This window comes from Sceloporus occidentalis, unplaced genomic scaffold (genome assembly GCF_023333645.1).
Source record: "Sceloporus occidentalis isolate IW3139 unplaced genomic scaffold, rSceOcc1.0.p SCAF_6, whole genome shotgun sequence".
In the NCBI taxonomy this organism is placed as follows: domain Eukaryota; kingdom Metazoa; phylum Chordata; class Lepidosauria; order Squamata; family Phrynosomatidae; genus Sceloporus; species Sceloporus occidentalis.
In genome coordinates, this window is record NW_028316986.1 from 40,859,944 (window position 1) to 41,092,500 (window position 232,557).

The window sequence follows — 232,557 nt, forward strand, 5'->3', positions numbered from 1 at the left end:
GCACCCTTCCCAGAAGCCAGTTGAACATTAATGTTAAACTGAGGCTGTCATATTAGACATCTTATGAGAATATGACTCACTAGAAGAAACAATAATGCTTGATCAAGTAGAAGGCAGTAGGAAAAAAGGAAGACCAAATTTCAGATGGATAGATTCAATCAAGGAAGCCACAGCCTTGACCATGCAAAACCTCAGCAGGGCTGTTGATAACAAGGCGACTTGGAGGTCACTCATTCACAGGATCACCATTAGCTGAAATCAACCTGACAGCAGTTGACAACAACAAAAAACATAGCTATTAAAAATAACAATGAAAATGACACAATAAAATGACTTTGTATAGGAATGGATCTATGTTTAGGCATTTGCCCTGGCACACTGTTTGGGTGTGGGTGTGAGGAACAAACCTTTGAACATGCCCTGCCTAATATTCTTACAATACCTGAGAGCATCCTCTTCAGGCAGTATGTGGTATGCTCACATCAAGAGATACAGACAAAAGTTGTTAGTGGATGCTCCAGTTCATCTTATAAATAACCAAAGGCCAAATCTAGAGATCTTTTATGTAAAGATATTAGTGGATGGATGGGGACTGGTTAAATATCTAGGACTTCCTGTCACTCCTCTCCATGTCTCACACTTATACTTTCAAGCTGTTCAATTTCTTATGTGTATCTCTTCTAAAAACCTGTTTCTTCTTTCCACATCTTACCATGGCTAACTACCCTCCTGACCCCTGCTCCCTGATGCAGCACTTTGGCTTCAAAAAGGCTCCTTGGGGTGCTACTTTGGTAAGTGGACATGACAACCTTTAGCTCTTTCCTCCTCAGCTGTGTGTGACTCCCAATGGCCCCACACATGACAATTATAAAGAGAAGCATGAGGGCAGTGGGACCAAGGCAGGCCAGCCATGAGCTAGATGTGGCCCACTGGGCAAAGATTCTTCATTTCCTATTAAGTTATATAAATATCCAAACATTCCCTAATATATTTACCCACCCAGATATGCAGCATGAGTGGATGTGATTTGCAATAGCATTCACAGCACTGGAGTAGCTAGTGTGAAAGACACACACACCCAGCCATGAGGAAAGGCATAGGGATGGAGGAGCTTACTAAAAAAAAACACCACCACATTCCCCCCTCACCCTGCATTTCAGATAGACATAAAAAGCCAAAGGATGAGTTCTTCCAGATCAAACAAGACCAGAATCCCCCTTTCATCTCTTGTGTATTCCTAAACACCTCCTTCCTGCCGTCCATTCCTGAAGACCCTAGATCTTATCTAGATGTTGTAAAGTCCATGAAGCATCATCAATCACAATCAATCCCTCTCATCTCTCAAATATCAAAACAAGCTCTACATTTGGGAAATCTTTCCAGGTTTTGTTGTAGGGTAATCAAACTTTTGGTTTCCCATGGACCTCTCATGGCTTAAGGGTATAAATATCACCTCAAAAACTAAATCGTTTTGTGGCAAACGCTTCCCCCCTCCCATGCATGCACAGTGACTGTTGTCCTCAGGCATCAGTTTCCATATGTTTCCCTGAAATCTGCACTCCCAAGCTTTGAGGCTTGAGTCTTCATACTTCCCAGCTTTCCATTGACCTTTGTCTTCAAGACTGGTAGCTATTGCCTCATCCAACCCTACCCTCAACTATCCCCTTTCAGTTTTCTGTGTTTGGTTAAGCTATATATGCTGTATGAATGTATGTTACCATTGTGTGTGTGCTACTTTCTATTTTCCTTAATGAATGAACATACAGTTCTCCATGCTTGGAGTCTCCATAGAGAGTACTGGTATAGTTGGTGGTTTGTTCCTGCATATGCTACCCCCCTCACATAGTCAAGTTGAATATTTCCCAAACTAATTAATACAGATTGCAACTGTTAGTGGAGGCTCTACAACTCCCATACAAATAGTGTAACAGAAAAAAAAATCCAGAATGGTGCCATGCTGGGCAGCACTTTGCCTTCCAGCCTGGGCAACTGGCAGACGTATCTGGAATAAGTCTTGCTGTTGTGCTGCAGCTACCAATGCTGCTAACTAGGGTGATGGAACAGTCCCTGGGGATGATGGTGAGGAGTCACAGGGACCTGGTCCTTGGCCAGAATGGAATCTCCCATCCAATGCCACAGTTTGCTGCATTGTGCCAAGTGTGCCCCAGGATTCCACAGGCCCTTGGTGGCACAAAGATAAGGAAGTTCAAGTTAGAGTTTAGGAGATTCTGCTCCTTTCTGGCCAGTTACAAGTAGCAGTTTATTTGTATCCTGTTTTTTACATTTAAGTATCTAACACATTTCAATATATTGTTTTATGATTTGTTTATTCAAGATTGCCACCTGCACTATCTCTGCATTAAGGGCAAGGAAAGCAACGGTAACATACAACACATAATATTTCAAGCAACAAAGATAACTTAGAGCACCTTGCTATTCCCTCTGGCATCTAATATCTTAGGCCACATGTGCCCCTGGAGTTGAAAAGAGTATTGAAAATAATATGTAGTAATTAGCACTATAAATAACTAGTACTATAAATAATTAGTACTATGCAATGTTATGACCTTCTCTCCCTTGGGCTTCAAGGCAATCCGTTCATAGCACAAGTGTGGATTTACAATGAATATGCCACTTTCCTAAACTGCTGGAAGGACAGGCTTCTTGTGCCTCTTGCCTTCGTCAGCTGCACTGGAAACCCAAAGATGGCTCACTGAATTAGTGATTATCAAAACCAGAGTCCTGAAACTGAGCTTTAGAAAGGGGAGGGAGATGGAGGGAGGGATGATTGGGCAGTTCTCCTCTTGCTTGGATCACCGATGAACCCAGATCTCCTGTGAATTGCCTCAAGACAGGCAGGGAGCGTTCCTTCAGAGTAGCTTTTCCCAATGAAGTGCTTTCCAGATCATTCCAACTATAACTTCCATCAGCCCTAAAACAATATGAGCAATGGTCAGGAAACGTGAGAGTTATAGTATAAAACATTTGGAGGGTATTGGGTTGGGTAAAGCTGAAATGGGGCAATAATTTATAAAACGAACTGTACAGCACTTTATTACACAAGTCTAAAAAGTGGAATTTTAACAGGATGAAATCATCTTGGGCTGGTACTTATCACACAATGCCATGTCCACCCTATTGCTTCGTTGAATTCCATTTGTTACTGTAGCACACCTTTTCATTGATGGGCAAAAGCCGTCAATAGGCTCTCAATCTCACTGCTATTCCATTACTGCTTTTGTATAATAGGTCCCTTCCACTGCAGTTCTGCTTCTCAGGCGATCAGATCGTGTGAGTGGGCATGAGTCTGCTCCTCTCCTCCTCTCCCTTATAGCGACTGTGACTGCCAAGCACTTCCCGAAGCCAGTTGTTGCATGAATGGGCACACAGCATCTGGTTTAAGGAATTGGTTGGTGGACAGGATCGCTTGTGCAGGATTGCTGTGTGAACGTGCACACAGTTGCCCCACACTTCAGAAGGAGGAGCAATTGTGGCTACCAAACGCCTCCTGAAGCCGGCTGCTGTGTGCATATTCACACAGTATCCAGCCTTTGAGGCAGTTGGCAGCCATGATCATTTGTCCCCATCCTTCATTCCAGAATGCAGTATTTGGCAGTACTGAAAAAAGATCATTTGGACATGGATCACCAAAACACTTATCAAGTGTGATAAAAAAGGATGCCAAACTGGTATGGTTCCATTCTTTAACTAGTGCAATTGTAGTAGGACAGCAGGATTGTGTAATAAAGTCCCAATAAACTGACAAGACATAATTCTTTCTTGACAGTTTTACAGAAAAGACAATAAAAAGAAAAGGGGGTAGGGCTGATGGCTGATGACAAGGGAATGTAAAGTCACCAAGCACTCCACTGCATCAAATAAAAAGTAACATGTTCTATTAAGAACCTATACCAGTGATGGCGAAACTTTTAGAGAGCAAGTGCCCAAACTTGAAGGTGTTCCCGCAGTGGGAGTCACCTGGTGCTGGGGGTGGGACTTCTGCCTTCTGGGGGCAGGACTTTTCAGGGAAGGACTTCCCCAGAGACAGTTGAAGGCCCAAGAAGGCAGGGGAGAAGAGGAGGAACAGGCACATGAGAAATTTCAGGGCAACTCTACATTCTCAAGAATGAACAAGGGAGCTGATGGAGAAGAGTGGCATAGAAGCAACCCCTGTGAATTCATAGTCTATTGATACATACATAGGATCAAATTGGACATCAATCAGAAGATAGTGGATTATGCAGAAGAGCACGTTTAGTAGAGCACACACCTAGGGATGGATGATTCAGTCTATTTTTTTTTCTTTGTGAGTAATAAATAATAAATAAAATATAATTTTTTTATTTCTATCCCGCTTTTTGCCAGGCAATCAAAGCGGCGTACAACAGGTTAAAATACATCCATATATACACAATACCCCCCTTAAAACAAGATTAAACAATGTAAGATTAAAAACTACACATTAAAACCGACTAAGCTACTGTATGTATCCATTAAAAATCCATCTTGCTCTCACGAACTATTTTTATTTTTAAAAACAAAAACTGACATGAAAATTTGCATTTAAATGTGTAGTTTTTCAAAATGATACACTTCAAGGTACAAAATAATGTGCCTTAAAACTGTGCACTTCAAGCATGACCGCTGGCTTCCTTGCTGCTGGCGATGGGTGCTGTAATCCAATGTATCTGTTTCAAAGAGGCTGACCTAAGTCACATGACTATTCTTTCACCTCAAATTATTTTGGTTATGGTGCCAGCTCTCCAGCACAGAGAATGTAAAGATGAAAATGTATTAGAGGCAACCATCATAGATTACAGCCTCACTGGAGGAATCACTTATCTGTGGGGTCATTTTGTACCATAGTGTAATTTTAAAGGCTCTCATACATTCTTTCTGCTAGGACTGGCATTCCATTAGTGAGTGAACTGTGTAGAAAAGGTAGTCCTACCCATATGGCAATGAGCCTTTCAGTGTTTCACCTACATCACTGGATACACCTATAATTTGATGGTACCAGTTATAGTCTGCATTGCCAGGATAAAGACAGCCAGTTTTATCAATAATGTTTTTATAAATTTGCTAAGATTATTGCTGAAATTGCTGACTTGAATCCAAAGGGAATTTTTTTGTTCCCTTCAGCATAATTGTCTTCAGACTTAATAAGTGTAAACTGCTGTGGAACCACATCCCCGCAAGCAATCCTACAAATGTATTCTAGAAGGTGCAGGGAGACTGGGCTCTGGGCCAGTAATTAACAAATAGGCCAATCCCATGAATTATTGATAACGGGTAACTAAATTGCTGCATTAACAATATAGACTGCCAGAACCTCTCACAGACTGCTTAGAGAAAGAGAGAGAGGGAGATATATATATATTTTGCTACTCCCCCCCCCCCCCCAATTCCTAGAAATCTTATGATGACAGTAAGACCACCCTACCATGGGGTTTTCTTGGCAAGACTTGTTCGGTGTAGGGGTTGCCTTTGCCTTTCTCTGACACTGAGAGTGGGACTTGCACAAGGTCATGCAGTGGGTTTTCATGGCTAAGCGAGGATTCAAACCCTGATTGCCTGAGTTGTAGTCCAATGCTCAAGCCACTATGTTCAACTGATGATGTTTGCTTTTATACCACCTTGAGTCCTGGACTTAGGGTTGCCATAACCCGGCGGCCCCCGTGCCATTCACGGTTTCGGGGGGCCCCTCCCGGTCCCGGTCCGGTTTGGGCCCCCATCCGTGCCTTGTTCCCGATTCGGGGGCCCGCTCCGGCCATTGCCGCTGCCGCTAATGCGGCTGCTGAGGCGCCAACCCACCTCCTCCTCCGGCTCCGCCTTCCTCCTCCTCCTCAGCGGGCCGGCGGCAGAAGCGCCGCCGCCACCGCGCCCCCACTGGGAGGGCTTGAGCGCCTTGGCGCGTGCCGCCCAGGCCTCAGCAGGGGCCAGTGGCAGCGTGCGCACCTGCCCATTCCCTCCGCACGCGCCTGCCCGCCCCACTTTCCTCCGCACGCGCGCGCGCGCCTGCCCACCCCACTTCCCTCCGCGTGCACGCGCGCGCGCCTGCCCCGCTTCCAGGAGGAGGAGGGGGAGAGGAGGAGGAGGAGGAGGAGGAAGGAGCCGGAGGAAGGGTGCCTGAAGGCCAGGACACAATTGGGCCAGAGGAGGAGGAGGAAAGCTGAGTCAGTGGCCATTAGGTCTGCCTTGGTATTTTGGTTTTTTTAAATAATTTTTAAAAATATAAAATACTTTTTATTTAATTTTTTTAATTTTTATTATTGCTTTTTATTTTTTATTTTATTAATTTTATTATTGCTTGTTTTTGTTTCATTATATTAATTTTATTATTGCTTGTTTTTGTTTTATTTTATTAATTTTTATTATTGCTTGTTTTTGTTTTATTTTATTAATTTTTATTATTGCTTGTTTTTTATTTTATTACATTAATTTATATTATCAAATATATAACCCCTGCCTTGTTTTTTATTTATTTTTTCATTATTTTTTATTATTAAATATATGCAAGTGCATTTTTTGTGTATTTATGGTGCTTTGAATGCTAACAAATGCCTTTCCTGGACAATTATAGTGGTGGTGATGATGATGATGATGATGATGATGATGATGGTGGTGATATTGATATCAACAAGCCTCTGAGGCACGGCCAATGTAACTTGCTGTGATTTTTACAAACTCATGCGCAGTGAAGAAAAACCACAGTCCCTTGCCCAAGTACACACTTCTGAGAAGTACAGTTGAACCTGAGGGCAAGTCCATTTCTGCCATCTGTCTAGGAATAATGCCAAAATGTCCTCCATTTTGATCATGCCTAAAAACATGCATTTATATTAACATTTTAAAAAAAAAACTCAATTTTTTGTGCGTCCTCCATTTTTAGAAAAATGTGTCCTACATTTGAAAATGTTGCCCTACATTTGTCCTACATTTGTCCCGGTTTGGAGGTCCTCACTTATGGCAACCCTACCTGGACTGGCAATTACAAAATCAATAAAGTCAAGTGTGACTCCTGTAGCGAAGTAATGAGCAGCCTATATTGTAGTCTAGGCCATAGATTTCTACAGACAGATAAAGATGAATGATCTAACACAGCTGAATCACATTTCATTATCAGTTTTGCCACAAAAACAAAACCTCACATTATACAAATGAAACAGTGATCCAATGCAATTGCAAATGTTCATGCTCCATTAACAACTGTTAAAAGATTGGGTGTTGGTGTCTGGCTTGCAACCTTCTTCCCTCTCTTTGTCCAGCTCAGAGCCTGGAAAGATTACCTTTTGGGACTACACCTCCAAGAATCCCCAGAATATGCCAGGAGTTGTAGTCTTATCTGACCCAAATCTTCATGCATGTGTTATATATGGCAACTAACTCCATATATCTGGGGGGAAATACCAAGTGATACACAGAATACCTTCCAACTTCTCTTTGAACTATAGATAATGCTTCCAACATTAAGGATCTCTATGTTTCCCCCACTCATCAAATCTCTAGAATATTTGCAAGAGGAAAAGGGTGATATCCACAAGTACTAGCTACCTACTTTATCAATGTAATCCAAGAGGTCCATGACACCATTTGGTCAACTTGCAGGTCTTATCAGGAGGATTTTTTCCCCATGAAAGCATTAAGAAAGATCTGAAGGTTTTGGAAGTGAAGACAAAGAACAGAGGACTGCTTTTGGATACAGAATATAAATTTGGACATACTTCTAACTACTCTCCCCCTCCCCATGATACAGCTACCTCGCCTGGTGTTGAGCTTGGCAATCTTCAACAGTCAAAGTGCCATACAACATTGCTTGAAAATTCTTTTCATGAGAGCACAATGTAACACACACACAGCTCTAAGTACGATTGTAAGTCTTCCTGTAATGCAATATTAAAAGCAGCACTGAATAAATACACAATGACAAAGGGAATATTACTTACTTACTGCTCAGTTTATTAAACTGACCTGAATAGTTTGCTTTTGATGCAAATTTGCAGAAGGTTCAAATTTGAATGCAGAACAGAGCAAGAGCACCATCAGCTTTTCTCCCAGTGGAACGACAAGAAATGAGTGTGAGTGTAAGAAGTACAACTACTTCCTTTTTGTTTGCTCAACTGCATCTGCCATTGCTTAAGCAACAGCAGAACAAGCCACATCTGTCATGTTTGCTGATCACAGAAAAATTATGAACCAGGGTTTCGTAAGTATGAAAGGGACACAAGTTCCATGCTACACACAAACATGTGTAATAATAATTATGGACTAAGAAAACATCAGGAAATTGCATTTTTAAGAGAGGAACTGCGGATATGTATGCTACACCCAATCTTATCAGCAACTTTTCTGCTCAGAATTATTCTCTGTGCTGGTGTTTTCCTCCACAGCATGAGAAAGTCACCTTTTTTGGGACCACAAATCCCAGATTCTCCAAATACTAGCCATACTGTTTGGGTAATTCTGTAAGTTATACTACAAAGAAGCTCTGCTCTCCATCTTTCAACTCCAAATTTGGGGATTACAGATGAATATTACTAGTTTAAATATGCACTGAGAATGTTGTGGAAGAAAAACCAGTGGAAGGGGAATGTACTGAGCAATGAAAAAGCAAATGAAAAAAGGATTAAGCTCCCCACTTGCTTCCCTTATGCTTCCTGCTACCATTTCTACTACTCAAAATTATAACCTCCCAGTCTTATTACATACATATACAATAGCCATGCTGAATGATGGATCCGCAGCCAGCATCCATATCAGCTGCATATTGAACTGGTAGCACTGAAGAAAGTCTATCACGTCTACTTTCTATCATTCTCTCTTTTGTAAGAAAATTCTCAACTGTGGCAGACACAGTCTTGAAAACTCTGACCAAATAAATAAATAAATCACTAATTGTTCTGCCTTTGGAATGTGTTGGAGAATTTCCAGGTTTTCTTTAAAAACTGGTTCAGCTAAAGTAAAGAATTGCGACATAGGTCTGCTTAGTTATTTCCAGAGCTTGGGTCATTCACTGAAGCTGAATTCACGACAGACAGAATAAAGTGTTTCTTCACACAATGCTTAGTGGAACTATGGAATTCACCTCCACAAGATACAGTGAATTAGGGGATATTTTAGATAATTTTGTGGATGTTAGGGCCATGGTAGTTGTAGTTAAATTTATCTGGAGGGTACCAGATTGGGAAAGGCATTAAATCTTTGTTTTAGTATAGGGTTGCCATAAGTGAGGACCTCCAAACCGGGACAAATGTAGGACAAATGCAGGACAACATTTTCAAATGTAGGACACATTTTTTAAAAAATGGAGGACACGCAAAAAAATTGAGGCTTTTTTAGAAATGTTAATATAAATGCATGTTTCTTAGGCATGATCAAAATGGAGGACGTTTTGACATTATTCGTAGACAGATCACAGAAATGTACTTCCCTTTCTGGCCACCCCCCTCTCCCCATTCCAAACAGCACATTTGAGCATTGAACATGGCTTTATTTTAACATTGCCTCTTGCATATTTCAGAGGCTTATTCCACAACCAAACCCTTTGGTCAAGGGACTTTGGTTTTTCTTCATTTTGACTTGTTTTGTCTGTATTCCTCCCCACTAAATAAAGGAGACATGAAATGGAGTTAATGGGTACAAGTTGTTAAACAAAAAAGTCTTGTGAGACTCTGTAGGCAAGAGGTGCACCATGTTAAGAACTGCATTAAGCACACTTAGGCTGCTGCCACACTGCTTTCACTCTCATCACTCCATCCTATGGAATCCTGGGATTTGTAGTTTGTTGTGGTGCCAAGGCTGGGCTTTGAAATCTCAGGCATAAGAGAGGCAAAAGGCTTGGGCTGCATCTACACTGGAGAAATAATCTGGTTTGAGACCACTTTAACTGTCTTGCCTGAATGCTATGGAATTCTGGGAATGGTGGTTTGTTCCAGCACCACAGCAGAATGGCAGAATGGAAAGCTCTCTGACCAAGGTGACCAATGCCCTCACCCCAAAATGTAGGGCACCCAAGCAAAAAAAAAATGTAGGACATGGCCAAAAATAAAAGATAAAAACACCCATGTACTTATAAATCCATGCTTCTTAGCCATGATCCAAATGGAGGACCTTTTGAAATTTGACAGAAGAGGACATGTCCTGGAAAAGGAGGAGGATGCCTGGTCACCTTGTCTCTGGTCCAAAACACACTGCAGAAATAAAACAATGCTGGACTGAAATGCTCAGAGTTCCTCACCAAAGCTGCATCCACACTGAGGAAATAATCCAGTTTGAGAGTGACTTAACTGTCCTGGGTTAGTGCTGGGGAATGCTGGGAATTGTAGTACATTGTGGCCCCAGAGCTATCTCTGACAGGGAGTCCCATAACCCTCCAAACGTAGTTGAACTGCAGTGCCCAGAATTCCTCCCCAGGTGCATCCACACTGAGGAAATGGTCCAGTTTGAGACTGCTCAGTGCTGGGCAATCCTGGGAATTGTAGTCTATTGTGGCCTCAGAGCCATCACTGACAGAGAAGTCTCAATGTCTCCCAAACACTAGCATTCCCAGGATTCCCTAGCACTGAGTTAAAGCAGTCTCAAAGTGGGTTATTATTCCTGCAGTGTGTGCAAGAGATATAAAAGCTAGGGACTGGATTCATTTGGAGGATCTCTGTGTCCAAAACACACTGCTTGGACTGCCAGGACTCAGTGCTATGGAATCCTGGGAATTGTAGTTTATTGTGGCACCAGAGCTCTCTGACAGAGAAGGCCAAATGCCTCACAGACCCCAGAATTCCAGAGCATTGAGCTTTGGCAGTTAAAGGGGTCTCAATGTGCAGAGGGTGGGGGGGGGGGGAGAGAGAAAAGCCAGGGAGTGTGAATGGGTTCTGAGAGGAGGAGGAGGAGGAGGAGGAGGGAGGGAGCCAAGGGAAGTGGCCAGGACCACCAGAGGAGCCCCTGCTTTTCCTCATCATCGCAGCCTTCTCACTGCTGGCAAGAGGCTCTGCCCCCAGCCAGGCAACGCCTCCATTCAGTCTCCTTTTGTCAAAAGAGCTCTGGTGCCACAAGAAACTACAATTCCCAGAATCCCATAGCACTGAGCCATGGATGTTTAAGGGGGGGGTCAAACTATTTCTGCAGCCTTTGCTACCCCAAAGCCTTCTATTATTTACCAGCAACTTGCAAGGCAAAATCTCTTCCTTCCAAGCCATTGAAAACCAACTCAAGGGGAGGGCTGATTGCTTCTTTCCCATTGGTCAGCTTTGGGAGAAATTTGCATATTACAAGGAAAGGTGTTTAGGGCCTCAAAAACGACCCTGTGATAAAGAATTACAACAATACTGAGTGCTATACATTTAAAAGATGAGGAGGCATTTAGACTCCCAGGGAAACAGGAACGATTGATGGCCTTTTTTTCTTTGCTCACTGTAACCTGAAAGTAATGCCTCTTGCAGGGTATATATACCAAGTGGGCTGGCAATAGCTCTGAGTGGCAGATGTCTTTAAGACCTGCTCTCTAGGCTAAGCCAGGCAGGGAGGCGGGGAAGGTGGCACACAGCCATGGGGAGGGCTGGAGCTGCCTCCAGGGCCTTGCTGGGGGGGGAGGTCCTGGGGGAGGGGCCAAACTGGGGTGGGACCATGTGGCCCCACCCCAAACCGGGAAAGTCCCGCCCCCAGGCGGGATATGGCAAGCCTATTTTAGTACTGTAACTGCATTTCTATATTCCTCCCTCATTATCTTTGCTTTTGGTTTTCTCACACCCGCCCAACCACCATCAGTCCCTTATTTATGAAATTTCTAACTGAAAACTTGCAAGGGCAAAAGAGAGAGAAATAAACATGTCCGAAAATAATTTGACTTATTTATTACTCGTTTTTACATGTCAGAAAAGAATTCTGTTTATTTATTATCACTCCATTTTGTCATTACAAAACCCTTTGTGGTAGGTAAGTTTCAGTGAAAGTGTCTGTTGTCTAGTTAGAAACACAGTGAAGAATGGATCTGAATCTGGGTTTCCTTGCTTTAAATCCAACTATCAGTTCACTCAGGCATCCTGGTTTACCATGTAAAGTACTATACTTCTTAACGACGATATATAAATATATGCATATCCAATATAGTTAGTGTAAAACCACAGCTTATCATTTGAGTGAATATATTCAGGCCTCACTATATATGCATTAGCTAATGGCTTATTACATGCACATACAAAGGATATACAAGAAAAATGTACATAATTTAGACACAATTTTATTTTGGATACTGGTGGCCTACTGAAAGTTTCCTTCAGGCTTTCTAAATACAAACGATCAGCACCAAAGATCCTAACTGAACTCTTAATTAGGCTAAAATTCAAAACATTGTTTTTAATTTCTTGTTAATTACACAATTTTATGTACCAATATGCACTGTAACATCTATTTCACTATATATTTGTGTATTATTGTCTTCAATTTTTATTATTAAGACTTCACCATGTTTTAATAATAAAAATTGTTGTTGTTATGTGTCATAAGATTTTTTTTACCAACTTTATTGTTGTTAACTGCCCTCAAATTGCCCCAACCAATAGCAACCCAACCCAATAGCAAGACTCCCTATCCTCCATTGCTTTACTCAGTTCCTGTAATTTCTTACCTGTGACCTCCTTGTTTGAGTCTATCCATCTGGCGTGTGGTCCAATTAATCATGCCTTCTCATGATGTGACCAAAGCCTCAATTTGGTAATCTTGGCTTCCAGGGATATTTCTGGCTTTATCTGCTCATTTGTTTGTCCTTTTTTCTGTCCACAATATCCTCAATCTTCTCAGCATCACATCTGAAATGTGTTGGTTGTCTCCTTATTTGTCTTCCTCACTCTCCAGCTCTATGTACACATGGTAATGGGTAATACAACGCCTTGTACAATTCTAACTTTAGTGTTCAGTTGTGTATCTCTTTATGATGTTCTCTAGTTCTTTCATACCTGCCCTTCCAGTCTTCTTCTGATTTCCTGACTGCAGGCTCCATTCTGATCAATGTTTGATCCAAGGTAGGGGAACTTGTTAATTATATCAGTTTTCTCTATGGTGGGTTACACACCACCATTAAAGTACGCGTGGAGCGTGTACTAGGGTTAGGGAGGTGCGGTGCTTCCACACCTCCCTAACCCTAATACATGCTTCGCGCGTAAAAAATGACGGCGGCCGTTCCAGACGGCCGCCGCCATGAGGACATCATGGCCGCGCCACCTCTATGCGTCCTCGCTCCACGCCAGGGTGCCTAGTGCGCCCTTAGCGCGGACCAGGAAGGAGCTCCATTTTGGAGCTCCTTCCTGGTTTGCGGCGCCGCTTTGCGTCACTGGGCGCAGCCTTCAGACGGCTGCGCCCAGCGAAGCAAGGGAGAAAGGGGCCAAGCGGCCCCTTTCTCCTCCTCCCCGCCGCCACGGGGTGTCCTTGGGGCTTGAAGCCCCAAGGACACCCCTTTTCAGGCTGCGGGAAAGCGGCGTTTTGCCCCTTCCCCGCAGCCTGAAAAGCGGCGGATTGGGGCCTCAGCGGCTGCCGTTCTGGCGACTGAGGCCCCAATACACTGGGGAAAGGGGCGGGTACAGGCCGCCCCAAATGGGCAGTCTGTAACCCGCCATTGTCTAGTTTGAATTTATGTCGTTCTTCTGTGGTCATTATTTTTGTTTTCTTTATATTCAGCTTTAAGCCTGCCTAATAAAAATGAATTTTAAGAATGGAAAAAAAAAGACCCCAAAACTGATCTTGTAGGAAAATCTAACCAATATATGAAATATCACCTTGATGTGACACTTAAAATATGTATATTTTTGCAGGGTTTAAAGAGGCAATGGATTCTTCTTGTTCTTATTCTGACTTGATAAGCCAATCTGAACATTTCCCCTTTATATATATTGTGACTTTGAATAATACTAGGAAATTGACACAAGAATGTTGCTTGGAGCACTCAAAAGAAACACATTGCAGCCTTCCTTTATCAGCTGCAAGAATATCAGCTATTAAAACTACAAAGTTTTGAATTTCCATTTATGTGAATAGCTTAATAGCTTAAGTACTCTAAAGGTACCAGGTCTGATCTTGGAACCTAAGCAGGTTTGGCTGGTTAGTACTTGGAAGGGAAACAGTCAATGAATAATAAAAACTATAGGCTATATTTCAGGGGAAGCAACTGGCAAAATCACCTCTATGTATTCTTTGCCTAAGGAACCCCTATTAAATTCATGGGTGGCTTGAAGGCAAACACCCACAGATGACAGGTGACCTAAAGGCACATAAACACACAGATATATTGCTTAATTTGAAAACAGATCAAAAGGGATCAAAGTTATATTTAATACTTTAGTGAAATGCTAGGTATCAGGCAACCATCTAGATATTGCTGGACTGAAACTCCAATCATCCCCTAACCAGCTTAGCTAATGGTGAGGGATGTTATGACTTGTAGACTAAGCATCTTTGAAAATATGCATATTGTTAAATTTTGTTTTAAAGGAGGCAGAAATTAATAACTACTATGTGCTTCCAAAGGCTACCCTAAAGCTAAGATCTGAAGGGGAAAAAAACCTAAGGAAATGCAAGATTGGGTGATTACTGCTATCAGAAGCTTGTGGAATTAATTTATTTCAGAATTGTCTATGGAGGAACACAACTGTCTAGACCACAGATTTTATATCCAACACAATAAAGGTATTCATAATTTGGGCAACAGTTTTCAATTCCACAAACAGCTGAATAACATCTTCTGTAAGGTCCAAAAAGATAAACAGGGAGTAACATTTGGTTGCTGGGCAATGTTTTAGCTTAATACATTATCCTCTTCAGTCAGTAAACTAGGAACACAGAACATTCAGGAGTCAGGACTGCTTTTTCAGCAGCCAATTCCCTGTTTAATTAGTCCAGTATAGGCTTCCCTACTTTGCTTAAAGCAACACTGTTTGATGTATTTGCTGGTATTTATTTATTTAAAGAATATATGTAAAGAATTTATTTAGAGAATATACAAAGGGATATTGCAGCACCTTTTAGACTAACTGTGCAAAAGAGGAAGTGAATCTGAGGAAGTAGACTGAGTCTGCAAAAGCTCATGCAATAAGTCTGAAAAGTGCCTCAAGTTCTTTTTGCTTACTGATATTCCAGACTAACACAGTTATGTATGTGAATTCTACCCCCTTTAGAATATAGTTAACCTAATTGAGAGAAATGGATTTGAATCAAACATTTAAGATTTAATTAAAAGCTAGAAACACATGAACAGAGTAGAAATCGTGTAAGACTATATAAACGTATGTTATAATTAGATTACACATATAGATGATATGGAACCATATGTCTATTCTAATAGGATTGAGTAAAGATCAGCTGAGGCCCTTTAACTGAAACGGAATTTTATAAAAATATATAAGTTAGTAAAAGAAAGAGTTTTTAAATAAGCTTTTTATAACACTATTATTTATTAAATATTAAATGTATTGTTTTATAAGAATAAATAATAATAATAATGATAATAAATAAGATACACTTATAAAATATGCTGGACTTAGTTATTTTAAATAGTATTTTTGTCTCTGTTAAGATTATCAAAATGGCTAAGTGTTCTGTTTAAAAAATAAATAAATAAGACTGCACCTGGAAGTCAAGGACAACTTTGCAAAGGAGGCAAAGCAGTTTTTGGAGCCAACTGATAGGAGAGCTCCATCCTCATTATATGTCAAGAACACTATTTTTTGGGTTGGGTTACTAAAAGTCAAGAGATATCCCCTTTTGGGCATGCGTAATGGGGGTGATGAATATTAGAACACACCTATGAATCTATAATGGCTAATTTAAATGGTCATGAGACATATGATGAGATATGTTATGGGTGGAGTTTTTACATACTTAAAAAGGTGGTCTTAAAATTGATCACATGTCTAGATCTGGGCAATAAAAAAATGAGATAGAAATATTGTAACAGAAAATGTGTTATAAATACTGTGTGAAACCTCAGATGGTGTGCCTCTTGCCTGAGACACCCCTTCTTGCATGATTGTAATGAATAAATTGGAAATTGCTGCTTCACTTGTTTTGTCCTGATTAATTTGATTTGGTACTTTGGTACTTAGAAGAAATCTGTATCTCACACTAATCCAGTTGGAGGGCATGCACATATGGAAGCAGGCTTCAGTGTTTGCATTCTGGATGAGTTTTGTCTCCTGATCCTGCTGCCAGGGTTGCAAATACATAGCTGCATTTGGCCACAGTATTTTTTGCAGATGAAGCTGAAACAGTATGCTTTGGATAGGGTTAAGCATAAACATCCGTCTCAGTGCCAACCTCCCCCAAACTGATGCCTTCCAGATATTCTGATCTATAACCCCTATTTGGTATTGTGTGCCATCAAGTAGTTTCTGACTTATGGTGACCCCAATGGAGTTTTCTTGGCAAGATTTGTTCAGAAGAGGTTTGTCATTGCCTTCCTGTGAGGCTGAGAGTGCATGCCATGTCCAAGGTCACCCAGTGGGTTTCATGGTTGAGTGGGAAATCAATCCCTGGTCTCCAGAGTCATACTCCGGGCAACACTCAAACCACTACACCATGGGTCAGACAGAGAGGCATAGAGATACATAGCTAGCTTAATCTGTATCCATGGTTGGCCCTAACATCCATGAATTTATCTAAAATACCCTTTAAATCACTGTATCTTGTGGTGGTGAATTCCATAGTTCCACTAAGCATTGTTTCAAGAAGTACTTCATTCAGTGGATGACCTCAGATTTCTCTCAAGATGCTTACGAACAGCCACAGCTTTCTTGATTAGGTGATAAAGGTCTTCTGGAAGATCAGGGGCAAGACCCTTGGATCAATTTCCCCCCACACCATGTATAATTTTAAGGATAGACAAACAGGGCTTTCATTCAATGGTCTGTATTTTAACTCCTGTTGCTCTACACTTTTGAGCTAGTGCTAGTAACTCAGTTCCTCTGTATAACATGAGGAAATGAATATTCATCCCTTCTTGTATTAAGGGATATCAGAAGAATAGCCTAAAAAATGTCAACTGGGGTGTCAAAACATACACTATAGACACACTGTAATGTTCCCTTCCAATCTATTCCTGTAGCAAGCTGCATAAACAGAAAAGATGTGCAGAACATTGAGTACTCAGGAAAGAGACTAGAGGCAAAAGACACACCCCCAAGTGTCTATGTGAATCATCTCTCACTTCAATGTCAAAAGGAAAGAAGAAAGATCCAGCAACTCTGATAATCAGGTCAATGGAAGTTCTCTGTTTACTGTGATCAGATCACAAACAGTTATTTTTCCTTCTACAGAGCAGCAAGCAAACGCTAAGATCCTTCCCCCACATGGGAACTTTCCTGTCCTGCACATTGCAGTATAGATTTGTTTTAAATGTTTGGCCAAAGCAGGATGATTATAATAAAGGAGACAAACAATTACAGTGATAAAAATGACAAGACTATGAAACCATTCATCTTAAAGTAAACATCAGAAGCCAATCATCTGAAACAGAATAAATTAAACAGGATGAAATGATAACTTCAGCAAACATGAAATCATGATTGCAGGGCTCTCCCAATAATTATTTTCCAGATATCCTATGCAACCTCTTAAAGGACAAACTCTTCCATTGTGTCTCTCCTTCAAGTCTCCCTCTCTTTTAAAATCTAGCTTCAGTGCCTGTGATCTGCAGCAGAACACTAGCATTAGACATGGCACAGGGAAACTCCCTTCTCTAATAGTTTTTGTGAGTTTTTCGGGCTATGTGGCCATGTTCTAGAAGAGTTTCTTCCTGACGTTTTGCCAGCATCGGTGGCTGGCATCTTCAGAGAATGCTTGCCTAGAAAGGAGTTGGGTATAAATATACTGTGTGACCTGGGAAGGCAGGAGTGATTTGCATGTGTATTGTTCTATTGCTAATGGCAGGCTTCAGGGTAGGAGGCACAGGGAAACTATCTTCTCTAATATTTTTCTCTTTGAGAAATTCCCCTAATGCTTTTCCATGAGGGAAAAGATACATATGCTTATGTATCTTTTATGTATGTTTGTTTTTCCCATGGGAAATTGGGCAGTTTGGAATGGTGTTAACCATTTTTAGTGGGAAGGAAATCATTTAGATAGATTTAACAAGAAACATAAGAAAGAATACTCCACACAATTCAGCACAGTCACCCCTTGGAACTCACGGGGGATCCGTTCCGGACACGCACACACATGAGTTCCAAAATTTGTGCATATTCAAGCCCTATAGATGTACTCCCCATTTGGGTTAATGGTGGTTGCCCCCTGTGGATTTTCAAGTACACGGGTTTCAAGTCTGCGGACTTGAAAGGCCAACTGTACTTGATGTACTACAGCCAACAAGCCAGAATAATAAGTATATACAGTTAATGCTCCATATCCATGGATTCTGTACCCACAGATTCAACCATCCACAGCTTGAAAATATTTTCCCCAAAGAGAATTCCAAAAAGCGAACCTTGATCTTGCCATTTTCTATAAGAGGCACCATTTTAATATGGCACTGTATATAATGAGACTTGAGCATCCACAGTTTTTGGTATCCATGGGGGGGCAGAGGGTCCTCGAACCAAGCTCCAGTGGATACCAAGAGCCCACTGTATGGAGGCATACCTCAATTCAAAAAGTGTCTGGCAAAGAAACTTCTTTTTACAAAGTCTTTTTATGCCCATCCTGCCCACCTTTCCCTCCTTGTCATCTGGAGGTATTTTTTTAAAAAAAGAAGCACGGCAACTCCCAGCTGTTTACATGGCTGCAGTACTCCCTACCTTACTACACTGTCACTCTTACTCAGCAGCCCCCCGTTGCTGCTTCGATGTGGGCTACTGGCCACATGAGTGCAGCTAGGTGCCCTGTTTCCATATCAGATGTGGTAAAACTCTGCAGCAAACCAGGGGTCTAATTCCTCTGGGCCATTACAGTGCACCCTCACCTTACGCAGGGAACCATTCTGGACCCCCTTTGCATAAGGCAAATCCCATGTGTGATCAAGCCCCATCCCTGAAGCACGCACCCCATTCACCATATTAGGGCTCACTGTCACATGACCTCACATCCACATATGATAAGCCCGCAAAAGGTGCTGACACACTGTATTTTGGTTTTTGCGTTCAGCAACAAACTTGTCGTTGCACTTTCTTCCTTGACTATTCCATTTTTGTTGTTGTGAATTGTCCTCGAGTTGATCTTGACCCATGGCGACCATGTGAATGAGACATCTCCAAGACTCCCTGTCCTCCACTGCTCTGCTTAGTTCCTGCAAACTCATACTAGTGACCTCCCTAATAGAGTCCATCCATCTAGCATGTAGCCTTCCTCTCTTTCTGCTCCCCTCCACCTTTCCTGGCATTATTGTTTTTTTCCAGTGAGTCATGCCTTCTCATAATGTGTTTGAAGTATGACAGCCTCAGTTTTGTCATCTTAGCTTCCATGGAGATTTCTATCTTGATCTGCTCTAGGATCCATTTGTTTGAGTCTAATTACAGTCATCCTCATGAGGGTTAGGAGTGGAGGACCCTCATGAGTGTGAAAAAATTATGAATAACTTAGCTCCACCCAGACATGACGGTACAGAGTCCTCTCCCAGCAAGAGCACTACTCTCTTTGCAACCTTGCAACATCTTGCCTGCATTTCCAAACCCTTCCATTTTAAATCTGATTAGGAAAGAGAACAACTAGCAATAGCAAGTACATTTCTATACCGCTTATCAGTGCACTTAAGCACTCCCTAAGCGGTTTACAATGTGTAAGCCAATTGCCTCCAACAAGCTGGGTACTCATTTTAGCAACCTCGGAAGGATGCAAGCTTGAGTCAAGCTTGAGCCCTGGGCTGGTATTGAATTCGCAACCTTGCAGTTTGTGAGTGAGTGGCTGCAGTACAGGCATTTAACCACTGAGCCACCAGGCCTCCTTAAAGATCCATCTTCTCTCCTGCATCCCCACTCCCCACTCCACCCAGCCAAAAAAAGCAACATTTTACTTCCCTTACTTTGCCAGAGTTTGAATCCCCCTCCTTTCAAAATCTTTCAGATGCTAGCAGCCTGGTTGGCATAACAGATCCCCCTCCTCTCCCCCCTCCAGCCAGAAAAAAGCAACACTTTACCTTCCTTACTTTGCCAGAGTTTGCATTCCCATCGATTCCAAACACCCTTCCCTCTTTACTTTGCTAGACTTTGCCACAAAGCAGGTGAAGGTGGATCCTTCCTGATGATAGGTGCTGAGATCAGATTGAAAGTGAAAGAACTTTGGAAACGTGAGGGATGCCAAGTCTGGCAAAATGGGGAAGGGAGGGTGTTGCTTTTGCCTGGCTGGGAGAGAGAGGAAGGAGGAAGAAGAGGGTGGGGGAAGAGAGAAGGTGGACATTTCCTAATGAGATTGAAAGTGGAAAGGTTTCTGGCTGGGTGGAGGGGGAAGGGAGGGAGGGAGGGAGGAGGGGGATCTTTTATGCCTTTACTCTGTTCTCATCCTTCTCGATTTGTCTGCAGCCTTCGATACTGTTGATCACTGTCTCCTAACTGACATACTCTCTGACTTTGGGTTCTCAGACTCTGTTCTCGACTGGTTTAGATCTTACTTGTCTGGCCGATCTTTTGCAGTAGTTGCAGGGGGTCAGACTTCTTCTCCTGTTCCCTTATCTGTTGGAGTTCCCCAGGGCTCTGTTCTGGGTCCCCTTCTGTTTTCTCTCTACACCAGGGGTAGGCAACCCTTTTGAGCCGGGGGCCGGGTAGCCGTCCCTCAGACAACTGGGGGGCTGAAGCCAAAAAATAAATAATTAAATAATTTTTTAAAAAATTAAATAAATAAATAAACCGGGACAAATGTAGGACAAAATTTTCAAATGGAGGGCACTTTTTAAATAAAAAATGGAGGACACATGAAAAAATTTGCTGATTTTTAAAAAAATGTTAAGATAAATGCATGTTTCTGAGGCTTCTATAGACAATCGCCCCCCAAAGGCCCCGGCGGCAATCGGCGGCAGGACCGGGCTGGGGCCGGTCCCAAGGCCTCGCCGGGCCGCATCCGGCCCGCGGGCCGCAGGTTGCCTACCCCTGCTCTACACACTGTCCTTAGGAAAACTCATCAGCTCTTTTGGTTTTTCCTACCATCTGTATGCTGATGACACCCAGCTGTATCTTTCTGCCCCTGACCTTTCTCCAAGGCTTGAACAGCAAGTCTCGTCTTGCCTTACAGCTGTCTCGCAGTGGATGCGCCATCGGCGTTTGAAGCTCAACATGTCCAAGACGGAGCTTCTTGTCTTTCCTCCTAAGCCCACCTTTCAACACTCCTTTTCTGTCTCTGTGGACAACATTTCTATTCAACCAGTCCAACAAGCCCACAGTCTTGGTTTTATCTTTGACTCTTCTCTGTCGTGTATCCCTCAGATCCAGACCACAGCCAAGGCTTGTAGATTCTTTTTGTACAATATTGCCAAAATCCGACCATATCTCTCTGCCTCTACTGCCAAGATCCTGGTCCATGCTCTAGTGGTCTCACGACTTGATTACTGTAACGTCCTCCTGGCTGGACTTCCTCTTTCTCACCTCCGTCCTTTAATCTCTGTCCAGCATTCAGCTGCACGCATTATCACTTCCACCCACCGCTCTGACCACATCTCTCCTGTGTTGGCATCCCTTCACTGGCTCCCTCTCCCTTTCCGCATTCAGTATAAGCTCCTGCCGTCGACATTCAAAGCCCTCCATGGACTGGCCCCTCCTTACTTATCAGACCTTCTTTCTCCTCACCTTCCCACTCGGGCCCTCCGTTCTGGTAGTCAAGGGTTCCTGTCTCAGCCCAGGATTTCCTCTGCCCCATCCCGGATTCGCCCCTTTTCACTTGCTGCCCCTCACTCCTGGAACCTTCTTCCCCCACAAGCAAGAGTCATCACTTCTTTAACTAGCTTCAAAACGGAGTTGAAAACCATCCTGTTCAGAGAAGCCTTCCCAGGCATTGCATAATTGTCGCTTACTATCTGATGTTCTTTTGTTGCCTGTTTATCGAACCATTTCCTGTATTGCTATGTATTGTATATGTATTATCCTACTTGAGAGTATGTATTTTCCCTGGATGAAGATTAACCTTCCATTTTGAAGCCAAGCCCTCCCTCCAGTCCATCTGCCTTGGTCCAGGCCTCGGAGGTAGAGAGGAACTGCTGGACCTCTTACCCTTTCCCGCCACCACTCCCTTCTCCTTCTGTGTCATGTCTTTTTAGATTTAAGCCCGAGGGCAGGGAACTGTCTAACTAAACAGATTGCATGTACAGCGCTGTGTAAATTTACAGCACTTCATAAATAAAGGTTAATAATAATAATAATAATAATAATAATAATAATAATAATAATAATAGCAATCAGACTGCTAGTATAGGAAAGGTTTGGAAAGGAGGGGAATGCAAACCTTGGCAAAGTAAGGGAGGTAAAGTGTTGTTTGTTTGTTTTTGGCTGAGAGGGATGGTGAGCAGGATGGGGTGAAGAGCTTGATCTTGATAAGCAGCAGCTACCAAGTTGCAAATAGTCAAAACTGCAAATATGAAAGCCACGAATGCCATGTACTAGGGCTGCGGGGCATGCGGTTGCTCCGCCCCCACGCAACCTTAGTATGTGGCCAGGTTGGCACAAAGCGCTGGTCTGGACCGCTCCTATATATGCATTCACATTTTATTATATTTATATACTTAATTATTCCAGAGGTATTGTGGCATTACCTTGCCCCCTAGCAGATGCAGCTACCTGCAGGTTCAGGATACTGGGTGTCATTATACCTCATGGGGCAAATTTTGATTTTAGGCTGCTACCTGGGTCTTTAAGCACATTCAGTTTTCAGTGTCAAAAGTGCACAAGGTACTGATGCTGTACCACTTGCTATCAGTTCTGCAGTGCCAATTTTAAAGCTATAGTAACTCTACAAAGCAAATGTATGCAAATTTCTAGCCTTCCGTTCCATACACATCTATGTTAGCTGTCTACAAAGATCAGTGACTTGAAAAAAGGAAAAGAAATGTCAAGGAATCAAACTTACTTTATGTTTATGAAAGTTTTCTGCTTATAAATGATCACCAAACTGGGGTATATGAATGAGAATGCAGCACATTCATGTATACATACAAGGACAGAATCTTGTATGAGAATTTCAGAATTTCAGTAGAACCAAAAAGTTCTACTCAGGGGGGTTATAAGTCTATGACTGACAGACTTTATGTCCTGTTTGATATATATTTTCCTGCATAAGATACATACATAAGTTGGTACTGAGCCATCCACAGTAATACCTGTGCTGAGTCATGTCTCTGGCATGAAACCTGGCATAGAAAAGCTATTCTTTCTAGAAACCTTGCTGAGAAATGATTTACAGAAACCAGGGAAGTCTGCTGGGGCAAAGCTAAATGAGCTTACCATATCTGAAACAATGCTGAGAAAATCACATAAACAAAATAATTATTCAGTCTAATTAAAGCCAATTAATTGGGAAGGGGCATTTGAGTCAATAAATTAAATCAATTCAAAAGGGAAAAAGGTACATCCGTTCAATAAAACAGAATAAGAGACATCCATGAGGGCAACGATTACTGAACCATGAATTGGGATGCCAGTGGGAATGGTTAAAGGAACAGAGCTAACTTCTGAGTACGACCAACATGTGGTTTCCACATAAAGGCAGAATTTTATTACCAAATTCCCATAAATGTTATTTATAAATTATAACATTACAGAGTTAGCTGCTGCTATCATGTATAAAGTGGTACAAAGTGGCTGGATATTGCAAAATTCTTAAATATGTATATATATAACTGTGGCAAACTGCAATCTAGGGCAGAGATTTAAATTGTTACAACTATTTACTTTTGTAGTACTGTTGCAAAGTATGATAGTGGTAATGGGGAGTTTGGTAGTACTCCAACTTCTCCACATGACTCCTCAATACTATAGGATAGGGATGGGCAAAGTGCAGTCCAAAGGATCACAGGTGGCCCTCGGGACTCCAATTGGCAGCCCCTGAAGCCCATCTGGACTCTAAGGTTGTGAGACAATTTTTGGTCAAAAATGGGCCAAAACCACTGAAAAATGCAGTGCTTTTTAAGCTCTCAACTTCCCAAGCCCTGCATGCACCGCACCACATACTCTCTACCCAACTGCCCAAAAATCAACTGAAAGTGGAAAGGGCACAGAAGAAAAACATACCCCCCACATCCTGAGTCGCCCACTCCAGATCTAGGGGTTGGTTTCCAAAAGACATGTCATGATTTAAACTCCTGAGAACCAATCCCAAACCTTGCTCCCCATACCATCTGCAGACTAATGATGAAAAAGTAAGTGTGTGTGTGTGTGTATTAAGAGTCACTTTCTTTGATTAATTTTCTCTATTCCCATCTCAGAACTAAGTCATTTAACACTCCGATATATTTCTTTTCTTTAAAAAAGAACCTATATGTGCTCAGAAACACTTTTGTAGATGTAACAATTTCATATGTTTCATCTGCAACAGAGCTCAGTCTCTCTTTCCCCAGTGATTAGGGAAGGGAAACTTGAATAGCTATGCATTTGTATGACTTCAGAAATGCCAAATTTAGTTGCTCAGCAGTGGGTCTTACAATAGGAAGAGGAGTTTGAGTTTATCTTAAACTGGGATTGCATTTTCTGAGAGATGATTACCTCAAACCAAAGGGAGAGTTACCCAAACTGGCATCTCTTGACTTGTTTTACATTATCAGTGCCTATTCCCAGCTCTGTAGTGACTAGAGAAAAATAAAGCAGCCTGGGAGTTGTGCCCCACATAAAGCTTTGAGGTTTCAACTGGGTGCCAAGAGCCCCATCCTTCCAGTTAAATAATGAAGAGCTTGCTTCACTGACAAAAGGAAACCCTCCAACAGCAAGGAAAGTCTTCACCCGCACTGCAGAAATAATCCAGTTTGATACCACTTTAGCTAAGTGCTATAGAATCTTGGGAATGGTAATTTTGTGAGGCATTTAGCCTTCTCTGTCAGAGAGCTCTGGTGCCAAAACAAACTACAGCTCTCAGCATTTCACAGCATTGAGCCAAGGCACTTAAAGTGGTGTCAAACAGGATTATTTCTGCAGTGCAGATGCAGCCGAAGTCCCTCCGTACCCTGAGCGCTCCACATGCAATGGTTTCCCCTTCCTACTAGATTACCACACTACACTCTTATAGTGCTGCTATTCCACTTTAACTACTCTGGGTGCCTCCTATTGCATTCTGGGATTTGTTGTTTAAGGATGAGCATTTAGAATTCTCAGCCAGAGAGCCCTTGGTCCTCACTGAACTACAAACCTCAGAATGCAACAGGAGGCAGCCAGAGCAGTAATAGTGGAATAGCAGTACTACAAGAATGCAGTGCAGTAATGTGGAAAGATTGTTGCAGTAGTAACTAGACTCTTAACTGCTCTGGCTGCCTCCTGTTGCATTCTAAAGTTTGTAGTTCAGTGAGGTCTAAGAGCTCTCTGGATGAATATTCTAAATGCCCCTTCCTAAACTACAAATCCCAGAATCCAACAGGAGACAGCCAGAGCAGTTAAAGTTAAATAGTAATGCTTTAAGAGTGTAGTGTGATAATGGACTAGTAGTGGGCTTTCTCCATAGGCTTGGGTGACCTTTCTGGGCTTCCCCTCACCACAGGCCTCCCCAGAAGCCCAAACTGCACAAAAGGAAAGCCTTCTGAGCAGTGACATCACTAAGGCTGGTGTCACTCAGTGTGGCAACTCATGGTGTCACCCCCCATTGACCTCCTCCCATTTCATACCTTAGCAATGCTTTTTTGCACTGATGTTACTTGTAAATCGTAATTCCCACATACCACTGAATGTATCGTTAATAGTTGTGACATAAACAATTCGCAAAATTAAAATTACACCTTCAAATTACAGTATCATATGCACAATCTAAATGTACAGGTATTCACATATACACAGTGAAAATTTGGTTAAAATGTAATGTTTTTAAAGAAAAATTAAAAAAATTAGTTTCATTTAAAAAAATTCAATTTTCAAATTTTGACATTTGAATTTTAAAAAATTCTGGGGCCTCTCCTTTATCCTCCCACTGAGTTTCACTCCACTCCCGCCATCTCTTAAAGCATTTTAAAGGGAAGCAGATGAAGGCCACAGGCTGTTTCTGCCAAGAGGTAGATGTCTGAGGAACAGTGGTGTCACCCCCACCCCCTTTTAGGATATCACCTGGTGCTGTCCGCACCTGTCAAGTATCGCATTTGTGTGATGCTGTCCTGCCAGAAATTTGGTTAAAATTACAGTTGAGATTGGAGTTAGAGTTAGGATTTATAGTTTATATGTAGATAGACCTGTATAAACCTTGAGTTGGTTCTTTAAGGGTTAAGGCATTCTAATTGTGTTGAAAAGGCTGTGAAATATAACTTTGGCCCAGTACAGACGGACTACTCCATGGCACCTGTTTTTCCCCCTTGTTGGTGCCGCAGCAACGGCACTGTGCGGCACCTACATGCTGCCAAAAAGAAGCTGCTCTAAATGGAAGTGACATCTGGATGCTGCGTGGCGGCGACGTCATCATGGTGGCCACCGTGTGGACGGAGTCCGTAAGGACTAGGTTCCGGAACGTCCAGTTAGTGCGCACTTCAAAAGCCTAGACTCGGCACAGACACGCCGCTCCCTGCCCATCTGTACTGGGCCTTTGATTAAAAAAATTAGCTTACTTGCTAATTAGCTTACTTGCTGTTCACCGCTATGATCTTTGGAATAGCGATATATAAATAAAAAACAACAACAAAAAAAGCCTTACCAGCTAGGCTTGGACTGTATGGGATGTTCCTACTCTGCAGCCAGTGGCTTATATAAGGGGAGAGGTCGGAGTAAGCTCCATGGCTTAAAACAATAATATATAAATACACATACCTGTTTGGACAAGAGTGTTCATTATTGATAATATGTTTATGGTTATAATGCAGTAACTAATGCTGCAATATTGTAAGTGTAATTTAAACTGTGCTATGATCCCGCCTCAATCCATTGGGAGAGGCGGGAAGATAGAAATAAAAATTATTATTATTATTATTATTATTATTATGTTACTAAGATTGATTGGTGTTTTTTTTTTTATATGGTTCGTATGTTTAGATAATGATAAATGACTAGCTCACAGTCATATAACAGTTTCAAGCATGTCATGTTTGTTGGTGGTGGAAGGCTGCATATTCACACGGATCTTCCATGTGCCGGACTCTGGGACTGTTAAGCATTACATCATCAAGATGGTCAATAGTCCTGTTTCAGTATTTGAGGGAGTGTCACACTGAGGAGGGAGCAAGCTTGTTTTTGGCTGTTCTGGAGACTAGAACTCAGAACAATGGATGCAAGCTACAGGAAAAGAGATTCCACCTTAACATTAGGAAGAACTGCCTGACAGCAAGAGCTGTTTGACAGTGGAACACACTCCCTCAGAAAGAAATGGAGTCTTCTTTGGAAGTCTTTAAACAGAGGCTGGATGGCCTTCTGTCAGGGGTGTTTTGATTGTGAGTTCCTGCAAGGCATAATGGGGTTGGACTGGATGGCCTTGCTGTTTCTTCCAACTCTATGATTCTATGATTCTATGAAAGCATGGGAAGCTTGAGGCTAAAGGGACCAATTATAGAATACCACAAACTCAAGGGGAGGGATTTTACTATTTACTATAAAAGCCTGCATGCACTATGGCTTTAGATCTGACAAAAAAGTCACAGACCTGTCTATTTTGGTTTCTTTCTTCTTTAATAAAAGCTGTTTTTAGACTGGAGTCTAGAATCTGTTTTTTGGAGTCTGGAAGAGGACCAGGAGACAAGCTGTACCTGAGAGCACCCCCCAAGTGACGCCTTGACTGCCTCTGAGGCGAAAGAGAACGAGAGAGAACGAAAGAGAGAGAGAAACAGAGACTCACTGGGACCAATTCGGAGGCAGGAGTTAATTCCTCAGGAAACTACAGCAGTCAGCAGCTTGGCAAGCATTGTGGCTGAATGAAAAACACAAACACGCACACAAAAATACCTCAAACCTACCCCAATCTCCGGCTCTGTTAGATTGCACAAGGAAGGTTAAAATGGTACCTGCGGGGGTGGGTTGTAAACTGAACCCAACGAGGTTTCCAAGTCAAATAAACCCAGGTTCCTGTGTGAGGCAAGCAAGAAAAATGAGGAAAAGGCTTTCTCTGTCTTGCCAGAAGTGGCCTTACTAATGCTCTTTCTTTCTTTCTTTCTTTCTTTCTTTCTTTCTTTCTTTCTCCCTCTCTTTTCTTTCATTTATAAGTTGCCCTTCTCCGCCCAAGGCGGCTCACAGATAAAAATTTAAAATCTCAATAAAATTCAAAACAATTAAAACATCTATACCCAGTGTAAAATCATATAAAATATATAAAAGTTTAATTTAAAAAAAAAAACTAAAAAAATTTAAAAAATTGAGGATAATTGAGTAATATTACAAAGAGGAGATAAAAAAATTAAAGGAGGAAGAAATGTCAGATTCAAAAATAACAGTGAGACAGGAAAAGGGATTTACAGAAAAGAAAAGTAAGAAAATGTTGTCTAGATTGTTGCCTGGTATATTTTAAAGTAAGAATGAAATCTTGTGAATGGTTTGTGGCTGGAGGGTCCCTGGTTCTTCCCAGGATAAGTCCTCTTAGATTGTTACATCGTCTGAAAATCTTCACCCCAATCGTATGAGTCTCCCAGGAAAATGCCTTTTTAATCCCCCTAATTTTCCACATGTGATAATCTCCTTATGTACATGTCAATACATTTGTTCTGTGCCTATGATGATTATATACACATATATGTATGATTATATAGATTTATAATCCAGCATGATGATATACACTTATAATTCAGCATGGTTATATGGCCATCTTTATTTGTCAGAGCTAGTTTCTCCTTACCTCCCCATTCACACCCTCAGATCTGGGAATCAAGGATTGCTGTCCCAGACAAAGATTTTCACTTCTCTCACTTAGATCCATCCCTTTTCACTTCTTGACCCCCACTCAGAATCTCCTTCCCACATGAGCACAGTTCATCACCTCTTTAACCAGCTTTAAAGCTGAGTTGAAGACAATTTTGTTTAGGGAAGCGTTCCCAGACATTACATGATGGTCATCCTATGCTTATTTTAGTTTGTTTGTTACATTTTATTGCTTTGAATTTTAATATGTATTAATATGTATTAACTTCTGTTGTTTTACCTAGATTATATGCCACTGGCAGGTTTATTTTATTTTATTCATTTTTAATTGATTGTATGTACAGCACTGTGTAAATTTACAGTGCTTTATGAATAAAGCTTAACAGCAACAACAACCACTAATAGTTGTTTGTGGGTTTTTGGGGCTATGTGGCCATGTTCTAGCAGAGTTTCTTCCTGACGTTTCGCCAGCATCTGTGGCTGGCAACTTTGCTGTTTTTTTCTTGACATCCCAAACCTGCTGCTTGAGACATCTGCTTTGCTTTGCTTAACAGTAGGTTTGTCCCTGCTTTGGAATAAGGGGACATCATATACAGTCAGCCCTCTGTATCCACGGATTCTTTATCCATGGATTCAAGCATCCATGGCTTGAAAATATTCAAAAAATATATTTATGCCAAAAATCAAACCATGATTTTGCCATTTTATATAAGAGACACGATTTTACTATTCATTGTGTTTAATGAGGCTTGAGCATCCACAGATTTTGTTATCCCCAGAATACAGAAAACGATCTGTTTTCTAATTGTATCCCAGTCTGTGACTTCTTTTCCAGCCTTACCACCTGACTAACGGTCTTCTGCTCCAAACAACCCTGCCTCTTTGTCTTGTTTATTTCCTATACATGAAACTACTCCTTTCCCGCCTCCAAAAAAAAAAAAAAAAAAATCCCCAACACTTTTCTAGTTTCCTTCACATTTATCATATCCGTTGATTCTTATAACCAGCCATAATCAAAACCTGGTTAACTACCTGCATAAAGGGGCTCTATGGAAAGTGGCTCACCAACCCTCAACATGCTGATGTGTGTGTTGTGTATGGCCTTTGATCAATGCATGATCGCAAGGAAACCTACATCTATGCACATATATGGACCAGAACCTCATTTGATCAGGTGTGGCATCCTATGGAAGATGTCCTGTGTGCACATACAGACATATATTCATGAGGCCTCTTCAGATTGACACTACTTTGCACTGAATGGGTTTGTATATATCACCACTATCTGTGGAACAGAATTAACTGGGCATTGTTTGGGGAACCCCCTTATGTATTTGGTGGGGTTCAATTTTTCAAATGTGTGTAATAGCATTTACAACATTCCTCCTCTTCCCTGTCTTTCTCCATTGTGTACTTTAGACTGAATCTCCTGGGGACCAAAGACCTATAATACTGAATGGTGTGCAGTTCTGGGGGTGACATTTACATTGAAGATGTTGTTGTTGTTGTTAATTGCTATCAGCATCATTATTGTAACATTTGTTTAACAACTTTCAATACATTACATTTTTTAAAAATCCCAGCTTTATATCCCATCCAGATTTAACTCAATAGGTGTTCCTGTTTCCCTCTTGCAGTTAAAATGGTTATGGGTGTGCTGTCAAAGTTACAACATGGAAGATTGTTACCATGGAGGCAATGCTCTGAATGGATTCAACTACTGTACCAGTCATAAAGGCAAGAGCCCTATTCAGGTGTTCGTCTGGTCACATGTAGTGCTACAACCAGGGACAGGGACAGAAGAACTCATCAGCCCCAACCACAACTGTCACTAAGCACTTGGAAATAAGTTAAACATTCATAACATGGGTGCCAAGGTATGAAAGGGGCTCTGTAACTACATCCATATAAACACAGTTCTAGAGGTCTTGTGATTGCTATAAAAGCTAAGATCAAGATGAGGATAAAGGCTCTTGCCCTATACAAGAAACTCAGCAAGGATCATAAAGGTTTATAGTTTTTGGTGGGTTTTTTGGGCTATGTGGCCATGTTCTAGAAGATTTTCTTCCTGACGTTCCGCCAGCATCTGTGGCTGGCATCATAGCCCGAAAAATCCACAAAAACTATGGATGCCGGCCATGAAAGCCTTAGACTTCACATCATAAAGGTTTGTTCCAGTGCTGGAGGAAATAGTGTACAACCACTCATGTGCAGACATCATAATGTCTTATTACCACCACAACCATGAGAATTTGGGTAATATTGCTATAATGATCACCTTTAAATTACCCATAAATTGTGTTTGTTGTGCCTTTGATGTTGTGCAAAAAGGGATTCACGCTTAACACCCATAGACATAAGGTGCATATGTTTGCTATGTAAGATAGTGGCTAGGTATCGCCTTGAGACTTTATATTGGGAGAAAGGTGGGATATAAAAAAATAAAAACAACAACAACAACAATTGGTAGCACTATCAAAAGCAGTGACATTTATATCAAGCATATTTATCAGAATGAATGATCCTATTACCCCCTCCAAAATTTAAGCACAAATGTGGAAAACGGAACAACCTAAAGCTTATTAAGAGTATTCCAAAACAGTAGACAGGCTTCTAAGGTGAAGCCTTAAAGAATTTATTATAACAGCATGGAATGAGATTACAGAGCTTATATCCCTTGGGCTATTGTAAAACTCTCTGAGAATGACTGTGGGTGCCGGAGTTTAGTCAGCATGCAAATCATCAGTCTTGCTATATGCTGATTGTGAGGGATGTTCCTGGGACTTACATTTCTTATAACCAAATTTCTAGCCATTAACTACATGTCCCTATACAGGGCTGGATTATCAGTGGTTGAATTGGAACAATTCCTGCAGGCTCTTCACTGACATGTTCTGACGGTAAAATGTATAATTTGCTTTCCATTTCTTCTTGCCCACTCCCTTCCTCATCGCCCAGTGTTTCAATTACCAGGAAAAAGTTGTGTAAAAGTGCATAGGATCAGGTTATTAGTATCTCTGTCAAACGTTCACACAAGAAGATTTCTGTACTGTTACCTATTGCTCTTTGTTATTGTTGTTGTTAGCTGCCTTTGAGTTGACTGTGATTGATGGTGACCCTGTGAATGAGACATCTCCAAGCTCCCCTATCCTCTACCTCTCTGCTCAGGTTCTGTAGGGTCAGACCTGTGGCCTCCTGATTGAGCCTATCCATCTGGCATATAGCCTTCCTTCCTTTCTACTGCTCTCTACTTTCCCCAGCATCATTGTCTTTTCTAATGTCTTTTCCCATGATGTAGCTGAAGTACAACAGCCTCAATTTAGTCATCTTGGCTTCCAGGGAGAGTTCAGGCTTGATTTGTTCTAGGACCCATTTGTTTGTCTTTTTGGCTGTCTGTGTTATCCTCAGCACTTTTCTCCAGCACCAAATCTCAAATTAATTGATTTTCTTCCTATCTACTTTCTTCACTGTCCAGTTCTCACCTTTATACATGGTGATGGGGAATGCAATGGCATGGATGATTCTTGTTTAGCTGTACAGTATATCTCTACACTTTAGGTTTTTGTCTAGTTCTTTCATAGCTGCAGTCTCAATTCTGATCAATGTTTGATCCAAGGTATCGGAAATCACTTTAATATTTATTCATGCATTTATGTAGTTACTATGCCATTGCATGTGGAATAGCTTATGCATGTCATGTGCACAAAAAAGGCCCTATTTTGGGAATTCCTCCAGGCCCTAACCACCTTAATCTGCCTTTGCCCTCATGACAGGTGGGTAGCCTTGGAACTCTGTTGAATAAGTAGCTAACTCTTAGAAAATAATAAGAAATAGAATCAGAAGTACCTGCTTAAAGCATCCAGGCACATTTAAACTGAGAGTTATGTTCTGCATATTTTGTTGTTGTTAAAGTTTAAGCAGATGGGGTGGAAGAGTAAGTGGGAAATGAATCAGATCTAGTGTACTGAGAGAGGAGGAATTTAACCCTTTTATTCATGCAGTTTTTCACATTCCATAAAGCTGCTTTTCTTCATATAAGCAGGAATCCTACATGTATTTCTTAAGATATTCCTAGATTGCTTTTCATATGAAAAATCCCTAAGCAGTTTAAAATATTACAATTTAAACCCACAAAATTGAGTTATAACACAGCACTAGAAAAGCAATAAAACATTTCATTAAAATCACTGGAAGAATGCTAACCTGGAAGAGAGTGGAAACACACAGACACACACAGACACACACACACACACACACAATGTGACCCTATACCCACTCTCTTCCAGGTTAGCATTCTCTGAAGATGCCAGCCACAGATGCTGGCAAAACGTCAGGAATAAACTCTTATAGAACATGGCCACATAGCCCGAAAAACCCACAAAAAACTATGGATGCTGGTCATGAAAGCCTTCAACTTCACAAGGTTAATGATTAGGGGGAAAATCTAGGGGCAAATAAACGGATGGTGATGGAAACCCTCTATATTGAAAGTTTGCCCAGTTTTGTAGGATGGGAACCACAATGGAGAGAGTTTTCCTGCACATGATGAATAAATGAATATCACTAGGTTGTAATTTCACAGATATGCAGAAAGACAGACAGATTACCAGGGTCTGTACAACAGAAGGATAGGCAATGTATTTGAACTACATTGGTTTTCAAACAGTGGAGCAAGCAGCCTCCCCAGGCAGTCAAAGACAGTACTAGTGGCTGGACATGAAGATTGCAATGTTGGAGAAAGAGCAGGTGCGGGGGGGGGGGCATACCCTACTTTTGGATGCAGACCTTTATGGGTGCCCTACCATACTCATGCTTGATGGCAGTCTTGCATGGATTAATACTTTATTACTGTTTGGAGATGTATGTCATTTGGGCTTTTTATGGAGATGTATTTTATATGGTATTTTACTACCACAAACAAATCATGCTGGATAATACTCTAATTCTAGTAATAGAAGGGAGATATTTTAAAATTCCTATCCACTGAAGGTGTGTGCGTGCACACACACACTTCAATTTTCTTGCTATTATTCACAATTATATAAGTACAAAAATATCCATCTTCTTTTTCCCCATTAACTAAAGACATTTTAGACTTCACTCATAATGAAGGTGATCCAACTTCTTGAGCAACTGCCAGTCTTGCTACATTGCTCCAGTTGTTCTTTAAGCAAGAAAGTACAGTATTTCCTCATATTTAGCATGAAATATTTGCAACTTGACTTTATCATCCTTCCCTTGGGGCAACTAACCTTTCATTACATACTGCATTTCCCTCCTACTTCACGCCTTGGGCTGTAAGGCTGGTCACCATTAAGCTGTTTAAATTCAATTGAAGCTAATGAACCACTTGAATTCAGTGACATGGTTACAACCCCAAGTCAAAATGCTTAGGAAATAGAAGGATAAGCACACCTTTATACCTGTCCTGAGGCCATACTGAAAATTACATAAATTCCCAGACCAGAAATTCTCCAGCACAAAAAAAATAATGTTGCCATATTCATATGCTCCTAGTAAATGTAAAGCAGAAAGCTGCAATTGTGTGTTATATCCGAAAGCTCTATGGAGCCCTCCTTGGATTTTTTTTAAAAAGATATGTTGTGACCATTTTGTGTAATTGTAATAATGTGTTCATACATTATTTCATGGCTGTGAAGCAAGCTACATCCAGCTAACAAGGGGTTAATTACCACTTAGGATGAGAGAAGGTTACATAAGGCTGGTGTCCTTGTTGTTAACTGCTATCACTTCTTTAACCAATTTTAAGGTGGAACCTAATATGTTTTTGTGAAGGGAAACGTTCCACCTCACAACTTGATTGAATGATTATTATTATGTATCTGTGCTTGTTGTATTTTAAGTTATGTTTTAATGTTACTATTTTGTTTTCTTAGATTGTATGCCTTAGGCAAGTTTTTGATTTTTGTTTTAATATTTGTATACTCACTATGTACAGTGCTATTCAATTTTACAGTGCTTTATAAATAAAGATAATAATAATAATAATAATAATAATAATAATAATAATAATAGTTATCCAGTCAACCCTGACTCATAACGACCCTGTGGATGAGACATCTCCAAGCCCCTCAATCCTCCCCTGCTCTGCTTAGGTCCTGCAGATTCATTCCATGACCTCCCTCATTGAATCTAGCCATCTGACATGTGGTCTTCCTTTTTTTCTTCTACTTGCTATCTTTCTTAGTGTTATTGTCTTTTCTAGTGATCTGAACCTTCTTGTGATGTGGCCACAGTATGAAAAGTAGCCTCAACCTGATCATCTTGGCTTCTAAGGAGATTTCAGGCTTGATCTGTTCCAAGACCCATTTGTTTGTCTTTTTGGTTATCCACAGTATCCTAAACACTCTTCTCCAGCACTACATCTCAAATGAATTGATTTTCTTCTTATCCACTTTCTTCACTATCCAGCTCTTCCCTCCGCGTGCGCGCACCTGCCTTGCTTCCCTCCGCACCCGCGCGCCTGCCCTGCTTCCCTCCGCGCGCGCGCGCCAACCATCATAAGGAGGAGGGGGGGAGGAGGAGGAGGAGGAAGGAGCCGGAGGAAGGGTGCCTGAAGACCAGGGCAGAATTGGGCCGGAGGAGGAGGAGGAGGAAAGCTGAGTCAGTGGCCATTAGGTCTGCCTTGGTATTTTGGGGTTTTTTAAATATATTTAAAAATATAAAATACTTATTTTTTTATTTTTTTTATTTTTATTATTGCTTTTTATTTTTTATTTTATTAATTTTTATTATTGCTTGTTTTATTTTATTTTATTAATTTTTATTATTGCTTGTTTTTATTTTATTTTATTAATTTTTATTATTGCTTGTTTTCATTTCATTTTATTAATTTTTATTATTGCTTGTTTTTATTTTATTTTATTAATTTTTATTATTGCTTGTTTTTATTTTATTTTATTAATTTTTATTGCTCTACTCAGAATGCTGCCTTCTTAACTGAGGCTATCCATCTAGTATGCAGTCTTCCTCCCTTTCTGCTTCCCTCCACCTTTCCTACCATTATTGTCTTTTCTGGTGAGTCATGTCTTCTCATGATGTGGCTGAATTATGACAGCCTCAGTTTAGATATCTTGGCTTTTAGTGTTCAGTTTTATATCTTTGCACTTGGGATCCTGTCTAGTTTTTCCATACTGCCCTTTCCATTCTTAGTCTTCTTCTGATTTTCTCACTATAACCACCATTCTGATAAATTATTGATCCAAGGCATGAAAAATCTTTAACTATTTCAATTTCTTTACCTATTTCAATTTCAATTTCTCCAATTTCTCCAATTTCTAATGTCTGAATACATTTGCTAGTTCTAGCTACAGCAGACCTATTGGCTTAGTTACTGAATGGTGCATCACACCCTGTTGATTTAGTGGTTCCACTCTAATTGGGATGGCTAATTTAATTTAGGCCTGACAAGTTTATTACAGTATGCAGGTTTGTGGATTTTAATTTATCTTTATCAGACGGACTGATAATCATCTTAGGGATCCAGATGTCATCTTAAAGATCCAGGGAGTGTATAGGGGCTGGGGGGGGGGGGGGTGTAGGATCAGAACTAAATCTTGGGTTTAGTTATTTCCACAACATTTTACAAAATGTTTTCTATCCTCTGATTAGAATTGTTGTGATAAAAATACACCTGGCAGATTATTTCTATGTATGCTAGCTGATGTCCACCATTCTGTCACTTTGCAAAGAACAAAACATATATAAAGTAACAAAGAAGACTGCAAATCTCTAGCAGTTCACATGCAAAGCATGAAGGCCAATATATTCATCATGCATCCTGCAATGATAGGAATGTGTGTATATGCCTTCAAGTCGCCTGTTGACTTATAGTGAACCCATGCATTTCATGGGGTTTTCTTTGGTGAGGAATACACAGAGGTGGTTTTGCCAGTTCCTTCCTCTGAAATATAGCCCACAGTAGCTGGTATTCATTGGTGGTCTTCCATCCAAGTAGTACCAAAGGGTGACCCTGCTTAGCTTCCAAAATCAGAAAGGAACTGGGGTCTTTAGGGTCTGTAATCATAGATATACAGACTTTTTTTTACAAAACAATATTAAAAATATAGGAACATAAATGTGGTGTAAATGAACCACTGTATTACCCTGAACACAGCAATGTCATCTGATTTCAGTTTAAGCTGTTAAGTAGTGTTGGACCCAGTAGTGTTCCCCTTCTTTTTTATTCTTTGTCAAATTTTTATCTTTTATCAAAACTATTAATTTATCTAATTCTATATTATATCATATCACTTGAATAACTAATCTTCAATTGTTGGCATTTCTCCTCTCTTCCAATTCCTAGCATATATAAGCCTGGTTGCAGTAATCATAGATAACAAAATTCTCTAATATTTCTTTTTGATGTTTTCATCTAATATATGTCACATATTCAATAAGTACACCTCAGGTATCATTGAGAAATTAACACCCAAAATCTTGATTATCTCTAAGTGGATTTTAACCAATAAGATCTTTGCTTTAGGACCAAAGCGTGCACATGTGAAAAAATGTCCCAGATTTTTCTTTGCACTTCCAACATTTTCCCACCCGTTATATATTTTTTCTTGTCTTAAACATTTTGTCTATCTTCTCGGGTGTCAGATGCCATTTAAAAGACATTTTGTAATCATTTTCTTTTAACTCATAGCAAGGTTTAAATTTAAGATTCTTTTTCCACAATTTCCCCCTGTGTTCTAAATTTATTTAATTTTAATTGTTGAGGTTCTCCCTGCTATTAATAATGTTAGATTGGTCCACTTTTGAAGATCATTTTTTATTTTGTTCAAGGTATTCTTATAATTATTGTTGAATAGCTCCTAATTCGTTTTTAGTATTCTAACACCTAAGTATTTTGCTTTTTTGGGGGCCTTAAATCCTGTTTTACATAATTCTTCCAATTTTGTTCTTTGTTAAAATCACTGTTTTGTCTTTATTCACTTTGAATCCAGCCCATTCACCAAATTCGGTCAAAATTTCCATTAGCCTGTTAGTACTTCTTGAGGAATCTTCTAGAAAGATGACCAAGTCACCAGCAAATGCCTTCAACTTGTAGTTATAACCTTTAATATTTATGCCTTGTATTACTGTATCACTAGAAAAAAATGAAATCTTGTTCAGCTGCACATCCTTCTCCATCCTCTACACAGGATCAGGAAGTTAGTTTGAAGCTGTTTTGGTAAACTGATCACATTTACCCTGGAACTTCACTTATCACCACCATTCTTTATCTCACCACCAGCTTTGTGCTTGATGTTACATAGAAAGAATCCTACCAGAAAAGCTAAAGTGAGGCAGTAGGAACTTAGAGCCCGAACAGATGGGCTGGAAAAGCCAGCTTCTGCGGGACTTGGGAGCAGGATGATTAAATGATGCAGGTTCCCAAGACTGCAGAAGACATGCTAAAGCTGTGCCTGGACCACGGAAACCCAGCCCAAAAAGGAGTGCACCCTCAGGACCACAGCATGTGGTCGCCAGAGCCCCGTGGCATCATGCTGGTCTGTTTCCTTAGAACCTGGAGATTTGAGGTGTGGGGTGGTCTGCTATTCCCAACATGGCCAGTGCGAACTTAAAAGTTCTATGATTTATAGTCCCCAAAAGTAAGTTTTCTGTTCTCTGAAGCTGTAGTCCATTCTACAATATATTCCTTCACCCTGATCAGTTCCCTGAAAAGTGAGACATCCCAAAGCAGTGTGAATTTTAAATTTTGATTCCGTTTAGAGGGGAAAAATCACTTAAAACCTATGGATATACATCTGCCCCTCCTAACGCACAGATCTGGGAGGGGTGGGCCCCCATTGTTTCACGGAGGGGTGACCTCCATTGTTTCCAGTGGGGTGGGCCCCCACGGGCATGTGTTCTGTTCAAGCCTATGGGGCTTGGCTATGCATGAGCCTCAGTTTTTGCAAGGGGGTCCGGAACGGATTCCTCTGTGAAAACGGAGGGCCAACTGTATAACATATTTTTATTTATTTAAAAATATGCTAATAGGACACAGATCAAGGCAAAACCTTGTTATCTGCTGGGGTTTGTTTCCAGGATCCCCCGTGAATAACAAAATTCGTGGATGCTCGAGTCCCATTAAATACAATGGCAGAGCAAAATGGTGTCACTTATATAAAATGGAAAATCAAGGTTTGCTATCAGGAATTCATACCTTTAAAAAATATATTCAAGCCGTGGATGCTTGAATCCGTGGATAAAAAATCCATGTATAAGGAGAGCTGACTGTAAGCATAACTTATCTGCAAGCAGCATGTCCACAGTCTTGCATCAGATGCCCAGGAGGCAGCCCAATATGTTATGTTCATGTATCTGACTTTCAGTATAATCTCCCTTTGTGTGTGTGTGTATCAAATAAATTCCATCATTTTTGTTTGCTCTCTCTCAATCTCTCTCTCTTACACACACATACACACTAACACATGCATGCAAACATATGCATGCACATGCACACTGCTTCTATTAGTTCCTCCTCACTAGCTGACTGATTTCATATTTTTATACTAAATGCTAGAAAGCAGGGTTTGGAAGTAATGATATACAGTCATCCCTTCATTTTCATGGGGGATCTGTTCTGGACCCCCCTGAGAAAATGGAAGTTCACAGATATTCAAGCCCCATTGGTTTGAATGGCTGCATGCTCCTGCATGCCATAGGTATGCACACCATTTTAACCTTCCCTGCTTGCCGGTCCAACAAGGACCAAGACTGCAGACTTGAAGTCAGTGAAAATGGAGGGACAACTGTATATCTTTCCACACATACAGTGCACAAAAAATTATACCAAATTACTCTTGGGAATAACTGAGCAACTTTATCATACATACATGCAGTAGTTGGAGAGTGCAAAGCATATATTCATGTCATTTCTTGTTTATTGGTTCTAAACACACCCCTCTTTCTGCATCAATTATTCTGAGTTTGATCATCTTCCATTTTGTAGTCTGCAGTTCTTTTTCTTTCTTTGAAGTTTGAAAAACATGTTACAGATCCTCTCACCTTGAGATGCACGAAACCTTTGGCATTTGCAAATAAATCAACGTCATATCCTTTGTCAAAGAAGAGGCGAAACAGATGGCCCTTTTGTGCTGGCTTGAGAGTGCCCTCAAGCCGGTGTCACGCCACCTGCCCAACCACATGGCAGACAGCTTTGTGGCACTCTGGTGGTGCAGTGGAAAAGCCAGCTTTTTATTCACTCAAAAGCAGTGGCATTTTGCTGCCTTTTTTTGGGCCGGCAAAAAGCCCGATCAGGGCCGCAGCATGCAGTTGCCATGGCCCTGATCTGCCTTTCTCAGGGGTGGCTTGAAGCCACGCCTTCAGGGCTGTCTGTTTCGGCAAGACTGCTATATTTCTATAATTGGATTTAAGCCAAAGTTTTTACTCACATTAGTTCTTGTATGTTATAGCAACAAAAAGCTGGGATATGCAAAGCTAAGGCAGATTCATTTATCAATACTTTGCACAATGCTTTCAACATGGGGATGATTTACAGAAGCATCCTTGTAACCAAGAAATTTCATATGGGGAAACAGCCTAGAGAGATAAGCAAAGCCAAATGATTCTCACTGAGTTGCTGACAAAAGAATTGCTCCTGGCATTTGCCATGCAGTTATTCTGCACCAGCTGGAAACAAGTGCTTCAAATCAAACTACAGTTATCATTAATACATTCCTAGCTGCTTTCCATTAAATCCAAATCATGAAGTGCAGGGGATAGTTGCACAAGAAAAGCTAATCACATTAGCCGATTTAGACTGCAGAAAATATAACACCAGGCATTTGTCTTACCATGTTCCATCAATCTACATTTCTCTCTTCTGGGTCAGGAGCATCTCAAAGTAATACTGGCTAAGCTCCAAGGAACTGCATTTTCAAATAATTTAGATATCTCCCTTATAGCCTTTTGTGCAAGTGTTGCAACCCCTGAAAGACAGCATGTTCATGTGAACACCAGACACAAGAGCATCTCAAAGAACCTGCTTCTTAGATACCCCTGGTTGTCAGACAGATGATTACATGGTTATCAAAAATGTAATTGGCCTAGTAAAATGCAAGCCATCAAACCATGACAGGTAAAAGAAAATAAGTGGAATGATTCTAAAGAAACTACAGATCTTTTTCTCTGTGTATAAATGAGTGAAAGAAAGAACACACATGTGCAATATAGATGGCACAGAACATTGTAAAATGAATCTCTACAAGTTTGTGATGCCTTAGCTTATGGAAATGGGCAGACATATTTTTCCATGTTAGTAGACAACATGTTAATGCAAGTGAACAAAATAGAGATTTATATGAACAGCTTACAAGTAATTGTACCAAGTAGTCAAATAATCATTTTCACACTACTGGAAGGTAAGTAGTCCTCCTCTGTGACAAATCAGTATGCTTGCTTTTCAAACGCCATGAAGTAGAACAAGCTGAAGGATACCTTTTGTCTATGTTTTCCAGTGGAAGTGTCAGAGCAGCACTTCCATGTATTAAACATATTTTTTTGGTCTGTGCACAGAAAAATACGGGTTAACTATATGTGAGAGGGACAGGCTACTTTTCCAGTGCTTCTTTTACAGCCAGACAGCATGCTTCTGTCCAGCATTTCAGTGTATGAAGAAGGTCATAATCGAGGTTAGAAAATTAACTATAATCCAATATATTTGTTAAAGAACCCAGTACAGTAATGAGTTCAGAAATAGTCAGTTGCTTTTAAAATAAAATGAACAAAGCATTAGCTTACTAAACTCAAGTTGCTTTGAGCCCTATTTTGGCAAGAAAGGCATCTCACAAATCATGTAAACAAACAAACCAGGATCCAAGGAATAACTCAATGAAGAAGACATCTGCATTTTCCTTGTATGGCTTTAGGCCAGTCTTGATTCTTCATTATCCACATAAAAACAATGATTATTTTTATACACCAAGGCATTTATTTTCAGTACTGAGCAGCTCCCAGATGTGGAAATTTAAATTGAACAGTCAATAGCTTGGGGAAACTTCAACCTGTATCCTCCAGTCCTTCAAGCAATTGCTTGAAGATTGGCTAAGCCTGATATGAAATTTAGAATATAATAACATGGCATATCTAGGCATGCTTTTGTTCAGAGAGAATTCTGAGAAGGAGTAGGGGAGGTCACATATTTGGCCTCTCAACCTCTCCAATGTGAACTGGGACCAATCTGTGATCTATTAAAATGATCAAGACTTGGAAAAGAGTTGTGACATAGCCAGTTTGTGGATGGCTCCAAAATATTTATGGTGCTCAGAATCCAAGTAGATTGCAAAGGGGAGCAGAGGAAGAAGGCAAATTCTGAGCTGAATATATTGAATATCAAATGGCCTGTATTCCAGTATCTTTATATATGTTTATGATGCAGCCTCATTTGGAACATTATATACTAGTGAAGAAAAAGGCAGCTAGGCTTGTCAAGGGATTACTGCATTTTCTTTGTCAGAAAAGCTAAAGCATTTGGGATCCCCTAGTTTATAAAGAAGGAAAAAAGATGCCTGAGGGAGAAATAACAGTGTTTTTATCGTTATATATGTGTGAAGAAAGTAGACAAAATGTTATCTTCCATTTTCCCCTGCCAAATTTTAATCAAATTGATAAATGTTCAAACTATAGTTTGTCTCTGCAGGAAAACAATACTTTAAAAAAACCAACACAACAACAACCCTGGACAATCTTCAAATTGCAACAGCAATCTTCATCTTTTTTGGGAGACAGGGACAACTCCAGAAGGCAATTTACATTCCTCAGTCACAAGAAACGAATGGTCCGCCCTCGAAGGCTGATGGAGCCCATTGGATTCCAGACAGCCTTAGAGGGTTTAATGGTTGGGAATGCCGGTGATCCGGTCGATGCTCTGGTCAATACCTGGAACACCGATCTTACCAGGGCTATCGACATGATCGCTCCCAAGCGCCCTTGCCATCCCGCCCCAAATCGGAGGCCCTGGTTCACACCAGAGCTGAGGAAGATGAAGCGGTTTGGACGACGGCTAGAGCGCAGGTGGCGGAAGACTCGACTCTTATCCGACAGAACTCGCCATAGGAACTTCCTTTGTTCCTATCGGGAGGCAATACGTGCAGCGAAGAGAGCCTTCTCCTCTGCACGTATTGCGTCTGCAGAGTCCCGTCCAGCAGAGCTGTTTAAGGTGGTGAGGGAAATGACGCAGGTGACCCCTGCGCCAAATCCCTTACTTAACCCGACGACGGCCTGCTGTGACGCGTTTAACAACTTCTTTGCAGACAAAATCTCTCAGATAAGAGCCGACTTAGATGCCACCATTGAAACAGAGTCGACAGGCGAGGCGTCCAGTGACTCCGCCGATGTAGTCATACTGGATCAGCTCCAATCTGTGAGTACTGATGACGTGGACAAGCTGCTTGGTAAGGTGAGGAAGACAACTTGCCCTCTTGACCCTTGCCCATCATGGCTGGCCGTCCAGGGGGGGGATGCATTGATGAGATTCCTCACGGATATCATCGGTGCATCCTTCAGGGAAGGACATGTTCCATCTTGTTTAAAGGAAGCGGCGGTTAGGCCGCTCCTGAAAAAACCTTCCCTGGACCCCCTGGATATGAGGAATTATAGGCCGGTGTCATTGCTGCCATTTTTGAGCAAGGTGATTGAGAGGGCGGTTGCCCTTCAGCTCCAAGCTGTCTTGGATGAAGCCGATTATCTAGACCCATTTCAAACTGGCTTTAGGACAGGCTTTGGGGTTGAGACTGCCATGGTTGCCTTGACCGACGATCTGCGTCTGAGCATTGACAGGGGGAGTGTGACCCTGTTGGTGCTCTTAGACCTCTCAGCGGCTTTTGATACTATAGATCACGGCATCCTCTTGGACCGCCTGAAGGGGTTAGGTATTGGGGGCACTGCTTTGCAGTGGTTCCGGTCCTTCCTCTCGGGCAGGTCTCAGAGGGTGCTACTCGGGGACTGTAGCTCCAGTAAGAGGTACCTCACTTGTGGGGTTCCTCAGGGGGCTATTTTGTCCCCGATGTTATTTAACATCTATATGAAGCCGCTGGGTGAGATAATACGGAGTTATGGTGCTGGGTGTTATCAGTACGCTGATGACACCCAAATCTATTTCTCCGTATCTCGTTCGTCGGCCTCGAATTCCGATGGCATCTCTTCTCTCAATGAATGTCTTCAGGCGGTAATGGGCTGGATGAGGAAAAACAGATTGAAACTGAATCCAGACAAGACGGAGGTGCTCATGGTAGCGGCCCCGAAACCAAGAATTGGGTTGCAACCTCCAGTCCTGGATGGGGTCACACTCTCCTCCAGCGACTGTGTTCGCAGTCTGGGGGTGCTCCTTGACTCGTCGCTCCTGATGACAAATCAGGTAAATGCGACGGTCAGGAGTGCCTGTTATCAGCTTCGGCTGATACGCCAGCTGCGCCCTTTTCTGGAAGTAAGGGATCTCGAGACGATTGTGCACGCACTGGTAACCTCACGCCTTGACTTCTGTAATGCACTCTACCCCTGTGCTTGACTCGGAAATTACAGCTGGTTCAAAACATGGCAGCCAGGCTTGTGTCAGGTACATCTAGGAGGGACCACATTACTCCGGTTTTGAGGTCCCTCCACTGGCTGCCTATCAGCTTCCAGGCCCAGTACAAGGTGTTGGTTATCACCTTTAAAGCCCTAAATGGCTTGGGTCCAAACTATCTTAGAGACCGCCTCCTCCCGTACAATCCTCCCCGCGCTCTCCGGTCCTATGGGAGGAACTTACTGCAGCCTCTAAAATCTAGGCTTGCGGCAACCTCCCAGAGGGCGTTCTCTGCTGTCGCCCCCAAACTCTGGAACGACCTGTCGGATGAGATCCGTCAGATAACATCATTAGACAGCTTTAAAAAAGCGGTCAAGACGGATCTCTTCCGGCAGGCCTTTCCAGATTAACCATCCCGGCCCAGGTTCCCTGATTCCCTCATTCCTCCCGTGGCCCCATCTTAGTGATGGTTGAGGATCAACAGAGGGATATCAGGGTTTTTAGTTTTAATTGCTGTTTTTATCCTTGATATTGTATTTTTAATATGTTATACTATTTAATACTGTCTTAAGGGGGGGAGGGATAAAGTGTTTTTAATTGTGATATTTTATATTTTACTGTTGTTAACCGCCCGGATTGGTTTGCCAGAGGGCGGTATACAAATAAATATTATTATTATTATTATTATTATTATTATTGAAAAAATATCCCCTTTCTCCCAGACACTCCCAGAGAAAAAGACAGTTGTTAATCTGTCAAGCATGACACTCACTGTGTTGGGAAAAAGTTTTAAATAAGGATTTAGCTTTTGTTCTTACACCTAGCCAAGATCCCATTCATGAGATAGGATTTATTTCAGTTTTTCAGGAACATGAAATTACACCAGACCTACAGGACATCTTATTTGTGGCCACTGTGTCTATCGCAGGTATACCTCCAAAGTGACTAAATTTACACACCATAAGCACAGACAGAGGCATGATTTGGTCCACTTTACTACTTGCAACAGCAGATGTCCAAGCGGGATTTAGATATCATATTGGCTAACGGAGTACATCAAAGAATTTCAGAAGATAATCACCCTGTGCTTTATAGAATACAGCAAAGTGTCTGTGTAGTTCAAGAAAAACTAAGAATCACTAAAAGAAATGGGAGCGCCACAAGATTTGATTTTTCTGAGGCATAACCTATACTCTGGATAAAAGCCTGCTGTCAAGACAAAAATATGGAGAAACGGAATGGTTTTCAATTGACAAGAGAATTAGATACAGCATTGTTTCATCACTCTAGCTCTTCAATTTATTCTCAAAACAAGTCATACAGATAATAGGATGAGACCTGAAGGACACTGGAACTGTGAATTTAGGGAAGAAGCAGCAGTAATTTAAGATATGCATATGACAATGTATTACTAGCAGAAAAGGCAAAGACTTCGTATAACTATTCATGAAGGTTAAAGAAGAAAGTGCAAAAGCTGAATATTAAGAAAACAATGACTTCAGATGATTTATGTAACTTCAAAGTGGGTAACATAGACACTGGAATAGTTATAGAGTCACTATACTTTCACTCAGTTATTAGCCAAAATGGAGACTGCAGTTAAGAGAAACCAAAAGACTTAAGGCCAGCTAATAAAGATAAGATCCTCAAGTGTAACAATATATCATTAAATACTAATGTCAGAACTATCTATGTCATGCTATTTCTGATTTCTATGTATGGTTATAAAAGCTGGAAAGTGGGGGTGGGGGGGGGAATGTTGACAGGAAGAGAATTAACTCATTTGCAACATGCTGCTTAAAGCATTCTGGAGATACTATGGACTGCCAAAAAGACAGATAAATGAGTAAGAGCAAATCAAGTCTGAACTCTCATTAGAATCCAAAGCAATTATATTAAGATTATCTTACTTTGGACATAACACCAGGCTCACTGGAAAAGATGATAATCCACAGTAAAGTGGAAAGCAGTAAGAAAAGCGAAAAACACATTACGAATGGATTAATTCAGTCAAAGAAACCACAACCCTGACTTTGCAAGATAAGTGTTTTAGGGATGCTGATGATGAGGGCTCCTGGAGGTCTCTCATTCATATCATTGCTGTAATTTGAAGCCAACTTTATGACACATAACAACAAAGGATGGCATAAAAGCCAAGTATTATGCCCCGACACATCTGTGAACCAGGAATATTTGTGTTTGTGATGCATGTATAATGACTTTAAGTATCTTCATTGGTATTGATTTCTTGGCAATCCATCCTTACCAATATTCATTAGGGAAGGCAGGAAGGAAGATTAATGCTCACTATGTCCCCTTTAAAATCATGCAATGCAAACTCCCAGTTGCTAGAGCAAGGTAACAGGTTTAGTATCTAAATGAAATCAATCTGGCATTAGTTCAGATATTTTTAAAATAAAATATGCTAGTTTCAAAAGTGTATTTAAAAGATTACCTAAACATATTTTGTGTTTTGATGGCAGAAAAATACCTCTCCGTGAGATATATCATATCCTCAGACTTTGTTCCCTTAATAATCCCCCACAAACAGGTTAGTTTACATTTTTTTAAAGGTCAGTTGTTTTAGCAGAAGTGGCACAACTTGACTGTTGCAATGCAATACCTGATGATCCAGTAGCCATGAAATGAACTGACAGGACATGTTCAAAAGGACAACATGTGTGGCTCATGAAAATAAGACATATACCTATACAGGCTTGAGATCTTGTGATTGTTCGGTTGGTTGGTTTTTAATAATAATAATAATAATAATAATAATAATAATAATAATAATTTGGGAATGAAGAAAAGATTGTTTAGTCATTTAGGTTTAGTTCAACTTTCTACAAATTGTGGCCAACAATAGGTACCTGCTAAAACTTTTATGACATTTTTCCTAAAATAATTTAGGTTAGACTTCCATACAAACTTAGTAGGAGCCAGTCCCATTACACGCATTTACAAACTGGAAAAGTTGCTTTTTGGACTACAGTTCTCAGAATCCTCCAGCTGGCATAGACTGTCCAGTGGGATTTTCTTCTGGGTAAACATACATAGGACTGGACAGATTCGAATGGAAAAAATAACTTTCATGGTTGTGAAGATACTGAGCAACGTATCATACCGGCAAAGAGAATTCAGAATAATCACAGTGTACAAAACCATGCCTCAACAAATTCAGGGCCAAACAACAGTATTTTTTTGTAAAATGAGGCACTATGTGCACTATGCAAATAAAATAACTATATTTTCATGAAATTAGTTCCCTTACAATTGCAGGGAGAGGGTTAGTGTTGAATTTTCCCAGGGAGAAAGTAGGGACAGAAATAACATGAGCCCATGGAATAGGAAGATAAAAGGATGATCCATTTTGCAGCCTGTCCATCTGAAAGAAATCCTGGACAGCTTTTTCTCCAATATTCCTCTGAACCAATACACATAAAGTCAGAACCTAGTCTAAGCTCTGTAACCATTTAGGTGCATGAAAGCAAAATGCTGACAGAAAGGCATGTTGCTACTGCTCAAGCTATCTATGGCCCCATACTGACAGGCCAAAATAAAGCTGCCTTGGGTTACTTTGGAGGTATGCTTTTTAAATGATGCATGCATCCTAAGAGCCCAGAAGCCGCACCAAAGCCACACTCTAGTCCTTAGGACTGGAACATGGCTTTGGCATGGCTTCCGGACTCTTAGGATGCATGCATCATTTAAACAGCATACCTCCAAAGTGACCCGAAGCAGCTTTATTTTGGCCTGTCTGTATGGGCCCTATATTACTCAGTGTCTGGCTATCAAGGAGCTGCTCCTTAAATGACCCAAATGTTATTGCACTGAAAATATTTTTCCAGGGCTTTTAGAAGTGCTTGTTATTTGCATTACATGTTTGCATTATTCTGAGCCATGACATTTAAGAAGGCACAGTTGTTTCCCTATTAACCTGTGCAACCCTTGAGTCCCACCCACCTATTGTAGGTTTAATCATATCATTGTACCATTATGCTCTTCAGAATATTATCAGTGTCTATGTGGTTGTTTATATATGGAAAGCTTAGACTGAGAATGCTGATTTTAAAGACCTTTTTGCAACAGAGCTCTATGGAAGAATCATTGTTACTAAGGTAGCAAAGACATCCTTTATATTTTTTTAAAAAATCAGATTTTACACTGGCTAAGAATCTATTTGCATTTTCTCTAAAATTACTTATTTCAGCAGTACAGTAGTAAAGAGCTTGTTACTGAATGCAGTTTCCATCAGCTAAAGCTGCTGACTCAAGCAATGGTGAAGGTTAATGAGAATTGGTTATGAGAAAACCTGGTGTTATGAAGGCCACCATTTGAACCAGAGAGAAGCCACTGTTTTTCTGCCTAACCTACCTAGCATGGTGATTTGTGAATCTGATCACCATTGTAGAAGCAAAATACAAAGGTGAAATATGTTTTTCTAAGCATATTGCAGATATAACTATTGTACAAAATGCAAAATACAGTTTCCTAAATCAATCAGGATTTGTATGATCATGAGAAGTCCCTCCAGAAATTACATATACTTTGTAAACTAAAGTATTAGGAATAACAAAAACAAGTCAGATGATTAGGAAGCATTCAGTAAGAAGTGGTCTTGTTTATCAACTGTAACTTAAATGTCAAACCTGTCCCCTTTCTTACTTAGGGTCAAGTATGCAGGCATCAGTGAAATGAAAACAAATGATTATTTAATGACACAGTGCTGGTCTGTGGCCTGGAAGCATACATATACCTTACCATTTATAGCAGTTTTGGAACTTCTAACTGGAAACAGTATACGATGAAAATAGCAAATGAAAAGAGAATACTGGATATAAATTAGCCAGTCATGAAGCAGAAGTCATTAAGCCAAAATAGAAAATTACAAAACAAGAACCAAGTAAAAACAAGTCATTTTGAACCCTTACCTTACATTTCAGATTGTTGTTGTTACCTTATGTTTCAGATTGTTGCTGTTATCAGAAGATAACACCAGTTAGTAATGAAGATATTGGCCAGAACATTCTATAACGTTTAATTTGATTTTCCCTGAGATTCCTAAAAACTCGACAGCTTCTGATTTTTCCTTAATTTAGAATACACATTCTTAAACAGGACTCCATCTTATTTAGACTTTATGATCACTTTTTGGCTTTCCTCTTCAGCACTCTTGAAGATAACCACTATGCCCGTCTTTAAAACTGTTTTAGTATGGAACCAAGAACCTATGAGAATTTCCTTTAAGTTATGCAGGAAATGAGCAACATGTCAAGAAGGAATGTTCCTCCTTAAATAACACCAATGGGAGTTTTCTAAATATGTCAAATACCAGCTGGGATAGAAGGGGAAATGAATTCTCATCAAGATCAAGGTACCTAAAATGAGAATTATTTCTCTCCCCCAAAGTTCCAGTGATGGCTGGGTGGACAGTACCAGATATTTAAAATTGACAAAAAGAAACATACAGTGCTCATTTATGGATTTAATGTCACAATACAATGAGAATATGGAAATCTTCCTTATAGAGAGTCAGAGTGAAGTACTTCTATCCATCCTTTCATACAGCCATAATACTACTGATTGCTTCTTCAGTACTGTTATAACTTTGCCCTAAGTAACATATGAGGAATAATTTAAGCTCTCAAAGTATATATAAAAATAACAGTAGCATTGTTGTTAACTGCTATCCAGTTGACTTTGATTTATGGCAACCCTATGAATGAGAGACCTCCAAGTCCTCCTGTCATCAACAGCCCCATTCAGGTCTTGCAAACTGTAGCTTCATTGACTGAGTCTTTCCATCTGTCTGCAATACAGTCTTCCTCTTCTCCTACAGTTTTCCACCTTGTCTAGCATTATTGTTTGTTTGTTTTGTGAGTCATATCTTCCCACGATATGTGCAAAGGACAGCAGTCTCAGTTTAGTCATCTTAGCTTCCAGGCAAAGCTCAGGCCTGATTTGCTCTAGGAGTCGTTTATTTTTCCTTCTGGCACCCCAGAGTATCTGCAGAACTCCCCTTCAGCTCAACACCTCAAATGAGTTGATTCTCTTCCTATCAGACTTCGTTGCTGTCAGCTTTTACAGCCATACACAGAAATTAGAAATACAATGACATGGACAATTCTGATTTTGGTATCTTGTCTAGTTCCTTCATAGCTGCTCTTCCGAGTCTTAGGGGCTATACAGATGGCAGAAAGGGGTGGCAAGACACCACCCCTATCTGCCCTGGATCGTTGCCACAGCAACCGGACGTCATGGCAACGATCTGCTTGAAAAAGGAGTCATAAAACACGGCTCCTTTCCCTGCCACTACAAAGGTGCCATAAGCGCCCTGGTGTGGTGCTATGACATCCCTCGTGCACCATGCTGTTTGGATGTGGCATATGAGACACGTTATTATGGTGCACCCCATGTAAACAGCAGCGCATGGCACACGGTGGGGCTTGGGAGCATGCAAATGCTCAGCCCTACCAAGCCCTCATTTTGGCTCCAGGCCGGCGCAAAGTGCTGGTCTGTACTGGGCCATAGTCTTCTGATTTCTTGACTGCAGTATTCATTTGGGTTTATGACTGAGCCAAGGTATGGAAACTCTGGAGTCATTGCCTGCTTTAAAGTTATCTAAATCATTTGTGGTCATAATTGTTTTTTCTTAATGTTCAGCTGTAAAACTGCCTTTGTATATTCTTCCTTGACTTTCTTCAGTAATCATTCCAAGTCTTTGCTATTTTCTGCTAGTAGTTTGGTGTCATCTGAGTTATTTTATCTTGCTAACGTTCCTTCTTCATATTTTTACACCTCCTTCTGCAGAGTGTAATCCAGATTTGCGTGTGCTATGTTAAGCATACAAGTTAAACAAATAGGGTGATAAAATGCAGCCTTACCTAACCCCCTCTGCAATGGGAAGGCATTTTACTTCATCATATACTGTCCTAACAGTGGTCTCTTGTCCTGAATACAGGTTACGCATTGGGATAATGAGATGTTGTGGTACACCCATTTCTTTAAGAACGAGCTATAGTTTTACACGATTTACACAAACAAAGGCTTTGATAATTTTCTTCTGAAATTCCTTGGTATGCTCCTTTATCCAATATGTTTGTAATAAGATCCTTCATGCCTCTTCCTCTTCTGAATCCAACTTGGACATGTGGTACTTCTTGCTCAATATATAGTAAAAATTCCTCACTATAGAATTTTGATCATCACTGTGCTTACATGGGAAATTAATGTAATGATTCTGTGATTACTGCAATTTTTGGTGTCCTCCCTTTTTGGGCATTGGAATGTATACTGTGTGTTTCCAATCTGCAGGCCACTGTTTAGTTCTCCCTAATGATTGATTTGGAGTTCTTTTTTAGTTTTAGTCTAATTTTTGATATTGTTCTGTGCCATTATCTCTTCCTCATCTTGTTTTTACAGAGACAATGGAGCTTCTTCATCTTGTAATAGAATCATAGAGTTGGAAGAGACCTCAAGGCCCATCAAGTCCAACCTCCTGCCATGCAGAACTACACAATCAAAGACACCCAACAAATGGCCATCCAGCCTCTGTTTAAAGACCCCCCCCAAATGAGACTCCACCACTGTCTAAGGGTTCCACTGTCAAACAGCTCTTACTGTCAGGAAGTTCCACTCTTTTCCTGTAGTTTGCATCCATTGTTCCAGATCCTGTACTCTGGAGCAGCAGAAAACAAGCTTGCTCCATCCTCAACGTGACATCTCTTCAAATATTTAAACAGGGCTATCATATCACCTGTTAAGCTTCTCTTCTCCAGGTTAAATATACCCAGCTCCCTAAGTTGCTCCTCATAGGGCATAGTTTCTAGACCTTTCACCATTTTGTTTTGCCCTCCTCTGGACAAGCTCCATTTTGCTACATCAGTTTTGAACTGTGGTGCCCAGAATTGGACATAATATTCCAGATGAAGCCTGACCAAAGCAAAATAGTAATACTATTACTTCCCTTGATCTAGATACAATACTTCTATTGATGCAGCCTATAATTGCATTGGCTTTTTAGCTGCTGCATCACACTGTTCACTCATATTGACTCATGTTCAACTTGAGGTCTACTAGAACCTTTTCACATTTTGCTTCCAAGTTTTCCAGTTATGTAGTTTATCTGATTCCAATATTGGCCTTCATGTGATGGCCATGTATATAGTCACCTCTATAGTTGCCTGAAGAATGAAGAATGTGACTAGATTAGTATGAGCTATGGCAGAATTTAGAGATGTTATGCGGAATGTCTGCCATTGGCTCAAATATCAGATTTAGAATAAATTGCATGAAGATGGTGAGAATGGAATAGAGTTTCAGTGAGTAGCTGCTTCCACAGTTGTCAGCCACATCTGCTTCTACAGTATTGCAACCATAAGAGGATGAAGCAAATCAGTTCATTGACTCTTCACTGCAGTTTTCTGTTCCAGTTTTCCAACAGACAGGCATAATTCTGCTGTTCTTAAATACAAGTGAATATGCTGAGTCTTCACTTGATAATTTGAATTTTGTTTTTTAAAAAATAATCTCTTTGGATTTTTATTAAAAATGTTTTGTATTTCTATATACCTTTGAGTTCATCCAAGCAACCTGCACCTCCTTTCTCTGCGCTCAATTGGCTTCAGACCACAATGGCACTTGTCCATCTTGGGAATCATTAAAAGATAATATAATCTTAACAATTATTGGATTGTGACCCAGGTGTTTTTTTTGTTGTTGTTGTTGTTTTTTACATCTTGAAGAGTTTCGTAAGATAATCAAGTCAAATGCAATGCAGCTGTTATAATGCTTACTTCTGTTTTATCTTAAGCATTCTGTACTATCTTAACATGACAACATTCTTTAGATCATGACTTAATTTCTTTTTCTTTCTTTCTTTTTGTTATTGTTACCCAGAAGAGCAATTGTTTTTTGGTTGCTGGTGTTCTACTTGTCACATCCAGCTCTTTCAATGACACTATCATTAGCTAAAGTTTCCTTCCACAAGCTTAGTAAACACAGACTATTAAGGAATGACCCTCTCTCAGTTTAATTTCAACACTGTTTATTCTGCCCCCCCCCCCCAAAATAAATTAGGATTCTTTTGCAAATTGTGGGCAATCATAAATATGAAGCAGCTTTGATAAAGCAAAATTTACATAATATGACATGTTTCATTAGGCATTTTTGTACCTGTACCACAAATCACTCTCTCTGGTGTTTCTAAAGAGTTGTTAAAACTTCCTGCGATGCAGATACAATCGTCACTATCCATGAATTTACTGTTCTTTTTCAGTGACTAGTCTCATCAAATCCTCAGGATTCATTTTGTAAAGCTGCTTTTGAATAGCTGATGCTCTCAACCTCCAAAGTTGATTAAGATATGCATACAGAATCTGGTGACATCATAATGTGAAAGATATATAAAAACAGAAAATACCCTCCCCCATCTTTAGTCATTTTTTATATAGAGATTTATATAGATATATAGGTATGTATGTATACATATGTGCATGATATTTTCCCCAAACCTCCACAAAAGTATGAGCAAGATTTGTGTAGATTAAGGGTCTTCATCCATCAATGGAATTTCTAGAAAATAAAAGAAAGAGTTAATTGGGTTTTAATTGTGAATTCTCTCATGGGAGGACCTGCAATTTTATTGAGCTACAATAAGCCACCAATAAGGTCACTGTTGCTAAGTAGTTAAGGCAGTCAGCTATGCATGGATTCAGATTATGTTTTTCTAATGTCACTGCACTTGTGCAATCACAGAGTTGGGTGTTTCATACAAATCAGCACAACTGTCTATGGAGTGAAGCACTACTACTACCCTGTTTTCAAGACAAGAATTCAATGAAGACTGAAAGTATGTCTACTCAACTAACGAGTGTAAAGTCTGGCATACATTCAGGACTAATATCAGTCCATCTGAATTAGTAAGTTGTGTGAAGAAGCTCAGTATGTAACATGTTAAGAGGCTACCAATCCTTCAACTAGCCAGAATCTTAAAGCTTACTGAAATCATTTTGTAGTAGAGCCTATCAAATGTTGGATTAAAACTATGATCTTGTGTCTTTTCCTTTGCTTTCACAGCAGAAGACATTCCTAGAATAAAAGGAGTTAGAATGAACAACTGTGCTAATCTATTCTCATTCATAATGGACAGCTTACACTAGGTGGCTATTGTTCATTTATTATATAGTACACCCTGAATGATCATAACACAAAGCAATAGTAAGCACATTCTAAAACCACTGAAATGTGTAGGCTGATACTGGGAAATCAATACTGCAACAAGATGATTAGATTTTTTTTCTGATGTGATAATGGAATACTAGGTAGGTATACTGAATCTTATTGTGATTCACTGTGCATATTTTACGATTTTTGATAAGATGAAGAAATGGCCTTGTAAAGTGATCCCCATTCTTCAAGTCCATACTGTAACCCAAATTCTCCACATGTTGTGGGTTTTTAATATAATGGAATGTTAACAGCATCATTTTTCTCTGAGATAGGATGTGGTCTCATTTGATAAATCAGTTACCTGTTGTAACTAACAAAATGAGTCAAATAGACTTCCAACAAGTGTTCAGTAGTTTGTAGTGGATAAAATGTTAACATTGTTTTATTAGCTTAGTTGATGGCACATAATGCTGGTGGTGAGTCTTCAGGTATGTTTTACTCAAAGGAGAAAGGTTTGTCTTGCCTTTTGTGGTTACACTTGTTGTTTTGCTGCAATTTGTACTTCAAGAGGCAGAAATTTATTATTACTAAACACTCATTTTGGATTAGAAACACAGAGAGTGAGGAAATCAGTTGATATCCAATGAGTCTGTTAACACTGTGTAGTCAGAAAACACTAACCCTAGCCTTCTCCTGCCATTAATTCTTTTAAAAGACAAACCCTTGGTAGAATATGATGCAAGACAGTGGTAATTTAACTTTGGGTTGTAGAGAATTAATGTGTATTCTTTTAAATAAATCACAAACAAAACAAACACAGAACAGAAAGAACGACCAAATCCAAATTGTTTCTCACAAGCACAATCATATGGCTTCTTCATACAGAAGAAAAATAACCCAACATTAAAGTAAGCCCACATAATGTTCAAAAATCAAAATTACCATCTGCAATGTCAATGCTTGGGCTGGTAGATGCTACTTCCCCAGTGGTGCTGTTAATAGCATCAGTCCTCTCTGAGACAGGATATGCTCCCATCTGACACACTGAAGATGTGTATAAACTTTGAAGAAGTTCAGAAGATCCTGAAATGCTGTCACAGGTATCAAACTCTGCTGGCAACCTGTCCAAATCATCTGGCCCAGGATATGCTGGAGGGTTTTGATCATCAGCCTGCAAAATATACCCCTGGCCTGCAGGGGACATACATCCTGGTGCTAAGGCATTCAAGCCACTGCTCACAGCTTCATCGTAGGAAGGAAGCATGACAGGAACACCATCCACCACCACAAAGTCAGGTCCACTGCTGCAGTTCTCCTGAGCACCTCTATATTGGGAAAAGAGAGTGAGAGAGAGTATGCCTTTGAGGACAGTTAAGTACCATCTTTTAGTAATAGATAGGTTTCACAGTCTACAATGTTTTTAATCATCTGAAATGGAACTAGTGCATCATTAATTATTACTTCAAATATACTCAGATATCTGTTCTGGCTGATAGTCATGTGCAATTTGTCACAAGCAGGTAAATAAGTCTAGCAAATCAAAGAACAGTTGAGGGAAGGAAAACAAGCAGCTGGGAGGCACAGATAAGAAATTCTCTGCATTCTCACACTGCACTGTAAACATCAGGCTTTATTAAGATTCCAGAAATCACAGGCATATAAGCGAGGATAGGAAATCCTATGAAGGAACAGTGAAGGCATGTCAAATTATTTTAATTATATACTGGATCTCTATTGCCCCTTATCACCAGCTGACTAAGCACTAGAGCACTATAAAGCTTGTAGCTGCCTCTCATTTGGAACAAGAAGAGTGACAGTGTATCATCATCTCACTTCATAATAAATTCTATCCTAGAGTGGTTCATGATTTTTTAAACATCCAAATAAAATGCAATAAAACAACAAATGTCATGGAAACAAAGTACTTAACACACCATACAATCATGGTTTATTGTCAAGTTATATTTGACAATGCTCAGGTCATAATTAAAATGCCAGGCGGAATAGATTTTTCCTGATTCCTTATAGATAAGAGAATAGGTATGTATTTGGAAGGAGTGGTGTACTTAGGGCACCCCATCTGAAAAGAACCCACACACCATCCCCTCTTGCTCTATCTCAGATGGTAATGGTAACCCAGAGCTATGCTTCATGAGAAGATCTTAACATCTGGATAGGCTGATCTGAGAAAAGGTATTGTTAAAGCACCTGGGTTCTATGCTACTAAAAGGGCCAAACTAAGAAAATGCATGGAAATGAAAAGTTAAGACAAACACCTTCACTTCCAAAACATGTAGATAATAAATATTTTGTGCAATTTCTGATGGACAAATTAACACTAGATATGATGTCTCCAAGCACTTAAGTTCTCCCTGATACTTCTGTAAACTCACAGTGCTATTCCACCAGAAGTGCCATTAGTGAGATATGCTCAACAAACTACTGTCTCGTTATATTCAAGTTATATTCGACACTATCTGTAATACTAGATCAACCCATTTTCAAACTCCCAGCCACAGCATCAACTGCTGCATTTAAACGATGTTTACAAATCCTAATGCAGAACTAACCTTGGAAGAAAGCGTGGTTTAAATTTGGTCTGGAACATTCTGGCTAAAATGACTAACAGAAGCACCAGAAGAACACTTGTAGCAGTGAATGCCACAATCTTCCACGTTGTCAGGAGAGTTTCTTGTGTATTTGGCCAGGTTTGTTCTGTGACACAAAAGGCAACAAAAAACAGCCACATCAGATAATAATAGTTCAATCATTTTTTTTATTAGAGGTCAAAAGGATCACAGCCCAATGACACTTATTTCTTTACATTTTTATATTTATAATATTTAAAAAAATATATTTGCACACTAAGGCTATACAGGTATACCTCACTTAACAAAATAAATGAGTTCCTTGACATTTCTTCATTATCAGAGACGTTGGTACCAGATGCAGAAATAATATGGAAAGAATAGGGATAGGTACCTTTGCCATAAAAAAAGACAAGAATTAAAACACTTTTTATTTGAAAGTGGACAGGTGAAATATATGTGCACAGGTGAAATTAAATAACCAGGGCAGGTAAGCCTTGCGTAAGTAAACAAAAACTTTTTGAACCTTCTAGGGGCCACTTGAAATTTTCTTCCTAAATTCATCAAGGGATGGTATTTTCTTTTACCAGACTCCACTTTTCTAACAGTTTTCATTTTGGTGGTCAAACTTATACAACTATACTTGTGTGTGTGTGTGCGTGCATGTGTGGGAGTAGATAGTAAAGTAGGCTAGACTGCTTTCCTGCCTTCTCTCTAATTTGGTATTTATGTATGCTCTGGAGGTGGCTGCTGTTAACCTTACCTATTGTAGGTAGCCACACACATCTGCAATCAGGCTGGTTAAAGCAGAATCCCATTCTGCTACAGCTCAAGCTTTATTGCTTTGATTACTGCAGACCAGTTGCTGCAACTTGGCACTGAAAGTCTATGTTCTTCCAGCCCTCTTTCACCATCCTCTTAATGTCAATCCTGCTTTTAAAAAATCTCCAGCTAAACAGAGAAAAAAAAAGGAAACAGCTGTGTCTGGTCAGCGTAAAAAGACTTTGTAAAAAAGAGTTTGTCAGAGGCTTTGTTACTTGAGGTATGCCTGTATATCAAAACAGTCACACTTCAAGGTAAAATAAATATTACAATAAAGTATGCATTATCACGGGCAGTTTCAGCATAAAAAACACCCTCTTTGTCCTTATTTAGTGAAAGTTTACCGTCTAATATTATTAGAGTCACAAGTTTTTGTTGTTTACCTGTTTTGATACAGTATACTTGATATGATGGAAACCATTCTCCATACTGGCAAGTGATATATTTGTAATCATTGGTGAGAGTGTAGCCAGGATCACAATAGAATTCAACCACAGTTCCATGGTTGTAATGTTCACAAGGCCGCGGATGGCAAATGTAATCTCCATGAGTCACCGTAGGAGGTAGTGGACAAACTTTGACAAACATACAAAAAAAAAAAAAAAAAAAAGGGGGAGGGAGGGGGACAGATTAATTACAATAATACATGGTATCAGTAGATGTAAATTGAATATTACATGGTATGTAGCTTTATGTTATGCATTCAGAACACAAGAACATATTTATGTACATCCCTATATTTATGCCACTAGAACAACCAACAGACAGGCTCCTTGCAACAGCAATGATAATTTTCATTCCAAAGCACGGTAACGACATGGTTCCTTTCCCATACTAATTTAGGTATGTTGGGGATGAGTCCTGGGACTTCTGCATGCAAAACATGAGCGCTAACCATTATGTAATTTTCCATCCCACACAAAAGGTAATATTGACAAGCATATGTTCCCCTATGCATCCTGGGATTTTACCTGACCTTTTTGTTAAATTTGGCCCTGGAAATAACAACAAAACAGGAGTTTATCCTCACAAACAACCTCACTGTGAGATAGAACAGACTAAGCAATGTGACTGGCTGAAAGCCACACACTTGCTTCATGGATGAAAGGGGATTTGAACTTGATCCAAGAAAGGCAAAAATATCACTATTTATTTAAATGTTTTAGGAGACTAAAGTAAATTAAAACATCTACCATCTCAAGGCAAACTAATTAAATAAAAAACCTTCTATATTCATTTCTCTCATTTTTTATTTTGATGGATGAACTTGAAAAAATATGTATTTATTATTCAAAAGTCAGGTGCCCAAATGCACTGGAGATACAAAAAACAAAAACAAACAAACAAACAACAAACAACAACAAAAAACAACAACACAAAAACCTGGGTTACTTAAAAAAGCTCTGGTTCTTTTTCTTTCCAAGAAAAGAGCAATCTGTCCACTGCTCCCCTCTACAGGCTATCGTGTTTATTTCATGCCTTTATTATGCAGTAAAAACCTACTGCATAGATATAAATAATGCACACACCAATTCACAACAGTAGATTTTCCACAGAAATCACGATTCAGTAACTTCTTCCCATGCATCTACTTGCATGAATAATGTATTTCAAAAGTAATTCCACTCCTACCCACCCCCTCCCCTGCAAAAGAGCACAACAAGACATTAAATGAACCTTCAAGAGAGGCTGATTGTAATGTGCAACATTGTCTATTCTGCATGCCCTAGAGACATGGCTTTGTTTGCATTTTCACTATGAGAGGTTTTATAAATTATAATAGCTTGAAACTAGAGCACGTAATTCACAAAGAAAGCAATATTCAACTTCTTTTCCAAGCTGGACTCAACCCAAGGGAATGGCAGATGATTTATTAGGAAGTCAGCAAAAGATCTGAACTGTTTTCCATGTTGGTCTTAAAACAACTCCTTTGAACAGGAAGGAATCAGGGGAAGGAAATTGCCAACATGCACCAAAGAACAGGTTGCTTACCTGTAACTGCAGTTCTTTAAGAGGGCAGTCTGTGCCCTCACAAAAATGGGTCTCAAACCTGTGCAGATCCATCCACAGAATGTTCCAGAGCTGAGGAGCTCTGGCTGGTTATCCCATTCCTTTTGGTGCCAACATAAATAGGGCCAAGAGCTACTCCCCCCATTTTCCTTTTGTCTGTCATACGATTCCCTTCTGGATCTTTAGTGCTGAGTAGCTTTTCTTCTTTTATTTTTCCATTATTCTTGATACTTATCCCTCTTTTCTGATTGTGTGTGCATGTGTGTACATATACATACATAACCCCCCTCTTCTCTCCCCCCCCCCCCCCCCATTTACCTCTGATATTTGCCAATGATTAGGAATCTTTCTATGGCCTTCAAGGCCCTATTTAAAAGCTGCATTTTGTGGGTGTGGGGTTTTCTTCATACAGATGACCTTGTGGAGTGCTTGTTCTGTCTTGAAGAGGGTTACTATGACAATCCTTGTCCAATTTGTTGAGGCTTTAGTAGCAAAGTCCTCAAAAATTACACAGACTCTGGACATGTTTGTGGGAACCATCTCTCAAAGCCACTGAAGCAGCTGTGAAAACCCATCCGCTTCCAGCTTTCACCTCCATTTGCAAGCAGCTGTCACTGGCATTGGTTGTTCAGGGCCCAACTACATCTTCAGTTACTATGGCCTCTTCTTCTATTTACTCTTCCTTTAGTTGCTCAAGATGGCCCTGAGCTACTCATCTCTGGAACGTTCCAAGGGTGGATCTGTGCAGGCACGAGACCCATTTGTGTGAGGCACAAAGACTATAAAGAAGTATGACTCAGTGAGCAAACTTCAGACAAGAATAATATTTGCTGATTAAAGGACATTTTATTACCTACTGTCACTAGCCATTTCTTTGCTTTTCTGTCTAAACATCTTTGGAACAGTGTTCATTCTAGGGCCCTGGCACAGATAATAGGCTGTCAGAGATATGATTATGCATAACACTGATCCAACAGTAAGCAAGATGACAAGATTTTCCACCAGACAGATTAACTGCTTTCAGAAGCAAAATGCCAAACCTATAGTAATTCCACTTGTTGTCTATCCTGACATTTCAGAAATAATATTAGGGATGAAAAACAATAATGTAAAGGGAAGATGAAGAATGCTTAATGGGCTTCCAAAAAATGAAATACTTCAGTATACGAAACAGAGCCAGAGTTGGTAGGATGCAAGAAAAGGGAATACTTCCTTTAAGAAAGATAGAATTAAATATTCTCCATCCGTTGTAAATTAGCTTGGTATTTAAAGTCCTGAATTCAAAGGTTAATCCTGATTAGAGTGGGCCATTGAATGAACAGAATCTTGGTTAAGTCAACACTTCTGTAAGTACCTTTGATTCAATGGGCAGTGGTGTCACTAAGGCAGTGCAGGGTGTGTGGACCACACTGGGTGAAACCATCAGAGGGTTTGTCTACTTCCTCAGATGCACAGGAAGGACAAGAACAACCAGGAAGTAGATCAAGACTACAAAAGCTCATGGTACAACTTCTCTGCACAGTTAGTTTCAAAGGTGTTACAAGGTCCCTTTGCATATTGATATTCCACATTAACACAGCTATTATGTATCTGAATTCTACCATCAGAGTAGGTTTCTTAGTGCCAGACACTTTCCGGAATCTCAGCCATGACTTTGACAGGCAGACTTTGCCTCAGGTAGGCTGGGAGGAACAATGACCTTCTTCATCCACCCACCACCACGCTATAGATCTGCCCCCTCTCTTCTCTAACTTTCCAATATTTTCTCATGCACATGCTACATCCACACACCCACAGTTAAGGATGTAATAAAAAGGACTAGGAGGGCAGTGATCAGGATGGGATGACATGGTGGTTGTTCTTGTGATCCAGATGGGGGGAGAGCACTTGCTTGCATGTACACACACATGAAACAGCTGGTTGTAGTGGGAGGGGCGAGTTTTACTTGGATTCCTCAATCAAAGCTGACTGCTACTAATTCAGATTACTTCAGAAACTCAAAGGTTACAGCAACCTCTGACTGGATGACGTGGGAAGGCCATAAGGAACAGATGCAGGAAATGACTGGAAGTACAGGGATTTGATGCTATTGCTGGAGGAGCTAATCCAAATGCTGGAGGTTTGGCCTCCCTGTTATCTTAAAGCAAACACTTTGGCTTGGGTTGGGTCAGAATTTTGCTGAGCAGCCTAAGGAAGATGATTAGGGAAAGGGTTGGCTGTCTGGTAAATTGGTAATGAAATTAACAATTTCCTTCCATTCCTGTTCTGTGTTTCTGACTGTTTAGCATCCACAGGCAGTTAATGTCTAACCCCTTTGGCCAATCAATTATCCCTTGCTATATTTTATTCTTTTCATAAATTAAAAAAGGATAATTTCTTGCATAAGAAAAACACTATGATATTCAACAGGTTGCTACAAGTTGATAAGCAACTTGGAAGCACATAAATACCAAAGCTTCCAGTATCTAAAATGCCGTTCCTGTGGATAAGATAATGTAAAAGTGTAATTTGAATGTTATTAGTTATTTTAGGTAAAGGTAAAGGTATTCCCGTTTGACAAGGTTGTCAAGTTGTGTCCAACCATAGGGGGCGGTGCTCATCTCCGTTACTAAGCTGAAGAGCCAGCGTTGTCAGAGCATGGAACACTATTTACCCTCCCACTGGAGTGGTATCTATTTATCTACTTGCATTTGCATGCTTTCAAACTGCTAGTTTGGCAGAAGGTGAGACATGTGATGGGAACTCACTCCATCATGCAACACCTGAGCCTTGAACTGCCAACCTGCCAGTCTTGCAATCAACTGAGTCAGCATCTTAACCACTTGAGCCATTGTATCCCACTAGTTCTTTTACTATTTTTAATGTTATTTTACTAACATTTTCATAACATAACATGATATGGAAGGAAGTCCATGGGCTTCCGGATCAGACGAGTCAATGGCGGGATACATACCGCCATTTAGTACATATAGGATACGTACTAGGGTTAGGAAGGGGCGGTGCTTCCGCACCCCCCTAACCCTAGTACGTATTCAATACGTACAAGATGGCGGCGCCCCTTCTACATGGGCGCCGCCATCTTGACGTATCGGACACTGAGCGTCCGTACGCGTCGCGGGCGTTGTGACGTAGCGAGTGCGCCCCTGGCGCCTCGCTACGTCGCAAACGCGACTCAAGAAGAAGCTCCATTTTGGAGCTTCTTTTTCAGTCTGCATGGGAGCCACGCCGTGTGGAGGCTCCGGCTCCCCCGCAGACTAACCGGCGGCGGCGGCAGACCGCCGCAAAGCGGCAGTTTGTATCCCGCCAATGTGAGTTTAGTAACAATTCTGATAGCTTTGTGACTGGTTTTATTTTACTTTTTTGCCCATGAAACATTAAAAATAGACATATTATCCCATGGCCAAAGATTTTCAGATTTACAAGGATTTACAGATTATGCACAACCTGTCTGTGTCGTGTCAAGTAATGACAGATGACACAACACAATGAGACATGCCTTAAAGCACAAACATAAATAACAGGCATATGGAAGAAGAATGTCAACCATAACAGAAATAGCAACAAACCCCCCAAACCTATTAATACAGATATCTCCATGGCAAAGCTATATGAAATTCATCTAGGCTATAACATACTCTTCAAGAATTATGGTTGCCCAAGACTTGCATGGTTATTTATATTACACATTGTTTGATTGTAGGCCCCCATCATCGATATATGGACACAGCATTGTGAACTAAGCTAAAGAGCATATAGTCAGGAACAGGTGGGAATAATACCTGTGTTAGTAACATTATGTCTGCATTGCATGGCTGGGCCAGAGGAGAATGTGTTGGGGCCCTGATGCCGATGATTTTGCAACAAGCACAATGGGTGAGGCCTCCTGGTGTGATCATAATTCAGTTAGGTAAAAACAACCTCAGGCAAAGAAAAAGATTGGTGCTTGTGGAGAAAGCAAAGGCTAACCTTAACCTTGTGCCCAGCACAAAAATTACATTCTCCTGTTTCTTTGAATGCCATGACTGGTGTGGAACTGAGAACCTCAAGAAGTTGGACACTGTAAAACAGAAAGTTAACAAGGCAAAGTGACTTTGTTGTTTTGTTTGGTGGACAGTAGATACCACTGTGATATTTCCTTTCACCTCGCTAATTTATATAGGCTAGAATAGATAGCATGTGTCAGACTAGGGGTAAGTACTTGGCTGGTATGATATATATTATGAACTGTGGTTGAAGTTGCAGCTGCAGTAGGTTGGACAGGAGGTAGCAGGCCCACCTCTCATAATAGTATGGTGATTAGATCTAGTTGGCATGGTGCCTGAATCCAGTTCAAGGGGAGATGGGGCAGATGCACCCTGTCATACATGGCTGTGGGAACCTTGGGGGTAACGGCATGGTGGCTTCTGCCAGTGTGGCATCCCATGCCTTCCCCCTCAGATATCCTCCACAGAGTGGGCTGAGTGTGTAGCAGGAGGGTCAACTGTTGCCTAGATTCAGACCTGTGCTTGGGCCAAGCCTCTTCAGCTGTGAACAATAAAGTTGTATGGTCAGCCCTCTGTATTGGCAGGGGTCCAGTTCTAGACCTCTCTGCAGATACCCCCAAAACATGGGACCTCAAGTCCCATTAGTATCAATGGGTTGGACTGGATTGCCCTTGCAGTCTCTTCCAATGATGCTGACATGTGTTTGGCTGTGTCAACACAGCTGCAAGCAAATAACACCATTGATTATAATGGGGCGAGGCTATCTGTGGATGCTCCAATCCATGGATGGCTAGCCCGCTGATATGGAGGGCTGAATGTAGCTTTTTTTTCCTTTTATTCCAACAGATTTTTGTTAGGGTGATTATTTGGCACTGTGAGACCCCTCTCACCACTAATCCTGAAAATATAACCTTATGTAAAAGAAACTAAATCTCTTTATTAAAATAACTTTTTCACTATTGATGCTCTTTTCCTCCATTAACTCCTTATATTGGCAACAGATGGGAGAATAATGGTGCAAGTTTAAAAATAAACACATGTTATTCTTGATTCAAATTGTGCTTCATTCTTATTGTAGTTATACTCCTGAGAATAAGGGCTTTTCCTTCATGCCTGGCATGGCTAAGTAATGAATTTTATGCAAATTCAGACAAAGGCAGCCTCCATTTTCTTTGGAATTTGCATGCAACAAGAGAACACATTGTTATTTACGCTCACAAATTAAGATATTGATTTTAATTGATACCCTTCAGGTTCATCCAGGCCTTCTCAAAAGAAATCAAAATGTCAGTGGCTACTTTATAACCAAACCTTTTTAAATCAAGCAGCTGTTGGGCATCATATTTACACTTCTCAATATGCCAGACATCCATAAAATAAAATATAGAATCACTATTTATCAAAACCAGTAGAATAAAATGATTCCTGTTTACAGTGGTGTCCCTAATGTTGGTGTCACCTGGTACAGGTGCTTGGAAGGGGACTGCAGGGTTGTGGTGGTGCAGCCTACCCTGCCCCCCTCCATCCTGTTGCCTTGCTCACCGACCCCCCCCCTCCCTTTTCAGCTGGCCACACGGCCGACCACCACCCACTGATTTGCACACTCAGGGTTGCTGGGGACCAGGTAGGCAGCCCAGCAAGTGAGGCAGCAGGAGGGGTTGGAAGGGGTGTGCATCGCCCCTTCTTCTCCTGTGTCTTGGCTATCTCGCCCAAATGAGCCACAGCACCAGAAAAAACAGGAGGGACAGAATGATGGCCCAACCAGGGGTCAACTCTCCTCTAAGGTGTCACCTGGTCTGCTCTACACTCCTTGCTCCCCCTTAGTAACATCATTGGCTGTTTAATTCAACATTAGCATTATGAAGGACCTTTTGCAAAGTATTAACTGAAAGTAGGAATAATAATAATAATAATAATAATAATAATAATAATAATAATTTATATTTTCCGACTCTCCCAGGTGGATTGAGGCGGGATTCCAATCTAAACAATACATACAAACACACCAATAAAATACAATAACAGCACAGGAAGAACTGGGTAGGTAATCCTGCCATTCTCAAACTGGGGGGCTGGAAATGGGATCAATGAAATATCAAGGTGGTTTGCAAAAGAGAATACAGTTTGCTAGTCTGCTCTCTGCTATGTTTCAGCACAGTTCTGCAGATGCCTAAGGGTAGGGCTGCCATAATTGTCCACTTTTACCAGGGACAAAATGTAGGACAAATTCAAGACCAAACTGTAGGGCAACTGCAGGACAAAACTCAGCTCAAAATGTAGGACATTTAAGGTCCACCATTTTTCTTCAATGTCCTACATTTTGGGCTGAGTTTTGTCCTGCAGTTGTCCTACAGTTTGGTCTTGAATTTGTTCCACATTTTGTCCCTGGTAAAAGTGGACAATTATGGCAACCCTACCTAAGGGTCATTTCAGAGGTATAGCTCAGCAGAAGTTAGCTGATGCAAGAAGCCAAGACAGATCAAACTCCTCCTCAAACTGCAGTTTGAGGCGGGATACAGACGGGCAGGGGAAGATGTCTTGGAGGTGTATTCTGCTGAATACGGAGCCTCCAGACCGCCCGCCCTGGGGGCGTGGCTCAGGAGATGGGGCTTCCACATGGGGGGCAGTGAAGACGCCTCACCTGGGGCCGTTTCTGACCCGCAGTTTCCAAACCGCCACCTCGGAGGACGCTGCAAAGAGAGAGGCAGCTTCCTCACGGGCGGCCAAAAACGGGGCTTTTTTTTTCTTTTGCCGGCTGGCGGATGCGCAGCTGCGGCAGAAAGCCTATGGGCACATTTAAAGTGCCCAAGCCCCTTTAAAACTTTTTCCCCCGCTCTGCCCAAGAACAATGGTGGTCTCCTGCCAGCTGGTGATCAGCTGGTGTTGGCATCCATGTCCACTTGCACTTTGCCAGTGTCACCAGCATCATGGATGCCTCCTCTCCTTTGGTGCCCGCGCTCCTGCTGAATCTGCAATGCACAGCCACAGCTGTCGCTGCTGCCACCGCTGTCCCCCTGCCATCCCCCATCACCTCCCTTGTACATATGTAAATATTTACAGTTTTAGCGGTTTTTATTGTTAGGTGAAAATGGCACAGCAATGTGTGTAGGGGTTCACTTTAAAGTCCAAACTTTCCAAGCAGTGCATGCGTACATGTTGCTCTAGGGTTAGGGTTAGGGTTACGAGTGTTAAAATGCGCTGCAGCTGTGCTGCAGCTTCCACACCTGCATGGCAGCTGACGCTGCAATTAAAGCCTGACTGCAAACTCCGCATGTTCCAGGACCCCGACTCATTATGCGATGCAGCAGACACGGAGCTTTTAAATGGGCAACTTAAATTAGCAGCGTAGCAATTCTGATGTACCGGTGCAGCAGCTTACAGACGGAGCTGCGCAGCTGCTCATCAAACGGAAAAGAAGCGGAGAAAAGCAGCACCTTTTTAATGCCGCTTCTTCCCGCTTGGGGCGTGTGGGGGGCGTGTTCATGGCGGCATTCAGGTAAGGCCCGTCTGAAGGCTCTACCTTCATGACGTCATGAATACACCCCTTTTTGCCCGTCTGTATCCCGCCAGAGTGACTGATGATCAAACTAGATAATCTGTTGATTTGCTGGTGATGAATGACTTCTATCAGGTGCAAAATTCTGAACAGTCTGCATGGCCTGCTGGGATGGGGAGTAGGGGGTCATATTTACTTACTCCCTACTCCAATTGTTGGTTTGCCAAACATCCTGATCCGATCTGGGTATTGCTTTTGTGGCATTACCCCCTGTGGCTGTGATTGAAAGGATCCCACTCCTCCTTTATGGGTGCCTTCCTTTTAATGATAGAGTCATCCCACAACGGTGGGATGGCCATCTGTCAGGAGTACTTTGATTGTGTATGCTCCTGCAGACAGGGGGTTAGACTTGATGGCAGTTGGGTCTCTTCCAACTTTATTACTCTAATATTATAGTACACAGGGAACTTAGTCTCTCCTGTCTCAGAGGCGGTAGCAGACACGTTCTCTTCTCCTGACATGCCTGGAGTGTCATTGAGTGAGCTCATTTTCTTCATTCTAGTCTAGCTACTGGTCTAGCCCCATGGGAGAGTAAAAGATAAAGGATAGAAAGGAGCAGTTAGATTTTGTTTTGTTTTATTTATTTATTGTAAAGGTGTAAGAAGGAAAGATTATGATACAAGTGAAGTCGAGGAAAAATCCAGGAGTCATGCCAGCCACAGATGCTGGCGAAACGTCAGAAAGAAACTCTGCTAGAACATGGCCACATAGCCCAAAAAGCCGACAAAAAACTATGGATGCCGGCCATGAAAGCCTTCGACTTTACATTTTCAAAAACTGCTCTCCGATTACTGATAGGAGTTAGTTACAGGGAAAATACAACTTCCAAGTTGCAACTCATTAACAGACTACTGGTACGTTTCTGGGCACAATTCAAAGGGCAGGTTATGACCCTTAAAGTGCTAAACAGCTTGGAAAGAGCATCTCCTCCTATAAGCCAGTCTGACTTTTAAGATATTCAAGGAAAGTCTTTGTGTCCCTCCTGCCACCATCATGTGCTTTGGGTGAAGATGAGGGAAATGGCCTTTTTGATGCTGCTCCCAAGTTGTGACATTTTCTCTGATAGGAGGCTCGATTGACCCCTTATTTGTTTGTTCTCTAGGAGGAAAACCCTTTCTATTTAGGTGGGTCTTTGGTTCTTTATTTATTGTGGCAAAATGATCTTTTTAAAGATATGTGTTATGCTTTTAACTTTTTATTTATGTTTTAATGAGAGTTACATTGTTGTTATTTAGTGTTTTTAATATAACTGTTTATTTAATGGGTACATAGACAGATCTTGTAGCACCTTTGAGACTAACCGAAAGAAAGAAATTGGCAGCATGAGCTGTTGTAGACTTCAGTCTACTTTCTCAGATGCAGTTGGTGCAGTGGAAGCCAGGTACAGACATGTAATGTTTATTTAATGCTGTTTAAACATTTATATTAAATAGATATCAGCTGCACTTCTTCTAATTTGATGTGAACCACCTTGGGGTCCAAAGTGGGAAAAAGGCAATTCTCTATATAAATTTTAAAAGATGCCTTTCTGTTCCAATATCCAACTGAAGGAGGTGAATGCTAAAGGTATAACCTACATCTACCCAAAATGGCCAGCTCCAAATTGAGTTCAGGTTTGGTTTGCAATTTCCTTACTTTTCTTTTCATTGCATTTAGTTGTATGGCGCGTTTACCAGAATTAGCATCATTCTGCAATATTAATTAAACAGAAAGGGTATAATAATTGAAAATACACTAGCAGAAGACTGTATCAGCAAAAATGCTGCTCTATTAATTTTTCAAAAGATGAGAACTTTTGAATAAATACTGTCATGATGCACATACAAAACCTTGTAGTAATAAGGATCTGCATGCACAATTCTTTCTTAAAAGTGCCCCTTGGAAAAATGATTTGCTGTAACTATCACAGATTAGAAAAGGAAGAGGAAAGTCAGAATAAGTTGTCTCTCTACACATAATGAAGTGTCCAGAACTTGGAACAAACTAGTTTTAAAAATTTATTAGCAATTGCTTCATGTTTTGGAATAACTAAGAGGTGAGTAATTGTAGAGGGTCTGAGAGGCATCTTTGTCTCACCAGCCACTTCTATACTGTAACTTACTTCAACAGTGTAAATATTTTAGTTGCCTTTAAATACTTATTAAAGAGTTATGTAGATTTGTTGGCTGACTATTCAGGTATGTTTTGTACAACAGACGAGTGGCTTGTAGCATACTTTTAAAAGTACTTAAAGATGGCTATTTTAATTACTGTACTTTTGAACAATGAAAGAACAACGGCTAACTTTTAAAACTGTATCTACAATTACTATTTAAGACTGCTGCCACACTGCAGAAATACAACAGTTAGACACCACTTTAACTTCTATGGCCCAATGCTATGGAATTCTGGGATTTGTAATTTGGTGGGGCACCAGAGCACTCTGACAGGGAAGGCTACCTCACAAAACTATAAATCCCAAGATTCCATAGCACTGAGTCATGGCAGTTAATGTGGTATTGTTGTGGATGATAGGCTTTAAAGGGTCTGACAGAATAGAGTAAGGCAGAGGACCCAGATTTCATTGAGAATTCAGATTTATTCAAAGCTAGCTGTCCCCAGTGGAATTCCCATTCCAACAGAACTGAGGCCTCGAGCCAAAGAAAATGGTTACCTTTATAGGAAAACAGACAAAGAAAACTCATCCTCATCATCTCATTGGGCATTTCACACTCCAAACATATAAATTTCCAGCAATCATAGCCCAGATATATGAATACATTTAAATATACTTTAAAATACATTTGGCTACACCCCATTGTCCCTTATCAGCTATGTTGGCACTCAGAGGCCCTTCTGCCTGTGAAATTGCATTCTCTATCAGTCTTTTACTAAGGCTCTTTGTTCCCTTTAGACACCTGGATGAACGCTTCTCCTTGAACATCTCTACGTCTGCCCCCCCTTCTGCATTCCACTCTCCCAGAAGCCTCTATTCTAAACTGCGTGTACTTTGGTTCACTCTCATCTTTTATTCCCGCTAGATATACATATTGACTCTTGCATATTACCAAATATTGATATTTGGGTTTGTCCACCTCATTATCAGACTACTTTATTTCTGCAGTATGGACACACCCTGAGCTTTGTAACTGTAATGCCAATTTAGTGCTTCAAAAAGGTAATTTAAATAACTTTGTCAAGCTCTGGAAATGCCTCTTTCTAGAATGTACTGCTTGCATGAAGCAAAACTGTTTTGTATGAAGCAAAAATGCCAGTTCAGCAATGACTCTCTGATATGACTAGGGTTGCCATAAGTCAGGAGCTCCAAACCGGGACAAATGTAGGACAAATGTAGGACAAGATTTACAAATGTAGGGCACATTTTTTTAATGGAGGACACACCAAAAAATAATGATTTTTTAAAAAATGTTAATATAAATGCATGTTTCTTAGACATGGGCAAAATGAAGGACACTTTGTTATTTAATAACAAAAATAAAATAAAATAAAATAACTAAGGCTGGGCTGAATATATTTAAAAATAAAATAAAATAAAATAAAATACCAAGGCTGGCTTGTATATATTTAAAAATAAAATAAAAAAACTTCCCCTCCTCCTGGCCCAGAGGCCTATCCTCCTCCTTTGCCTCCTCTTACTCCTTTGCCACCACCGCCTCCTCCTCCTTTGCCTCCTCTTCCTCCTCCTTTGCCTCCTCCTCCTCCTCCTCCTTTGCCTCCGCCTCCTCCTCCAAGGCTCCTGACACTGGCCAATGGCAGACTGGGGCTGGAAACTAGGCCAGCCCCTGCTTGTCTGCCATTGGCCAGAAGGCTTAGGAGGCAAGCGCTGCCCCTTAAGCCCCGCGCGCGAGCACGCAAAAAGGGCGAGCGCGCGCTGCTGCCGGCTGTGGCCCAGGCAAGTGCCACGGGCTGCGCAGCAGCTGCGCTGGGGGGGAGGTGGAGGATGAGCGGTGGAGGCAGAGGGCGGCGCGGCGTGGCCGAGGAGGAGGAGGAGGAGGAGGAGGAGGGTGGCTGGCCGTGGTAATGGCCACATGAGCGTGCCCGGCCCAGAGGCTGGGCCCGGGACAAAGGCCTCAATTGGGGGGAACCGGGCCGGGGCGGGCAGGGCCCCCCCAAAAGCGGGTTTGTCCCGGGGGCCGCTGGGATATGGCATCCCTAGATATGACAGAAATACGGTGACTTGGCAGCTGCAGTTTATATCTCAATTAACTGAGAATGCCAGTCTGGTCATAAATCATCTGCTCCTTCTGGGCCATATATCACATCTCATGTGCCTTTGCATTTTGCTTGTCTGTCCCCATGAAGGGCTTTAAACTTCTATCTATAATTCATAATATTTAATATGTTTTATTTTATATTTTGTTTTCACAGTTTACATTATAAACTGTTGGGAGCAGTTTTAGTTGTAGTGTAACTGCAAATAAATGAAGAAATAAAACAATTCAAAATTCAATAGAAATTGACTAGAGGTTCTCAACCATTGCCATAGGGAGACAAATACTGTTTGATACTTCCCAAACATAACCAAGAGCAGGTCTGAATCTGAACGTCCCAAATTCCTGATAAAGCATTATTGAAACAGAGACAGACAATGAACTAGAGTATGCATGTGGACTGGAACATGCTGATGACAGCATTAATTAAATCACATTAGATGCAGAGAGAGAAAGAGAAAGAAAGAGAGTGAAAGAGAGAGAGAGAGAAGGTCTAGTGTGATTTGTAATTCTGCAGTGGAAATATTGACCTAAATTCAGTTGCCAACTAGAGTAGACTCACGGAATCTATTGCTGAACAGTAAGTTAATGCTGATATGAATCCCAGTGATTTAAAAGAGTTACTCTTTGCACTCAGATTTATGCCTATGTTACTACTTCTAGTGCTATCCTATTTTATTCCCAAAGCATTGATGCAGCTGGTGGGTGTGGAACAGGACAATGAAACACAGTATCTTCTTCCATCAGGATAAGCAGCATGGATGAAAATAAAAATCTTACTAAATATATTGTTGATCAAAAGTATAAGATTTCTCCCTCTGAACTGCTACTATTGCTTAAATCCAGACTACAACAAGGCACATAAAATTAGAACATTGATATGTATTGTATCCATCATGAAACAAACGATGTGCAGACAAAATCACAGCTTCCCTCTTGAAAGATGCTATCAGGGGTAATTGAAAAGGACTGAGCCACACTTGTAAACACCTTGAAGAGAAGAAATATGTTCCCACGTTTTCTCTTTATCTTCTGCCCCACAGACAGTTAAAACAACATATATATATATTCAGATCTTGTGCCCAATTTTAAAATGTATTGTACTGTCAGCATCCTAAGAGCTGTTCAAAGTGGACAATCCAAAGCTATTGTACTTCACAGGTTTATTTGAACATCCCTACTGAAGATTCTTGAAAGCTGAAAAATCTTACTTGGACCAGTAAAATAACTTTTCATATTCATGTGAGTATATTCATGTGTCTCTCTGTGTGTGAGAGAGCCCTTTTGATTTAAAAGGGTTTGGGGGTTGGGGGGGGAGGAAAAGGGCAGGGAAAACTGGTAAGCTTTTAAAGGAAAGAAAATGTGAGGAGAAGCAAGCTGTACATTTTAAAGTAAAAAAATGAAATATATGGTAGGGGAGACAGACTGCTAATAAACATTTTTCAGCATAAGACTCAAATATTCAGGATCAGAAATTTCAACACAAAAGGCTTAAATGTGTGTCAAAAATAGTTGGTCCTTTGTGTTGTTGTTTATGTGTTTAAAGAGCAAGTCATCATGCTGTGTACTAACCCACTTCTGAAAGCAAGATGTCCAAAAACAACTCATGGTATCAGGGTGTCTAAAATTGCTATTCAGTAGAGTCTTGAGTGTGCCTAGAGGAGTTAATGGGTTGGCATCCAGTGTCTCCCATTATCAATAGCATTCTCTTCGTCTATATCCTCTACCAAAGCTATAATTCTTGATGGTATTATAAATTCCTCCCAGGGCCATATTTTCTTTCCTTTAAAAGCTTACCCTTAGCAAGCAGCCATATGAGATAGTCCTTTAGACTGCTTTCCTTTGTCTGGATTGACATGGTATTTATATCATCACTTCTATCTATTTATCTGATTATCTGAATCAAGAGACAGCATTCATTGCATCTCATCCAACCTAAAAATTAAAAGCATTTATGAGCTGCTCAGCCTTGGGTTTTGTAGCCTGCCATGTGGTTGTCATGAGCTGGAAGCAGCAAATATATACCTAAGTAACTATGGCCTTTTCCAGACGGGCCCTTTGCGGCACGTCCACGACATGCTAGTGTTGCCTCGGGGCGGCACATGCACACGCCCTGCAACCCTAGCACGTCATGCATGCGCTGCAGTTGCGCAGCACCATACATATGGCGTGTGTAACTGTTACGTCGCAGCTGCGCAGCTTCCATATGGAGCTGCGCAGCTGCGACGTTACAGCGCCGTCTTTGGGGCTTTGCGGCGCCTCAAGAAGGAGCCGCTTTTTGAGCTCCTTCTTTGCAGTGATGCTGCACCACGCAATTTGTATGCTGCAGCGCAGCTGTGCAGCAAAGAGAGGCGCTGAGGAGGTGCCTATTCTGGGCTGTCTGTAACCCGCCTATATGAGGTCACCTGTTCTATCTTATTTTGTTCTATGTGTCAATTGTGCTTCTTAGTTCTACCTGTGAAAACTACAACTTTAGTCTTTTCATAATTGATTGACAAATTGTTGACTGAACAATATACATCCAAATTAGCCAGCAGTCTTCTAAATCCAATTTGAGTACAAGAGAAGAGTACCATGTCATCTATATATAGAAAGAGAATGACTTTCCTCTCATAAATTGTTGGAAAGAATTTGTTGCTTATATGCTTTTAAACAACATCATTAATTAAAAAAAAATGTTAAAGAGGAAGGGTGCCAAAACACAACCATGTTTTAATAATAATAATAGGATTTATTTCTATGCCTCCCAATCACTGGGAATCCAGGCGGCTTACAACAGATGGGATAATAGACAGTTCCCTGCCCTCAGGCTTACAATCTAAAAGACATGACACAAAAGGAGAAGGGAATGGGGAGGGGGGGATCAGGTCCAGCATTCTTCTCTCCCTCTGAGGCCTGGACCAAGGTAGATGGACCGGAGGGAGGGCTCTTCTTCTTCAATCCTATTCCTGTAAGGGATCCCAGTAAGAACAATCTCATGTTCTGGGAGGTATCAGAATAAAGTGATCTGACAAGAAACAAGAGGTGATTGTCAATGTTGGTATTAGATAGCTTGCCCAGGAAAGGTCTTTATAAATTATATACATTAAATTAAATATAAATTAATAAATTATAAAGGTCCTTCTTGGGCATCAGTTCACTCCACGAATCTGAAGGAGTAGACCAAGTCTACGAAATCTTATGTTACAATTTCTTTCACGTGGTTAGTCTCAAAGGGGCTACAAGATCCCTTTGCATATTGAGTAACACAGTATCTTTCACATTTATCCATGGCTGTTTATTCTGAAAAAAGAAGGAAAGAAAGAAAAGTACAGGAAACAAATAAAAATGGTACTTTTAATACACAGAATAAGCACATGCTTCTTAGCCAGATTCTTTTGTATATATATCTGAGAATGCATTTGGGCTCTGTGTTGGTCAGTTTCATGCTTATGTCATAGTACAATAAGACTGTGGTCAAACCAGTCTTTGACACACTGCCTAAATGCTTTCTCCCTTTAAGATACAGCTTTATGAGATTCAAAACACCCAGTTAATTCCAATTACTTTAGATAAGCATTGCAAAATGCTCCTGTTCAGTATTCCAGCCACACCTACTCCACTTGGATCAGACTGCATGCTACAATAAACACTTATCATATATATATATATATATATATATATATATATATATATATATTCCCTTTTACTTGATTTGGACCTGAGCACACGGTTGAGAAGATTTATACATAGAACTTTGCCATCAGCATTTTCTCTAAAAATTCATCCTCTGGAGCTAAAATCAAGGGGAAAAAATTGCCACCAACTCAGGTTTTGACACCCCCCCTCTTTTATTTTAATCCTCTGTGTATCACCCCAGTTTTCAAACTGCCTCTATCCATGATGAGACCAAACTATATTAAGTAGAGACATGCTTAATATTGTGTGTAGTTTGATCATATTATATTCTCCCCACAACCCTCAGCATTTTGTGGCCTATAAGCAAACGTCATTGCGATGTTTTTGAAGACAGCTGGATTGCCCTTTTCATTCTCCTAAATGTGATTTCTGCTTCAGCAAATTTTTGGGTACCATCATGTTTCTCACCAGTTTCATTTTATATAGCCCACCATACCTCAGCACTGTCACTATACATAATATTAATTTACCTTGGAGTAAATAGTATGGTACTCAATGCAGACCTTGCTTCATCTATCATATCTGAAAAACAGATTTTCTTCTTGAGAGAAACACCCATGAAATAATAGATTAACTTTATTCTTCATTCTGATTCACCAAGCATTGTGAGCCAAAAGCATCCTCCCTCTGCAATACAAAGGAAGCAGATGGCAATGGAGAAAGCAATTCAAGCTCCAAAGATACTGGTTTGCAGTGGTCTGAATATTTTCATTTTATCCATGCAAGAAACACACAAACCCTTGCTCCTTAAAATAACATTGCGTGCCTTTTCCTTTTTCAAGACTTATCACTCTTTCAAAAGTGGTTAGAGATTTGGAATTAGAAAAGTATTACATTTTTCTGAAACCCAGATGAGCCACTGTATTACAATACACTGAAAAAATGCTGCTCAGATATTCTTGGATATATAGAATACTTCTCAATACAAATTCTGCCTAATCTATCACACTGGACAAAGGAATCTTGCCTTTGTGAATAAAGCATTCATCAGACAATAACCACTTCTGTTCTCCAGTTTTAGTTTGCCAAATTCATGGTACTAATTTATTTCATTTTCCAAAAAAAACCCCAAACCTGTTTAAGGACTCTGCATACTCGGTGGGCAAGGAATGCTGACTGGTAGTTCAGCAGGGGTGGAAAAACAGGGAAGGCAATGGGGAAGGGAATTGTGCATCCTTGAAAAGAGTGTGCCAGGCTGCTATCTTAAACAGAATTGCACCATAGTGGAATGTTTTGTTACAGATCCCATTTATAGTTGCTTAACTCAATGGGCTTGTCTACATGACTTAAACAATTAAGTATTTTCCATGAATACAGATAAACATGTAGTGTAGCCTGCACAGCAATTTCCCACTTTTTGTTTAGGAGAGCACTGACGCTACAACACATAAGTTTTTAAAAGACCAGAAAATTAGACCTTATTTAAGAAAATACACAAAGCATGAATCACACCATGCTTAAACAATGTGCTTTAGAATGAAACCCAGTGGAATATTTTACAATAGGGAAATACAAGAAAAAATAGTACAACCCTGTTTTGATCCCTACATGGCCAAGAAAGGCAGGGCCTCTGCCTACTTTGAGATCCTTCCAAACCAACTGAACTACAGCAGAGACAATATCTAAACAAAATGTAGCCCTGCGACTCCAACACCATCACTTTTTTCTCCTTCCTGCATGACTTTTTAAACTTATTCTTGATGAAGAACCCAGTGGAGATTTGAAAGCTTGCAATATATGCTTTGTGCATTTTGGTTGACCAATAAAGATTTCACTCTTTTGTGGATTTTGTTTTATTTTGCTGGGTGCTGATATATTCCAATTTGCATCAAAATACACACTTTTCACACTGCCAAACTATAGCAGTTTGGTAACACTTGAACTGCCATGGCCCCCTTGTATGGAATGTTGGGATTTGTCATTTAATAATAATAATAATAATAATAATATGTTTTATTTATAGACCGCTATTCCGCGATGATCATAGCGGTGTACAGTAAAATCGTAAAAAATACAAAATACAGTTAAAGGAGGGAGAAGTCTCATCCTTCAGGCAGTCCAAGATGTTGCTGGTCTGCCTGATGGCTCCCTCTGAGGCCGAGATGACAGTTGAGGAGGGAGGGGCCTCTTCCTTCAGGCAGTCCAAGATGTTGCTGGGTCTGCCTGATGGCTCCCTCTGAGGCCGAGATGACAGTTGAGGAGGGAGGGGCCTCTTCCTTCAGGCAGTCCAAGATGTTGCTGGGTCTGCCTGATGGCTCCCTCTGAGGCCGAGATGACAGTTGAGGAGGGAGGGGCCTCTTCCTTCAGGCAGTCCAAGATGTTGCTGGGTCTGCCTGATGGCTCCCTCTGAGGCCGAGATGACAGTTGAGGAGGGAGGGGCCTCTTCCTTCAGGCAGTCCAAGATGTTGCTGGGTCTGCCTGATGGCTCCCTCTGAGGCCGAGATGACAGTTGAGGAGGGAGGGGCCTCTTCCTTCAGGCAGTCCAAGATGTTGCTGGGTCTGCCTGATGGCTCCCTCTGAGGCCGAGATGACAGTTGAAGAGGGAGGGGCCTCTTCCTTCAGGCAGTCCAAGATGTTGCTGGGTCTGCCTGATGGCTCCCTCTGAGGCCGAGATGACAGTTGAGGAGGGAGGGGCCTCTTCCTTCAGGCAGTCCAAGATGTTGCTGGGTCTGCCTGATGGCTCCCTCTGAGGCCGAGATGACAGTTGAGGAGGGAGGGGCCTCTTCCTTCAGGCAGTCCAAGATGTTGCTGGGTCTGCCTGATGGCTCCCTCTGAGGCCGAGATGACAGTTGAGGAGGGAGGGGCCTCTTCCTTCAGGCAGTCCAAGATGTTGCTGGGTCTGCCTGATGGCTCCCTCTGAGGCCGAGATGACAGTTGAGGAGGGAGGGGCCTCTTCCTTCAGGCAGTCCAAGATGTTGCTGGGTCTGCCTGATGGCTCCCTCTGAGGCCGAGATGACAGTTGAGGAGGGAGGGGCCTCTTCCTTCAGGCAGTCCAAGATGTTGCTGGGTCTGCCTGATGGCTCCCTCTGAGGCCGAGATGACAGTTGAGGAGGGAGGGGCCTCTTCCTTCAGGCAGTCCAAGATGTTGCTGGGTCTGCCTGATGGCTCCCTCTGAGGCCGAGATGACAGTTGAGGAGGGAGGGGCCTCTTCCTTCAGGCAGTCCCTGATGTTGCTGGGTCTGCCTGATGGCTCCCTCTGAGGCCGAGATGACAGTTGAGGAGGGAGGGGCCTCTTCCTTCAGGCAGTCCCAGATGTTGCTGGGTCTGCCTGATGGCTCCCTCTGAGGCCGAGATGACAGTTGAGGAGGGAGGGGCCTCTTCCTTCAGGCAGTCCCAGATGTTGCTGGGTCTGCCTGATGGCTCCCTCTGAGGCCGAGATGACAGTTGAGGAGGGAGGGGCCTCTTCCTTCAGGCAGTCCCAGATGTTGCTGGGTCTGCCTGATGGCTCCCTCTGAGGCCGAGATGACAGTTGAGGAGGGAGGGGCCTCTTCCTTCAGGCAGTCCCAGATGTTGCTGGGTCTGCCTGATGGCTCCCTCTGAGGCCGAGATGACAGTTGAGGAGGGAGGGGCCTCTTCCTTCAGGCAGTCCAAGATGTTGCTGGGTCTGCCTGATGGCTCCCTCTGAGGCCGAGATGACAGTTGAGGAGGGAGGGGCCTCTTCCTTCAGGCAGTCCAAGATGTTGCTGGGTCTGCCTGATGGCTCCCTCTGAGGCCGAGATGACAGTTGAGGAGGGAGGGGCCTCTTCCTTCAGGCAGTCCCCGATGTTGCTGGGTCTGCCTGATGGCTCCCTCTGAGGCCGAGATGACAGTTGAGGAGGGAGGGGCCTCTTCCTTCAGGCAGTCCCCGATGTTGCTGGGTCTGCCTGATGGCTCCCTCTGAGGCCGAGATGACAGTTGAGGAGGGAGGGGCCTCTTCCTTCAGGCAGTCCCCGATGTTGCTGGGTCTGCCTGATGGCTCCCTCTGAGGCCGAGATGACAGTTGAGGAGGGAGGGGCCTCTTCCTTCAGGCAGTCCCCGATGTTGCTGGGTCTGCCTGATGGCTCCCTCTGAGGCCGAGATGACAGTTGAGGAGGGAGGGGCCTCTTCCTTCAGGCAGTCCAAGATGTTGCTGGGTCTGCCTGATGGCTCCCTCTGAGGCCGAGATGACAGTTGAGGAGGGAGGGGCCTCTTCCTTCAGGCAGTCCAAGATGTTGCTGGGTCTGCCTGATGGCTCCCTCTGAGGCCGAGATGACAGTTGAGGAGGGAGGGGCCTCTTCCTTCAGGCAGTCCAAGATGTTGCTGGGTCTGCCTGATGGCTCCCTCTGAGGCCGAGATGACAGTTGAGGAGGGAGGGGCCTCTTCCTTCAGGCAGTCCAAGATGTTGCTGGGTCTGCCTGATGGCTCCCTCTGAGGCCGAGATGACAGTTGAGGAGGGAGGGGCCTCTTCCTTCAGGCAGTCCCCGATGTTGCTGGGTCTGCCTGATGGCTCCCTCTGAGGCCGAGATGACAGTTGAGGAGGGAGGGGCCTCTTCCTTCAGGCAGTCCCCGATGTTGCTGGGTCTGCCTGATGGCTCCCTCTGAGGCCGAGATGACAGTTGAGGAGGGAGGGGCCTCTTCCTTCAGGCAGTCCCCGATGTTGCTGGGTCTGCCTGATGGCTCCCTCTGAGGCCGAGATGACAGTTGAGGAGGGAGGGGCCTCTTCCTTCAGGCAGTCCCCGATGTTGCTGGGTCTGCCTGATGGCTCCCTCTGAGGCCGAGATGACAGTTGAGGAGGGAGGGGCCTCTTCCTTCAGGCAGTCCCCGATGTTGCTGGGTCTGCCTGATGGCTCCCTCTGAGGCCGAGATGACAGTTGAAGGGGGAGGGGCCTCTTCCTTCAGGCAGTCCCCGATGTTGCTGGGTCTGCCTGATGGCTCCCTCTGAGGCCGAGATGACAGTTGAAGGGGGAGGGGCCTCTTCCTTCAGGCAGTCCCCGATGTTGCTGGGTCTGCCTGATGGCTCCCTCTGAGGCCGAGATGACAGTTGAGGAGGGAGGGGCCTCTTCCTTCAGGCAGTCCCCGATGTTGCTGGGTCTGCCTGATGGCTCCCTCTGAGGCCGAGATGACAGTTGAGGAGGGAGGGGCCTCTTCCTTCAGGCAGTCCCCGATGTTGCTGGGTCTGCCTGATGGCTCCCTCTGAGGCCGAGATGACAGTTGAGGAGGGAGGGGCCTCTTCCTTCAGGCAGTCCCCGATGTTGCTGGGTCTGCCTGATGGCTCCCTCTGAGGCCGAGATGACAGTTGAGGAGGGAGGGGCCTCTTCCTTCAGGCAGTCCCCGATGTTGCTGGGTCTGCCTGATGGCTCCCTCTGAGGCCGAGATGACAGTTGAGGAGGGAGGGGCCTCTTCCTTCAGGCAGTCCCCGATGTTGCTGGGTCTGCCTGATGGCTCCCTCTGAGGCCGAGATGACAGTTGAGGAGGGAGGGGCCTCTTCCTTCAGGCAGTCCCCGATGTTGCTGGGTCTGCCTGATGGCTCCCTCTGAGGCCGAGATGACAGTTGAGGAGGGAGGGGCCTCTTCCTTCAGGCAGTCCCAGATGTTGCTGGGTCTGCCTGATGGCTCCCTCTGAGGCCGAGATGACAGTTGAAGAGGGAGGGGCCTCTTCCTTCAGGCAGTCCAAGATGTTGCTGGGTCTGCCTGATGGCTCCCTCTGAGGCCGAGATGACAGTTGAAGAGGGAGGGGCCTCTTCCTTCAGGCAGTCCCCGATGTTGCTGGGTCTGCCTGATGGCTCCCTCTGAGGCCGAGATGACAGTTGAGGGGGGAGGGGCCTCTTCCTTCAGGCAGTCCCCGATGTTGCTGGGTCTGCCTGATGGCTCCCTCTGAGGCCGAGATGACAGTTGAGGGGGGAGGGGCCTCTTCCTTCAGGCAGTCCCCGATGTTGCTGGGTCTGCCTGATGGCTCCCTCTGAGGCCGAGATGACAGTTGAAGAGGGAGGGGCCTCTTCCTTCAGGCAGTCCCCGATGTTGCTGGGTCTGCCTGATGGCTCCCTCTGAGGCCGAGATGACAGTTGAAGAGGGAGGGGCCTCTTCCTTCAGGCAGTCCCCGATGTTGCTGGGTCTGCCTGATGGCTCCCTCTGAGGCCGAGATGACAGTTGAGGAGGGAGGGGCCTCTTCCTTCAGGCAGTCCCCGATGTTGCTGGGTCTGCCTGATGGCTCCCTCTGAGGCCGAGATGACAGTTGAGGAGGGAGGGGCCTCTTCCTTCAGGCAGTCCCCGATGTTGCTGGGTCTGCCTGATGGCTCCCTCTGAGGCCGAGATGACAGTTGAGGAGGGAGGGGCCTCTTCCTTCAGGCAGTCCCCGATGTTGCTGGGTCTGCCTGATGGCTCCCTCTGAGGCCGAGATGACAGTTGAGGAGGGAGGGGCCTCTTCCTTCAGGCAGTCCCCGATGTTGCTGGGTCTGCCTGATGGCTCCCTCTGAGGCCGAGATGACAGTTGAGGAGGGAGGGGCCTCTTCCTTCAGGCAGTCCCCGATGTTGCTGGGTCTGCCTGATGGCTCCCTCTGAGGCCGAGATGACAGTTGAGGAGGGAGGGGCCTCTTCCTTCAGGCAGTCCCCGATGTTGCTGGGTCTGCCTGATGGCTCCCTCTGAGGCCGAGATGACAGTTGAGGAGGGAGGGGCCTCTTCCTTCAGGCAGTCCCCGATGTTGCTGGGTCTGCCTGATGGCTCCCTCTGAGGCCGAGATGACAGTTGAGGAGGGAGGGGCCTCTTCCTTCAGGCAGTCCCCGATGTTGCTGGGTCTGCCTGATGGCTCCCTCTGAGGCCGAGATGACAGTTGAGGAGGGAGGGGGCCTCTTCCTTCAGGCAGTCCCCGATGTTGCTGGGTCTGCCTGATGGCTCCCTCTGAGGCCGAGATGACAGTTGAGGAGGGAGGGGCCTCTTCCTTCAGGCAGTCCCCGATGTTGCTGGGTCTGCCTGATGGCTCCCTCTGAGGCCGAGATGACAGTTGAGGAGGGAGGGGCCTCTTCCTTCAGGCAGTCCCCGATGTTGCTGGGTCTGCCTGATGGCTCCCTCTGAGGCCGAGATGACAGTTGAGGAGGGAGGGGCCTCTTCCTTCAGGCAGTCCCCGATGTTGCTGGGTCTGCCTGATGGCTCCCTCTGAGGCCGAGATGACAGTTGAGGAGGGAGGGGCCTCTTCCTTCAGGCAGTCCCCGATGTTGCTGGGTCTGCCTGATGGCTCCCTCTGAGGCCGAGATGACAGTTGAGGAGGGAGGGGCCTCTTCCTTCAGGCAGTCCCCGATGTTGCTGGGTCTGCCTGATGGCTCCCTCTGAGGCCGAGATGACAGTTGAGGAGGGAGGGGCCTCTTCCTTCAGGCAGTCCAAGATGTTGCTGGGTCTGCCTGATGGCTCCCTCTGAGGCCGAGATGACAGTTGAGGAGGGAGGGGCCTCTTCCTTCAGGCAGTCCAAGATGTTGCTGGGTCTGCCTGATGGCTCCCTCTGAGGCCGAGATGACAGTTGAGGAGGGAGGGGCCTCTTCCTTCAGGCAGTCCAAGATGTTGCTGGGTCTGCCTGATGGCTCCCTCTGAGGCCGAGATGACAGTTGAGGAGGGAGGGGCCTCTTCCTTCAGGCAGTCCAAGATGTTGCTGGTCTGCCTGATCTCTAAATGAGATATTTAGAATTGCCTAGTCTATTCCATTCAATTACACCACTGTAATGGTGAGAAATTCCTCATAAAACTGGAAATCCCACGATTCAACAGAGCCATGGCAGTTCAAGGGATATCATGCTGCTATAATTCTAGAGTGTGAAAACACCATCTTTCCATTTCATATGAAGGCATGCCAGGACAAAATAAAACAATCCTCTTTGTGCAACTAATGCTTGGATTGACAGAAAAGTGAAACCATTCTTCAGTCATTTCCTAGAAAAACAGATGTATTAATAGATGCAACAAGTGCTACATTTCCCACCTGGTTCTCTACCCAAAGCCAAGATCTTTCAGATTTTTGGAAAGTACTTTTTGTTAGTCTGCAACAAACACAAGATTCAAATAATTTACATCATTTGTCCCTTGCCCAACATTTCAAAAAATTAGATCCATACTACAAAACATGTTTCTTTATGTCTGTAAAACTGAGGGCACTTCAGATAGTTCAAGAAACAGTCTATGTAAACTAAAGATATAAGGGGGGTGGGCCAGGAAGGAAAGGGAAAACAAATATCTTAAGAACACAAATAGATTTTTTCTACTTAACAGAATACTTGTTGGTTTAAATCTGATAGCTGGTTCCAAGTAAAGCAGACCTATTAAATCAATTGCTGAATGGTAAATTAAACACTTCTGTGAATCCCACAAGTCTTCTCTAAATGGGATTAGCAACTGGATTTAGTCCACAGTCTCTTAGGACCGAAACAGATGGGCCAAAAGCACCTCCTTCAGGCCAATCTGGGGGTGCGGCGTTCAGATGATGCACACCCCCGGACTGGGCTGAAGCTGTGCTGTAGCCACCAAAGGCAGCTGAAACCTCAAAATGAGTGTGAAAAAGGGCTCCTTGCTGGTGGTCCATTGACAACTGTGGCGGTAGCCAGGCTCAGGACCATGGCATCTGGTCACCGCGGTCGCACGCCGCTCAGAGTGCACTTGTAGTTGGAACAGCCTCTGGCCACTTCAAGCTGTCCATTAGCTTGAGACCCTCGACACATTTACTCAAACATCCTGAGTCACTAAAGTTCAATTCCACAAATACAAAAATGTTTTAGATTTTATGAAAGTTGATGTATTAACTGTGATGTGTCTGTATGAACCTACTGAAGTCTGTTTAGTGCTAGTTTAACCTGCAAAACTGCAGTAAATATGGAAGAATTTTCCAAGACCTGACTTATTAAACCATAAAACAGCTTATAATAATAGTACTGAGATTTCTGTATGGTGTGGTATGGAAGGAGGTCAATGGGAGTAGTGTCACACACACCATGAGTTACTGCACTGGGTGACACCTAGGACCTTATCGCACAGGGGCTCCAGGCACAGGACGAGAACGGAATGAAAGGGGCCAGGAACAAGTGGGGAATGAGTGGGGGATGCATCTTACTGCACACAGAAGCCCCTCACTCGTTCCGTTCCCTTCCATTCCCAATCCGTCCCAGAGGATGCGATTTTTGAGAACTGTTCAGAACAGTTCTCAAAAATCGCCTCCTCTGGGACGGATTGGGAATGGAAGGGAAGGGAACGGAATGAGTGAGGGACTTCTATGTGCAGTAAAATGCATCCCCCACTCGTTCCGTTCCCTTCCCAGCCCCTTTTGGACTGTTCTCGTCCTGTGCCTAGAGCCTGTACAGTAAGGTCCTTTGTGACATTACTGGTTTCATGCAGTGTAGTTTGTTGTTTCATCCAAATCAACAAACTACTGTTAAAACTAATAATAGTTCATTTAAAACTGAACATCTACAAACTAAGGTTTATGATGCTGTCTTTATTAAACAAGCCATACTTAGTATAAACCATAGTTCCTGGGCTAGATGAAACAATAAACAGGGATCAACTAAAAGCTAAATTATTTTTTGGGCACAAAAGAGGAAGGATCAAGAGGGCAGGTTTACAAACTCAGAATAAGCCTTTGTGAAGGTCGGCAATTTGGACTGATGTCAAAGGGAACTATAGAAATACACTAAGAGTAATTGTTTCAGTAGTTAATCGTCTATTATCTGGTAATACTGGAGGCATCATGTCCCTCAGCACAATCTAGTGTGAACCAAGAGTACTAGAGAACTGCTCGCTGTAGACATATGGCTGGCCACTATGAGAACAGAACATTTATGTAAGTATGTATATATTTTAATATTTATATTTCACCCTTTATCCAAAGATCTCAGGATGGCTTACAACACAATCAAAACAATAAATAATGATAAACATTTCTAAAGATTAAAATAGATATTAAATAGTTTCTCTGTTTAAAAAAAGACAATTTAAAACTGATTAAAACAATATTGAATAATATTGTCATAAAACATATGCACCCTGAACAAAATCAGCTTGGCCCAAAGGCTTTAATTAATCTGAATTTGTAACAGCATTAAAGAGTAGTCTCTTCTGGCAGTCTTATCCAGATAAATACTCTAATGAATGAATGAATGATTGTCAAATTGTGTATTTTAAATGATGAATCCTAAAATGTGGATTGTTTTAATATATATGTGTCTTATTTGGTCTTTGATGTGTGTTTTTAATTGATGTTGTATATTTGTTAATCTGTGGATGTTCCTCGCCTTGATTAACAGGGAGAGGAAGGTTAAGAAATTATTATTATTATTATTACTATCACTATTTAATAAAAAGCCAGGTTTTAACTTAACACTGAAATGATTCCAGTGTTGGTGTCAATCACGTCTCCAGAGGGAGGGAATTCCACAAATGCCATCGCAGAAAAGGCCCTCTCCCATGACCTCTCACAATGTATTTTCCCTACTGATGGGAAATGAAGGAGGGTCTCTCCAATACATCTCAACTCACAGGCAGGCATATATATATAGAGAGAGAGGTGCTCCCCAAAGCATCGAAGTCCCACGCCATTAAGGACTTTTAATGTTATTGCCAGAACCTTGAATTCAAAATGGAAATGTTGGAATTGATGAGGTTTTGGTCTGAACTAGTTCAGCTCCTTGTGTGGCAATTGAGCTTGACCTAATAACAGCAAGATATAAGCACTTGCCATGACCTTCTCTGTGAGTAAAAGAATTAAGTATAAACACGAGGACAAAGGAACATAAGAACAGTTTGTTTAAACCACTTACTTTTGACTTCTGCTTCCTTAATTCAACAGAGCTTGGAAAAGTATTTTTCTGGATTACAAATCCCAGGTTCACACATCATCATGGTTGCCGACCGCTTCCCCCTCCCCTGGAAGTATTTTCATTTGTAACCAAAAAAAAGTATATTTTCCAAGATCTGGGTTTAACTGTTGAAACTATGCAAGCCAATTTACAGAAAAGTTGTAAAAAGGAACTTGTGGGAAAGCCTTATTAGACCCAAGGAACTAAGGAATGCTATGCTAACAGAAGCTCAGAAATTATTTGGACACCATTTAGAATGACCTATAATGGCATGATATCACCTTAAAATGTTATATGAGTAGTGTTTGAAATAAATGTGATCAATAACATAGCTTTTGAGACATACTTTCATAGCCCAGGACCTAGTTCTTCAGATGCATTTTGAAGATCTCTGCTGGCAGGGCAGATCTGCTATCTGATCCTTTTCCTGGGTGATCTCCAAGATCAGCCAGTAGAAGAGGGTTATGATGGCAGAAGGTAGTTCAGCAGACACTACCAGTTTCTACCTATTTACGGTAACTCTCTACACACAGAGGTTTGTTTTTTTAAAGAAACTGGGGCGGGATACAGACGGGCAAAAAGGGGTGTATTCATGACGTCATGAAGGTAGAGCCTTCAGACGGCCCTTACCTGAATGCCGTCATGAACGCGCCGCCCGCACGCCCCAAGCAGGAAGAAGCGGCATTAAAAAGGTGCCGCTTTTTCCGCTTCTTTTTGATATGCGGCGTACGTGCGCATCTCCGTCTGTAAGCTGCTGCACCGGTACGCCAGAATTGCCACGCCGCAAATATAAGTTGCCCGTTTAAAAGCTCCGTGTCAGCTGCGTCGCATAATGGGTCGGGGTCCGGGACATGCGTGGTTTGCAGTCAGGCTTTAATTGCAGCGTCCGCTGCCATGCAGCTGTGGAAGCTGCGGCACAGCTGCGGCGCATTTTAAGTCTCGTAACCCTAACCCTAGAGCTCCATGTGCGCATGCGTTGCTGGAATCGCGGGAAGTTGTAAGTTTCGCCGGCGGATGTTTTGGTTGTAGAAAGTGATAAGGGAAAGTTTGGAATTTAAAGTGACCCCCTACACACATTCCTGCGCCATTTTCACCTGGGAACGGGCACAGTTCTGCTGTTCCTGGCACAGCTGTGCGGCGGCTCCCCTTTGCCACCAGGCAGGATGGCTCAGCCATCCACCAGCACCCCGAAAAAAGGCAGGGGGACGTCTTGGTCTCATGCGGAGACGGCTGACCTTATAGCTATATGGTCACAGCCAAACATTCTGCAAAAATTGGAGCAGTCCTACCTGAATGCTGACACATATCGAGAAGTGGAAGAAGCCATGAGAGCCAAGGGCCACAACAGAACTTTGGAGGAGTGTCGCCGAAAATGCAAGTCGCTAAAATCTCAATACAAACAATACAGAGATGCCCAGGCCAGAGGTACTAAGAAGGGCACCCCCCTGCCCTTTTACAAGGAGCTGCATGCTTTCATTAAAAGTGATGGAAGCATCAGACCCAACAGACTAGCCACCAGTGGGGAGCGTGTGAGGGTCCCGGCGGGCCAGCCAGCCAGAGCGGAGCCTGTGGTGGTGGAGGAGGAGGAGGAGGAGGAGACCCCGGACCTTGAATGTGCCCAAGACATTTTGATGCCCCCTCAGGGTAAGATGCGCCAGGGCCCCTGGGGGGAAGGGAGGGGGAAATGGGAGAAGGGGAAGATGTGGCCCCGGGGTGGGCACAGGGCAGAGATGACCCTTGTCCCTTGTCATACAGATGAGGAGCAGGAGGAGGAGGAACACCCCGACTTGGGCGATTCCTCCAGCAGCCAGAGACCTCTGGACCTCCGTGCCCTGCTCAGACAAATGTCTGCTGGGGCTGGGAGCTCCAGAAGGAGAGCACCATCTCGTGCTGGATCCTCTTCCACGACCAGCAGCTACCGTGACCGCTCACCTGTCTCCCGGGCCAGTGCACCTGCCAGCGATGGCAATGAGGCCGAAGAGAATATGCAAGGTAAACCCTATATTTATGTTTATTACTGCATGGCTCAACTGCGCAATTGTGGCATGTTTCTTTCACTGCTTACTGTGCTGGAATGTTTGCAAGGTTGCTGTGCAAGTAGGATTGTGAGTGTCCCTGGCATGGTCATGTGCTGCATGTGTCCCACATTCCTAAGGCACCCCTCCCTTGCATGTAAATCTCTCCTTTCCCCAAGCCCTTAGTTTGAAGCTCTACCCTTTGCCACAGCTTCGAGTGAGAGTTCCTGCATGGCAGAATGGGGTTGGACTAGATGGCCCTCAGGGTCTCTGCTAACTGTAGGCTTCTATGACTCTCTGCTTGTATGCCCAATAGTAGGAGGACGAACTGAAGCAGAAGAAGAAGAAGGAGAACCACCTCCAGCTAATCGCATAGCTGCCATGTCAGCAGAGGAGCGACTTGCGACCAAGAAGAAAAGGGTGCGTCCGTCAGCAGCTACTAGAACTGTGGCAGCTGTGGATCAGCTCAAGGCTTGCTCAGAAGAGCATATGACAGCACTGATGCAGCAGGGGCAGCGAGCCTTTGAGGACAGGGAGAGGGGCAGACAGTCCCGCAGGGAGCTCATGGAAAGGGCACTGGGATTTCAAGAGACGGCACTAGGATTTCAAGAGAGGACACTGGGAGTTCAAGAGAGGAACCTAGAAGTTCAAGTGAGGGCACTGGGATTTCAAGAGAGGAACCTAGAAGTTCAAGTGAGGGCAGTGGAAGTTCAAGAGAGGGCCGTTCAGAACCAGGAGAGATCAATAGACAGGTCAGACCAGGAGCAGAGGCGACTCAACACCACCTTGGAAGCGCAGACTGTTCTGATGGGGCAAATGCTGGAGATCATGAGGGGAGGGCAGGGTAGCCCGAGACGCAGAAGGGTACGTAGGGAGCAGGGTGGAAGAGGCAGGGCTGTCCCCAGGGTCGTGGAGGAAGTGGTTGAGCAGCAGGAGCCCCCAGCAAGAGGTGGAAGAGCCAGGGCTGTCCCCAGGGTCGTGGAGGAAGGGGTAGGGCAGCCCTGTGGTCTGGGATTCTGGGAGATGAAGTCCAAACGCCTGGAAGGACAGAGTTTGGACATTGCTACCTCCCAGCACTCCTGCCTAGCTTTAGAGTGCACAGTTGCGCCTAAGCTGTCACATTCACACTCACAGCCACACTGCTGCAGTTGCGCATAATGAACCACACAATTTTTTTAAAAAAATAAACTTTTTTATTAATAACAACAATAAAAAAATTTGACTATATACAATATTTACAAAGGGAAGGGGGAGGGGGAGGGTGAAGGGTGGTGGTGAAGGAGGGATGGCAGAGGGGGCAGGGGAGGGAAGCTGCTTCAGGGAGGGGGAGGCGGCGGTGAGGCGGGAAGCCGGCGGAGGATCTCTTGGAGTGTCTGCTCCATGGAGGACACTCTCTCCGCCAGCTTCTCCACCTTCTCCTCCAGGGCAGCGAACCTCCTCTCCGTCCGGTTCTCTGTGGGGGGAAAAGAAAGAGGATGGTTAGGATCAGCCTGTGGAGCCCATCACCCACTCCCACAGGCAGGGTTTTGGGTACCCCCACTCCCTTCCCTGGGTTCACCTCCACACTTACCTTGCTGCCGGGCTTGGAGCAGGCGATCCATGGCCCTGGCATCCAGGGCCAAGTCCTCTGTCTGGCCAGGCAGGCGGCGGCTCGGGCCAGGCTCCTCGGCGGTGGCAACAGCAGCAAGGACTTCAAGCCCTGCAAAAGAGGAAGAAAAGGCCCAAGTTACCATGCTGGCATGGCAGAGCAAGGCACAAGTGTCGTGGGGGCTGCAGTCAGGCAACCCCCACCCCTCACCCTGGGGACCTACCTGCCGCCAGAGGAGCCTGCTCTGGCTGCGGAGGGGCCACAGCAGCTGGTTCTGGCTGTGGCCCACCCTCGGGGACATCCTCGTCCCCCGAGGATGGTGGAGAGGGCGACCTGGCACAGTGCCCTCCCTCCCTCCGCCTCCGCCTCGGCCGCACGCCTGCAGACGGGAAGAGGAGGGATGGCATTGGCACCATGCAGGAAGGAGAGGAGGGCAAGGGAAGGGTCAAGGAGGGGAGGACAGGGCATGGCAAGAGCTCTGGCTTACCTGGAGGACGGCGATCTTCCGGTCTGGGCCTATCTCCCCTGACCCACAGGTCCTTCAGCCGCGAGAATAATGGTGGCCGCTTGTCAACCGGGGGCTCCTCTCCGAAATCTTCAAGGGTTTCAAAGAACGCTGCCTTGAGAGTTTTAAACTTAACTCTACATTGGTGCAGCGTTCTTTGAAACCCTTGGTTTCGGAGGGCACGAGATGACTCGAGAAAATGCCCCCAGTTGGGCTTGTTGGTGCTGGCCATCACCCTTCTCGCAGCTGCCTGTGGCATCAGGGAGTCCAGGAGGATCCCGACCTCCTCATCGGTCCAGTAGGCGATTCGGACTGGGACCCTCCTGCGTGGCGCTGCCATGTTGATCGCCGTCCTGGGGTCTTGCACAGTTGCGCACAGGTATATATGGGCACCTGCGGCTCAGGGCTGTTAGGCCAAGGTGGTCCTGGGCCAATGATAGCTTTCAGAGGAGCAGTTTGAATCTTTCCCCCAATAGATGCCCTCTGGGTGCCCTATTGATACATTCAAATGGGCCATTAGGAAAGCTTGAATTTGAGGGGGAATGATACATTGTCAAAGGGGCAATTGGCAGTTGGAGCTGATGTATCTTTTTAACCCAGGAAAACAGGCGCCAGGAGACCTTTTGTGTGTGTGTGTGTTTGTGTGTGTCCCCCTCAGGCACGTGGCAAAACATGCCCACAGCACAGATCAGGAATGATAGGCAGACTCAAACTGTGGATAATGGGATACATTTATTCATGTGCTTATGCTATTACAGAACAATGCACTCTGACATCACAGATGATGGCACAGGAGCCATCCTTCAGATTCTCCTTGTCAGAAAAAAATCTGCCAGGGCATTCCTCACAGTCTCCCCTGCTTTCTTCTTCTCTTTCTCTTGAGCCTCTGTGATTGGTGCCAGGGTGGGCAGCACAAAACGACACCTATATCGCATGCCCTCATCCAGGACCCTGCCCTTGGTCTCACAGATGTTGTGCAGAATGACACATGATGCCAGGATGGGCACCACGTTCTCCTCTGCCACCAGGAGTGGGGCAGTGAGACAGCGCCATCTCGCCTTCAATCTGCCAAACGATCTCTCCACGGCCCCCCTCACACGATTCAACTTCTTGTTGAAGAGCTTCTGTTTGGGAGTGTGGGGAACCTTGAAGGGTGTCATGAGCCACTTCCGAATGGGGTAGGCACAGTCAGCCAGTATCAGGGGCCCAATCTGCTGGCCTCTGATGTTGATGCTGGGGTTCCCTTGCACATAGATGCCAGCCTCCATGGCCTCGTAGATGAGAGAATTCCGTGCCACCCTGGCATTGTGCGCTGACCCATGCCATCCGAGCTCCACGTCCACAAATCTTCCTGTGTGGTCACATGTCCCTTGCAGGAGCCCTTTCTGTTGACATAGGCATTCCTCAGCCCCAAGGGTGGTATGATCAGGCAGTGGCACCCATCCATGAGGCCAACCACTTGTGGGAAGCCGCGCCAACCAAAGGCATCCATAATCTGTGGGGGAAAGGAAGGGAGAGAAACAGAGGAATTGAGATGACAACTCTTTTACACGTGCGCAACTGCACCACAGCAAGAACAGCAAATGTACAGTGAGGGGGTGACACTTGACAAAGAATATCACAGAGCTGCCAAAGATGAAAGGAAAGGTGGTGTGGCTGTCCCTACCTCACGTGCATTCCCCAGGTACATGGTCCTTGACAGCAGCAGCTTCTCCATGGCCAGGGCAAACTCCACCACGATCTCCCCCACGGTGGCAACGCCAGTCTCAAACAGCGCCCCCGTCACAATGTAGCTGGATTTGTGTGCTAGTGAAAAGACACCAATGGCCACTCTCTTCTCCACCGGGATGGCTTTCCTCATCACTGTGTCTGACTTCTCCAGTTCTGGGCGCAGGATGCCCACTAGTCTGTGGAAGAGGGCACGGGGCATTCAGAAGAAGTGCCTCCATTGCTCGTCAGACCATATGGTTGAGACAAAGTTGTCCCACAAGTCTTGCGATGCAGGGACCTTCCAGCATCAGTGGAGGTGTGCCACTCTGGCCAGGGCCATGGCACCGCCAACAGTAGCCTGATGAAGCGCTATGGCAGCCACTGCCGTTCGCTGTTCTGTGTCATCATCATTATCATCACTGCTGCTGTCATCCAAGTCTACAGCTGTTATGGTGGTGGACCTCCATTGCAGCGGCAATGGAGGCGGAGGGGGCGGAGGGGGCAGAGGAGGCGGAGAAGACGGCGGTGGCACCGTCGACAGCTGTGGCTGTGGATTGCAGCTTCAGGAAGACCACAGGGAACAAAGGAGAGGAGGCATCCATGATGCCAGTGGTGGCACTCGCAATGCGCAAGCAGGCAAGGATGCCAACATCAGCTGATCACCAGCTGGCAGGAGGCCACCTTTGTTCTTGGGCAGGGCGGGGAAAAAAGTTTAAAGGGGCCTGGGCGCTTTAAATGTGCACATGCGCATGCCGCAGCCGGCAAAAGGGAAATTGCCGGCTGGTGCTAGACTGCCGCAGCTGCGCACTTCTCATGCGGCAAAAGAAAAAAAAAGCCGCGGTTTGGGCCGCCCGTGCGGAAGCTGCCTCTTTCTTTGCGGCGTCCTCCGAGGCGGTGGTATAGAAGCTACGGGTCTGAAACGGACCCAGGTGAGGCATCTTCACTGCCCCCCGTGTGGAAGCCCCAACACCTGAGCCACGCCCCCGGGGCGGGCGGTCTGGAGGCTCCGTATTCAGCAGAATACACCTCCAAGACGTCTTCTCCTGCCCGTCTGTATCCCGCCTGGGATTGCACTTTAATAGGGGATTAGGAATAGGAAAAAGATGAGCTGGATGAACTGTCCCTGTTTTGATTAAATTACTTTTATTCCATGACACAGCCCATATTTGGCAAGGCTGAATGTAGACTTAAGTTCTTAGGCTAATGTTTTGAACTCACTGCAGATGAAGCTGTCTAGTGTTGGCTTAACGGGTTCTCTCAGCCATTTAGGTGAAGTAGGATTGTGCTCAAAGTTGTTTAAGCTAGGACACAAATTCTTAATAAACACACCAACAGATACTGGCAAACAGGAATCAAATTCCCCCAAATGATGGAAATTATAGTATGACAGAACATAGATGGGTGCTGCAGCTGTTGTTGTAAATACATCTAGCACTTACACTCTGGACGGTTTACACCTATGTGTCCTGGAATTAATGGTGGTAAGGGCAAGGTTGGTACCATTTTTTCCTTTTCATACCATCTGCCTGAGCAAAATTTGCATGAGCATTTTCACACATTTCCCTGGCTATTTTCACATATTAGAGAAGTAAGCACTGCTTCATTCTAGGGAACTGGGAATTGATTGCCAATGTTGCTTTTGGCAGGAGGACCATGGGTAGGGGTGTAGCTGGAGGAAGAAGAAAACCAAGCCTTGCCTATTGGGGTCAAGATGAAAGTCCAGCAGCAACTACAGCAGAGCCACCCAAATGTGAAGGCCATGAGGAGAGCACTTAGGAAATGTTCATGAAGGAGCAGATGTTGACTGTGGAGAAATGCTACACTAAAGCAAAATCTATGAGATACTGCTCCTAACAAATGTAATGTTCCTGAAATTATGGGGATTGTGGGTGTGTTGTTTTTGCTGGTGCTGTTTTTACGTGCCTTCAAATCAACTCTGTTTTATGCTGACCCTCAGAAGAAGTTGGTCATTATCTTCTCCTGAAACTGAGAGAATCTGACTTGCCCAAGGTCACCCAGAGGGTTTCCATGACCAAGCACAGATTCAAACCCTGGCTCCCCATAGTCTTAATCCATACCTCAAACCAGTATGCTGGACTATGGGCTTGTCTTGGCAAGTTTATTCAGAAAGGGTTTGCCATTGCCATCCTCTGAGGATGAGACAGTATGACTTGCCCAAGGGTTTACATGGCTGAGTTAAGGTTCAAACCATGGTCTCCAGAGTTACAGTCCAACTCTCAAACCACTACACACTGGGTCTATATGGCATGCATATACAAATGTATATGCGCATATACACATTTATTTTCTGTACACATGCAAACCACTAACCACTGGCTCTATATGGCATGCATATGCACATATACACATTTACTTTCTGTACATATGCAAACCACTACACACTGGCTCTATGTGGCTTGCATATAGACATGTATATATGCATATACACATTAACTTTCTGTACACATGCAGAAAAAATTGAATCAAATCTGCCACAGAATATAATTTTCGTTTCTGGTACTAATATGGAATCATAGAATCATAGAGTTGGAAGAGACCACAAGGGCCATCCAATCTAACCCCCTGCCGTGCAGGAAATCACAATCAAAGCATCCCCGACAGATGGCCATCCAGCCTCTGTTTGAAGACTTCTAAGGAAGGAGACTCCACTACACTACGAGGGAGTTTGTTCCACTGTCAAACAGCCCTCACTGTCAGGAAGTTCCTCCTAATGTTGAGGTGGAATCTCTTTTCCTGGAACTTGCATCCATTGTTCCGTGTTCTACTCTCTGGAGCAGCAGAAAACAAGCTTGTTCCCTCCTCAACATGACATCCCTTCAAATATTTATATAGGGCTATTATATCACCTCTTAATCTTCTCTTCTCCAGGCTAAACATACCCAGCTCCCTAAGTCGTTCCTCATAGGGCATGGTTTCCAGACCTTTCACCATTTTAGTCGCCCTCCTTTGGACACACTCCAGTTTCTCAATGTCCTTTTTTAATTGTGGTGCCCAGAACTGGACACAGTATTCCAGGTGGGGCCTGACCAAAGCAGAATAGAGTGGCACTATTACTTCCCTTGATCTAGACACTATACTTCTATTGAAGCAGCCTAAAATCGCATTGGCCTTGTTAGCTGCCGTATCGCACTGTTGACTCATATTCAACTTATGGTCTACTTGGACTCCAAGATCTCTTTCACACGTAGTTTCATTCAGCCAGGTGTCCCCCATCCTATATCTATGCATTTCATTTTTTCACCCTAAGTGCAGTACCTTACATTTCTCCGTGTTGAACTTCATTTTGTTAGCTTTGGCCCAGTTTTCTAATCTGTTCAGGTCATTTTGAATCTTGATCCTGTCCTCTGGGGTATTAGCTACTCCTCCTAATTTGGTGACATCTGCAAATCTGATAAGTATGCCCCCAATTTTGTCCTCCAAGTCATTAATAAAGATGTTGAATAGCACTGGGCCCAGGACAGACCCCTGTGTGGGACCCCACTGGTCACTTCTCTCCAGGATGAAAAAGAGCCATTGTTGAGCACCCTTTGGGTTTGGCCGGTCAACCAATTACAAATCCATGTAACAGTTACTTTGTCAAGCCCACATTTTACAAGCTTGTTTGCAAGAATATCATGGGGAACTTTGTCAAAGGCCTTACTGAAATCAAGATATACTATATCCACAGCATTCCCTTCATCTACCAAGCTGGTAATTTTATCAAAGAAAGAGATAAGGTTTTTCTGGCATGACTTCTTTCTCTGAAATCCATGTTGACTTTTTGTGATTGTGGAATTGCTTTGTAAAAGTTTGTGTGTCTGAGAGGAGTGAAAAGGGTTCAAAAGTAACCTCTGACAATCATAGCACTAGCTCTAGTTAGGCTGGGCCTGGATATGTAACAGTAATACAGCTCTCTCCTACAAGAAAGGGGAGTATGCAAATCCTTTTAGAAATACACTGTCACATATATGTAAAATTCAATATTATAACGCAAACCTCAGGGAGAAACTAGATCTCCCCCTCCCTCGCCCTGCCCATCCCTTTGGTACAATTTGAAAAGTCTAAGAAGAAGGGGGAAACTCAACAAATTGGGGAGGATGGTACAGCACAAAAAAGCAGCTTGGAGATTTTGTTAAGTAGAAATTGTACTCAAGGGTTTCTGCAGGAAACACAGGTGATAAAAGCTATAAAATGGTGAATTAGTTTGACAAATCTTTTATTTAGCTGGAACAAAGCACATTAGAAAGGGACATATATGACTAGTCTTTTTTCCCCTTTTTTATTTTATAGTATTGCAGTGTTTGCACCAGTTCACGAATGACAAAGATTTCAGCAACAAGAAAAAGACAAATCACACAATAACCACAAATTGCTTCTGAGATGTGTAATTGTATGTAATTTTGTAACCTCTGACTCTAATTATATAAGCCCAGCTCCCCATTCACAAACAACATGAAACATTTATTTAATACAGAAAGCTTATTTCATTCACACACACCCTCAAATTTATGATGGTACAGTTCAAAACGTGTCCGTTATTTTGGCAGCCACAAGCTTACCAAGCTGCCATGTTGAAGGGGGAAAAACACACTCAATCATCTTCAGTTGTTTTTATATGCACTCAGAGATGACAGTCTTCAGAAATTGCTAATATAATTTTTTTATGCAGCTGAAGATGATAATCCAGTATTATTTTGTTATTTACATTTATTGTCAGAACATGTAAATTTCTCTCTCTTCTCTGACAGTAGAAAAGAATCACAAGCCCTACTAAAATCAGGATAAACAACACTGTTATATAGTATGTTGAGACCTACTTTTGGCAGATAAATTAGGTTTCAAATTCTCTACCCAGCTCTAATGCCGTTGACTCTATATGTACAATATTTTGCATTCATTTGAAATGCTGAGTGTTTGCATGTGTCAACATATCAAGGCATGGGTGGAAAAAATACCCACATAGTTGACCAGAGCATGCTGGAAAAGAAAGTAACTGAGAAGATCAGCTGTACCCATTTTCCTGTCTTTCAGCAAGGCCAAATACACCTAAATCATTGTTGACAGATATCTAATTATCTAGTTTTAGAACCCCCAATATGGTGAATCTGCATGCTCAAGTTAAAATCTGTTCTACTGCCAAATCATCATTCTTTATAGAGAGTTTTTCCTGGTTATTAAATCTAAACGGATCCATCTTTCAGTTTAACTCAGTTGCCTTCTTTCCTGCAAAAACTGCAGGGGACAAATCCTCCTCCTCCTTATGCACTTAAGAGCAAAATAAGTCATTTCAAGAGCTACCAAACAAAGAGATAGAATACAGGTCATATCCAATGTAACAATAGCACAACAGGTACGCATTACAGCTGGTGTTCTGCTAGTGGTTGTGTGTTCTGCTCACAGTTGAACAAGCACTAATGAACAATTAGCACACCTAACATAAGCTATACCTAGCATAGTGAAGTGTTAATGAGATGTGAAGTTACTTCTGCAACTACATGTCCATGCAGAATCCCAGTACTGGATTTGACACTCATGCAGGATGAAAATAGGATTTCTACAAGTGGTAGAAAGTTGGAGCTAATAAAATGGTGTTATTGATTTCAACTTTAAATGGACATGATTTCTAAATTTAGGTGATCAGAAAACCCACTGCTCTCGTTTTATGCTCAGTTCACCCTTCTTCCAACATTCCCTGTTGTTGTTTTTTTCTTGTGAGGAAAGGAAAAGGGGTTTAACAATTAAATTGGTAATCCCAACTACAGTAGTCGCAATGAATCAAATGCTGAATAAAAAGTCAAAATGTTTATGAATCACATTGATTAAATATACCTAGATTAGTCAGGTCTAGCTATTGGATTCAAGCCATTGTTTTATTTTTAAGAGCTCGCCTTTAAAAAGCATACCTGTGGGGTTATCACCAACTGTACAGATATTCTGCCACCCAGTATGTCAAAAACACAGTCTACCCACTTTAATAATGTAAGAAGTGATGCATTACAACTAGAAACAAGGAAAAATTCCAGAAGATAAGGATCAATGTTAGACAACTGAAGGGCAAAATTCCAAAGGGGAAGAAACACTCTCAAGATATATTGTCAAAAATATTACTGTAGGATGATCTGCAAGATACCAGTACCTCAAATTATTCTCAGCAGTCTCTTATGTCAAATAGCAGAACTTAGTAGTCCTCATGGTCTCTGTTTCTGTATGTTCCTGGACTTAGGAATCCAGGTTCACCACACATGAATGATGAAAAATGCCTATTCCTCGCTTCTTCAGCCTACTAATAATCCCTCAATTTATTCCTCCACTCCTCTCTCTATGTTTTGTCTATGACAACAAAAGCAGTCCCAACAAATGGCCGTCCAAGCTCCAGTGGCTTCCAAAAGTCTCTAATGAAGGAGAGTCCACTACTTTTTCAGACAGTCTATTCTTCCATCAAACAGGACCTCCCATCTTTTGCACTTCTGTCCTAGTCATGTTCTAGTCTCTGCTGCTTTAAACAACAATTCCCCTCCATGTTGTTTGATGCTTATAAAGCAGAAGTAGCCCGTCCTGCACGTTACATTCCTGTTTTCCAAGACTTCCCTCTCCCTAATCCACTTCCAGACAGATGGTAGTGATCCCAATTGCTTCACTGTCTCTTTTGGACTTTCAGCTGCTACAATGCAAAACGCTATGGAATTCAAGGCCATACAATTCAAACCTATGTAAGTGAATAATATTCCTTCATCTTCACACAAAGGTGAACTTTATGGGGAGCTTCAATGGAACAATTCTTTTCAGGTTATTGGTTGCTCTGAATGCTGTCACTAATAGACATGCCTACAGAAAAGGTATCCAAGCAAATCAATAGGTTCAACTGTAATAATCTGCCAGGGTCAGATACAATTTACTCAAGTGTTCTAAGAGAATTCAGAGCCCTCAAATTACAGTGTGATTGATGGTGATTGATGGTTTATCCCTAAAATTACCTTCTATGCTAGAGGTTTAGGGAGCAGATGATGTATTCATTTATATGCCACATTTCTCCCAGAATGGGATCCAAAGCAGCTTCCAAATGGAATCACTTAAAAACCTGAACACCAAAATTTTAAAAATAATTTAAAATCCCCAGATTAAAAATATAAAATCATTTAAAAGCCATATAAAAGTTTTTAAAAATAAATAAAACACACATCCAAATGAGAACCTCATCTGCTTACCTATTAAAAGCCTGATTAAACAAAAATGTATTTGCCTGCTGGCGAAAGAAAAGCAGGAAGGAAGGAGGCCAGGCTAGCCTCTCACAAAAGTGAATTCCAGAGGCTGGGAACAACCACTGAGAAGACTCTCTCATGTGATCTTACCAAGTGAGTTTGTGAAGGTGGCAAGACAAGAGAACACCTTCCCCTGTAGAGCTTAGGAGCCTTGCAAGTTCATATATGCTCTTTCACATGGTCTGGATCTAAGCCATCTAGGGCTTTATAGGTCATGACCAGCACAATGAATTGTGCACAGAAACCAGTTAAGCTGTTGTAAAAGGGAGTTATATGCTTCCTATATCTGGCCTGAGTCAGAACTCTAGCCACACCAATTTGGACCTACTGAAGTTCCTGAACATTTTTTGAAAGTAGAGTATCTTACAGGAGATAAATGGGATATAATCAAGACATGGGTTAGCATAGCCAGATGTGATGTGTCAAGGAACGGGCGCAACTCGTGCACCAGTTTTAGCTGTGGAAATGCATTCCTTGCCACTGCCAAAACCTAGGAATCCAAGCTCAGAATTGAGTCCAGGTGAACTTCCAAGCTGTAAGCCTGAGATTTCAGGGGAACTGTAACCCAATCCAGCACAGGCAGAGTCCCTGTTCCCTGATCTGCCTTTCAACTGACCAGGACCAACTCTGTCTTGTCTGGATTAAGGTTCAGTTCATTTGCCCTCATGCAGTCCATTACTGACAACAGACAGTAAGAAGACAGCTTTTTTGGAATCAGATGGGAAAGAGAGTTAGAGTTGGTAACACCACACACCCAAACTCTGGATGACCTTTCCCAGTGGTTTCGTATAGCATTGGGGGGGGGGGGGGGGAACTTGCCATATGTGCTGGGAAACCTGGAAAATCCCCAATTGGAGGGCATATTTGAAGCAGCAAATCCTGGATTCCTGCTTTGTTCCAGGTTGCATTTTGTCAAAAACCTCAGTCTTCATTGAAACTCCCCTCCCATCTTATTCTCTTCAGAAAGCAACACAATGAAAAGAAAGAAAGGTGATGATAGCCCTATTAATAGCAGGAAAGGAAAAGGCAGCCAGGGAGGGTGTGAGGACAGCCTCCAGCAGTCCTAGCTTTAAATCTTGGATAGGGAGGGAGGTTGAGGGTGTCTTTCATCTTCTTTCCTCCTCTCCTGCTGGACTCTCTTTCTGTCTCAGAGAGGGTGGTGGTGTTCACACTATGTTACAAACTGGTTTGTAAACTGGTTTAAAAGAAGATCATTCACACTTGCACTGGTTGTTCCCAACCTAAATTCCGGACGGGGGGCAGCACAAATCCCTCTTAACTTGTCTTTCAGCCCACCTTTTCAAAAGAACCAGTCTTTTTTTTACTAGCTGCCAATGGGAACTTGCTACTGATTCAATTCGGAGCCTAGGAAGGAAGGTGTAAATGTGCAAAGGGCAGATCATGCCCATTCCTTTGCTCTCTCTCCGACAGCCAAAGCCAAAGGTAGGTAGGGGGTTCTCCTGGGAAGATCCCATTAGATGGTGTCCTTTAAAATATTGACAGCTTATGCACATATTTGCTGTTGCATGGCCGCAGTAGACAGCACCTTTCAATACTCATGTCATCAGTATGACAAAGGTGTGCATGATTAGATCAGTGGGGATGGGGTTAGGGGTTGCTTTTTCCTCTTTCCTCAGAAATAAAACCATAACAGACTCTGCTCCCAAGTTGGTGCAAACAATGCTTTCACACACATTTAATTTATACTCCGCATTTAAACCCATAGGTGTTCCTTGGCTGAGAGAGTGTGACTTCCCTCAAAATTAACAAACTCAAACTGAATTCAGGTAAGACAGAGGTACTCATAATAGGGACCCCTAATCCAGGAATGGAATTATGCCAGCCACTTCTGGAGGGGGTCACACTTCCCCTGAAGGACTCTGTCTGCAGCTTGGGGGTGCTCCTGGACCCGTTGCTCCAACTGACAACTCAGGTGGATGCGATGGTCAGGGGCACTTGTTATCAGCTTCGGCTGATATGCCAGCTGTACCCCTTCCAGGAGCCAGGAGACCTTGAAATAGTAGTACATGCACTGGTAACCTCTCGGCTCGACTTCTACAACACGCTCTATATGGGGCTACCCTCGTGCCAAGTTCGGAAACTTCAATTGGTACAAAATATGGCAGTCAGTTTGGTCATGGGCATACCTAGAACTGCCCACATCACACTAGTTTTAAAATCCCGCCACTGGATGCCTATTAGTTTCTGGGCAAGATACAAGGTGTTGGTTTTAACCTTTAAAGTCCTACATGACTTGGGTCCAGAATACTTGTGGGAGCACCTTCTTCCACATAAGCCATCCTACACACTTCGGTCCTCTGGGAAGAACCTGCTACAACCTAAGAAGATCAGACTGTAGGCGGTGACCCAGAGGACCTTTTCTTCTGTTGCTCCCAGGCTCTGGAACGACCTGCCGGACGTTCCGCCACATTACCACCTTGGAAGCCTTTAAAAAGGCTCTTAAGACGGATCTCTTCCGACAGGCCTTTCCAGACTAGGTTAGATCTGTTAGACTTGCCTCCCCCTACTGACATTGGAATACCACCATCCCCGTCTCCCTTCCCTCCCCCAGAGAAAGACTCATTTTTGTGCTAATCTGCCTGTAATTTCATTTTATTCACATTGGAATGTTTTAAATTCTCCTATTGTTTAATCTCATTTTATGGGTTGATCATTGTTTTTATGATTGAGTGGAGGGTTGGGGTTTGGGGTTGTTTTAATTGTAATTTTTAACTGTAGGATATTTTATTCTTAAACTATTGTAATCTGCTTTGATTCCTCTGTGAAAAAACAGAATATAAATAATAATAATAATAATTATTATTATTATTATTATTATTATTATCCTATCCCCAGGGTTTATTTGGCAAGGCTTCTTAGAGCGGCTTGCTATTGCCATCTTCCAAGGCTGAGGGAATATGACTCCCCCCAAAGCTAACCTATCTCAGGGTTTCCTGGCAAGGTTTCTTCAAAGGGGCTTGCTATTTCCATCCTCTGAGGCCCACAGGGGAGGGGGGATTCCTATCATCATATGCAGATGTGAGAACTGGACAATGAAGAAAGTTGACAGAAAGAAAATCAACTTATTTGAAATATGTAGCGGGAGAAGAATGCTGAGGATACTGTGGATGGCCAAAAATACAAACAAATGGAAGCCAAGATGATGAAATTGAGGCTGCTGTACTTTTGCCACATCATGAGAAGACATAGGTCACTGGAAAATACAATAATACTAGGAAAGATAGAGGGCAGTAGAAAGAGAGAGAGACCACATGTCAGATGGTTGGACTCAATCAAAGAGGTCATGGGTCTGAGCCTGCAGGACCTGAGCAGAGCACTCGAGGACAAATGAGAGTACAGTTGAACTGAGAAAATGTGCAGATGATATAGATGCATCCAAGAAAGCTGAGGCTGATTTTAACATTTATATGAATCACATGCTGAGCTAGACCACTGGGATATTTTTCAATAGACATTGGAGGGGACCCAGACAGGAGGAAGAGCAGGAGGCTTTTAACAGCTCCAGCCCCCTCCTCCTTCCCAGGACCAGCAGTGAGGCTGCAGCTAGCTTGGCGTGGGCAGAGGTGGGAGAGCTGCTGGGCGTCGCACTTGGCCCAGTCCTCTCTCCTACACTCCAGCGGCTCCTTTGGCGTGGGCAAAAGTCCTATAAAAGTCTGACTCCTCCACTCCTGCCGCTGTTTCAACAGGAGGGATAAAGAGAAAGGGTAGGAGGCCTTCTAACATCTCTTGGAGCACCTGCACCTTTTGCCTCTCTCCCCTCCCTTTTTGTCCGATCCTGTCCCGGCCAGGAATATTAGATTTAGTTAATAGTGTATGCTTGCTTATTTTAACTTTTTAACTCTTACCTGCATCTTTTTGTCCATGGGGGCATAAATAGATTTATTTTAGTCTGTATATGTTGCATCTTAGGATATTGTCTATTGGTTGATTTGTTGCTGCAATTCTCTTGATATCTAACTTATAGTAGGTACTCCTTTGTCATAGAATGGATATGGCTAGTAGAAATTGTAAACTTCTGGAAGCTTTCCCTTTTTTGGCCCAATCTCCCAAAGAAAAAATTGTGCAAACAAAGATTACCAAATTCTATACCAAGAGTAGACAAGAATCTGCTGACAGATAGACATTGGAGCAAATATAAATTTTATGCTATATTGTTGCTCTGCTTACACTTTTTTAAATAAATGCCACTGTATCACACTTTTGGATTGTGTATATATTTATTTTACAATTTTATATTATTTGTCTATTATACTGTTCTATATTATCTGTTATTGTTTCTATTGTTGATATTTTCCACCTTGAGCATCTTCAGACAGAAAGGTTTAATAATAAAAAAAACTTAACAAGGAATAAAGTGTTTGGCCAGTTCTAACACATCTTCAGACAAAGTAAAATTGTAAGTTGTACTGAATTCAATGACATTTACTTCTGAGTAGTCAAGAACAAGTTCAGTGTAAAACAACAAAAACTGCTTACATTATTTGAGATGTTTAACTATTAATTCAACTAAAATTATATTCAGTATAAACTGGCAAGTTTTCCTTTTTTATTTTAAATGCTTTACCCTTCTACATCGAGGCACCTAGGTCAGTTATATGACTAATGGAATTTAAATTTTATTTCCTGGAGTTTGAGAATCTCCCAGTATCTACATGACCAGAAGGAGGAGTGGCCTGCCTGCATGACTACCCCTCCGTACCACTGAACTGAACTGAGCAATAGCTTGACAAAATGCAGACCTATGACTAACATCATCATTTCCCCACCTCCTGTATGATTTTTAACAGCTTTGCCTGATGAGGAAGCCAGTGGAGCTTCAAAACCTTGCAACATGTATATTGTGCATTTTGGTTGGCCCAATAAAGATATCACTGTTTTGTGGATTTTGGATCTTATTGTACTTTGCTATACAGTCAATATGGCTACCCCTGGATATGACCAGATGAGCTTATGTATGCACTGAAGGAACTCTATCTTTCTATCTTATATTCAGGAAAGCACTGAAAATATATAATTGATCCTACTGAGGAGGAGGACATGAATGCAGATACATTAATGACACTATGAGGAAGAATCACTGGCCTCGGGCAACCTGCAAATGAAAAAGAAGGTGGTATTTTATATTATGAGATTCTCATTTTGAAAACATTCTAATTACAGCTATCAAGCTAAAATATGTATTCCCTTCTTTCCTCACAGCAAATGCCACCCCTCCTCAATAGACTCACTCAGATTCACCTGCCTGATCACAACTCCCAGTAGCTCAGCATACAATTGTGGCACAACCAACCAGAATTTAAAAAATTGTGGCAGCATGTAAAAAAAACATCTAGTTTATTAATTGAATATAGGATTATTTTAAAACCACAGTGTTTTCTTCTCTATACTCCTTTCCCTCTCCCCTTTAATTTATCTTTTCACATAGAATCCTTTGCTACTAGATAAGAGACTGAGAGCCCATACAGGTGAGAAAAAGGTCTCATGAAATTCCCAGGTTTTGTTCCTCTTTAAACTGATTTTATTTTGGAAACTGTCATGACATTTTCTTCATCCCAAAGTATTTCATGGCATGATCAAGGACATTTCACTCCTACTTCCCATGTCAATTTAAATTAACCCAGTATTTTCCAAGATGAGATGTATCTCTATTTGGCTGTCTGTTTGTATTATCACAGAACTAGCTAAGATGGCTCTCTGCCAGTAAACACAGCCATTGTTTCCAGGACACAAATTCAACAGAGATCATGCAAGGGAAAGAGAAATGTTTGCACCAAAACAAAATGATCCTAATGTTTAAATAAGGACTTTACCACACTGACTACAGTTCCTGAATAATAATAAAGAAGCCTCAATAGAAGGGAAAACCAATTTCTGAAATGGTTTTTTGTGAGTTTTTCGGGCTATGTGGCCATGTTCTAGAAAATTTTCTTCCTGACGTTTCGCCAGCATCTGTGGCTGGCATCTTCAGAGAATGCTTTGCCTGGAAAAAGTTGGGTGTATATATACTGTGTGAGGCTGGGAATGCAAGAGTGATTTGCAAGTGTATTGTTCTGTGCTGGTGGCCGGCCTCAGGCTGGGAGGCTAAGGCAAAAGAGGATTAATGTCTGCTAATGTCTGCTAAATACTGTTTGAAAACAATGAAATTCTGGACCATGCCAACCACTACCTTGTCAGGATGCACAGGGAAGCCATTGAAATCCACAAACATCTGGATAATTTCAACCAGAAAGAAGAAACCCTTAAAGTGAACAAAATTTGGCTACCAGTCCTGAGGAATAGCAAAATAAGGACTCAGCAAATGCAAATGGGAAACCATTCAGAGTCAGGGACTTTCCCAGCAGATAATTGATCACCAATTAGCAGACATTAATCCTCGTTTGCATTAACCTCCCAGGCTGAGGCCAGCCATCAACACAGAACAAGACACATGCAAATCACTCCTGCATTCCCAGGCTCACACAGTATATATACACCCAATTTTTCCAGGCAAAGCATTCTCTGAAGATGCCAGCCACAGATGCTGGCGAAACGTCAGGAAGAAAATTTTCTAGAACATGGCCACCTATCCCGAAAAACCCACAAGAAACCATGGATGCTGGCCATGAAAGCCTTTGACTTCACAATTTCTGAAATATTGCATGAAGTCTAGATGTGACCTGGGATTAGTGGAAGGGGGAGAAGAAAAAAATACAAGGGGAGGGAAGTGAGCGAATCCTAAGATATTTCAAGGACGAGTTTTGATACAGATTTAGGAATATGCAGGTACAGTAGAGTCTCGATGATCCGTCCTTCCAGATTATCTGACGTCATGGCTGCTTGGGGACATGGCTGTAGGCATTCCGCACCCCAGACATGCCCCCAGACACGCCTCCAAACAAAAAATGTTGTTACTGTAATGTTCCTGCAACATTACTTTTACTGTTACTGCAATAAAACTTCAATATGTTTGCAATTCATAGTGATTTCAAGGCTTTTCTCAGACCCTCCGGATTATCCAACATTTGGGGCCATCCAACTATCAGCCCCCCTCCCCTCCCCCCGTTTATGTCAGATAATCGAGACTCTACTGTAAAATCAAAACAAAAAGAACTAAAAACTCTTAGTACCTCCAGAGATCTCCCCCCCCCCCCCCTTTTCTGGATGAGCCCTAACTCTTATTTACATTATAGTAGTTGTCATTCATTCACTGTATATCCTGTGATTTCCCCAATACAGGGATTTATGGTGGCTTACAAAAATTAGAACAGATATAGTTAAAGGTACTTATAAAGGGAGAAGAAAAATATATAAAATTACTATTAAAATGCAATTAGATTATCCATATAATTAAAACAATTCAAATAAATCAAAATAAAGACTAAAGTATTTGTTTTCTTCTTCAAACGAATGAGACATCCTTCCTTGGATATTGTAAGCAATTATATATATATATATATATATATATATATATATATGGTATATTATATTGCAATACTTCTCAATTCCACATCAAGAAAGTTTCCAATTTATTATTAAATGTAGCAAGCAATGTTCTTGGGCACAATTCCCAGTGAGGCAGTTCTCCTACATGTGAATGTCTCTTGAACAAGAGAATTTCTGGCAAGAATTTTTTTTTTAATTCCACCCATAGAGCACTTAATGATTATTAGGCATCAGCACTCTAGGCAGCTTCTGGGCCGAGGGGCATTGTAACTATTAGGTTTTGTCCACATATTTTAATTTTTAAAAATGTTTTAAAACAAAGCCATGAACCTTCCAACACAACAGTGATAAATTTTGTTTAGCTGACATTGTCAGTTTCTTTTTAAAAGGAATACTCAACAAAGCAGATTTCAACCAGGAGACTGTGGGAAAGTTTGGGATCTGTTCTGAACCCCTTGTTATTATTGCTTTGCCTTCAAATAGACTCTGATTTATGATTTATGGTGGTATTATCATAGGGTTTTCTTGGAAAGATTTATTCAGAGAAAGTGTGCCATGGCCTTCCTCCAAAGCATAAAGTGTACAACTTGTGAAAGTCACTACATGGCTTTCCTTGGATGAGCAGGTATTCAGCATTTTCCACTTCAAGACAATGAACTGGAATAAACACTGGAAAGCTGCATGCTATGTATTTCTTTTACTAGATATTTCACAAGAAATGCAGGTCAGTAGAAGTCATATATCTTCTACTTATATGGAATTCAAAGACATAGCTGTGTTAGTTTGTAGAATCAGTACGCAGAGAGATCTTGTAGCACCTTTGAGACTAATAGAAAGAAAGAAATTAGCAGCATGGCCTTTCCTAGACTTCAGTCTGCCTCAGATGCACCTAAGGAAGTAGACTGAAGTCTATGATAGCTCATGGTGCCAGTTTCTTTCCTTCTATTTATATAGTTAGGGTCATAGATAGGGAAAAAATTCTTAGTCTCCTGGGGGAAAAATATTTCATTTTGATAAATTTTCCAACTGACCTAGAACAAAAGCAAAAGAGGAGGAATCAGATCTTCCCTCTGTAGAGATCTGAGCATCTGTCATGAATGCAATGAATTCTGAATTTATTAAGGAATTATTATTTTGACTGAGGAAAAAATAGAATAACTCTGACCACTTATTGTCCTGTAAAGCTGGGGGAAAACCCAATGGAAATATAATTTCAGCACTGAACTTAAAAAAAAAAAAAAAAAAAAACAGTATGAAGACTGAATGGGGCTGTGATCTAATCATAGCTGAAGACATACATTTTCCCTGAACCATTCATTGAAAAAGGTCTACAAAGGTAACAGTGTGCTAGGAACTAAATGTAACCAACCATTATCTCTTTCATCTGAAAATCCAATAATAAGCATGCTACACTAATACAAGGTGTAAATGCTATAAAAAAGGGTGTTCTAGTGTACTAAACCTTTGCAAATGGGCAGATTATCCCACGTTTCATCATCTTGACATACTGTAACCCTGTTGTCTAAATCCGGGTAAGAGATTTGGAATCCTTCATGACAGCTGATTATTAACAACTGGAGCAAGGCAATCTGTAGCTTCATAAAGAAAATATATACAGTGCACCCTTTGTTTATGCGGGAGATCCGTTCTGGATTCCACCATATAAAACAAAACAAAAACCACCTATGCTCGAGCCCCATTTAAATAAATGGGGACTGTGCATACGGCAGTGCGGCGTCCCCATGGGATGCGCCACCTCTTTCTCCCCACACGGCCGCGTATAATGCGGGGACACTGTATTATAGGCATATGTTTCAAACATGGCCAACTAAGTGAAATATTTTATACAGTGGGCCCTTGATATCTGCTGGTGTTTGGTTCTAGGACTCCATGGATACCAAAATCTGTGGATGCTCAAATGCCATGAAATACAATGGCACAATAAAATGGTGTCCCTTATATAAAATGGCAAAATCAAGGTTTGTGTATTGGAATTTATATTTGTAAAAGTATTTGCGAGTTGTGGATGACTGAATGTGTGGATAAGGAATCAATACCAGCCAGGGGCTCAGGGGTCGACTCAGCCTGGCATCCTTCTAAGGTTGCTAAAATGAGTACCCAGATTGTTGGGGGCAATTAGCTTATACATTGTAAACTGCTTTGGGAGTGCTTAAGTGCAATGATAAGCAGTATAGAAATGTACAGTGGGCCCTCTCCTTACGTGGGGGATCTGTTCTGGATCCCCCTGCATAAGGGGAAATCTGCGTATGCTCACACCCCATTGGAAACAATGGGGCACGTGATCGCAGCTCGGGGCAGCATGGGTACGTATACCATTGCTTTTATTATCATGCAGGTTTCCACATAAGCTGCAAGCCACATAAAGTGCACCCGTGTATGGTGCAGGTGCACTGTACTTGCTACTTGCCTCAGAAGCCCTGTGGCAAGTTCATCTTAGAGTTGCCATGTCAAAAACAACTTGAAGCACACAATAACAATAACACATATTTCAAATACAAAAACATCAATATTCCAAACTAATAATCAATAAAATGAAGCAATACATGAATCAAACACTTGTTTAAATAAGAGAAGTGCCTTCATTGCCAGCAGAACATGGATGAAGAGGAAAGACTGCTCAGAATACTGAAGCTACAATAAAGAAAACAGTTTATGTTATTTTAATATTACTTATTCAATGGCGTCTTAATAGAAAAAGCAACTCTCTAGGTTGAAAATTTCAGCATGACTGATTTATAAATCACTGCAGAGGACATAGTTTTACAGAAGATTTCAAGGCTAAGAAGATATATTGATCAGTCAAACATAGGATGTGCATAGATTGCTTAATCAGCATTCTCAAAGTAAATATGATGCCTTATATAAAATATCTGGTTTTTAGATAAATATGTATATAATACAGTAATTTGTGGAAGACAACACTGGTTTCTATGTATAATAATATGAATTCTTAATTCCATTCTGGTTCTTTTTTTCTCTTTTTTTTTGAACAAGTCTTTTTTTATTTAATATTGAAATAATAATTACATATTACAAGTACATATATAATACATGACATAAAATATCTCCTGTTTCAGATAGTCTTGTACCACAATATTTATACAGAGAGCTTATTTTCCCATAATTTTGCAACCTCTTTCCATTTGGCTTTATAATCCTGAACCGTTCTATCATTTTTGGACATTGAGATCATGTCCAAGATTGCTAAATTGTTCAATTTCAAAATCCATTCTTCTAGTGTTGGAATAGAGTTGACTTTCCAATATTTAGCGAATAGAATTCGAGCAGCAGTTACTGAATATAATAAAACACTCAATTCATCCTGAACTAGATTGTCCCAGATCCCATCAGTAATATTTAATTCCATTCTGGTTCTGATGAAAATTATATAGGTAATTTTGCATATACTTCATTCATGCTATCAGATAAGTGAAACATTTTTGCTTCTTCCACATATGACAATGCAAAACATTTGAGAGAAAATAAATGTATATTTTAATATAAATATAGAATCTATACAATTGATAATACTTCTGGGTAACATGGGTAACATGAGTACATGTGAAAGGGATCTACGAGTGCTAGTAGATCACAAGTTGAACATGAATCAACAGTGTGATGCAGTAGTTGAAATGATCAAAGCAATTTTAAGCTGAATCAATAGAAGTATAGGTCTAGATCAAGGGTCGTGATAGCACCACTATTCTGCTTTGGTCAGCCCCGTCCTGGATTTCTCCAAAAAATCAGAGGCAGGTAATATGTTGTTCATGAAAGATTTGCAACAGGGAGTAAGGACTTTACTGTCAGGTAGTTGGGAGAGAAAATGAGAGTATAGTGAACATCTTGGCACCCTTTTGGTGAAGGTGAGAGTTCTGGAACTTCCTGTTTAGGTCCTGAGATCCAGGAATGGCCTGGGGGCTTTGCTCTCACTTTATGTCATGTGACTTGGGCATTTCACAGTCTACCTTCCAATAGGAGGCTAGACTGGGGGGGGGGGGGGGACTGTCAGGATATAGCAGAGCAAACTGACAATTCCTGAAAGCGTGTTCTCAGTCCTCAGCAGCAAAGATAACAGCGGATGGGTGTCTTCCAGAATGATGGATTAGACAGGTCACCGGGAGCTGTCCAGCTCTCACCAGGAGCTTCTGATGATTTACGACAGACAAGCAGAGCTCCCGAAAGTGCTTATCTTTATTTACAAGTGCAAACCAATTATCCAACGCAACTTTTACTCTCCAATACAAAACTAACTTCCAACTCCAACTCACAAACCTAACAACAATTCCCGGAAGCCTCTGAGTTTACATAACATGTGAACCGCTTTGATCTGGAGGAAGGCAGTATACAAATAAAAGTTTTATTATTTATTATTATTATATAGACCAAAAGCCATGCAGTCCTAAAACCCAGCCTCTTCCGTTCATGGCTGTTAACTGTTTCCTGTGCTACCCAGAAAACTGTCTCCTTGTCTAAGCAGACACATGTTTATCTTACAGGCTTCCTGCACTCTGGCAATAGAATGACCTTGTACACTCTGTGTTGCTATGCCACACAGCTGCAACTGATGCTGGCTGCTAGTTGCTCATGGCCACCACACATCTAAACATTTTTGTCAGCTTTTAACCCTTGACAGGGACCCAGCTATTGGGTTGCATTTGGGGCTCATGCTTATTTCCAGGCTTCATCTATTTTGTAGAATGACTATAAAACCTTTCTGTATTTGAAAGGGGCACATTTTTCATGTCTCAGAAGTCCCCAAAGAATCAGATATTCATTTGAATAGACATTTTAGTCAGTTGGGACAGACATTTGAAATAAGACAATGCTGACAAGAGAAGACAGATTTGTTTACTTGCCTTCAGCATCTATGAATCACTTTCTAAAAAATGGTACAAAAGGAGAAGAGTGTCATTTTGACTTTCCTTTTCAAGTACAAAACATGTCTATATCTGCAATCTTAGCTACACTTACTTGAGAGTAATTTCAGCTCAGCAGGACTAGTGTCAGTGTATTGGGCTGCAAAGAATGGCAACGACCAGTAGCATCCTGCTTGTTATGACAAGGATTTACAGACATAAACACAGAGATTTGTATTTTATATAATGATAAGGAAATAGAGCATGTGTTCTACTTGTACTAGATTTTTTCGTTTAAAACAAACACCTTTAAAAATACACACCATTTAAACACACACACACACACACACACACACACACAATCGTGTTGTTGTTTTTTTAAAAAAGAGGCATCACACTCTGTAGTCAAAAGGCCAGCATATGACCTCAAATAATTCAAAAAAGTTATTAAATCAATGGTATCAAGTTGCTCAAAGCTACCAGATGCTCATCTAAATTAAGACTGGCAATTATGGAGTTCATTGTCCCATCTACTGTACTGTCCTGAACAAGCAGGACACAAGATTTCTCTCCCTCACCCCCCCAGCTCTTTCTCTCTTTCACACACACACACACACACACTTACATGCACCATACAAAGCCCAGGGGGGTAAGGAAATTAAAAAACAAACAAACCAGACACGCACACAGAAGAACTTCAGATGTGCAACAATAGATTTCCTTATTTCTTAACTGATGTATATAAACTGACAAAAGCAAAAACACCAATGAATAGATCATTGACTTGAGGCTTGCTGTTGCCTTGGAGTCTTGCTGTTCCACAAATAGATCTACAGAATCTAAACAGAGGTGAAATATGAGGTTTTCATTTTCAAAGCAGGAAACATTGATCTTGTTACAGTGATTTCATTCTCATTTATCTCAGACAATGGCTGTAGACTGATCTATTTTAATTGCACAAAGGCTAGCCAGAAACACAGTTGTTCACTAAGCTATTAGCTCTCTGCACTGCTGAGTTTGGCTTATATTATAAAACCAATTTCCAAGCTCTGGTCAGTTTAAAATATTTCATAGAAGAAGTTTGCTGAAAGCTTATATACATGTTGGGTTAATCTTTATTTTTCAACTTTTACATATGATTCTGCAATTCTCTTGGAAGTATATTATTATATAAACTTGTGTATAAGACGAGAAATTTAGGTCAAAAAATTGACTCACAAAAAACCTGGTTCAACTTATGCACTGGTCCAGGGGTCGGCAACCTACGGCCTGCGGGCCACATGCGGCCCACCAAGCCATTGGGACTGGCCCCAGCTCGGTCCTGCCATCGATTGCCACTGCCTTGCCCATCGCCAAAGGCCCCACGGGGCCTTTGGCCTGTTGCACAAGCTCGCGGGGCCTTTGGCGGCGGGCAAGTGGGGTCAAAGGCCCCGCGTGCTTGCGCGACAGGCCAATGGCCTCTTGCGGAAGCGCGCGGGGAGGAGGAGGAGAAGGAAGAAGAAGAAGAACAGGAGGAGGAGGAGGATTTCCATTCCATTTTTACAGGTCTGCTCTGTTTTAACAATGGTGATGGTGATGGTGATATGAGCCAGCTTCAGAGGCACGGCCAATGTAAGTTGCTGTGATTTTTACAAGCTCATGCGCAGTGAAGAAAAACCACAGTCCCTTGACCAAGTACACACTTCTGAGAAGTACAGTTGAAACCGAGGGCAAATCATTTATGAGACCACTTTGACATGTTCAATATGCATAGCCATGTGAACCCATGTTCAGTGTGAAACCCAAAGAGTTTGGTTATGCAATAAGCCTCTGAAATATGCAAGAGGCTATCTTAAGTAAAGCCATGTTCAATGCCCAAATGTGCTGTTTGGAATGGGGGGAGGGGGGGTTGGCCAGAAAGGGAAGTACATTTCTACCATCTGTCTAGGAATAATGCCCAAATGTCCTCCATTTTGATCATGCCTAAGAAACATGCATTTATATTAACATTTTTTAAAAATCATCAAAAAAATTTCGCATATCCTCCATTATTAAAAAATGTGTCCTACATTTGAAAATGTTGTCCTATATTATTTAATTATTTATTTTTTGGGCTCCCCCCGTTGTCTGGGGGACACCAACCCGGCCCCCGGCTCAAAAAGGTTGCCTACCCCTGCACTGGTCAATATGATACTTGACCTGAGCCTCTCCCCACCTGGGCTGAGGAACAACCCAGCTGGGCAGATTTATAAATCAGCTGGGCAACCCTGCAACCTCTCCTCAGCTGAGCTCCCTCCCCAGAAGAAAGTCCAGCTGGGATGGGTGACTGATTGCCTGACAGCCTGTCCCCAGCTGGGCTGCCTCCTGAAATCTGACCCTCGACATATCCACGGGTAATACAAATACCCATAATTTTTGCCCCAAAAGTTGACCTCGACTTATACATGAAGTCAACTTATAGTTGAGTGTACATGGTAATATATACTCAACTATATTTCCTGCAGAAACTGAATTAGCAGAAATACATTCCATGCCAAACAGTTCCAGGTTAAAACTCCAGAGTATTAAGAGATGCTTTAAGCTGTGGATTCCTGCACTGTGGCAAGATTGGATTTATGATAACCCCAAGGCACACCTATTTCCTGCACAGGAGGAAGAGAGAGAAAAACATGAGGCTGAGATAGGGTTGCCATAATTGTCCACTTTTACCAGGGACAAAATGTGGAACAAATTCAAGACCAAACTGTAGGACAACTGCAGGACAAAACTCAGCCCAAAATGTAGGACATTGAAGAAAAATGGTGGACCTTAAATGTCCTACATTTTGAGCTGAGTTTTGTCCTGCAGTTGCCCTACAGTTTGGTCTTGAATTTGTCCTACATTTTGTCCCTGGTAAAAGTGGACAATTATGGCAGCCCTAGGCTGAGAAGCCCTTTTCATTAGGTGAGTTCTTTTCAAACTTGGAGTGTTTTTGCTCTCTTTTAATTGATTTCAGAAGCTTTAGACCCCATTTCCTGCACAGGAAAAGGAGGCGAGAAGCCATTTTCATTGACACTGTGACAGAGAAGCCATTTTCATTGTAGATAACTTCACCTGCACCAAGCGCAAGTTGGTAGCCCTGTTGGAAGAGAAGGTCCAGCAGCTGGAGGCCCGTGTAAAGACACAGACAGCTAGGAGGGAGGACACATGGTCTTAAATGTCTCTACACTTATATACCTGATGGGATATAGATGAGTCTCATGATTGGAACATAGTAATAGAGGGGTATAGCCTTTTTAAGAGAAATAGGCCAAACAGGAAAGGAGGAGGAGTAGCTGGAGTTGATGGGCATTGCAATTCAAACCTTATACAGCGCGCCCGCGTATGACGCGGGCGTGCTTTACGCAGCTTGAGCATACGCGCTCAAGCCGCGGGCCGCGCGCAGGGCGCAAGGGGCAGCGCATTCCATTCAATTGAATGGGCGTGTGTGCCCATTGCGCCCCGCGCGCTGCCGCACCGCTGCACCGTCGTGCACGAGCCCCATTGTTTCCAATGGGGCTTGAGCATATGCGGAAATCGCCTTACGCGGAGGAATCCGGAACGGATCCCCGCGTAAGGCGAGGACCCACTGTATAAGGAAAAAAGCTAAGGAATACTGACTCCCCCCCAAAATAAATCTTCCTAACCTACCAGCTACATTATTATTATTATTATTATTATTATTATTATTATTATTATTATTATCATGCTTTATTTATATAATGCTGTAGATTTACACAGCACTGTACATACAAATAATATAATAGATAAAGTAAACCTGCCCATGGCATACAATCTAAGAAATAATAGCTTAATACATATACATAATACATAACAATACAGGAAAGGGTACAATAAAGTAAAGCAGGCAACAAATTAAAAATGTCAAATAACAAATGTTATGGTCTTTGATTTGTATTGGATGAAAAACATAAAAAGCAGACCCTAGAAAAAGCAATTTTGTCATTGCGCAGGCAGTGGGATCCCAGGTTGAGGGATTCTAGGAGTTGTGATCCAAACAGGTAACTTTTCCAAGCTCTAATAAGACCCATGCTGGATTACTGCAAAAACTTATCTCTTTCCACAGGAACCACCAAGCTATCTAGGCACTTTCCTAAAATTGCAGAACCAAACACAACTAAACCCAAAACACTGGAGACCTCTGACTAAACAGTATCTAACCACAAATACAAATATATCATTTGAATTCAACTGTGTATCGCTAATAATAATAATAATAATAATAATAATAATTTATTTATATTTCCCACCTTTCCCACAGTTCAATATGTATGAACTAAGTATAAACTATGTATGAACAATATGAATTTTTGTATGAATGAAGTTTAACCCTTTAAGACCTGTCTCTAACCCCCACTCACTCCTTCTCCTCGCTATTCCCAAGCTGGCTGTTTTTCTCCCCCACCCCCAAATTTGTTATTTTCTTTTCTCTCTCAAAGTGATGTTTTTCCCCCTGTCAACTAATAGATTCATACCATCTTCTAAAAGGCTGTGTGTTGACAGGGGTACAGACATGTTAAAAGCAGGACAATTGTTTTCATTTTTAGTCTCCTACTTAGTGATGTTGCCTAACTTTGTAGCATGTTTGGAACATATACTTCTCCAGCTTGCAATGTTCTACTGCATTGCCATTTGGATGCCTTTTCTGTTATTATTGTTGTTGTGTGCCTCCAAGTCATTTCCAACTTATGGTGTCACAGAGTTTTCTTGGCAAGATTCTTCAGAGGAGGCTTGCCATTGCCATCCTCTAAGGCTGAGAGACTGTGACTTGCCCAAAGTTACCCAGTGGGTTTACATAGGTGAGTGGGGATTCAAACCCTGGTCTCCAGAGGCATAATCTAATGCTGAAACCACTACACCATGCTGGATCTTGTGGCACCTTTGAGACTAACTGTCTCATGCATTTATGCAGTTAGTCTCAAATGTGCTACAAGATCTCTTTTCATACTAATATTCCAGAGTAACACAGATATATCTTTGTTTTCCGGAATACATTTTCTAGCTCAAAATATAGCCATGGACACATGCAGGCCAGCAAATGCCCACAGATTTGATGCACAGTAAATACTGTAAAAGCACTCTAGCAAAAATTAATTCCGTCCCACCACCCATCCTGATATATGAAGTGTTAGGTTTATTAAGACTGAAACCAAGCCCAATAAGACTTGTGGAAAGAACAAGAACTTACTAATATAAAAACATGCTAAATACGAAAAATATATACTCTTGCCACCCCCTCACCACCCATCATTCAAAGTGAAATTCAACAGTTAGGCAGCTGGTATAATTCATTTGTTTTGAAGTGTTGGCACAATAGAACTTGCACCCATTAACCCCATTACCATGACTGAGAGTTACAGGCATAACACACCGTAGTTCAGAGTCTTAAATTGATAGATTTTTGACAAGTGCATGCATCATGCTTATAGATCTGGTATGCTACACAGTTCTGTCCTTGTGTTGACACTGAAAATTCTCACCTTCTTAAAAGGAAATTAGAAGCACAATATGATAAATCAATTGACTAATGAGTTGCTATTACCTTTATTCATTTTTAAATGGATATATATCGGGGGCAATTATATTCCTTATATCGTTGTACTGTCTGTGAGCAAGATAATGTTTTAGATGTATGGCAGAACTGAGCTGTAAGCAGCAACTCCCAAGTGAGAGCTAGAAACTAGAAGCTAGATATCTTGACAGGATATCCAGATGCAATAAATTATGCTTTTTTGTCCAGGTAAAGTCCTAGCCTAAACAAGAAACCTTCTTAGTCAGAGAAAGCCAATGATCGTTTGGGTGGGTGGAACCACTCCAGAGCTCAGGAAACCTTTACTGCTCACAAAATAGTTGAAATTGCTGTCCTAGTAGATTATCACTTAGAATCATAATGCACAGATCTAGGAAAACCTGTTTCTACTCCTGACAAGTGAAAAAAGAAGGAAAAGGTTCAAGACATTTTTAACTTAGACTTTCCTCTTACTTCCTCCTTTGTTAGTTAGTACAATAAAATATTCTAGCCAGACAACCTGTAGATATCCATGGGTTTGGTTTCATCACTGGATCTTGCCCTTAATGGAAACAATTCATTCCTTGTATAGATTGAACAATATTGGTGTCTATGGTGGCACTGTGTTAAATGCCTGTACTACAGCCATTTACTCACAAACCACAAAGTTGTGAGTTCAATACCAGCCAGGAGCTCAGGGTTGACTCAACCTGAGATCCTTCCAAGGTCACTAAAATAAATGCTTAGCTTGTTGTGGCAATTAGCTTACACATTGTAAACTGCTTAGGAAGTGCTTAGGTGCACTAATAAGTGGTATAGAAATGTACTTGCTATTGCTATACACTGCAGATAAAACTGATATAGTCTGTGTTGGAAAGATACAGAATGATTATAGGGTTGCTAGGTCAGCAGCACCACACTCCCTTGTATTTTAATGTTAAAATCCAAGATGAATGGGTGGTATCCTTGTGATATTATGGGGCGGGTCTTCATTTTGTCACAAAGATGAGAGGCAAGGTTTGGAAGACAGGGTGAAACCATTTCTGGTTCAGTTGATTATGAAAATGACATTATGACAATATGTCCTGAATTGTGATAAAACCTAGCTAACTAGGGAGATTATCACACATCTATTTTCGCCCAAAATGGGCATGGGCTGGGTATGGGCTTGAACGGGTGAAAACGGATCTTATTGCACACTTTTTTGTCCAAGTCAGCCACATATCGTATCCGATCTGGACTCCTGGCGTACTTTTTGAACCTATGATACTTTCCCATCCTTCGAAGAGTATGCCAGGAGTCTAGATCGGGTACATGATGCAGCTGAGCTGGGCAAAAAGGCAAGCAATGAGATCCGTTTTCACCTGTTCAAGCCCATGCCCAGATCAGGTGAAAATAGACGATAATCTCTTAAGTAATATGATATCCCAAAAAAGACAGGAAAAAAGGCATTTTTCGAAGGCCAGATAGGTGGTCAAATGTGCCCAGCAGATATAGCAGTTGTTACCATTCTTGCTAGGATGCACATCCTGTGTGGCCTTCCTTGTTGTAAACATTACACTTTGTTTTCCTAGGCCCTATGCTGTTTCTGGGACCTATGGGAAACTTGCCATAAGCCCCTGGAGATATTTTCTTCCCTGCAACAATGCTTCCTGGGCTTGTACAACAAGAAGGTGTATGCATGGCAGTGCTGGTACTTTGCTCCCTGCCTTGATATACAGTACATTCACTGTCTTTCCCCATTCCCCTCTTCTGACCCCTGGCTTTTTGGTGTAAGAGAACAACACACACGTACCACTTTTGTGATAAGCTAGCTGCAAATGAGTAGAGATAGGTACCTAGTCTTTAAGTCCACCTCACATACAAAAACATTTTTTCTTCTCCAAAATCTCTTGCTCTGCATTTTGCCTTTGTGCTTTAAAGAGTCAGAGAAACAGCAATTCCTTGAGACTTTAGCCAGTGCCTTGAAAGCTGGCAAATCTAAGTATGGAAATAAATACAAATGAATATGCTTATTGACTGTGGCAGACATTTTAGTAATACTCTCATACAGTGTTTTTGTGTAATTTCTTCCCTTGCCTATTCTAAGAAATACAGATATATATGTCTAAAATATAAAGAATGCTTATTCCTGAAAGAATGGTCAAGTTGGAAAATGATATGACATCTACTCATTGGGAAGAACTTACTTCAATTACAGAAGACTAGACTAGCAACAACTTCTCAGAGGACTTTTATTTCCATCACCCCAAAATTGTGGAATGACCTGCCAGAGGTCTTATTACTACCTTAGATGCTTTCAAGAAAGCAGTTAAGACAGATCTCTTCTGGCGAGCCTTCCCATCTGACTCTGTATAAAATAGCCCCATCCACTTCAATACTCCAGTTTACTGATTATGATTAGATGAAAATTTTAACTGTTAATTTTATTATTGTATTATGGGAGGGTTATGGTCTTTGCTAAAAAATATTGTGGGTGACTGTAACTGCATTGCTTTTCTATTGCATTTTATCTGGTTGTAATCCCGCCTCAATCCGCAGGGAGAGTCGGGAAGTATAAATAAATTATTGTTGTTGTTGTTGTAATGCTTTTGTCTACCAGTTGCTAACTGGTGAGGCCCAAATGCAAACACAAGTGAGATATGTTTTATGAACTGATTAAAGACTTACATCACAAATTAATGTCAGTATCACAAATATACCACAAGTAAATTAAATACATTTTCTGATTGTTCCATAATGATGTTTTGGGTTTGGTACCAAGTAGAGATATGAAGTTGGATTATTTAGGCTGGGCAAGGAAATTTCTGCCAACATAGAATTGAAAATAGCCAAACATATAAGCTTCATCAGTGACTATGTCCAGGATGGGAAATACAACCTGATGCAGAGCCCCTTGATTGTGACTTATCTACTTTCTACTGGAAGGCCAGAAGAGGGTAGCACATACTCACACAGAGAGATACCAGGGGCCACATGGAAACAATTTTTATTTGCTATAAACAAGAAAAGTAGGTCATTATCACAAGGCTATAATATACAGGCTATCAGATATTTATGTGCCTATTGTCTTTCTCACAAAACTTTATATTTTTCTTTCATTTGCGTTTTATTTAAGAGCATTTGTATTTCTCTTCCTTTTTATTTATTTGATATTATCTGTCATTTATTGCCAATCAGGTAAAAATATGAGTGTTCTGTGAAACTCTAATCAAATCACAAGGGAAATGGTGAAACAGTATAATGAAACTGTAAATGGTCAAAAATAATGTCCACTAATGATTACAGTTATGTTATCCACTACAAGATATTTAAAATAACCATGTAACACATAATTAACTGGTTTCTACATGCATTTATATATAGAAAAAGTACTGCAATAATATCCATTGACAAGACTTATGGCAAAGTTCATATACTGAAATTCTTGGTTAATACAACTATTTTCCTGGATACAAAACTGTGAGAGAATTTCATCCACAGCTGTATCCAATCTTTTTGCAGCACAAACTATTGAGCCAATAAGGAGACATACTGCACTTCTTAGCCTAACTGCATTCCTTGAAACTGTAACTGTATGCAGAAAACTGGTTAATTGTTTGTTATCCACTTGTTTTAAATAGTAGATAACAGTATGCAAAGGGATCTTGTAGCACCTTTTAGACTAACTGTATGAAAGAACTTGTAGTATAAGCTTTTGTAGACTAGATCTACTGGCTCAGATGCCTGTATCTGTGGAAGTAGAACAAGGCTACACCTGCACTGCACTGCAGAAAAAATGTCCCTTGCAGTCTCTTCCAGCTCTATGATTCTAAATCCAGAATTTCATAGAAAGAAGCCATGGTAGTTAAAATGGTGTCAAAACAACATTATTTCTACAGATGCAGCCCCAGTCTACAAAAGCTTGGACTACAGTTTCTGTTGCGTTGTTACTCTCAAAAGTGCTAAAAAAAATCCCTTTGCATACTTACACTCCTTACTAAATAGCCCTGTTTCTGAATTCTACCACCCTGTAGTAGAAAACACGACTGTATAAACCTTAGGAGACATTAATTCTGATAATTTACAGTTTCTTTGTACTGTTTCACCATCTCTTGTGTGGTTAGGTTGAGTTCCCTCCCCCCCCCTTTTTTTTTTTTTTTTTTTTTTTTTTTTCTATGAAACTGCCAGTTTCATTCATTGGTTTGTCTCAGTTTCCAGGACTCTGTGTGTATTTTTTAAAGGTATGCAATTTTGTACTTTTTACATTCAGTGAAACATGTCTGTGTATATCTTTCACATTTTTGAAATGTGACTATGGCCTGAGACAGACGGGCCGAAAGGGGCACGGCAGCGGCGATACTATGGTTCCGGATTGCGCAGCAACCGCACGGCCCAGAACCCTAGTATGTAATGGTGGCAGCCTGATGGCGGCGGCCCATCCACACTGGCGCCACCATCTTGATATAAGGGACACGCAGCATCTGCACATCTCGGTGCATCCATTATGTCATGAGTGCGCCATTGGCACACTCATGACTGCCTGGTGACCAAAAAAGAACCCATTTTTTCTGGGTTCTTTTTACTCCGGAGGGACATTGTGCGGTTTGGTGGCTGCAACATCCCTCCGGAGGGAAACAGGCCGCTTCCAGTCCACCCATTTGGGGAGGTCTGTCCTGGGCCTATGACTGTATTCCCACACTGCAAACATCACTTTAACTGCCATGGTTCAGTGCTATGGAATTATGGGAATTGTAGTTTGTGGTGGCAAACTACAAACTACTGTTCCCAGAATTCCATAGCATTTCACCATGACAGTTAAAGTGGTGTCAAATCAGATTATTTCTGCAATGTGGATGCAGCTTGTGATTCTGTGTACATTTTCCCCTCTAAAATACATCGCCGACCCAGCAAATGTATGTATTTCCAACTCAAGAGATATTCTCTTGGCAATTTATTGAGGTACATAATGAGTATTTCCATACAGAAATTACATATACAGAATTCAGGAAGGCCTAAAATGGGTAGTTCAATTATTTTAATTATAAATAAAACTAACTTACTTCCCATCCTTTGTTTGGGGTGCACACGTCCAAATAAATGCAAAGCAAAAGGAAACACAAATATTTTTCATAACATTTTTGCCAATATAAAAATGTGCAACCATCATACCATTACAAAATATCTATATTGAATATAAGAAATGCACACTTAGTTGTTGTAGACATTTCAAGTTAATTCTTTTTTGTTTTGCCAGAAGGATTAAGTAACTTGAAAAATAAATTTAGTATGCACACAGAACTTGCTGCCTATAGCAATAAAAAAGACTGCAAACTAAAAGAAATACAGTGTCACTACCAGGCAGCTAGTAACAATGGGCCAAAGAAAGTACAACCATTTGAAATAGAGCCAAAATTACTCGGTTCTGCACATGATTCTACTAGTTGAAACAGCTACCTGTGATTCACAACAGTCTTGTATGCAATTTGTACATTACTGTTCAGACATTCATTATTGATAATGTGTCATCCACTTCTTTGGACATCACAAACATTGTAAATATTTGGGCAAATACATTTTACTGACCTATTAATTGAAGACAATTTGGGAAATGAATGCACCATTTCCCTATTTAAGCCAAGAAGACTTTGTCTGGCAGCTGCAACACGAGGAAGATTTAACCATAAAACATGGTAAGTATCCTAACTGGGAGGAAAACAGGTTTCTTTTCTATCCAACCCATCTCTTCCAGACATGTTGCCACAAATTCACTCATGGTTCATGAGAAGGACCTGTCGAACACTATCAAAACAGTCAGAAAGACTACTGATTCAGCAGAATGGCATGTGGATATTTTTTATGGAGCATTTTTGCTTGTCCAAATGTGTGTGCATGCAGACGCGCACACAAACACACACACTAAACATAGCCTGACTTTTTTCTGCTTCTTGATCTACAACATCACTGAACCATCACCCAGCAAATCAATAAAGAACTGATGCTTTAGCGCACTGTGTTTAATAAATAATGAACAATTTGCTTAGATGTAAATTTATCCAAAACCGATGCAGATAATCTGCTTGGCTAACCCTGCTTATCAAATGTACCTGAATCAAAACACTCACATAATAAAACTGAAAAAATTACATACAATACTGAGTTGTTTTACATCAATAGATGCGTCCCTGCTACAGAAACAGAACTGCTCTATTACTGCATTTTATAATCTGCTTTCCATTCCTTTTCATCCTCAAATGAATAATGTACAACACCCAGCCATGCATAACTGATTTAATTCTCTGTTAAACATATACTCTTATTATCATTATGAATTAGTCATGCTGCCCAGTAAAACAGAACATTAAAGTTATACCAAGAACATTCAGTTGCCAGAACAGTAATAGAATATAACCAACATTGCACTTTTATCTGTTCATTGGCAAGCACTGCTATCCTTTGAAAGTGCCGTAACATACACTAACATAGGCATAAAAATGTTTGCCATAACACATTGTTCTTTAAATATATATATATATATATATATATTTAAAGGCCTCTTCAGGAGGCTGGATAATTCTGCCTGGGTGACCAGGTATAACTCTGAAAATTATTGGTCAGAAAAAGCAAAAGCTTGTATGTGTTGCTTTGATTCAGCCACATCTCCAGTCTCTACTCATAAATATGCATTTGTTTTTAAATCCTGTTCAAAATAAGAACATAGTTGAACATGTTCCCATGAACTGGAAGCATAGGCATGGTACAAATATAGCTTTTTTACAAGTAAAGACTGTTAATAATAAACCAAACTCACCTTCTTGTAGGCACACAGGTTTATCACTTGGCTTCCAGCTTAGGGAGCCGTTAAAATGTCTTTCACAAAGCTTTTTGAAGGGACCTTTAAGCCTGTATCCTTCTTGGCAATGAAACCGGACTACAGAGCTTTCAAAGAAAACACCTGCGCTGGGCATCTTATATCCATATTCAGGGAATCCAGGATCTGCACAAGCATGGAGTTCATCAAAACCTATATCAACAAAGAGGTGAAATATTTAAATTAGGTCAAAGAGCTCGACAGCCTTCTTCCCATCTCAAACTTTTGAAAAACTTTCTATTACAAACTTCTAAAACATTGGGATAGGCTACAGATTTTAAGGCAATGTTACTGACAAGGGGTGATGGAATAAAATGTTGCTAGGGAATACAATCACTTTCTATTCTCACCTTCTATTCTATCCAAATACAATCTCATCACCCTGCCAGAAGGCTAACAATTATTTATTCTTGTGTGTTAGCTAATTAAGCATGTATCTCCCATCAAATAGTGCTCAAGGTGGCTAACAGCAGTAAAATACAAAGTAACAATCAAAAACAAAACAAAAAAAACAAGGCAGATAAAATAGATTCATAAATTCAATTAAAACAACAAGCTATCTACATCGGCCATAATAAATAAATCCATTAGGACACAGGTCTTCTTGAAAAAGGGGAGCAGCCATGAGGAAGGTTTTTCTCTATCAAGCTGCCCATCAAAAGTGCTTCAAATGTTGGCAGGACAGAAAGAAAGACTTCTCCCAAAGATCTTAAAACATAGGCAGTCTTGTATTCTTGTTTGCCTTATAGATAGGTTTGAACAGGGCCACTAACTTTGCTATTCAAGGAAATAAAACAGAGCAGACATATGTTTTGGGACACTTTCTGCTAGACTAATTTCTGCTAACATGAAAGTTCACTTGTCATCTTGCATGGGACATGTTTTAGACTGAGTATAGGAAATATGGGACAGCTGTACATAATTTGGCAACCCTGATGTCATTTTAACAGGAATCTGCACATGTCACATTCAAGTTATGCTATCTTTTAACAGCAGTAATAATGGTGCCTCCAAGATTAAGAACCTCCCAAAAGGGGGGTGCTAATAATCAGATATTCCTCATAGTCAGTGGAAGGAAAGAGAAAATAGAGAGAGGATGACAGAATTGGGAGCATACTTATCAAATTTGCAGATGACACCAAATTAGGAGTAGCTAACACACCAGAGGACAGGATTAAAATTCAAAATGACCTGAATAGACGAGAAAGCTGGGCCACACAAAATGAACTTCAACAGGCAGAAATGTAAGGTACTGCACTTAGGTGGAAAAATGAAAAGCACAGATATAGGATGGGGGACACCTGGCTGAATGAGACTACATGTGAAAGGGATCTAGGAGTCCAAGTAGACCACAAGTTGAACATGAGTCCACAATGTGATGCGGCAGCTAAAAAGGCCAATGCAATTTTAGGCTACATCGATAAAAGTATAGTGTCTAGATCAAGGGAAGTAATAATGCCACTCTATTCTACTTTGGTCAGGCCCCACCTGGAAAATTGTGTCCAGTTCTGGGCACCACAATTCAAAAAGGACATTGAGAAACTGGAGCGTGTCCAAAGGAGGGCGAATAAAATGGTGAAGGGTCTGGAAACCATGCCCTAAGAGGAAAGACTTAGGGAGCTGGGGATGTTTAGTCTGGAGAAAAGGTTAAGAGGTGATATGATAACCCCGTTTAAATATTTGAAGGGATGTCATATTGAGGAGGGAGCAAGCTTGTTTTTTGCTGCTCCAGAGACTAGGACCCGGAACAATGGATGCAAGCTACAGGAAAAGAGATTCCACCTCAACATTAGGAGGAACTTCCTGACAGTAAAGGCTGTTTGACAGTGGAACACACTCCCTCGGGGTGTAGTGGAGTCTCCCTCCTTGGAGGTCTTTTAACAGAGGCTGGATGGCCATCTGTCAGGGATGCTTTGATTGAGATTTCCTGCATGGCAGGGGGTTGAACTGGATGGCCCTTGCGGTCTCTTCCAACTCTATGATTCTATGATTCTACTGGAGACAGCTTATCAACTTCATTGCATATGGATACTCTACTTCACTCTAAGCTTTGCAAGAAAGCACACTTTGACATGGGGCACAGAGACCCATGGAAAGAGAAAGTATTTAAGGTACCAAAATAATAAGCCATTTAGAATTTAAAAGTAAGAACCAGGACTAAGCCTAGGGGGAAAAACAGGTATTCATCAAGAATCACAAAAATATTAGAGCAACTGCTTTGTCCAGCAATTCACAGACATCCATGCATGCCAGAGCAGTAGCCCTAAGACATTCAAAAGAAACATAACATGTACAAGTAGTACCACCTTTCATGCAACAATTAATGGAGAATGGCTAAACACCCTAAAGGCACCAGATCCTGTCTGATCTTGAAAGATAAGCAGGGTCAGCCCTGGTCAGCCTTGGATGGGAGACCACCAGCAAATATCAGTTGCTGTTAGCTATATTTCAGTGGAAGAAAATTTAAAAAAAAATGGGGGGGGGGAATCTGCCTGAAGTCCTGATTAACAGCAAAAGCATTTGAGCTTATCACTTGGCTTTTAAATTTGGCTTATCTCTGTCTGACATAAAGCGTAATTCGGGTGGAATTCTGATGTTATCAGGAGGTTTTTGCTGCCAAATCTGCTGCCTGAATACATTCTGGGTGCATCCCTGCTTCCAGGAGCGCTCCAATAACAATCCTCTTAAACTGGAAAAACTCCCGGATCTGAAAAGAGCTGCAAGGTGCACTCCTGGAAGCGGAGATGGACCCAGCCTGTATTTGGGCAGCAAATTCAATGGCAAAAACATCTGATAACATCAGCATGCCACCCGAATTAAGCAATAAGCTGGATAGAATTAAGCCAAATTTAAAACCCAAGCAATAACATCAAAGTAAAACAAAACAGAACAAGAGAGTAAAAGGGCTTTATATTGAAATTCCATTCTAAAGACAGGATTCCCTAGCTGCATACTAGGGAAGTGGCATATTAGAGAAGAAATCAATGACAGGAAGAGTAGAGTCTGCACAAGAGAGGGGTCAGATAAGCAAGAAAGAATGATACTGCATGTAATGTTATTTGCCCTCTATGGGCTTTTCCTCTTGATCCTTCTACAGTTACTGTCACTACAGACTCTTCCAGTTCTGTCACTATTATCTCGCTCTGATAAATTTGTGATAGATTTTGAGGTTTAGATACTCTATCACTACAGTAGCAAGGCATTTGTGCATTTCATGTATGACCTAGCCAAAAACAGAAAGTTTGTATGTGACATATTTGAGCATCATGACCTACATATCACGGCACTCCAATATAAGCTAATGGTACTTCCACTAATAGTATTTCAACTATAATTGCACTACTCATTCATGGCAGTTCATAGACAGTCCCAATTTTTTTGTTTTCTGCTTCTGGGCATCCTATGTTTTCTGTTGTTTCTTCCAACTTTTCTATTACAAATGAAAATTCAGTAAGAAAAAAGATAGAATAGGTGCAAAATGTCTTCCAGTTGTAAGCAGAAAGCTCTCTGCCCCCAGATATATTGCTGTATAAGACACATTTTACTTCCTGATTACAGTGTAATTCTGCATGAATTTTATAAACCTCTAAGGAAACAAGATGCTTCAGTCTCCTAATGTATTTTATTATTTATTTTATTTTATTTTATTTTATTTTATTTTTATCCTGTCTTTCTCCCAAGTGGGACCCAAGGCGGCTAACATACATAAAACACAACAGTTAAAATTGTACAATTAAAATCATAAAAATATAAAAATTACAAATATAAAATTTAAAACATATAAAGTTAAAATTAACAATCCACGACCATCCCTCTCATCCCCCAATAAAACCAAGCCTGCCAGATCTCAAAAGGCCTGTTTAAACAAAAATGTCTTTGCCTGCCTGCAAAAGGCTAACAGTGAGAGGGCCAGCCTAGTCTCCCATGGAAGGGAGTTCCACAGGGTGGGAGCAGCCACTGAGAAGGCTCTCTCTTGTGACTTCATCAGGCAAACATGGGATGGTGGTGGGACCGAGAGAAAGCCTTCTCATGAGGATCTTAGGGCTCTAGATGGTTCATATGGGGAAATACGGTCTCTTAAAATAGTCTGGATCTAAGCAGTGTAGAGCTTTATAAGTCATGACCAGCACTTTGAATGGTGCTCGGAAATGAACCAGTAGCCAGTGAAGCTGTTTCAATACAGGAGTTACTGGTATATGCCCTCTGTAACTGGCTCCGGTCACCATTCTAGCCACAGGATTCTAATGTAGTCCAGAAAACCCTCCAATCTTAGAGTTTCCATCCTTAGGAACATAATATTCAAGCAATGCATAAAGCGTTCTGGCAGACTGAGTATTTCAATTAACCCCAGGCGAAAGAAAAAGAGTAAACAACTTAGAAGAGCATTTACTTGGGAGGTGATAGCAGAAAGTCAAGAATATGCAGAAAGCCCAAAATAAAAACAGCATATGAGCTTAACCTCTAGAGACCAAAATTGTTATGTTAGGGTAAGATAGCAAGATTTACAACAATTCCTTAGAAAAATAATACTCTATTGCAGGGGGGCAATTATGAGAAGCTAGGTAGCCCCATTAGCCCCATAGGTAACCTTGTCAGGGGCACACCCTCCAACACACACACACACCCCGGGGGAAAAAAAACCAATTTCTTTTCCCCCAAATTCTCTCTAGGGTGTGTTGGTGCGTGTTTGTCATGTTTTTGGCCCAGGAGAAGCATTAAAAAAAAAAAGCAGGCAGTGATCAGAACTCAATTCTGATTTATTTCCATTTTTTAAAAAAGCCCTGTCCCCTTAAAGCAAATGATCTTATGTCCCCTTAAGACAAAAACAATTTTTTGAAAATTTCGGAATTTTTTGTTGATCCTGAGGCAGCTGCATGTGCCCCACAGGCTGCATTTTGCTCTACTCTATTGTTTTGATACCTCCAAGAGATATTTTCTTAGTGCTTACTAGAACAGTGCAAAGGGTTGGTGGGAAACTCCTTCTTGTCAGCATCAGCACAGTGTTTTCCAAACTTTGGCCCTCCAAATGTTTTGGACTTCAGCTCCCAGAATTCCTGACTGCTAGTCAAGCTGGCTAAGACATCTGGTAGCTGAAGTCCAAAACACCTGGAGGACCAAAGTTTGGGGATCGCTGAGTGCTGTAATGGGCTGGATGAAAGCCAATAAACTGAAACTGAATTCTGGTATAACAAAAGCTCTGTGGACTGGTGGTTCTGAGGTCTGGGTAAATTAACTGTCCTGGTTGGGGTTGCATTCCTCAGGAAGACGGTGCATAGTTTGTGATCTCCTGGATCCATTTCTGTCACTGAAGGCACAGGTCAGCTTTGACCAGTTCTGCTGCTACAGCCTCTTCTGGACAGGGATAACTTGACTATAGTCAACTTGCCAGTTGTGTGCACTGGCAACAGATTAGATCACTGTAATGCACTCTGTATGGGGCTGCCCTGGAAGATGACTTGAAAGGTTCAGCTAGTGCAAAATGCAGCAACTAGTGTGCTAACTGGCATACCATACGGAAACCATATAACCATGGCTTTAAAGGAATTGCACTGGCTGCCTATTTGCTTTCGGTATGAATTGAAGGTGTATTTAACACCTAAACAGCTCGGCACCTTGATATTTGAATGAACACCTCTCTCTCTGTATTCTTGCCTGAAAAATGATGTCTGTTGGAGGGCTCTGCTCTGTGTCCCACCAGTGGAGGCAATCCACTGGGGATGACATGTAATGGGAAAGTGCCTTCTTTGCTGTGGCACTCGTTAGAGTAACACTTGTTTATTCTAGCACCCAGTCAAATCATGGTATGTTTTTTTTTATTAAAGATTTTGGGCCCCAATTTGCCCACATGTTATGATTTACATTGTTTTAAATTGTTTTTAACTGGTTTTAAATTGGCTTAAATGTTAAATGGTTTTATATGCTTTTAGTCTTTTGAAATTATCCTTATTGTTTTAAACTGTTTTAAACTGTTTTTACCATATGCCGCCCTGAGATCTTCAGATATAGCTTCGGATATTCTAATAAATTCTAATATTCTAATAAATAGGTTAAAAAAATTAAGTAGTAGGAAAATCAATTTCAGATATATAAATGATAAGATTGTACAACAATTGGAAAATCTAAAGAAGTGAAAAGATGGCAGTAGCAGTAAACGTATCTGTGGCCCTCTACTGCATACATCAAAGGCTATACACATTTATGACTAACCCTTGGAATCACTACTAGCTCAAAACATAGACTTTAGACTTAATAACATGCAGTTACCAGTATACTGTGTCTATTGTATAATTTGCCCTCAAGGTAAGGCAAAAAGCCTGATCCAACAACTATTCCAACTACATTTCTCTTCATTAGCCTCTGTGATAATAGCAAGACATTTGTAACTAAGTGTAGGAAGAATTTTTCCATAAAATACAACTCTAGGTATTTGTAAGATCATAACACAGAGTCATGTTCTTCAAGCATAGACATGTGGGAGGGCATGCCTGTATACACTCTTCTAACACTGCACCCAAGCATTGTCTGTATTAGTTGGACAGGAATAAAAGGCAAAATCTTTTTGCTCTATTTTGTGTAGGAGAAAAATTTAGAGATCATCATCCAGATGTAAAAAGAATGGTAAGCTCAGTACTAGAACTCACTGTCAGGCTTTCATTTGTATGTATAAAATGAATTTTCCAGATATTGTCTTTAGACAGTATAAAATGACAGGGGGTTTTAAAATTAAAATTCATTTCAGTGGACAAATGTAGTTCATAGAAAAAGAAAGCTTTGTAGTGAGCAAAAGCTATATAAAAAACGAACCACAAAATGAGGCTGTCAAACTAAACACTGGCTGAATGTTTAGAGCAAAATAGCTTCACAACTGACACAACAGGAGGGCAATTAATACCAGTGGATGAGAGGCCTGGAAAATTTGAAAACTATCAAATTCTGGCTTCAATGTTTTGATTTTTGAATGTATTGTTTTAGATGCTCACTGTTTTCTAAGTACTATTTTTCTACTGCACAATCATTCTATTTGAATACAAGCCTTTAATATGTCTTTAAACTATATTGTAATCATTTTAGAGAGCCAGCATGGTGTAGTGGTTTAAGCATTGGACTATGACTCTGGGCGTCAGAGTTCACTTCCTTACTTGGCCATGGAAACTGGTGGCCATGATAGGGTTGCCTTAGGGTTGCCATAAGTCAGAAATTCCTTGAAGGCACACAAGAAAAACAGTCATTTTAATTTGTAAAATATCTTGAGTCCCACTTTCTGAGAAAAGGCAGGATACAAGTAAAGTTATTAATATTAGAATCACACATTGCTGTTGTTTTTAAATTGAGAACATGTTAGAGGGTCCTTCAGTTCTCAAATATCATCAAGTACAACAGATGTGGGGCCATTTAATTCTAGCAACAAAATAATTTTTTCCAGTTATGATTCCTAGTCATCGAGATATGTTCCAATATATTTGTAGATGGCAGAAAATATCAGAAAGGTGAAAGTAGTGCAAAGAATCTGCTTGTAGCACAGATGTAACTCAGATTAGATATTAACCAAGAGTTATCTTAAGAAGGTATCTTTGGAAACTGGCAACAAGTGATAGACACGTGAGGTTCCACAAAACTGTTTGTGTGTCACCCTTCACACTTGAACATTATACTGTAGTTACCTCCTCCTTCTGTGGTCTGTTGTTGGACTCCCTACCTTCAGTCATCTGGAATAATCTGCTCTTCTGGCTTTGTTTGCAATACTCTTGAATAAAAGTGGCTAGGATTTTGCAGTCACTTGAAACAGTATATTGACCGATACAACCAGCTTCTTCCTTTCAGGATCATGATTCTAAGTGGCAAACTGATCTGTGTGATTTGGCTCTCTGTTTATTCCTTTCGGGGGGAAAACACTTAAGAGCATTGGTCCCCAACCTTTGGTCCTCCAGATGTTTTGAATTTCAGCTTCCATAATTCCTAACCATTGGCCAAGATGTTGGGGCTTCTAAGATGTGAAGTCAGAAACAAAGGAGGATCAACGTCTGGGAACCACTGCTTTAGAGCAAAATTAAAAATAAACTGAGCATATATTTCTGTGATATTCTCATGGTCACTGTACTGTATGTCTTCATCAAACAGTACAGTATAATCAGTTACAGCTAATATTCTTGATGACCAGCTACTTTCTCTCTGGTTTAGTAGTTTGGTATTAGAATATTGCCTCAAGATATATCAGTGGAATTAGGATTCCATAAGTATCTGTGGAAAATGGTGAATTCTCAAGCACTCTCTTAGACATATAAAAATGCAATACCTTACTATATGGGCTTGTTTGGAAAATTCAGCTGCCAGAGGGAAGAAACAACATGCTTCCTCTCCTCTCCACCATAAAGGCAATCTGATCTAGTTTGATTCTTATTCTAACAATGGTGGTAGCACAACATCTACTTGAAGGTAGCATGGTAACTTAGAAGACAAATGGTCTACTTGCTCTGACTTCTAACCCTTTAATACTACCCTGGCACCTAATGCCTAAGATGACTGCTTCACTCTACTTTAAAGAAGGGCAAACTCTCTTATATATACACTCAAGCAATTTCTCTCCATTCTGAACTACTCCAGACATTGATAACATAGACACTTGGCAATTTCCTGATGAAAGTTGGTCTTTGAAGTGTTAACCATCAGATAAGAATGGTTTGACAAGCTTCCCCATGACATTCTTGTAAACAAGCTTATAAAAAGTGGGATAGACAAGGCAACTGTTACATGGACTTGTAATTGGTTGATTGACCAAATGCAAAGGGTGCTCAACAATGGCTCCTTTTCATCCTGGAGAGAAGTGACCAGTGGGGTCCCACAGGGCTCTGTCCTGGGCCCAGTGCTATTCAAAATCTTTATCAATGACTTGGATGACAGAATTGGGAGCATTCTTATCAAATTTGCAGATGACACCAAATTAGGAGGAGTAACTAATACTCCAGAGGACAGGATCAACATTCAAGATGACCTGAATAAACTAGAAAGTTGGGCCACAGCTAACAAAATGAACTTCAACAGGGAGAAATGCAAGGTACTGCACATAGGGTGTAAAAATAAAATGGGAGACACATGGCTGAACGAGACTATGTGTGACAGGGATCTGGGAGTCCAAGTAGACCACAAGCTGAACATGAGTGAACAGTGGGATGCGGCAGCTAAAAAGGCCAATGCGATTTTAGGCTGCATCAGTAAAAGTATCATATCTAGATCAAGGGAAGTAATAGTGCCACTCTATTCTGCTTTGGTCAGGCCCCACCTGGAATACTGTGTCCAGTTCTGGGCGCCACAATTCAAAAAGGATGTTGAAAAACTGGAACGTGTCCAAAGGAGGGCAAGTAAAATGGTGAAAGGTCTAGAAACCATGTCCTATGAAGAACGGCTTAAGGAGCTGGGGATGTTTAGCCTGGAGAAGAGAAGGTTAAGAGGTGATATGATAGCCCTGTTTAAATACTTGAAGGGATGCCATACGGAGGAGGGAGCTGACTTGTTTTCACTTGCTCCAGAGACTAGGACCCGGAACAATGGATGCAAGCTACAAGAAAAGAGATTCCACCTCAACATTAGGAAGAACTTCCTGACAGTAAGGGCTGTCCGACAGTGGAACACACTCCCTTGGAGTGTAGTGGAATCTCCTGCCTTGGAGGCCTTTAAACAGTGGCTAGATGGCCATCTGTCGGGGATGGTTTGATTTGGATTTCCTTCATGGCAGGGGGTTGGACTAGATGGCCCTTGCGGTCTCTTCCAATTCTATGATTCTATGATTCTAAGAATGCAAGAACAAAAGAAAAAAACATGTTGGGCCAGACCAAAGGCTCATCTAGTCAAGAATTCTATTCCACAGTGGCCAGTCTGATGTCTATGGCAAACCCAACCCCATACCAAGAGCTTATTTAAGAAACATAATCCAAGATCAACATTTAGTAGTACCTGACTTATCACATTTATATAAAACCAATCTTAAAAATATATGTCTAACAAATATTTAGCAGCATATGTATATATTGTGTTGGTATTCAATCTGTCTTCCCACACTATATGAAAAACTAAATATGACAACTTTGAATTTCACATTGTGAATGAAGGCGATAATAATTGCAGAAAATATTACCTCTTATAAAGCATCCTGGCAAAGTGATTTAACCTCCTACTTCTCAGAGACCTGATCATGTCAAAGAAAAGGCTTTGTGAGGCCAATCATGTTATTACCCAGAAGACTAAAATGCCTGGAGCAATCATGAATCAGACATTTTAAAAGGAAAGGAGAATAGAGGTTTCTTATACTTCCTGACCTGGAAGCATGCATCCAATTCTTGCTCTCTTTTTCCATTCATAAGCCTGCCTATTTAAAACATGTTAGGTAATTCGACATAAGATATAAAACAAAAACAATTATTTTAAACAGAGCCAATTTCAAAATTATTGTGTAAATATGAATGGAAATACTTAAAATCTGTAAAAACTGTGTATTAAAGGAATGTCCTCTACACAATACCAGCTACACCTTACCTATCTTTGTTCAATTAAGAAACACTGCATTTATTTCAGAACTATTTAACCTTCAACATAATTATCATAGTCTTTTTTTTTAACATTGCTTACAATTCAAATTCCTCTCCTTACTACACACATAAACCATGTGTATAGAAACACCAGCCAATTTAAGTTAACACTCCATTCACCTGATGTCGTAATAAATTTGTTAGCCTTTTAAGGTGCTACAAAACTGTTGGGCTGTTTTTGTTTTTTGCACCAACACACTAATATAATTAACACTCTGCAAAATATTTATCAATTAATTTAAAAGAACATATCCAAAAATGTGTGTATTGCTTTAACGTAACATCCATCAGTCCATGGTAATGAAAGTCAGATCTCGCTAAAAGGATGGAAGAACATCTGTCAACAATACAGCAGCCAAACTTTGGGTGCCTGGGTTTATCTTCCTCCTGAAAGTGTCACCCTAGGTAAACAAATGCACTGAGCCAACACACCACCCAGACCTCTACACATTTTTGAGAAGTACAGTAATCAAAGAGTGGCTATATTAGTGATTAGGAAAAGAATACTAATTTTGCATTTCAGGTGACATAGAATATGCCTTTAATTGTACATTGAAATTATATCTTATACACTCGTCCCTCCACATTTGTGGTTTTGACTTTTGCTAATTTGATTATTCATGGAGTTTATTAATATGTTTTCTCTAGGAATATCTATGGTCAACTTTAACTAAAAGTTGCACTGAGGGACCTAGAGTTTCCTAGAAAGAACACTCCACTAGGCATTTGTAGCTCCTCCAATGCAATTCTATGGTCAATGTCTAGCAGACCATAGAATTGCACTGGAGGACCTAGAGATTCCTAGAGAAGTGTTCTCTCAGGTAAAAACATAGTGTTTTTGTTATTTGCATCTTCCAGTCAAGGAGGTCCTGTACCCCTAACCCTAGCAAATGTGGACAAGTATATACAAAAAAATATATAATGAAAATCTCAGATGCAACAGAGATTAATTTAAGAAATTAAGGGTTCAATTACACTGTAGAAATAATGCAATTTGACACCACTTTAAGTGCTGCATCACTTTGTTTAGGAAGCAAACATGTTTCAATATCAAAGCCAAGCCTGTTAGTGTCTAGCTTTAAATCTGCAGAATAACAGAAATATGTCCTTGTCTAACCAATTAAAAAAGGTATTTATTGACCTGTAGTTCAGTAGGAGCAAATGGACATTTCATTGAGAGAAGGCAGCAGAGTTCGCCTGCAGGAACCTCTATCTATCTGAAGGATGGGGAGAGATAATGCTAAATATTCCAACACATACTACTTGCAATATTTATGTGGTACAACTACATTTCAGTATGATAAAGGAATGATTGTTAAATATCTCTGAGCAATAATAGTAACTTACTAACCACGCAGCTGGAAGAGGTCACAAAGGCTATCCAGTCCAAACCCCTGCCATGCTGAAACACAGTCAAAGCACTCCTGGCAGATGGCTATCCAACCTCTGCTTAAAAACCTCCAAGGGGACTCCACCACTATCTGAGGCAGCATATCCCGTTGTCAAATGGCTTTTACCATTAGGAGGTTGTTCCTAATGTTGAGGTGGAATCTCTTTTCCTGTAGCTTGCATCCATTGTTCCAGGTCCTGTTCTCTGGAGCAGCAGAAAACAAGTTTATTCCATCCTCAATGACATCCCTTCAAATATTTGAACATGGCTATCATGTCACCTCTTAATCTTTTCCTCTATAAAGTCTTCTATTTAATAGTATATTTTACATGCATTTCCCATCTCAACTAAGCTTCACTCTATCAAATCATAAGAGAAACTGTATTTTCAGTGATCAATATATATCGTGTTATGACATTCTGTGGTTTTCTCCAACTCTTTGACTGTTGCACATTGGCAAATTCAAAAGTGTGAAAGCTCAAGCAGTAATTTCACATTAAAAAAATATTAATGTAACCCCAATATTATTATAAACGCCTTGACATCTTTTGTTCTGGTCACTTCATAACTTTATTAAGCAAGCCAAAAGTATGTACAGAGAAAGGCAAGAAATAATTCTCTGAAAAGAACCATGAAAATCCTGCAAGCATGAAAACCTATTGAGCCAGTTTCAGATGAAAAGCCTGACCTTGCAGGGAAGATATATACAACAAGAACTGCTTTAGAAACCCTTCCCCCTCTGCCATTAAACTGCCAGCAAATAATACAAATTATTTTTTCGGTTTTCTGGAATCTTTCTAGATGCTATATCGAGCGTTTTTGAGCTACTAGCAGAATTAATTAATTAATTTTTATGCTGCCTTTCTCCCAGAAAGGGACCCAAGGCCCTGGACAGACGGGCCCTTTGTGGCATCATGGCGACGTGCTAGGGTTGCCTCAGGGCGGCACGTGCACACGCCCCGCAACCCTAGCACGTGATGAGGACATCGCAGCTGCACAGCACCATCTACATGGCATGCACAGCTATGATGTCACAGCAGTGCAGTGTCCAAACAGCGTTGCACAGCTGTGATACCATTGCACTGTCTCTGGTGGTTTGCAGTGGCACAACTGCACCGCAAAAAGGAGCCACTTCCAGGCGTTCCTTTTTTGCTGCGCAGCAGCGTCATGCAATTTGATTGCTGCAGTGCTGCTGCGGAGCATACAGAGGCGCCTCTCCAGCACCTCTTTTTGGCACCCTGTACCGTGCCCAAGGTGGCTCAAAAAAACCTTTAGGGTAAGAATTTTAAAAAATGATAAAATCATCCAATATAAACAGTATAAAATTAATATAAAAACATACAAAAAGTTAAAACATAACCAAAACACCCCACATATAAAACCACCCTGTCATGATTATTATGTTAAAGAGCCTGCCTAAAAAAACATTTTTGCTTGCCAACAAAAGGTAAGCAGGAAGAGGATCATTATAGCCTCCTGCAGAAGTGAGTTCCAGAGGTTGGGAGCAGCCACCAAGAAGGCTCTCTCCTGTGTCCTCACCACAGCAAACCTGTCATGGTGGTGGGACTGAGAAGTAGCCTTCCCCTGAAGATCTTAGGACTCTAGCAGGTTTGTATGGGGAGATGTAGTCTCTCAAATAGTCTGGACCTAAGCCATGTAGGGCTTTATAGATCATGACCACTACTTTGAATTGTGCCCGGAAACGGGCTCGTAGCCAATGAAGCTGTTTCAACAAGGGAGTTACCTGCCCACTATAACTGGCCCTGGTCAGCATTTTAGCTGTGGTGTTTTGACTTCACTGAAGTTTCAAAACAGTTTCCAAAGGCAGCCCCACATAGGGTGTGTTACAGTAGTACAAATGAGATGTAATCAAGGCATGTGTCACTGTAGCCAGATTTCACATCTCAAGACATGAGCGCAGTTGGCGCACAAGTTTTAGCTGTGGAAATGCACTCCTGAACACTGTTGAGACCAGGACATCCAGGATCAGAGTTGAATCTAGGAGCACACCCAAGCTGTGAGCCTGAGATTTCAGTGGGAGTGTAACCCCATCCAGCACAGGCAAAATCCCTATTCCCTGATCTGACTTATGACTGACCGGGAGCATCTGTGACTTTTCTGGATGAACAAAGCCCCCCAATATCCATAGTAAAAACCCTTACAATGAAGTTCATCACACAAAAAAAGATTTTTTAAAAAATAAAAATGGCTATGACAGTTATGTAAAGTAAATGAAAATGAACCTGCATTTATATATTTGGAATTTATCACACTGCCGTTTTTTCTCCTTCCCTCCGAATCTAAGCACCCGAGCTCTCCCTGCAACCAAAGTTGACTAAACTGAGGTTGTCATATTTTGGCCATATTGTAAGAACAAAGGGTTCACTAGAAAAGACTACTTGGCAAAGTGGAGGACATTGGAAAAGAGAACAGATGGATGAACTCAGTCACCTCCATACCTAGGCCAGAGGCATCCCACACCTGATCATGGCATCCCATATCTGGACTTGTCCTGTACTTTGCAAAGAATGGGAAAATCCTGTTCTTTCAAAAAGTGTGGAAGAAGTCTGGATCAGGTACAGGATGCCATGATCGGGTACGGGATGCCTCAAGCCTGGACAGAGACGCGTGCGATAAAATCCGTGGTTAAACATTTTAATCCAGTGCCTAGATCAGAAGACTAGAAAAGGGCAGTGTGATAAACTCCAAAGGTATAAATCCTAACCACTCAAACTCTTAAACCCCACTCACACACTAAACCTGACAGACTACCCTCTTTGTTCCTCCTAACTGTCTAACCTCAGCCTTCACATTGGCTCAGACGTTCCACCAATCACCACTCACTCCCAACATTCTATTCTCTCACCCCTTCCCAAGAAATCCTTATTTTTTACCTCTTATTAAATACATTTTTTCTTGCACAGTCCATAACATCACAGCTGTCTCATACCAGAAATGGGGAATATGCCACCTCCAAATGTTGCTAGACCTCAGTTCCCATCAGCCCTGGCCAATAGAAAGGGATGAGGGGAGTTGTAGTCCCACGATATCTAGATGTTTATAGGTTCCCCTTCCCTGACTTATACTATTGGTTCATCTAGCTCAGCTACTGGTCTATACCAAACAGGAATATTTCCTAGGTACACTTAAGACATAGAGGTTAAAGATAGGGGGCTGGAATTTTGGTGGGATACAGACCGCCGCTTTGCGGCGGTCTCCCGCCGGCGCCATTTGCTCCGCGAGGGAGCCGCAGCAGCCAAACCGCGCGGCTCCCGCGCGGAGCAAAAAAGAAGCTCCATTTCGGAGCTTCTTCTTGCGGCGCCTTTATGATGTCGCAAGGCGCCTGGCGCGGACTCGCGACGTCATAGGCGCCGTGACACGTCTGGACGCTATGCGTCCAGTACGTAAAGATGGCAGCGCCCATGTGGAAGGGGCGCCGCCATCTTGTACGTATTGTATACGTACTAGGGTTAGGGGGGTGCGGAAGCACCGCCCCTTCCTAACCCTAGTACGTATACAATACGTACTATATGGCGGTATGTATCCCGCCTCTGTTAGTTACCTCCAGTTTCAGTATATCCAGTGAATCAACTGTTTAATGGTAAGTCCTATATAGGTTAAATCCCACTGACTCAGTAGGTTGACTCTCATTGAGAATAATATAGGATTGCAGGTGGGATCTGTTACATGCAAAGCATAGGGTCTACCATACACAGACACACACACACACACACCCTTGGAACTTTGGTCTGACACAGCAGGATTATTGTTTTTCATGCTCTTTCTGTCCAAAGGAAGCTAATGGTTTACTTGGACCTCTTGCTGCCCAGGGACATGAAGAATCCTCAGGACAACTTTCTTGCATAAAATTTATTTAATAAAATAAATAAAATATAAAAGCTCTGTCTACCACAACAAATAAATAATAGACCTTTCTAAATAGAAAGCACTTTGTATGCCAGTGGAAAGACAGCAGGGGGAAGGATAATCAAACCTCATATGGAAAAGAGTTGCACAACTTTGAAGCTACCACTAAGAATGCTCTCCACATGTTCTCACCTGTGATGGTGGCAGGGCCTAGAAAAAGCCTTCCCACCAAGATCTTAAAATGTGGGCAGGTTCATATGGGGATATACAGTCTTTCAGCCAGTCCGGACCAAACCCATGTAGGGCTTTAAAGGTCGTAACCAGCACTTTAAATTATGCGCAGAAATGGACCATTAGCATGTGGAGCTGTTTCATCAAGGGAGTTCTATGCTCCCATAACCAGCCACAGTCAGCAACCTGGCCACAGAATATTGGAACTGCTGTAGATTCCAAATAGTTTCCAAAGGAAGATCCACATAGACTACATTACAGTAATCCAAACAGGATGTAACTGAGTCATATGTCAATGTAGCCAGATCTAACATCTCAAGAAATGGGCAAAAGCACTCCTGGCCATTTCCAAACCTGGGCATCCCAGCTCAAATTTGCATCTAGGAGTATGGCCAAGCTGTGAAATTGCCTGCACATATGTAAATCTGTCAGTAATTTCTAATACAGATCCCAATAATGGACTACATTTTACTGACCAACAATACTGGGGCAAACATACAGCAGTGACTAATGCGAGGCAAAGCAAAGAGGACAAGCCCTTCTTGCTAGCTGGCAGAGGATGAAAGTTCAAAGCTCCTTTAACCAGTTACCAATGGCCCTGTCTGCACAGGCTAGAATACGCTGGGTTGCCCAGAGTATACTAGCCCCCAAATTACCCCAGTGTCCCCCAGTAACTGGGCACTCCCTGTTGTGATGCTAGGTGGCTCTTCACACAAGTGTCCCACTAAGCTTCCTGGTGCAATGATGGTGAGTTTCTCATTCTGAGGTTTGAATGAGGTGCCCAGAGTCAATCACATCTGGGCATTTCATTCGGACCTCAGAGCAAGCAACTCACCATGCTGGTGGTTGCGCCAAGCAGCACACAAACACATTGTAAACAGCTCCCTAGCATCATAATGGAGAGATCCTGATCTGCCAGAAAAATCTGGAGCAAAAGATTACTTGTGTTACTTGTATCCTGGTGCTGAACAGGCTGGACATTGTCTAGAGTACTCACACCAGAACTAGGGGATGGGCCATGTGTGTCTGGGGGTGGACATTTTATTTGGACTGTGCCTACATACTCTTGCTTGCTCCCGCTGGCAATGTTGCTGCACTGAATACCCACATGAAAGCGAGACATTTGCAGCATGAACAGTGAAATCAATCCATGCAAATCAACCCTGCAAAGTATCTGTCTGTTGTCACCAGAACACTATTCTTTTTTTTTTTCTTTTTTTTTGAGGAAAAATCAACCGGCTGCAGCCTCTCTTAACTTGTTAATTCTTCCTTTTTTAAAAAATGTTTTATTAATGACTTAACATACAAAATGAACAATGACAAACAATGACAAAAGAAGAGTCATACATACAAAACAAATAAACATGCAAAAACATATTTATAATGTTTCTCTAACCTATTAACACAGTTATACTGATAAAATGAAAAGACGGCATTATCTCTTTGTCGTCTTTTGTTATTTTTATATTACTTTACAGCATATCCATTTTACCTTTAGGACTGGTATTGTTTTATTTCCAGCCAAGAAATAAATAAGGGATATATAAAAGAAATATATATATATATATATATATATATATATATATATATATATATAATCAATCCTCTTCCTATCCCCTGTTTTCTCCCCTTCCCTTCCCTTCCCTTCCCTCCCTTTCCCTTTTCTCCCTTCGCCTTTTGTTTTCATTCCCATAGTTTATATACTTTTTTCCATTTTCTTTGAAAGTTTTGATCTGTCTTTTCTTTGATCATCATAGTTATTTTGTCCATTTCCATCAAATCATTTACCTTAATCATCCATTCTTCCTGTAGATCTTGTTTTCCCCCTTTCCAATGTTTAGCAAAGACTAAATGTGCTGTTGTCACTAAATACAATATTATCTCTATTTCCTCTCGACATAGTTTTCCTTTAAAGTCTTCGGTAATATTTAATAAATACAGTTGAGGTTTCTTTACTATTTCACATTCCATAATATATTGAATTCTTTTATGAATCTCTTCTCAAAATTTTTCCGCGATTTTACAATCCCACCACATGTGAAATAATGTTGCATTGTTTTCTCCGCACTTCCAACAATTATTATGATTCATCCCTTTAATTTTTGCCATTTTCTGTGGGGACAAATGCCATCTATATAGCATCTTATAATAGTTTTCAATTAGGTTAGCGCTTTTAGTAAATTTCAGATTTTTCTTCCATGTTTTTTCCCCAATTACACAATGGAATTGACTCTCAAATGCCCTGCATCCATTTAATCATATTTCCTTTGATCAATTCACCTTCTAGTTCAATACCCAGTAATATTTTATACACCCTTGTCACCATATGTTTCTGTCCCTTAAGCATTGTTTTGTCCAAAACATTTAATTCTGTTTCAGCACCAGTGTCATTTTTATCTTTGTTTATACCTTCCTTTTAATTTATAGTAAAAAAAAAAGCCAGCTTATTTCAATTCCTTCTTTTTTTAGTTGTTCTTTTGTTTTAATTCCTTGTCCTTTTCCTATTTTAATGAGAATATCAGAATACCTAATCCATTTCTTTTTGGGGGGGTTCCTCCGACCTGTAAAATGCTTCCTAGACCGAAGTCCATCTCAGTATTCCAGTATACCAAAACTTTTTATATTTTTCCCAGATCTTAATTAAAGTTCTCCTTATTATGTGTTTGTTCCATTCTTTAAGGTCTTTCCTTTCATAACATAGGTAAGCATGCCAACCATTTTCTAATTTAATTCCTTCTAACGCCAACATTTCTTCACCTTTTGGTTTATCCATTCTTTTATCCATGTTAGGGCACATGCGCTGTAATACAATTGTAGGTTAGGTAGCCCTAACCCACCTCTCTCCCTTTGGTCTTGCAAATAAGTTATTTTAATTCTAGATTTCTTTCCTTGCCAGATAAAATCTTGAATATCCTTATTCCACAATTTGAATATTTTGCTAGATGTTATGACTGGAATGGTCTGAAAAAGAAAATTCATCTTTGGGAGCACATACATTTTTATTAACACTATCCTTCCTAGTAGTGATATTTGTAACCTTTTCCACTTTTTTAGATTATTTCTCACTTTTTCCCAAGTTGTAGTATAATTATTTTCTATTAGGTCAGAATTTTTACTTGTAATAGTAATACCTAAATATTTTGCTTTTTTTACAATTTTTAGATCCGTTTTTCCCTCTAATTCTTTTTCTTCTGTTTTGGAAACATTTTTTGTCAAAATGCAACTCTTCTGTTTATTGATTTTAAATCCTGCCATCTCACATGCTTTTTCCAGAGTTGCCTCAATTCTCAAAATACAATTAGTGGGATTATCCACAAATAATACAATGTCATCTGCAAAAGCTCTTAACTTGAACTGATAGTTTTTAATCTGTACTCCTTTAATTTGATCATCTTCTCTAATTTTTTTTAATATAACTTCCATCATCATTATAAATAGGAGTGGGGACAAAGGGCAACCTTGCCGTGTCCCTTTATCTATTTTACAGCTTTCCAGTCTCTCACCGTTGATTACTATTTGTGCATATTGATTTTTATAAATTATATTGACCCATTTTGCAAATTTGTCTCCAATTTCACTCTGTTTCAACACCTCTTTTAAAAAAAACCAGTTGGCATTATCAAATGCCTTCTCTAAGTCCCAATTTTTTCTCCTTATACAATTCGTGATATTCAATTATATTCATTAGAATTCTGGTATTGTTTTTAATCTGCCAATCTGGAAGAAATCCTACTTGATCTTTGTGTATCCACTGTGATATGGTTTGCTTCAATCTATCGGCCAATATTGAAACAAAAATTTTATAATCCAGGTTTAAAAGGGAAATTGGTCTGTAGTTGTCAATCACTTCACTATCTCTGTTTTCTTTTGGTATTAGAGAAATCAATGCATTGCACCAAGTTTGCGGGTATCTTTCCATTTCTATTTCTTTTATGGTATGATATAATGGTGTTATTATTTCTTCTGCAAAAGTTTTATAATATTTAGCTGTCAGCCCATCTGGTCCTGGAGCTTTGTTTTCTTTTAATTTCTTAATGGCCACCATTACTTCATCCTTTGTAATTGGAGCATTCATTATTTCTCTCTGTTCTGCCGTGAATTTGTTTATTTTCCCGCTTTTTATAAATTCTTGTATTTCTTTTTCTTTAATTTCAGTTAATTCTTCTGCTTTATAAAGGTTTTTATAATAATTTGTAACTATTCTTCTAATTTGCTTAGGGTGCATATGTTCTTTACCTTTCTCTTTCAGTTTAATTATAGTTTTGTTTTCTCTTTGTTTTTTAATTTTATATGCCAGCCATTTACCTGATTTATTGGCATGTTCAAAGTAATGTTGTTTTGTATATTTCACCCTTTCAGCTACTTGTTGTGTAATTTTTTGATTTAATTGATTTCTAATTATTTTTAATTCTTGGCCTAATTTTCTATCCTTAGGATTTTGTTTAAATTCTAGTTCTTTTTGTTTTATCTGCTCCAATAATTCTTTCTCTCTTTGCCTTTCAAATCTTTTCTTTCTTATTTCTTGTTGTATTAAATGACCTCTTACCACTGCTTTGCTTGTTTCCCAAACAATATGTGCTGGCAGTCCAGCCGTCGTGTTTTCTTGAAAAACGTATTGTAGTTTTAAGCTTAAACTTCATCGACCATTAAACATATATATATATATTTTAACATTGGGAAGTTAAAACAAATAAAGATGTGTTGTTGCTCTGTACATCCCTTCTTAACCATGAGTGCACTAGGAACTTTAGTTCCAGTACGACAGGAAGCTAGTTCCCAGGAGAAAAAATTGAGTCCCCCCAGAGAAACATTTTCTTGCAACAAGCAACAAGACAGACATCAACCAGAGAGGACCTTGTCTCAGTCCTGTCCTGTCATCATTGCAGGCATGCCTGGTTAGGACATAAGAGATGGCCTTCTTGGCAGCTATTCCTAGGAAGGCCAGATAGGCATCCGCTCCCATTATCCTTTAATCAGCAGGCAAAACCCTCTTTTTAAAAAGCCCGTATATTTTTGGAAATTGATTGTTTTTAAGAAGACACTTTTAATAGTGTGTTTTGCTGCTTTGCAATGGTTACTAGTCATTATTACGTGAGACAATTTAAATAACTTCTAATGTTATTGTTATATTTTAATTAGATTAATTACATTTTAAAAAAATCTTCTGAATGCTTTTATCTATATTGTATTTGTTTTAATTTCATATACTTTCTTAAATCCCAGTTATAGGCAAAAGACAAGAAACAAAATAAAATATGTTCCAATGACAGAACAGCATCTTAGGGATATACTTTCCCTATTAATCAAGGACAGAAAGTAGTAACTTAAAACCAAACAAGGCAAATGGTTGAATTCATACTTGTAACTACTCAGAAGAAATTTTCCCAATCCTAACATCTTTCCCCAAATAACTGTGAAGTGGCTCCCACCTCTATGAAATTAAACTATTTGCAAATTCTAGCCATTTTTAAACATATATGTGGCACTTTAGTCAAGAATGCAAATGCCACTCAAAATATTTTGAGTTCTTTTACACTACACAATTGTAGTGTCAAGATTCTACTTTAATAGCCATAGATACATCCTATGGAATCCCAGGATTTGCTGTGCAGGGAGGGGTGTTTACAATTGTCAGCCAGACAGCTCTGGCACTTTCTCAGACTACAAACTCTAGCAATAGCAATAGCAGCATCATTTATATACCACTTCATACTGAACTAAGCAGTCTCTAAGCAGGGACGTAGCCAGGATTTTGGGAAGGGGGGGTCCAGACTAAGTGCCACCATCATAATGGGGCTTGGGTGCGGCAGTGCAGCAGCACACACCATTCATTTTTCTAATGGAAGGGGGGGCCCGGACCCCAAGACCCCCCCCCTTGGCTACGTCCCTGCTCTAAGCGGTTTGCAACTATAAGCTAATTGCCTCCAACAAGCTAGGTACTCATTTTAGTGACCCTGGAAGGATGCAAGCCTGAGTCGAGCTTGAGCCCTGGCTAGTATTGAACTCACAACTTTATTGCTTTGAGTGACAGGCTGCAGTACAGGCATTTAATCACTGCCCTACCAGGACTTCTCTAGGATTTCATAGGATGCAGCCACAGCAGTTAAAGTGGTATCACTGTGCTTTATTTTTGTAGTGTGAAAAGGGTTATCAGTTAAAAGAGAAAGAAAGGCACCGTATCCCATTACAGTTTGTGGGATTTTAGACCTTTTTCTCCAGAGACTGGTTGAGGAGCAATTGTGAAGTTGTCATAATAACCTCACAGTCACAGCTCTGGGAGACAATCATTTTTAAAATGTGAAGTCACAATACACACCCAGGGTAATGTTGCAGTTGATACCACTTTGTATCTATGAAATGCTCTCCCTGTTTGAACTCACTTATTTCCAGACCAGGTACCTCATAACTGGGTGCATTTGTATTCTTTGGGGTTTTCCAAGCATGGCTGGCCTTTTCTCTGCTCTCTTGTTCTGCAGCATCAGGAAGCACAAACTTCCCAGTGACAGCAGGGAGCAATCTTCTGGTCATGCTTCTCATATGCACTCAGTGTATACTGCAGCTGCAGGGTTACCTCAGATCAACTCATAACAAAATGCTGCAGAGAGACTAGAAACATTAGGGGCACAAATACACTGAGTGCACCACACTAGAAGGAGCGATTTGAGCCTCCTGGACAATCACAAACAGTAAGAGCTCATGCTTTTAAGCATGCAGATGCAGAGCTCTCTGCCTCTGGCTGCTTTTCTCTCTCGTTAGGGACATTAGATGAAGTGTCCACTTACTGCTACAACACAAAAAAGGACGGACGTGCCCAGATTAGCAAGCATTTCCTTGGGTTTCAAATATTACACTTATCATTTCATCAGAGAAACAAGTCCCAAAATTGCATGTGGCACATACAGACAAACATATTCCTCCCTCCCCCGATTATACTTTACAGACCTCCATTACCTACTGTTTCTCCAAGCATAATGTAATTCTATAAACCCCAACCCTATTTAAAATGCAATTTGCTTACCTCTCTCAGAGGGCCTGCTGGGGATGTGAGTAGCATGTTACATACATTTGGGCTGTAATACAATTAGGGAAACCAGGACAGACAGGCAGGCAGGGGATGAACTAGCACAGACAACTAGGGCGGTCTGTAGTGCAGATTATAGGCTGGAGGAAGAAGGCTGAGGAATGATTACAGCAAGGCATGGAAAAACATAAGACACTTTCAGGGATGCAAAAAGCAATGTCAGGCATTGTTAAGGAAAATGTTAGTTATTGCATTGTATGTCAAGAGTTACTTTACATTTTCACACCAAAAGTGGGCCCCAGATGGAAGAGCACATATGCTCCTCAGCAATTTTCAGATGTTGAAAGGCTCCATCATTCTGAAAAGGAGACTGCCCAGTGTGATGCAATGGATCAACTGTCAGAATACCAAACAGGAGACCATGTGAAGCACACACAATGACTGTGAATCATTCATTTGCTTGTAAAGATAATATGCTAGAGAAGCAACAGTGTGTGCCATCTTGGAAAATGGGCAGAATGAAAAATAACAACTACCTGATTCTCCCACTAAGCTAATGACATTTCATGCATGCTAACATTTTCCTCTTCAAATACTTAAATTATTTTTAATTCAATAACTTTATTATATTTAATGCGATTAGCTGATCTGTGTAAATTACACGCAGAGGTAGGGAGGGCAAGAGAGCTGTAATGGTGGGACGCTGTAACCGGCCCAGGATTTCATGTATGTCCAATGCATTCCATATCTCCAGCATTTTGAGATCTTATGTTTCAAGAAATAAATAAAACCACTAATTAATTAATTGGCTTTCTACCTTGAATATTTTCCCAGAAACATGACGGTACTTGCTTCATTAAGATTTAGTTGTTTAATTTATTTCAGTATTTTCAGCAGCTGATAAATACTGAGAAACCCCAAAATCACAAAGGTATGGTATATCAGTGTGTAACTGATAAACCATCCCCTGGTAACAGGGGAAAAGAACTCTAATAAATATTGTTTTCCTAGAATCATAGCGTTGGAAGAGACCACAAGGACCATCAAGTCCAACTATATTATAAAACTTGATGATAAATAGTATTCTTGGATAAAATGGATTATCTGCACATTTCATCAGACTTCAAGTTAGGTTTCAGGCTGGAGATGATTGTGGGTGCCCAAGGAGATGAACTATGCCAAATACTATCTTGTTTTAAGGGGGGGAATTTGGGACATAAATTTGTAAATGTGGATTTTAACATGTTGTAGCTGCTTTGATTGTCTTGTCACAGAAAAGCGGGATATAAATAAAAGTTTTATTTATTTTATTATTTATTACTAGTCATGACAATACATCCAAATGGTACTGTTGGACCCATCAGTATTTTTCCATGACTTCAACATAGCAACATGCTAGCACTGAATGGTTCTTGGTGGCCCTGTTTTATCGGTGTTGCAGTGCTTCTTATGTTGTGAGTTTCAGAAAATGGTATGGACAGATTTCTGCTGGATACTTGAACGTATGGGTGTTTTTACCTTTACAGCTATACTCTTTAATATTTGTATTAAACTGCTGACAGGTTTTCCAGAGGTCACCAATATGCAGAGGTCATTGTTATGCAGATATTATATTGGACTGGATAATGAAAGGGCAGGTGTGCAGTTTGGGTTTGTCCTATACTCAGGCTTAATTCTGCATGTCTAGATAGTAGCTAGAGCCTAGGTAGTGGCTAAAGGAGCCTTTGATGGTTTGCCATGTACATCCTTTTAGACTGGCAATCTTGTCTGGAAATATTAGACTATGTCAAAACATGCATACTTTGGTTTCATTCAGGTTGGATTACTATAGCATGCTCTATCTGGGTCAGCCTTTAAAGAGTCTCCAGAAATTATGAATACTGAATAGTATGACAGCCAGACTATCCACAGAAGCACTGTTTTGTGAACAATATTATGCCTATTTTAGAACAGCTGCATTACTGAACAGCATGTTTCCACACAATACAAGATACTGGTTCTTATCTATAAAGCTCTACATGACTTGGGCCCAGCATATCTCACATGCTATTCTTCCTATACCCTGAGATCTGATGAATAACCCTACTCTGTGTCCTGACACAGGTTAAAATATATTTTATTGCAATATATTGTTGGGGCAGGGGCATCTTCCGTGCCTGCTCTGTTGTAGGCATATTGTAGACCTCTTCTCCTGTGAACACCCAACAGATCCCATACAATCAAGTAAACAACCTTTGTGATCAATGGTATCAAGAGGCTCAGAAAGATCTAATTGTGGGAAAACCCCATACTGCATGATTCAGCTTCCTGTCCTGCAATCTCAGTTTGCTCTGGTAGGTCCACCAATTATATGAGGAGGAAGAGGAATCACACCTCTCCATCCCACTGATCCAGTGACAGAAACCATGATGTCAGCAAGAGGACATAAATGGAAACAAGCCAGAGTCAATGTTTTTATCATTTTTATGGCAACATTGTCTGGAAAAGTCAGAAGTGCTCTTTCACCACCATTACTTGCTTGGAAAAAAAAACTGCTGGGGTCTAGAAAGTGTTTTTTCAAAGACTTTGTGCTAAGCGTTATATACAGATGATTCAAAAAGAATGGTTCAAAAGTAAAGGTGTTCTTATTCTGTTTTACGCCATTCTTTTTGAATCACCCTGTATTTGGCCATTAAAAGAAAGAAGTAATCAAATAATGGTCCAAATGTTTTTAAACCAATAACTTCAATTTGTCAACTCTCTACAATCTTGATGCGTTATTTAATTCTGCCTCATCATAGCATCTACACATTTAATCTGTTGCTAAGAATTGCTCATAAAAAAAAAACCTGGACACTTTCATTATATTAAAATATGACAGTTATGTTTACAGTAACAAATTGTTAACTCTTAACTATGAAGCAATGAATAATGTAAGTAATTATTGGAACTTATCAATGTTGTATAAAGTCTCTATTAGCTGTTAGCACTTTACTCACCATTATCATCTTTGGATTAATTATTATATCATGCCCTTTCTCCAAGGTGTACATAGCTTTATACAGAACTCTTCCTCTTCTGTTTAACGCCAGAATCATCTTACAAGGTAGGTTAGGCTGAGAGATCATGGCTGACTCAAATTCACTAAAGAACTTAATGTGTGAATAAAGATTTTGGGTCTCTACTGTTTAACATACCAACCACTGTACTATTCTTCTGGTATCTCCAGATATTTTGGACTTCAGGTTCCATGATCCTTCACAACTGCCTATGCTAACTGGAGTTGATATGAACTGCAGTCAAAATATTTATAAGGAGGTAGGCTGAAGAAAATGGGTTAACAGTTTTGTTTGTGTGTATATGTATATCCTGCCTTCCTCTCAGCATGGGACCCAAGGCAGCTCATAACACCAAACATTAAAAACAAAAACAAAGCAACAACTATTTTAAAAATAATAATTTTAAATAATTTTTTAAATACAGATGTGCTAAGTAGACAACAGATTAGTTCTCAAAACACCACTGTGGAATATTTGACAACATTCAGCCATGATCAAGCAGCAGACCGGCCACTGATAATATTTGATCAGTCAATTGGCTGGCATGTCATCCATATTTAATGCAACTCCACAGTTATGATGACCTTTCGTCTTTCCCATAAAGCTTAGATTTGAAAAGATGGTATCATAATTCCAAGTACCAACAATACTGCGAACTGAGTCATGGATTGAGTTGAATGTACACACAAGGAAGATTTATTGCTCCCAACTATTTAAATAAACAAAACCAACACACCTCAACAAGTCCAGCTGCATAATTTATGATTCCTTGTGAAATAGGTAGCTCTCTGCATTTAGTGTCTTAAACAAAAGACAAAATATTATAAAGTAAATCTGCCAACACCACTCCAAGTATACATGTAACTGTTGCTAGCATCTTCTTTGTTTCTATATAAAAATATTGCTACAAGTGTCAAAAATGGTTTGTTTTATAGAGAGATAGTGTGAACATTTCCCTTCGCTGCCAGCCCTGGCTGGTTTGCTCTGAGAATTTGTTACATTTTGGATGTTATGGCACAAAGGCCCATGGGTCTTCAAACAAAGTCTCCAAACAGATCTCCAAACAAAGCATGCCATGTTGTCATTTTAAAAAAAAAGTTAACTTCAGAGTTAATAAAGAAAATAAACACAACTATAATATCAACTCAGTTGTTACTTCTGAGTATCAGACTTGTTTTTTAAATGTATTCATTTGAAGTACTATAACAGTCAATTTCTTGCAGTTTAGCTTTCATATTTTGGAGCAATCTGGAGGGGGGAATTAATTAACATTACCATTCATTAGTTTAAGTAATTTTATACTACACATGTATCCCTTAGGAAATGTAGCAGAGCAGCATCAGAAATGAAGCATGAGCTATTAATAGTGTTTTTTAAGGCCAATAGCACAGGCAAAGCCACTCACTACATTCTTATGACACTTGAATTTACAACATTTACAGTCATGTGATGAACTGACTTACAAACCAGCCAATCAGAAGTCAGAGATCCACTAACCAATCAGGTGCTGGCTGAGGAGTTTGAACATTCCGCTTGGCAATTGGGTTGAGTCATTTAGGGTTTGGAATCCTAAGGGATGAAGCTGGAGTTCAGTGGGGAAGATAGTTAGGATCAGAGACGGAGGGAACAGTATTTTGATAGTAGACCAAGGAGGGGTCTGTTAGGTCCAGAGAGGGACAGTATTAGTTCTGGAGAGTCTAGAGAGGGGAGACTCAGTGTAACCAGACTCAGAAAGAGGGGTTTGGGTTACATAATTTCTGGAGTGACAGTATAGCCTGTGCGGCTGAGTTATTATTGGAAAGTTAAAACCAAACTTGTATATATGCAACAAAAGAAGACATAGTAACAATTTCATGTGAAAGTTACCTTTGCCTATTCTGTGTTAAAATATACTTTTATTCTTGTTTAACTATCCCCTTGTCCTGTGATTTAACATCCATCCACGCTACTGACCTTTAAAATCCCACAGGGGTGGTGGGTCGAAAGAAAGGAAGGAATTGTGAGGTGGTGGGGAATCGTTACAAATCTATTGTAAAATTCCACAATATATTAAGGGATTTTGTTTTGTTTTGTTTCAACCATAACTGTAATTGTGCATAACTATAAGGAATTCTAGCAATTCTCACTGCAAGTATATCTTTCCAGAAATAAATATAAATGCACATAAGTAATAGCGGCATTTAAAACATCTGTTGAATTAACTACTGAAATTTAAACAAAAATTGCAAACCTTAAATTACTGCCAAGCCTATAATACTAAAGCATGGGCATATTCAACATATTCAGAGCATTAGCTGTTCCTGGCAATGCAGAATGAATGAACAACTTAAATAACAGATTATGTTCTACCATTTCTTGCACCTAATATCCATGAAGATAGCTACTAACCTGTTAAGATTGCAATTTATCTCCACTGAAGTCCTTTACTTGTTGTTTTCATAATGTATTGTTCTCTCAAAGCAACCTCAGGCAATAATTTCTGGAGGATGGGAAACTTCAGCAAGTCTGGGGCTATGTCTTGTTTCCCTGTGACCCGCCACATGCCACACCACCCATCCCCCTGAAACTGCAAGTGACTGGAAGTCTGTTTCCAGTTGTTGTTGTTTTAAATAATCAGAACACTATGGGTTTGACTAGGGCTACTGCCACACTGCAGAATTAATACAGTTTGACACTGCTTTAACTGCCATGACTTCATTCTATGGAATCCTGGGTTTTGCAGTTTCTTGTGGCACCAAAGCTCTCTGACAGTAGGCTAAATATGTCATAAAACAGCATTGAACCATGGCTGTTAAAAAGGTGTCAAACTGCATTAATTTTGCAGTGTAGATGCAAACTAGATACACCGTGCTGCTTCTATTTTAAAGGTAAATCAGACTTTCTGGAATCAAATACAAACAAGAGAGGAATCAGTGATGAAGGGATCTGGGAACTGCAAAACCAAGTGCACTTGACCTGAAGATCAGGTGTTGCCCACACCTGCCTGCCATTGAGCAGTCCTGGATGCATTAAGCCAGATGACATATTTCAGAGTTAGGGGCTTATCACACAGCTTTAAAAAGCAACTTACCGCTCCTGAATTGAATTTTAATTTGGGCTGCATCTGGATCCTGTTGCATGGATTTTTGCTGCCGACACCACCAGGCACATGCAGCCCACGTGATAGAATCTGAATTCAGACATCCAATTTGCAAAGCCGGGAAGCAGCCCAAATTAGAATTCAATTCAGGAGTGGTAAATCGCTTTTTAAAGATGTGAGATAAGCCCCTTAGTCTGGGACAGGGAGACTGCTAACAATGTATAATCATAAAGGCACTGCACTTACAAACTATGTGTGGTCATCCAAGGTCTCCCGGAGGATTGATGTGGCCCTCTAGCTTTCCACAGTTGCCCATTCCTGGTATAGTCTAATATGGGTGTTCATAGGATGGGGGACACCTGGCTGAACGAGACTAAATGTGAAATGGATCTAGGAGTCCAAGTAGACCACAAGTTGAACATGAGTCAACAGTGTGATGCGGCAGCTAAAAAGGCCAATGCAATTTTAGGCTTCATCAATAAAAGTATAGTGTCTAGATCAAAAGAAGTAATAGTGCCACTATATTCTGCTTTGATCAGGCCCCACCTGGAATATTGTGTCCAGTTCTGGGCACCACAATTCAAAAAGGACATTGAGAAACTGGAGTGTATCCAAAGGAGGGCGACTAAAATGGTGAAGGGTCTGGAAACTGTGCCCTATGAGGAATAACTTAGGGAGCTGGGGATGTTTAGCCTGGAGAAAGGAAGGTTAAGAGGTGATATGATAGCCCTGTTAAAATATTTGAAGGGATGACATATTGAGGAAGGAGTAAGCTTGTTTTCTGCTGCTCCAGAGAACAGGACCCAGAGCAATGGATGCAAGCTCCAGGAAAAGAGATTCCACCTCAACATTAGGAGGAATTTTCTGACAGTAAGGGCTGTTCAACAGTGGAACACACTCCCTCGGCCATGAATAAGACTTCTCATCTATTGAACTCTGCCCATGATGATTATTATTTGGATTAGTCAGATTTTAATATGTAGTTTTTAATCTTATACTGTTTAATCTTGTTTTAAGGGGGGCACTGTGTATATATGGATGCATTTTAACTGTTGTATGCCACTTTGATTGCCTGGCAAAAAGCGGGATAGAAATGGGAAAAAAATTATTTTATTTTATTTATTGTGGAGTCCCCTTCCTTGGAGGTCTTTAAAAAGAGGCTGGATGTCCATCTGTTGGGATGCTTTGATTGAGAGTTCTTGCATGGCAGGGGGTTGGACTGGATGGCCCTTGTGGTCTCTTGCAACTCTACGATTCTATGATTCTTGGCTTAAATCCAATTTTCAGACATGCCTAGAGTAGACCCTTTGTATCAACAATAACTTGGTGAGTCAAGTTGCTCCAAGTCAAGTTATGAAAGTTCCACTGATTCTATAGCTGGAGCTAACAACTAAATTTAAGCCCTTATAGTCTTTCAAATCTCACATTATTTAAGAATAACTGATCAAAAGGAAAGGATTACTCTATCAATACGATTTGGCTCCTTTTAACTGTTTCTATTATATTACATTGTGCTGAATAATTGGATGGAAAGGTGATTGATAATTTAAAAACCACAGTGACACTTTAAACAGCAATGCAACTTGATTTGTTTTAAAAGAAAGGATTAACACTGTTTGAAAACCAGCAAGCTCTAATTCGGACCACTCTGTGGGAAAGATAAAACCAGTGGTGGAACAGCCGCCAAGAGTGTCGTTTTCTTTGCTTACCCCATCCTCTGCATGCCAAATAAATTTTGCACACTTGGAAATAATTAAGAAGGCATTTTTACCTAAATTAGAGATTGGATTCTATACGTCAGATTCCTGCACAAGGAAAAGGGAATGTCTCAGTGCACTGGACTCACTAAGGAAAACCTCTGAAAACCCCATAAGCTCCCAGAGTTTATACAAGAGAACTCATTTTTAGTTAACTTCAGTAGTTTAAAAAGTATGTCTTGTAGTCAACTATATCAAAAAGTTCTTCCTTTGTGAATATACCCTGTCTTAAAGTTTAATAAGAATACCAACAAACTCTAAATAAGCAATTCTGGCTTCATTCCCATCACCACTGACTTATTAAGGACTGCAGAATTATCTTTTGTTTCAGTAATATATCTTAAATCACCATAAGTTAAATTTGTGCAAAATTACTAGTTTCCCTTCATTTAAATGTATCTTTGTTGTCACTTAAACTTCTAAAGATTTTTCTCTGGCATTATACTACAAGCATATCCATTTGATCATCTTCATGCTGCTCATTATTTTCTGTACTTCCATTCAGCTTTTTCTAATTAATCACCTCACAAATCTTGTCCAGCCTTTGTAGTTATTCTCTAGAGAGGGTTTCCATGCCTATGAGAATTTCAGTGCTAGATTTTTGGCTTTTCAGTTAAATTTCAGATGATCAAAACTAAACCAGCTGTTTGAACTTAGGATATAAACAGAGATTTCCAAAACATCATTTCTTTGGCTCCAATTTCTATTACATTAAAAGATTTTCACATCACCTCTTGCAAAATTCAGGGTGGCACAGACTAGCAGTTTGCTACTCAGAGTACCACTTGCTTGAACATTAGTTCTGACTGACTCCATGGAATCTCATAAGATGTCATGAAGAAGAAGAGCCATCCCTCCAGTCTATATGGTACCATCCGGCCATGGAGGGGGAGATGCTGGCCCAGCTCCATCGGGCCTGGCCTGAACTAAGAAGAAGAGCCCTCCCTCCAGCCTATCTGCCATGGTCTAGGCCTCAGAGGGAGAGAAGAACTGCTGGACCTGATCCCCTTCCCCACCACTATTCCCTTCTCCTTTTGTGTCATGTCTTTTTAGTTTGTAAGCCTGAGGGCAGGGAATGGTCTAATTAATAATAATAATAATTGTAAGCCTCTCTGAGAGCCTTTAGGGCTAAAGGGTGGGGTATAAATACTTTAAATAAAGAAATAAATATTGATATATTTATATAGAATTAACATCTTCACTCAAATATGTTCTGTAATTTGACATTATTCTCTCTCACACACCCAACAGACCTACAGATGTCCATGTCACAATAATGTGGATCCTATCTTTACAATATATCTGTATCCTATAAGCAAATTCAACCATTGTGTGGGTTTATGAAGATGGCAGAAGGCACAGTTTTCAGAAATAAATACCCATTTCACACCAATAGCTCTTCTTCTTCTCTCTCTTTCTCTCTCTCATACACACACAGACACACACAGCACTACCTTGTAAAACTGCAACTAAAGACATGCAGATCTGAAACAATTTAGACTCTTAATTGCTATTACCATACCTGTGTTAACAATGGACTGGAAGGAAGAGAGAGATATAGTCAAACAGATTAAAGGAGAAATAGCCTTCTCCTCCTCACCCACCTTTTCAGGGTGAAAAACAGCACAAGGAGTTACTGGTAGAAGGCACATGTTTATATGACTTCAAGAAACAGGAAAACAAAGATAACCTGACATTGGAGAAATGCTCAAGGCTAGATGGAGGTAAATTGGAACTCAATTGGAACCCTGTAACATTTCCCCCAAAAGGATATGCTTCCTCTGTTCTAGGCCTTGGAATGATTAGTAAAACAAAAAAACAATAGAGAAATCTGCATGTGAGAATACATTTTCAACCCTTCAACTTCAGTGAGACTAACAATTCTCATGTAATTAAAAGATATAGCCGTGTTAAGTCTGTAGAGTCAGTACGTAGAGAGATATTGTAGCACCTTTGAGACTACCAGTAACTGAAATAAAGAAATTGGCAGTATGAGCTTTTGTAGACTTCTGTTTACAAATGCATCTGAGGAAGCAGACTGAATACTACGAAAGGTCATGCTGCCAATTTCTTTCTTTCAGTTAGTCTCAAACGTGCTACAAAATCTTTCTAAGTTCTCATGCAATTTTACTTAGGGCCCAAACAGACAGGCCAAAATAAAGCTGCTTTGGGTCACTTTGGAGGTATGCTGTTTAAATGATGCATGTGTCCTAAGAGGCCGGAAGCTGAGCCAAAGCCATGCTCCAGTCCTAAAGACTGGAGCACAGCTTTGGCACAGCTTCTGGCCTCTTAAGATGTGTGTGTCATTTAAACAGCATACCTCCAAAGTGACCCAAAGCAGCTTTATTTTGGCCTGTCTGTTTGGGCCCTTAGTTACTCAGATAAGGCAGAAATATCAGGAGGCTCAGGAACCAACTGAAGAAGAAGAAGCAAGCAACACATAGCAAGTGAGAGGCCTGGAACAATTGCAGCAATTAAACCATTGATAATCCAGCCCTGGCAATGCTTCTTGACCCTGAGGGAGTGTGATAGACAGAAGAAGAGTCATCTTTTTTAAAAAAAAAAAGTTCTACCCTACTCACTCTTGACATGCACTGTTATGCAAACTATCCCTGCTCCCTACCAAAGCAATCTTTAAATCATTAAAGCACTGAGAGATGGTTATTCTTGAGCAATTTTTGCTTAATGTAATTTCATGCTATTTAAAATAAAATAATGCTTTAAACTTGCCTGGTTTATTACTATAAAGGGAATTTGTCACCTTCTCATTTTTAACTGTTATAAATAATATTGTATACGTCATTAAATGAATTAGAAAATGCCCCTAAAATTGCTATCAAAGAGACAGGATGCACCCTACCTCAAATTTCCATTTATGACAAAGATTATAGGAACAGGTATAGTCAGTTCAACTATGGAATAACATTTGCTTGCTTCTGTGACAGGCAAAATGAAAAGAACTGAACAGAAACTAATTCAAGTTTCATTTAAGGATAAATGATAAATTCTTGTCACAATGAAATGGCCACATTCCTCAATTTCTACATTATAAGCTCTGTATAAGTCGGAATAATTCAGGTTATAATATTTCTGCTTTCTATGTCTGGGTGAGAAAGCTGGATGATGAATAAATCTTATTGGGGGGTGGGAATCTAATTTGAAATGTGGTGCTGGAGAAAGATTCTACAGCTACCATGGTCAGCTAAGCCAACAAATGAATAAGAAATAACCCGAACTCTCCCCTATCTCCCTTGAAGTGAAGATGACTGAACTGGGACTTTTTACTTTGGATATATCATGACACAACCTGACTCACTGAAAAATACTATAATGTTTGGTAAAGTGGAAGGAAGCAGCAAAAGAGGAAGACTGAACTACAGGAGGTTTGATTCAATCAAGGAAGCTATGGACCTGAGTTTGTAAAACCTGAGCAGGGCAGTTGAAAACCAGGGATCTTGAAGCTCTCTCATTTATAGGATAATCTAAGTTTATGTCTAGGGGATACAGTGACTCAAGTGCTTAAGACGCTGACTCTGTTGATTGCAAGATCGGCAGGTTGGCATTTTGAGGCCCAAGTACCACATAATGGGGTGAGCTCCTACCACAAGTCCCAGCTTCTGCCAACCTAGCAGTTTGAAAGTGTGCAAATGCAAGTAGATAAATTACCACTTTGGTGGGAAGTAAACAGCATTCTGTGCAATCATAATGGCCACATGATCCCAGAGTAGGCTCTGACAATGCTGGCTCTTCAGTTTCGTAACGGAGATTGGCACCACCCCCTCGGTCAGACACGACTTGACAACCTTGTCAAAGGGGAATATCTTTACCTTTACCTTAATTTTATGTCAACCTGACAGCACATAGCAATAAACTCTGTGCCAAAATATTGTCATCCAGGATGTAGTGCTAGTTTGAAAAATTCAAAAGTAGTTTATGACAGAATAAGGGTGCACTCTTCTAATACCATTTCATAAAAACCATTCCTCCACCCCAACATGTAAAGCTATGGCATATCCTCCTTCCATCACAAAGTAAAAAAAAATATCACAATCAACTGTGATTATGTCTGGCCCAACCACAAGTGACTGGCTGGAACATAATCTAGCCTGGAAGAAATGCATGGCAACTGAGCCTCAAGGCTCAGTACTCATGAAGAGCAAGACTAATACTGGTAGCCCCCTAAGGTTCAGGATGCTGCAAGTGTGGTTTTATTTCCAATAATATGTTGTTGCTGTTGTGCACCTTGAAGTCCTTTTATGAAGACCTTAAGACAAACCTACTGTAGGGTTTCTTGGCAGGGTTTTCTTAAGAGAGGGTTTGCAAGTGTAAGGCTGAGAGTGTGACTTGCCCAAGGCCACCCATTGTGGATTTCCATGGCCAAGCAGGGATTTTAACTTTGGTCTCCCAGAGTCCAGGTCCAATATTCAACCCACTACACCATGCTGCCTCTCTCTTTACCTTATTTACCTTGCCAATCTACTCTTCTATTAGTAGGTGCCAAAGAACTTTCGTCCTATCCCACATGACTCTATGCTACCCAAAACCATCTCTAAGGGGTTTCCCAGCCATCCAAAGCAAGACTGAAATCCTCTATATACTTACCTTGGAACAAGCCAAAGGCTTTCACAGCCAGAATCCATAATTTTTGGTGTTTTTTTCGGGCTTCCTGAACGCAGCCACATAACCCGAAAATCCCACAAAAAAACTTGGAATAAGCATCACTGAAATGAACTGGGGCTTATTTTTGAGTAGATTTGTAGTGGATTGCACAGTTAAATCATTCAAATAAGGTATCTGGTGTTCTCATTTTTCTGTTTGCATTATTGTGCACATAACCTGGAAGTATGATATTATAAAGGGCAGTTAAAAATATTTAATATAAACACAATCCCCAGGAGGACTGGGACAGGGTGGGATGGGAAGAAAATAAGGTTTTTGTTGTGGTTTTTTAAAAATAATATTAGGATTTTAAGATCATATTTTGTTGTTAACGCCTGTCAATTAGGTTCTAAAAACTGGTTGCTCAGCTACAAAGTTTTCCAAGCCAATATCAATGATCTACTGCCATCCTTACATAAAGCCACCAAAACAATATAATAAATGAAGCATCAATGTTATAAAGACCTGGTCATCCAGGCACAGGCAATTTCCCAACCTTAAAGATTATTACTTTCATCTGCTGAGCTCTATGACTCTTGAAATGACAGTTTACCTCCAATTAAATCGATTCAGATGACTTGCTTTCTTCTATCATGCATTAACTTATGCAAACCAACCATCTCAATAGGATCCCAATGGAATAGTATAATGAGCAAGGGGCAAATGCATGATCTCAGCTGGGCATCAGGTTTTCAACAACCTAGGTTTTTAACAGCCTAGCAAAGAATTGGCTTTAAAGTTTCTGTGCACTTTTTCTGTGACTCAACTTATATAGAATTTCTACCATAGACTGAATGAAACTCATACTGGACTATGTTGTCCCAAAGCACTGAAAGATAGGGTTCTTAACCATTAATAATACAAGGCAAAATCCACTGAAAATCCACTGCACATTGGATGTTTTCCAACATTCTAGATACATTTTGCATTTGTGGATGCCAATAGTTTTATAGACATATGGAATATCTCTAGTACAACATATTTCATTTTCTGATTAAGTGCTCCCAGCTATCACAGATTCCTCCTATTGCCTCAAAAAGTAACCTAGTCAGTCCCAAACATGCTAATTTTTAAACAAATCTGTATGCGTCAATGGAGCCACAAGAGAAGAAAAACATGAAATATTAGGGAAAATAAGGAAGATTACAGTCAACTTTATAAATTCTAAGTGAAAGCACCTGTTAAGTTAGACTACATTTAACAAAGAGATTTAAGGAAAGGAAACTTGTTTTGTTTAAAGCCAAGTCAGTGATTAAAATAAAAGGAGTATAAGAATTTATCTTCTTCCGTAAGTTCAAGTTTCTAAATATCTGGTATCAATACACCTAATCAGTTCCCAATGGACTGCAAGCTTCAAAGGTAAAATATTTATCTCTGTAGTTGTAGCTTTAAATTTAGATCACTCATTAAGAATGTATGCTTTATGAAGCCAAATATCTGACAGAAAAGAGAATAAAAAGAATGAACTGTATAGATAATTTAGTTTCTTTAATATGGCCTAGAAGAGTCAGTTGCAAATACAGTCATCCCTCCATATTTGCAACTTTGATATTTGCAGATTTGATTGATCACGGATTTCATTAATATGTTCTCTCTAGGACTGTCTAGGTCCTCCAGTGCAACTCTGTGGTCAACTTTAACTAAAAGTTGCACTGAAAGACCATTTGTAGCTACTCCAGTGCCATTCTATGGTCAGTGTATGTTGGACATTGACCACTGAGTTGCACTGGAGGACCTAGAGATTCCTAGAGAGGTGTCCTCTCAGCTAAAAACAGTTTTTGTTATTTGCGGTTTTTCCATATTCATGGGGGTCTTGTTTCTCTAACCCAGGGGTAGGCAACCTTTTTGAGCCGGGGGCCGGGTTGCTGTCCCTCAGGCGACCAGGGGGCCGAAGCTGGGGGGTGGAGCTTCGACCCTCCGGGGCGGGGCCACGTGCCAGGGGTGGAGCTTCCACCCTCTGGGGCGGGGCCACATGCCGGGGGTGGAGCTTCCACCCTCCAGGGCGGGGCTGTGTGCTGGGGGGTGGAGCTTCCACCCTCCAGGGGCGGGGCCGCATGCCGGGGGCGGAGCTTCCACCCTCCGGGGGCCAGGCCTCCCCATTTTTGCTGGCCCCTGACGGGGCCCTAGGCCCCGTCAGAGACCAGCAAAAAAGCTGGGGGCTCCCAGGGCGGCAGGGGGCCCTGCAGGAGGGCTCCCAGGGTGGCAGGGGGCCTCTGCAGGGCTCCAGGGATGGCAGAGGGCCCTGCAGAGGCCCCCTGCCACCCTGGGAGCCCTAAAGCAGGGCCCCAGGGATGGCAGCGGGCCCCGCAGAGGCCCCCTGCCACCCTGGGAGCCCTCCTGCAGGGCCCCAGGGATGGCAGAGGGCCCTGCAGAGGCCCCCTGCCGCCCTGGGAGCCCTCCTGCAGGGCCCCAGGGATGGCAGAGGGCCCTGCAGAGGCCCCCTGCCACCCTGGGAGCCCTCCTGCAGGGCCCCAGGGATGGCAGCGGGCCCCGCAGAGGCCCCCTGCCACCCTGGGAGCCCTCCTGCAGGGCCCCAGGGATGGCAGAGGGCCCTGCAGAGGCCCCCTGACACCCTGGGAGCCCTAAAGCAGGGCCCCAGGGATGGCAGCGGGCCCCGCAGAGGCCCCCTGCCACCCTGGGAGCCCTCCTGCAGGGCCCCAGGGATGGCAGAGGGCCCTGCAGAGGCCCCCTGCCACCCTGGGAGCCCTAAAGCAGGGCCCCAGGGATGGCAGCGGGCCCCGCTGAGGCCCCCTGCCACCCTGGGAGCCCTAAAGCAGGGCCCCAGGGATGGCAGAGGGCCCCGCAGAGGCCCCTTGCCGCCCTGGGAGCCCTCCTGCAGGGCCCCAGGGATGGCAGAGGGCCCTGCAGAGGCCCCCTGCCGCCCTGGGAGCCCTAAAGCAGGGCCCCAAGGATGGCAGCGGGCCCCGCAGAGACCCCCTGCCACCCTGGGAGCCCTCCTGCAGGGCCCCAGGGATGGCAGAGGGCCCTGCAGAGGCCCCCTGCCACCCTGGGAGCCCTAAAGCAGGGCCCCAGGGATGGCAGCGGGCCCCGCAGAGGCCCCCTGCCACCCTGGGAGCCCTCCTGCAGGGCCCCAGGGATGGCAGAGGGCCCTGCAGAGGCCCCCTGCCACCCTGGGAGCCCTAAAGCAGGGCCCCAGGGATGGCAGAGGGCCCTGCAGAGGCCCCCTGCCACCCTGGGAGCCCTAAAGCAGGGCCCCAGGGATGGCAGAGGGCCCTGCAGAGGCCCCCTGCCACCCTGGGAGCCCTAAAGCAGGGCCCCAGGGATGGCAGTGGGCCCCGCAGAGGCCCCCTGCCGCCCTGGGAGCCCTCCTGCAGGGCCCCAGGGATGGCAGAGGGCCCTGCAGAGGCCCCCTGCCACCCTGGGAGCCCTAAAGCAGGGCCCCAGGGATGGCAGCGGGCCCCGCAGAGGCCCCCTGCCGCCCTGGGAGCCCTCCTGCAGGGCCCCAGGGATGGCAGAGGGCCCTGCAGAGGCCCCCTGCCACCCTGGGAGCCCTAAAGCAGGGCCCCAGGTATGGCAGCGGGCCCCGCAGAGGCCCCCTGCCACCCTGGGAGCCCTAAAGCAGGGCCCCAGGGATGGCAGAGGGCCCTGCAGAGGCCCCCTGCCACCCTGGGAGCCCTCCTGCAGGGCCCCAGGGATGGCAGAGGGCCCTGCAGAGGTCCCCTGCCACCCTGGGAGCCCTCCTGCAGGGCCCCAGGGATGGCAGAGGGCCCTGCAGAGGCCCCCTGCCGCCCTGGGAGCCCTCCTGGAGGGTCCCAGAGACGGCAGCGGGCCTCCCAGAGGCCCCTGCCGCCCTGGGAGCCCTCCTGGAGGGTCCCAGAGATGGTAGCGGGCCTCCTAGAGGCCCGCCGCCATTGCCGCTGCTGCCGCGGCGGCCACTCTGGGCGCCGCCATTTTGGGCGGCAAAATGGCGGCGAGGTCGCGCGAGACTTCGCCGCCATTTTGGGTGAAAAAATGGCGGCGCCCATAGCCCCAGAGGCCGCTATGGGCGCCGGCATTTTTTCGCCCAAAATGGCGGCGAAGTCTCGCGCGACCTCAGGGAAGGTCGCGCGAGACTTCGCCGCCATTTTGCCGCCCAAAATGGCGGCGCCCAGAGCGGCGAAAAGCCGCGACGGGCGGCCGCGGCGGCGGCGGCGGCGGCAGGGGCAGCCGGGGGCCGGCGGCCAGGCCTTCGCGGGCCGCATCCGGCCCGCGGGCCGGAGGTTGCCGACCCCTGCTCTAACCCTAGCGAATATGGAGGGACAACTGTAGATGTTTAAAACAGGCTGGTGGCCAGACCCAGAAGACAAAGATCCAAAGACAGGCTAATAACTATGTTCCACAGGAAACAGGAAACAACAAAAGAAGGCAACAATCTCTTTAGCATCTTCTCTCACAAAACTGTTCAGCATGGAAACCAATGCAATGGTTTTCCAGGTTATCCAGTTTCTCTCCTGGCTGATGAGCACCAGTCTCCTTTCCTACCATTGCCAGCAGAAATTGTGGAGCAGAAAGGCCCAGACCAGCCAGTTTTTCTAGAACACTAGTTTATTACTGTGTTACTTGAGACCAGCTACCACCCCCCCAAGCCTTCCCATGCTACAAATTCTTCCTGCTATGTGGGACTTGCCAAAGTTTACAACAGAAATTAATTTTATCCAAAGTGTTTGTCATGCTCCTGATTAACCTACCTCTGTCTCTCTCACACACACATATACACCATTTATATTGTTGATAAGCTGCAGAACATTACTTACAATGAGCAATGAGGCAATCATTATAACTTCCTCTAACAGTCACCTCCCATAGAGGATAACACAAATTTTCAGTAACAAGGCTGATATAATACTGCATTAATAAAATGTTTATTCATATATATCATTCTGGGCTATGCAAATGATTTTCAGCATTATAAAAACTGCAGCATTATAAAACCTGTGAGGATGGATTTTCCTAGTTCTCATCTTGCCATGTAGGAAAATTCAGACCCAGAACACTATCAAAAACATGACCATAATAAAAGACAAAGCATGAAAGTAAAACATTCAGTGAAACTGTGGCGGGGTACAAACCACCTCTTTGGGGCAGCCTGCAGCCGCTCCATTGAAGCACGGATTGGGGCAAGGGCAGCCACAGTGGCAGCCCAAAGGCCCCAATTCAGTGCCTTTCGGGATCAGGCAAAATGCCACTTCTCCCTAGTCCTGAAAAGGGGTGTCCTTGGGGCTTCATGCCCCAGGACACCCCGGGAGCCACAGCCAGGAGAGAAAGGGGTCACTCGGCCCCTTTCTCCCGGCTTCATTCCTGCAGCCGTTTGGTGGCTGCGGGAATGAAGCGTTCCCCCAGAAGGAGCTCCATTTTGGAGCTCCTTCCAGCGCCATGCCTAGGCCACCGTAAGCGGCCTGGGACAGCGCAAGGGCATCACACACACGCCGCTCCATTTGGAGGTGGTGCGCATGTGATGTAATCATGGCAGCCCCCATGTGGATGGAAGGCCACCATGATTGAGCCCTTGTCACATGCTTGGGTTAGGCCTCATGTAGGCAGAGCACCCTGAAGCAACCCTAGGACATGATGAGGATGTCACGTAAGGCCCGTCTGGAGAGGGCCACCTTGGAGAGAAACAGCTTTCCTTTTTCCTGTGTTTCTAGGTTAACTCTAATGCATCATTTGTGGGTATAATAAGTAACATTTAGTCTTTATGCAAAAACATCATATCTAGAGTCATTCTGGAGGAGGATTGACAATTTTTCTGTTTGCTTTTTAAAGACCCATTTAAAAATTAATAACTAACTCATTACTCCTGTACAATCAAATAACACTAATACTATGCTTTTCTAAAATAATACTAACACTAATGTGTTCAGTTTTCAAAATAAGCATTGTTATACAATTAGCAACAACAATTGGAGAGAGTTTACTGTTGGTAAGGTAGAACAAAGTTCATTTCACAGTGACTGTGACTCACATGAAATAATTGAACTGGGAAAATCTACCTTAAGGAAGAATAATATATTTAATCTGAGTTGACTGTTTCACACATACAAATAATTCACCATGCACAGTTTGGTAGACGACTAAAGATCTGGGGAGGAACTATTACTCTAAGTGTGTGGGGCTAGTAGAGCCCCCACTGACAGCAGTAATATATCTTTAATTAGTTTGGGGAACACTCAATTTGACTATGTTAGATGGAGTAACATAATATTCAAGATCCAGCACCAGCTATACCAGTAACATCTGATAGAGATCCCAGTCATGTGAAACTATGGCAGGGTACAAACCACCAGAAAGAGGCAGCCGGTGGCCGCCTCTTTTTCCCACGTAACTGCGCCGCAGCATCCAAATTGCGCAGTGCGGCTACACGGAAGCAAAAAGGACCGCTAAAAAGCGGCTCTTTTTGCGCCGCCATAAACTGCCTGCGGCGGCGCGAGGACATCACTGCCATGCAGGCCCATCTGGAAGGTGCACGGCAGTGATGTATACAACGCCGCACAGCTGTGACATCCTGGTGACGTCCTAGGGTTGTGGTGCGTCTAGAAACAACGCCCCAAGGCAACCTTAGCACGTCGCCAGGACATGCTACAGGGCCCGTTTGTCCAGGGCCTATATGAACTTTTATCAGATGAAACACAGAAAGCACACACACAAACACACAGGTAACTTGTCCAAACAACCAACACACAGAACTAACCAAACTGGGGAGTGAAATGAGATCGTAGAATTACAGGTTTAGGAGATGGGGTGCAATTACCAATCCTGAGGGAAGAATCCTTGGCAAGCCACATAACAGAAAGACTCAAGTCACAGGCAGAAAAGGAATTCAGACCAAAGGCTGAGGACAACAGTCACTGTGCAAACTGGGGTTGGGTGGGCAAGTTGACTGCAGCTTTTGTTTGAGAGATAATATTTATACTCTTAATCCATGAGAGTTCCACAGGAAACCAAGTTTGATTGCCTCTGATGGAACCTGAGAACCTTTCTAAACAGAAGAGTTTGTTCAGGTTTTGGGAATTGAGAAGGTTTGATTGTGCTCAGTGATGTTTCATAGGTTTTTCAACATCTAGACAAGATTTGGATTCCCCAAAATGTGAGGACAGGCAGGCGGGTGTTGAGAAACACATAAAAGGGGATTTTGGTCTTGTTTGATTTGGCAGAGCTCATCTTTTGATGTCGGTTTCTGTCAGAAATATAGAAAGGGGATGTTGGTGTTCTTTCTTGTAGTCTTCCTCCCCTCCCCCCATGCACTTCCACATGGCTGGGGCTACATGCCATTCACACCCCTTATATCCAGTGCTATGTGTGTGATCACATAGCATGTTCACTCATGCTGGTGCTTTAATGTTATATCAAACTTTATCTGCATTGATACATGTATCAAGGGTTACTTGGCGCATTACAGAAGACACTAAATGTAAATAAAGGCTAATCGAGATTGTTTCCCATTGCTTTCTCCAGAAGTTATCTACACATGGTAAGCAGCTTTTAGACAAATTTCTCTATGTAACATCACATGATGTGGTGCTGGAGAAGAGTGCTGAGGCTACCATGGACAGCTAAAAAGACAAAAAAATGAATCCTAGAATAGATCAAGCTAGAACATTCTCTGGAAACCAAGGTTCCATACAGACAGGCCAAAATAAACTGCTTTGGGTCACTTTGGTGGTATACTGTTTAAATGATGCATACATCCTAAGAGTCCAGAAGCCGCGCCAAAGCCACGATCCAGTCCTAAGGACTGGAGCTTGGCTTTGGTGCAGCTTCCGGACTCTTAGGACGAATGCATCACTTAAACAGCATACCTCCAAAGTGACCCGATGCAGCTTTAATTTGGCCTGTCTGTATGCGGCCCAAGATGACTAAAGTAAGGCTATCTTACCTGGGCCACATAATGAGAAGGCATGACTCATTAGAGAAAACAATGATGTTGGGGAAGGTGGAGGGAAGTAGAAAGAGAGGAGGACCACATGCCAGATGGCTTGAAGACCTCTCATTCATAGGGTCATCATGAATCAAAAGTGACTCAAAAGCAGCTAACAACAAACAACAACAAATATCATCTATGTTAGGGAAAATATGCAGTGGTATATACACAATGCACATATTCTTTATCAAGCTTTAACACAAAATACAAGCCTATAGTCTACATAAGTGAGTGCAGAGTATGACCACACTGCTAAAGAAGGTTTTCATGTTACACAATGCAATACTATAAAAACATAGAGTGAAGAATGTTACTACTGCAGGGCCAGCTTGGTGAAGCATGGCTAAAACTTCTTCTGAAATTAACAATTTTTCACTTCACACTCCAGACAGAGAGAGAGAGAGAGAAGAGAACACATTGATCCCACAGGGCTTCCAGTGAGAAGTTGAATGAAAACAACAAAAACTATTCTAAATGGTACAATTAAATTTTGTCCCTTGAGATTCTACACTTTAGGTTAGTATAGCCTTGTTGAGGCCATATGTAACTAATTGGTGTGTAGTGTTGTTTGCCTTCAAGTCATTCCCAACTTATGGTGACCCTAAGGTGAACCTAAGGTGAAGCAATCACAGCATTTTCTTGGCATGTTTCTTCAGAGGGGGTTTGCCTCTGATGTAATTAATTATTCAAAGCTTAATAATTAATATGCAAACATCCTTATCATGAGAACTAAGAAAACAAATGCTCCCTGTTGCTTGCATTAGGTCATCAAATGCCCACCAAGAAGAAATAATAAGTCCCACCACGTTATTATCCATTAATTCATTTTAAACAATAACTCAAACAACAATGTAGCTTATACATTCTTAATTCAGTGTATTGCAGCAACAAAAGTTGTGTATCTATATACACAGAATTTAAACCAGAAGTAAACATTTTGAAATGCATTTTAAATAAGACAGAGAAATTACAGGCATTTTGCACTATTTGCTTAAAAGCATTTACCTTGTTTTGTTTTCCTACCTCACTGCATGATCAGACCTTCACTGATCACTGCACTGAACTATGCATCATGTGAAATAGAGGGAAGTGTTCTTAAAAAGAATAACCTTTAAATAGCTAACCAAAATAAACTTACAATTAATTACAAAAGCTTGAAATACTTCAATGGCACCATCTGTTTTAGCAACAGAAGCAAAAACTCAAGGGTAGCAAATAGTAAAAGCTATGTCCTATCAGTGCATCATCCCATTTGTGCCAAGGTAACATATGGTCCTGTTATATCTTCAGAAAGGCACAGATGCAGAATGCTATTCCAGAATTTAAACAATGCATTACTATTGCAGCTTATTACATACACAATGGTCCAGGTTGCTGTTATCAGGAGACTCATATTCTAAGGCCTAAGCAAATCTGATGGAACCATTTTCCTTTTGAGATACACCCCTTTCTACTGTTATGACAGCCAGTGTGGTGTATTGTTTGCATACTGGACTCAAACTCTGGAAGACAAGGGTCCAAATCCCCACTCAGCCATGTAAACCCACCAGGCAACCTTTGGCAAGTTACACTCTTTCAAACTCAGCAGTAAACAATGGTTAACCCCCTCTGAATAAATCTTTTCAAGAAAACTCCATTATAGGTTTGCCTTAGGGTTACCATAAACTGGAAATGACTTGAAGGCACAAACCATCAGTTTTCCCACTGTTATCCTTCCTGTCATCCAGCACACCTGAGCAAGGCAGGAAACAGGTAGACAGAAAGCCATTGTCAATAACATACTTGTAATAGCACAGAAATACACATTAAAAAAGACTTGAACTACTGATTAGATGTATCTGTCACATATTGTATGCTATGAGTTTTGACTGAGACCTTATAAATTCAGTTACATTAATATAACTATTTTTAAAGCCATGTAATCACTCCTGTTGTTGCAACAGGAAAAAATGTAACCATGTCCCATTATAGGGATGAGGAAACTCAGCCCCCCCCCCCCCGGGGTGTTGTTGGACTTCAAGTCTCAGTGCTCCTCTCCATTGGCAATGCTGGGTAGGGCTCATGAGAGTTGCATTGATAAGCTATTGCCAAATCTTATTCCAAAAGGCTGTAATGGTTCCAATGTCAAAAGGGTAGTAAATCCACACTGAGTTTTATCTTAACTTTAAAATACCTGTCTAGGGTGCCTAATCATATCGCACAAATAGGTTCCAACCCTTGAGTTACTCTCTTTGAATGGAATCATAGCCCAAGATTTCAACACGTTGGATAGAGAACACCTTTTCTCCACTTCTATCATACTGAAGGAGGAGCCAGAGACCACAGCAGGCAACTTGCTGTCAGATTAGGGAATCCTTTCTTCAATTACCCAAACTCTGCCCACCTACATAATCCTCATCAAGGCATCCAAAGGTCTACAACCCAAAATTGACCTGCTAACCTCCACAAGCTCAGAAAGCTATAAGACCATAACTTCTTCACCTCTTCAAACTATTCATGGTCTACTGGCCTCCTTCAGACCCAAACTAAGGGCCAGTTCATAAAAAAAGCAGTAGTTAATTGACACTGTGACAGCCTATCCTATACAGAATTTGAAGCAGTGGTTCCCAAACTTTCAGCTCCCAGAAGCACTAGCCAGCTTGGCTCACACTCATGGGTTCTGGGAGCTGAAGCTTAAAATATCTGGAGGATCTATGTTTGGGAACCAACAACACAGAGTTTATCTTCGATTAGTGCTTTCCCCAGCCTGTAGTTACCCTTGTTAGTAAAATTGACTGTACCAAGAATGCACAGGCTTAGCATCTCCTGTAAAAATCTTGCAGCTGTCTGAGTCTACCAACATGTGATTTACCTTCATCCCAGTCTCTGTGCTTTTGAGTGACTTCAAAAATTTGACAGAGTATATAAACCTGTACAAAAGGTAAATTCTTTTGTGTTCCCCTAGATGGAAGAAAGTTGGGTGCCACTTTAAGTAAGGGAACCCAAGGCCCTGTGGAGGTATATCTTGGAGAGGGTATATACATTCACCTGTATCTGCTTTTATCCACTGAAGGGATATATGAGAATTTCCCTTGAGTTTACTGCTTCTTATCGCATCCACTTATCATCTGTGTGCATTCAGTCAACTATCAACTTGTAGCACTACTGCCCCCCCCCCCTTCCAATTTTAGCAAATACTTGAATCTGGTTGCAAGTTATTGGGTGGATTAGACTCTGAGCTCAGTAGTTTCTCAATGCAAAAGTAGCAATGTTATTTCTGATGCATTACGTGGGAGAGATAATGAATACATGACATTTCTTTAAAATACACAAGGACTGGTAACAACGTTCTTTATTTATTTATTTTATAATAAATAACATTTATTTCAGCTCTCACACTGTAAACTTTTGATTCAAGCTCCAGTCCACTGTCAGCCCATAGCCTATAGGAAGGAAAATATCCAAACAGAAAATCATATTGCCACCCATCTCCTAAATTACATCTGAATTCCCCCAAAGCAATTACATCAGACTTGGATGTACATCAAAACTGGATATGATTACATGAAAAGAAGAAGATTATGGACAACAATAACATTAGAAAATATTCTACCGGATACCGTGATTGGCTTTTAACTTAAATATAAGAGAGTAAATCATAACATTTATTTTCTTTTCTTCTAGTTTTTGCATTTGGGCTGTAACCTGAGTACCAAGCTTACTTTCCTGGAAACAGCCCCACAGTAATGTTAAAGCCTCCTGAAAATGAGAATTTGGAAGAAAATCCACATATTCTACCGTCAGAGAGTGGTTAAAGCAGCCATCTGATCACACAAGGCAGGAAGTGAAATACAACCTTAAATAGACTTAATAGGTTTAAAATTTTATCTCTTTATGGCCTGTTACAGACAGCCAAAATAAAGCTGCTTCGAGTCACAGTGGAGGTATGGTGTTTCAATGATGCATGCGTCCTAAGAGTCCAGAAGCCATACCAAAGCCACGCTCCAGTCCTTAGGGCTGGAGCATGGCTTTGGTGCGACTTCTGGACTCTTAGGACGCATGCATCATTGAAACACCATACCTCCACTGTGACTCGAAGCAGCTTTATTTTGGCTGTCTGTAACAGGTCTATGTTTTGATAATATAGTGCTGGATGTTTTAGAGCACTTTGCACAGAATAATTTCAGACAGAAAAAATAGCTTATTATTCAGTAAAAAGAAAAGTATGTTCTTGGAAAATGCTGAACATTACAAATTAAAAGCCAATCAGGTAAAATATTTTCTAATGTAATGGTTGCCCATCCTCTAACTTCTTTCTAGGTAATTACATCAAGGTAATTACATCAAATTCTGATTGAACTGCTCTAGGAGAATTCTGACATAATTTGACATTCTATCCAAGGTTAACTTCAGTGATTACTACTTTGTGCTCATTTTATCAATGTGTTTTTATTTTGTTTTGCACTACCCTTAGGCCAAAAATTACAGAGTTAACCAAAACCATCCCACACTCATTTGGTGAGGTTATTCCCAGGTTGTGAAACACCTTTCCATGAGGGATGCGATTCCCAACCTCAATGCTCCTGTTCTCCTTCTGCCAGCAGGTTAAGACCTTATTTAGGCAGGTTTTTCATTGATTTGTAAATCATATGGTAGAATAGTGCTATTAGGAGCCCTGGTGATACAGTGCTTAAATGCCTGTACTGCAGCCACTCACTCACAAACCATAAGGTTGTGAGTTCAATCCCAGCCAAGGGGGCTCAAGCTCGACTCAAGCTTGCATCCTTCTGAGGTCGCTAAAATGAGTACCCAGCATGTTGGGGGTGTCAGCAACTCATTTGAGCCCTGTAGCCAATGTTGGCTTACGGCAGAGTAAGCTGGCAAATTCAGAAACGTGGTTTCAATTCCCAGTAGAGATAACAGCAGGAACGGAAGAAATGCAGGAACCTCCGGGGACACACAGCAACCGATGCCAGGCTTCAGCTGATAAACGACCAGACAAGCCAAGTCTCCTGAAGTGCTTTATTTACAGTGCTATAATACAGATCACAAACGAATACCAAACTCCTACTACAACCCACAAGCAATTACTGGAAGCCCCTGAGTTTATATACCCTTCAGACCATGTGGTCTCCCAAACTCAGTGAGTTCCTGTGTAATCCAGCCAGATGTTTCATCATCCAGGTACAAGTGCACACAGGCACCAAAGTGTCCTTGAGGTTATGAGCATCAGCTGTGCTTGAACAGCCTTGTCCTTCCCAGGCTTGATGCTCATTGTCAGCCACATACACACATCTAAGCATTTCCCAGTGTGCTGACTTTAACCCTTGACAATCTGACAGGGGGCAATAAGCTTACACATTGTAAACCACTTAGAAATGTACTTTTTGACAAAATCTATAAGAGAAGTATCCAGTAACTCTGTAAATAGGATTAAGCTGGATCACTTTGAGTTGACATGAATGAGCTCCTTGGAAGTGTAAGGAAGACGACATGCCCCCTCGATCCTTGCCCCTCTTGGCTGACCGTTCAGGGAGGAGATGCAATACAAACATCACTACAGCTTATAATAAATGCATCTTTTCGGGAGGGAATATTTCCATCTACTTTAAAACAAGCGATGGTGAAACCGCTTTTAAAGAAACCCTCCCTAGATCCCCTATCAAGGAATAACTACAGACCGGTCTCCTTATTACCATTCTTGGGCAAAGAGATTGAGAGGGCAGTGGCCTTCCAACTCCAAGCTGTCTTGGATGAAACTGATTATCTGGACCCATTTCAAACTGGCTTTAGAGCGGGATACAGAGTTGAGATGGCCAGGGTCACCTTAGTCGATGACCTCCATCTGGGCATCGACAGGAGAAGTGTGACCCTGTTAGTGCTCTTGGACATCTCAATGGCCTTTAATACCATAGACCATGATATCCTTCTGGAACATCTGAGAGAGGTAGGTATCGGGGGCACTGTGCTCCAGTGGTTCCGTTCCTACCTCTCAGGTAAATTCCAAATGGTGAAGCTGGGGGACAATTGCTCTTGCAAAAGAGAGCTGACATCTGGTGTCCCTCAGGGTGCCATTCTGTCACCCAGGCTGTTTAATATTTACATGAAGCTGCTGAGAGAGATCATCTGGGGACATGGAGCATGGTGTTATCAGTACGCTGATGACACCCAGATCTATCTCTCTATGCCTCCGAATGATACAGTGACTAGGGATGGCATCTCTCCTCTGGATGCCTGCCTGGGGTCAGTAATGGGCTGGATGAGGGAAAACAAACTCAAGTTGAATCCAGAGAAAACAGAGGTACACTTGATAGGTACCCCAAGCCCAGTCAGGGAGATTTGTCATCCACTCCTGGATGGGGTCACACTTCCCCTAAAAGACACAGTTTGCAGTTAGACTCATCTTTACAGTTATCATCTCAAGTAGATGTGATGGCCAGGAGTGCTTGATATCAGCTTCGGCTGATACACCAACTGTGTCTCTGCCTAGACCGAAAGGACCTTGAAACTGTGGTACACGCACTGGTAATCTCTTATTTAGATTTCTGTAATGCGCTCTACATGGGGCTACCTTTGTAACAAGTTTGGAAGCTTCAACTAGTTCAGAACGCAGCAGCCAGACTGGTCATTGGAACCTCCAGGTTAGACCACATAACACCTGTATTAAAATCCTTACACTGGCTGCCAATTAGCTTCTGGGCACAGTACAAAGTGTTGGTTATTACCTTTAAAGCCCTACATGGCTTGGGCCCAAATTACTTGAAGGAATGCCTCTCCCTACATAATCCGCCCCGCACTCTCAGAACTACTGGGAAGAATTTACTAGATCATACAAAAGTTACATTAGTAACCACTTCCCAAAGAGCAAATACAGCTATGACTCCTACGCTTTGTAACAACCTTCCAGAAGAGATTCAACTGATCCCAACGTTAGATGCCTTTAAGAAGGCGCTAAAAACCTATTTCTTCTGGCAAGCATACCCCTCTGATCTTCTCTAAAGATATGAAGAAAACTTCACCTCATGTCCCTATAGAGATTTAAGATAACTTTACCACAGGATGTAATGAGATTTTAATACTGTATTGTAATGTTTTTAGATACTACCCTGTTTTAAATTGTGATTTTAGATAATTGTTATTGAAATTATTGTTCTATGGAATGTATCAGATGTAATCCCGCTTCGATCCATCGGGAGGGGCAAGAAAATACAAATGAAACTTCTTATTATTATTATTATTATTATTATTTGCTATTGCTATTAGTAGTGTGATTTTTTTTTACCCTGTTTGTTTTTAATTAGGTTTTTAAAACATTTTTATTGTTTTTATTAGTATTGTTATTTAATTGTTTTTGAACTTTCTAATGTACATTTTAGCCAACTTCTGTTTTAAATTTTTCAAGTTGCCTTGCATCCCTTGATGGGGTATACATTGAATAACAAATAAATAAAGGAGAATACCATTCAGCTATGTGGCTAGAAAGAACTGTTGCAGGCTTTACAATACCCCTCCCATCACCAAAGATGAGTTCACAAACAGCAAAGTGCATGAGTCAATTATAGTTACTCCTAGCCTGGGGGAAAGGCAGGATATAAATAAAGTGATGGCTGGTTGGCTGGCTAGCTGGCTACTGAAAGATTGTGGAGCGTTTTGACATCAAAATAAGAGAATTATGGAAAATTATGTCTTATGTCAATAACACTGCAGGGGAAAAACCTGGATAGAAACTAGGTCTATTGCATGAAATAACAACTATATCTGATTAATATCAGATTATTCTTATAAAAGAAGTTTGAAACTTTCATAAGGTTTGTGCTGGTACTACCAATAGGCAAACAGGTGAATGCTATACTCCTATATTCCCAAAAGGCTTGAGACCCTTTAAAAAGTATGCCAGCAGTTATGTTTTACAGATTTTTGAACACACGGACTATACTGTAGAGCCAGAAATAATCAAAAAAGTGGTTATGCAGCCTTTGACTGCATAACCATGGACAGCTATAGAATGCTCTCAAAGAAATGTGAGCACCATTACATCAAATTGTCCTGATGCATAATCTGTATTCATGACAAGAGGCTGCCATTAGAACTTCATACAGGGAAACAGAATGGTTCCCAATTAGCAAAGGGGTCAGACAAGGCTGCATGCTATTATGCATTCAACCTATATGCAGAAAAAATTGTATGCAGAGCAGGCTTAGGCTCAAAGGCGGGCAGAATGAAAATCAGAGAAGGGAACATTAACAACCTAAGATATGCAGATGACACATTACTAATAGCAGAAACCAACGATGACCTGGAACAGTTACTGAAGAAGGTCAAGGAGGAAAATACTAAGGTGGGATTAATGCTGAATACTAAGAAAACAAAAATAATACTAAGAAAACAAAAAGATCTACAAGCATTCTTCCTAGATAATGAAGAAATTGAAATAGTCAAGGAATTCTCATATCTTTGATCAAATATTGATCAAAACAGAGATTGCAGCCAAAAAAATTAGAAGAATAGGAATGGAAAGGGCAGATATAAAGGAACTGGACAGGATCTTAAAGTGTAAAGATAGAACTCTGAGCCATTGTATTCCACATCACCATATATAGATGTGAGACCTGGACAGTGACGAAAGCTGAGAGAAAGAAAATCAAACCGTTCCAATGAGGAAGAAAACTGGGAGGTATCTCAAGAAACCAAGATGGATTACTAAAGAACTTTCAAATGAGGTAAGTTTTAAAAGGGGCCTGTATAAGAAATGGAAAAAGGGGGAAATCACCAAACAAGAACTCAAACAAATATCTAGTACGTGTATGGAGAAAGTCAGAAAAGCTAAAGTGCAGAATGAGTTCAGGCTTGCTAGAGAGGTTAAGAACAATAGAAAGTGCTATTCTGGTTATGTCTGTAACGAAAGAAAAAAGAAGGAAATACAGTCCACCCTCAGCATACACGCCCTCACTGTACACTGCTTTAAACGTACGCAGATGGTGAGCGGCGAGGGTCCAAATGATGCATGCGGTGGCAGCGCATGCATGCCACAGTGTGCAGGATTGCACCACCATTCAAATAAATGAGACTCCAGCATACACAAAATTTGTCTTATGCAGGGGGGTCCAGAATGGATCCTCTGCGCAAGGCAAGGGCAGACTGTAGTAGGGCCACTGAGTGGAAAAGATGGCAAAATGTTAACAGTGGATAGAGAAAAAGCAGAACTGCTAAACACATTCTTTGCCTCTGTCTTCCCACAAAAGGAAGCAGCTGTAAAGAGCTAGGCTGCTAGCTCCATCCCCAGCGACTCACAGAAGTTACTCACTCCCTCAGGAACAAACACATTCACCCAAGTTTGAAAAAATTCACCCAGTCAAAAATGTCTGCCTAGAAACACCTCTCCTTCTGCTCCCTGTGCAGGGACTGAGCTTGAAAGCCTCTGGCAGCAGTTTCCAATGATGCAAGGAAAGGTAGAGGGCAGTAGAAAGAGAGGAAGACCACATGCCAGATGGTTGGATTCAATCAGAGAGGCCACAGATATGAGTCTGCGGGACCTGAGCAGAGCAGTAGAGAATAGGGGGTCTTGGAGATGTCTCATCCATAGGGTTGCCATGAGTCAAGGTCGACTCGAAAGCAGTTAACAGGCAGTGTCTTAGATCAAGCTGCTGAAGAACTCCTGCCAGTCAGAGGAGTCAATAGATGGAAAAGCAGGAAGCTGTAACATGAGCTGATTTGGGAGACAAATGCCACTTTTCTGACCAATGAATTTTTAATTTTAGCAATCTCTTTAAGAGTCCAAACCAGATAGCATGCTCTTCCATTTCCTGCCATCATTACTAAAAATATAACATTATTTTTAGATACCTTTCTAAGCAGAATAACCACTCAAGTATGTGACAATTACAGCTTTTCACAGACTCCACATGCAGCTGATGGTGGGTGGGAATGGTGTTCCATGCCTCCTCCCCTGGACACCTGCTGCAATGCCAGTATCACACAAGAGCTCAGAAAATATGGTACTAAAACTGAAGTGATCAAGAGGAAGTGCCATGTTAATTGTACACTGTAGGACTCAAAGAGCAGATGGATAGACTGGCATACATGCATACTACAGAAACATCTAACCCAATGTCCTTCTTACATGTCCTATAGTTTAGATACATAACAGAAAAACTGAAATGTTGATACTGTTGATGAAGTAACTATGCCTCTACAGTGCTGACATTATTTTAGCCCCTAAGGAATGCATTATTCTCATCATCATATGGTGTAATGCAGATTAAGGAGTCAACACCATGTCTAAGATCTTATACAATGAGGCAGGATTGTGATCCATCTGCAGAGAAGTCATGCTGGTTCTATAAAACTACTTTCTGTTTTGGGTTATCTAGAAACAAAATAAGGATTTACACTGAGGCAGCAAGGAACACTTACAGACCCTAGCATTTTTAGCTGATGACTCACTGTACTTTGCACAAATAGGCAGGCTTCTATAGTGCAGAGGAAGCTTAAAAATAGTTCTGTTGTGGTTAAATAGCTTCATCTTTGCCTACTAGTGCTGATATACTTGGTCCTGCCGCATCAGTTCTTGAAAACTTCTGTTATGTGTGGAAAATAATTGAATTCATGTGGAGGAACAAATTAAAAAACAAAAAGCAAGTACTGTATACATCCACAGAGATTTATGCTCAAGGACAAGCAAACAATACTGCCATATGTATTTAAAGCAAAATGTCAATCCACTAATTCTATTTAAAAAGAGACAGGGAAATGCAGAATCTTAATCTAAAGTGTGTAGAGGTTCTAAAGAGCATACCCAAACTAGGAACTAAATTATCTAGCCATTATTTGTAACCATTGTCTGTGCTAGAAAATAAGCTTCTCTAGAAAATACTGAAATAATGCTAAATAGGCTTTACAGATGAAACTGTCAAAGAACAGCAGACATCTTATTTTCTGCTTTCAAGGTCAGTGTTACACCCTTACAACAAGTTTTTTTAGAGTCACCTTTGAATGTGATGCTACCAGATTGGAGCCCAGTTGGCAAATTTGCTCTAAACAGATCCAGGCAATTCCTAGACCACTACAGAAATAAACCATCCAACTAAGTGAGGAAAGTATAGTACTTTACACTATTGTAAATGCTACTGTCATGCCAGTTCATGGAGGGTTACTATTAGTTATGAGCCTGTCATCCCATGTCAAGTGGATCTTATTCATTCAAATGACTTTTGTATTTATTTGTGCTCTATCTGGTATTGTGAAACAACTATATACTATGATTGCTCACTTGAGTGACCTTTACAGCTCATTTTGACAGCTGCATGAATTGGCTAAGTATGTATATCCTCAGCAGAGAGAAAAGGGGAAAGGAAAATGCTGCCATTGTCCATTGTTTTTATTTTTTAACAAAGTGCAGTCTGCCTGAGCAGTAATTTAAAGTGTGAAACATTATTAGAATTATTTTGTTATTCCTGCCCTTTCTCAGTTCCAAAAGAGGTCTGCCGTAAGAGCAGACAAGGAAGAGAGAAGGACACGACAGAGGAGAGGATGGGCAGGATTTGTGTGGATTCACAGATGACCATTCGAAAAACTACAGTTACAGGTAAGCAACCTGTCCTTCTTCTTCATGGTCTCTGTGAAGCACACCAATGGGTTAGACTTGCAAGCTGGTCACCTCATGGAGTAGGGAGTGTTCTGGTAAAAAAAAAGATATAAACCAGAAAATCATGTGATTGTCAGTTATTTGACAAGTGCCAATTAACCTTAATGAGTGCCGGAAAGGCTTCTTCACGTTGGGTGTCTGGTATCAAGTCTATAGTGCTTGATAAAGGTCAAAGGTTGTGACCAAACCGCAGCCTTGCAAATGTCCTCTAAGGGAATTATTGGAAATGAAGGCTGAAGATGAAGCTACTGCCCTGGTGGAATGGGCTCAAATTCAAGCAGGCGGCGTCTTCCCAAAAATCTCCCATAGGAGAAGAGGATTGTGGAAGACACCCATTTGGAGAAATGTTGAGATGTGACTGGAAGCCCCATTTTGGGGTTGGAATAACAGACGAAAAGTCTGGGAGAATGACGAGAGGACAAAATCCTGTCGAGGTAGAAGGCTAGCGCCCATCTGACATCGAGGGAGTGGAGCCAGTGCTCGGTGTCGGTGGTCGGGTTCAGGACTAGCATTGGGAGAATGTTGTCTTGACTGAGATGAAAGGTGGGCACGACCTTTGGTAGAAAGGAAATGTCCGGATGGAGGACAACCTTGTCCTTAAAAAAATTCAAATATGGAGAGTCTGTACGGAGGGCAAAGAATTCACTGGCTCAGCGTTGCTGAGGTAATGGCTACCAAAAAGGCTGTCTTCCAAGTGAGGAGCCTGAGGTCACAGGAAGCCAGAGGTTCAAAGGGTGAGGTAGCGAGAGCTACCAAGACAAGCTGGAGGTCCCAAGCTGGGATTGGGATCACTGTCAGTGGCCTCAGGTTGGCAAGGCCTCTGAAAAATTTCTTCACAAGTCAGTCGGTGAAGAAGGATGGTCGGCTGGAAAATTGGTAGCAGGCACAAATGGCCGCAAGGTAGCATTTTAAGGAGGAAATGGAGAGGCCAGATCCTGAGAGATGATAGAGGAAGTCCAAGACAACGGAGACATTGACTTCCAAAGAGGTGAGTCCCATTGAGGACAGAAAGGCCAAAAATTTACCCACTTAAGGGCGTAGGAGCGTTAAGTGGAAGGTTTGTGAGAAGCCAGGATGACCTCTCGGACCGGTACTGAGAAATGAGTCAAGGCAGAATCCTCCATGCCATGAGACGGAGAGTGTCCACATTGGGGTGACGAATCCAATGTCGTGAAGGGTCAGGAGGTCGGGACGAAGTGGCAGAGGCTGGAATCGGTTGTTGGAGAGATGGAGAAGGCGGGCGAGCCATGGCTGTTTCGGCCACCCAGGGGTGATCAGGATCATGTCTGATCTGTCAGTGAGTAGCTTGGCTATCACTCTGGTGATTAGAGGAAATGGGGGGAAGGCGTAGAACTTTTTGCCGGACCACTGGAAGAGGAAGGCATTCCCTCAGGACCGAGGTGAAAGGATCCTGGAGCAGAAGTGGTTGCAATGAGAGTTGAGATGAGAGGCAAAAAGCTCGACATCTGGGCTACCCCACAGAGAGAAGAGGCGAAGGACAACTTGAGGATTCAGTTGCCACTCATGACAAGAGTCTGGAGCCCTGCTCAGCTTGTCTGTGAGCTTGTTTTCCTCTCCAGGGAGATGTATGGCTTGCAAGGTGATCCTTTTCTGGATGCACCAGTTTCAGACATATAGGGTATGGCCAGGAAGGGTGGCTGACCTGGTGCCTCCCTGTTTGTTAATGTAATACATCACTGTTGTGTTGTCCGTGAGGAGGACGATGACCTGGTTTCAAAGGGAGAGTTGGAAGGCCTTCAGTGCCTTCTGTACCACTAACATCTCGAGAGCGTTGATGTGGAGTCGGCGTTCCTTGGAGGACCATTCCCATTGACAGAGAGGTTGTCAAAATGGGCTCCCCAGCCCGTGTTTGAGGTGTCCATGATCAGTGAAGTCTGAGTTGCAGTGGTACAAAGGGCACGCCGAACAAGACATTGTGTGGATTGAGCCACCAGCTGAGAGATTTGGCCACTAGCATCAGAATGGTGATCCACTTTCTTGGATTTTTGAAAACAGGGTTGATGATTGAGAGGAGCCATGACTAGAAGAGACACATGCGAAGATGAGCCCATGGCGTGACATATGTCGTGGATGCCATATGGCCGAGGGCTACCTGAGCTGTTCTCGCTATAATGCGTCTGAAAGCAAGGCAGCGTTGAATTGAATACCTGAGGTTGAGGAACCTGTCGTGAGGAAGGTATGCTCTGCAGGTCATGGAATCTAACATGGCCCCTATAAAACGCACCTGCTGGCTTGGGCAGAGGGTGGACTTTTTTATGTTGAGCATGAGTCCCAAGTGGTGAAGAAGGGAGAGTGCAGGTTCGAGATGGACATCGTCGAGGTAAGAAAAGATGATGATGTTTTGTTGATGGAGGTATGCTGCTATGACAGCCATGCATTTTGTGAAAATTCTTGGTGCAGAGGAAAGTCCAAAAGTACTCAGTACCAAAAACAGTTGGGACTGAGGGAGAAGGTGAGTAGGTCCCGGTGGGCCTCCCAGATGCTGATGTGAAAATAGGCGTCCCGAAGATCCAAGGTGGCCAACCAATCTGACTCTTGCAGGAGAGGCAAGATGGAGGCCAAGGTTACCATATGGAAACGTCTATAGGCAATAAAAGAGTTGAGAAAATGCAAGTCCAGGATGGGACGGAGGCCACCTGTGGATTTCAAGACAATGAAGTACTGAGAGAAAAGACAATGTTGGGTTTGGGATGGAGGGACGGGCTCGATGGCCCCTTTTTGAAGAAGAGAGCGCACTTGGTCGAGAAGGGTGTCTGAGGAGGGAGTGGTGAGAATGATATCTGAAGACTGGTTGGATCTACCCTGGTTGGGGAGGGGGTAGGGAGGTCTTTGCCATCCCGAATGGCGTTGAGAGAAAGGAGGGCGAGAAGTCAAAGAGGAAGACATACTGTATTTATGGGCTGTGTTCTTCATTTTCTTATTGAAATCCAACTTCTCATCAGTCTCCTTATGGAAGAGTCCCATAGCATCAAAGGGGAGCTCTTCGATGGCCTGTTTGGCTTGAGGTGTTAGGCCTGAAGACCTTAGCCACGCATGACATCAGAGGGCCAGGGCGCTCGAGAGTTGTCGGGAAGCACAGTCAGTCGAGTGTCAGGCTGCCAAGATCTGGTGCAAGGCCAATGCATATGCTTCTGCATGGATGGCCATGGCTATCTGTTTCTTGTCCTCAGGGAGGTCTTCATACAAGGGAAGAGCCTTCTCCCAAAGCTGCTGTTGGTAGGCAACCATACACGCTGAGTAGTTTTGGATCTTAAGGTCCAAGACTGCGGAGGCTTAAGATTTCCATGCCATAGTGTCAAGCTTATGACCCTCCTTGTCGTTGGGGGTCAGAGCTGTCTTTGGGGCTGAGTGGACATGGGAGGCTTCCACAATTGCCAAATTCGGGTGAGGATGCTCAAACAACCAAGTCTCTTCCGGAAGTGTGATGCGGTAGAGATTGTCAAGTTTCTTGGTGGAAGGTTGGGCCAAAGGCAAAGCAGGCCAAGAGCTCTTTGCAATTTTGGACAAAGACGGCAGAAAGGCAATGGAGGTTGGAGTTGGGACCTTGTCACAAACGCTCTCATCAATCGGATCAAGCGCCTGGGAGTCCGCATGGAGGACTTCAATGTGTAGGGTCTTGCCCATCCGAATCATTTGTTCCAAGAAGGAAAACATGTCATCTGAAGGAGAGGTAGCATCAAAGACCACAAGAGACTGAGACTGCTGAGCATGAGTGTAGTCTGAGTCAGAGTGGTCTCCGGATTCAGCAGAAGCTGACCGGGTCCTGGTGCGAGTTGAGAGGGCCTGAGTAGTTACGGGTACCAGTAGCAAAGGGCGCACTTGCAGACAGATGGCTAAAGTCGACTTATGGGTCGAACTGGTTCCACTCAGAAAGCTGAGGAGAGGCAAGACTGAGGTGGAATGGATGCAGCCGAAGACTTTGGAGGAGGCAGAAGAGGTTCGACCAGTTGAAAAGTGGAGACAAACCAGCCTCCACAGACCTCTAAGAGGGTCAAGAGGCAGAAAATAATTCCCCGTGGCCTGGTCTGGTGGGCTCCACTAGGACAGAGGAAGTGTCATAGTCCTGTTCATCATCAAAACAAGTGACCTCCAATGTCTGGGAGAGTCGGTCTGGTAGCACCACATGGGTGAAAGGAGAGCCTTCTTCTTCACCCTCCGAGAGTTGGTAGGGTTCAGGCATATTGCAGCAAGGTGGCTGTGTCTGGTCGGGCCCAAAAGTCAGGGCGTGGAGACAGCTGAGTCTGAGGCGCTGGCTGCGCACATGGTACCGAGCCGGGTTCGGTGTCGGCGGGATGGGGGGTGGGTTGAGACTTTGGACTGTATATTTTAACCTTGTAAGCCAGTAGAATGTGGGAGAGGGCATCTGGTCAGGGGGATAGAATCATGATAGATCACAGCAACTCCACTTCCCTGCCTTCCAGGTCTCACTTGCTGCTGCACAGAAAATCCTGGTGAACACAACTGAGAGATTAACACTCCACCCAGTCTGATCAAACCAGGTTTCCACCATGCAAGCCAGGTCAGCATACCCATCCAGAATCAAATCCTGAATGGGACTTGTTTTTCCATTTACCAATCTGGCATTCAGCAGCAGCATTTTAAACCTCAGGAAACAGTACAATAGACAGGTGGATGATAAAAGCAGGGAGGATCAAAGCAGGTAACAAATCCTTATCTCTATCAGGAAAGGAACAGGCCCTCACCTCTGTACCCAGTGCAAGCCCGCTGAGTCAGAGCCTCAGTCCTGCAAAGGGCCAAATCCCAATAGGAAAGCAGAGGTCCAAGGCAACAGCAAATATAGCAACCTCTTCCTCCTTACATCCTCCAAATAGTCTCTGTGGTCCTTTCTCCCTCTGCCTGGGTGTTGTATAGTAGAGCCCTGTGAAAAGTCCTGTTTTATCCCCCAGAGAGGCAAAACATCTGTGCTGAATGGAGAGCAGTGCTTGCTGAGTCAGGGACTCAGTTCTGTAAAGAGCAGGGTTTCACTAAGGTCAAAGGCAGCAGCAAAAACAGCAACCCTTCCTCCCTATAGGAGGGAGAACATTCATGAAACAATTAATAAATTTATTATACCAAGATTTATTCCAGTCTTAACCTGGCTGCAAAGGAATATGTGGTCTTTAACAGATAAGAGATTAGCTTTCGATTTAACATTATTCAGAGTTGCTGGGAAGATTAGAAATTTAAATTCCTTTATTTATGTTTATAGTTAATCTCAACTTTTCTTCTCTGTTATTTCTTATGTGTTTATTAATAGTTTGGTTGTGGACTTATTTGGGTTGGATAATATGCACAGTTGCTATACATAAAACATGCTGTTATTTTTTTTTTTAAAAAAAGGCCAAATATATGATGACCGTCATTAAGACCGCTATTTCCTATGTATTCACCACACACATGTTAGTATAGGGGAAACTGGATTGTATGACAGTTGTGAAAACTGAACAATGAAGATGACTAATAGAAAGAGAATCAATTCATTTGAAATGTGTGCTGGAGAATTTTATGGATATTATGGACTGTCAAAAGACACATAAATGAATCCAAGAGCAAATTAAGCTCGAACTATCCTTCAAGTATTAAAAGCAATACACCGCCTTTACCCATGGGGTGGGAGTGCTGTTCTAGGCACTGTCTCTGCAGGACCTTGCAGGCTGATGTTTTTAAAAACAGACAATTAACCTATTCCTATGATGGAATAGAGATATGCGAAGCTTTATATGGGAAGGCGGCAAGCCCAGAATTAAATGGAATTATTTAAAGGAAAAAAAGCAAAATGGGGACTGTGCGCTACCTGATATTAAAACTTATAGGTTAGCCTGCAACTTATCTTGGCTGGAAGATTGGGTGAGATTAAAGGACAACGATATCTTAAATTATGAAGGAGCAGTCTTGCGGTACGGATGGCACGGTTATTTATGGTATAACAAAAGCGCAGTGCATAAAGATTTCTTTAATAACCCAATAAGGAGGGGGTTATTTAAAACTTGGAAAATTGTCAAAGATAAATTCTATCCCAAAATCCCAGGGTGGGTTTCAACGCAGGAAGCTTTCGCAAATAGATGGGATATGCAAAACAAATGGGTTAGATACAGCGATATACTTGAAAACAATGTCAGTACGGGCTTAACCTTAAAGCCCAGAGAAAAATTGATTGCAGAAGGAATCATTATAAACTGGTACACTTATTATCAAATTAAGAATAGATTTATTCAGGATATGAAATCATCGGGTGTAGATATCAAATTATCGGAAATGGACAAATTACTTATGGAGAATAATGAAAAGAAGATCTCTAAATATTATACCTTGCTGAGAGAAAGGGACTTTGAACAAGAGCCAATCAAGCAATATATGGTTGACTGGGCGAAAGATATGGGGAAAGAAATACCATTGGAAGCATGGGAAAGGGCCTGGTCTCGTACAAACTCCTTTACCCAATGTATAAGTTATAAAGAAAACTTTATTAAGATCAGCAACAGGTGGTATTATACCCCGGCAAGATTAAAAAAAATGGGTAAGCTAAAATCTGACAAATGCTGGAAATGTCAGGAGACAAAGGGGACAATGATGCATATGTGGTGGGGATGTATAAAAATTAAATCTTTTTGGGAAGAGGTTCATAACATAATTCAACAAATCTTTAATATCAGTTATAAAAAAAGGCCAGAACTTTATTTGTTGAATATGACCTTCTTTATTAAGAATGAGGATGAACGCAGATACTGGAAGGTAATACTATATTTGATAACCACTGCTAGATTGATCATAGCAAGTCATTGGAAGGACACAAAGGCATTACAAATAGAAGAATGGCTTCTTAAATTAAACACTATTATACAACTAGACTTAATTTCTAATAGTTTAAAAGGGGGAAAAAATGAAAAAATACAGCTGGAATGGAATAAAGTGATATCTTACCTTAAAAAAAAAGGTGGAAATTGGAGGACAGGCTGGCCGAAGCCCTTTTATAACTAATAATTAAAGATGGAAAAATTCCTTACAGTTATATAGTTGTGTAAATAATATAGTAAGGCACGACCAGCTCGAACTTCGATCATTCATTTTAAGTAGGGTTATTTAAATTACCTTTTCTTAAATATGGTTGGGGAAGATACTACGAATACACCATATGAATGGCTAAAAAAAATGGGAGTAATACATCAATTTCTGAGTGTATGTCCATTTTGGCATGAAATCATATACAATGTCAGGAAAATAAAAAGGGAGGAAACAAAGCTAGGAAGTTTAATTTACCTTTATTTGTGTTATTGTTTTGTATCCTGGAATGTACAATCTTTATATATGAAAGCATGATTATGTATTCAGGAAATGTTTTGTTCTTTTTGAATTATGAAAAACTTAATAAAAATTATATTAAAAAAAAAACAGACAATTAACCAAAGTAAAAATGAGGTAGAGAGACAAGATGATTTTGCAGCAAAAACAATTATTTATTTATTTAAAAGACAGAAAAAGATAGTAGCAGAAACCAATAAAGCAGTCTATATTCCATGCAATCTGTTTTTCAAAGTAAGCAGGGGGGGGGGGGGGGGACAACATCTAATGGTCTTAAACTAAGCTTAAGGTACTAAACACACACATGGATTTTCTCACCCTCCAATGTGAAGATGACTTAAAATTGGAGTAGCAGAAGTCAGGGAGGCAGGTCTAAGAGAGGGGAAGGTCAATGAGACATCCAAGAGAGGGATTCTCTCTCTGGTCTGTTTTAAAGGTCTTTCTGACTTGGAGGTTTTTCTTCTGCAGGTGAAGGGAACCCCTCTGAGTGGGGCAAAACATCACTTAAACATGTGCTTGCAAAAGGGCAGAGATCAATAGCAATAGCAACTGCAAATGGTTTACAAACTGACGAAGAAAATCCAGCAAATGCTTCACCCAGCCAAGGACCAGAGAGACCCGCTCACAGCCGCAGGAGTTTACCGCATTCCATGCAGCTGCGGACAAGTCTACACAGGGATCACCAAATGCAGTGTGCAAAGAAGAATCAAGGAACGCGAGAGACACTGCAGACTGGGCCAGCCAGAAAAATCAGCAGTAGCAGAACATGCCACAAACCATCCTGGGCATAAAATACTGTTTGAAAACACTGAAATTCTGGACCATGCCAACCACTACAGGATGCACAGGGAAGCCACTGAAATCCACAAACACCTGGACAATTTCAACAGGAAAGAGGAAACCCTTAAAGTAAACAAGGTTTCGCTACCAGTCCTGAAAGATAGCAAGATCAAGACACAACAAATGCAAATGAGAACTCTCCCAGCAGACAATGAGCAAACATTAATCCTCTTGTGCAGACCCTCACACCCTGAGGCCTGCCATTAGCAACAAACAATATACATGCAAATCACTCCTGCCTTTCCAGTTCACAGAATATATATAGTCAAGTCCTTTCCAGGCAAACATTCTCTGAAGATGCCAGCCACAGATGCTGGTGAAACGTCAGGAAGAAACTCTGCTAGAACATGGCCACATAGCCCGAAAAACCCACAAAAAACTAACAGCAAGCACATTTGTATACCGCTTATCAGTGCACTTAAGCACTCCCTAAGTGGTTTACAATATGTAAACTAATTGCTGCCAACAAGCTGGGTACTCATTTTAGCAACCTCAGAAGGATGCAAGACTGGGTTGAGCCTGAGCCCCTGTCTGTTATTGAACTATTGAGTGGCTGCAGCATAGGCATTTAACCACTGTGCCACCAGTCTGATAATGTATTTTAAGTGGTCTGAGCATGTAAAGAAAATGGCTGCATACACAGAAAAATGCCAGTCAAGTACAGGTATTTATCCTCTTTAAAATTCATTGTTGGCCAACTTCTTTGAAGGCTGCAGGATATCTCACAGTGGGGCGGGGGTACCAGTCTGAGCCGGTTGAGCAGGTCTCCATTTCATAGAGGCAAACAAGACAGTTAAGCCCTGATTGCTCTCAATCAAGAAACCTTTTCCTTGTCAGCAGGAGAGGGCTGCAAAATTCCAGTTTGCCTTTAGAATAAAGCTTGGTTTTTCCAAGACAGATTTCAGGCCACCATCAGCCCAAGCTTGTCCATTATGAATTCTCCGGATCTGGCTACAGACTCCTTTCCTGTCTTATGCATCAAAATCTAATATTCATATTTATTTAGCATAACATGCAATAATCCTCCCCTGCCCCCAGAACATGGGTTATTATCACTATAATAATCCCAGGCCAAACAAGAAAACTGACTATGCATTTTCTTCTGGGAGGGATGAACAGACTGCTACAGTCTATTCAATTTACAAATTGCACCTCCTTTTATGACCAGGGTAATGACTTCACAAGTTAAGACTATTAGAGTTGGATGAAAAGCCAAATACATTAGGGCTTTCCCTATAGTCAACCAGCCAACTGGATCCTAGCAGGTATGCTGAGAAATAACTTGGTCTTCTTCAGAAACTTTAACTATCTTTTTAGTATGATGATCAACTGTAATTTTTACTGTCTTTTCTGCTCCATCAGCTATATTGCTTAAATCTGTTGTGTTTCTAAGTCACACTGTAGTGTGTAACTCATTCTCAAAGTAAAAACTCTGAATCTCAGAGGAAGGGAGAGTATGGCTTTCTCCCAGAATGTAGTCTCTAATTGTTCCTCTTAGAAAAAAGTCCTGCTGAGAACAATCCCTTATATGTATTCTGCTGAAGCATAGGTTTCCTGCAAGCCTATCAATGGGAATATTCTCCAGGGAAGGCAGTAACTATAAGACATGGTTTTTAAGTAAAAACAATCCTGATTCAACTGTACCATAACTCAGTTATTAGCCATAACATTAACATATTCTTGTATCTGCTTGTTTCACTCCTTCTAATTTGTGAAAGCAATGCAGCCACTTATTTTCAAATACACAACCAGTTAAATCAAATAAATATGAACCATTGGACCAATGGTATATATGTATTACCATACCATTAGCATCAACAAGGAACAATTACCGGAAGGCACACACAACAACAACAACAACAACAATTACTGGAAGGCAGTAGGAAAAGAGGAAGACCACATTACAAGTAGATAGACTCAATCAAGGAAGCCATGGCACTGAGTTTGCAAGACCTGAGCAGGGTGATGTGAAAGTCTCTCATTCATGGGTCACCATACAGTATGTCATAGTCAACATGATGGAAATTAGCAACAAGAATTTTATGTTACCTTGTGTACCTATTGTTGTTCTTATAGGCCTTCAAGTCACTTCCAACTTATGGCGACTCTATCATGTAGTTTGAGGGGGTTTCCCATCACCATCCTCTGAGGCTGCGAGAGTGTGACTTATATGACTGAGCCAGGATTTAAACCCTGGTCTCCAGTCATAGTCCAACACTCAAATCACTAGACCATGCCGGCCCTCTGTAGGAAGTATTAAAGAACATATTCAGGTTTTACATTATCACATTATAAGACTGTAGAATGGAATTTGATCCATGTGCAACTCCCAAAAGGGAGTTCCATAGCCACCCAAAAAGCCCTGCCACGTGTGATAGCTCTATGTGCCACATTCCAGTGGGAGCCTCTAGCAATGGTCCATGACAAGAATGCTCCAGGAAGCAGGAAAGAAGACAGAGGGGAAAAATATGGTAATGTGGCTTCTAGAAGTGACTGTTGGGGCGAATCAAATTAACTGAAAGGTGTAAGAGCTTTCCAGTACGCACTGCCCTAATAGCCCATATGTGGGAATTGTTGGGCTTGGTGGACCAATAGTCTGACACAGTATAACAACAGATTGCTATTTTCCTAATTCAGGATATGGAATTAACACATTACCAATAATGAGTTGCTTGTAATTAATTTATTTTCAGTAACATAGCTAGGTTAACATTACAACCATAACATAATGAAGAATAAGTTACTCCTTTTGCAATATAACAGTAACTGTTTTTAAAAAGAAGAAAAGAAAAGAACTACTTAATTTTACTTTTTCAAATTGCAAATACAGTAACAACTATTTTTGCAAACTTGGATATACAAGTTTAATGAACTGCATTAAAAGTAAATTTAAATAAGTACTTTTAAAAGTAATATTCCAAGCTGTTTGAGGAATGGACTCTCACATGAAACCTTGAACATTTACCTGCTCAGTTAGCCAGTTGTGACAAATGCTACTGCCACCTATCTGCTTGTTCCATTACTAGAAGACAGCCCCCCTTTAAGAAAGAAAGAGTATATGTATCTATATTAGAAATTGTTATAAATGATCCCATCCTTCCTGACAGCAAAGAAGATCCATTGCTGTTTTTATGTTCTCTCTTTTTTCATTTTCCTTCACTGAAGACATCAAAGTGAATAGCGGGCCATATGATTCCTATATTGGTTGCAAGTATTTCTTTTCATGAGCCTTTCACTGCTATGACTGCCTTTACCCCCAGCCAGTGGTGTCACTTAGAAGGATGTGGGAGGTGCAGACCGCACTGGGTGACGTCCTAAGTGGTGTGACACCACTGATCCCGAAAAGTGCTCAGCAGAGGGAGAAAAGCTTTCCCACTCGCTGCTGGTTTCTGCGAGCAAGGAAAGCATGTCTCTGCCTGCTTAATCTGGGTGACTGGCATGAGGGGGAGTGCATGAGATGGGGCTAAAGGAATGGAAAGACAACCTACTCTGTCTCAGTCACTGGCAACGAGCAGGAGAGCATCTCCCCCCATCCCCTGAGCCTAGCTAAAGGTAGATGTGTGTGTGTGTGTGTGTGTGTGTGTGTGTGTGTGTATGCAGCTCAGGGGGCCGAGAGACACTTTCCTCCCTCCCAGTCAGGGCAGAGAGCAAGGAGTTCTCCTCCCCCCTCCAAGTTTGTTTGGAAGGTAGGTGGGGGGGGCTGAGGGAGGTGGAGAGATACCCTCTTTCTTCCTTGCCAGAGCAGAGAGGTCTCTGCCCCCCCCACCAGCCTGGCTGAAGGATAGGGGTGTGTTCTGGAGAGTAGGGTTCGAATCCTGGCTTGGAAATGTAAACCTTGGGCAAATCACACTCTCTCAGCCTCAGAGGACGACAGTAGTAAACCTCCTCTGAAGGAACTTGTTGGAAACAACATCAAGGTACACAGCAACAACAAATGGTGTGGTATGGGAGGAGGTCAATGGCAGGGGGTAACACCATGAGTTACTACACTAGATGAAACCAAGCCTAATGACACTACTGTCCCCAGCCAGAATAGACACATTGGCTGGCAGTAATGGGAGTTTAAATCCAATGCATTTAGTTGATAGACACGCAGAAAAACTCAAGAGTTTCCCCCAAAAGGCAACTGTGGTCTAAACAAAACAACCATCCACAACCTGGGCAGTAAATACACTTCCCTACAATAGCCATTGTTTTATCTCACTTGCCCTTATATGCCTGGATTGTTTTGGTTAAGGTTAATAAAGCAATTAGTCCTTATTATGCTGCCAGTGAAAGGCACTTATAATTTCCAGTTATACAAACAAAAAAGCTAATCACTACATTATTTATTTGTCTTTTGGAGTGGATTGATTTTTTTGTTGTACATTGTGCATAAAGAGTCTTTAAAATATTGCAGTATTGTTTGTGTGATGTGATGCAGGGGAAAGTGCCTATCATTCTCATAAGTACTTGTGCAGCTTGACTACTAATTATTAGTATTACAAGAATGTATTTCATTGACATTTAACACTCTGCTTTATACTCTGCATGCCAAGAAGGACAAGTGAGAGAGTCTGAACTTGCATTCTGAGCTCAATTGAACAACTAGAGGTATTCGCTCTTGCACAGGGTCTTGCACTGTCCATAACATTCCTCAGCATCACCAGGCCAATTAGATAAAGCCTGTGCTATATATAGTCCTTCCCACATTCTGTCATGCAATGGCTCCTTGCCATTTGTTTATGCACAGTGGCTTTTTGAAAACAAACTGGACATGGGGGTATGTCACCTCTGAATGGAAGTCTGTATGGACACAAAACAATTCAATGGTCCACAGGGTAAATGTGTCACCAAGAGTTAGGATTAGCCGTGCAATTAAATTTAAAGTGAACATCACACAGCAATGCTTGTCTGCATTGGCCTACCTGACAGACTTTCCAGGTAATCATTTTAGCACCTGATTATCTGGATTCTCTGATTGATTGTCATGATTCCAGATAATTGTTTTAGTGCATGCACTAATAGAAAATGTGCAACCCTTCAAAAATGTGCTACTCCAAAACATCTTCTGATATAAGTACAGTTATTACAGGATATGCATGTATCTTTTCTCAAGAAAGAACCTTAGCTACAGAGAAATCACACTTTGACAACATCTATTTATTTTAATTTGTTTAATTTCTCTCAGTGTGGAACCCAGGATGGTGAGCACAGGACCCAAAATCCAACAGCCAAATCACAGAATTCTGTTGCCAAGAATATGATCCCAAATCTAACACACACTCAGGGGCCATTCACATTACCTTTTACAGCGGTTTTGAAATCGATTCTTCCATGTGAAGTTCATATTGGGCCCGATTCTGTCACAATCCATGTCGAGGCTTGCACAAGGAAATGCCCTTTACCCTGGGGTATCCAGAATCGGGCTAAAATCCGTCTTTTCTCCAAAGACCCGGGTTCTGCGAAATATGAACTTGCCCTCAATCAAATTCAGGGAGGGATTAAGGGCAGAGGGAGGGCAGAGGTCAGAGCATTCCCTCCCCTCATCTGAGGAAGAGGAGGAGGAGGAGGAAAGAGCTGAAGAAAAAAGGGGAATCTGGATGCAAAGGGTGAAGAGGATAAAAGGGGAAATCAGGGTGACTTTTGGGCTGCAAAAGTCAGAGGGAGGTGGGGGGGAGTGGAGAAAGTGATGATGGAGGAGGAGGAGGAGGAGGAGGAGGAGGAGGAGGAGCGAGCTGTGGGAAGAAGGGAGCCATGGAGGGCATTCTATAACTGAGCAGGAGGAGGAGGATGAAGGAACCAGGACAGCTCAGAGGGAGGTGAGGGTCGGAAGGAAAGAGGAGGAGGAGGATTGCCCAGGGAAATAGGGCTGTGGGGCCAAGCTGGGGGATGTAAGGAAATGGATGCTGCAGAAGCAGCCTCTTTTGACAATTTATGTGTATGATTTTTTGGGTGCTTGCTTGTTCTACTTTCATTTCCTCTTGTTCCTGGATTATTATTATTATTATTATTATTATTATTATTATTATTTGTGTTATATGCGGATGCTACAGTCAGAATGCCTGCACTGCATTTCCCTTTTATTCCCAATTGATTCCATGGGTCAGTTGGAACTGACAGGTCACTCTCTCTCAGCCTCAGCGGAAGGCAATGGCAAAGCTCCTCTATCAGGAGGAAAAGGGTCAGGTCAGGTCAGGTCAAAGGCAGGGCACAAACGGAGCTCCCATCAGGCACCTTCCCCCCTTTTTTATTTTTTAAAATTATTTTAACAAAATATGCACATGTTGTTGTTGTTTTGCTTGAGTCAGATATATAGATGGATAGAACATGGCTAGCTGCTTGTTCACTTTCCCTTCTATTTGCTGGCTTCCAGCAAAGGGGAAATGTTGCAAATGGGCTAGACTTTTTTTTCCTTTGCCAATCAATCCTACAGTTCTAATGTTACATTTGTTGCTCTTGTAAATTAGGCAATTGGCAAAACGATACATGCTTTTGCTACTGTCTCTTCAGGGGTAGCCCTGAATTGCTTTTAAAAGCAATTCATGGCAATCTCATCCTTTTCTGGGCATTTCTGAGGTGATGAATTTATTATCATTATTATGAATTTATATTTATGAATTTATTATCATTATTATTATTATTATTACCTGTGTAAGAGGCATTCTGGGGTGGCAAGTAGTGGGGGATACAGGATGCATTAACTTGCATTTTGGGGTTGAAAATGGGGCCAAGGGCAGATCATAACCTGCACTGACCCAAATGCCCACACACACACACACGAGATTTTAAATTTTGACAAAATGTGCACACTTTGGGGCATTTTGTGCATGGCTCTTTAAAAAAAAAGGAGGGGGGAACCACACTTCCAATGCCCCTGCAAACGTCACCTATGACGATCGCTTGCTTGACAGCAGGCGCCTTCAAGTTAAAGCCAATAAGGCATTCGGGTTAAAATGCCCCTCAAATCGAAGTGGGCGCTCGCTAACAGAGAGATTCGGGGGAGGGGCATCTGGATCTACCCAGTTCCACCCACGTTAAATGGGCCAGTGGGAATGGGGCCTCAGTTTCTCTCTCTCTCTCTCTCTGGCAATATTACTAATATCGTGGGCAGCTTATCTATATCTATCTGTGGCAATTTCACTAGTATTATGGGGATATTGGACAATCCCCATAATAATCAGCACAGTTTATCCTTCCTCTCCATACTGTATACTACACACACACACACACACACACACCTTTCACTCATATTCCCTCCAGCCTTAAAATTCATCATTGGCCTGCAGCATGTGCTGGCAAATATAGCTCCATTGGCAGCAGCGCATCAGCCATTTCACCTCCTCTGGTTTCCTTAGCATATCATTCCTTTTGGTGGTAACAGAAGTAGTAATAAAAATGGAAATCAGCACTACAGCATTCATTTGCCATGTGTGTAAAAAAATACTTTGCTAGTTGACTTCCCCACTTTCTGTGGAACAATTTGTATTCAAATTGTGGATAACATCTCCATAGACTTGCACAGAAAGAATAAAATGTGGTCGGGGAACATTTTTATAGTAGTCTTTTACATGCATTACTAAGTGATCCATTTCACATAAAGAGAGATGACACACTGGTCAACATAAGTAACATATATTTTAAATTTTATTTTAATAATTGACTTCTGAATTCAGTATTACCTCCAATTAGGGCAAACCCATTGAAATGAATAGGACATGCTACTCAATCCTGTTGGTTTCAATTGATCTGTTCTGTTTGGGGCTAACACTGGATTTAGCCTCCAGAACATGAAGGGTGCTTCATGTTGTCTCAGCCTTACTATAACAACTAAGCCAATACACCACTGTCTTTGATTTTAATGTTCTGGTGTGTAAACTCATAGTACCACAACTGCTGCATGTCATTTTGTGTCAAAATATTATGATGAGAAAGGTTTACACATGACTACTTCTGAGAAACATCCATGTATTGCCAACTCACTTCCAGACCAATGTAAATAAAATTTTAATAAGAAGGAGGCTGCTATGTCTCCCACATTATGTGGTGAAAAAAGAAATATGCCAAAAATAGTTCTGCTGTCCACTACAAACCAGAGGAAGAGTATAAAGTGAATTCATAAGATCTTGTACAACCTCTTTCATGAACAAATAAATGGTGATCATTTAACAAGGCTAGTTAAAAATATGATCCAGGCAGCTGCAGAGACAGAATAAATTAAGTGCATCCACCCATAATCTTTCTGAAGTGTATATTCAAGCTAGACAGACATGAATATGAACCTATTTGTAATTAATGTTAACATGAATTCTAAAACACTACCATTTAGTCTATTAGGATGACTGCAACACAGAAATTATCAATGAAAGGCCAACATAACCAAAACACAGGAGATAAATGAGAACAGCCTTCTGAACCTTTTCTTCTCTTGTATGCTCCTATATTTGTGATTTAATAATTAAAGAATTTATTTTGTACCTCCAGTTTTTAGCCACAAGGAAAATATTAGCAACAGATTGACTAGGAGGGGAATAGACTTCATATGTTGCCTAGACTGATCTTATGAAATCCTGAGTTCATTGATGGCTGCCAAGCAAAATGATGCAGCTCAAACCTTATTACAGAAGATGGAGAAGACAGGTTACAAGACCTTATGTGAGCCATTTTCATCAAGATTATGCTAATAGTTGGTCTGCTAGGTTTTTATATATGACATGTTGCCATCTGAATAGCTGTATTTCCATTCATAGTTAACAGCCCAAGATTTAATAAAAACTGAAAGGGATGCTAGTCCCAGAATTTAAGAACTCACTTGTCTCCCATTATAATCAAGTAGATGTATGTTTACTGATTTTGTACATGGCACTTTCAACATTCATTTTTTGTTACCAAGGCAGCTAACAAATTCAGATGAATGAAAAATACTTTTTCTGTTAGAGTCATAAACTTGGTAGATGAAGGGAATGCTATGGATGTAGCATATCTTGATTTCAGTAAGGCCTTTGACAAGATCCCCCATGATATCCTTGCAAAAAGAAAATTTAGTAAAATGTGGGCTAGGTAATATGACTGTTAGGTGGATTTGTAACTGGCTGGCTGACCAAACACAAGGGGTACTCAACAATGGTTCCTCCTCATCCTGTAAAGAATCATAGAATCATAGAATCGTAGAATTGGAAGAGACCACAAGGGCCATCCAGTCCAACCCCCTGCCATGCAGGAAATCTCAATCAAAGCATCCCCGACAGATGGCCATTCATCCTCTGCTTAAAGACCTCCAAGGAGGGAGACTTCACCACTTTCCAAGGGAGTGTGTTCCACTGTCGAACAGCCCTTACTGTCAGGAAGTTCCTCCTAATGTTGAGGTGGAATCTCTTTTCCTGTAGCTTGCATCCATTGTTCCCGGTCCTGTTCTCTGGAACAGCAGAAAACAAGCTTGCTCCCTCCTCAATATGACATCCCTTCAAATATTTAAACAAGGCTATCACATCACCTCTTAACCTTCTCTTCTCCAGGCTCCCTAAGTCATTCCTCACAGGACAGGGTTTCCAGACCCTACATAATTTTAGTCACCCTCATTTGGAAATGCTCCAGAAGTGACTAGTGGGGTGCCACAAGGTTTTGTTCTGGGCCCAGTGCTAGTCATCATTTGTATTAATGACTTGGATGATGATAACCCCAAGGGCATGCTTGTAAAATTTGCAGATGACATTAAATTAGGAGGGATTACTAATATCCCAGAGGACAGGATCAGAATTCAAAATGATCTTAACAGATTAGAAAGGGCCAAAACTAACACAAATGAATTTCAACAGGGGGAAATGTATGGCACAACACTTAGGAAGTTAAAATTAAATGCATGGGTATAGGATGGGTGACACCTGGTTTGATAGCAGTACATGCAAAGGGGGATCTAGGAGTCTTCGTGTATCACAGGCTGAACATGAGTTAGTAATGTGATGTGGCAGCTAAGAAAGCCAAGGTAATTCTAGGTTACATCAATACAAATATAGTGTCTAGATCAAGGGAAGTAATAGTACCACTCTATTCTGCTTAGGTCAGACCTAACTTGGAATACTGTATCCAGTTCTGAGCATTACAATTCAAGAATGATATTGACAAGCTGGATCATGTTTAGAGGAAGATGACCAAAATGGTGAAAAGTCTGGAAACCATGCCCTATGACAAGCGGTTTAGGGAATGGGTATGTTTAGGGAGCTGGAGAAGAGGTTAAGGGGTGACATGATAGCCATGTTTAAATATTTGAAAGGCAGTCATATTGAGGATGGGGCAAGCTTATTTTCTCCTGCTCCAGAGTCTAGGACACGGAGCAATGGATTCAAGCTACAGGAAAAGAGATTCCACCTTTACATTAGGAAGAACTTTCTGATAACTGTTTGAGCTGTTTGACAGTGGAACACATTCCCTTGGAGAGTGGTGGAGTCTCCTTCTTTGGAGGTTTTTAAACAGAGGATGGATGGCCATCTGTCAGGAGTGCTTTGATTGTATATTTCTGCATGGCAGGAGATTGGACTGGATGGACCTCGTGGCCTCATCCAACTATATGATTCTACGATTCTATATTCAGTATTCCAAGCCAAGCCATAAAACAATGAATTTACTTAAAAATCCAAATGTTATCAGTTTTTTAAACTAAGGAAATGTACATGTTTTTGCTTGAGCTGCATCCACAGTGAAGAAATAATCCAGTTTGACACCACTTTAATATGACTCATTGCTATGGATTCCTGGGATTTATAGTTTGTTGTGTACCAGAGCTCCCTGACAGAGAAGGTTCAATGTCTCACAAAACTACAGTTCCCAGAATTCAATAGCACTGAACCATGGCAGTTAAGGTGGTGTCAAGATGGATTATTTCTGCAGTTCAGATGCAGCCTTGGTGTTTAAAAACATGATCATGTAAGCAACAACAAGGTTTCATTCAGAAGACTATTCCAAGGGCACATAACCATCTTTTAGAGATTAATCTTTCCCTTTAGTTATCACCAACACCTCTAATAGCAGTGTACCTGAAAGAAGGACCCAGAGGATGACTTCAGAATGTCAGAAAACTGAGGAGCAGGTGGCTGAACAAATACTGTATCTGGTTCCCAAACCATGTAAGAACAGCAAAGATTAAAATCAGCATGCCAAATTTAGCTCAGAAACACCCTCAGTGTCAAAACACTTAGCAAAGACAATGTGGCTGGGTTCTATATTGAACCTATGCATGAAAATATAAAATTTCATTAGCTCTGCACTTGTGTATCAAAGTCCAAATGTATATGTAATCTAGTTAGCCATGCACTATAATCAAATTGTCCCAATAAAACATGGCTATTCATTAAGACTGTAGGTACATCTAATCATCATTTATAGAGAAATTAGACAACTGGTTCCTTAAATGATATTCAGCAACATGCACACATTTACAGATCAAATAGTTTCAGTTTTTCAAGAATGACAAAAAGAAAGGGCTTTGATAGATAGTTGACAGGTAGACAAAACAGAGATATGTGAACTGTTGCACTTTTTAAATATTTGCAGCCAAAGAAGATATATGGATATTCCTCAGTGCAGCTTCATGCTCACATTCATTGCCAAAACTGGGCCCTAATTCAGGATGAAATAATCTGCTTCATCCATGAGTGTTGGGAGCTGAGACGCCAGTAACCTTTCTAAATCCTTGCTCAGACAATAATTACTTAAAGCAGCAGATGCAAATAAACTCTCTTAAAGGGTGGCCACGTAGGTCCCTTTTTCAAAGTAGCTAGCACTACCTACTCTTGCACAGAAAAATTACCATTTCTAGGTTCATCATCTCAATCACCACCACCACCACCCTGACTGATTGACAAAATACAAGGTAAAGGTAAAGTTAAAGGTAAAGGTTTTCCCTTGACAAGATCTACTGACTGTAGGGGGCGGTGCTCATCTCCGTTGCTAAGCTGAAGAGCCAGTGTTGTCAAAGACAACTCTATGATCATATGGCCAGCATGACTGCATAGAACACTGTACCTTCCCATCGAAGTGGTACCTATTTATCTACTTGCACTTGCACTTTTACATGCTTTTGAACTGTTAGAGTAGCAGAAACTGGGACTAGTGATTGGTGTCTGGGCCTCGAACTGCCAACTTGCCAATCTTGCAATCATCAGAGACAGTGTCTTAACTGCTGAGCCACCATGTCCCTCAAAAGACAAGACAGATCAATAATAAAGAATTCTGATAGTTGACTGAACCCCTTTAAGTTTTTCTCCACATTTCTATACTGTATCCACTGAAAAGGGACCAGCTAGCACTTAGATACCTCCAATGGCACAATATCAATGTAAGCATTATGTTCAGAGGGAATAAGAGTGGTGTCATCCTCAACATACTTGACAAAAAAGCCATAGCACACTTGTAGCACATCCTTAACAAGATCTGGTTTCAACAACTTACACAGTACTCAAAAAAGTGCTAGATGAATACTTAAGGACCCAATGGAAACAGAGAAAACAGACTTCTTTGCCACCACCACTGCTACAGTCTGCAATGCCTCATGTTGTGCTGGGTCAGCATGTGGTCAGTCTGAGGCAGACTGGGTCAACCAGAAAAATCAGCAGTAGCAGAACACATTATAAACCATCCCAGGCATAAAGTGCTGTTTGAAAACACTGAAATTCTGGACCATGGCAACAACTATCAAGTCAGAAAGTATGGGGAAGCCACTGAAATCCATAAACACCTGGACAACTTCAACAGGAAAGAAGAAACCCTTAAAGTAAACAAAGCTTGGCTACCAGTCCTAAAAAACACCAAAATCAAGACCCAGCAAATGCAAATGAAAACCACCCAGGGAGAGGGGGGTTTCCCAGCAGACAATAGATCATTTATTAAATAGAAACCCTGAGGCCTTGCCATTCAACCACAGAACAATACACAGATTAACATGTAAATCACTTCCTCTCAATGAACGATATATATATACTCCACTCTCTTTCATGCCAGCATTCTCTGTCAGCCACAGGTGCTGGTGAAACATCATGAATAAACTCTTCTAGAACACAGCCTCATAGCCTGAAAAACCCACAAACAACTATGGATGCCAGCTGTGAAAGCCTCTGACTTCACAATTTAAAGCATAATCTGGATAATACAGAGGTACATTTGGGCAATTAAAGGCAAATTCTGAAGTAAGGATTCATCCTGTACTAAATAGGGTCTCATTCTCCTTGAAGGCTCATGTACTCCTGCAGTTATTCCTGAACATGGATGCCCAGACAGGAAAGGAGTGCATTTGCACAGCTGAGGCTAGTTGCACCAGTTGCATCCATTCCTGGTGATGTTTGATCAAGCCATGGCCAAGAATGTGTTAGTCACACTTCATTTGAAGAATGTTGATAAACTGGAGCATGTCCAGAGGAGGACAAGAAAAACGGAGATAGGTTTGGAAACCATGCCCTATGAGAAGTGGCTTGGGGAACTGGGTATGTTTAGCCTGGAAAAGAGAAAGTTCTCCATGATAGCCATATATAAATATTTGAACGAATGTCATATTGATAGAGTGAGCGTGCTTTCTGCTGTTCCAGAGACTAGGACACGAAGCAATGGAGTCAAGCTACAGGAAAAGATATTCCATCTGGACCAGTTAGTTAGGATGGTCCACCCTCGAAGGCTGATGGAACCTCAGAGGTTCCAAGAAGCCTTAGAGGGGTTCACGGTTGGAAATGACGGCGACTCTGTTGATGCCCTTACCGGTATTTGGAATACCGGTCTCTCCGGGGCTATACACAGAATCGCTCCCAAGCGTCCTCTCAGGCCCGCTTCCAATCGTAAGCCCTGGTATACGGAAGATCTCCGGGCGAGGAAGCGGGTTCTGCGACGACTAGAGTACCGTTGGCGGAAACACCTTCGCTTAAACGACAAGACTCTCCTAGACCGGCTGTTGAAGGACTATGGAGAGGCAATACAAGCAACAAAGGATTCGTTCTATGGTGCTCGTATTGCGTCCGCTGAGTCACGTCCGGCAGAGTTGTTCAGGGTGGTCAGGGAGCTAACTCAGCTCCCTCCTGCCCCGAACCAGATCCTTGAACCTTCTAAGGCCTGCTGCGACCTTTTTAATGACTTTTTTGTGGATAAAACTTCTCGCATAAGCGAAGGTCTGAACGCCGATGTTAATGCAGAGCCTAGGGTAGAAGTGTCCAGAGCCTCCGTGGACTGTGTTACACTGGATCAGTTTGAGTTGGTGAGTACCGAGGATGTGGACAAGATCCTCGGAAGTGTTCGGAAAACGACCTGCTCTCTTGATCCCTGCCCCTCGTGGTTAGCGGCCCAGGGGGGACCGGTAGTAACGACATTGCTACACCGGATAATTAATACCTCTTTGAGGGATGGGCAGTTTCCATCGGATCTTAAATTGGCCATCGTAAGACCGATCCTAAAAAAGCCCTCCCTCGACCCCCTGGTACATAATAATTATCGGCCTGTTTCGCTGCTACCATTTTTGGGGAAGGTGATCGAGAGGGCGGTTGCGATCCAGCTTCAGGCGGTCTTGGATGAAACTGATTATCTGGATCCATTTCAAACTGGCTTCCGGGCGGGTCACGGGGTTGAGACGGCCATGGTCGCCTTGGTCGATGATCTCCGTCTGAGCATCGACGGGGGAAGCGTGTCCCTGTTGGTGCTCTTGGACATCTCAGCGGCTTTCGATACCATAGACCATGGTATCCTTCTGGGGCGCCTGGCGGAGGTTGGGATCGGGGGCACTGCGCTCCAGTGGTTCCGGTCCTACCTCTCTGGGAGGTCTCAGATGGTGCAGCTGGGAGACGTGCGCTCCAGCGAGCGGGCCCTTAAAACTGGGGTCCCTCAAGGAGCCATTCTGTCTCCCATGCTATTTAACATTTACATGAAACCGCTGGGAGAGATCATCCGGAGACATGGGGCGCGGGGTTATCAGTACGCTGATGACACCCAGATCATTTTCTCTATGTCTCCGACTGATGCAGTGACCGGGGATGGCGTCTCTCCTCTCGTGGCCTGTCTGGAGTCAGTAATGGACTGGATGAGGAAAAACCGACTCAAACTAAATCCAGAGAAAACGGAGGTACTAGTGATAGGCTCCCCCGGTCCGGGAATGGCGGTGGTTCCACCTGTCCTGAACGGGGTCACGCTCCCTGTGAAGGACTCCGTGCGCAGTCTGGGAGTGCTTCTTGATTCGTCGCTTCATCTAACTGCTCAGGTGAATGCGACGGTCAAGAGCACCTGTTATCAGCTTCGGCTGATCCGCCAGCTGCGCCCATACCTGGACCGGAGGGACCTAGAAACTGTTGTACATGCCCTGGTAACTTCGAGATTGGACTTCTGCAACGTACTCTACATGGGGCAACCCTTATACCAAACTCGGAAGCTTCAATTGGTACAGAATATGGCAGCCCGGCTGGTCACTGGTGCTACCAGGACCAGCCATATAACACCTATACTTAAAGATCTTCACTGGCTGCCTATTCGCTTCCGAGCTCAATATAAGGCGTTGGTTATTACCTATAAAGCCCTAAATGGCTTGGGCCCAGGATTTCTGAAGGACCGCCTCTCCCCGTACAATCCGCCTCGCACCCTCAGAACATCTGGGCAGCAATTGCTGAAGGTGCCAGGGGCTAGGCTAGCTTCTACCTCTAGAAGAGCCTTTTCCACAGCTGCCCCTACCCTCTGGAACACGCTGCCCACCGAGCTCCGCTCATCTACTACCCTGGCCCAATTTAGGAAGGATCTTAAGACCTTCCTATTTAAGCAGGCATTCCCCGACTAAACATCCTGTGGGCCTCCCTCCTCTTCCGTGGCCATGAGGATGGGCTAATGGGGCTTTTATTGTTATTTTTAAATTTGTATTGGTACTGATGTTGCTGTGTTTTTAACCTGTATCTGTTGCACTGTTGTATTTGTAAGCCGCCCTGATCTTTTTGGAAGGGCGGGATATAAATAAAGATTTTATTATTATTATTTATTTATTATTATTTATCTAAACATTAGGAAGAACTTCCTAACAGTAACAGCTGCTCAACAGTGGAACATATTGCCTTGGATAATTATGGAGTCTTCCTTCCTTCCTTCCTTCCTTCTTTCTTTCTTTTTTTCTTTTCTCTCTCTCTCTCTCTCTCTCTTTTTGAGGTTTTTAAACAGAGACTGGATGGCAATCTGTCAGGACTCAGGAGTGTCTTTGTGTCTTCCTGCACGGCAGAGGGTTGGACTGAATGGCCCTTGTAGTCATTTCCAACTCTATGATTCTATTATTTGGACTATTGCAATGCACTCTACAGGGGACTGCCTTAAAAATCAGAAAATTTCAGCTAGTTTGAAATGCTACAACCAGATTGTTGACTGGGAGTGGTTGCAGGGAACATGAAAGTCTCTTGTTACATGATAGAATCATCGAATCATAGAGTTGGAAAAGATCACAAGGGTAATCCAATCCAACCCCCTGCCATGCAGAAACTTATCTTCTGTTTGCCGGCCCAATTCAAAGTGATATTTATGATCCATAAAGCTCTATACATCTTGGTCTCAGGTTACCTGAAGGACTGTTTTCTTTCATATGAACCTGACTGTGCTATAAGGGTCTCTTCTCTCTTCTCCTATTTCCACTATGTTTGTTTCATGTGACACAACAGAAGGCTTTCTCAGTGGTTGATCCCATACTCTGAAACGTGCTAGCAAGGAAGTCTAGTGTATATATTTGCTCCCCGAAATATATCCAACAAATTAGATGTAAAGTTTTAGAGGAAATGGGAATTCAATTATCAGAAGGAACCTTGGGGTAGATATAGTTCCTATTCCAGTTATACCAAATGCTCTCTGACAAAAGCTGTCAGCACCATTTTATGCTTCCTTTCCATTTCTATGCTGCATGGAACTAAAACTGCTGAGCTTGTTTGCACACTGTTAGACTGAGTCAAAACCTTCACATGTTAGGTAGTACCATTTGAGAGATTAGCTATGTTAACTAGAACTCTTGGATGCTATACAAACAGGATTTTGTGATATCTTTAACTCTTCTCACAAGGGGGAAGAAATTTCTGAACTCAGATCAGAGTTTTTTCAGCATGCAGGTGTACTTAAAATATGCAGTTGGAAAGAAAATGTGCACTGGAAAACTAATAATGGACAGTTGCGGAAATGGGAGGGAAACTAAAAACATTAGGCTTATTAAGCATTTATTGTGCATTTAAACAACAAACAAACCGCAAGCATACTTACACTCAGTTTTTAAACAAATTGCCCAGATCATATTAAAAGAATTTATTGGTCAGAATCTCCTACTTTTCACCTTCATATGCAGGCAGGTAACACTTTGTCACATCCTTGTAAAATCCCTTAGAGAGCTTTGTGCCTTAGATCCACCTTACACACTATGTTCCTTTTTCTTCACCTAATGCAAGGCAGCTGGCCAATGGGAGCATATTACTGCAAGACTGTACAGTAAACCCTATTGACCGAAGCATAAAATGAACTAATTTTATGCTGTGTCCTCTGTGTTGTGCTTCTCAGGCAATGTTGATGAAAACAGCGGAAGTCCAGCTTTGGAGAGCTCCAATTCTGGCAGTCCAAACCTAGTAAAGCAACAGGAACAGCCCATGCACTGATGTGTCACTGAGTTGGGATTTAGACTGGTGCATGAGACATCAGATGGTCCTGATGGTTAATGAACTAATAATTGAATTGTTTATATATAGTACAAAAGGAGTACTGGCAACTGTGGAGAAACTGCCACTGATATGGGGTGTAAACAATGGACAAAGCATGTTTTGTGTTTGTTTGGTTTTTGATGTTGGGGGATGATCCAAAGAGAATTTGTGGAATTGGACTATATGCTTTAAGACTTTAAGATGTACCATAGAAACCAAGCAACTCCAGGGAAATTAGTTGCAATTATGACTATGAGAAAATCCAGGTATGAAGACAGTGATATCACACCGTAATCATTTAAAATAAAATGGGGATGAGGAAAGCTGTATATTATTAGATACAGTGCACCTGAGCTGTATGCAGGCATTCTATATGTGGCTTCAAGTTTACGCTAAAGCTGTGCAACAATAGAACATTTGGCATGTGCACCCATGGTGCGCATGGCACATGGTGCCGCAAGCATGTGCCCCATTGTTTTCAATGGGGTGCAAGCATATGCAGAATTCTCCTTACATGGGGGGAATCTGAATGGACACACACACACACACGCACGCATAAGGGAAGGGCCCACTGTATTATTATTTGAGGAAGTATCTGTAAACAGGAAAATTGGATTCGGCACAAATCAGATTGCCTGTTTCTTTAACTACTCCACATCTGGTACTCTCCAGATGGGTTGGTCTACAACCTCATCATTCTTAGCCACCACACATTTCTGCGCTGGCTAGGATGGTAGGAATTGTAACCTAACAAATTTGGATGGTGTCAGTTTGGGAAAGCCTGATCTAACATCTAATGCAGATCTACAGAAATCTGAAAATTCAACATACGATACAATAGTAAAGTGTATACTATACATATAGTCATAAAGAACATTTCTGATAAAATATAGTAGGAAATATTGTTTTGATTTAGAGACAAATGTGGTCCACTCATCCCTTTTACTGAAAAGATTATTTAACAAAGCTGAAACATGATAGCTCGGGACAAAATCTCCCCTAAGTCTTAGCAAGTCCATTATAGTCACAATAGTATAACCTCTTTTAAATTACTCTGAAAGACAACAGTGAGTTATAAACTAATTTTGATGTTTTTGTCATCTAACATGGGATTATAGAGAACAGAGAAAGCACTAGGCCCCTTTATATCACACAGTCTTCTTTATAATACCTATGTTATAACTGTTGTGTTGTTTGTTATAAAAACAAATTGTATGTATGTGTAGAATGTCCTGAAAATATTAGTGTTAAGTCTACTGTGATATGTCCAGTTTGAACAGTTATTGCCTATTTGAATTTAAATTCCGCTAATTTCAAGTGAAACTTTCCAAGAAAAATACTGCAATCTCAATAGAGCAAACACGGCACAAAAATGATATAACCTGGCAACTGTAATCTTTTTGTTCCAATTAAGAAATGTTCATAGCAGGAAAAAAGATACTTAAAGACAGCTATAGTTACAAAGTTGTTATACATCTTGAACATAAAGCACAGCTAACACTTAGGATTACACCACAGTGACCAACTCAGACAAGAGTCTCACTTACTGAAACCACAGAAATAAGCAAACAATATAATCATGCATACAGGGCACGTTTGAAAGCCATGTGAGGCAGGAATATAATTCAGATGCTGCTATGGTGTTTGCCTTATTAGCCTGCCATTGGCTGTCCAATGAAAGCTAAGTTACAGTATACTATCATCAAGACCATGGTGGTGGTGTGGTTTCTGAATTCGCTTAACTATATGAATGGGACACTCTTACAACTTGTTGTAAACTTATTCAATATCTTAGATTCCTGACAAACTGTCTGTTGAAACAGCCTGAAAAACCCACAAAAAACTATGTTCCTGAATCCTCGACTGAATCCTATTGTTTGTATAGCATCCAACAACTCTACTAAGTTAAGTAATCAAGCACAGATTTAACTGGGTTTAAGCCCACACAGTTCTTACTGGCTTGGGGCTCTGTGATTTCCCTGGGATTGCCTTCATTAAACAGCTCCAACATGATCAAATTGTTTAGAGTATACAGAGCATAGCATCAATAAAATCAGACTATACCTAAAATGTTAGAGTATAGTTTACAAAATCTAGTTTTTAATCCCAACTAGAGCAGACCACTGAATCACTTTACATTTCAATAAAATGTGTTGACTTAGTAGGTTCCCACTGAGTCAATGGGATTACTCTAGTTATAGGCCATACATTGACACTGAATAACACCAGTCTTTATGACTATCATGGAGCTTCAGGGTGCAATTCAAAGATATAGCTGTGTTAATCTGTAGAATCAGTATGTACAGAGAAGCTGTAGCACCTTTGACACCAACTGAAAGAAAGAAGTTGGCAGCATGGGTTTTTGTAGACTTAATGTGTAGACTTCAGGGTGCAGTTAAAGCAAGAAGCTTCACAGACCTTGTTAAGCTTCAGTTAATGTGAGAAATTCAATGTGAACCAACTGGGGTTTCAGTTGTACATAAAGAGACTCTGTTGCTCCGTTAAGCACTTTTTTCCAGCCAAACTTGACCTGAAGGCTATTTCAGATTAGCAGAACCATTTCAGTTCCATTTGGAAAGGAATCACAAGAGGTACCCTGCAAGACTGTATCAAAGTGCTTTTCCTTCAAGCAGCTCTCACTCACAATGGACAACTAGATGGTGTTAAAAATCCTACAAGCAACCACATGAGGGTATGAGAATAATAGCCGTTTTCTGCTGTTTTTCCAGCAAGTGATATCCAAAAACATGTTGTTGTTTAAAATATTTCCAAGTCGTCAGTTTTTAAAATAGTGGCATGCAATTAGTATACCAAATTTAAAGAATGTAATAAAGAGTTTTCTAATGTATATTCGAAGGCTTTCATGGCTGGCATCCATAGTTTTTTGTGAGTTTTTCAGGCTATGTGGCCATGTTCTAGCAGAGTTTCTTTCTGACGTTTCGCCAGCATCTGTGGCTGGCATCTTCAGAGAATGCTTTGGCTGGAAAAATTGGGTGTATATATACTGTGTGAGCCTGGGAATGCAGGAGTGATTTGCATGTGTCTTGTTCTGTGTTGATGGCTGGCCTCAGCCTGGGAGGTTAATGCAAACGAGGATTAATGTCTGCTAATTGGTGATCAATTATCTGCTGGGAAAAGTCTACATAGGGACCACCAAACGCAGTGTGCAAACAAGAATCAAGGAACACGAGAAACACTGCAGACTGGGCCAGCCAGAAAAATCAGCAGTAGCAGAAACGTCAGAAAGAAACTGCTAGAACATGGCCACATAGCCAGAAAAACCCACAAAAAACTAAAGAGTTTTCTAGCTGGGCAGAATTCCAAAGTTTCTTATATTCCAAATTCCAAAGTTTCTTATATTATCCTCAAATGGAACAGTATCCATTCAAAAGCAAACAAGGACTTCCTTCTGGCACTGGTTTCAAAGCTAAGAGATATCTTACAAAAGAGGTTTTTCTTTTCAGGAAATTTTGGGTGTGTTGAGGGGTCCCCCAAAGTAATAATTCACAATTTGCTCAATCAGCATTTGGTTCTATTTAGCATCAGCACATGTTATCAGCTCATCAGTGGGATGGGTCAATGTGCAGATAGATAGTCCCTTGTGTTTCTTCCTCTGCCTCAGAGATATGCACTTTGTTCTTTTTGCTTCATTCCTATCTGTTGAAGTCACTCCTTTTTCCTTCAAGGAAGTCTGTCCCCTTGTTTTACCTTTATCTAAGAAGTGCAGACAGTTTTGTAGGATTCCCTTCTCATTTATAGCTGCCAGGGGTTCCAGTATCCAAACTAAGTGTAATTCTTTTAATTTCCTGAATTGATTACTTGAGACAATAAATGTTTTTCTTTTCACCTTATTGTGAGTATCCAGAGTGATAACTCCTGTTTTCACCACAAGCTTGCATTGCACTAGCCTGCTGCACTCTTACAGTTCTGCTAGTGTCCTAGACAGCATCTGGTGTCTTGGGGAGGCCAATTCTTCAGTAGATGGAAGATACCTGGCCAAAGTCTCTCCATCTCACAGACTGGGTCCACTGCTCCCCTTGTCTGGCCATTTTCACAAAGTGAACTCCCGTTGCTACAGTTACCACTGTCTCTTTCTGTCTCTCTTGACTACTTCGGCATCAGGATTTTCCAGTACGTGATCCCAAAGCTAGTGCTCTGGTTGCTTCTAAACAAGGCTACTATTCTGCAAGCCTCCTGACTCATTCACTGCATTCTACAGGAAATCAGCTTTGACTGACATACTTCTCATATTCTTCCATTATCTTTTCTTAATAGAAAACTATCAGCTGAGAAGGAAAAGGTAGAATGGATGCCTTTTGACTGATAGCACTGGGAGCCCTCTGCCTGGAAGCATCCTTTGCCTCTACTATAATAATAGGTGTCTCCATCATGTCAACCTGTCCCTTTGGGGAAGAGCAATCTACCTCAATATTTAAAGGCTAAACATTATGCTGAAAATCTGTTCTTAGTATCTGGTGTACATTCTAGATGTATCCCAGAGGAATTCCTAGTGGTGTTAGCAGATGTCTCAGATCACTGAAAAATGATTTATTGTGGGGGTCCCCATAAGTCGACAGGCAACTTGATGGCACATACACACACATGCATTGGTATGAGAAGAGAAGAGACCTCCGCAACCAGCATTAGCTCTATTTTAACAATGCACATTCAGGAGAATGTGCATTGTTAAAACAGGACCTTAGAACCTTCTCTCATTTATTTCCCATGTGTGGGCTTTGCAAAAACGAGGAAGAGAATGATTATTCAGAGAACATCATAAGGCTCGGAGGAGGTGACTGCATAGTTTGTTAGCAGAATTTGGGGTGGGAGGAGAGAGAAACCTTGCATCTATCTGCATGAACTGTCATTGATCATCCCTAGGGGAGAGATGAAATGTCTTTTTCTGCATCTTTGGAAGGAATCTTCTTTTTTCAGTATATGTATCTGGGTAAGATGTAGAAATGTAAGTGGTCATTTTATTTTAGGCATTTCCCTTCAGCCTTGATAAGGAGAAAGGTAGGCTGGAGTTTTTCCCTCTCTCAATCACAGATTTGCAAGGCAGCCAGTCAAACAGTGGGATGATGTTTTCCCTTTTCAGCATTTTGTGCATATAAGCTCAATAGCCAGAGGCTGTCTCCTCCTACACGAAGGGGAACCTGCCTGTCAGTAACAGCCTGAGAGTTTCCCCCCTTCTCTTCATCCATGATCCTCTCTCTCTCTCCTTAGCCTGCACCCAAGAGCCAACGCTCTGCTACTGCCTGTCACACAAATCAGACACTCACTCACTCACCGCCTGTGATCTGCGCAGGGCCAAAGCACAGGGCCAGCTGGAACCACAAGACCACCAGGGAGAGCCTGGACTGGGAACGCAGGGACAGTGGCGGAGGTGGCTGCTGCTGCAGCTCTTGCTCTTGCTTTTCTAGGAAGGGATCCCTGCTGTTCGGATTCATTCCATGATACATCTTTTATCCGCAAAGGGCATCCAGAATGCAATGGTCTGCAAACAGAAAGGGCAGCCTGCTTTAGGACATGGGCACTTTCTTCCCTTGCACACACCCCTTCTCTTAAAAAGGTGGCCCTCTGAACCTGGAAAGGGACAAGCAACACTCTCCATCCACTTGCATACAAATTAAACCAAGCAAGAGGCAACCCCAGAACCCATCCAAGGCTCAACCCATTTGACCCCTGCATCCCTCATGCGCCCCCTAGGGGCAGCAGGAGGAAAAATACTTCAAAAAGACCCTCTGCATCAGGTAATTCCAGATACCTTTCCAGGTTTTTGGGAAAGCTGCAGTTGTCCTCTGGCTTTATGTGAGATGGCTCCTTCTCCCCAAAGATCCTCCGCCATGGAGGGGGCCTCTTGTCCCTTTGTCAGGGTGACCAGATGTCCTAATTCCCCCAATGTAGGACATTGAAGGAAAATGGAGGGCATTGCCAAATTAAAAATACTACTATGAATAAAAATTTGTGTTTCATAGTCCTGCTCCAAATGGAGGATGTTGTGGAATCCCTCCTGGACAGAAGGTTGAAATGAAGGCCATGTCCTGGAAAAGGAAGGCGTCTGGTCGCCCTGCCAGATGTCCTCATCGCAAAGGAGGACAAGGTGCCGCAAAATGGAGGATCTCCCAGAAAACTGGAGGACATGACCAAATAAAAAGCTTCTAAAAAGAACCACTCAGAAATAGGATGAAAGTGTAAGACAGAAATAGGTTTGAAACATAGAACAGAAGGCTGAGATGTAAGACATATCCTGGGAAAAGAAGATGCCTGGTCACCCTGACAGATGTCCTCACCACAAAGGAGGACAAGGTGCCACAAAATGGGGGACATGACCAAATAAAAAGCTTTTTAAAAATTCTACTCATAGAAATAGGATGAAAATGTAAGACAGAAACAGGTTGAAACATAGAGCAGAAGGATGAAATGTAGGACACGTCCTGGGAAAGGAAGGCATCCGATCCCCCTGCCAGATGTCCAAGCTGCAAAGGAGGACAAGGCGCCGCGCCAAGGGAGGACCTTCCAGAAAAATGGAGGACATGAGCAAAGAAAAAGCTAAAAAGAAAAAAAAACCAACATTAACAACTTATGGAAATAGGCTGAAATGTAGAAGAGAAGATCGAAATGTCCAGGAAAAGGAGGGCCCATATCCTAGTCACCCTGCCCTCAGGCCATGTCCACTGGAGCCTCAGTGCTTTGGCACAGGGATGCACTCCCAGTCCCTCCCTCCCTTCCCTTCCCTTCCCTTCCCTTCCCTTCCCTTCCCTTCCCTTCCCTTCCCTTCCTTCCTTCCTTCTCTTCCCTTCCCTTCCCTTCCCTTCCCTTCCCTTCCCTTCCCTCTTTCCTTCCCTGTAGCCTCTTCCCCTCCAAACTGGCCCACCCGCCTTCTTAGCCACTTGCAGCCAGTGGGGGCTCCTTATTCGAGGACTCCCCCCCCCCATTTTAAGAAGACCTTTCCCTCTGGGGGGGGGGGGCTGTGAAGTACTTCCCTCCCTCCCTCCCTCCCTCCCTCTGCCTTCCCGCCCAGAGGCCAGCTGCGCAGTGCGCCCTTTCTTACCTGAGGGCTGCCCGCCTGCATGGAGACTCTGGGCTCTTCCTTTCCTTCCCCCTTGCTCCCTTGGCCAAGCCTCCAGACGCCACGGCTCCCTGCGCTGCTGCTGCTGCTCCTGCTGCTGCTGCTGCTGCTAGTGCTGCGAACAGCCGAGGAAGAGGAGGAAGAGGAGGGAGGCCCGGCCCGCGCCGCAGCTCGCGCTCCTCATCCTACCTGTGTCTGCAAAGGGAGGAGGAGGAGGAGGAGGGGGAGAGAAAGAGGCTTGCTTTGGCTGCAGCCAATCAGGAGCTGGAGCCTTACACCTGCTTACTGTGGCCACAGACGTCCTCCTTTTCTAGGACGCGTCCTCCATCCCAGCCTTCTCTCCAAGACACTCCATAGACATATGGAATCCGGATTCTTAGCTCAACAGGAAGGGCATTTTGGGAATTCCTCCTGGATCAGGGTGACCAGGTGTCCTCCTTTTCCAGGACGCGTCCTCCATCCCAGCCTCCTGGCCAAGGCACTCATAGAAACAGAATTCTATGTGTTTAGTTTGTAGAGAGCTCTTGTAGCCCTTTTGAGAGTAACTGAAAGAAAGAAGCTGGCAGCATGAGCTTCCTTAGACTTAAGTCTACTTCCTCAGGTGCAGTTGGATATAAGAATAATATATAGAGATCTTATAGCCGCTTTGAGAGTAACTGAAAGAAAGAAGTTGGCAGCTGAGCTTTCCTAGACTCCAGTCTAGGAGTCAGGCGCATTTGGATATAATAACAATAACAACAATGTAGAGAGATCTTGTGGCACCTTTGAAACTAACTGAAAGGAAGAAGTTGGCAGCATGAGCTTTCCTAGACTCCAGTCTCCTTCCTCAAAGCTCCTGCTGCCAACTTCTGTCTTTCAGTTAGTCTCAAAGGGACTACAAGATCTCTCTATATACTGACTCATATAGAAATATTAATTCCTGCTTCTTGGTCCTGCTCAATGGGGGGGGGGGGGCATTTTGGGAATTCCTCCTGGGCCAGGGTGGCCAGCAGTCCTCTTTTTCCAGGACACATCCTCCATTCCAGCCTTTTCTCCAGCACAGGGGGTGCTCAGGTGTCCTGAATGCAAAGGAGGAGTTGCAAGGCACTGCAAAATGGAGGGCATTCCTGGGCGGGCGGGGGGGGGGGGGCGGGAACATGACCAAATGAAAAGCTGAAGTCACTGAGAGATAATCACACCAGCAAAAAAGACAGGAGCACAATGGTATGCTCCCATCAATATCACGCAATAATGTGAAGATTATCACACAACGTCATGCTTATCCCATGATTATCCTGTGAATAAGGAGGGATTCTAGCGCCACTTTTTATTAGCAGAAAATCCCAGTGAATAAAAAGCGGTTTTAGAATTCCTCTTTATTCACTGGTTAATTGTGGGATAATCACAACATTGTGTGATGTTGCATGATAATCTTCATGCTATTGAGTGATATTGACAGAACTATACCACCACATTTCCAACTTTTATGCTAGTGTAATAATCTCCATAAATCGATACTTCTTAGTTATGCTCAGCAGGAAGAACATTTTGGAATGCCTCCTGGACTGAAGATTGAAATATAGGACATGCCCTAGAAAAGGAGGATGTCTGGTCACCCTAGTCCAGGAGGAATTCCAAAATGTCCCCCATTTACAGCATCACTAAGAAGCATGACTTTATACTGATAAGAGTGTTTTCTAGCTTTGTAATTGGTTGTGTCCTCCATTTTTCTTGCACGTCCTCCATTTTGCAACATTCTCCTTGTTTGTAGTGAGGACATCTGGGCACCCTGCTTCCACGTTGCTCCTGGGAGGAAGCCTTTCTTGCTTTCAGGATTTCATTTGAGTTGCAATGAAAAATGTATGATTTTAATGAGGGGGCAATATTCTTAAATCAACATGGTATCTACAGCCAGAAAATCAAGTGTAGTGACTGCTTAGTAGATTAATCCAACAGTGAATCCTAACTGGATTCCAGGTTATATGGACAATTTGTATCATTTGCTAGTGTGGAAGAATTAAAAAACTTCAAAGACCAGTAACATCAAAATACAGTAATTTTTATGCATGGTGTTCTGGAAAGAGTATTTCTTTGCCCTACCTGCCGATGCTAAGAGATGAACCCAAAACCTTTCACACACTCAGCATGTGTTATTCCCACTGAGTTGTGACCTTTCTTCTACAGTATTTTCCAGTTATTTTTCCCTCTCTCTTTTCCCCTCAGCAAATTATGCAAATTAGAGCAAATTAAAAATGACTTGATTTCAAGAAAATCTGATTCTGATCGTACCCAGTCTAGGGATCAAGTCTCAAGAGTGAAAATATGCTCCTGATATTTGAAAATGGCATAGGAGAAGCAGTCATGAAGGCATGACAACAACGCGCAGCTTCTTGCTGAGGACACTAGAATGGAGGGGTTTTTTTTCCTTCGTGTTTAATCCTTTTAGTTGCTCATTTCCACCAAACTGTAAACAGATCTGTGCCATACTCTCTCAAAGTCTGTACAAATATGATTTTGCAAGATATGAGTGCTGCAAAACAAGATGTCACTTGCCATTCAGGATTCACCATTTCACAGCTTCGGTTATACAACTGCCTGAAGATGACAAAACACAATGGCACAATATCTGAGCTTTCCAAAGCAGTAACTTTATAAATGACGATATTCAAAAGCCAAGGGAGAGAACACTTTAGCCTCCCAAGAGAGCATGTCACTGACTTTAAAGACTTCTTATGGAGAGAATTAAATGCAAAGAGAAATCAAAGCAAGGGACTGCTAAATTAGAATGGATTAGGAAGATCCAGTCCATCACTAGAAGTTTGAATGGGGATAATGGTTTCTTGTCACACTTTTATGTGTTACTTGTCTTACCTAGTGCCAGGACATTTCTATTATCTGGAGTGCTTTTGTGAATGACTAGTGTTAATAATATAACTGTGACTGTCAGTACTTTTTGCATCTATTTCTTCACTGACCTCACCATTTATAATCACCCCAGCCATGCACACTGTATATATGCCTGAGACTCTGGATACAACTTCACACATCTGGTGAAGTGGGGTGTTACTATAATAAATTTTGTAGAGCACAAATTTGTTAGTGCATTTTCTTAAATGGAAGTGATGGCTTTCCACCCATGGGAAAATCTAGCAGAAAAAAAGGGAAGCTCCCAAGCAACCTATATGTACCCCTAAAATCAGCCCCTCCAGAGCTGTTTTTTTTTTTTAATGTCACAGAGGGAAGAACTGGGAAAGTTCCACTATGACTTCAAGCAGAACATTTGATTTAGCCCTTAATCCAGAAGGTGCTGGATAACACTTTCAGCAAGTGAGATTGTTTGCTGCATCAAAACTCGTGTGATGCTATGGCCAACACACACCAGGTCTAAAAATTGTGAACTAATAGTGATATATCACCTTGGCCAACAAAGATTATTCTGGTCTTTGTGTTTCTATGGGTGTCTGCTCACAATATCCACAGCTCTTGCTAATGTTATTTGTGCACATGACTAGCAAGAGGATGCAGTTTGTTCTGCCTGCTTCCAAATATGTGTAACTTGTCTTACATGTTTTCATAAGTGCTGCAGCCTACAACATTGAACACAACTGCCAAAGACTCATTCCACAGAATGGGCATTTCATTTCTGCAGCAGCCAGCTAAATTGTCCAGCTATGATCAATATGCCCCCATAATAGATCAGTCATTGCCAAGCCACAGCAAGTCTGCCAAGTTCCAGAAGGATAATGCAATTACCAGCAGCGCCAGTGTTATCTCTCAAACTGAAGGTATCAACAGTTCCTGAAATGTCAACTGATGTTCGACTGCGCTTTGATATTAAATGTTCAGCTATTGTGCAAAATGTATAATGTAAACACAGAGAAAGTCACAATTGGCAGAAAATAAAGTGGCATACCACATGTAGTTTAGATTTAAGTTAAAGATGGGGAACACATAGCTTTCCAGTTTACATCAGTTTCAGCTTCAGCATGGTTAGTGAACACAAGGGAATTGCACTACAAGAACCTCTGGAGAACTGCACTCCTTGCTAAGTGATGATGTTAATCCCCCCTCCCCCTGCTTCGATCCACTGGGAGAGGCGGGGAAACATAAATAAAATGTATTACTGTATTATTATTTTATTATTTCCTTCTTTTTCCCCTTTATTTTTTCTTCTACTTTTTTGATATTCATAATTTTAACAATAAATTAAAATTTTAAAAAACTGTCTTTTTTTTTTTTACAGACATCACCTTCAAACAGATTTCTTTTTGTGGGTGATATATGGTAGGACTAATGTTACTATATTGTATAATACAATAGATATATGAATACTTCTATAATTCTGCCCTGATAATTATATGTATGCCTCCCTTTCCCTTCTTTTACTTTTAAATCCTTTCTTCTTGTTGTTGTATACATACCAGTCATTTCTGACTTACACAGTTGCCTATCCCTGATATTATGAAACTCTAAGAGGTTCCTTTAAAACCTATCTGCCTCTCAAACCATGTGGGTGAGAGTGTTGCAAAGGCTGGGTGCTACCACTGAAAAGACTCACCTGCACTCGACTGACTATTCGGTCCACCAAAGTCTCCAGTTAAGATCTCAGTGTTTTATTATACTAAATATAGAGGAGGTTGGCATCCTGGTCCCAAGGTGTCCCCAGTGGTCCCAAATTTTGAGAAATAAGAAAAAAACAAGGCAAGTATTGTTTCCTACACACTGAGTGGAAGTGGAGAAGGAAGGTTAGAAGGCTAAAAGATCTGAGGAGGGATGTAGTGAAAGCTTTGGCATCTATGATGAATTAGTTGTCCTTAAAGCATGGTTGAGAGAGATGATAATTACCTTGGGAGTACATATACAAAACTGGCTTAGAAGGCCAATTTATCAGTAATGATTTTTTTTCAAAGACCACATTCTCTTAGAAACAATTTGTTGGGGACAACACAGCAGCAGTGGATAGGGCCTGGACCAAAAGTGGTCTTTTTTGCTTTTTGATACTCTTTTTTTTTCTTCATCCATGATAACTGCCTTTTCTCTCTCCTTTGTTCCTCTTCTGCCACATCCAATGAGCTTCTGGAGTGGGACTGGTCACTTTCATTAGAGGAGTTAACTGATTTCTTGCCTCTGTTGAAGATCTCAGTGTACTGAACAGGTACATGTTGAGGCAAAAGACTCATGGTCCTAAAAGCTTTAAAAGCTGAAAGCAGCATTTTGAACTGAGTCTTGAAAAAATAATACATCTGAGGATTCCTATCCTAAGAAAACCCTATTAGATCCATGGGGCCATGATAAGCAACAGGTGATTTGAAGGCACAGACAGACAGACACACACATAAATTGCCTGACCCCTTTTCACAGCACTATAGTTCTGTTTGGCACTCATCATCGTTTCTGCATCATATTTAAAGCAATGGTGTTTGGTGTCTTCCATGTCCAAAAATTCTCTGCACATCAAATACTTTTCAGCTTTTAAACTTTAAAGCTGTCCAAGATGTTGAACTCTAGACCCAGAATAGGTTAAGCACCTTGGACAGCTGCTACCTAGACCACCGCACTGGAAGCTACTAGCTGCCGCTGCTTCAAAGACAGATGCATGCATAAGACATTGCAATGTCTAATCTAGTGGTTACCAGAGCATCAATCACTGAGGCTTGCACCAACCTAAGTTGGCCAAAGACACTTTGTGTCATGGGGCAACCTGTACACCCAATCATAAAGATGACCAAGAAATATGATCAGATTATATAGAGCATAGAAATGTTGCTCTTTTCCCCTCATTTCCTTTTTTGTTGAAAAATGCACTGGCACGCTGGCTGGGGAATTATTAGACTTCTAGTCTAAACAACTTGCCTAAGAGGGTGAAATTCACAAACATGGGCACATGAACCACTAAGCAAGGGGATATTTGACAAATATCTGAGCTTCAGTTTATTGGCCCTCATCCAAGCCTTTACTATATTCAGACAAGGTTTATGGTGATCTTGTCTTTTCAGTTGTCCAGGAATTTCAATACCATTTTGTTGGCTTTTGGTTTTATTATATTTTCATCACTACTTTTATGGTTTTTACTGCCCTTATAAGTTAAACTACCTCACAGTTATGGATAAAGAAATAAAATTCTGAAGAAAGTGTTTTAGAAGCCACATCTATCTGACTGAAGATAATATTGTTTGAACAATGGGTATGCGTGCCCTTCGCTTGTCAAATAAAAGCAATGAAATATAGAAAGGGAATCCTCTCCTCAATGCTGAATCATTACCCGTTAAAGGCAAGAATGCATCCATAACTGAGATATAGCAGCTGCAAGTATAAAAATCTAGTTATCATTATAGTTTTACCAATTACTGCTAATTAAGCTTTATTAGGAAGGCTTCAAGCAAAGGAAGAACTCTAATTGAACCGGTTCTTCCCGTTGGCTAACATGACCTATATAAATGATTATTTGCCTTTTTAAAATTATTTTGAGATATATTGGCATCCAGTCAGCTTTAGTACACTAGATTTTTAATAAATCCTGTAAACACAAGAAGTTGATTTATAACAAATCTGTTCATCCATGTAGCCTAGCACTATCAACTTGGACTGGCAAGAATTAACCAAGGTTGCTTTGACTTTAACCATTCGTTGCAATCTTTGGGTCAGTACCCAGCCACATTGTTTTAGCCTCTCCCATTCCAATATTTTCTGTTTTGTTCTCTCTTTTGGTTTTGTAATAAAATGAAACTGCTGCAGCAACCTGTCCAGTGTTGACAAGCGGAACACTACACAAATATAGCACAGTGATTCTACTTTAACTGCCATGAGTACATCCTAGGGAATTCTGGGGTATGTAGTTTAGAGAGTTCTCTGTCTGAAAAATCTAATTACCCCTCCCTAAATGCCAAACCCCGTGGTTACAAAGGATGGAACTATGACAGTTAAAGTAAATCATAGCACTATAATTATGCAGTGTGGAAGGGCCTGCTTGTTCCCATGTCAAAGGATGCAGAAGCTTTAATTCCTGCCTTTCTCCCCTCCCCACTTTCTTAATTTCAAGCAACATGTCTGGGGCATTTTGTTTTTACAAAATGAAAGAACAAGTGTTAAATTAAACCAGTACTTAAAGTACCAGCCCCTTGGGAACAGATACTAACACTGGAGTAATTAAGAATGGCTATTCAAGGGGCAGTTCACAGGCTGTTATCACTTATTTTGAGTTTCAATTGCATTCCTAAAACAGCCAGCATAGTGTAGTGGTTTGAGCGTTGGACTATGACATTGGAGATCAGAGTTCAAATCTCCACCCAGCCATGGGAGTGACTCTGGGCAAGACACATTTGCTCAGCTTCCGAGGAAGGCAAAGGCAAATCCACTCGGAAAAAATATTGCCAAGAACACTCCATTATAGGTTTGCCTTTGATTGGCAAAAATAAGAAATGATTTGAAGGCACATGAAAATAAAGCATTCCTATAACATGTTCTACCACTATGCCGTAGTTCCTCTGCAACTCTCTGTATTGTAGAAGAGGCCCTGAGATGAGGCCTCTGCAGAAATAAGGACAGCTCAGCTGTAGAACAGCCCTTGGAGAATGTTGTTGTTGTTGTTGTTGTTTTTAAGAAGAATGTACATAAAGATATTGTGAAGTCATCCGTAACTGTGCAGTGTTTGGATGATGCTCCAGGTTGCAAAGCATAATCCTAACACTTCTCAGTTAAGGACCCCTTCAGCAATTCTATGAACTTCCTCTGCAAGTAACATTCCCCATCAAAATTTAGATCAGATGCTCTTTGGAGGCAGAGATTTCTATTTGGCTTTAAGTTTCTTTCTCAAAACACAATTATACTGTAACACTTTGATGTCACTTTAACTGTCTTAGCTTGATCATATGCAATCATGGGATCTTTAGTTTCATGAAATACTTAGAATTGTCTGCCCGACAACTTTAGTGCCTCACTAGAGGATTCCACAGGATGCAGCCATGGCAGTTTAAATGGTATCAAACGTTTATAATTGTGAGGTATGAAAATGGCATGAATTATTGTGTAAAATAATTCATGCACCAAGGGTAAACAACTACTGGGGGGCTAGATTGGTCCCTGGAGGGCTACTGCCCCCACAAGGTATGCATTTCCAGCTGCAGGGATCCTTTCTTGGGTCCAAAATAGGGGAAACATGTCCTCCATACCCCTAAGGACCATTTTGGGCCAAAAAATAATTTCAAACTTATGTTTTCTCCCAAAATTTGGGAGGAGACCTGACAGACTCTGGGATTACCTCTGGCCCATGAGCTGCACTTTGCAAATTCAACATACATGCATAAAAGAATATCAGAAAATCCTATTTTGAGATTCTTAATTCCAAAGAACCAGCTTGCCTAGAATATGATTTTTCAAATGGCCAAGCAGGAGCTAGAGCTTGAAAAGGTTGCTGTTTTACTAAAACTCCCACTTGCTGTACAATTCTGGGAATTGTTAATGCTAAAAAGTGCCTTCCCAAAACTCTGCCAGGTAGTTCTGCGAAGCCCACAAGGTATACAAATAAACATCACCACAATCTTACCTACATAAGTAAGGGGATATTTCTCTCTGGACAGCTATTTCCTGTTGTTCATTGAGCAGTGAACAATGAAGGCACGTTTTTTAAAAAGCTGTTTCAAGCACTACATGACATTACATCTAAGAATAGTTCCCGAATCTCTGCTTCTTTTACAGTCCCAGAGGAAGAAAACCAGCTTCTTTGTACAATAATTAAGCTCTCTGGTATTCTATATTGATATTTAACACCAATCTGAACAAGAAAGCTACCAGGAACATGTATGAATTTATGATTAACATTTCTAGGGCAAGATATTAATCATTTGGGATGATATATATCAGACAGTGTTATATTACTAAACACTGCGCTATTAAGTCTAGTTGTGATAGGTAGAAAGTAAAGATATTTCCTTGACATGAATCTCTAGTCATAACCGACTGTAGAGGGCAGTGCTCATCTCTGTTACTAAGCTGAAGAGCCAGTGTTGTCTGAAGATGACTCCAGTGGTCATGTGGCCAGCATGACTGCACTGAATGCTGTTACCTTCCCACTGAAGTGATACCTATCTATCTATTTGCATTTACATGCTTGCAAACTGCTAGGTTGGCAGAAGCTGGGACTAGTGACAGGAGCTCACCCCCTCATCCAGCACTCAGACCTTGAACCATGGCCAAAAAGGATGAGAAGAAACAATGGATGATGGTTTTTTTGTGGTTTTAATTAACACAAAATAAAATTATTATTATTATTATCATTATCATTATTATTATTATTATTATTATTATTATTATTATTATCCTTTATTTATAAAGTGCTGTAAATACTTAGCACTGTACATACAATCTTTTAATTAGGCGGGTCCCTGCCCTCAGGCTCACAATCTAAAAAGACATGACACAAAAGGAGAAGGGAGTGGTGGAGGGGAAGGGGATGAGAGAAAATATCATTCATCATACATTCCTCTTCATACATTCATTTTTACACACATTCTACATATAACTTCCTAATACTATAACACATGCAGCTGAAAAACTTAAAGCAGTTAAAGAAAGACAAGAAGCAAAAGGAGACAGGAACAAAATCAGAACCATGAATGCTAAGGTCTAACCATTAGTGAGCAAAGATAAAAAGAATTTGTACAATAATCAATGCACAGAAATAGAAGCCAACAACAAAAAAGGAAGAACAAGAAACCTATTCGACAAGATTAGGGAATTCAAAAAGAAAATTAAACAAAGGGTTGGGATGCTATATGATCAGAAGGGGAACATAATACACAACCAAGATGAATTTTTTTAAAAAATACAATGGAAACAATACACAGAAGAGCTATATCAAGGTTATACACCAAAAGGATGTGACTTCAATCCCAGCCAGGAGCTCAGGGTTGACTCAGTCCTGCATCCTTCTGAGGTCACTAAAATAAGTACCCATATTGTTATGGGCAATTATCTTACAGCAGAGATTGTTTAGGCAGTATAAAGCGGTATATAAATGAAGCTGCTATTGCTATATCAAAAATGCAAAAAGATAAATGACACATGGAAACTAAAAATTAATGAAGAGGAATCCCAAATGTTGGAAATTGAAGTGAAAACTGCACTCAAACAATTGGGAAGAACAAATCACTAGGAACAGATGACATATCAATAGAACTGCTACAATCCTCAGAGGCAGAACCAAGTTCAGTTCTAACTGAAATCTGTCAACAAATATGGAGAACAAAGCAGTGGCCCACAGACTGGAAACAATCAAGATACGTTCCTATACACCAAGAAGGAGACACAAAATACTGCATTAAGTATGGGACCATTGCACCAACTTCCCATGCAAGAAAAGTCACATTCAAAATCCTCAGCAAAGACTCCTACCACATAAGGAACAAGAAATCACAAATGTGCAAGCTGTTTTCAGGAAATGAAGAGGCACTAGGGATCATTTTGCAAACATACAATGGATAGTGGCACGCACCAGGGAATTCCAAAAGAAAATCTGAATGTGCTTTATTAACTATAGCAAAGGCTTTGACTGCACAGATCACAGAAACCTATTGAATGCTCTCAAAGAAATGGGAGTGCTATTACACTTGCTTGTACTGATGTGTAACTTGTACTTAGGACAAGAGAATGCCATTAGGATGGTTCCCAATTGGAAAAAGGGTCAGGCAAGGCTGCATACTTTCACCTTATTTATTCAGTTTGTATACAGAGAATATTGTACACAGAGTTTGCTTAGAATCAGAAGCAGAAGGAGTGAAGATTTGAGGAAGGAACATTAACAATTTAAGATATACAGACGGCACATTACTCTGGCAGAAACCAACAAAGACTCGGAGCAATTACAAAAGATGGTCAAGGAGGAAAGTGGCACAGTAGGCATAATATTGAACATTAAAAAATGACTACGGAAGATCTGCAGGAATTAATTCTAGATAATGAAAAACTGAAATAGTCAAAAAGTTCCCATACCTTGGATCAAACATTAATCAGAACAGATTCTGCAATCAAAAAAATAAGAAAAAGGCTAGGATTGGGGAGAGCAGCTATGAAAGAACCCAGAAGATCTGGTGGGATTGCTGTCCAGGCAGGAAAGGGAGGCAATAGTGGCAGAGTCTAGCCAGCAGCCCTGCCAGACCTTGAAGAGGCTGCAGGCTGGCGGAAGCACCCTAGTCCCACCAGCAGTTGCATTGGCCAGAAGGTGGCCAGAGAAGTGCCTTGGGACAAATTATGTGACAACCTTACTTGGTGTTTACCCTACCCCCAACCCTGAGGTGTCACCCAGTGCAATACGTACCTCCTCCCACATCCATATTGATGCTCCTGGAACTGTGAGTCTCATCATTCTTCACTGTTCCCTACTCAGGCTGGGGGTAAGGCAAGCTGTAGTCCAACAATATCTGGAGGACCACATATTGCCTGCCCCTGCCATAAGCTATTAGATATTTGTATTGTAGCCAGAAGTCTTTCAGGCACTGTGCCCAATTCCACCATATCTTCAGCAGTGTTACTGCCCAACTAACCAGTATAGATTACAGTTGACCCCTGCATGGCAGCTGCAAGTTGTTCTGATATCCAGGCATGGGCGTTTACATGTGGAAATTATTATTGTTTATTTGGCCACCAATAAATAATAATAATTTCCACATGTAACCATCCATGCCTGGATATCAGAACAAACTGCAGCTGCCATGCAGGGGTTAATTGTAACCCATACTTGTCAGTTGGTCAATAACATTGCTGAAGAGATAGTGGAATTGGGCACAATGGCTGAAATATCAATAAATGTTATCTGGTCAGCTTATATACTAAGCAAAAAATAAAAGATAATTAATATTAAAATACATATGAAATAATTAAAACCAGGAAACAGTAAATGAAAATACAGCCAATTTTTTCCTTCTAGGAGAGAGGGTAAACCTATCAGCACTTGAATTCACATAGAAACTAAATGTAATCTTTCACAAAGGAAACTTTTTAAAAGGTGGCTTGTTTTAACTTTTAAAAGAGAAATCTGCAAGTTTCATAGGCTTTCTTGTATAAATACCAAACCCTCCAGACTTAGTTGAAACACACCATATTATTCGAAGAAGAGGTGTCTCTTGCTAATGCTGATAATTATTGCCTTTTATTAAATGTCTTTCTTCTTGCAATTAGTTATCAGGACTGAAATATTTATATAACACTAAAAATGGAATTTTCTTTTAAGTCAAATAATTCAATCACAGGAGAAAGAAGCCATTTTTCTAAGAAAATTTCCTCCTTTATATGTCTTTGAATGAAAGCTCATTCTTTTCTTTGAAGAGATAGACCTGGCCTGTGACAATTTTTCAGATAATTTGGCAAATCCTAGAGTTTACAATAATGCACTTCAGAGTATCTTTTGGTCAGTGCAGTAGGTTTTGATTTTTTTCCTTCCACAAATTAATCACATTTGTTTTTAAAGTACATTATTTGTAATTCTTAGAGTTATTTTCTTTCCATACACATAGTTTGCTACCACCTAACACTTTAAATGCCAACATTTGCCTCAGATGTAATCCTAAAGCTCAATCAGTATCCCCGTTCAGATATTTGGATGGTGATGTGCAGAAATCGCAGACAAAAAAAGCATTCCGTTGAAAATATTTGATGGGTCCAGATTATGCTGGAGTTATTCAGATTACGCTGGAGTTATTTCACCAAAGCCTTCAACACTGTGAGTAGAAAAGGTCTGTGGCAGATCCTGGAATGACGAGGATGCCCCCCCCCCAAAATTCCTCAAAATGATCATCCTGCTACATGAAGGCCAGCAAGGTCAAGTCAGATATGGCGATGCTCTCTCGGAGCCCTTTCTAATAACTAATGGTGTGAAACAAGGTTGTGTTCTTTCTCCAACTATATTTACAATCTTCTTCAGCATGATGCTCCAAAGGGCTACGGCAAATCTCAAAGAAGAAGACGGCATTTATATACGCTACCGTACTGATGGTAGCCTGTTTAACTTAAGCCGTCTGAGGGCATGCACTAAGATTCTAAACTGTGCGGCCCACCAAGGCAGCGGGACCGACCCTAGCCCGGTCCTGCCGCCGATTGCCGCTGCCGATTGCCACGCCCGCCCTGCTCTGGGCGCCCACGGATGCCTCGCTGCCATCTTCCTCCTCCACCGCGCATGGCCGAGGTCTGGGGCGGAGGAGGCGAAGGTGGAGGCGGCGCCTCCTCCTGCGCACAGCCGCACCACCTTCCCCGCCTCCCTGCAGCCGCTGGCTTCTTCCCCTCCCCCCAGCCTGCCTGGGGCCCTGGCACCGCTCAGGCCGAGCAGAAGCCAGTGGCCTCGCTGGCTTCCCTCTCGGCCTGGCTCGGGCCCAGGCGCCACTCAGGCTGAGGAGAAGCCAGCGGCCTCGCTGGCTTCCCCCCCCCCCCCCCCCCCGGCCTGCCTGGGGCCTAGGCTCCGCTCAGGCCGGGAAGGAGCACGAGGAAGAGAAGGAGGATGAGAACGTGGAGGAGGAGGAGGATGAGAACGTGGAGGAGGAGGAATTGGAAAGGTGAGTCATTTCAGGTCTGCCTTGGTTTTTTTTATTAATATACAATACTTATTTTTGTTTTTTTATTTCATTATTTTTATTATTGCTTTTTAATTTTATTTCAGTATTTTTATTATTGCTTTTTATTTTATTTCAATATTTTTATTATTCCTTTTTTATTTCATTATTTTTATTACTGCTTTTTATTTTATTTCAGTATTTTTACTGTTGCTTTTTATTTTATTTCAGTATTTTTATTATTTCTGAAGGTGAGACAGTGTGACTTTCCAAAGTGCATTTCTGTGTATTTTCGGTGCATTTATTGCTGAAAGGTCTTCTTTAACAATGATAGTGGTGATGATGATGATGATATCAGTCAGCACACCCCTCCTCCTCCTCCTCCAGGGCTTCAGTGGAAGCTCCATCCCTTGTGTGTGGCTCCGCCCCTGGAGGGTGGTAGCTCCACCCCTGGCATGAGGCTCCACCCCCAGAGGGTGGAAGCTCCACCCCCTGCTTCGGCCCCCCAGTTGTCTGAGGGACAGCAACCCGGCCCCCGGCTCAAAAAGGTTGCCTACCCCTGGTCTAAACTATCTAGTCCTTGAGCTGTTTTTTGCTGACGATGCTGCCCTCGTTGCCCATACAGAAGCAGCTCTGCAGCGCCTCACATCTTGCTTTGCTACTGCTGCAGAGCTCTTTGGACTGGAAGTCAGTCTGAAGAAAACGGAAGTCCTCTACCAGCCAGCACCACAGGAAGAACACTACCATCCCCACATCACTGTAGGCACATCTGTGCTTAAGTCCGTCCAGCAGTTCACCTACCTGGGAAGCATCATCTCCTCAAACACCAAGATTGATAAAGAGATCGATCACAGATTAGAAAAGGCATATAGCACATTCGGAAGGCTTCACAAAAGAGTATGGAGTAACAAACACTTGAGGCGAAGCACAAAAATCAGTGTGTATAGAGCCATTATACTGTCTATTCTCCTCTATGGGTCTGAAACATGGGTCACCTATCGCCAACACCTACGACTCCTTGAACACGTTCATCAGCGCTGTTTACGCACAATTCTAAATATACACTGGACTGACTATGTGACAAATGTTGCTGTCCTTGAGCAAGCAGGGATCACCAACATTGAGGCAATACTGAGGATGCAGCTGCGCTGGGCAGGACACGTTTCTAGGATGAAGGACCATCGCCTCCCAAAAATAGTATTCTACTGTCAACTCGCCACGGGTCAGCGTAAGAGGGGCACCCCAAAGAAGAGATACAAGGACTCCCTGAAACAACATCTCAGGCTTGGCCAAATTGATCACCAACAATGGTCTGCCCTGGCCTCGCATCGGGAGGCATGGAGACGCACTATCCACGATGCTGCAGCTTTTTTCGAAAGCTCCCGCCAAATGAGTCTCGAAGAGAAACGACAACGCAGAAAGAACCACAACCCAGAAACATCACCCAAAGAAACTTTCCGCTGTACTTTCTGCAACCGGACCTGTTTGTCCCAGATTGGCCTTTTTAGTCACCAACGCGCTTGTACAAAGCGCAGGATGAGTCCTTCCTGAATCTTCATGCGCGAAGCAAAGCCAGAGAGAGAGAGAGAGATTCAGTAAAATTAAGATCTACATCACCCCTTCCCAGCCTGATGTCCTGTTGAATGACAACTGCTGTCATTCCTTGTACTGTGTATGAGGATGATAAATGTTATAATCCAACCCATCTACAATCATCAAAGAATCATATAAATTCTCCCAGGTAGAACTTGCATCAGTCTTCTGACAGTCTGATTTCATTTGGAAGCTAAACCATTTTAATGCAAAATCCAAGGGCAGAATTACAAGAGTGATAATTAATTATTGTATCACACTTCATTTTAATTTACTGTATCTTGTACTGTCTGCATGCAGTGGATCTATGAATACAAATCAGAGGAATAACTGCAGTATCTGAGCAATCCTAACCTTCAGTTACAGTGGGGAAGAAGAAAATACACCACTGCTCCGGTGGAACAGCTGTCATATCCTATGTATATTTAATTTGAGAGGGAAGAGGAAAACATGCAACTTGAAAAATACAGAAAATGAAATAGATAGTAAATATACCCATGGCTTCTGTAGACACATTCTGCGATTTCCCAAGAGGCCATGGTTAGGGTAGCAGCAATGGAACATGCTACCAGCTCATATCCCCACATCACAACATGTACCATAGACACAACAATGCCACTGACACATATTTTGGCTTCCGTGTAAGTGTAAGTGGGACAGTGGACCTTAAAGCCTGAACTTTAAGGGAATCACCCAAGGTGTTGTATGCAAAATACACTTAGCAATTTGGTTAGCTTCTTTAAAGTTCAGATTAAACCCCAGAGTGAATTCACTATCCTAGTGGCATAGAAAGCACTATCTTCCACTGACTGCAGGGAATCATAGAATGATAGAGTTGGAGGAGACCACAGGGGCCATCCAGTGCATGCAGCAAGACACAAAGAAAACCCGCAAAACAGATGCCCATCCAGCCTCTGTTTAAAAAAGAAGGAGATTCCACCACTCTCAGAGGCAGAGTGTTCCAGTGTCAAATAGCTCTTATCACCAGGATGTTCTTCCTAATGTTTAGGTGGAATGTCTTTTCTTATAGCTTGAATCCATTCCTCTGTGTCCCAGTCTCTGTGGCAGCAAAAAACAATCTTGCTGTATCAATATGATATTCCTTCAAATATTTAAACATGGCTATCATGTAACCCCTTAACCTTCTCTTCTCCAGGCTAAACATACCCAGCTCCTTAAGATTGTAAGCCTGAGGGCAGACAACTGTGTAAACAATTTGTAAGTAACTCTGGCAGAAGAGTGGCATATAAAAACTCTGGATGAATGAATGAATGAATGAATGAATGGACATTCCCCACAGGGCATGGTTTCCAGAACTTTCACCATCTTGGTTGCCCTCCTCTAGACATCCCTACAGCAACAACCTCTCAGGCTTCCCTAGTGGGCTCAAATCATTTTCTGGGCCATTGTTTGGGAGCAAAGAAAAGGAAGGAGCACAGCTCACAATAGCAGCTAATCAGCAGGAGGATTACAGGCAGAGACCACAAAGATCCCTCCAGGACCAGGAACAACTGTACAAGCTCAGCCCAGGAAAGATATTAGTATTTTGCTTTCATAGAGATGAGCTGGGACATGGAAGAAGGAAAAACCATTGACTGACAGTAGTTTCTGCACAGAGCAGCCACAGGAAGGAAAACCTTTGCTGGGTAGTGGCTGTGATGTCAGTGGGGCCATGAATTCCCCCAAGATTTTAGCCAAAACTTTAAAGACTCTCTCCAAGCTGCTGAACCTGTTTGGGGGACAAGGTTCAGCACCTTGGATAGTCAGCTAGTACCAACCAACAAGTTTATTTACTTTAGCCAACCAAGCTTTTGCACACAACCTTAAAACAATCCAATGGGTAGTTTTTTTGTGAGTTTTTTGGGCTATGTGGTCATGTTCTAGAAGAGTTTATTCCTGACATCTCACCAGTATCCATGGCTGGCATCTTTAAAGAATGCATTCCACACCCCCAAGCCACCCAGAAGCTGGCTTTTCCGGGCCATTTGTTCGGCCCCTAAATGCCCATTTGTTTGCATCATCCAGTCTGTTACTGCTAATTGACAACAGATTAAAACAACACATCTGTTTATGCTAAAACTTCTTTTCCTGCACATTTGTTTTGCACATAAAACTTGTTTTTTTGGGGGGAAAACAACATTTCTAGGCAGGAAGCAATGCAACTTTTGCAGTTACACTATGTCCTGCATAGAGATGTTTTTGTGCAGAAAACACATTTTCTGCACAAAAGAAATTCATATTTTTGTAGCAGAAAAGGCTTGTGTTTGCAGGTGACACGAGTTTTTCAGGGGGAGGAAATCAAAACTTTGACTAGGCAGAGAAAACTGTATAGAATGCACTGTACTCTTGTCCAGTGAGCAGAAAACCAATGAAACTTTGTATGTCTAGAAGGTGGTACACTAGTCTAGGGAATAAAATACAAGGTACATGACTCACAGTTCTTTCTCCAAACAAGAAAACCCTATGAAAAATTCATGGGATCACCATAATTTGTCAGGCGACCTGAAGGCACTCACACATAGAGGAGACCTGCACCTGTGGCAATCCACCTTACTCTGCTTACTGGTAGGACAAGTCCTGATCTCATATTCCACCACCATACTGGGGATTCTACCCAACCCTAAAGCCCTAGCCAGCAACAAGTAAAGATTACACCATAAATGATCATCCCTTTCCTTCACTTTCACATCTCCTTTCCCTCCCCTAACCTCCCTTTTTAACAACTCTGGAACCCTAGTAATGAAATCCCGTTCTATAGGAACTTGGAAGCTGTAAGAAAACTAAGGAGATGCTTTTATTCCTTTTTTTAAAACCCAAAGGTATGGTTTACAGAATCACAAATTAGCATTTGAAAAGATGTTTTTAAAAAGCAGAGCATAATAGTGAGTGATTTAAATATATTCCTATGTTTTCTTTTCCCTCAAAAAATTATCGGAATACAATTGAGGCAATTCAGTTCTTTCCCCGCAGTGAAAAAATAAATATTTAAAGGTACATAGATTTTTGTGACTCACACTTATTTACATCTGGCATAAATTAAACTTCTTCATTTACAAAACAAAATATATGTCTGACCTAGAAACCTATATCTAAGAACACTCTTGAAGTTTGGAAATCAAATTCACTCCAGATTGTGAAGGATATTTTTCTTTGTGAATCACCTGTTTATAGGCCTTGATCTTTTTCAGATCACACAACTGCAGCAGTTCGATACCACTTCAATTGCCATAATGGGATCTATAGTTTGGTGACATGCTAAAGCTCTCTGGCAGAGGATTCTAGCTGCCTAATGAAATTATGAATTCCAGGATTTCATAGGATAGACCCAGGGCAGATAAACTGGTATCAAAGTACCATTTTGTGTTTTAGTCATGTCTTGTGTTGTGTTGGAGTTTTTAGTGTTATATATTGTATATTTGTAATATGGATTTTTATGAGATGCGTTGTACTTGGTTTTATGTACTTGGTTTTATCGACTGTAAACTGCTTTGATCTTTGGAAAAGCAGTATACAAATAAAAATTATTATTATTATTATTATTATTATTATTATTTTAACTTTTGTATATTTTAATGTAATTTTATACTGTTTTTATTTTTTTATTTTTTTATTTTTTTAAAACAAATTTTTATTGGTTAAAAGAAAATACATATATATATATATATATACAGTATTACACACATCATTACACATTGTTACACACTACTACATACTGTTACATATACTTTACAAAAAGAAAGAAAGAAAGAAAGAAAAATATAGTCTCCTGATTGAAAGGCTCATTGGACTGTGAAGTTTCGTCTCTTTCTATTCATTAATACATTTGTGATATAATCTAATTTCCTATATACCGATTATATTCTCTTTATGCTAGTCTTATGTATTCTCCTTTTCAATACAAGAAATTTTTACTCTGCAATATTAACACATTACAATCCTTATTAATTTTCCATCTTTCTACAAATTTAAGAAATAAATTTGACCATTTTTCTTTCCTTCTTGATGAATTCCATTAATGGCATCCAATTTTTTTTCTGCTTTTTCCAATCTTTATCCCTAATCAAGCAGGTAAGTTTATCCAATTCAAAATATATCATCAATTTTTGAAACCAGTCATCCCATGTCGGGTAGTTTTTCCTTTTCCAGTACGTAGCGTAGACTGTACGTGCGGCCAATATCATGTAAAATAAAAGTACACCGAAATTATTTTCTAATTCTATATCCTCAATCATATTTAACAAATAACATTTCGGATCTAACTTAAAATGACAATTTAATATAACTTGAATTTTCCCATGGATTTGATTCCAGTATTTTTTTTTTGCTGATTCACAATTCCACCACAAATGCAAAAAGGAGCCCGGTGCACTTCCACATTTCCAGCAAGTTGGATTACTGTTTTTATGAATTTTAAATAATCTAGTGGGCGTAAGGTACCACCGGTTTTGCATTTTGAAATAATTTTCCTTAATGTCTGTACATACAGTATGTTTTAATCTACATTTCCAATTTTTTCCCCATTGCTCCAGGGGTATTACTTCGTTTAGATCCTGAGCCCATTTGACCATTGTAGGTTTCACTGTTTCCTCAAACATTTCCATTCTTAAAAAGAACTTATAAAATGCGGACACTTTTTTAATACTATTTTCAAAGATGATTTTATCAAAATCTAATGTTGCCAATTCTATTCCCATTAGCTTATTATCCAACATAAATCTCTCTTTGATTTGCCTATAAAGAAACCAGTGTAGGGAAAAACCATTATCACAGAGCTCTTCTTGAGACCTTAATTCTAACATAGTAGTTTTGTGGTCAGATTTAACCAGATCTTTATAGTTTAACCATCTCGTAGGCGATATACTATCCTTTCTATGAAAAGCCTCATTCACTGATACCCAATAAGGCAATTTTCTATAAATTAAAGGTTTGAATTTGACCCATACTCTAATTAGAGGTTTTCGCACACAATGATTAAGAAATACCTTATTGACTTTCACTTTATCATAAAAAAGATATGCATGCAGTCCGTAAATCAAATCTACGGTTTCTAAGTTCAACTATTCTCTGTTTTCAAGTTTAAACCATTCAGTCAGCCGGTCAAAACAACAAGAATAAAAATAAATTTTTAAACTTGGCATTCCCATTCCGCCTCTTTTCCAGTCATCCTGCATCGTCTTAAATCTCACTCAGGGTTATTTCCCGTCCCATATAAATTTGCTAATGTCTCTATCCCATTGCACAAAAGGTTTTTCATTTGAGATAATCAGGATAGACTGGAACAAAAAAATAATTTTTGGTAATATATTCATTTTCACCATAGCTATCTTTCCTAACCAAGATAGCCCGAGCTTCTTCCAATTTAACATATCACATTTGATATTTTGCCACGTTTTAACATAATTATTTTTATAGA

The 232,557-nt window shown here is 41.7% G+C and overlaps 1 protein-coding gene across 1 annotated transcript; it reads right to left on the reverse strand.

Moving 5' to 3' along the window:
* Nucleotides 1-53,498: 53,498 nt before the first annotated feature.
* Nucleotides 53,499-212,227, reverse strand: SUSD4 (sushi domain containing 4). The gene is made up of 7 exons (XM_089529391.1): nt 212,020-212,227; nt 210,256-210,462; nt 123,941-124,153; nt 58,388-58,579; nt 57,165-57,309; nt 55,537-55,919; nt 53,499-53,997 (listed from the first exon to the last, which is right to left on the reverse strand). The coding sequence occupies exons 2-7, from the start codon at nt 210,425-210,427 to the stop codon at nt 53,969-53,971; spliced, it is 1,134 nt and encodes a 377-aa protein (XP_089385517.1). The 5' UTR covers nt 210,428-210,462; nt 212,020-212,227; the 3' UTR covers nt 53,499-53,968.
* Nucleotides 212,228-232,557: the final 20,330 nt, after the last annotated feature.

Coding starts and splice junctions, on each gene's coding strand:
- SUSD4 (XM_089529391.1), bottom strand. CDS start 210,427: ATGTATCATGGAATGAATCCGAACAGCAGGGATCCCTTCCTAGAAAAG. Junction 124,154..210,255: donor CCCTGCGCAGATCACAGGCG/GTGAGTGAGTGA, acceptor TTGTTGATATAG/GTTTTGATGAACTCCATGCT. Junction 57,310..58,387: donor AGTATACTGTATCAAAACAG/GTAAACAACAAA, acceptor TTTGTGTCACAG/AACAAACCTGGCCAAATACA.